At 41.0% G+C, this 257,461-nt stretch overlaps 1 protein-coding gene, 1 long non-coding RNA gene and 1 pseudogene across 2 annotated transcripts in view; 2 read left to right on the top strand and 1 right to left on the bottom strand.

The window, feature by feature from the left end:
- LOC126248267 (uncharacterized) overlaps nucleotides 1-3,217 on the top strand; it is a 114,427-nt gene extending 111,210 nt beyond the window's left edge. Inside the window, exon 2 of the long non-coding RNA XR_007545441.1 lies at nucleotides 511-3,217. This is a non-coding gene — a long non-coding RNA (uncharacterized LOC126248267). The remainder of the gene's footprint in view (nucleotides 1-510) is intronic.
- A 22,054-nt stretch (nucleotides 3,218-25,271) lies between these two features.
- On the bottom strand, nucleotides 25,272-202,004 carry LOC126248260 (Hermansky-Pudlak syndrome 3 protein homolog). The gene is made up of 17 exons (XM_049949111.1): nucleotides 201,950-202,004; nucleotides 187,257-187,478; nucleotides 172,949-173,190; nucleotides 167,588-167,855; nucleotides 148,695-148,978; nucleotides 137,272-137,437; nucleotides 119,384-119,688; nucleotides 106,750-106,883; nucleotides 106,340-106,633; nucleotides 99,862-100,000; nucleotides 73,743-73,966; nucleotides 65,621-65,818; nucleotides 65,280-65,412; nucleotides 58,767-59,219; nucleotides 49,704-49,880; nucleotides 46,710-46,821; nucleotides 25,272-28,739 (listed from the first exon to the last, which is right to left on the bottom strand). The coding sequence occupies exons 2-17, from the start codon at nucleotides 187,465-187,467 to the stop codon at nucleotides 28,558-28,560; spliced, it is 3,522 nt and encodes a 1,173-aa protein (XP_049805068.1). The 5' UTR covers nucleotides 187,468-187,478; nucleotides 201,950-202,004; the 3' UTR covers nucleotides 25,272-28,557.
- LOC126250005 (5S ribosomal RNA) lies at nucleotides 107,361-107,478 on the top strand (annotated as a pseudogene).
- Nucleotides 202,005-257,461: the final 55,457 nt, after the last annotated feature.

Here is a 257,461-nt window from a genome sequence, read left to right as displayed (position 1 = left end):
TTTTCTGCATACTGGAATGCTTCAGACCAGTCTCTGCTACAATTCTTTGGATGGATTTCCTTGGATTTTGCTTAGTAATCCCAGAAACCTTTGTGACGTTTTCAGGAATAACCACAGCTTGCCTGAGCCAATCATTCCCCACTAGACCATCAACCTTGATGCCTGTCAATTGGAATTTGGGGAAGAACTTGTGAATGCTTTTCCCATCAGGTCCTTTTCAAGCATTAACTCATGTTCCAAAACTGCACCTTGTGCAGGTTACTCTGAGGTTACTAATAATATTGTCTGCCAGGTAATAAATATATAACATGAAAAGCAAAGGTCCCAACACTTTTCCCTTGCGTACACCTAAGTTACTTCTGCATCCAAAATAACAGGCTGTGTTCTTCTTGCTCAGACATCCTCAATTCAGGCTCAATTATTTTTTTTTCTTATGTCGCATATAATCATATTTTTTGTTAGTAAATGTTAGTGTGGTATCAATTTTACAAGAAACCTGTTTCTTTTTAGATGTCCTGGTCCTGGAGGTGGAAGGATCTCCTCACAGTGGAGGCAGCTCCTGTCAGTAAGCTTTACCAAATTATGGGTACAGCTCCAACAGATCCTCATGAAACCAACTTCAGAAATTGATAGGAAAAACAGAAAACTGATTCCAGACACCCCGTATTTGACCACGAGCATCGGCGACCAGGACTCAGAATTGTGAAAGAGCTTCCTGCAGGCAACTACAGCAATGCCTTCAATTCCTGGTGCTCGCCTAGTGGAACTTTGACAAGATCCTTCACCCAAAGCACACGAAACAAATGTCAAAGGAGAACCAGTGGCAGGTTCAGACCTACCTTATGTGATAAGAAAAAATGCTAAACAGATTGATAACTTGGGTTTCACAATGCAAAGTCAACTTCACAAAATAGTGCTTCAGCAGCGATGATGAAATTTGCCATTGTGGTGGCCTGCAGGAGCATCAACATCTATTTGTCTGTTAACAGGAACCTGCTGGACACACTACTACAAGTGATCTTGCTGCAGCTAAGAAAGCAGCCAAAATTGTCAAATAGTGGGCTCTCCCCAGAATTTGAAGAAAGAGCTTCCTACAGGCAACTACGGCAATGCCTTCAATTCCTGGTCCTCGCCTAGTGGAACTTTGACAAGATCATTCACCCAAAGCACACAAAACAAATGTCAAAGGAGAACCAGTGGCAGGTTCAGACCTACCTTATGTCATAAGAAAAAATGCTAAACAGATTGATAACTGGGGTTTCACAATGCAAAGTCAACTTCACAAAATAGTGCTTCAGCAGCGATGATGAAATTTGCCATTGTGGTGGCCTGCAGGAGCATCAACATCTATTTGTCTGTTAACAGGAACCTGCTGGACACACTACTACAAGTGATCTTGCTGCAGCTAAGAAAGCAGCCAAAATTGTCAAATAGTGGGCTCTCCCCAGAATTTGAAGAAAGAGCTTCCTACAGGCAACTACGGCAATGCCTTCAATTCCTGGTCCTCGCCTAGTGGAACTTTGACAAGATCCTTCACCCAAAGCACACAAAACAAATGTCAAAGGAGAACCAGTGGCAGGTTCAGACCTACCTTATGTCATAAGAAAAAATGCTAAACAGATTGATAACTGGGGTTTCACAATGCAAAGTCAACTTCACAAAATAGTGCTTCAGCAGTGATGATGAAATTTGCCATTGTGGTGGCCTGCAGGAGCATCAACATCTATTTGTCTGTTAACAGGAACCTGCTGGACACACTACTACAAGTGATCTTGCTGCAGCTAAGAAAGCAGCCAAAATTGTCAAATAGTGGGCTCTCCCCAGAATTTGAAGAAAGAGCTTCCTACAGGCAACTACGGCAATGCCTTCAATTCCTGGTCCTCGCCTAGTGGAACTTTGACAAGATCCTTCACCCAAAGCACACAAAACAAATGTCAAAGGAGAACCAGTGGCAGGTTCAGACCTACCTTATGTCATAAGAAAAAATGCTAAACAGATTGATAACTGGGGTTTCACAATGCAAAGTCAACTTCACAAAATAGTGCTTCAGCAGTGATGATGAAATTTGCCATTGTGGTGGCCTGCAGGAGCATCAACATCTATTTGTCTGTTAACAGGAACCTGCTGGACACACTACTACAAGTGATCTTGCTGCAGCTAAGAAAGCAGCCAAAATTGTCAAATAGTGGGCTCTCCCCAGAATTTGAAGAAAGAGCTTCCTACAGGCAACTACGGCAATGCCTTCAATTCCTGGTCCTCGCCTAGTGGAACTTTGACAAGATCCTTCACCCAAAGCACACAAAACAAATGTCAAAGGAGAACCAGTGGCAGGTTCAGACCTACCTTATGTCATAAGAAAAAATGCTAAACAGATTGATAACTGGGGTTTCACAATGCAAAGTCAACTTCACAAAATAGTGCTTCAGCAGTGATGATGAAATTTGCCATTGTGGTGGCCTGCAGGAGCATCAACATCTATTTGTCTGTTAACAGGAACCTGCTGGACACACTACTACAAGTGATCTTGCTGCAGCTAAGAAAGCAGCCAAAATTGTCAAATAGTGGGCTCTCCCCAGAATTTGAAGAAAGAGCTTCCTACAGGCAACTACGGCAATGCCTTCAATTCCTGGTCCTCGCCTAGTGGAACTTTGACAAGATCCTTCACCCAAAGCACACGAAACAAATGTCAAAGGAGAACCAGTGGCAGGTTCAGACCTACCTTATGTCATAAGAAAAAATGCTAAACAGATTGATAACTTGGGTTTCACAATGCAAAGTCAACTTCACAAAATAGTGCTTCAGCAGCGATGATGAAATTTGCCATTGTGGTGGCCTGCAGGAGCATCAACATCTATTTGTCTGTTAACAGGAACCTGCTGGACACACTACTACAAGTGATCTTGCTGCAGCTAAGAAAGCAGCCAAAATTGTCAAATAGTGGGCTCTCCACAGAATTTGAAGAGAATTATCTTGCTGTTTTTTTTTTTTTTTTTTAAATCTTCCTGTCTGTATTTTATCAATACTTGTGGTACATATTTTTCCCTGTATTTTTACTGTTATTAATTTCTATCTGTATGTTACTGAATTTCCTCTGTAACTGATTTTTTATATGTATTCAATCTCAATATGTATGTTATTAATGCTCTGTCGGTTTTGTAATAATTCAATGTCCTGGACATGTAAAATATAGTAAATAAATTTCGAGATTTAAAAGAGAGTTTGCGTGTTATTGCTGGCAATGCTTGCGAAATACGGTTGCGCTGTGGTGCTTCTATTGCTTTACACAGAAATCAATATTCACATGAATTTATCAGAGTTGAATAGATCAAACAGCTCAGCTGTGGTAATAATACTGAAGAAATGACACAGCAACTACTTATTGTTCTGTGTTTCAAAAATTAACAGCTTCAGATGATTTTTGCATCCATCTTCTGAAGTTCCTTATGCTATCATAATAAATTTTAGAGGTACTGAAACAACTGTTCTTGTGTGCAGCTGTTAGTCTTTGCTTTCTCACATCCACTCAATCTGCAGCTCTTGATCTTTAACTAGGGGCCATTAGGAGACTCACACTCCTACTATATCCCCGACCCTGCCATCAGCTACAACTACTCCTCTGTGCCTTGAGAGGTGTTTACTCCTTTCCTGAAACAGCTATCAGAAGTCCTCTAGTAGGAGCCTGGAGTTGTTCATACTTATTACATTCTGATGTAGAAATCGGCTACCAGAAGTCCTCTATTAGAAACCTTGAGTTGTTCGCACCTGGTACATTCTGATGCAGCCATCAGTACTGGACATCCTCCAGAAGAGATCTTGAGGAGATGTCTACTGCTAGTATGTTCTGACCCAGCTGTCTGCTACTAAAAGTCGTCTAGTAAGGCCATTGAGATGTTATCGCCTTCTATGTTATGATGCAGACATCAGATGTCCTCTAGTAGGTGCCTTGAGAGTTGATTTCCATACCTGCATTCTGACATGGCCATTGGCTGTCCTCTAATAAAGATGTTGTTGAGATGCGCACTCCTGCTACGTTCTGACACAACCATCAGCTACTAAAAGTTTTTATTGCGGACCCTGAGGAGAAGTACATTTCTATTATGTCCTGATACAAACATCGCTACTGCAAAAATCCTCTAGTAGGGGACTTGAGGAGATGCATACTGCTACTATGTTCTGACACAGCTGTTGGCTACTATAGGAGCTCTAGTGTGGGCCTTTAGGATATGTTCACCCTTATTACTACATTCTACCACAGCCTTCAGCTACTACAAGCACTCCAGTGTGGGCCTTGCAAGTCTTTGCTACAAATGCTAGTTCCCGTTGTAACCCTGAATGTTGACCATTCCACCTGGCATGCCCTGTATATTTACAAATGGTAGGCCTGAAATGAAACCATTGCTTTTCTCCCCTGTTTTGTTGATGTTGGGCTTTGTACGTACTGCCATTACCTTGCTTTCTCCTCTACTTTGATAGTGGCTCCAGTTGCTTCAGGTATGTCACATTGAGCTGAAGAAACTCATTAATGTTTAGATACCATTGAGCTTCGTGGAAAGCATTTGACACAGTGCCTCCTGTAGTCTGATAACAAAGGTATGAGCATATGACAGAGTAGGTTCCCAGATATGTGAGTGGCTCACCTGTACGTTGTCCTCACTGGTGAGTATTCATCAGAGAGAAGGGTATTATCCAGAGTGCCCCAGGAAAGTGTGATGGGACCACTGTTGTTATCTGTATACATAAATGGTCTTATAGACAGGGTGAGCAGCAGTCTGTGGCTGTTTGTTGTTGATGCTGTAGTGTATGGGAAGGTGTTGTCACTGAGTGACTGTAGTATGACACCAGATGACTTACACAAAATTTCTAGTTGATGTGATGAATGGCAGCTACCTTTAAATGTAGAAAAATGTCAGATAATGCAGATAAGCAGGAAAAATAGTCCCGTAATGTTCAAATACAGCATTAGTAGTGTGCTGCTTGACACAGGTATGTTGATTCGATATCTAGGTGTAATATTGCAAAGTGATATGAAATGTTTATCTTGTCATAAAGACTTCATTTTTATTGTCTGTATGGATTTTAATTCCCATTTACTTTCACAATCATCAGTTATTTTGCTGCCCAAACAGCAAAAGTCATCTACTGTTAGTGTCTCATTTCAGAGTTTAATTTGAGTCCTTTGCCATCTCTGGAAGAGTTACAATGTAATCAGTATCTTACAAAAGTTTTATTTCTTCGCCCTGAACTTTAATTCTGTTTCAGAAGTTTACTCAATGTACAAGTTGAATAACATGTAAGATAGGTTACAACCCTGTCTCTGTACGTTCTTTCAAATACTGCCTCTCTTTCTTGTCCTTGAACTCTTAAAAGCTGCAGTTTGGTTTCTGTACAAGTTGCAGATAACCATTTGCTCCCCGTATTTTATCTTTATTAATATCAGAATTTCAAAAAGTTTATTTCAGTCAGTATTGTCAAAAGATTTCTCTAAATCAACAAATGGTACAAATGTAGATTTACCTTTTTTCAGTCGAAAATACCTCAGTTTCCTGTTTTTACAGATTGTTCGATTTTTGACATGCATGTTTCTTTCTAGTCTCTGGCAGAAACAAGCACGGATTGTTACTGTAGTTAAGTGGTGAATCATTCATAAATGCCACATTCTTTGCCAGCAGTTGGTGTGTTGGTCTAGCCACTTGTAGTCGGAAGTGTGATTAAACGTTTTAAATTAATCTTTTCATCACTAGTCCACCTTTTTAAGTAGACCCCTGTAACTGTGACACAAGCTGGAGCGTCTCATCAGCCTGATGAGACAATTCTGTATAACAACACAATCTTCTACATAAGATGACAATCAGTTTCTTGTTCAAAACAGATAAATCCCAAGTTCTAAGTATTGTAATTTCCCTGAAACTATAATCAGATTCTGAAAAGTGAAATTCCAGTGAAGTCTCCTCTTTTAGAACTATGATACTAGCTGCAGAAATTACCATAGTTCTTTTTGAAAATACAACATTGATAGCAATATCTTCGTAACTTCCTGGCAGATAAAAACTGTGTGCCAGACTCGTACCTGAGCACAGAACCTTTTGCAGGCAAGTTCTCTGCTAATTAAGCTACTCAAGTTCAATTCATGATCCATTCTCACAGCTTCACTTTCGTCAGTATCTCAGAAGAACTTCTGTCAAGTGTGGAAGGCATGAAATGAGGTACTGGCGCGCTCGCTGTGTGTGTGCGTGCGTGCGTGCGCGCGCGCGCATGTGTGTGTCAGTTGAGACACATTCTCAGATAGCCCAGTCAGTTAAGCAGTTGCCCAGAAAACAAAATATCTTGGTTGGGGTTTCAGTCCGGCACAAAGTTTTAATCTGCCAGAAAGGTTCACATCAGCATATACTGTGCTGCAAAGTAAAAAAAATTGCCCTAGGCTGTGTCTAAGCCGTGTCCCTACAATATCCTTTCTTCCAGGAGTGCTAGTCCTGCAAGTTATGCGTGAGAACGTCTGTGAAGTTTTGAAGATAGGAGGAAGTAAAGCTATGAGAATGGGTCGCGAGTTGTGTTCGGGTAGCTCCATTGGTAGAGTACTTGCCCATGAATGGCAAATGTCGTGGGTTCGGGTTGAGTCTGGCACACAGTTTTAATCTGCCAAGAAGGAAATTCATTCTGGAATATCTTTGCAATTTATATAGCTGTGAATAGAGACTGTCATTCAGTGAGGACTTTTTCACAATTCATTTGGACAAAAACAGAATTCAGACATCTTAAACAGTTCAGGAAATATCTAAGGTGAACAACTTAGCTCACTGACCCTGTATATAAATGCCATAGCAGATAACAGAAGCACCATAAGGCTGCTCGCAGATGATGCTGTTGTGTTGCTAGAATAGTATAGTGAATTGCAGGAAGAGCTGTGTTGGATTTACACTGGGTTCAGGAATTGGCAGCTGACCCTAAACATGAATAAATGTAACACACAGATGAAAAGGCCCATTCTTGTACAATTATGGGTGTTGAATAAGCACTGAAAACAGTCGCATCAATTAAATATATGAGAGAGTGCATACAAAGTAATTTAAAGTGTTATGACTGCATAAAACTAATTGTAGGAAAGGCAGAGGCCAGACTGAAGTTTGTTGGAAGAATCGTCAGGAAGTGTTGTCCACCCATGAAGTTAGTAACTTACAAACTCTTGTTCTAATATTACTAGAATATTGGTCATCAGTCTAGAACCCTTGCTGGGTAGGAAAGATAGAGGAAATAGAGAAGATCCACGAAAGCAGTGCATTACATCCTAGGTTCATTTAGTAAGTGTAAATGTGTCCAGGTGATGTTCATCCAAATCCAGTCACATGTTACAAGAGACGCATTGTTTATCATGGTGTAGTATACTGTTAAAATTCTGTGAACACATTTCTAGAAGTGTGAACTGTTATATTGTTTCCCCCTACTATATCATGATGAAAAAAATCATGAAGGTAACCTGTGAGAGGAGAGATTTGAGCTCACAGAGGCTTACTGATAATTATTTTTCCTGCACAACATTTGTGACTGGAACATTAAAGGGGGGGGGGGGGGGGGGAGGAATGTTAGAGTGGTACACAAAGTACCACACACCATAAGATGACTTGCAAAGAATGGAGACAGGTAATGAATAGTAAAAACGGCACAAATGCTACTGGTAAAGTAAATTTAGCTTTTGGCCAACAAGGCCTTTGTCAAAAATAGATAATGTACACACACACACACACACACACACACACACACACACACACACACAATTCACACACATGACCAGTCTCTAGTCTGGAGCCAATTACATTGTTACATTCCATTCTGGATTTTCCATTGTTTGGTAAAGTAAACAGTGTTTTGAAAATGAAGTTTCTTGTATGCATAAAATCGAATATTTAAAATGAGTGTGCATTACTGTTTTTAACAATTGGTTGTGATTTATGGACATTTTAACTGAAAAATCATTCAAAAACTGAGGTTAATCAGCAGTGGAGGAGTGCATGTTGGGAATCAGTTGTAGACACACAAACCAATGAATATAATGAACTGGAATCTGAAAATACGATTATAATAAAAATGCTAAGCAGGTGAGCAGGACATGTAGGTAAGTATATAGATGGTAGATGGGCCAAGGAAGCTCACTGCTGGATTCAAAGATAAGAAAATGACCTAGTTGATGGTGTAATGAAAGGTAGATAGGTAGCATTAGACAACTTGCAGGAGCATCATGGATTAATATATGTGAAGAATGCAGCACATGAAGAACTGTGGAGGAAAACTTTATCCAGCAGTAGGTTTCAAGTGGATGACGGTGGTAGTAGTAGTGATCAAATAAATATTAGTATCTAGCAAAATGGCAATAACAAAGGGTTGTGAATTGATTTAGTCTCATGTCTGAAAGATAATGAAATATTTTTCTGTTAGTAAGAAAATTTCATTTTAGTTCCCATGTGGTAATTACCTCCCAGGTTGGAAACAACTGGAGTAGATGATGAATTTATTCCTCTCTGTGAATATCTGAGTTCTCACTCATCAACAAGATCACAGTGAAGGAAATCAGTGGACAAGGAAGTACACTGAGGTGACAAAAGCCATGGGATAGTGAGATGCATATATACAGATTGTGCTAGTGTCACATACATGAGTACAAAAGGCTAGTGCATTGGTGGAGCTGTCATTGGTACTCAGGTGATTCGTGTATGAAGATTAATAATACAATTATGGCCACATTACAGAAATCAACAGATTTTGAATGCAGAATGTTAGTTGGATATGGGATATCAATTTGGGAAATCGTTTGGGAATTCAATATTCTGTGATCCAGTGTCATGAGCGTACCAAGAATACCACATTTCAGGCATTACCTCTCACTATGGACAATGCAGTGGTCATGGCCTCATTTGCATAGATTTGTCAGTGCTAATAAACAAGCAACACTGCATGAAATAACTGCAGAAATCAATGGGGACATGATGATCATATCCATCAGGACAGTGCGGCAAAATTTGGCGTTAATGGGCTATGGTAGACAGACGTGAGTGCCTTTGCTAACAGCCCATCATCACCTACAGCACCTCTCTTGGGCTCGTGACCATATCTGTTGGCCCCTAGATGACTAGAAAACTGTGGCCTTCTCAGACGAGTCCTGATTTCAGTTGGTAAGAGATTATGGTAGGGTTTGAGTGTGGTGCAGACCCCACAAAGCCATGGACCCAAGTTGACAGCAAGGCACTGTGCAAGCTGGTGGTGGCTCCATAATGGTGTGGGCTGTGTTTACATGGAATGGACTGGATTCTCTGGATATTTGGCTACTTGGAGACCATTTGCAGCCATTCATGGATGTCATGTTCCCAAACAAGGATGGAATTTTTATGGATGACGATGTGCAATGTCACCAGGCCACAGTTGTTTGTGACTGGTTTGGAGACTATGCAGTGAGTGCATGCCACTACGAGCTGCTGCACTACGCCAGGCAAGAGGAGGTCCGACACAACATTAAGAGGTATCCCAACTTTTGTCCCCTCAATGATGTAGTGTGACTACTTAACAAGAAAGTTGACACTGGGGAAGTATGGTAAAGTTCATGGTATAAGTAAATCCCCTGTTGCCATGAAATAGTGGTTGAGGTAACTGCTTGTGATATGCGGGAAATCCAGGATTGGGTCATATTGTGGTACAAATATTTAATTTTCATTACATACTCATTATACTGTAGGTTCAGCATAACTGAACAGTTTCTGCTGTCATTTCATGTTACTGCGTCTTCACTGATTTCATCCCCACCAATTCATTCCACTGCATGTAATTCATTTCCTGTGTATCTGTTATAGCAGTGTAAGACTTTTCACTCTACTGAGTCCATTTATTCCCCCTGTGGTGCAATTGGCACATGCACTATGTAGTGGAATTGTTCCAGGATTGTAGGTGGAAACAACAGTGACAATGAAAGTTTCAGACAAGCCTGGAGGCAAACTCAAACAGCCTAATGAGTACAACAAATGCTCGAAATATGCAGGAAATCCAATTTGAGTCCCAGTCTTGTGCAATTTTCAGTTGTCACTACATATTCGTAGTTTGAATTCTGAAAGTCACAAAGGATCCTATGTTACAGACACAAAATGACAGGAAAACAGTTGAACTGACAATGAAATTCTAGTAGCAGACAAGATTTGAAAACATAAGATGAGGGAGCAGATGACTATTTAAAAATATGTGCATTGGGGAACATATTCAAGTGTGCTGCAATTTAGATCTGTTGTAATAATCTATAATACTCAATGCAATCTCAGATTATCATACAAAGTATTCTTCTGGTATATAGGTTGGGCAAAGTGCAGTGATCTACAAGGGGATAACATAAAAATAAAGATACTTTCATTTTTTTTTTTTTTTATAAACCACAGCCTTTCACTGTCAGGCTAGGAACTGACCACCTTGCCCTTGTGAACTATACATCCATTTCAGGATAAAAGATTCCAGATTGCAAACTTAAACTAGACCATAGGTCATAACTCATTTTGTTAACCATATTTTGTATAATGCCAAAACTGTGTCAAGTAGCTCATGAATTGACAGCATGATGCACTGTTGATTATGATTTAATAATTGCACGAGGATATTCAAATTGCCAGCACTGTTACTGCTTGTAAATAGGTGTTGGTCAAGCAGTGGTATCATGCTTGACCTGATTGCACATTTTCATTCTAATTGTCACAAGCATAATGCATTGCAACAATTAACAACAATCGAGGCATCCAGAAGCAAAATGCAGTGAGTGGACAAGAACATTTTTTTTTTCTCCAGGAAGCTCAAAATAATTCTTACTTCCTTCGTATGGCAGAGATTTGAAATGCTTTTTCATCATAGACTTATATTTCCTTAAGGAGTATATTTCTGACAATTCCTGAAATATTCGGCTTATTTACAGAGTTTTGCTTCTGTAGAGATGGGTGTGCACCACATAACAGTAAAGACACCTAATACTGGTACAAAGGAGAAAATAAAATAATTCAATGGCTATAATTGATTGTGATTACAAAGTATGTGGCATTGCACAAAAATTTGAAAGTAGTTGAAATGTCATGAGCTCAAAAATCCTGTACTGTCTCACCCTGTCTAAATTAAATTGACTACTTCTGTATGAATTTCAAAGCCTGAGTCCTCAGCATTATTCACAGCTTTTTGATGATCAATGATATTGTTGTAGAAAGCAAGATTTTTTGTTTTCTTTCAAAGTCTGCCCAAAATGCTTTTTAAGCAGATCAGTAGCCCTGATTCTGATAACATTTGGTTCCATGAATGAGTAGGCTTTGCCTCATCTGTATATCCCCCTTCAGCTTTTCCAGTTTGGATAACATTTGGTTGCATGGACAAGTAGGCTTTGCCTCGTTTGCATATCTCTGCTCCTTCACTAAGGTCCATCCTGCAGCCCTCTTCACCTTTTACTAGTTGGCTTCCATGTTTACTTTTGGTGATGTCAACCAGTTTCACAGGGCTAAACCTGAAGTGCTGCTGAGTAGGTGGCTTAGTGACCCCAGCATGTGCATCCTTCCAACACTTATTGTTGACATATGCTCCTAATTGGAAAACTACTCCATGATCCTTGCACACTTAAGTGAACTCACATGGTGGGGTAACTGTGACTTTAGACCTAAGAAACGTTTCTGTTCAACCACAAATTCTGCCACAGAAGCAGTCACCATCACCCCAGTTGCCAATCAGTATCCACTACTGGCAGCGGAACAGAGCAAGACCGTGCGAACTGCCGAAAACCAACACACTGAAGATGAAGCCAGCTCCTGTCTTGGCACTCCCTGCCATACAGTCAGAGCATCGGCTTTCACCCATCATCATGGAATTTAAGAACAACTATGAAGGTTTCCTGCAGCACCTCAAACAGTGGATGGCAGACATTTTCATTGTGAGGGCTACAGGAGTTGATGTGTGAGTCCAACTCTCAAATGTTGAAGACATCTGCTCACAAGCAAGGCAGCAGAGCTCTCGAGCCCTCTCTACACTTATTTTGTTGCCCTAGATAACCCTGTCAATGCAGTCATCAAGAGTTACCAAAACTGCATGAACCCTGATCTCCAAAAAAGTCCTGGAGGACATAGGATTTGGTGTGCGCAGTGATGCACAGCAAATCCACCCAGGCACTGAGTCATCTTCTTCCCTGATGAGTGCCAACAGTAACCAGGAGAACAAGAAGTTCTTTTCAGTGAAGAGGGTGGCACACTTGTGTCACTGCCGAGCATCTGCGGAACAAGAAAGGCTCGCTCAGTGCTTCCACTGCCGAGCGGTGGGACGTGGGGCTCACCACTGTACCTTCACCAAGGCACACATGAAGGTGTGGGCTAACACGTCAGCACAAGGTGCTCGTTACCTAAGACACGTGAATGAACAAATGCCAGACAACACCTCAACACTTGGGGCCAGCAGAAGACAGCACCCATGTGGTGGCATCAAATGTGTAAGGGCGAGTACACGAGAAGAAAACTGAGATCAACCCCTAGGAGGAAAATCCACTGCCCTGATGAAACCGTCACAGTGACAGGCGTCAGTAGCACAAGCACTACCAAAGCCATCCATGTCAACACTGCACCCTGCCACCCCACACCATCACTCATGGCCAATGGAGACCTGGCCACACTCTTCACCTCACAGTCTGCAATGCTTGAACAGGTCTCACACCTTGCTGAGATGCTGTGGAGAGTTTCTGAGGCAGTGATGTCTGGTGCCCAAGCAGTACAGATATCTACACAACAGGTGAGACCATACACTTACTACTGACACATCCATATTCGAGCTTTGATGTCACACCAACTTGGCCTATATTACACTGTCTGCACTGCTTCCAGGTGCAGACGACACGAAAAACCTGAAGTGGAAACATAGGAGACAATCAAAAAAATTTCTATTGCAGAATCTGGGGGTGAACACCATATGCCAGTACTCCAAAACAATAAGGCAGAGGTGAGAGAGGTGAAAAGAAACTCCCCAAGAACTTAATGCATCACGGTGTAAGGTCCTGTTTACAGGTACACTGATAATGAAGTTCTTATTTATTTCCATGCAGTGAAATAGAATAAAATACGAGAGTTGACAACAGAATCTTATCTCATGCGTTTTGCTTCGTTTCTCTTCAGGTCAGAAAGATTTGTTGATCTTTGGTGGCTTTTCCGTCTCGAACTGATTGTACACCTATTCCATCATCAACATCCTTGATTATGGAGGAAATGATAAAGCACTCTTTATGCAACAAATACACCATAAACATTGCCCATGCACTCACAAAGAAGCCAAGTGAAGCCAAGAAAAAGGTGCCAATATGACTAGGTAATGGCCAGCGTACTACTGCTTTTTGTTTTATGGTAGTGCGAAGTAGGGACAACTTGACCAAGCCACTACACACAAGCTAACATTCATGAAATAATAAGCTGGAAAAGCAGCATTATTCAGACAAAATACATAATGTGTACAAAGCAAGTGTTGCATCTTAAAACCTTCCTCCGATGAACCCCTTGAGTGCGGCATTCAAAAGGTCAATGAGTTTATAGCATTGGACGCCACATATATTGTCTACCATGCAACCAATATATTGGCTGCTATTGGCAACTGGGGATGGGAATGGGGGTATCCAATGCTGAGCATAAGGTTAAGGAGCATAGTTGAACTGCTTAGTCAACAAGTAACTCGCAACAGTGTTACAGCACTAGTGGTGTTCATACAAAGCAGGGCATTTGCTATGATAAACAAAGCAAACATTGTATTATATCTACAAAAACAGTTGCCAAAGTTGACATTTTGCCAGAAAGGAGCCCAAGGAATTTTGCAGAGTGAGAAAGAAGTGGCAGATGAAATGTTAGCATTTCTGCCAGAAGTGGCAGATGAAATGTTAGCATTTCTGCCAGATGGGTCAATGGAAGGTGTGGTGTCAAATACACTCGACTGTGTGGACAATTTGCACCAGGAGTACAATGATGATGATGATGATGATGATGATGATGATGATGATGATGATGATGATAACGTGCTTAACAAGTGAAAGTGATATAGAAACAAGTGTTAAGTCTTGTAGTTCATCATCCTTGTTGGACAGAAAGCCACAAATACCATCTCCAGCAAAACGCTGTAAAGGACAATTGTCATAAAAGTAGTGGATACTAAACATAATCACAAATGTGGAAGATGATCCGCAACATAGTAAAAAAGAAAGAAAAAAAATATATATTATGAAAAGATTTCGAATAAGTATGCAGCAATATGACTGTGTAGTGCATAAGAAAAATTATGGATATTCAAGGGAGAACAAGTTGCATTTGTTACTAGTGTTTGCGTGTTTCAAGGATGCTTGATACAAGTTACAGGATGTGCAGGATAGTGACTTCCTACACGAAATTGTACACGACAAAGATTACAGTGATTTCAAGAGAAGCAGGGGATGGTTGCATAACTTCAAACAGTGCTACAGAATTAGAGGACGTAAAATAACAAAACTTCAAACAAAATGTCAACTTGATGATGCACAGCTAATAGTGGAATTGGCCCAAAAATTTGTAGATGAGATAAACAAACTTATCCCATTGTTCAGTAAAGAATTTGTTTTCAACTCTGACCAATCGGGATTTGAAGAAGAAATGCATACAAAAGGAAGCCTGGAAATTAGAGGTACCAAGAGAGTTGTATCAAGATCAACTAACATCAGTACCTTAACACATTCATATATAATTATGCTGATTGTTAATCTGGATGGTAAATTGGCTGGAAAGTTATTTATTGTGCAGTGAGAAGCTTGAGGTGCTCTGCCCCCTATGATTCCTTCTCATGTGCGTGATTTTGCAAGGGCAGTAGGGAATATTTAAATCACAGCAAGCAAGAGTGGGAAAATGGGTGTAAGAGAACTACAAAAATAGTATAAGCACTGCTTTTGGCCAATAGCTGGTCAAAACAACTTAAAAATTTGCACTTGCTTCATTCCTGGTTTGTGTGTAAAACTCGTACTCCTTTAGAGCAAAGTATAAGTGTGTGACACTGCAGTTCTTGTCATCTGAAACCACTGGACAAATTCCACCTCTGGATGTTTCATCCCCCCTCCCCCCCCCCCTCCCCCACCTGTAAATCATATTATCGCACTATCTACAGCTACACCTTAAAGGATAGCTAATTTCATGATAAGTTCCACGACAGATTGTTTTGCATTCAGTTACATGCCATCACCTTCCATCACTCTTTCAGAGTGGATACCTAGCTGAATGTCCTGCATGGTGTGTAACTCCCAAGGAGTTCGCCTTTGATCTTGATGTGAACCTTTGTTATCACTGCGGTGCACCATTTTTCATTCAGTGTCCACAGTGCAACTTAATGGTTTGTTCTGAAGGTTTCTTGAATATTGATGATGTCCATTTTTTGGAGTGTAATACATACATCCCACAGAAGGTTGATCTCTGCACCTCCTGAACATTGATTTTCTGTCACCCTCCTGATGCACATGGTGAGTCATTAGCAGCTAATATATTTCCTGTCATTATTGTTAACACAAAAATGAACCCTACTAGAGATTGAACTAGCGACCTTATTCTCAAGGCATTCCTTTGTTTGATAATGGCATTTGCTATGGATATACAAATTTTCTGCCACTTTATCATGCAAAGCATGTACTCAGTTTTGCTTTGCAACCAGAAGTGGATACATGGACTTTTACATCCATAGCCTATTTTGCAGGTATGTTTTAGGGCAGACACAAGCTGCTTTGATTGTGTTTTAAGTGTGTAATCGATAGATGGCAGCATAGAGAACAAAATGGTGGCAACAATTCATTTTAGAAAACAAATGGATTTTCTGCAGTCTGCTTCTGGACACCCCAGTTAATATGGGCACCATTTGACAGCTATAAGTGGAAAAAGTAAAACGGTTGGAGGCTGGGTGTGGTTAATCTCAGCTTTGTAGTAGAGGTTGGGTCCCCACATGTAACGGAAATAAATGTACGAAAAAGAAGTCAAGCAGTGTACAAGCATAATGATTTTTAGTTTGGGTACTGGAATTAAACAGGAGAGATAAAGTAAGAAATGACTTTCCTTGACTACAGCTAGTAAATGGATATACTTGGTTGTAGAATCTTCTGTCCTCCGTAGTCTCAAACTGAAATTTTTTTTGGATATTCTAACTTCTCTCAACAATAATGAATGTAATACCACGGGATTTCAGATTCATGAGTATGCACATTTATTTTCCTTAACATACTCTTACTCCTTACAGTCTCTAACAAATAACAGTACTTTCCTTGTTGTTGCACCAGTAGCTCTCTTAAAACTTGTGCAGTCAATTTTCACCCAACACATTATCATTTAACAGCCAAGTACAGCACCCTTATATCTTGATATCTTAACCGAAATTCTCACTCTGTGGTAATTCATTAATCTCATTCTTTGCTGTTGCCCAGCATTACTTTATAACTCGCTGAATTCACCCTCAACATAGTCTGATTAATCATCCACTAACTGAAGTTCAATAACCACTGACAGTATGTACAATTGTCTTTTTGAAAACCATATTTTACCAAAACTGACAACAAATTAAATGTTCATGCACATAAGTGTCCCATAAATCTCGATAAAAATGAAGATTCCAACAAATAATTGCAAACTCTTTACACAGAAATGTTACCATGTTTAAAACTGATTGCTGTAACACATCATTTTGCAGGGGGTTGACAAAAATATGGAAACACCAAAAAGATAACACATTACCATGCCTAACATGGTGCAGAAAACCCGATGGCATTCAAAAAAACTTCCAGCCATTTTGGAATGGATGAATAAAAGATCCCCATATGATTTTCAGGGGAATGTTATACCATTCTTCCTGAAAAATAGTGGAAAGTACAGGTAAAAGTTATGGAGTTGGACAACGATCATGTACACTTCTCTCCAAAGCAGACACAAAGTCTCAGTAATATTGAGATCTGGTGATTGTGGTCATGCAACAGTTCATCTTCATGATTCCAAAACCAGTCATTGATGTTGTGAGCTGTGTGAAGAGGCAGTCATTTTGAAACACAGCATCATCATTGGGGAACAAATAATGTACTATGGGGTGGACCTGATGAGCCGAAATGGTCACATAATCCTTGGCAGTATTGTGGCCTTGCAGTGTAATGACAGGTCTCATGGAATACCTTGATGTGACTGCCCAAATCATCACTGCAGCCCCACCATGTTTCACTCTTGGAGCATAAACTCAGTCAGAAGTTGGGAGCAGTGTGAAACAAGACTCACCTGACCAAATGACTTTCTTCCATTGTTCCTTAGTCCAGGTTTTATGGCTCCGCCACAACATTTTCCCGTTACATGCATTTGAAATTACAGTTCACCCTGCAGTTTCCACTCTGGGGAGTTCCTTTCATGTTGTTTTGGTGTTAACAGGGTTCACGAGGGCGAAATTCAGTTCTGCAGTGATTTTTGCAGCTTTGTTCTCTTAGTTTTCATCACAATACTCTTCAATCACTGTCTGTCATGATCAATCAACTCACACTTTTGACCATGTTATTACTTACAAGGGAACCTCCCCATTGCACCCCCCTCAGGTTTAGTTATAAGTTGGCACAGTGGATAGGCCTTGAAAAACTGAACACAGATCAATCGAGAAAACAGGAAGAAGTTGTGTGGAACTATGAAAAAATAAGCAAAATATACAAACTGAGTAGTTCATGCGCAAGATAGGCAACAACAAGGAAATAGCAAGCTTGGGAGTGCTGCGGCCCCGTGGTTAGTGTGAGCAGCTGCGGAACGAGAAGTCCTTGGTTCAAGCCTTCCCTCGGGTGAAAAGTTTAACTTTTATTTTCAGTTTATGTGACAAACGCTTATGTTTTAATCACTTTTTGGGGAGTGATTATCACATCCACAAGAAAACCTAAATCGGGCAAGGTAGAAGAATCTTTTTACCCATTCGCCAAGTGTACAAGTTAGGTGGGTTGACAACATATTCCTGTCATGTGACGCACATGCCGTCATGAGTGTCGTATAGAATATATCAGACGTGTTTTCCTGTGGAGGAATTGGTTGACCTATGACCTTGCGATCAAATGTTTTCGGTTCCCATTGGAGAGGCACGTCCTTTGTCTACTAATCGCACGGTTTTGCAGTGCGGTAGCAAAACACAGACACTAAACTTATTACAGTGAACAGAGACGTCAATGAACGAACGGACAGATCATAACTTTGCGAAAATAAAGAAAGTAAACTTTTCACCCGAGGGAAGACTTGAACCAAGGACCTCTCGTTCCGCAGCTGCTCATGCTAACCACGGGACCACGGCGCTCCTGAGCTCACACTATCCTTGATGTTGCATATCTTGCACATGGACTACTCAGTTTGTATATTTTGCTTATTTTTTCATAGTTCCACACAACTTCTTCCTGTTTTCTCAATTGATCTGTGTTTAGTTTGTCAAACCTATCCACTGTGCCAACTTATAACTAAATCTGAGGAGGGGTGCGATGGGGAGATTCCCTTGTTAGTGTATGATGTTTTTCAGTTTTCCCTGTATGTAGTATAAATATTCAAGACACTGAATAGCTGCCATTCATAGCCAACTGGCTAATTGCCTTGCAAGGCCTGAATATTTTTATAGTAGGGGTGGTATATAAAGACTGGCAGAATAATAGTCTGTAATCTTGATAATTACATTTAGTTTATAAAAATGTAGGGCAAAAATTTAATAATGTAGATGACTTACAAATTCCAGGAATCATTTGCTTTAACTAAGAGACAGCTGTTTAGAAAATTTGTAAAGCTGTCATGTTCAAAATTTTGCTAATTTATGTAGTCTTAATCACAAACTTAATTCACTAATGAAGATTGTTATCTGGTTCAGAAAAAGAGTAGCAACAAAAGTAGTCAAATCCTGTAATCTAGCAAGCATAATGGCTAAAATGGCAAAAGTAATTTTGGGTGTGACCAATCTATACTATGGCCTGCCCAGTTAGCTGAGCGGTCTAACGCATGGCTTTCCGGAGTGGGAAGGAGAACCTGGTCTCTGGCCCGAATCCACCCGGAGGACTTGTGTCGAGGTCTGGTGAGCTGGCCAGTTTGTGGATGGTTTTTAGGCAGTTTTCCATCTGCCTCGGTGAATGTGGGCTGGTTCCCCTTATTCTGCCTCAGCTACACTATGTTGGCCATTGCTGTGCAAAAAGTTCTCCACGTATGCGTACACCACCATTACTCTACCACGCAAGCACTCGTCTGGTGTGAGACGTTCCCTGGGGGGAATATATAATAGAGGGAAACATTCCACGTGGGAAAAATATATCTAAAAACAAAGATGATGTGACTTACCGAACGAAAGTGCTGGCAGGTCGATAGAAACACAAACAAACACAAACATACACACGAAATTCTAGCTTTCGCAACCAACGGTTGCATCGTCAGGAAAGAGGTAAGGAGAGGGAAAGACGAAAGGATGTGGGTTTTAAGGGAGAGGGTAAGGAGTCATTCCAATCCCGGGAGCGGAAAGACTTACCTTAGGGGGAAAAAGGACGGGTATACACGCGCGCGTGCCCCCCCCCCCCCCCCCCCCCCCCCCACACACACACACACACACACACACACACACACACACACACACACACACACACACACACACACACACACACACACACACACACACACACACACACACACATATATATATATATATATATATATGGAAAACATTGTTACTAAATATTTTAAAAAAATTAGCTTTCCTTCAGGTATAGAATGGCTGGAAATGCACTTATTTCTGGGTTCTTATTTCATGTAACTTGGCGCACATTACACTATTCTAATTATTGGGTTTGATTAGTGCATTCTCTTTTATGCCAGCCTGCCTACATTAATTACTGAGTTGTGTAAATTCAATGTACAGGGTGATTATAATTAAAGTTAAACTTTCGAAACACTGTAGAAATAACACCACTGGTCAGAATGACATCAAATTGCAGCAGAATATTATCAGAGAAGAGGGAAAACGTTATGGCAGAAGAAAAAAAAAATTGTGTGAAAATTGATCAGTAGATCATGCTGTATGTGTCAGAACATGTAAATGAAAACACCTGTCATGTGCACGACCCATTGAAATTGGCATAAACATGCCGGGTACAAAGCTTTTCCTCCTTATGCAACTGTAATGTTTGCCACGACTGTCTCACTGCAACATCGCACTCTGCTTGTAAGGCTGTATTACAAGAATGATGACTATACACGTTGCTCTGCAGAAGTTCCAGACACAGTAGGGTTTGAAAAAAGGCGTTGGTCCGATGACTGCTGTGGGTCTGGAGAAAATGATTCGGAAATTCGAAAAGACGGGTTCTTTTGGTGTGCAACCTGGTAGAGGGACGAAACAAATTGGTTCAACGTCAATGGAAGCAGTGGCCACAGCAATGCAGGAGGAGACGAGTGGTGATGAGCAAACGTGTAGTGCATAGAGAATTGCTCGAAGATTGGACATACCAGTGAGCATGGTGCATAAAATCCTACGAATCATCCTTCTTTGCTATCCATTCAAAATCACCCATGTGCACGAGTTGCTTCCTGTTGACCTGCAAGCAAGAGAGATCTTCACTTCAGAATTTCTTGCTAGCATGGAAGTGGACAATGATTGGCCGTGGAAGATTTTGTGGACAGACAAAGTCCACTTACATCTGACAGGATATGTCAATACACAGAATTGTCGAATATGGGCAATGGAAAATCCACACGCAAATCAACCAGTACCACTTCATCCTGAAAAGGTCACTGTGTGGTGCAGGTTTATGGCCATATTTTTTCAAAGTCTGGTCCTGTTACCTGTACCGTCACTGGTAAGTGCTATGGGAGTTTCTTGCACAACCACATCATTCCAGCTCTCCAACAGCATGGATGGGATCACTTTTATGCAAGATGACACATCTCCATGCACTGCAAATACAGTTAAGCAGCTGCTGAAGCGCCATTTTGGAAATGCTATAATTTGCAGCCGCCATTTCTGTACAGCCTGGCCATCCTGATCATCTGATCTTAATTCATGTGACTTCTGGCAGTGGGACTATCTGAAAAATGTTGTGTTCAGTGTTCTGATTGCAAACTTAGATGCATTGAAGGCATGCACTGCACATCACATTCTGAATGTGACCCCGGAAACACTTTGATCAGTTGTGGATCATGCTGTTTCTCGATTTCAACGATTTGCAGAAAACGGTGGACAGCATATTGAACATCTTTTGCACCAGTCACACGGAAATCAATAATCTGATTTGATTTTGATTGATGCTTTTTATGCCATTTTTGGCATCAAGACAATTAAAAACTGATTTTTCGCATCCAATGTGATATGACCTTGCCATGGTGGATGGGCTTACGTAACTAACAGTATCACACCTGTACACCCATGCACACTGAGTAGTACAGTTTGTGTAACTTCAAATGTACACCTTAGGCATTGTTGTATGATTCATTTGTCATTTGTAGTTGACCACTATTAAATTATGATGCTTAGAGCGCCATCTATTGCTACATTTTGTAACTATTTATTTTTCTTCTGCCATACGTTTTCACCATTCTCCAATAATATTCTGTTGCAATTTGATGCCTTCTGACCAGTGGTGTTATTTCTACAGCGGTTTGAAAGTTTAACTTTAATTATATACACCCTGTATTTCAAATTGGTATTAACATAACTTACTTTGTAGTATTTAATAACAATGTCTTCTATTGGTTTCTGTTTGCAATTTACCCAATACCTATTGTGTGGTATTGGTTTGGCAGTCTACTTTAATATTGACACCCAGATTTAACTCAGACATGGGAGTTTTCCATTATTTTAGTTTTTGACAATGCTTTATTTTAGATCATGGGTAAACAGCTCAGATGACATATAATACTTTGATACTGAACTTATTTATGGGTAGGTCGGGTGTCATGGCTGCTTGGTCACAGTGTTGGACTGCAAAGCTGGATATCCATGCTCACATCTCCCTCCCGCCCTTTTTTTTTTTTTTTCCCACAAAATTATGAACTGTCCAACTTGTCATTGATGTGTCTGTTCGCTGAATTCAAATTTGTGTCTGTGTCATGGTATGGTGTAACATCCATTTGCAACAGCGAGGTGTAACGGAGGGACCCTCAGACATATATACCTCCCTTACCTCTACACAAGTACCACATGTAGCGACAATAGTAGATTCTTACCACGTGACTCATATTCTGTGACCAACATATAGCATGACAGTTGCCAAGACCACAGAAGGAGAACAGACATGTCAATGACCAGTTGGAGAGTTCATAAATTTATGAGGGGGGGGGGGGGGGGGGAGAAATGGGCATGAAGGAGATTTGATTACGGATCTCGAGCTTTGCTGTCCAACACTGTTACCATGCAACCATGATGCTGTGGTTCTTGCAACTCACTCAATGTTGCACACCTTACGCTTGGAGCATTCACTGTTTCTATTTTGCTTCTTTTTTTACAGTTCAGTGCACCTTCATTCTCTTTTTATGCTTGACCTGTCTTCAGTTTTTGACGGGCTTTCCACTGGACCGTGTTACCACTGAATCAGAGGGGGTTGTGATGGGGTGTTTCCCTTGTTAGGTCAATTCAAATGGTTAATGTACCTGCCTCTGCTTTTTCTTTTATTTTATTTTATTTTATTTTATTTATTTATTTTCAGGAAATTATTACCTATGTGGTACTATGTGGGCCAATGAAAACCAAATAAGTAGCTTAGATGGAGCCATTCTCGTTTTGCTAAGTGGTAGGACAACAGGCAATACATACATGAAGTAAGAACCCAGAAATAAGTGCATTGCTAGCCATTCCACACCTGAAGAAAAGCTAATTTTTTAAATATATATGGTAACAATGTTTCCCATTTATATATTAAATATGCAGTATATTTATGTAATATACATATTTAAAATTTATAGCCTGTGTTCATCTGGATGGTCATTAGTGTGTGGTGTAAAAAATTGAAGTAAATCCACAAAATTTTCAAGAATTTAGTAACAACGTCAAACAAGTTGTCTTTATATAGTACAGTAGTATAGATTGGTCACACCTAAAATTACTTTTGCCATTTTAGCCATTATGCTTGTTAGATTCTAGGATCTGACATACTTTTGTTGCCACAATTTTTCTGAACCAGATCACAATCTTCATTAGTGAATTAAGCCTGCATAAATTAGCAAAATTTTGAACATGACAGCTAAATGTAATTATCAAGATTACAAACTATTATTATGCCAATCTTTATATACCACCCTTATCATAAAAATATTCAGCCTGTCCAAGGCAGTCAGCCAGTTGACCATGAATGGCAGCTGTTCAATGTTCTCAATATGTTACAAGTGTCAGTCGTGGTCAGAATAGTGTTCGAGGTAATCATGAGCGCACTATGTCAGCACTAAGTGGACTCAAATATGGGTAAATTGTCGGTGTTCATATGACGAGTGCTTACATAACCCAAGTAGCCAAAGTGTTAGGTGTTTCAAGAGGCACCATTCTGAATATTTATACTACATGCAGAGAAAACAAAAACATCATAGACTAAGTTACAACATGGTCAAAAGTATGTTTTGACTGATCATGACAGACACTGATCAAAGAGGATTGTGGCAAAAAATAAGAGGATGGCGGCTGCAAATGTAACTGCAGAATTGAATTTAACACTTGTGAACCATGTTAACATCAAAACAACATGAAAGGAACTCCTTGAACTGAAAACTGCAGGGTGAACTTCAATTTCAAACCCTATCATCAAAGACGCAAAGTAATAACTTCTCAAAAAAAATAAAAAAGCAAAGGCAGGTACATTGACCATTTGAATTGACCTAACAAGGGAAACTCCCCATCACAACCCCCTCAGATTAGTGGTGACATTGTCCAGTGGAAAGCCCATCAAGAACGGAACACAGATCAAGCATAAAAAGAGGAAGAAGGTATCCTGAAATGTGAAAAAAGAAGCAAAATAGAAACAGCTAATGGTCCAAGCTCAAGATGTGCAACATCAAGTGCATTTGACTAACAATGATGTCATGGTTATGTGGTCATGATGTACTGCGAAGGGGGAGATCTGTGATAAAGTCTCTCTCTGCCTCCCCCTTTTTTCCTCTCTCTTCTTTTTTTTCTTTTCTTTTCCACAAAATTATGAACTGTCTGTCCAGTCATTGATGTGCCTGTTTGGTGAATTCAAATTTCTGTCAGTGTCATGGTGTAACATCCATTTGCAACAGCGAGGTGTAAGGCAGGGACCCTCAGACGTACGTACCTCCTCTTTGTTCTATGCAGGTCCCAAGTTGTGACTCTTGCGTTTCGTTTCAGAAATTTTAACTCTTGAACTCCTTTGTTGTAACATAGTTCACACCTGTTTATTTCATTTCTGCGAGAGGTCCATGCAGCATCTGCCTGCTCTCACTATTCATCACATTTACTTGCGACGATCATGTATTCTTACCACATGACTCATATTCTGTGACCTATGTATAGCATGACAGTTTCCAAGATCACAGAAGAGAACAGACACGTCAATGACCAGACAGACAATTCATAAATTTATGGGGCAAAAAATGGGTATGAGGAGAGATTAAAACACAGATCTCCAGCTTTGCAGTCCAACACTGTGATCACGCAACCATGACTCCCCGCTTCTTGGAACTCACTTGGGCCATTCACCATTTCTATTTTGCTTATTTTTTCACATGTCAGTACACTTTCTTCCTGTTTCCATGCTTGATATGTGTTCAGTTTTTGAAGGAATATCCACTGGGCCATTTTACTACTAAATCTGAGGGGGTTGCGATGGGAAGTTTCCGTTGTGAGAATCAGCTCATAAAGACAGTTACTGAAGAAGTATGGTACAATGTTAGTAGAATCATGATGTAACCAGTAATTTTCACATGCAAAACATACTTCTAGAGATCAAAGTCACACTAAATTCTGAATCTATAGGTTATTGATTACTTTTTGCTTGTGGAGCTACAGAGCAACTCTCATAATTATTATAAATAAAAATACAAATGGAGCTACATTAGCCATAAAAAATCTATAATATATTTTGGCAACAGCGAATATTAAACACAAAACTGTGTTATGGATGTTTGAGGAATCAGACACATGACACACCTTTGAAAAATATGTCTTTAAATGCAGATGTAGAGAGCACTGTCACACACCAAAATAATATGCAAATGAAAGTGAGGTTTAAGGAGTTGGAATCAATATAACCTATATTAATAAATTATTTTATTTAACGTGGAAGACTAGTACACAAATGAAACAAATACTATAACATGAGATATGCACAGTACAAGATGTACAGTGATATAATTTACAGTAAACTAACACAGTTCTACATACTGCAGAGTTGGTGCACAAAAACAAACTATAACAAAATTATAACTTTTCTCATTTATGGTCTGAACCCAAATTATTGACATAGTTTCCTTATTTCAAACTTTAGCCCTTGTAAATAACTAAATTAACAACCTCAAATGAAACACATGTATATTACTACAGACTTTACATCATAAATAAAAGCCAGAATCTGAAGTGCAATGAACAGAAATATTTTGTACAGTATAGTTAAAACTCTTGTAAAGGCACTAGACTGAAAGGCTTTTAACAGTTAAAGAGAACTGTTACTGAATACATTAACTAACTACTGGCATATCATGGAAAACAGCAGACATTCATCATACATCATTTCCATAAAACTTAGGAAAGTTTACTATGCAGTCACATCACAGCAAAAATACTCTCAGGTTATAAAGAGGTGCAATTCACTGTTATGATGTCAAAAACTTAATTTCCTTCTTAGCCAGCGGGAAGACTTTGCTCTGTAATTACAACCTGCATTTAAGATCACTGCTTACCAGTCGTAATTCATTTATATAGAACTGTTACTGATATACCCGTAACTACAAAAAGTATGAGGCCGCACAAAATGTAAACAAAAGCTTTCTGTGCTAAGGATTTCTGTTGTTATCACTGTATGTTCAGTTAATTCCAGTTAATGTACCAACGTGTATCTCATCTCCAAAAGATGCTTTTTTTCCTTTAAATTTAGCAGTGGAGAGAAGCTCACAAACTGCAAAAGTATGAATTTTCTCATAATTTTTATGAATCTACAATACACCAACATCAAAACCTTCAACATTAAAAATTATTTTTGTTTTTGAGATGCATATTTCAATGGAATATTGCTCTAGAAGTAATGGGCAAGTTCATTCCATTTTTTCTCATCATTTTAAATTCTAATTCTGAGAAACAGTACCAATCTTCACAATAGATTCTTAAGACCATCTTTCAGTTAATTTGTGCAAACAGTGCAGCATTCAAAACAGGTACTCTGCAGAGGCTGTCACATACTCAAACAAAAACAGGAAGGAGAAGAATCATCATACACAACTTTTTCTGTACATTTCAGCTATAATATGTTTTTAACAGCTTCCCCATTTCTTTAAAGTTCATCTTAAATATTCTTTGGGTTTTCCAAACATAATTAACCACAATGAGCACCACTATCCCACTCTTCCAATTCAGTTAATAATAACTGCTTAAAACACTTTTAGAAGCAACATCATCCAATGAAAGAAAATGCAAAAAATAATAAAAGAAGACATCATCACTGGGAAACCAGCCATCAACTATTATAAAACAGAACATCAGCTATGGCACTCTTCATGAAGCATTGCAGTGCAAAGACACATGTACTGGAAGCAGATATAAAAATTAGCCTTTAAGTTCACTTGTGTGCAAGACTTCTGGCACTGATGGTTTTTTGGTAAGTGGTAATGTCATTAGTTTATTGATTCAGTTGGGCTTATTGCAAGCGGATGTTAGCAACCTGGTTTAATTTACTAATTCAGATTACAATTTTAATTTTCCATGAAAGTTTAGTTTATGGAAAGTTTAGTTTCAACAGTCCCTCCCAACACAGAACACAGATTACAGTTTCTGGTAACTGAAAAAAATAGATAAGAATTGAAATCGTGTGACAAAGGAAGAAAGGGCCAATTTTTTTTTTTTAATTATGATGACTTTATTTTTTCAATGAGTAGCTATGATTTAGGAACATCTTAAAGTCCAATAATACAAGTGACTATGAGGGCACACAACTTTAGGTGCCAACTAAAGTGACAAGTTATTCAAAAGGGAAACCTCAGATGCAAACAAATGTACTGCATATTTAAGTAGCATCATATTAAAAATTATACCCACTGTAGTCTTTAAATGTCCAGAACATTTTAACAGATAGCAGTAAGTTAGATAGAGTAGACGAAACTTCAGCAGCCTTATGTTTCACTAATTTCCAGTAAATCATTAAATCTATCTTGTCAGTCTGACTACACTGAAACATATTTTGGGTGCTGATTCCAAGCTACTTTAAATGGTACACAGTTATGTACCTCTCACATTGGTCTAAAATCAACACTCAAGATATACTTCAATGCCCAAACAACCCAAGTGCATGATTTACTGGGAATGAGGGAAACATAATGGTGTTCATGTTTCATTGCTGGAATTTATTAGATAAGTGTTAACATAATCAATATCGAGAGAGAGAGAGAGAGAGAGAGACAGACAGACAGACAGACAAGCTACTTTCCAGTATTGTCCAATTTATTACTGTTTTTTTATAGCTCAGAAGTTATTCACTGACAACAATTGTGCATTGTGCAACTATTTTCTACGGAAGTCTTTTGCTGTCTAGTTCAGATGTGGATGGTATAATATGACGATGAATTCAGTGTGTTTTATATTCACTTTCACCACCCATCAGAGCACATGATGCTCAGTAATCATCGTACATATTTATAACACTAACTACCACATTTCTCATCACCTAATTTAACAACAGAAAAAGTATCACTCACTACTTTGTTTTAGACATCTGTAAATTATTTCACAGGCATCCTCCATTTTTTTCTAAGGCAAGAAACTTAACAATAATAATAATAATAATAGCAAACTGTAGCTCATGTCCACAAAGGCATTTTCTGTGATTGCTGCACTCTACATACTGCTTAAAAAGCTCTTTGGATTTGAAAATGGCTTTATGTTATCAAGTGATCAAGAATAGCTCCTGCTATGTCTGAGCTCACAGTGGGCTTCTTTATAAAATATAATTCTACCAGTTACAGTTCATTTACCATACATGTAATAACTTTTGAGTACTGTAAAATTTTTAAGAAATACCAAAAAGTGATATGTTGCTTTTAAAATACTAATAGTGGTGCAAAATCTTGCAGTCAATAGAATAAAAAAGGAACACAATGGTGGAAGGTCCTTGGCTTATATATTATGTTGTATAGATGTGGCAGTCCAATATGATGCCACAATTGCTATAATGATTGTAAACTGTTTATAAACTTATTCATACACTGTTTTACAACTAATACAGGCATAATTTCACAGCCTTATAATGCACTAGCCCTGCCACTAGACGGTATTTTCAGTTAAATACCTGAAATGTAAATATCATATTGCAAACTTAAATAATAAATACAATAGTGGGAAAGAAAATGCTGGAAGGTACATAAAAGTTCATAACTTCAGAGTTCCTAACAGCTGTCGGCCAGTAATCATTATAAGTGATCTGATGTGATTGGCATGTGTTACTTGTTGGCCCATGTGGATAAAACTAGCATACTGATACTCTGTTCCAGCAGGTAACATTTGGCATAGAGATTCCAATGGATATGTCTGGGCCAAGTACGTTAAAATTTCTGAAACAGAAATTAGATATCAAAATATTTCACACATTGAGAAATGAAAATAATAGGATGCATACATTTTGTATTCATCAAAGATACAGTATAATCTTATGTATGACATGAAATTATGTAATACCATATCAAAGATCGGTGCCATTGTAAAACAGCACATATTCTTTCAAGTTTCTAGCTGTCTGGTAAAAAACAAATTTGGGTAACTGTGTATAGTAATTACAAATGGCAACAACTAGATAACTGATAGAATTAATACAATTATCTATGTTAGCTCACACCTAAAAGAAAACAAACTGATTTTTTGGTGGACAGAGTTTTTGTAGTACTACATTTTGCTGCTAGGAGCACATAGCGCAAACATTCCAGAGTCAGTAAACCTAGTGCTATCACTGGAGAAGGCCAGGACTAGTTTTGGCGGAGTTTACAATGACAAATGTTTTCTATGATTGTCGTTCGTGTAATGGCTGATTTTTGTGACAAGCATGCAGCAGTGAAATTCTGCTCAGAGAAAGTGGAACAGAAATCCTTGAAATGTTAAAAACGGCATATAAGGACAATGCTAAGGGGAAAGCTCAAATGTTCAAGTGGTTTTCCCATTTCAAAAATGGTGAAATGTCAACTGATGAAAAATCTTGTTGTGGTTGCCCTTCCACAGCTTTAACACATGAAAATGTTGAAAACATTCATGCAATCATCAACGCAGATCGATGGCAGACCACTGAGGAAATTCTGGAGCTGTTGGGAGTGACTTTGAGCTCAGTGCAGTGAATTGTGACAGAAGATTTGGAAATGAAAAGGGTGGCTGCCAAATTCGTGCAATGACTGCTGACTGCTGAACAAAAACAAGGTTGCATTGGAGTATGCTGCACTTTGAAAGAAGAGTCCCAAAATGATCCGAACTTTTTTTCAAAACTTATCACAGGTGACAAAACTTGATGCTATGCTTACGATCCTGAATCAAAGCAACAATCACGTAAGTGGAGGACTTCAAGTTTGCCTCACTCCAAGAAAGCTTGTCATGTTAAAAGAGACATGAACGGAAAGCATTTTGCTAATGCTGCTGAGGTGACGAAAAAAACAACAGAGATGATGTAATTCATCACAAAAGTTGAATGTAAATAATGTTTTGAAAAATAGAATAAAAGATTACACAAGTGTATTAATGCAAGTGGAGATTACTAAGGGGATTAAAAATGTGTGCCTTAAAAATGTTCAGTTTCTTTTAGGTGCCCCATTGTAAGTAAGCAGAAATATAGTTGTGCTAAGTAGATGACCTAGACTATGATTTAACAGTTTAATGGTTAGCTAGTCAATTGTGTATTTCATTAATCTCTATAACAAATACAACAAGCAGAATCTTTTAAGAGCAAAACTTAATGCTGACAAGGACAGGGTGCCCACAGCTGCTTCAATAAATACCTCTGTTGCTAATGAGTTCAGCAACTTCATCATATGAGTTTCAGTACTGAGACAAGAAGAGGAAGAGGAGAAATAAGGAAATTATTGAAGGAAATAAGTATTGACTGAAACATTGGGATTTCCATAAACTTCATTACTCTGGTGAGCGGTACAGAATACCATTCACAATGTAATAATTAATTTTAAAGAAAAAGCAACAAAACATATTGACCTTTAGACTCTTGCCACACATTTTCCCTTTTCTGCTACTGTTGGTATGTAGATGGATTAATTTTCCTTTCCTCCAGAACCTTCACCTACTCTTTTCTCCAGTTTCTGTGTGCCTGTTTCCACTAACAAAGGAATTCTAAATGTTCCAGTTCAGTAATGAGCTCTAATTTGTGAGAATGTTAGCTTCCTTCTGTTTATGTTCTGACAACAAATACCTAAACAATAAGATTAAAAAACAGCCGACCAGTTGCAAAGGATAAAGTAATCTTTACCTAGGTTTCGATAGATTTAAATCTATCTTCTTCAGAAGACGGCCTGAGGACAATGAACATCGTAATTTATATTAAAGGTATGAAACATAAGTCAAGAATAGAGTTTAACATATATTAGGAGAATCTTGTATTACAAAATATGAGAAGGCTTCCCGGTACTTACAGTATTACATTAACATGGAGTGGTATGTCATTGTCGTATTTACAAACATCTACATAACTCCATTAGTCCAAATAAAATATAGCCCTGAGAATAGGGTTTGTCAGACAAATAAAAATAAGTACATGGAAGTCGGAGAGCGCATAAGCGACTGAGTAAAATCGGCCAGCGTAGTAGCACTGCAGCCAGGGCAGGTGGCGCTCAGGTCGCGAACTATGTGCCGATTGGCGTACTGAAGCAACATGTAAAATATCAATATTAATTGCGTCCTTAGATAGAGTGACAATAAAAAATAAAAGGAAAGCATATAACACTCCCGTTATGACATTATGGGAGCCTTAGGAACAATAAAGTAGATACATACATCAAAAAGGCAGGTGGCGCTTACGCCGTGAGTCACATGCAGTGCCATATACAGCCAGAATATGAAAGTTATATTACCATATTAGTGAAGCACATAGAACGTATATAACTCGAAACTTTAAGAATAATCATTAATGGCTCTTAAGAGATAAATTACAAAGCCTGGTCAACAATCCAGTTAATATACATTCTCAGGGAGCCAAGGTATTAGAATAAGAGAAAATTACATGAGGGCCGATGTAGTGGCAGCCATACATCGTGAGAAAACCACATTACATAAAAGGCAGCGAGCTTAAAGATTTGAAAGTGCATTATAGCTTCCTGAGGAAATAGACTACTGAGGTTACCAACATTAATGTTATATATTAAACAGTACGGGTTTAAAGCCTTCGAAAAATTGTCTACAGGCAAGGTTCAACTGATCGTTCAGTATATTGCCGTCTTTGAGCTCTAGATGTTTAAAAATAAATAACTCTTCCCATAGATCTAGTTTCCGTCCTTTGACTTGTCTGTGTAGGATAACCGTGTCTTCTAACTGTTTAGGCGTATGGCCGGCTATCAAGAGGTGTTCAGCAAAAGTAGAGTTGTGAATATTCGCTCCTTTTTTACCTAATAAATCAAAAGCTGCATCCAGGTATATGGACATCAAATTAAAAATTGTGAAAGCAGGTATGGCTATTGACTTTAATCAACAGTGCCTAGATAAACACATTATCCCTGATTATGTGAAGGCGTACGTAAACTTTAAACAGTGTAACAGAGTGCCTTCTATTAAAAAGAAGTTAGTGCATTTAGTCATTTCGGACAGCACAGTTAATTTGTACAAGAAAAAAGATGTTCTTAATAGTGAAGCCTACTGTATACACCTCTTTTTAACTAAAGCCTTTAAAGATCTTTGTAATTTTCAAATTGACCACCTGTGGAATAGTATTAATGAATGGCTCTTTAACCGTAAAGGAGAAATTAAGGCTAGACATGAAAGAAAGCTTTTGAAGTTTAGTAATAGGACCACAAGTAAAATTGTTAATACAGCAGACAATAGTGTCAAGCACCTATTTTACGAAAGAGTACTAAATAAAACCAATATTACTTTTATGCAGGCTGAGAATGACTTGTTGTGTAAAGGCCTTAAATATAACTTGCCTGCTAAACTCGACAAGTTTCCAGTTATCTGTAATCTCATCGTAGATCTAAAAATCGGTTTAGAATCTCTGAAATTAGAGAAAACGGAGCAAGTCAAATGTGCCTACGAATGTAATAACATAATAGAAAAAGAAATTAAATTATTTCCTAATAGGCAGTCGGGCGAATATAGTATAGTAAAAAGCATTAATCATAAACTTAGAGAGCACGACGCCTTAGTCACTAAGAGTGACAAAGGGAACACCGCTGTCGTGGCTTATAAAAATGAATATATAGAGAAGACTGTAAAGTTTTTTGAGGAAAACGACATCACTGAGGTTACTGTAGATCCTACTGCTGAACTGAAAAATGAAATCCGGCGTACTTTAACTAATTCTTTCAGCCTGTTCAATAAGTTTCAAAAGAAAGGGCTTATAAATATGAACCTGAAACCACCCGTGCTCAGAAGTCAGTTTAAACTGCACAAACAAAATCACCCAATCCGCCCTGTAGTGAATGGAATAGGCAGTCCACATCACACTCTTGTGAGGCGCCTCCATTTTAAAATTAAAGATGCTTTCACATTTGAAAATAACTTTTCTGTAAAAAACAGTAAGGAATTAATTAACAATATTCAATCTGTAAGATGTACACCTGACACTAGACTGGTGTCCTTCGACATCGTCAGCCTTTATACAAATGTCCCGGATGATGAAACCATAGACCTTGTAAAAGAGAATCTGCTTAAGCATAAAAAACTAAGTGAAACTCAGATTGCGGAACTCATTGGTTTGCTTAAGGTCATTTTAAAATATAATTATTTCACATTTAACGGGAAAATGTACGTACAGCCAGATGGTCTAGCAATGGGTAGCCCCCTCGCCGGTATTCTAGCAGAGGTCTTCATTAACGCCCTGGAAACAACATTCTTCAATTCAAGTTCAGAATTACGCCAAAAAATCCGCTATTATGCACGTTATGTTGACGACATTTTCATTGCTTTTGATGGCACTGATCATGAGTTAGAGCAGCTCTTCAATACTTTCAACAGTTTACATGAAAAAATTTCCTTCACAAAAGAACTTCAAAATGATAAACGTGAACTTAATTTTCTCGATTTAACAATTTCTATACAAGATAATACCTTCCATTTCAATATCTTCCACAAAGAAACATATTCAGATAATGTCATTCCTGCTGACTCAACTCATCCAAAATCTCATAAACTGGCGTTTTTTCATTCCGCCATTCACCGAATGGTAACCACTCCTTTATCGCCTGCTGATCAACAAAAGGAATTGAATGTCATCAAAGCAATCGCTGTTAATAATGGGTACAACCAGAATATGATCGATTACCTGTTCAATAAGAAAATTTCCCAAAATTGTTCGACTTTGAGCAATAACCTCCCCACAGATACAACAGAAACTAAAAAAAATTATTTCCATCCCTTTCTTGGGTAACATATCATATAGGATTAAACGTCTTCTAAATAAAAAATATAACTGTAACGTCTCCTTCTCTACAGATAACAGTTTAAAAAGAAAACTTGTACAGTCAGTAGACATTGCCAGCGATTGGTTTTCTAACTCAGGTATTTACAAACTAACCTGTAATAACTGCCCCTCATACTATATTGGTCAAACAGGCAGAGCTGTGAAAACACGATATAAAGAACATCTATTAGGTAAAAAAGGAGCGAATATTCACAACTCTACTTTTGCTGAACACCTCTTGATAGCCGGCCATACGCCTAAACAGTTAGAAGACACGGTTATCCTACACAGACAAGTCAAAGGACGGAAACTAGATCTATGGGAAGAGTTATTTATTTTTAAACATCTAGAGCTCAAAGACAGCAATATACTGAACGATCAGTTGAACCTTGCCTGTAGACAATTTTTCGAAGGCTTTAAACCCGTACTGTTTAATATATAACATTAATGTTGGTAACCTCAGTAGTCTATTTCCTCAGGAAGCTATAATGCACTTTCAAATCTTTAAGCTCACTGCCTTTTATGTAATGTGGTTTTCTCACGATGTATGGCTGCCACTACATCGGCCCTCATGTAATTTTCTCTTATTCTAATACCTTGGCTCCCTGAGAATGTATATTAACTGGATTGTTGACCAGGCTTCGTAATTTATCTCTTAAGAGCCATTAATGATTATTCTTAAAGTTTCGAGTTATATACGTTCTATGTGCTTCACTAATATGGTAATATAACTTTCATATTCTGGCTGTATATGGCACTGCATGTGACTCACGGCGTAAGCGCCACCTGCCTTTTTGATGTATGTATCTACTTTATTGTTCCTAAGGCTCCCATAATGTCATAACGGGAGTGTTATATGCTTTCCTTTTATTTTTTATTGTCACTCTATCTAAGGACGCAATTAATATTGATATTTTACATGTTGCTTCAGTACGCCAATCGGCACATAGTTCGCGACCTGAGCGCCACCTGCCTTGGCTGCAATGCTACTACGCTGGCCGATTTTACTCAGTCGCTTATGCGCTCTCCAACTTCCATGTACTTATTTTTATTTGTCTGACAAACCCTATTCTCAGGGCTATATTTTATTTGGACTAATGGAGTTATGCAGATGTTTGTAAATACGACAACGACATACCACTCCATGTTAATGTAATACTGTAAGTACCAGGAAGCCTTCTCATATTTTGTAATACAAGATTCTCCTAATATATGTTAAACTCTATTCTTGACTTATGTTTCATACCTTTAATATAAATTACGATGTTCATTGTCCTCAGGCCGTCTTCTGAAGAAGATAGATTTAAATCTACCGAAACCTAGGTAAAGATTACTTTATCCTTTGCAACTGGTCGGCTGTTTTTTAATCTTATTACGTGGAACCGTTGCTGTTGCGCAGCTATGTTTAAAATACTGAAATACCTAAACAAAATTTTTCTCCATTGAATAGTGATGATAAATCCTTTCTTAAAGCATAAATGGAAAAAAAAACACCCTCTCTCATTAACATGTGGGGAACTGACATACCTGCAGTCAGGTGTGACACACATATACGGATAATATGATTCCTTGATCATGTTACAAGCTTTCAGGGATGATGAAGAGGGGTTTTCAATTTGAGATAAGGGGCCCTAGTCTGGAAATGACCTGGTCGAAACTTATAACCGAATATTATTCTGTTACCTCTGACAGTGGACTTCTTCTACTGCAAGCTCTTTGCTTTGCTATATTTTGGGAGGGGGTAGTATGGACCAAACCAAAGAATAATGTCCAGTAAATATAGGTTCTAAAATGAATACCTTCCAGCTATCAGCACTTGTTCAGCAGAAGAGATGTGTTTTCATAGTGGAATAGATGAACAAGTTCTCATAGCTCCTAAGTTTCCATACACACTTTAGAGACTACCTACATTTATTGGACTTTTTTTTGTACATATTACCTCCTTCCAAAAAATGGAAAGCAAAGAGCTTGCAGGAGAAGAGGTACACTGTCAGAGGTACCAGAATGTTTTCTGCTTATAACTTTCGACTCAGTCTCTTACCTCAAATTGGCACATTTAACCATCTCCATCATCCCTGAAAGTTTGTGACATCATTATGGAATCACCTTGTATAGCTACTAGTCTCCTACTGAGTAACACCCCAGGTGCTGGACAGACTGCTAATCATTACTGGCAACAATCAGCTCAAGGTCAGAATGGGTTCTCGATGGGTCTGTCTGTCTCCTGTGTCCCTATACCTGAATATACTGGCAAATAATAGCCTTTCTTTTGAGTGCACTAACTCCAGAAACACATGCTGTCCCTGATGGAAACAAGCATTTTGGGGAAAAAAGATTAAAATAGACATGTTTTAGTCTGAATTGTTTCCATGAAAGACGCATGTCATGTTCTTAATGGTGTAATATAAAAATTCCTTCCAGAGGTAGGCAACAATATTCTGTTCAGCATTCAATGATAAATACAAAAAACTTATCAAAGTTTTAATTTTGTTTTCCTTTGACATGACACATTATAGAGAAACACATCATGTCTAAGGAAAATAAAATTTGTGATGAAGACTAAACTATCAGTCATTAAATGCTGAAATTGTTAGGTACACAGGCTTTTTCACTAGTTCCTATCTAACATATCTGTCCTCTTTTACTCCATCTATGCACTCATACCTTCGCTGCCACTAAACCAAGTATTGGTTTTGATGCTGACTCTTGTTTGTTACAACACTATAAGAGAGAGTATACTGGAGTGCAGCATCAGGTAATTATTTGATTGTGCAAATAATTACAAAAAATATGGTAATTTTCACTGATGCAGAATATGTATATATGGCATATGTTTTATGGTCTATATGATGGCAGTGTTGCTGCTGGTGCTGCTCCTGTTGCTGTTGAAGAATACCATCACCACTTTTTTATACGAGTCATTCCAGATCAAAACTGTTTTTTACAAGCTTTCAACTGACAGCATAAATGTAGTAATTTATTTACATCATTTTGTTCTTCACTGCAAGGCAAGTCAAATAACTGACCCCACGTGTCAGTGTGTGTTCTTGCTGTCTTCTAGTGGTAAACCATACGAAGCACTGCAAAAATTACCCACAAATTGGTGACCATGCAACACTCTTAGAATGAAATGATAATTAGATCAAGACCCTAAGCTGTTGACAGGTGTTGATATACATCAATGGGGACAGTTGAAAATGTGTGCCATGTCCGAAAGAACAGATACCATCGTCATATATTTAAGGTTAACCAGCCATGTCTTTCGGACATGTCCAAAAGAACAGATACCATCTTCATATATTTAAGGCTAACCGGCCATTTACCTTCTTCTTCTGTGCTGGATGCACACGCATTGCCCGAACTCTTACGGGACTTGGTAAGATTGTCTGCCGCGAGTAATGAGTGTAATGGGCAAGGGCACTACGAATGTAGTGTATGGACATTAAGTTGGGAATGTGGGTCTCACGGGGAGCATGCAAGGGATAAATCCCTGCAGTCATCCTATTCTCTGTACCCTCGGTGGCTCAGATGGATAGAGCATCTGCCATGTAAGCAGGAGATCGTGGGTTCGAGTCCCTGTCAGGGCACACATTTTCAACTGTCTCCGTTGATGTATATCAATGCCTGTCGAAAGCTTAGGGTCTCGATTTAACACTTTCAGACCTGGCGTCCAATATATTGGACACTGACTTTTATACATATTTTATAACAGTAAACAATTTCATTCACCATTGAAACCCTGTTGCCTGTTTACTGGACATCTCTCACATTAAGAACCATGCATCTTGCTGCCCTCTGTTGCTGGAACTGTGTACTACATCGAAAAACAATCAAGATGATGGACCCGTTGCGAAATACTCCAGATAAGGCTTATTTACGTGTTAAATGCTGCAATATACACATCTTCAGGTGCTCAAAAAAATATATATTGGGTAAGAGCCATCTGTAGAGATTGCGTTTAACATAAGAGATGTAAGGTTATGAACATAACTGAGCTATTACGACACTAAATTACATCTTCCAAAATTCTGGACATCAGGATTCGGCAGTAATATTTTTTTCCCAATAAGCTGCAGTGAAGGCATTGATATTATGGTTGTTTTCAATCTACTACTGTCTTATAATGTTCTTTCAATTAATGTTGCATTTCTCTTTGGATTCATAGCATAATATATTAGCTAATAAATTATTTTATCTGTGGTATCCAGTGATTAGCTTTGTATTTAATGACATTTTCATCTGTAACATACATGATAGTTTGCTAAAACTCGGTTTTTGTTTGTAGATCACAGGAAGGTATATGACACAACAAATCCAGACCACCTCAAGGAGATCCTGGACCTCTTAACAGCAGGAGATGTTTCTGATATCGAAATCAAGATTTCCAATGACAAAGACCATCTTGAAAATATTCCAGGTGCTGTTTCCACAACTCCAATGATAGGAAGTGAGAAAATGACAGTGAAAGATGATTTGTTGGTGACACAATTTGAATTCACAGAAGATGCAGTGGAGGTAGCGTCAGTTCATAATGGCCTAGAAGGTGATGAAGAGCCACATGAGCTATCTGCACCTGCAGGGATTGTATGTAATAGTGAACCAGAATATGACTATCACACTAGGAAAGAAGAAATAAAGTATAGATCTCACCCTTGGTCACTTCCTCCTATTCATTTTGAGAATCAGTGCTATATTGATCAAGAAATTGAAGAAGAACCTGTCTGTTACTTTATGAAATATGTAATTGAGCAAGAATGGGAAATGTTTTCGAGAAACACATATATATATGCATTACAGTCTGGTTATACAAATTTCAAACCAACTAACCCAGATGAAATAAAAGCACTCATTGGCCTGCATATAGCGATAGGAAATTTGAAATTTCCTCGAGTGAGATTTTACTGGGACAAGTTTGTTGGAATATGTTTATTCTTAGATTCTATGACTAGAGATAGGTTTTCCCAGTTGTGAAATGCTCTGCATATTGTCAACAATTTGGAACGCCCTGCAAACTCAAGTGGCAAATGGTATAAAGTTCAACCTTTGTATAATGTTTTCAGAGGAAGATGTTTAGAGCTCTCCCTTGAAAAATATTTATGTACTGATGAACAGATGGTTCCATTCAAAGGTCAGCTTTCAATCAAGCAGTATGTGAAAGGCAAGCCATTAAAATATTTGTTTTGGCTGGAAGATCTGGTGTTGCTTATGGCTTCCTAATATATCAGGGTAGTGCGACTGAGATTGATGAACAGAACAAGAAACTATTCAGTTTAGGAGCGTCTGTTGTTCTCCATTTGTGTGACAGAATAAAAAGTGAAGGACACAAGCTATATTTTGACAATTACTTCTCTTCTTATTGTCTTCTTCAAGTATATAAACAAAGAAAATTTTTTGCTGCTGGAACAGTTCGTGTAAACAGGTTTTCTTCTCCTACGTTGATAAATGACTAAGATATCAGAAAGAAGGAGAGAGGATTTTCTAACCAGATTGTCAGTAGAGACAATAATGTAGTCCTGGCAAAGTGGCTTGATAACAGAACTGTGGTATTGGGTTCAAATTTTGTTGGAATAGGTAAAGAAGACACTGTTGAACGATGGGACAAAACCTCAAGATCATACGTTAAAAATCAAGCGCCCTGAAGTTATTAAATTGTACAATGAATCAATGGATGGAGTAGACTTGTTTGATCAGCTGATTGGACTGTACAGAATCTTTATTACATCCAGAAAATGTACTCTAAGAATGCTGATGCATGCTGTTGATTTTGCTTTGGTCAACAGCTGGTTAGAATATCGAAAACACTGTTCAGTGAAAAAAATTCAAGACAACAAAGTATTCGACTTACTGCATTTTCGAATGAGTGTAGCTGAAAGTCTTGTGAGAGCAGGGACAAACACAAAGAGAAGAAGAGATAGGCCAGGCAGTGAAGAACCTGGAAAAGAGACTCAACAGGAAAGATCCAGAGCAGAGAGATGATCTCAATCAAATGTACAATACGATGGTGTTAATAATCTCCCAGTGGTAGATCAACGCAAAGATGGAGGTACATGCAAAAACACACCATGTCAAGGGAAATCAAAAAGAATCTGTTCAAAATGTGATGTTCACCTTTGCCTAAAAATAGATGCAAATTGCTTTGTGGCCTTTCATAGAAAATGAATGTAAATAAAACTGTCTTCTGTAAGTGTTCAACTTATTAACTGTTCTGTAAATCATAATACCAGTAGTTAAAATTATTAATATAACGTATAGATTCCTGTATTTTACAAAAGAATTACACCCGTGAAAAGGTTTTGCACTATAAACATTGCTGTATAATTTGTAACTACTGACTTCTTATTTCACATTATCAACACCTCCGAGACCCGATGTCCAATTTATTGGACAACATTTCATTTTTTAAACCAAGTATGACATATTGAAATTTTGCTCGAATATACAATAAATAGGTCCATATAGACATCATAAAGTGCAAATCTTTTTTTCTATTTTTAAAATAATTCAGGACTGAAGGGGTTAATCATCATTTGCTTTTTCTCATGTTCGTGGTTTTGCTGACTGACTATTACTGACACCAAACTTAAGTAATTACGTCTAAGTTCAAGTTCAACCAATGCGTTAAGCAATGTAAACAATCCTATGCAGCATGGGCTGATGACATAAAATGCTTGGTATGCAAGTGTGACTTTACCTGTAATGGATGCGGACTCCTTACCTTCATCCATGATGTTATTATACATCTCACTCTAGATCATGATGTTCATGTGAAAACTTTAGAAGTTTCTGATCCCAACATGAGTGATGTGTTAAAAACTGCCAAAGCTCATGAAAAAACTGTGTCGGCACAAGCCCAGTTTCACGATTCCTCAGGTGTTGATGTTGTTAGTAATTTAAGTTGCAATGTGCTCCACGATCACCTGATGACTTCCAATCAAGGTCATTATCTCATTTACAGAGCACCCATTTCTCCAGTAGTCCAGCACCACGGGTTCAATAGTTAGTGCAGAAGTTAGCAATTCCTCAGCCTCATTGAGCATATGTGCACAAATGGAAGCTCTTTGTCCGCCACTGGCATGTCCTCAAGTGAGCAGAGGCTCATTCGGTGTTTTCCTCCTCCTCCTCATTGGCAGACACCAAAAACATTCAAGGTAGAATGAAATTTTCACTCTGCAGTGAAGTGTGCGCTGATATGAAACTTCCAGAGCACTTGCCCACGTAAGGCAAAAGTCCCGAGTTCGAGTCTTGGTCCGGCGCACACCCTTTTAATCTGCCAGGAAGTTACATTCAAGCCGTCAAATCATGTCCATATGGTGGACCGCAGCACAACTGACTTTACTGCCCTACTAGTGACAACATCTGTTTTGCATGGTGCAAATTGCAGCACCTCACGAGTGTCTGCTTCAGCTGGTGTGCATTGTCAACTTTTGCCGTCAGTATGCTCCATGCTATCTTGTTGATTCCCGTGGCAGCAACAGGTGAAATGCAATGTCTTGTGTTGTAACTGGACAATGCAGATTTCCAGTTGGACACAAGTGTGAACATTTTTCTGATTAATGAGGACACATACCAGCACACTGGCTCTCCATAGCTGTACTCTCCTAAGTGCAAAGTGGTGACATACAATGCCCAGTCAATCCTGTTGCAGGGTCAGACAGTTGACCAAGCTCAGTATAAAAATATTGCTCAGCAACTAACCTTGTTCATAGTAAATTCTTGGATGATGACTAATGTTTTTGGCATAGATGCTTTTACGATTTTGTGTTTTCAAATTCAAGACCAGGTTAATTTAGTTTCACCTGCGATCCCATTCAAGGAACTTGGTATGTTGTGTGTACAATTTAAGCAGCCATTTGAACCAACATTGGTTTGTGCAACAGAGTTCCAGGCCCAAACTTCCTTAAGCCAATGGGTCGTGTCTAAGTTCTGTAGGGCTCTTCCGGTGCCTTTCACCATGTGCGAGCAAGTTAAAGCAGAACTAGATAACTAGATATGTTGCAAAGTATGGGTGTTCTACTACCAGTATCATTGAGCCAGTGGGCTACATCCTTGGTCGTGGTTCAGAAACCTAATGGCTCACTTTGCATTGGTGTTGATTTTAAGTCTATCATTAATGCTCAAGCAATTGTCAATTTGTATCCACTTCCTCGACAGGAGGAATGGTTGGCTAAATTGGCTGTGGGGCCAATATTTTTCAAAGACAGTTCTTGCCAATGTCTACTTTCAGTTACCTGTACATAATCAGACAAAACAGTTTTTAGTTGCCATTTGGGGTCGCAAGTGCTCCCGTGATATTTCAAAGAAATTTTGTGCAACTCATCCATGGTATCCCCAACTGTGTTAATTATTTAGACTTGTGTTACTTACTGGGGCTATGTGAGAGCAGCACCTGTGAATTCTACGGATGTTGCTTGAGTGGCTCCAAGCCCACGATCTGTGCTGTTGGCTTGACAAATGTAGTTTCTTTGTGCTGAGTGTCAAGTACTTGGGACATATATTAAGTCAAGATGGGCTCACTCCGATGCAGAATCATGTGGCAACAATCACTGACTTACTGGCTTCTAAGAACCTCAAAGAACTACAGTCGTTCCTTGACATAGTAAATTATTACACCAATTTTATTCCAAATGTGACCCACATTTCCCATTTGCTCATTCAATTGTGTATAGAAGGTATTAAATAAGTGTGGTAAGAGGCATTCCAGAAAGCTTTTATGCAACTTCAATAGTGCCTTAGGCTGGCACCTTGTTTAGCTTTTAGCTATATTCCATCATGGCATCCATTTGACACTTGCTGCTGATGCATCAGATTGGGGTCTGGGTTACCTACGAGATCCATTATCGGTCCACCATGCAGCACTCTAACGTGGACGCACTTTCCTGGTTGACATGTGGCTCATATGCTGAACTTGGTAGGCATGAGGCCCTTTGTTTTGCCCTAAACACAAACCAGCAACACACCGTCGATGGATTTCCAATTATGGTGTACAAAGTAGCACCAGAGACTGTCTGTGATCTGTTTCTCTGCAAGGTGGTGTCTGCTGTACGGTGGAGTTGGCCAGAGCATTTGCCTAAGGATGCTGATCTGGAATGATACACACATTTTTCCTTATGGCACATGCTTAATGTTATCAAGGGGGTTATGTTGTTGGGTATGGATGATACTGAATGCCAAGTGTTCGTTCCTCTCATGCTCCGCCCACGCATAGTGCAACTCCTCCACATTGCACATTGGGGAACGTGCAAAAGGAAGGAAATAGCGTGGCATCATGTGTATTGGCCTGAGATTGATGCCATCAATGAATGCACTACACAGAAGTGCCATGTCTGCGCCAACAACCAGTCTGCCCCAAAGCAGAGGTTTAACCCTTGGCTACAGCCTGACTGGTCCTGGCATAGGGCACATGTTGATTTTGCTGGTCCATTAGGGGGAGTGATGTAGTTGCTTGTTGTTGATGCCCTCTCTAGCTTTCCATATGTCACATGGATGGCTAAATTACAACAGCAACTACCATCCATGCGCTGGGCGTTATATCTGTGATACAGAGTTCCCTTCCACTTTAGTTTCTGACAATGTCCCTCAGGATTTTTTTCATTACAATGGGAGTGAGCACCTGACCACCATTCCTTTCTATCCCATATTCAATTCAGAAACTGAACAGATGGTCAGGACCTCCAACATGCAGATGTGCAAACTAATGATGACAACTTAATTTGGTGGCCTAAGCTGCTCCCCAGACTCTGTTGATCAGCCAGGACTCTCACAGATGGCACCATCTACCACCCCAGCCAAACACGATAATGACCCTCTGAAGGTTTCATTGACAGGCATTTGTACATTTCTCTCTCCCTTCCCATGGCAAAGTTGGCAGAAGCTGGGCCACTTTCGGTCCTATATGCCGATTAAAGTGGGGAGAGATTTATTATCTGAGGGTGATTTGGATTCCCTGTCTAGCCTGTCATCACAGATACTCAGGTTCCATGTGACAGATGCTACTTGCGGCTGCAGAGGGTGTGGCTGCAGTGGCAAGCATGTGGGGTGGCACCACCCCCTGATGAGTGTTTACCAATATACTACAGCCCAGCAATTGCAGCCAAACTCTCACCAGTCACTTAAGTCTTAGTTACACACGACTGAATTGCAGAGCTTCGACCTTACCTGATTTACATTTGCAATTGGATTTTTCTCCTTGGATGGTTGTATATGCTTTAGATAACTTAGCTATGCTCTGGACTTGTGATGGTTGTTAGTTCACTTCGTGATCTCTACTGTGATTCATCTCCAGAACTGTCTGCTTTTTGTTTTGTTCTGTCAGTCTCTATGTTACCGTCAGTTCAAGTTATCATAAACTGTGTTTCTACCTACACAGAAATAGCATAGAAAACTTAGCCCCTGGTGAAGATTTTGGAGGCAGTCATCAAACGCTTAGTACTTTACCTGAAACTGATGTAGCAAGTAAACCAAGAACTTTTTATTTAAGAACTCCATCACAAAAGACTTTGTAACAATATGTGTATGAATATTATTACGACTGTTTAAGTTAGTCCTATAACTAGCATGCAGAAACTTTCTACATATCTTGATAACTTGCAACCAAATGTATGATGAGCATTACGTACAGAAAACTTGTAAAGGGAAGTGTACAGTTTAACACCCTTTTGATAGTGAAGTACTTAGAAGGAGAGGAAGTTTGTACCCCCTTCACCTTAAGTGGAAGCAACATCTTTACATCAGAAACTGTGCTTTGTGGCTTGAATTTTGTCACTGGATAAATAATAATCATGCTGAAGCCACCTTTGAACAGGATGGAATCAATAACACACTTAATAACCATTCATGGTTGCATTACAATCCACATGGTCCAGTGGAAAATAATTTCAGGGTTACTTTTATGTATCAATGTAGTGTCTGTAATGATTAGTGATATGTTCATAGGTCCAGCTATTTTTGGAGATCATATTAAGGGAGACAATAACTTGCATTAAAAAAAAAAAAAAAACATCTATAGAACAATCAGAAAACATCTCATTGGCCACACATAATAGTTATACTTCCAAAATTATGGAGCTCCTTCACACCAGGTGCAGCTGCCCTGCACTGCACCTGGCTAGGTATGACATTGCTGTATACTATACAGTACTCACTCAGGTGATGAACAGGCTTCAATATGACAGACAAAGGAATGAAACTTGGAGAATGGAACATAAATGATTTCAGGTATGTTGATGATACTTCTCTTCTAACATAGAAGAGGAAATATATTGACCAACGGTTGTTCAGAGTAAAGGCATAAAATGAAACTGTTGAGCAGAAACAAATGTGAAGATATCCAACATCATGATTACTAAAATTAACTAATTAATGCAGCATCAGTATCATGGAAATTACCCAGCATTCAGCAAAAAATGGCTGTAATGGCAAACCTCTGGACAAACTTTGTTGTAACCCTACCTGAGGAAACCACATAAGGTGTAAATTAGGCATCCTAACTGGGATACAAACTGAGACCGTTCTGATTATGATTCCGGTATTTTGCCACTGAAGCCATCACCCTCACTTTGAACACTTGCTAGCACTATGGGAGTTCTGCATTGTTTTCATATCAGATTTTGTGGAAGTTGTTCGTTACTACTTCCTTAAGACCAAAAGTAGATATTTCCAGAAGCATGAAAAAAAAAAAAAAAATCAATAACCTAATGTGGAATGAGAACCGTAGTGTGGCTTGAGATTCTGCTTATAATTTTTTCCAAATACTGTGCACCTAAAAATAATTTATCAAAGTCTCAAGTGCCTGTCAATCTGGAACCCGTGCGTTCCATATTCCTTGCAAAATCAACATAGACGGTCATATAAATACTTAATCTACGGAATGCTAAGCCATATATAACTGTGTACTGTTTTTAAATAACTAACCAAACAGACCTGACATTTTTAATAAATCCATGAACTGCCAAACAAATTCACATCAAAATTAACATCAGTATACTGGTAACAGATGCAGGACACCAAATAATGGAAAAACCTCCAACATAACTACATATGAAAAGTTCATGCTGTAACATCAGGTTAACAGTTGCAAATACATTTCTCGAGTTGTCACCAGAAAAAATTGTATAAGACCCATGATATTTGTTCAAAGCGACTGTTTGACATATTTAGGTAGTTCTGGTATTTGCTATTGACACAAGTGATTATATTTCTGTAGCAGCATCCAAATTTATCAGGGCCATGAGCAGAAATGAGATATGTGGAAAAGCTCTTACGGCTGGAGAAAAAGAGCACTCCTTGTGACCCCAGCTAGGAACCGAAGATAAGCATTATGCAAATTCCCCATGGGCAATGACTATGCTGTTGGACATCGTTATGGCTAAAAGCTGAATTAATTATATTATTAAGTAAGCCATACATATCCTTGTGGCAGACGATTTCCTCAATAGGGACGCGGGAGTCAATTAAGTGCTGGCTGCCAGTAAATGAAAATGTGAGAAACAAAAATCTCTGATAATATACAACACAGCATGCTGCAAAGGTTTAATTCAGTTTTTAGAAGCAGGCAGCAGCATAGTTGTTGCCCATTATGCACGTTCGGAAGGTCTTGCTGTGGTTTTCAACAAGGAGCTCAATGAGTTCTATTTTTGTCACTGCATGACCCCAATAAATGAATATTACCAATTGCATTTCACAGCAGTAACCACCACAACTACATGAAGATATCAAGTAGCTGATTCAAAGAAATATTGTGGGACTTATCACAAAGTTATCCAGTGGCAAACCTGAAAAGCATATTTGTAATGCCGGTAAAGCTGCAATGTCACATCATGTTAAGATTTAATTACTTTATTATTCTTAAAGTTGAGTAATAATGAAGAGACAGGTACTTGAAAATACATACACAGAATAACATCTGATTTGGTATTGGTAGTCTTACCATTCATTACTCGCATGTAGTATGGCTTCAGTAACTCATCAGACAATGCACTGATTTTCTTGTGTAACAATGACAACAAATGTTTGTATTCACTGTCAACAGTATATCTGTCCTGTAAACAGAGACACAATTTCAGTGTGATTCAAATGTATAACACTTTGGCTTATAGCAGCTATTTACAAACTTACAAGTTAAATCTCAGATTCACTTAAAATAACAAGAGCTGTTACACAGAAATAACTTTATTTTTCCATGGAAAAAAGAAAAAGACACAAAGTATAAATCCACTGGCAAGGCACATATTTAAAGTTTACTTGCATATAATTGCAAGGATTCTAGATATTATTTGTAAAGGAGCAGTGAGGTGTTGAAGAGAGAGAGGTGGTAAATGATTTACAATTTGTTTTCTGGTCCCCTTACCAGGAATGGAAGAGAGGTATGTCACTCTGCAATAATATTTTACTATCTTATTTTATATGTCTAGATCCATAGGATAAAACTGAGCAAATATACATAATGGAATGAATCAGTACACTAATTAGAATCAGAAATGTTAATAAAAGAGAAGACAAAATTTACATGAATTATATGAAGATGACAAGCTGCCGAGTAAGAAACTAGCATGATCAACAACATAACACATGAAATAGCTTAATTTTTATCCAGGAACTCCCCAACAGCGTAGAAGGGATGTGGTATGAGGAAATTCTTCAGTTTAAACTTAAAAATGTTTGCATTACTGCAATGTGATTTTCATTTTTGTAGTAGCTTACTGAAAATGGATGTAGCAGAATACTGCATGCCTTTTTGCACTAGAGTCAAGGGCATGTGGTGCAAATGCAGATTGGATTTCTGCCTAGTATTAACTGAGTGAAAGTTGCTAATTCTCAGGAACAAGCTCATACTGTTAACAATGAAAGACATTTAAAAAATGTGAATATGTTTGTGAAAGTGATGCCTCATTTTTTCCCTTCAGTTCTATTTCATTACTGATTTATTAAACTGTGAAGCATAAAAATGCTAAATGAACTTTCTTTGGTGTCCAAAATAAGAGTGTGATGCTAAACTTGCAACTTTATATCAGTATTTTTAGTTATTTTTCAGTTTCCTTCCAAAATTCTCAACAAATTTATTTATTATAGTATGTAAATAAATAGAACATTCAGCTGAAAAATGAACTGTTCAAATCATGAGGCACTGTCAGTTTGAAACATACTTCTGAAAATGTTGAAATTCAGCTTTACTCAAAGAAACATACACTACCTGATCAAAAGTATCTGGACACCTGTTTGTGGACATTAATATGTGGTGTAGCCAGACTTTCCTTTTATGACTGCTTGAACTCTGTTAGAATCACTTTCAATGAGATTTCTGAATGCCTGTGGAGGAATGGCAGCCCATTCTTCCTTGAGAGCCAAATCAAGAGAAGGTTGTGATGTTGAATGCTGGGGTCTGGAGTGAAGTCAAAGTTCTTTTCCAGGAATGCTAATATACACATAGTATAGCCTCACAATGTTGCATTGTAATGCTGATACAATCAATATTGTCTCTAAACTGTTCCTCCACTGTTCACAGTACACAATGCTGTAAAATATACTTCTGCATTTGGTGTTCTCTTAAGCACAATAAGGGGACTACACCCTAACCAACACACCTCTATAGTGGAACACTACCTCTTTCGTATTTTACTATTGACATTACACATGATGACAGGTAAAGTTCTTCAAGCATTTGCCAAACCAAAACACTTCTATTGGACTGCCACAGGGTACAGCATGATTCATTATGCAAAATCACTTTTTTAGAGTCATCCACTGTCCAATGGAATCACCATGTGAAGCATCGTTCAGCATTCCCTACAGAAATTTGTGGCTCATGAGGAGATGCTCAACCACTGTGCCCAATTCTTTTTAACTTTCTGCACATACTCATTGGGCTAGTTGGACTGCTGGCAGCACTGTGGAACTCATAAGCGATTCCTTCTGCTGATTTCATGTGAATTTTTACAACCACCCTCCACAATGCTCAACAGTTCCTGCCCATCAGTACATGAGGTCTGCTTGGTCTTTGTTTAGATGCAGTTATTCCTTCGTGTTTCCACTTCACAATCAAATCACCAACAGTAGACTTGGGTAGCTTTAGAAGGGTTGAAGTGTTGCTGATGGATTTGTTATTCAGTTAACATTCAATGACTAGTGCATGTTCGAAATCACTGAGCTCTCCTCACGGTCCCTATCAGTTGATACTGCTTCTGTGGTGTCACCGCCAGACACCACACTTATTAGGTGGTAGCCTTTAAATTACCTGCAGTCCATTAGTATACGTCGGACCCGCGTGTCGCCACTATCAGTGATTGCAGACCGAGCGCCGCCACACGGCAGGTCTAGTCTAGAGATACTCCCTAGCACTCGCCCCAGTTGTACAGCCGACTTTGCTAGCGATGGTTCACTGTCTACATACGCTCTCATTTGCAGAGACGACAGTTTAGCATAGCCTTCAGCTACGTCATTTGATACGACCTAGCAAGGCGCCATATTCAGTTACTATAATCTGAACAGATAATATTGTGAATCATGTACCGTCAAGAGCGACGTTCATCATCAATGGATTAAAGTTAAGTATCAAACTAATTACGTCCGCTTTCTGAATTCTCATTCCTTGTCATGTTCCAGACCTCACGTCAGTATAGTTCTTCCCTCCTCACGCCAGCCTGCGTGAGCTAAAACGCGTGCGTTTCGGCCTCCACTAGTAACACGGTGTTGGCTCTTCTGCCAACACAACAGCTTCTCTATTGACAACTCCCTCCCGCCTTTTATACTGGTGGGTCTACTTTTTCTGACATCTAGTGGTCATTCTGAGGTTACACAGGGATGTCTGGGTACTTCTGATCAGATAGTATAATCTATTACTCACTATTACTATAATCTATTACTCACTATTTTGTCAAGTAATTATTATTTTTATTATTATAAAATCATTTAAAAACCACCTTACTTTGGCAAACTGCAGCAGTGTTTGAGGACAGAAATTCAGCAAAACATTCGTTGCTTCCTTTGTTGAGACACACAGCACCTGGAGGCTGAGGTTTCCATGAAGTTGTGGGTGTGTTTGAACAAATTGGTAAACTTCTACAACACACTCCTTTGGAAGTTTCCCAGAGCAAAGAAGGCACTATGAAATGCAAAATTATATTTTTACAATCTGGGAAGATGTGAACCTTTGACATAATAATGTATACTTTTATCTCTAAGAAATAAGTCCAATTGGTCCCAAACATTGGAGCCCACACAATGTGGGAATATTGTAGTATCATTTTTTAAATAGCATAGCTCACTCTTAAGCAGCAAGAATATAATACCAAACATATGTTCTGACTAATTATAGCCACTCCTCTACAAACTGTACATAATATACAATTAAAAATTGATGAGTATTTCATTCTTGTATATGAAATACAGAGGTGAGATTCATTAAAATTAAAAACTAAATGCTTAGCTACTTTCCCTGCAGAAATATTACAAAAGGGATAGGTGAAGCAGATGTTCTTTGCCCATGCACCAGTGTGTCTGACTATTATACATAGTACAAAAGAACATGAATTGCAGCACATTTCAGATGCTAAATGTAAACTTTAAGCTTTGCCTAATGTTAAGTTGTAATCGAGTCACTTAATACACTTTATGCATGAGGTTCAAAGTGACAACAGACAAGCTTTAAGCAGTTCAATGAGTATCATATGACCCACCACAATAGGAAACAAAAGAATGAGTGAAGAGGTGACTATCTGTCAGTTTATCTTCTCTTTTCTTTCTTTACAAGGTAGTTATACATTTGCAAGGAAAATTATATAATTTTACATTAAATTTTGGAACTGGTTCAATATCCCTGCCAGTGGATAAAATCGGTAGCAGTTCGAAGGTTTTAAAGCTAACAACAGACAGTTGTCACCAGAGGTGTCAGTGATGGGTCACGTGGCCTCAGTCAATAACAGCACAGGTCTAAGCAAGCAGCTGCACAGTAGTTTTATTAGTATGCTGCATGACTAACTACCATTCACGCTTAGCTGCTATTGGGTACCGATCCTGCTTTCGGACTTTGACTTTCTGGCTATCGTTACTGTTGTTTCTTCCATGTACTCCTAATGATACACTTGCCTTTGTTTATGGGTTACACATTTGTACCAGGAGCAGACATAGAAGCGGTGCCAAGTCTTACCCTACCATGTTTATGGTGACACATTCATACCCAGTGCATCAAGTCCCTGGAACTTTGGCAACAAAAGCTCCAGTTACAATGACTCCGACTACAACAGCAACAGTTTGAAGTTCAAGAGCATGCTGTTCTCCTGCAGCTCTTGTCTCAGCAGTAACAACCACATTAGTCGGTGGCTGTGGCTATGCCCTCAATCACTGTTCATTGCCTTCAATGAGTCTTCATATGGCAGGGAAGTCTGTCTCTACCATTCTGAACTGTACTGTTATGCTTATGGCATTTCTGGTGAGCAGCAAAGTGCATTACTCTTGTCTTGTAGTAGTTGTTTATACTAAGTGGTACAGAAATTTCAACCACTTTCGGATCCAAATGAATTATCCAAAATATGGATACAGCTTGGGCTGCCAACATGGAGGCTCTTTTATTCACAAGTCCAATTTTACATGCCAGAGCTGTGCAGATTTGTATGCAGAATCATTGACTAAGGGTGTGATTTTGCACCTTGCCCCTGACACTGAGGTCACATCTAAATCTTTGGCCAAGTCCAATTCCAGTCTTTGTGAAGCACTTAAAACCACTAAATCTTTCAAGATTGCTTCAGCAGCAGACCATACCTTTATGGATGAAATTTGAATTCCCCAAGTTGTTAGTCACCATTACATGCAGCAGTCAATTGGTGATTCTAACTCATCATCTAAAATTATGGTTCCAAGTCTTGCCCAAGTCCACAGGTGTCCAGATCACCATCATCTCATAAGATATTATTCTGCTGTCCACTCAGCATCAAGTGATCTTTTTTGTAATGTTAATTGGGAAGGTTAGAAATGCCCTTGCACCTTGGCATTGCAATCTACTTCACATATGTCAAAGAAACTTCTGTCCTATGCACATGCCTGCATTGTGCAGCAGATCACTAGGCTTAAAGAAGGTGTGGTCATCTTGTAGAAGTGCATCAACAAGTGACCCACCGGCCGTGCCCTCAGCTGCAGCATGAGGACAACACTGTGGTCCACACCATCATTACTACGGAGAATGCAGCTGCCCTGCTAACAAGTGTGAAGTGAAGTCACATAAGAGGTATGCACCCATTTTTATGTAATTTGAAGGTTGTATCAGTGCTATAGTGGTTGCTATAAAAGTTCATAGAAGTCACAGGTTGTGTGGTGACTACTTTCTTTTCAGTACACATTTGAATTTATACGTCATTATCAGATTAATCAGGCTTTAGGTAAACACATCATACATATGTATGGAGTTATTTATTTTATCCATAAAACAATGTGAGTTTCATACTGATTTATGGATAAGATAGATGCCTCCATACATACGTATGACTTGTTCACCCAAACCCTGAGTTAACAAGATCGAGGAAAATAGCTCATTACCAGCCAAGTTCTTTATCGACCTTACAATTAAGGATAAGGCAATCCAGCTACAGGTGGACACTGGTGCTATGGTCAGTTTGATCAATTGTCCAACATATGTCACTGAAGTTGAACCCTATATGGTGGTAAATTGCCAGCTACAACAAACAGCGAATACTGTTAAAAGGCCAAACAACTATATCAGCTTCGTACAGAACATAGCCCAACAAATAACAGTTTTTGTATCAAATAGTAACATCACAGAAAATTTATTTGGCATGTATGCCTTCCAAAGTTTTGGCTTCTCAATCCAATATTCTGTAAACCTGGTGTCAGATGATAGCCACATAAAGAAATATATGCATTATGCAAGGCCTAACATCAAGTTTTTGTTCCCAGATTGGAGAAAGCCAAATCATTTGAAGGTCATGTAACGCTCATGCATATGGTGGAGCCGCATTTTTTAGGGCTTGCCAGGTGCCAAAGTCCCTTTGAATCTAGTCAAAGAGGAACTAGACTGGTTGGCCCAGTTGGATGTTATTGAACCAGTCACATCAAGCGAGTGGGTCATATTGCTGGTTGTAGCCAAAAAACCATCTGGGAAGTTGTGGCACTGTAGAGACTTCAAAGTGACTGTCAACTTTCAAACAGAGGTGGACACGTATCTCATTCCTCGGATGGAGGAACTCTTCACAAAATTGGGTGGGGGCAGGTACTTCTCCAAAATCGACTTGGCTAAGGTGTATCTACAGCTTTCTACAGACCACACCTCTCAAAAAATTCTAGTGGTAAATACCCCCCACAGCCTCTTTAAATTAAAAAGAGTGGTCTTCAGCATCGCCAGCGCACTGGCAATCTTCCAACATTTTTTGGAGCAGCTGTTCCAGAATGTGTCATCGTGCATAACTACTTGGATGACATGTTCATGAGTGGATCCATGACAGAAGAACATTTAACAAACCTTGAAACTTTGTTCCAAGTCTTGCAGGAAGTTGAGTTAAAGTGCAGCTTAGAGAAGTGCAGTTTTTTCGAACTATAAATTGAATTCTTGGGCCACATTTTCTCTGCTACAGGGATTCAACCAACCAACAAACAAGTAGAAGCTATAGCCATGCTCCCCAGGCCAACAAACACGAAGCAGTTGCAATCCTTCTTAGGGAAAATCTCATACTACCGAAAGTTCCTGCAACCTGTGGCAGACACAATATGACGCTGTATCAGCTGTGTAAAAAAGGCACTCTGTTCTCTGGACTGATAAATGTGAACATGCATTCCAAATCATGAAACTACAATTACAGTCTGCACTGCGTATGGCCCATTATTAGCCAGGGAAACCACTCATTGGAGCTGTCAGTGCCTCAGATCACAGCGTGGGGGCAGTACTTGCTCAAAAAATGCTGACATGTCAGAACAGCCCATCGCTTTTACATCCAAGTCATTAAATGCCACACAGCAGACAGCAGAGATATTCACAAATAGAGAAAGAAGTATTAGCAATCATGTTTGCACTAAAACAAATCATTTTTATCTCTATGGAAATACCTTTCAGTTCATCACTGACTGCTAGCCACTGATAGCACTGTTCAATGTGGCCTTCAAGATTCCAGACAAAACTGCAAACTGCCTCCAGAGATGGGCATTATTCTTATCCTTATTACAGTATGCCATACAATGTAGGAATAGCTATGCCCCCACCAATGCTGATGCTTTATCAAGACTGCCCATGGGTCTTGATCATGATTTTGATCAGGATGAGCTCGTGGTTTTTCAACTAGATGACAACTTGTGGATAACCTGAGACAATTTTCCATTCACCAGTGAACTAATTGCAAAGGAAACTGAAGCAAACCCCATACTTCACGTAGTACAAAAGGACATCTTACAGGGCTGGCTGGAGTCAATGCTGTGAAGAGGAAATAAATAACTGCATCATTATTTCTCGTTAAGACACCAACTCTTGATAGTGAATACAATATTCCTCTTGGATACTGAGTGATGTCAACCACAAGTCATACTCCCAACAACACTTCGCCACAGCATGCTGCAATTGCTCCATCAAGGACACTGGAGAATTGCAACAACGAAAGCCTTAGCCCACTGTTTTGCCAACTGGCCAGGGATTAGCTGGTTCATTGAGAGTATAATACAAATACACCATCACTGTGCAGCACAACAAGTGGCTCCATGCCAGATATCTGCCCCACACCTGGCAGCCACGACACTGTGGGATCGAGACTGCATAGATCTAGCATGGGCGTTTCTCAGCACAATGCGTCTCAACATCACTGACGCTTATTATCACTTCACTTACATTGTCAACTGTCAGTATATCACCTCAGAACAAATTATCGCTGCCCTTTCCAAAGTTTTTTCGAATGAGGGCCTCCCTCACACTCTAGTTTCTGGCAATGGGCCCCAGTTCCGGAGCCAAGCTTTCGAAGATTTCTGTACTCATAATGGTATCCGACACATTTGGTCCCCCCCACCCTTCTTCCACCCCCAAATGTGAAGGCAGTGGACTGGTAGGCACTTTTAAAACCCAAATGAAAAAATATGTCGAAGAACAGTCAACCAAAGATCTGCTACTTCCGTTCTTGCATTCATACAGGTCCACATCGATGGGTGAGGAAAGTCCAGCAGAACTCCTTTGCTGGACACTTCTGCATCTGGTGGTGCCATGGCCCAACCACTCACCAGCAATGCCATTCAACAGGTATCAGCCAGGCAGACCAGTGAGGGCATGGGGGTTTGGATGGCAGGTACCCTGGTCCCTGGCCACCATCGTTCATCAGCAAGACCAGAAGGTCTTCACCATCTGGGTGGAAGACCGGGAGGACTTCTGGGATCCTATAAACCTGGACAACATCATGTCTCCTCCAGACACACAGTGCTCTTTGTGTTCAGCAGGCAATACCTATCCCCATCTGGATCCCCTGCAGAACCTTCCATCACCATTCACTGACTCCCAGCAGCTGTCTCCTGTCAGCCAGCCCACTCCCAAGCAGCCTCAGGAATCACCCTCACTGGAGATTCTGGAGACAGAGATGGCTCTGCCATAAATAAAATTAAAATAAATAACCATTTTGTGACCCTGCCCTTGCACCTAGAGTTGTGCCTCTTAGGAGCTGTTGGCAGTTCTGCCCAGGACACTTCCAGTGCTGCACTCCTACCCCAGCCAGCCAGCAGCTCTTGCAGGTCATTAATGACCCAGCACAGAGGGATGACCCAGCACCATACGAGACAAGCCCAGGTAGCCAGAGCAAATGGACATCGCCCACATCCTGATCTCACATCACTTTGATTGTCATCAGGGTCTGAGCAGTGACAGCACCACGTCCGGCTACGGCTATCTCAATCGATCTGCCAAAGAGATTAACAACAACAACAACAACAATAACAACAACAGCCGCGGTATGCTGGGAAGACTTGCCAGCTGGCCAGACAGGTCGACTTTGATATGGGCTGTAGAGCAAGAACCATCGCGACATTTGGCCACCACCACATTTGTGCAGGAACAAATACAATGAGTGGCCTTATTTAAATGAGCAGGCAGGCCACCACAGCTAGTTCATCTCAGTTTGCTGTTCTATGACATATCCTATCATTCACTGTCTACCGTTGGCCAGACTACCTGGACACATTAGAACAGATTTTGGGTTGTGAAATGGACTTTTATTTTAATGGTGCGAGTAATAAAAATGTGTCAGTAACTGAGTTTGTGTTCTGTCAATCATAACAATAGTAATTAAAAAACCAAATGAGTCATTACATGTTTGACATGATTTAAAGGCCACTTTTAATTCACAGTCCACCATTCATTTCTATGCCCTGTCCCACGCAGAGGAGTTCTTGACTTAAGTGCCTGGAGCCAGAATTATTTGGAGATAGATTTAAAGGATGCGTATCACCGACTGCTGCTTGATGATGCTTCATGTCAGGCGCTGATCACTTTATAAAGATACAACTGCATACCGTTTGGGATTGTGCATGCACATGCCATTTTCAAAAAGTATTTCAAACAATTTCTTCCAAGGTATTCTGCACTTTGTTCATTATTTGCATGCTGTGAGGGGCATTCAATAAGTAATGCAAAACTTTTTTTTTTCTCAACCAATTTTAGTTGAAAAAATGTGGACTTTTTTGTGGGACATCATGGAATATTCCCCCTTCAGCCACTGTACCTGTAGCTTCAGGAAGTTCTGATAGGTGGTAACACTGTACATAGCTTTCAAAATGGCGTCTGCAACAGAGGTACATTCCAAGGTGTCATTGAGTTTTTTTGGCAGAAAACCAGTGCACTGCAGATATTCGTAGGTGCTTGCACAATATCTACGGAGACCTTTCGCCACAAAGATGCAAATGAACTTCGCCTTCTCAATGACAATGCAAGGCCCCACGGAAGTCTGCACACCTGAGATGAGCTCACAAAACTTCCGTGAACTGTTCTTCCTCATCAACTCTACAGCACAGATCTCATACCTTCTGACTTCCATCTGTTTGGCCCAATGAAGAATGCACTCCACAAGAAGCAGTAAACGGATGATGGGGACGTTACTGATGCAGCTAGATGTTGGCTCTGACGTCAACCAGTAGAGTGGTGCTATGTGGGCATACAGGGCCTCACCATAAGGTGGCATAAGGCCATTATGCTGAATGGAGATTATGTTGAAAAATAGGGATTTGTAGCCAAAATAATGGGTAATAATATGGTGCATAGGACCCATGAATAAAACCAACCTGCTTTCAGAAAAAAAAAGTGTTGTATTACTTATGGAACACCTCTCATATTATTGTTATGGGGTTGATGCACGTGGAACATCACAAGATTCTTGAACTCCTTTGAAACGGCTCCAGGGAAATGGGTTATACTTCAGTTGGAAATTTGCAGTTTCTTTGTCCCAAGCATCAAATACCTGGATCACATTCTTAGTCACAAATGCAGCCCCCAATGCAGACTATTAATGAAGGTCAGAGCACATGAATTAGGTTACCAGATATGTGAGTGGCTTAAAGACCTTTCAAGTAAAAGAACCCAGCATGTTCTTCTCAATGGTGAGTGTTCATCACAGACAAGGGTATCACCAGAAGCGTGTTAGGGAAGTGTGATAGGAGTGCTCTTATACTCTATACACATAAATAATGTGATGAACATGGTGAGCAGCAATTAATAGCTATTTTCTGATGTTGCTATGGTGTACGGGACAGTGTAACCATTGAGTGACTGTATGAGGGTACAAGATGGCTTAGAAATTATTTCTAATTGGTGCGACAAATGGCAACTTGCTCCAAGTGTAGAAAAATGTAAGCTAATGTGGATGAGTATGAAAAACAATCCAGTAACATTCAAATACAACATTAGTAGGATGCTGCTTAACACAGTTACATTGATTAAATATCAAGGCATAACATTGCAAAGCGATACGAAATGGAATGAGCACGTCACGTTGAGAGTAGGGAAGGCAAACTCTCAACTTTGTTTTATTGGGAGAATTTTTGGAAAGTGTAGCTTATCCATAAAGAAAACAGCCTACAGAATGCTAGGGCAACCCATTCATGAGTACTGTTCACATGTTTGGAGCCCCACCACAGTGGATTAAAGGAAGACATCAAAGCAATTCAGAGGTGTGTTGCAAGATTTAATATCAGTAAGTTTGATCAGCATGCAAGTATTACAGAGATGCTTCATGAACTCGAACACGAATCCCTGGAAGGAAGACAATAGCCTTTTTGTGAGGCACTACTGTGGAAATCGAGAGAACACACATTTTCACACCAATTGTAGAATGATTCTACTCCTGCAAACATACATTTTGTGTAAGAACCACAAAGATAAGATGTGAAAAACTAGGGCTTGTACAGAGGCTTTTAGAGAGTTGTTTTTCCCTCTCTCCATTTTTGAATGGAACAGAAAAGAAAGTGACTAGTAGTGGTATGTGGTACCCTCTGCATGCACCATATGGTGGCTTGTGGAGTACGTAGGTAGACACCGGGGTAGATCATGCTCATGTGATACCATGACAACAAGATTATAAAAATGCCAACAGCTATTTTACTTTTAAATTAATAATAAACACTTTACCTACTTTTTCCCATCTGCCTCATTTTCATTTGATTGCCCTTTATAGATAACACAGAAACAAAACTATAATGTATTTAGTTGCAAGTGGAAACACTTTCCACCCATTTGTAACACACACAGTTCTGAAATGCTCAAAGCTTTTAATCAAAACAGAAAACTTTTCTTGAAACATGCTAAGTTCTACATCTTAAATGAATAAATCAATGGATGAAAAAACTGGAAAATTTCACAATTTTGTAGTCTTTCAATTATATTGCAAGTTCCTCTGTATATTTTGATCTTGCTGTTCAACAGTATACACCTTTACAGCACATTACTAAACACAAAATCGTGTACGAGTGTAAACATTTCTTCTAAATCTATGACAATATACGAGTATATACACATAAACATAAATGTTACCTGAAGTTTAACAAGACTTTCATTTTTGTGGCCTTTATCTTCATCTGATGGTTGAATTTTTGGATCCGTGTTTTCACCTCTCTGATGCGCTAGAAGCTTTTCAGACAAGTTAGAAGCAAATGGAGGCATTTTTTGAAGGAACTCAAAGTGACAACTTTCAAAGAGAACTGGTGATTTATCTGCACTATCTTTAACTTCTGGAGTTTCAGGTGTGCAACTTTTGTCACTGGTATTCTTTTTACTAGCAAGATTATAGCACTGGAGGTCACTCAGGTAAGACCTCACCAGTATTTTCAGTGCTTCAATAACAGGAAGGTCATACACAGATTTGAAGTCACAATCTGGATACAATTCAAAATAATGCCCAAAGTGGTTTTCCAGGAAAACTTGTAAAACAAGACTTGCTGATGATCCAGAAATACCAATTCTAGATGGGAGATACTCCAAAAAAACCTGTAAGGAAAGAAGATAGAGAAAAACATATTACTATATAGCTAAATAACTGGGCATCTAAAAAATATGTAATACAAAGGAACGCTGGACTGTAACTGTAGTAATGTAACAACACTCAGAACAATGTAAAGAGATGCAGTATGAATTTCTTTATATCAACAGCTGACAAGCACATAAACAAGAGGTTCAAGTGTACTTCAGTACTGTATAATACTATGAAGGAGAGTAGAAAACCTTTTAATATGAATGGGGTTCACTGAGATGTATACAGTCTGTGGGGTGAGTGTGAAAGGAGAAGAAGGGGTGTGGGGGCAGGCAATGGTATAGCATAATAGGATAGTGTACCAAGGCTGGATGAGGAGCAGTTGATAAGTAAATAGTCTCTTCCCTTTCAAACATAAATTTATTAAATTACAGGGCTACACAAACCAATTGCCAAAACTAGTAGGCAGGAGGTAGTCTTTTGATGGTCTTGGCAAAAGAGTGGATGCTAGGTTGAGTCTATGAGGTGTGAGAGTATTATCAGAGAACATGACAGCACACACAGCTAATGGGAGTCTGAAAGAGAACACCCCAAAATCAGAAACCTTACATGTCTCATTCCAAGATGCATTCTGTATCAAAATTGTCCAAGTAGTTACAGGGTCTCAGCTGGTCTATGAAATCATAGACACAGCAAACAATAAATAATGTTCCCCATTGGTTTTGTTTGCAGACAATACATTTATGTTAGGCAAATATCAGGATGTAGAAAGAATTCCCTGTCAGTATTCCCACCAGGTTTCAAACTTGGTTTCTGCTAAATGAGTTGAACCTGAACATATCTAAAACTCATATGATGCAGTTCAGAACCCAGTCAAAATGTGAACATATTAATGTTACTCACAACAATGAAAACATACAAAAAAATAACTCCTTCAAAAGCTTAGTCTTGAATTTCAACAAAACTTTGTGTGTGTGTGTGTGTGTGTGTGTGTGTGTGTGTGTGTGTGTGCATGGGCGCGCGCGCTTCCCACCCAAACTGTACATGCTGGCTCTTCTGTATGTATGGAAAACAAAATTTATAACAGTTTAAAAGTGAACAAGTTAATGCATATGAAGTTAGGTCCACTGAAAAAGCAATATGGAACACTAATGCATTAATGCTATTACTCAGTGGATGAATTCATGCAGGACAAACTGGTAATTTGAGGTGGGTACAGCTTATTACTTCCCCCAGTAAGTACATATTTCTGTTCACAGAAATATCATTTGACCGTTATACCATTTTTTGTTAGTGTGAAAATTATTGTATCTGTATGTCAATTTCTGACATGTCAAATATACACAAACCAAATCTTTTGCAAATGTATACTATGAGGTGAATACATTTTACTTATTACAGAACAAACATGGCAAAATATCCTGATCAGCTGCTTTGCACTGTGAGTAGTTGCTATACATGAAATAACTTGGGACTGCCTGTCACGTTGATAAAATTTTGGAATGAAATACACTCCTGGAAATGGAAAAAAGAACACATTGACACTGGTGTGTCAGACCCACCATACTTGCTACGGACACTGCGAGAGGGCTGTACAAGCAATGATCACACGCACGGCACAGCGGACACACCAGGAACCGCGGTGTTGGCCGTCGAATGGCGCTAGCTGCGCAGCATTTGTGCACCGCCGCCGTCAGTGTCAGCCAGTTTGCCGTGGCATACGGAGCTCCATTGCAGTCTTTAACACTGGTAGCATGCCGCGACAGCGTGGACGTGAACCGTATGTGCAGTTGACGGACTTTGAGCGAGGGCGTATAGTGGGCATGCGGGAGGCCGGGTGGACGTACCGCCGAATTGCTCAACACGTGGGGCGTGAGGTCTCCACAGTACATCGATGTTGTCGCCAGTGGTCGGCGGAAGGTGCACGTGCCCGTCGACCTGGGACCGGACCGCAGCGGCGCACGGATGCACGCCAAGACCGTAGGATCCTACGCAGTGCCGTAGGGGACCGCACCGCCACTTCCCAGCAAATTAGGGACACTGTTGCTCCTGGGGTATCGGCGAGGACCATTCGCAACCGTCTCCATGAAGCTGGGCTACGGTCCCGCACACCATTAGGCCGTCTTCCGCTCACGCCCCAACATCGTGCAGCCCGCCTCCAGTGGTGTCGCGACAGGCGTGAATGGAGGGACGAATGGAGACGTGTCGTCTTCAGCGATGAGAGTCGCTTCTGCCTTGGTGCCAATGATGGTCGTATGCGTGTTTGGCGCCGTGCAGGTGAGCGCCACAATCAGGACTGCATACGACCGAGGCATACAGGGCCAACACCCAGCATCATGGTGTGGGGAGCGATCTCCTACACTGGCCGTACACCACTGGTGATCGTCGAGGGGACACTGAATAGTGCATGGTACATCCAAACCGTCATCGAACCCATCGTTCTACCATTCCTAGACCGGCAAGGGAACTTGCTGTTCCAACAGGACAATGCACGTCCGCATGTATCCCGTGCCACCCAACGTGCTCTAGAAGGTGTAAGTCAACTACCCTGGCCAGCAAGATCTCCAGATCTGTCCCCCATTGAGCATGTTTAGGACTGGATGAAGCGTCGTCTCACGCGGTCTGCACGTCCAGCACGAACGCTGGTCCAACTGAGGCGCCAGGTGGAAATGGCATGGCAAGCCGTTCCACAGGACTACATCCAGCATCTCTACGATCGTCTCCATGGGAGAATAGCAGCCTGCATTGCTGCGAAAGGTGGATATACACTGTACTAGTGCCGACATTGTGCATGCTCTGCTGCCTGTGTCTATGTGCCTGTGGTTCTGTCAGTGTGATCATGTGATGTATCTGACCCCAGGAATGTGTCAATAAAGTTTCCCCTTCCTGGGACAATGAATTCACGGTGTTCTTATTTCAATTTCCAGGAGTGTACTAAAAGAATGGCACCCTTGCTTTGTATAACAAGTAATAAAGGATTTCCAATTGAAGGGTTTTCCTCCCTTTAAATTTTACAGCATTTAGTCTACATTCACAGTTTCATAGCATTTTATTCCATTATTTTGGTCTGCTTTACTGTCAGACTGATGCAGCAAATTGTCATTCAGTTGGCTCATATATAAGAGCATGGGACACTGTGTGTGTGTGTGTGTGTGTGTGTGTGTGTGTGTGTGTGTGTGTGTTTGTTTTTATCACACTGAAATGAAGGCTCATGCAAAGGTGTCTCAACACAATGTCACACAATTTATACAACACTCAATTTCATTTAAACAACCTGCATCTGCAGTCACCACTTCCTCTGAAATGGCCACTGTCATCTTACTAATGCAATCTTACACAGATTCTTATTACAACACTAACTTCTCTTGATTAATCATTTTGAATTTTACTTACTATTATAAACCCCATTCACATAATGTTTTGTCCTCACTAACTTTAAGACTTAGTGTACACATGTTGCACATTCTAGTACTTGTACAAGTGTGTCAACTCAGGTGCTATCTTGTAACCAGCAGTCCTGATTTTGTCTGCTCTGCTGTTTGTAGCCACCAGCTCTATTATCACTGCCACTTACACTGCTGTATCAATTTCACATACTACAACTATGCCAGTGACATGCACATTGCAGGAAGGATACTGATCATACTGTAAAGCTTCGTTGTACCTTCGATTGTTATGAGAAGTATAGAGGTTGAAATTAGTGTAATTATCCTTAGTTTTAAGGCCCTGTTGTAACTGTCAATTCACCTACTGAGAACCATAGAGGGGAGAGGTGTTCAACCCGAGACACCAGTCTTTTAGAATTTAATTGCTTTACTCAACATTTGTCTTAACTGATAGACAACCTGAGTTCTGTTTGTGTATAGTAACTGCTTGCCCTGTAAAGTGACTTACTAGATAGTATTCTGGAATAAAACAGTACTTACTGTTTGCTATGGCCACAGCTTCATGGACCACATGCCCCCACAACTTGTCAAGTGATATTGGTACAGGGTGCATGTCATAATGAGGTGCATGAAGTATATGGTTTTACAGTCTTATCTTTCCGGACACTGACACTGACAGCCACATCAAGCATTTCTAGAGCCCTGTGCATTACCATGTTCCCACATAACAGTTCCTACAGGTGCAAACAGGGGAAGCAGCATATGGACATTGGATAACAGGCCCCCTCTCTTCTGCATGAATCAACCCTACCCAATTTGAGATGACATAACTTCAATCCAGCTGCAGCATGTGTGCATCCTATTTGTGTGCTCTGAATAAAACTGCAAGTTTGAAAGCTAAGACAAAGTTTTCAGAACTTTTTTTACTTGCAAATCTATTGATCAGCATTTCTACTATATAGTGGTTGGTTGGCTGGTTTAAAAAGGGGGAAAGGGACCAAACTGCTTGGTCATCGGTTCCTTGTTCCTGCTGTAACAATTCCACAAGGGAAAGAATAAAAGAAACTAGACATACACCACAATACTGAGAGGAAGGAAAAACCACAAGAACGCCAAAAGAGCAACTAACACTACAAGGAACAAAACAGGACATGAAAAACACAGAGGTGCAAAAAACCAGTAGAAGAGGGTAAAAGAGGAGAGCAGATTACCGTGGCTGGCTGACCACAAAAATAAAAGGATAAGCCAGCCACTCTGCAACACATTAAAACCTCCACCTTAGAAGCACTAGGGTGGAGGACACAGAGGGACAAAGGACATGTGCTAAAATTTAGATCAAACGATAAAACCCACCCTCACATATAAAATGTAAAAACAAATAAGCTGATGAGGTGTTGCCTGCTAAAATTAATGATAATGAGTCAGGTAACTGAAGATGATGTCTCAGGGCAGCCAAACTAGGACAGTGCTAAAGAATATGGGTCGCCACGGTGTGGGAGTTAATGGCACAGGCATCAGCAGAGCGATCCCTGTATAGTCAGGGGCTTACAACCAACAGAGTACATGGCGGCCCCACCACAACAGACTAGTTACCATGCTGGACATCAGGTGCAAACAAGTCCATTATCATCATCAGTGCGGAAAACAATACTGCACAGTGGATGGAGGAAAACACACCCAGGAGGGTGACCTCGCCCAACAGCTGGAGAATGAGCGGAAGTGCAGATCCACGTTGACAAATGATGCGAGAGATATCAGCGCATAATGGACACGATGCACCATGTAAGGCGCCCTTCACCAGTTGGTTTGCTCTTCAGGAAAATTTAGAATAATGGAGGTCAAACCCGACAGGGAACCATCACATAAAGGTCAAAATGTGTGAAACTCCTTTCAACCACCTCTTACAACAGGCAGGAATACCTCAGGCCTATTCTAACCCCTGGACCCGCAGGGTGGGTACTATAAAGTGAGAAGTGGTCATTTCTCATGCCATTGTTTCAGTGTTTCACTGTCTCAGCTTAAGAAACAAATTCTAAATTCTAAAACAATATTTACAACAACAATATACAATGTTACATTTTTAGCAATACACAAATAAATAGAAAAGTAGGCATCAATATTTGTCTACTTACTAGACATTGGAACAGGAACAACTGGAGCAAGTTTAAGGGAAACACAAATTAAAAACATGGATGAAATATTAACTTTTGGAATTTTTCAAAAATTCTTTATCAGGAAAAATGGAAAATGAAAGAAATGTTAAAAATAAAAGGCAAGACCTAAAGATAAACAAGTGAACACTGGATCTGGAGAAACAAGATTCTGTAGAGAATTTTAAAGTAATAATTTCTATTTCTTATCATTTCATTTGTTCTGATGATTCACCACCACTACCGGCATCATCATCATCATATTATACAGACTGAACCTTGTTACTGTACCCAGTTTCAAAAATGTGAAATGCTATAGACTCAGTAGTGCGTGCATGCACACGTGTGTGTGTGTGGGGGTGGGGGGGGGGGAAGGGGGGGGGGGCACAGATTTTTCTTATTGCAAGTGGTCACACTTCTTCTGTGCCAAAGAAAGTTAGTATGGGATGCAACTCATTTCACACACCAAAGATACAGATATCATGATTTTACAACATTGTCACATTATATAACGTATATTGTCATGTGAGCACATACATACTTGCAAAACCTCCTGCAGCGACATTTTCTGTGATGCAACCAACTCTGACAACACTCCTGAAAGTACTCTAGGTTTTGAATCCATCAGAACAACAGACAACTCTGAAAATGTTGTTAACTGGTCATTCCTTCTGCTGCAGAAATAAAAATATATACATCAAGAAAAATAAGTTCATAGGGGAATTTCTTTGACTTCAAAAAGTACAGACACAGTACAACCCTATTAATGAACTATATAAATAAGTTTTGACATTATTTTTGTCCTCTAAAAAAATGGGAAAAAGACTCCAAGGACCGGTCAAGAAAATAGAATTTTATAGGTATTTCATCTAAATTTCGTACCTACTGTACATAGAATCGTGCTTGCTCATAGACTTCACTGGTGTAGTTGTCTCAAACAGAAGCATACTATTTTCAAAAAGTATAGCTGAAAGTTGGTTTGGTTCAAAAGAGCTTAAGACAGCATTTGCTTGTTCTGGTGATCCCTTCTGGATGCATAACAAAACTAAGGCTAATGCGTCACTTGACTTGGGCACTGGTCTGAAAACAGAAGCAAAGTCTCTATATAAGTAAGGCTTTAGTGACTTCTAAGGAAAACAAAACTTTTAATACTTATTATAGATAGTTCAGATAGTAACTCAAAAGCATGGTGAAAGAGAAATAATTCTCAATTTTTTAAGAGAATAAACATAAAGTGAAACAAGCATCACAAAAAGTTCTTTCATTCATAAAAAGTATATATAATGCATTTTTCACCTTAAAGTCAAACGATATCACAATGCAAATGATAATCATTATTGATTTTTCCCAGTCTCACATTTCTTTGTGTAGTGAAATTAGATGGCCCATCTGGTCACATAGGCAATAGCCTTGCTGCAGTGGATACACGGGTTCCCGTGAGGTCACCGAAGTTAAGTGCTGTCGGGCATGGTCGGCACTTGGATGGGTGACCATCCAGGCCGCCATGCACTGTTGCCATTTTTCGGGGTGCACTCAGCCTCGCGATGTCAATTGAGGAGCTACTCGACCGAATATTAGCGGCTTCGGTCAAGAATACCATCATAACGACCGGGAGAGTGGTGTGATGACCCCATGCCCCTCCTATCTGCATCCTTCAATGAGGATGACACAGCAGTCGGATGGTCCCAGTAGGCCACTCGTGGCCTGAAGACAGAGTGCTTTTTATCTGGTCACATAATGTGTAACCATGGCAGTAGTTTCTCTGTGAATACCAATAAGTTAACCTTCATGCATGTCATCCTGGGACTGCTGAATGTAAAAATAAAAAACAAGACATTGTCACACCTGCACCAATGCTTACCTGAGAATCCATGCACAACTTTTGTGAATGATTTCATAGTTTGTCAGCAATGGGTACCATTTAAATAAAGTTATCTTTAGAAGTGATTACAGATGTGTCATATCGATTTTTATTTTAAACGATATTTTTTATTATAACCGCAGGATAGAATATAATATGATGTATGTGAGAATATAATATGATGTATATGAGGAGAACCCACTACTAACAAAACAGAGGAGACAATGAGCAGGACAGAGGTATGTAGTAAAGATGGGAACTTGTTTAGCTTTTGGTCAATACTGGCCGCCAGTCAGCAGTAGCAGCAGGTGTGTGTGTGTGTGTGTGTGTGTGTGTGTGTGAGAGAGAGAGAGAGAGAGAGAGAGAGAGAGAGAGAGAGAATCAAGCTAGCAAAGATGTGTGCTGCAAATGGGGAAATCCATTGAGATGACAAAGGGCATATTATTATTACACAGATTCTGTGAATGAGTATCTCAAAAATGACAAAGCTGGTTGGATATTCACATGCTACTGTTGTGAGCATCTACGGAAAGAGGCAGAAGGACAGTGAAACTACCTTTAGGTGCTAAATGGTTGGATGCCCACAAATCTTCACAGAATGTGGGGTTCGGTGGCTTGTCTGCTTTGTAAAGTAGGATAGATGGTACTCTGTGGCATCTCTGCCAAAAAAGCACAATGCTGGTGCATGCACAAGTGTTTTGGAGCACACTGTTCATCGTACATTGTTGAGCATGGAGCTCCGCAGCAGACCATCCCTACATATTCACATGTTGACCAAACAACACAGCCAATTATCTGATATTGCAGTGGGCATAGGATCATAGGGATTTGACTGTCGATCAATGGAAATGTGTCGGCTCTTTGGCTGAATCAAATTTTTGCTACATGAAGTCAATAGTTGTCTCCACAAACACTGTCATCGAGGTCAACAGTGGGTCGAAATGTGCAGTGCGCCACGGATGCAGACTGGTGAAAGCAGTGTTATGCTAAGGGAGACATTCTCCTGCACTTGCATGGGACCTTGGTAGTAATCAATGACACACTGACAGCTGCGAACTACATGCATCCCTTCATGCTTGATGTCTTCCCCAACAGCAATGGCATCTTTTAGCACTATAATTGTGTGTCTCAGAGCCATAACTGTGCTAAAGTGGTTTGAGGAGTATTATAGTGAACTTATATTGATGTCTCAGTGGCCAAATTTTCCTGATGTAAATCCTATGGAACCCATCTGGCCCACTACTAGGCACCATCACCGTGTACACAAATAGGCGGCCCGTTATTTACAAGATTACATAGCCTTTGTGTAGATATTTAATGTCACACACCTGAACAAACCTACCAACAAACTGTTGGATCCTTGATATGCAGAATCAGTGATGTATGTCATTCCAAAGATGGACAAATAACCTATTAAACATGTTGTCATAATGTTTTGGCTTATCAGTATATATACTCATAATTTTTTAATAAACTTTTTAGACTCATGCTCGAGAATTGTTTAAACCTTTTGGCTCCTTCAGATGTACTTGCTGCTGGCCACATTGACTGCTGTGCCACTATTGGTAATCTGGCTACCCACTCACTATGTGGTTGCAGTTGGGCTAATACGTTTAGCCAAGTTAGCTGCATGGCCTGCTTCGCCCTTTGCTGAATATTATCTGGAGTGCATAGTGGTGATTCTGTCTGCAATTTAGTATCTGGGCAATGCTGATACAACATAAATACTGTGAGTGCCTAAGTTATTTTGACACTGAAAATTTCTGATTCTGAGCTACTACTGATAAATTGCAGTACAAACTCACGGAGTGAGTACAGCTGTTTTGCCCAAGAATTATATTTTTCCAGTAGTTTTCAACACAATTTTAGTAGCCTATGAGGAAAATGATAAGTATCTTTAGATTCACCTGAATAGTTTCCTAAGCTACTTTTTCTTAATGCCTGCACTTCTCCATGTATTCCTTACTGTACCAACTCAAGAAAGAATGCAACAACCCATAGCTTACTTGAAAGTGTTAGTGTATATCAAATTTCATATCACACTCCTTGTATGTGAAAGGGAATGCCAATCATCTATCATATTTCTTTAATACATTAACAGTTACTGTGTAAACAGTTAGAGCTAAGCTCACCAGAGAAAACATTAGTCACCCCTTGAGAAATCATTTTAAGCATAATTTAACACTGTGTAATTCCACTCCTGGATTTTATAACCACCTGGATTCAGTTAGGAAGCAAGTCCAGAAGGTTGCACACATATACTGTACCCAGGTTAAGCCACTCACTGAGGATTTGATCGCGCAATGCCATCAAATTGGGTGGATACTGATGTCAGTACTTTACCTGCTGTTCTAACATGTCCCACAGATTTTCTACACGGTTCCAGTCAGGTGATTCTGTAGGCCAATTGAGATGTAATAGGGTGAGGGAGTGCTCAGAAAACCAGTCACTTATTCTTCCAGCTTGATGACGTCTGCTGTTGTCATCTTAAAAAATAGGGGTATCAATAGCAAACTCATCATACTGACTGAAAGGCTACAGCTAATCATTCATAATGTTTAAATAAACTTGTTGGTTCATGTTACTGATCACCTCAGCAAACAGGCCCAATTAACGATAAGAAAAACATCTGAATATAGGCAAAACATGATTCGTCACACCAAATTATGTTCCACAAGTCAGCTACTGTCCATGTTTTTGTTTTCTAGCCCACTGAAGATGCACAGCCTTATCAACCTGTGTGAGCGATGGCCTCTTGCAAGGTGACCAACTCCAAATGTTCACTGCATACAGTTCCCATCGCATGTTCTCTCACTAACAAGTGGGGATGGACCTTCATTCATTGCGTGCAGCAATTCCTATTAGGTTTGGAAGCAGTTTTGATTCACAGACGTTAAAGTAACCCCTGGCGTGCCACAGGGGAGTGTTATGGGACCATTGCTTATCACAATATATATAAATGACCTAGTAGATAGTGTCGGAAGTTCATTGCGGCTTTTCGCGGATGATGCTGTAGTATACAGAGAAGTTGCAGCATTAGAAAATTGTAGCGAAATGCAGGAAGATCTGCAGCGGATAGGCACTTGGTGCAGGGAGTGGCAACTGTCCCTTAACATAGACAAATGTAATGTATTGCGAATACATAGAAAGAAGGATCCTTTATTGTATGATTATATGATAGCGGAACAAACACTGGTAGCAGTTACTTCTGTAAAATATCTGGGAGTATGCGTGCGGAACGATTTGAAGTGGAATGATCATATAAAATTAATTGTTGGTAAGGCGGGTACCAGCTTGAGATTCATTGGGAGAGTGCTTAGAAAATGTAGTCCATCAACAAAGGAGGTGGCTTACAAAACACTCGTTCGACCTATACTTGAGTATTGCTCATCAGTGTGGGATCCGTACCAGATCAGCTTGACGGAGGAGATAGAGAAGATCCAGAGAAGAGCGGCGCATTTCGTCACAGGGTTATTTGGTAACCGTGATAGTGTTACGGAGATGTTTAATAAACTCAAGTGGCAGACTCTGCAAGAGAGGCGCTCTGCATCGCGGTGTAGTTTGCTCGCCAGGTTTCGAGAGGGTGCGTTTCTGGATGAGGTATCGAATATATTGCTTCCCCATACTTATACCTCCCCAGGAGATCACGAATGTAAAATTAGAGAGATTAGAGCGCGCACGGAGGCTTTCAGACAGTCGTTCTTCCCGAGAACCATACGCGACTGGAACAGGAAAGGGAGGTAATGACAGTGGCACGTAAAGTGCCCTCCGCCACACACCGTTGGGTGGCTTGCGGAGTATAAATGTAGATGTAGATGTAGATGTAGACATTAGACTGAATTTGTCAACCAAACTGTTTTACAAAGATGTCACTGAAAGACTCAGGAAAAAGGTCACTTGAGTGAGACTGGACACTGCAGACAAGTGGATGCCATAACATGGCAATGCCCCATGTAACACGGCCACTTTCATCTTGGAATTTTTGACCTCCAAAGGCATCCTTGTTGCTCCACAGCCCCCTATTCACCTGATCTGAGTCCTTGTGACTTTTTTCTTTTCCCAAAATTGAGGAATGTCTTAGGAAGACATCAGTTTGGGACTCTGGAGAACATTTGAAAGAATGTGACCCCCTAATAGTTGAAGTCTTTCAGCACTGCTACCAAGACTCAGAATGACAACTCCAAAGTGTATAGCTGCCAAAGGGAACTACTTTGAAGGACACAATATTGTTGTTTGAAATAAATAAATAAAAGCTTTGGTAGATAAAAACTCAGTCTTGTTACTTTTCTCACACACCTTGTAAATGTCTCACTGATTACTACTGCTTTATTCTCACATAGAGGCACTGCAAGCATGGTAGAGCATGTGACTCAATCACTCCGCTGTCTGTAAAAGCTTATCTATGCGTGTGCCTGTGGTGACTAATATTTTATGTATTTTATGTGCTGGGCTTATTTTGTTCCTCTTCGTTGAACCCATTTAGTAATTTCATGTACAATATGTCACTTAGACTGTAACAAAACCAAATGCATAGTCATAGCTGGACAGATTGTCAACCTGCAATAAGTACGCTGCGTAAACAGTGTAAGTGTGGCACAGATTTTTCACCGATATGTACTAGCAAATCAAAGTGATGCTTTATTTTTGAATCTATTATTGTGGACTGGAAACGGTTGACTGTGTGCAATGGTGTTTCTTTAGTGCAGCAATGCCTAATGTTTTGTACATGAATTATGAAATAAACACTACAGCATTTGAAATGTTCAATCATTACTGTTCATCTGTGCCAGGCCCCAGGCAATCTTTAAAACAAAATAATGAATGTTTCTGAATACCTTTCATTGCTGACCAAATAACAGTTGCACATTGGAAATAGACAATTATGTACAATTTTGTTTAATTAACATAATATACACTCATTTTAGAATTGCAGTGCTTCACATAAACAGGTGTAAAAGCATCTGAAGTTTGTGAAATCTGTGTGTCTGTCATATCAATAATACAACTGGACAGTAGTTTCAAAGTCAGGAATCTAAATGGTCAAATACTTTTACACCTGTATAAAATTTGCATGCTCTATTTTGATCCAGCCTTTGACAGGCACTTGCAAAATTAAAAATATATACTACCTGGCAAAAAATTGAAGCACCCCCACGATATGGCCAGATCTCAAAGTAAGTTCACATACATACATACCATCGGTGGCTACGTAAATGATTAAGAGTTGCAATTCTGTGTGACAAGTAGAATGGCCATCAGGGTACCAGGCCTGGTAAAGTATATAAGGAGTGTGAACAGTTCCAGATTTTCAGTGATCACTGTGAAGGGCATGGAGATGCCACGTACTCACATGAGGCAGTGTTATCAGCACCTGACAGAGTTTGAAAGGGGCCTCGTTGTGGGTCTCCCTTTGGCCAGCTCATCTAATCATACAATATCCAGTAGTGTGGGGTATTTGAATGTGACGGTGGCCCAATGTTGAACTGAATGGGAATGTGAGTATAAGGCACAGTCATTGTCAAGGTTATGGTTGACTACATCTGGCCATTGTATATGCACCAAGAACATTGTAACCCCATCACATCTAAACCCGCGATTAGAGAACACACAATGGGCTCCCTGCAACATTCTGTGTCATCTTGCACCATTGGTTGGAGTCTAGCAGCACATGGACAAGGGAATCATCACTGCATGTGTAGGATGCCATTAACACCACAACACAAACAACTGCATCTGGTGTGGTGCAGCAACCAGGTAGCATGGTTGGCTGATGACTGACATCACATTGTGTTCAGGTTGCACTATCCTGTGTAACCATTGTCAGTGAGTATGGCAGCAACCTGCGAAGAGATCCCATTCTTCCAATGTTTTGGAGAGGCACAGCAGTGTTACTCCGTGTCATGGTGTGGAGCCATAGGGTATGACTTCAGTTCACAGCTGGTGGTGACTGAGGGAACACTGGCAGCACAATGCTATGTCAAAGACATTCTGCATCCTCATTTGTTACCTCCAATGCAACAGTACCATGGTGCCATTTTTCAACAGGACAATGCATGTCCACACATGATCTGTGTCTCTATGAACTGTCTGCATGACGTTGAGGTACTCCCATGGCCAGATAGATCCCCATATTTGTACCTGACAGAGCTTGTGGGGGGAACAGTTCAAACATTAATTCTGTGCCAGTGACCATATCCAGGATATCAGGGACCAGTTACAACAGTTGTGGGCTACACATGATATGTGTCTCTACGAACTGTCTGCATGACGCTGAGGTACTCCCATGGCCAGATAGATCCCCATGTCTATCCCTGAAAGAACTTGTGTGGGAGTAGCTCAAATATTAATTCTGTGCCAGTGACCATATCCAGGATATCAGGGACCAGTTACAACAGTTGTGGGCTAGCATGCATCAGGTTTTTAGCTGCATAGCACAGACAACTGGTGACTACACCTATTTTACCCACATGCTGGCCACAGAAGCACTATTATTATAAAGAGTTAGGAAATACAAAGATAAAATACAAATATACAAGGAAAGTATACATGTCAAGCTAACTTATTAACTTTTTCTTCCTTAAAGGGAGGTGCCATGTATGCAACAACCTGCAAGCACTGGAATCTGGTAATGCCCTTTCTGGTTGCCCACGTGAGTTACTTTTGATAGGAGGAAACCATTACCATCAGTGCTCTACGAAAGATGCTAGGGATCATTAGAGCTTTCTGCAGAAGGAAGTGGTACACTACCGGAGTCAGAAATAGTTACCTTTCCTTGTAGTGATGGTGCTGTTTCCAATTAACATGCAAGTGGAGAAATGTTTGCTTCTCTTCTTTAATCGTATAAAAATTTGTATGGCACATTTGTATCCATCTTTATCATAGTTTCCTCTCCCTTCCCTCTCCCCAAAAGAGCACATACACAAACACAAATTAAATTAGTAAATATAATAAAAGATAGCATTTTGGAAGGATTTAACTTTACTTGTACACACACACACATACATACACACACACACACACACACACACACACACACACACACACACACACACACGAGAGAGAGAGAGAGAGAGAGAGAGAGAGAGAGAGAGAGAGAGAGAGAGAGCTATGTGCAATACAAAGATTTGGCTTAAATCAAACTACCTGACAGATAGCTGTTTTTTCATTACATTCAGAACCCTGTCAGTAGCATACTCTCTCAACAGAGCAGAATGAAGGACAAGTGTAGAAACTTCAGATGGACTATACTTCTCAAACAGATCCAGTAAAGTATTTGTAAAATCTTGGATGGATGGATTAAATGAGCTGTCTGAATTATGATGCATGAATAATAAACTGGTCTTCAAATACTTCATCAATGCTTTCAGCTGAAAAAAAAGAAAAGATGACTGTTACAAAATACAGTAATTGAAATTTTACACATAAACAACATCTATGTATCATACATGTCCACACTTTATACAACATGACTATAGGAAACTGCAGGTCTATTGTTATTAGACTTTTGCCAACAAGACATGCTGAATTACAAATTAACATTCAATAGGTGTTTGGTCCCTGTATTTTAGCAAATATTTATCTATTGTTATTAGTCAGATAAGTTCACCTCTGCCAAAGATGTGTGTTTTGCTCACTTATATTGAAGTAATTCTGCATGTGGCTCAATACCATAAAATGTTCACAGGAAGAATCGAAACACAAAATTATCATTTTTATTAATAGACGGAAAAGGTTAATAAACTTGAAAATTATCAAAAGTTCAGCAGTTTGACACTCACACATACAACAAATGGAAGAGTGAAAAGTATCCAAATAATTATTGGAATGAACAGGAGCTCTATAACTATGTGCCTGTCATTTATACAGAATGTTTATGAAAAATAGGTATACATCGAAAAGAATAAGCAATAGCGCAATATATGGAGCTGTAAGAATTTGTCAAAAGCTTTGTAACAAAACCTAATTTAAACTCTGATGTAATTAACTGAAAAATTATTGTCTTTAGGTGATATATTATTTAGAGTTCTCTAAAAGAATGAACTGTATGCGTTTTCTGCTAAATGTTTACATTTCCAATATGAGCTATTCCCCTGGTAAACATGAAGGTGAGGACACTCAGATGTATTTAACACTCACACTACTTGGTTTCTTGTGCCCTTCCCTTCCTGCCTAGGTACTTGTGAATATACAACTATCTCAAGCATTTAACTCAAATAATCATAATATTTTACTGATATTTCTCCCATAGCTTCAGTCTTGCTTATTCTCTCTTTGGTCAATCATTCATCCTTGAGTAATTCAAGCATCATACCCCCCTCCCTCCCTGGCCCTTCTGCCATCTGTACAAATTTTGTGTATTACTTATCTACTTGCACCCTGGTTAACAGCATATTATATTACACAGCTGATTTATTCCAGCTCATTATTAGAATGTAAGAATTTGAATGTCAGTTGATGCATCCTCAATTTACTTCCACCTTTTGTTACATTTTGTGTGTATCTCCGACACAGGGTCTTCAGTGGCTTTTCTCATAATCAGAATCACATGTATACAGATGTAGATGCTGGTAATCAAATAGTGCTTCCAAGGAAACACCTCCCACTAGTTTCTCTCTCTCTCTCTGCATTTAAATTCTGGAAAAGAAATCCTTGCTTCTGGAGGGGCAAGGCCAAACACTCAGTATTTACTTCCAAGTATTCCCATTTGGTCTGTAACAACAATACTTATTAATAGTAGTTGTCTGTTACAACTACACTAGTCAGAGGTTTAGATGACATAGCACACATTATGTAAAATTAGTATGTAACATGATTCCCTTTCCTGTGTCTCCTTGTATGGTGTGTTGTTAATGGGTCTAGGTGCCAGAAGGATACTTATCATCACGCCTAAAAATGATGAGCATCCTATCCACAATCCTTTCCACCTAATCCAATGTAGTATTCTGCCACTCACCTAATCTACAAAATAATCCAATCCATCCTTATACCACACCTACTCCCACCCCTGGCCACATTGACACTGTGGAAGACATGGTAAAAGACCAATCTTTCTCATCCACACAACACATCCCATTCCAGTCAAGCAAGAGGCACATCCTGCCCATGAGGGCCTACTTTTGACAGCAGCTGTCATATAACAGCTCTGCCGTAAATTTTGCATATGACTTATGAGGGCATGACCACCAACTGGCTGTCCAGTCAAATAAATGGCCACCAACAAACTGTAGCCAGAAGCATAGTTAGCTAATAAGTGGCAGAACACAGTGCTAAGCAACATAAATGGAACTTCAATGGCTTCTTCACATCCTGTACCATCTGATTTCCCCCCACCCCTGCCCTCATAAACCAAATACCAGCTTCTTACAACTACGTGCTGGAAAGTCCTCCCGCCCCAATCTCTGTTAGTTCATGGTTGGTACCCACCTTCAAACCTGTGCTCATGCATTTCACTTTACTCACTCTATACTCATGCTCTCCTCTTCGCAGTCCCTCTCCCCCTTCTGATACAAACCTGTACTTCCTTGTGTGCTGTGCAAAACTCCATTTGCTCAAGTAGGTGTGCTCACAGGTGCCACACTCCTATCCCGACTCCTTCTTGCCTCTCCCTCTCAGCTATGAACCACCCTTCTCTCCACCCCTCACTCCCATCCTGCATCCTTTCTCCTCTCACCAACTCCACCACACACAACCCCTCACAGCAAGTGAGTTGCGGTTCTGGTACAATTTAGTAGGCCAGGACAATTTAACTCTCTCTCTCTCTCTCTCTCTCTCTCTCTCTCTCTCTCTGTGTGTGTGTGTGTGTGTGTGTGTGTGTGTGTGTGTGTGTGGATGGAGGGGCGGGGGGTGTCAAAATAGTAGTATGTGTTGGATAATGTCTTCATAAAAGTACAAGTTAACAACCTATCCATGGCATCTGATAAAGTTAATGAACACATTATATCCAAGAAATTAGATTTCTATATAATATGGGAACAAGTTGAAAAGTTCTCAGCCTGGCATAGAGATGGCATTAATATCAGCATTTTGGTTTTGTTTCCATGGTTCACACAGTGACTGTCAACATGATCTGGGAATGTGCTCTCTTTATACAGCTTCATAAATAAGTTGCTGTGTGTACAATTTGTTCAAATGGATAAACCAGAACATCAAACTAACTAAATATTCATTCTTTTGGGCAGTGTATTACCTAAGGAAATACATCCAATGTTACTGAAGGTTTATAAGAATTCTGTTTCCACTAGGTGTGATTAAAAGATGACATCAAAGCAATCCAGAAGTGTGTCACTAAATCTCATACTGGCAGGTTCTATAAACATGAGTGTGTTACAGAAATGCTCAGTGAACTCAAATGGGAATCCCTGGTGGCTGGAAGAAATTCCTTCTATAAAACACTTTTGAGAAATTTTAGAGAACCAACATTTTCAACAGATTGCAGAACAATTCTGCTGCCACCAACATACATCTCATTCACATACATTGAAGAAAAGGTAAGAGAAATCAGCACTTGTACAGCAGCATGTGGTCAGTCATTTTTCCCACACACTGTTTGTGAGATGAACCCGAAAGGGAATGATACAAGGCATCCTCCATCATGCATCCTGTAATGGCTTGTGAAACATGTGTGTAGATGTAGATTATCATCAATTATGAGAAGGTGGGCTGTGATCAACTGTGGTCAAACTTCCCTGGAAGATTATCCATGTGAAGGATACCCCAAAACTGCAATCATAGATGAAAATTCTGAAAAAATGCACAGTATGATAGTCAACTGTTGACGATTAAACATGTATGATGTCATATGAATATAAGAAGAAAGATTATGGCACATTTTACTAGAAAAAATAACTATGAGAAAGTTTGCTGGAAATTCATGCCACATGACCAAAATTACCTGAGAGTATGAATTTCTCAGAATGGTTTGGACTGCTTTAAAAATAACTCAACTGTTTTTGTGTGACCACAGTCTTAACTGAAACACTTTTCTACAAACAAAGATTATTATATGTGATGCTTCATGGTTAAAAAAACTTGGCAGTTTCTGTGGCTCCAGCAGTCAGTATAGAGGATGTGACTGAAGAAAGGAGACCATCAGTCCTACCTATTTATTCACATTTGTTGATATGGAAAACCTGCACAGAGATACTTTCTAATCCAGTTGCATGGAACAGATGCAGGAAGAATTGCTACCAGATAGCCTGGGGTAACACTGTTCTACAAAAGAAACCTTTTTTTCTATTTCTGATAAAAAACATTGTGATCCTAGTTTTATTTTGAGTGCTGAATTGAAAACTGTTTTTGGTTTTTTTCTGTCAGGGATAGTTTATGAGTAATCGCAATTTTATTTCTCTTTTCAGTTTCTGATATAGTGCAGCAAACGTGAGGTGAAATTCGACAAACAAATGCACATCTTTATGATGTTATAAGTTCATCACATTAATGGAGGGTGGGATCTAACATATAACACAGTAACCCTTGTGTATACACTTTGAAGCATTTATTTGACATGAGAAATTACAGTAAATTGACAAACAATGAGCCACTGCCTTGTAATGCACATCACTTTTTTCTCTTGTATTGTGAATCTTTCTTCTCTCGAATGATATTCCAGCAGTAATCTGCTAACATAGAAGGTACCCACTTCCCTTCATAGCACCTTTTTATGGTAGAAATGTCTTTATGGAATCTTTCCCCATGTTCATCCGATACATCACTACAATTCTCTGTGAAGTAGTCCAGATGAGAGTCCATCATATGTACCTTCAAAGACATATTGCACCCCAAATCCTGATATGCTTTGATCATATCCTTTACCATTGCTTTGTAGTTAGTAGCTCTTCTTCTTCTGAGGAAGTTTTCCGACACCATCTTGAAACAGTCCCATGTGGTTTTTTCTTTATCAGTTAAATGTGCTTCAAAATTTGCATCTTTCTGCAGCTCCCTGATTTGTGGGCCCACAAATACACCTTCCTTTATTTTTGCACCTGAAAGACGGGGGAATTTGGTAGCTAGATATGCAAACCCACAGCCTATTGGATCCATGGCCTTCACGAATTGTTTCATCAGGCCAAGTTTGATGTGAAGCGGTGGAAGTAGTACATATTCAGGAGCTACCAGACTTTCACGTTGTACATTCTTTTTGCCAACTTTCCATCTTCACCTAGGCCATTTCTTTTTCACGTAGCGAGAATTTCGGTCTTGACTATCCCACTTGCAAAGAAAACAGGCATACTTTGTGTAGCCCTGTTGCATTCCCAGTACCATAGCAATTACCTTGAAATCTGCACATCTTTTCCATTTGCGTTCATTGTATTTTAATGAATTTAGCATCCTTTGTATGAATTCGTAATTCTCTTTTGTCAAACTAGCGTAAGCTACTGAAACAGAGGGTATTTTATTTCCATTATGGAGCAAAACACCCTTCAGACTTGTTTTCGATGCATCTATGAAAAGTCTCCACTCCTGTGAAATATAAGTGAAGTTCAGCACTTTCATCAGGCCAGCAACGTCATTGCAAAATGTCAGTGCTTCGTCAGTTGAAAAATAAGAAATAAAGGCATGCTCTCTGTGCCTGAACTCACTGATTTTAGTACTTTGGTGCAGTAGATTATACTCTTGTAATCTTGAACCAAGCAGCTGCGCCTTTTGTTTACTTAGTCCTAGATCACGTACTAAATCATTTAAATCTGCCTGTGTTAACAAATGTGGTGATGACTCACTTGTGCAGTGATATAAAGAATCATCATCTGTGATTTCTTCAGTACTACTTATTTCACTGTCACTCGGAATTTGACCTCGAGCTCTTGAGGGTACTGGAAGGTTGTCGGAATGCTGCACTGCCATTCTCGCTGAAGGCAGATCTGGGTAAACAATGTGCCTCTTCGACTTTTTGTTTGTAAAACCCTGAATTTTTGTTAGACAGAAATAACAATCAGTAACATGGTCCTTAGGCTCCCTCCACACCATGGGAACAGCAAACAATGCCACAATCTCTTTACCTTTCCACCACTGAATTAGTTTGCAGTAACATGTAGCACAACAGAAATGTGGTGCCCATTCTTTATCTTGGTCTCCTACCTCTACTCCAAAGTAATGTTTGTATGCTTTCTTTATGACTGAAGAAATTTTGTTCCTATTTCTGGCAAAAGTGAACTTCCCACAGATGTAGCAGAAGTTGTCCGGCTTATATCGACATCCACGACGACATGGCATTTCTGCAAATTTAAAAATACCGCTTTGGTAATACACCTGTATTAAATTAATAGTAGGGAACTAGAGGAACGCTGATGTGTAAAAACAAGCAGTCGTTTTTGTAGTAGCCACCAGAAAGATCGCGGGAGGCGCAAATTGGCACGGCGCGTCACGGGCGGTAGTTGCCGCAAGTAGAGTCCCGTCCACCAGAGGGCACGCGAGAATTCGGACGCGACCTCTGCCGGCGTAACAACAAGAACAACAACAACAACTCCAGCAGCACGGGCCGTGCCCAGTCAGTCAACATCGGGCATGCCTAGGACACAGTCCCGGTCTACGCTAAGTGAAGTGCGACGTAAACGTGAACAGTGTTACTACACAATTGGCGACGAGTAGGGTCGTTCTTTCGCGTGTTGCGTCGTTGTTCCGGTTTCGCAGTTTCTCCGCGGCATGGAGGATTTGGTGCGAGTTTTGGTTGCGCAGCAGATGGAACTCATGGCCACCATGAAACAAGTGCTTCCGGCGTTGCTCTCCACGCCGTCTGCTCCGGCGCAGTTCCCTCCTCCCTTTCCCCCGTATGACGAGACGGCGGAGGATTGGGACGCATATGAACATCGCCTTCGGCAGCATTTCCAGGCGTTTCATGTTGCCGAGGCGGAGGTATGTCGTGCTCTCTTCTTGTCTTGGATATCTCCCTCGCTGTATCAAGTTTTGCGGCAGCTAGCGCCATTGCAGGAACCCTCGTCCTTGACTTTTGACGCATTGTGTTCGTTGCTGTCTTCCTATTATCGCCGCCGCACGCATGTTGTGGCGGCTAGGGTCGAGTTCTATCAATGCAAGAAACAGCCCCATCAGTCTTACCGGGCGTGGGCCGCTACCCTGCACGGTCTTAGTCGCAAGTGTCATTTTGTCACGGAGCAGTCGCGAGAGTCGTATGCCCACGTTATGGTACGCGACGTCATTGTTCGTTCGGCCCCTGATAGGGAGGTCCGGCAACGGGCCCTGCAGTTAGAAGACCCTTCCCTCGAGGAAGTTCTGTCCATTGCTCAATCGTATGAAGTCTCTCACGCGGCAGGTCAACAGCTGGAAGCGTGGTGCGACGTCGCGGAGGTTCAGGGTGGCGCGGCCGCGTCCACTGTGTCCGGGGTGGACGACGTGCGAGCGGTACAATCCGGCCGTTACGGCCGCTCCCGCACGGCGCGTAGGCAGAATTCCGGCCGCCGGCCCCTGTTGCCATCCTGTGCGTCGTGCTATATACATCACGATCGGTCAGAGTGCCCCCAGCGTTGGGCCGTTTGTCGCAAATGTAATAAAAAAGGTCACATTGCTAAAGTTTGCCGCTCAGCCTCAAAGGCATCGAAGGAAGCAAGTACAGAGGACATGGACGTTGACATTCAGGAAGTTTCATCGGGCCAGGCTCCCGACGCATCGGCCCACAAACTCTTTATTGAGGTGTCGGTTCGGTCGCGCCAGTTACAACTGCAAGTAGATACGGGGGCGGCAGTTTCGTTGTTGAATGCACAAACTTATTCCGACCTTGGATCGCCCCCGTTGGCGCCAGTTTACCGGCGTCTATGCGGTTATGGTAAACAGTTCATTCCCCTACTGGGTCAATTCACTGCCGACGTGACTTACAAATCAGTCACTCGGCCTATTACTTTTATTGTTGTCAGTGATGCGAGCTCCGCTAACCTTTTTGGCCTGGATGCCTTTCAGGCTTTCGGTTTTTCTATTGCTGACACCATACAGTTGGTCTCCGAAGACGTTCCCTATCACTCATTGGAATCTTTGATCTCAGACTTTCCAGATATTTTTGAGGAGGGCCTGGGGCGTGTTTCCGATTTTGAAGCTCACTTAACGTTGAAGGCGTCGGCTCGCCCGCGTTTTCTACGCGCGAGACAGATCCCCTTGGCTCTCCGCCCTCAGGTAAAGGAAGAGCTAGACCGGCTGACAGCCCTAGGGGTCGTTCTTCCCGTTTCTTCCAGTGAGTGGGCTTCGCCCCTCGTTATTGTCAAGAAGCCCTCAGGAAACTTACGTCTTTATGGCGATTTCAAGGCCACCATTAATTCCCAATTGGTGGTGGACACCTATCCTTTGCCTCGTGCTGATGAATTGTTCTCCGCCGTGGCGGGTGGCCAATATTTTTCGAAAATCGATCTGTCGGAGGCTTATCATCAGATACCTCTTGATGAGGACTCCAAACGGCTGGCGGTCGTCAACACCCCGTTTGGCCTTTACCAATACCAGCGGTTGGCTTTTGGAATATCCAGTGCCCCGGCGATATTCCAGCGTTATCTTGAGCATGTCACGTCGACAATCCCTCATTGTATTAATTACCTGGATGACATAATTGTCACAGGCCGCAGCACGAAGGAACACTTGCACAACCTTCGCACCCTCTTTCTCAAATTCAGGTCTGTGGGCTTGTGTTGCAACCTGCGTAAGTCAACCTTCTTCCAACCGTCCATTGAGTATGTGGGCTACACCATATCTCGGCATGGCATACAGCCACTAGGAAGTTTGGTCCAAGGTATCGTCAACCTTCCTCGGCCCACTTCGCTGAAAGAGTTACAAGCCTTTTTAGGCAAGATAGCCTATTACCACCGGTTCATTCCCAGGGCTTCCACTATAGCCCACCCCCTATACTGCCTTCTGCACAAGGGTGTTCCTTTTGATTGGTCGCCTGCATGCGAGCGAGCGTTCACCTCGTTGAAGGGCCTCCTCACTTCAGCCCCTTGTTTGGCTACTTTTGATCCCCGTAAGCCGTTGGTCCTGGCTACAGATGCTTCGCAGTATGGGGTGGGTGCGGTCCTGGCCCATCGCAACGCAGACGGTTCCGAGCAACCACTGGCGTTTGCGTCTAAAATGCTTAGTCCCGCGCAGGCCCATTACTCCCAGGTGGAAAAAGAGCCTTTGGCCATTGTCTACGCTGTTACCAAGTTTCACCCTTTCTTGTACGGCACGAAGTTTCAGTTAATCACTGACCATAAGCCGTTAATATCGTTATTTGGCCCCACCTCTCAGATTCCGGATAGGGCGGCCCACAGACTACAGCGCTGGGCCTTGTTCCTCTCTAAGTACCATTATGACATTCATTTTCGCCCTACAGGACAGCATGCCAACGCCGACGCTCTTTCCCGTCTTCCGGTGGGCCCGGATCCTACGTTCGATCGAGAGGAGATTATGTATTTTCATTTGGATGTGGCATCCCGCCAAGCAGTTGATGGCTTTCCGATCACTAGTTCTCGAGTCGCCAGGGAAACGGCGGCTGACCCGGTTCTCCGGCAAGTAGTTCGCCTCATTCAGCAGGGGTGGTCCTCCCGCCCTTCAGGCCGGGCCTCGGACCCTCTTCGTAATTATTTTCTTCTACGAGACCGCCTCTCGGTCTTGGAAGGAGTTCTCCTTCTGGCTACCGATGATACAGCTCCTCGCGTGGTTGTTCCTGCAGGTTTACGAAGGGAGGTCCTCACGTTATTACATGTGGGGCACTGGGGTGTTTCCCGTACTAAAACCTTGGCTCGCAGACATGTGTACTGGCCCGGTATTGACAGAGAAATTGAGCACTTGGTGGCCGCCTGTTCCCAGTGTGCAAGCCAACAAGCATCTCCCAGGGCAGCGTTCTCTTCATGGCCGCCGGCAACACAAGCATGGGAACGTGTTCACATCGATTTTGCGGGCCCGTTTCTCAATGGCTTTTGGCTCATTGTCATTGATGCTTATTCCCGATTCCCATATGTGGTTCGCTGCTCCTCAACCACTTCAGAAGTTGCAATCCAGGCACTAGCACAAATCTTTTCTGTGGAAGGTCTGCCAATCACCCTGGTCTCAGACAATGGACCGCAGTTTATTTCGCAGACCTTCCAGGATTTTTGTAGGCGCTTCGGTATTCGGCACGTTTGCTCTCCCCCCTTCCATCCACAATCGAATGGGGAAGCCGAGCGCATGGTGCGCACATTTAAGACGCAGATGAAAAAGAATGTGCACGAATTTCCTGCAGAGGAAGCTTTGACGTTTTTCTTGACGGCATACCGGACCACACCAATGGGCGACCGCAGCCCCACAGAGCTCCTCCATGGGCGTCAACCTAGGACTCTGCTGCACCTCCTCCGGCCTGGTCCTCGCCAGTCTTCACAAAACGAAGTACCTGGCTTTCCACTGGGTATGTCGGTCTGGGCCCGTGGGTTTGGTCGCAATCCACATTGGATACCGGCGGTGGTCCTGCGCCGAAATGGCCGCCGGCTCTATACCTTGCAGGCGGGGGATCGGGTGGTACGTCGTCACCAAAATCAGCTACGTCCACGTTCGGGCACCCACCCTCTGACCTCTCGGACACCGGCTTCCCCATTGCCGGCACCTGTATTGGTTTCACAGGGGACGTTACCTCCTCTCCCCGCTGTGACTCTGCCGCACTGCGATGGTTCTCAGCCTTGGCAGCCTCCAGTAGCTCCAGCACCGGCATCGCCATCATTCGAGATGCCCCAGCGAGAGCCGGCCCCCCTCGCAGGTTCGGTTTCTCAGGGGGCTAGTTCACCTGTGGTTGTCCCTTCCCCTTCATCCCCACCACTGCGTCTTGCCCCTCCCGAGGTGGAACGGGATCCGGAGTTCGACAGCTTGTCACCCGTTCTGTCCCGAGCTCCGGTTGTGGGACGACGAGGGGCCTCTTCGTGTGGGTCACTTCCAGCCGTATTCGAAGGTTCCAGCTCGAGGGTTGGCAGATCCCCTCGACTCCGGCCATCCAATGGATGTGGAGGTCATCGCTCCTGCCCGACGCTCCACCTTCCGACGCAGTGGATCACAGTGGCTTCACCCCCCGAAGGAGGAGGAGTGTAGTAGCCACCAGAAAGATCGCGGGAGGCGCACATCGGCACGGCGCGTCACGGGCGGTAGTTGCCGCAAGTAGAGTCCCGTCCACCAGAGGGCACGCGAGAATTCGGACGCGACCTCTGCCGGCGTAACAACAAGAACAACAACAACTCCAGCAGCATGGGCCGTGCCCAGTCAGTCAACATCGGGCATGCCTAGGACACAGTCCTGGTCTACGCTAAGTGAAGTGCGACGTAAACGTGAACAGTGTTACTACAGTTTTACCTTCAGCACCAGGCTCAACCAGTTTACACACAGGAACTAAAAAATTCAACCGTGCTCAGAAATATGACAGACAGTTACTTGTCAGCCAAAACACCCACTTGTTAAGACTGACACAAATTGCGGCTAACACCAGTGTTGTAAACTCGATGCACCTGCCCCTAGGAGGCGTGGAGCTTTACTGACGAGGCAGCGACCGGCTGTCGCCATTCGAGCTAATGAGATGTCTGACTCTTCCCACCTGCTGTTGCACAAGAAATTATCACATTCTATCACTACTGGATGTGGCAACATACCTGTATTTCTCTATAACGTCTCTGTGTTTGCCATGAATTGTGAATATACATATATATATACATATACATAAAAAGTATCCCTGACAACGATATTTTGTTTACATATTTGAATTTCCCATGGTAAAATGGTCTAGAAGCACATACTTTAATATCAGAAATAGAACCCATGTCGAACAGTTCAATTATAATTGAAGCACACACTTCTGTCGCTAACATTCCCTATAGTAGCTTTCTACATAACGTTTGACAGATTGCTGCCGTTCGGGCCAATGATATCTGTTTATAATTCAATCACGGCTCTTCACAAATCTCAGATGACCTGATGCCAAAGCATTGTGAAAATACTTCAGTATGGTGCACCATAAATAAGCTCAGATGACCAGCAACCATTTCCCCACCAGTCCAAAACATTTAGAGACTGAATTAATATAAAAAAATAGAGAAAAATCTAAGATTGTTAAGACTGTGGTTTTAATGGTTCAGGTATCCTACATAGTCTCCCCTCACTTGAGTACAATGCACAAAACATTCATAAAACCATTTCAAACTGTCAGAAAAGCCTTCCTTTGGGATGTTGTTTAACTCGCACATCACATTTGCTTCAATTTGGTTATGTCATCAACAAGTTAGCCCTTCATGAGAATTTCTGCACTTTGTCATATCGTGGTAGGTTTGTATTGGTAACATCAAGTCTCATCACTCATCATGAGTTTTTCCACAACAGAAGTGTCCAAGGTTTTCATTTCAATCACATCGTGGCTGGTGTCTGTGTATCTCTGATTTTGTTCGTGAGCCAAGGTGTGTGGAGCAAACTTTGCACACGTTCATCTCTTCTGAAACCATTCTAGGCACTGTCTTGAACACTTGATTCAGAGTTGTCGCTCCAGTGGGATATGCCACACCTGCATGTCCACTCCTTAACACCGCCTGCTCACAACTGACTGGTGGAATGCACATCTGTTGTTAGTTCAAGCTGCCACTATGCTGATGTTGCTTGTACATCAGGAATGAAATCAGTCTCAGAACTTTTTGGACAGGCAGTGTACACAGTGTACATTCCACTGGCTCAGAATTCCTCTTATACAATGTGCCATCTATCATTCTGAATTCTTCTTTAACAGCTTCTTCCTTCTTTAATGCCTCCAATGGATATGGTCAATGGGATTTGGCACCTTTGTGTTTGCATCCTTTTTTTATACTACTGTGATGTCATATTCCTAAAGTTTCAGTGCCAATCTTGCCAAACGTACTGATGGATCCTACAGTTTTGTCAACTTACATACAAATAATAGTCAGACAGAACAGTGTTTGCCATATAATAAGGATCAGAACTTGCTGACTGCCTAAACAACAATTAGGCAATCTTTCTCAGTTTTAGAGTACTTACAGTACACTGGAGTCATCAGCAATCACTCTTTCAGTACCTTCCTGAATTTGTGTGGGTCCCATAATCACTATTATCATTGTGTAGTTCCATTTCAGCAATATTGTCAAAAAGAGAGGAGCCATGAAGATGGCATCTGCCCCCTCCTTAAGGATGCAGACAGATCTTTCTTGCTCCTTATTCCAAGAAAATCTGGTGTCACCCTACATCTGTGTTTGTACTGGCCATGCCTTGCAAATGAAATCCTTTATGAAGTCTATGTAGTAGCAGCACACTACAAGGAAGCCTCTCACATCACAAATGTCCTAGGGAATTGGGTATCAGTTATGGCTCTTACTTTATCTAGATAGGAATAGAATCGGTTTCCTTTAACTAGGTGTGTAAACATTTTTATTTTTGTTGGATGACAGTGAGGCACTTTCTGTGAGTCAGGCAAAGACCTGTGTTGTGAACACACTTCAGCATAGTTGTTAAGTATTTTAGATGTTCTTCAAATGTTTTATTGAAAACAATATCACCACCATCTAAGTTACAAAGCCTCGTTCCTAAGATGTTGAAGCGGGTGGTCCACCAGGAGTTCAAAAATGGCTGGAGTGATGCACAGACTTTTTTCATTTTATTAAAACTTTAAAATTTAATTGAGCATTCTGACTGCTGATTAGAATTCATCTTGTCTTCAGTTAGACAATCACCCAGAGAAACCATAACTGTCTGAAATTGATGGAGTTCCAATTTTCCGTGGTCTATAATTGCTTGTGAGAGCTGCAAGCCCCATCCATGGATAACATCATCTATGAATTCTGGTGAAACAATAAATTCAAAGAGCTATGTCCTGATATTGATAGTTATTCTCACAACACAGGTTCCTGTTGGTTGAATGTACTTTCCATTTATAACTTTGATTACAATGGCATTTGAATCTCACAATGTAATTCTTTCTTCAGCTGGCAACAGAAGCATTCAGTATGACAGAAAATGATACCTTAAGAGGCAACTACTGCCAGGCCAGTAGGTTGTTGATGAGGACACCAAAGTGATTTGGCAACATCATTGCAACTGTTGCAATGTGGATTTTTATCTGGGGTGGTCTTGTTCAGTTTTCCTGACTTCAGCATCTGGTTGAGTAATTAGAACCATTGTGTGGTGACAGGGAATGATTGCTGTGGGTTGTGGGTTGGAGAATGGCCTTGTTCAGGATATGGTGATGAGCTTCATTCCACAGATCAGCTGTAGTCATCTGCGGTTGCCTAGTGTGTATTGATTTGCCCTGTTGTTCGATATTTTATGGTGTAATAGTCATCAACCACTCTTATTCTTTCTTTACAGGGGTTGTACAATGGATACATGTACATGGTGATCAAACCAGTAAGGGATCCCACGGTATTTGTGTTGTCAATAACCTCATATGTTGTATGATAGTCATGGTCTTAGTCCATGTTTCTGACTCCATTCCTCTATGTTGGTTTGCCTTGTTGAGATTGGTGTCAATGATCTAGAAAACTCTTCTCAAATTAGCTATGCAACTTACACCTGGCTGGATTCACTGCAAATATTTGTGTTTGATGTCAAGACATTATCCCCTCATATTTCTTCTCCTACTACTTGACATTTTAGTGATGTGATGTCCTGACGGCCTTGCCAGCTGTACAACATACATGATTCTGTTGAACATATTGTACTCTAGAATAGTATCTCAGCTTAGCAACATCCTCAACAAATCACAGTTTGAATTTCAGAAGGGTCTCTACTGAGAATGTCATTTACATGTTCACTAACCAATTTTACAAGTATTAAATAATAAAATAATGCTGACTGGTATTTTCAGCAACCTAAGGCATCTGAATGTATGAATTATGGTATTCTTCTAGATAAAATGAAGTTTTATGGGATTGATGGTACAGCCAACCAATGGATAATGTCATATCTAACCAAAAGATTGCAGAAAGTTGTACTTACTAATTCAACAAATATTGTCTGGGGACATAATTCTGACTGGGGGAGAAATCATGTATGGGGTTCCCCAAGGCTATATCTTAGGTCTACTGTTGTTCCTCATAGGCATAAATGATCTTCTGTCTAATGTTCAACAACAGAAATAGTTCTCTTTGCGGATGACACTAGTATTGTAATCAATCCAAGCACACATACAGAATGAGAAGAAATGGTAAACAAAGTTCTTAAAAGTCTCATTGGTTTCCTGTGAATGGTCTCACTCTCAATTTTAAAAAGACACAACATGTTCAGTTCTGCACATCTAACAGTACTACATCAATGATAAGTGTAACACATAGTGAGGAAACAATAAATAGTGTGTAAACTTAAAAAAATCTTATATGTCCATATTGATGAGAATTTAAACTGGAAAAAGTACATTTTGGTACTCCTAAAACAACTTAGTTCAGCCACATTTGCACTTGGAATCATTACAAGTCTTGCACAGAGAGAAATCAGTAAGTTGATGCATTTTGCATATTTTGATTCAATAATGTCATATAGAGAATGTTGTGGGATAACTCCATCTGTAAGAAAGAAAGTCTACAATGCTCTAAAATGTGCTGTAAGAATAATATGTGATGCTCATCTATGATCATCTTGCAGACATTGTGCATTCTGACTACTGCTTCACAGTATATTTATTCCCTCATGAAGTCTGTTGCAAATAATCTACTACAGTTCAATAGGTATAATGATGTACATAATTATAAAACTAGAAGGAAAAATTACACACATTACTCCACATTAAGGTTGTCTTTGGCACAAAAAGGGGTGCACAGTGCTGCAACTAAAATTTTTGATTACTTATCCAGTAAAATAAAATCTTTGTCAGACAGCAAAGTAAAATTTGAAAGCAAACTGAGAAAGTTGCTCCTTAATAACTCCTTCTGTTCTATAGAAGTATTTCTATTATTGTAGTGTGTCAGTGATGGTGGGTAGGAATTATTAACTCACATCTGTATATCTTTTTTCTTAAAAAAGAGGACACATTAGAAATGTTCAGCATGTAACCAAATGTACCAATTAATTTGTGATGTGAATAATGACTCAGTCCACATCCTAACGATTTGTTGTGTAAAATGATCCATGGAACATGAAAATAACTGACTAACTTTCAATATACCCTTTTAAAGTGCATTGCCTCAATGTGCTAGCACCACTTAGTCAAATGATGACATCCTTCAAAAAAAGCACTTAGTATGATACCTTCTGCCACACCGTTCATTACGTGTGAAATTTCATCAGCTTCCATCACATTCAGGTTCACTGTGTGACACAGCTCCAAAACATATATGTTCTGTTCTTCCATTGCAATAAAGGATTTGCAGACCAGCTGCTAGTTGGCACCAAATGTTTTCTTGATTTCTGCCTGTAATTTTCCCCATCTCATGAGCTGTTCCCTGTTGTTATCAAACCACAGTTGGGCTGCACTGTCCAAGAAAAAGTAGGTGTTGGCAAGACACATCATGTCATACACCTGTTGTATTTGGTGACATGGTAGAAATTCTTTAACCATTTCATCAAACCCTGACCAGTGTCTCCCGAAAACACTTATGGATACTTGACATGCATCTGAATCACTGATGCTTTCATATCCATTGATGCCTTTACAATACAGCCTGCAGGGGGATATAATGTTTACGTTTTGGGTCCAGCTAGTAAAGGCAATGACTTCTGCAGTCATATTCAAACCATAGCAATGTTGATGTCAGTGATGACCTGGCTCCTTTTGCAAACTATGTGATGTTGAATCCAGGAGCAGGTAACACTTATGAGAGGAATGTTGTCAAGAGAAACTAAAACATCACATTGAAAACACAGCTATAGATCACACAGAAAAGTGTACATTCAGCTAAACTGCCTGCCTAAGCAGTGTGTTCCTTTTTATATATTCGTAAAATGTTCTAGTAAATAACAATATTCATACATGAGTAAGTCCCAGAATCTTCCAGAAATTACAAATGCCAAATAATAAATAACCACAGATGGCAGGAACTGCACCAGTGACCTATACATCACCAGCCAACAACTATAAGCACTACACATGGTGTACAGGAAAATACAGAGCATGTGGTAATATAAACATGTTTTTGTAACAAATGTGTGCAATTTCTGTTTGATTGACATATCACACATTAATACGATCTCTGGAGTATGAAACCAACTACATTAAAGAAAGGGGTGTGCAGCACAACATACATCTGAAAAATAGGTGTGGTTATTTGTGACCAAACAGGTTTCAAACACAAATTGGAGACTTTTCTCCTGGCAAACAATTTCTATTTGCCGTAGGAATATTCAAACATATATTGGAAGCTTTTCTCCTGAAAAATTAGTTTTATTCACTGTAGGAAGTCTTCAGTACAACTTAAAATTTTTAATTGGACTGTAATTCAGTAAAATGAATTTCATATCAGCTTGATAGTGCTGTTATAAATGTAACTCACTAAAATAAATCTAAATGTAGTTCAAACTGTTCATACAAAAAGTATATAGGTTTGTTTATCTGATGTGGTGGTTTTCATTGGTTTCCCTAAATCAATCCGGGTTATCTGGAATGAGTTCCACCATGGTGACTCTTTCTTTTTTCATCATCCATTACTATGATTAATGAAGTGAAGTAAATTCTTATTATGCATTAAACCAGGAAGATGAATTACGGCTCACACATTATAAACAGAAAGTCTCAAAAAAGTAAATAATCATTTTGATTTCAATTTAAATGTGGTGGGACATCAATGTGGGTTTTCATAACTGATGGAAGAGAGATGAAAACTTTAGTGGCAGAATGGTGAAGAAGACTTAGATGTTCCAGGTCTCTACATAAATCATTTTTACATCTAGGTTGAAATTTTCACTCTGCAGCAAAGTGTGCACTGATAAGAAACTTCTGGCAGATTGAAACTGTGTGCCGGATTGAGACTTGAACTTGGGACCTTTGCCTTTCATGAGCAAGTGCTCTACCAATTGAGTTATCCAAGCATGACTCACAACCCGTCCTCACAACTTCACTTCCACCAGTACTTCATCTCCTGCCTCCCAAACTTCACAGAAGTTCTCGCGTGACACTTGCAAGACTACCTACCACTCCCAGAAGAAAGGATATTGTGGAGACATGGATTAGCGACAGCCTGAGGGATGCTGCCAGAATGAAATTTTCACTCTGCACGGTGAGTGTGCTCTGATATGAAACTTACTGTCAGATTAAAACTGTATGCTGGAACTAGACTCGAACTTGGGCCCTTGTCTGCAATAGGTAAAAGTCCTGAGTTCAAGTCTCAGTCCAGCACACAGTTTTAATCTGCCAGAAAGTTTCATACTGGAGCACACTCCACAGCAGAGTGAAAATTTCACTCTGGAAACAGCCCCCAAGCTGTAGCTAAACCATGTCTCTGCAATATCCTTTCTTCTAGGAGTGGTGGTGTTGCAAGTTTGGCAGCAGAACTTCTGTGAAGTTTGAAAGGTAGGAGTCGAGGTGCTGGCAGAAGTGAAGCTGTGAGGATGGGTCATGAGTCATGTTTGGGTAGCACAGTTGGTAAGGACTTGCCCATGGGAGGCAAAGGTCCTGAGTTCGAGTCTTTGACTGGCACACAGTTCTAATCTGAACGGAAGTTTCATTTCTAGATCTTGTGTTATGATCCATGGTATGCACTATTAGATGTAAAAAGAAAATAGTTATTAGAGACAAAAACCACCAAAGAAAATAAATTGAGATGTGATGGTTAATATTTGTAGCTTATGGGACACATTTCTGCAAGAATATCTTGGATGACCTCCACCCACAATTCTAACTGCTCTCTTTTGTGTAACAAAGACTTTTTTGGCTAAAGGTTGATTACCCTAAAAATTCACACACCAAAAAAAATTTTGCATCACCTCGGTTCCCAGAACTGAAGATACACATTGACTATGGATATTGTATCACAGACACAGTCCCTTTGACTGTTCAGAGATGTCACTAAACCTGTCCAAAGGTGTAAACAACCATGCATGAGCAGCACCTATTAGACAGAGGGGGTCCGACAGCCGATCAGTTCCAGTCATTCCACCAGGAAGGAGGTACATGGTTCGTGTTTTCTGTAGTTCAATCATGCCTAGATGGTCAATACCACAGTTCAATCACGTCCGCATTGTTACTTTGTGCCAGGAAGGGCTCTCAACAAGGGAAGTGTCTAGGCCTCTCGGAGTGAACCAAAGGGGAGTTGTTCGGACATGGAGGAGATACAGAGAGACAGGAACTGTTGATGACATGCCTTACTTAGGTCACCCAACGGCTACTACTGCAGTAGATGACCGCTACCTACAGATTATGGCACAGAGGAACCCTGACAGCAACATCACCATGTTGAATAATCCTTTTCGTGCAGCCACAGGATGTTGTTTTATGACTCAAACTGTGTGCAATAGGCTGCATGATGCGCAACTTCACTCCCGGTGTCCATGGCGAGGTCCATCTTTGCAACCATGACACCATGCAGCACAGCACAGCTGGGCACAGCAACATGCCAAATGAACTGCTCAGGATTGGCATCACGTTCTCTTCACCGATGAGTGTTGCATATGCCTTCAACCAGACATGTTTGGAGGCAACCCGGTCAGGCTGAACGCCTTAGACACACTGTCCAGCGAGTGCAGCAAGGTGGAGGTTCCCTGCTGTTTTGGGGTGGCATTATGTGAGCCGGCGTACGCCGCAGGTGGTCATGGAAGGCGACTGTGTGATTCATGAATGGCATCCTGTGACCAACAGTGCAACCATATCAGCAGAATATTGGTGAGGCATTCATCTTCATGGACGACAATTTGCGCCTCTATTGTGCACATCTTGTGAATGACTTCCTTCAAGATAACGACATTGCTCGACCTGAGAGACCAGCATGTTGAACCCTACCAAACATGCCTGGGATAGATTGAAAAGGGCTGTTTATGGACAAGGTGACCCACCAACCACTCTGAGGGATCTATGCCCAATTGCCGTTGAGGAGTGGAACAATCTGGCCCAACAGTGCCTTGGTGAACTTGTGGATAGCATGCCATGACAAATACGAGAATGCATCAATGCAAGAGGATGTGCTACTGGGTATTAGAGGAACCGGCGTGTACAGCAATCTGGACCACCACCTCTGAAGGTCTCACTGTATGGTGGTACAACATGCAATGTGTGGTTTTCATGACCAAATAAAAAGGTTGATCTCTATTCAAATTTTCTGTACAGGTTCTGGAACTCTCGGAACCGAGGTGATGGAAAACTTTTTATGATGAGCGTATTATACCATATATGACATGACAGAGTGAAAACAGACAGAATAAGCAGCTCTGATAGCATTAATATCACTGACTGCGGTAACCAGATGCAGGGGTAAGTTGCCACACTGAGTCTTTTTTGATGGTCTAGAATATGCCCAGACCAATTTAACCTGCCATCAATTATAATTCCCTGGAAATTACAAAATTCAAAAAAATGGTTCAAATGGCTCTGAGCACTATGCGACTTAACTTCTGCGGTCATCAGTCGCCTAGAACTTAGAACTAATTAAACCTAACTAACCTAAGGACATCACACACATCCATGCCCGAGGCAGGATTCGAACCTGCGACCGTAGCGGTCACGCGGTAGCGCCTAGTACCGCACGGCCCCATCGGCCGGCCTACAAAATTCACAATGTAATATATTTGGGTTATCATATTTAAAGTGAATTACTTCATTTTCTTGTTGAGATAGATGAAACTGCATATATTGAGTTTTTTCAGTATTTAGTGCTAACCAATTAGACTTAAACCAGTGTAAGATGTCTACAAGTACAGCATTACATTTATTTTCTAGTTCACCCAATTTTCAGCTTTCAAGCAGAATAGTAGCGTCATCAGCAGAAAAGCAAATTTGCTCTCAGTATTTGTACAAAGTGGGAGAGTGTATATGAAGATAAAACATAGTACAGGCCCCAAAATGGATCAGTGTGATACTCAGCACAATCATGTGCCTTTGCTCAAACTGTAAAAAGCAGCCTTCCTTAAAAGAATGTTGTAGTCTATGCAGTCATAGGTCATTGGTGAGTTGCAGAAAATTCTATATGTGTGTTACACACCAGTTTCTCTAACATTTTTTAGAAGCAGCTTAGCAGAGATAATGGACAATGGTTTGATAAATTAGTTTTGTCACCCTTCTTAAAAAATGATTCCACAATAGCAAACTTTAATCTCTGTGAAATACTGAAAGGAGTCATTGAAAATGTGACACAGGACTTGATATAGATCATTACAGCAGTGCTTTATAGCTTTGGATGATACGTTGTCAATAGCTGTGGTATTTTTGGTTTCTAAGATCCTGATTATATTTTCAGCTTCACTAATAGTGATTGGAGCCATACAAATTAGGTCATGTATGTTGCGATCAGCTCCTAATAAATTCACGGCCATATTTAACAAGTCCTTACAACTTTCACATTCTGCTGAAGTTAAGAAGTGATAGTGAAATATATAAGAAATTGTTACAGTATTATGTGATGCACTATCACTCACTGACAAGTATGATTGTCTTCTTTAAAATCAGTTTCTATGAGATCTTAAGTGACTTTAGAAGCCAATCCTGGAGTTGCAGATTTTTCCACATTTTTGACACATGTTTGTTCTGGTGGGGACTGGCTGCATAGTGTCGCTGATCTTCAGGAGTTTCCATTGTTTTCTAGCATTGTGCTTGTCAGTTTCTATTTTCCACCTCAATTGCTCTACGTGCTTAATACCTTCCCAGATATTGCAATGCCATACTGAATGGCTAATTGCAGTATTTTTCCAGTTATCAGTTTCAATTTGACATCTTTTCATGTTGTCCTTAAGTAAAGCTTTGTATCTTTTCTGTGGACTTCCTAGTTTTCTTTGACAATCCTTTACCAGGGAATGCATAATTTGTTTTGGAAACAGGCATACAAACAATGTGCCCGTCCACAGACTTGATGCTTGATGATCATGGCTTCAATGCTCATAGAGTTTGCTTCTTCCAGAACACTGATGTTAGTGCGCTAATCTTGCCATTTCACCTTTACGATTTTTCTCAGACGGTGATGATGGTACTTTACCAGACATTGTATGTGCATTATGTAAGTAGTCCATGCTTTGCACCCATATGTGAGAAATGGTATAACAGTATCGTGGTATACATACAGCTTGGTCTTAATGCTGATGTTATGGTTATCAAAGAGTCTTTCCCACTGATGACCAAACGCCACACTGGCACATTTGAGGTGATATTGTATTTCACCATCACTATTTGCATTTACTGAAATATGGCTGCCAAGATACGGGGAGTGTTCTATGTTCTACAGGACTTTTCCTTGTACTGTATTTCTTGGGGGTATAGCAATAGAGTTGGGTGCAGATTAGTGTAGGATCTGCATCTTCTTGATGTTAAGGTTTAGACCAATGCTTGTGTATGCTTCATCCAATGCATTTAGGATAGTTTGTAGATCTTCTGAGCTGGCAAGAACAACATTATCATCTACAGATTGAAGTTCAATGATGCAGTGGATACTTCAGTCTTGGTCCATAGTCTTTTGAGATTGAATAGACCACCACCAGTCCTGTATTCCATTACTATGTCCTTTGGCAGCTTCCTGTTTACAAGATGAAGTATAGTTCCAACAAATATTGAAAACAAAGTAGAAGTTATCACATAACCTTGCTTTGCACCTGTTTTATTTTGAAATTCTCCCCCGGGCCATTGTTGACAAGAACCATGCCATTGATGTTATCATGCAGTAGTCTAAGAATGTTAATCTGCTTCACACAACAGCCCCTGTTTTAGTTAAGATCTTCCATAAGGATTGATTGAGTAAAAAATCTCTACAAGATCTATGAACTCCATGCACAGAGGATGTTGTTGTTCTTTACACTTCTTCTGTATTGGTCTGACACACAGAAAATCATACCTGTGATACTGTGATTAAGTCAAAATCTACACTGTGTTTCAGGTAAATAAACTTCAGCGAGAGGTATCACGCAGTTGGAAAGAATTCGAGCAAGTATTTTTCCAGCAGCAGATAGAAGGCATATTCCATGCAGTTACCAGAGTCAGTTCTGTTGGCTTTTTTGAAGATGGTAACTATCAGTGCATCTCTGAAATCAGGAGGAATGATTTTGGTGCTCCATATTTTGGCAATGAGAATGAGTATATGATCAGCAAGGGTATTTCCACTTTCCTTGAAAAATTTAGCAGGGATTGCATCTGACTCAGCAGTTTTGTTGTTTTTGAGTTACTTAATAGCTTTCTCAACTTCTTGTAGAGAAAGGACTTCGCCAAGATGATGTTTTGTAGGTTCTTGCAGAGTTGTGGAAAGTACTGTTCCATTGATCTCTGGGTCTTTATTAAGAGTTCATGGAAATGGTCGTTCCATCGTGTGTTAATGGAGTAGCTGTCCTTCAGGAGGGTAGGGGCATCCCTCAGTTTAGACCTTGAGTTACTGGGCAATATATAGTTTTTGTTATGCTGAAGAAATCTTGAGTGTTGTTAGCTTCTGCTAGATGTTGCATTTCTTGAGATATCAGCATCCACCATTTGTTTTTCACAGCACGAGTTTTCCTCTGCACTTCTGCCTTCACTTCTTGATATTCTCTTTTCTTGGTGATTGGCTTAGGATTGCTCTGCCAAGCCTGATGTACCTTTCTCTTTTTGTTTAGTAGTACCTGAATTTCTTGGCCATTTTTGTCAAACCAGTCTTGGTATTTAGTCTTGCAGTATCCAACTGATTCTTCGGCAGCTGACATTATTGCAGCCTTTAGTGTTGCCCAGTGTTCTCTGGTGCTTTCACGATATTTATCTGGTAGCCTTTCATCCACGAGTTTCTGGAATTTTTCTTTATTGCTACTATTCTTAAGACAGTCTGCATTCATTTTAGATCTTGCAAGTTTTCTCTGTTTCGTACATTGTAAGTGAATGTGAAGGGTCATCACAGACTGTATCAGTCAGTTGTCTGTCCAGCAATCATCAGCACATGTAAACTCTTTCATGATAATGACATTGTATTGGTCCCTGGTTTGCACAATTACATAATCAATCATGTGCCAGTGTTTAGGGCATGGATGTGCAACGAGGTTTTAAACTTATCCTTCTGCCTGAAGATGGTATTAGTGAGAACTAAGTTGTGCTCTGACCATTTCGTGAGCAGAAGAGTTTTGTTAGAATTGCACTTCCATATCCCCTCTTTTCCAATTACTTTGGGCCCAAGTGTTGAGTCTCTACCAACCCGTGCACTGAAGTCTCCCAAGAGAATGATTTTGCCAGCTTGGGGTATTCTTCATAGAGGCATTTCAAATTGGGAGTAGAAGTCTTCCTTTTCATCATCTTCACACGTGAGCATCGGGGCATATGCACTGACAGTAACGTGTTGGTTATTGGTGAGTTTGAGGATTAAGCTCATGATCCTTTTGCTTATGACAGAAGATAGTTCAGCAAGGTGAGGAACAATTTTTTTTGTGATAGCAAAGCCACCACCATGAATGCATGGTTCATGAATTTCTTTTCCCTCCCAAAAAAATAGTGTAACCACCTCCTTGTTCTTTGATTTGTCCTTCGCCTGGTATTCTAGTTTCACTGAATGCTGCAATATCAGTTATAAATCTTTTAAGTTCAGGAGAAATAATAGCTGTTTGCCTTTCTGGTTGTCTTATTGTATCATTATCCAATAGAGTTCAGATGTTCCAAGCAGCAAAGTTTATCTTTATTTTCTGTCAACTGCATGTGGTGTGCCCTCTGAGTGTGGCTTCCCAGTTGGGTTAAAAATTGTGGCCGACTTTGTTTAGGGCACCTTTTATAGCCCCCTCCCCATTCAGGGTGAGCAGAGTGGTTCCTAAACAGGCCTTCTCAGTCACGAATGCAGCACATGAGTTGCTTTACAGCCTCTTCTCAAGCAAAGTGGTAATCACACATTTGTCATCTACATGCCTGTCCATCAGTAGGAGCTCCCAGACTACATAATCTTGCTCCTGTCACAATTCCCTGATCGCCGCAGGACTCGTGGCAAGTGCTATGTTCTTCAGAAGATGCCTGTGCACAATATAATTTAGTGTGGGAATGCTGCTGCACAACAACAGTCACATATTTTTTAACAGGTTGGGGCCCTGTGCCCAGTGGCATAGTAGTTACAATGACTGGAGATTCCAAACCTGCTGCAGCCTTTGTCCACCTTTCCAACTGCTGGGGACACTTTGGTTGTCCCTGCTCCTGGATTGCTGTTGAGAACTTTAAACCCATACCAGCTCATCCACCTTCCTAGAAGCCGTTGGTGTAGTAGAGGAGGTTCTCTATATATCGAGAGGATATTCAAGATTTTCTGTCAGGGTTTACTCCCTTAGTCTTCAAGGATCCCTTCCCATCCCACATGACAGTGGGTTCTGTCTGTATTAGCCCCAGAAAGATGGATTGCCTCTTCTGCCAGCTCTGCAATTCTGAATTCCACATCCTCCACCTGCGGCGCCTTACCCTAACAAGGGGACCTCACAAGGAAAGGATTATGTACCACCTTGCATCATAGCTTATCTCTGTGGTATTACCATTCTTACTGCTCTTGGCACACTCTAATAATTCAGAGGGCATGTCCATTGAACATGCCTTCAGTAGTCTGTAAGTGCTTCATGCATTTATCTCAATCATCACCATCAGGTCACATGAGTATATCCCATGATCTATAATTGTGGATAAAGCTACATTCATAGAAGAATTAATTAGCACATATTTATGTTTAACACATATTTACGTTTACTCATCTAGTACATTGTGTGAATGTTCTGTACTTGCCTGGACTTGATTCCTATCAGATATATCTGGAATTGTTCTTGTACTGATGCATATGCTAATTAAAATAGATATTGGATGTGAGTGGACTTCCTTTGAAACCATTGCATTCTTTGCATATGAAAATGTGGCCTGGTGTGGATTGTCAATTGTGTTTGGGTGACATATTTTGTATCTGGCACTTAATTGCGAAAATAAAATTAGTCTCAAGACAAGCACAACAATAATCTTAACTGTCATAGCTCCCACTAAAATAAGGAAATAAAATAATGGTCTGGATCTGTTATAAAATATTGTTTGACCTTACGTGGTATATTTGAATAACAAAAATAAATAAATGAGTTACTTATGCTCTCAGTAATCAAGATAGCTACAAAGGATTCAAAACGATTCATTCACAGCAATTTTTATCACAAGTTTAAGAAAACACTTGTTTCCATTCTACACTACTTAAGAGAAAAAAAACTCATCACAGATATGTCAAAAAGCAGGAAAATAATGCACATTTGTAAACTAATACGAATGAATTCATACCTGGTTCTCTTTTTTCCACTCTATATCAGTCTCCTTTGGAATTTCAAGGTTTTTCACCCTTTCTATAATGTTTATGGGGCTGAAGCCAGTCATTTTGTAATAGTGAGCTGCAAGTGTCCAGTCTTCTTCACAATCACAACTCAAATGAACAAATGCAAAATTTAATTATTAAACTCGTATGATCATTCTGCATAATACAATAAACTGTAAGAAATGTTATACAATCAGAGTCCTGTCTCCAGTCAATAGGGATAATAGCAGAAAATAAATTAGGTTTAAGTGTCCCATTAGGGGCAATGTTATTAAAGATAATAGAACTTCAGAATGGAAAAGAACAGACAGGAAATTAGCTGCACCCTTCCTGGCATTTGTCTTTAATGAATACAGAAAAAACCATGGAAAATCTAAAGCAAGCTGACCAGATAAGGAATGGATGGCAAGACTGCAGCCAAAACTAAAAGTGATCTATGAGAAAGCATGGCAAACAAACTATTCAGTGAACAGAGAGACATTAAATGAAACCAAAACTGGTAAACAGTTTTTAAGTTAAACTAATTAAGATTTTTATGAAAGGATACTATTATAAAACTCTTTTTAGAACAGCATTGTTAGAAAATATTTTGAGCAAATTGCAATTTTGAGGCATTCTTCAATTTTTTTCTTCATATTACCCCACACCACTATAGCAGTTGTCTTCCCTAAGAGTCGTCCAGTGTATTTCCTCTACTGTTTTATCAGATATTTGATATTTCACTTTTCCAATGTGTAGCTTGAGTCAGACAAACCAAGTATTGCTTATCATGTCTTTCATGTAACATCCAGTGTCAATGGAAAGCATCACTTTATTTCCCATTACAAACAAACTGATTTTTAAAGTGGAATTTTATGTGCCCATGCCATAGAGTGATCCTAAAATAGTCTAGTGTGACATTTATCTTATGTCATCTTATGTCATAGATTAACAGAAACAGTAAAACATGAAGAATAACCAATACTCCAGCAGCGACAGTACTGTCCTGGTCAGTGTTGACGCTACAGCTATGCAAACACGCTGCTTAGTTGCTCCTGAAGTACTGGTTATTTGTTATGTTTTACTGGTCCTGTTAATACATACACATAAAATGAATATCACAATAGACTAATTTGGGATGGCTTTATCAAGCAGGCATGTAAAATTCCCATTTAAAAATCATTTTGTTTGTAATGGGAAACAAATTGATTCTTTCTATTGATTCTGGGCATTGCATGAACCGTGTCATGAGCAGTATTTGTTTGGGCCAACTCCATCTACACAGAGCAAAAATGAAGTTGCAAATATCAGTTGAAACATCAGAATAAATGTGCCAGATGACTCTTTGGAGAGACATCCTGTATACTGCTTGGTAGAGGCAATCATTTTTCTTTTTACATTTCAAGTGCAAGAAAATACCTATCAGTCTGGTTTCAAATGCAACCTAATCTCTTATATGTTGTTCTCAAAAGCCTAACATGAAATTTATGATTGCCACAGTATGGTGTTTCACAGTCTGAAATAATGCATGTTTAAATTTACCCCACAAGATTTCAAAAGTACAATATTCCCATTCCGTTTTTTCTGAGCAAATCCATAAAACTTTTGAATGGGTTGGTTAGTTATGTACCTAGCAACATTTTCCTAAATTTATTTTACTACTTCTTTCACATCAACATGATAAGAATTCAGAATATTCACACAAGACTATTGTGAACAGAGTTCAGTGCAGATGTGCAACAATTTTCTGGAATTCTGTCAAATTACTGAGTGAAGTGACACAATGGTTAAGGTTCCTTTATTTATTTATTTATTTATTTATTTATCCCACTCTAACCAGGCATTCTTCATATTTTACATTATACTCATTACAACACACGTTATATGTGGTCTTACATCTAACATGAACTCCAACACTTGGAAATATAAACATAAATAACAAAAACAGTAACAGCCACAATACAAAAAACACAGATTTGTTTATAGCCATTCATGCAAAGTAGGATAATAAAGATAAATTATAGTTATATAGATTTAAACTGGGGGGCAGTAGCTGGAATGGACATGAAAAAGCTATACGAGATAGAAAGGGAGAAGAATGTGATAGGACACAAGTATTGAAGAGACGGAGAAAGAAGGTAGCATGATTGACAGCAAAATAAAAAGAGAATTGAGTATCTGGGAGAAGGTGAGAGGATTTGCTTCAATGTTGACTGAGAGAGATGGCCACATATGTTAATTTTTAAGGAAAAGTTGTGTTGTTGACAAACAGAAATGTTTCAAATTTTTCCTAAATGCAAGAGGGCAGTAAACACTGCACAGAGTGTGAGGCAGCTTGTTCCTGAGATGTACAGCAGCACTGGAAAAGGGATTCGCAAATGTTTTTGTTTTATGTGAGATCATGTAGTTAGAAGAGAGGTACTTGATCTGTGGTGTGAGGTACTGGAGCACATGCACACTAGGGAGCCAATGAAGTACTTGTAGACAAGGATTTGGCAATCACATAATTTTTGTGACTGCAACCAATCCTAAGTGGACAAATGAAACACTGAAATGGTAAAAAAGATAGATGTTGCAGACATAACACAAACAAGCATTCATGGTTAGTTCAAACCATTGAGTCTTTTAGTACTCATGCAATGTTATATTACTAGTGGATATTCAGCAAAACAATTGACTGCACAAGGTTTTGTTGCACATCCTTTGGAAAAATGTTCCAAAAATTCTGGAGGGCATAGTGACAAATGAAACTCTTCCTGAACTTGATGGCAATATTTTATGCCCAGTTGAAGCACTAACCCAAGGCTACACACAAGTCCTGAATCTTTTCTGATACAGTACTGATGTAGTGTCAAGCAGAATAGGAGGCAAATTTTTGTAGAATTCAAGACTAATTTTAATTTCTGGTGAAATGATGAGATTACTTGAGACTTATTTGCATCTAGTTCATATCTCAGGAGTTGCACCCATTTGAACACTGAAGACAGATCTTCATTCATACAACATAAAAATAATACTTATAGGACAGAACTGATGAGATATCATTGGTACACAATGAGAATAATAGTGGGTCCACAACTCATCGCTGTGGCACTACTCATATAGATTGCTTCCAGGACACCTTTTCATTCAGACAGACAAAGGCTGTTCTCTGTTTGTCAAGTAGCTTTCAACTGCACCAGTGAACTATATGAAAATTTCCGCTGTCACATTTTTCTGAGCACTACGTCAAAGTTGAAAATACCAAATGCTTTGCTGATGTCTAGTAATGTCAATATTGTGTTCTCATTGTTGTCAACGGCATATTTCAGGCCATCTGTTGGCTTTCTTAGTTCAATGTTTGCGCTATGATGTTTATGAAAATCAGACTAGTATATACATAAGTTTAATTTGCATAAGTGCAATTGGTCATGAACGATATATTCCAGGGGTCCGTACACAGCAGGTAAAATGCTGAATGGTCAGTATATACAAGGTGATTGTGGGTTTTATTCCTTGGGGACAGATTGGACTATGGTTCTTTTCCATTAGGTGGAATGTATCCCATTAATGAGGATATCATGAAATATGTCTGTCAACGCTGTTTCTAAGCGCTTTGTAACATTCTTAATCAAGATTATGTTTCGCTAATATGAAAGAGGTGAAAATTTTAAATCCCTTCATCAATCTTGATTTAGGTTTTCCATAATTTGCCAAGATTATTTCAGGTAAATTTCAACATGAAATTTTAAAGTCTCTCCCCTGTCCATGTCTAACTAAGCCAGTTGATGTTAACAGGACATTAAACTCTAATTTTCCTTCTTTCTCAGATCTTATGTTTCCCAATCCTACATTCCATTTTACGAAACACAGTTTAAAGTATCTCAACAGCACAGCATATACTTATATTAAGTATAAAGTTTATTTTAGTCCAGTTCTCACATATAGTATTTATGGGACTATTTGACTCAAACTTTGTAGTTAAAATACTGTGCTTGCTGATGTTCTCTGACAATAATATGAACTTTATTTTTATGACCAGTTTTTGATGTCACCCATTATCAAATTACACAATTTGCAAAATGTAGTATGTAGACTTCATGTAACAACCAAAAATACTCTTCACACTCTCACAAAGAGTGTTGTTCATTGATACACTACATTTACATTTTTTCTTTGTGTCTCACTTAACTTGATAAAGGGCAATACCCAATAACTATCCATGAAATTAAATAAGTCTTTTGCAACTGAACTGATTTAAACTGTATGCTTATCATTCAGTAACTTGATACAGCCGTGGTACCTAAAGTGAACAAACTTTTTATTTTGAAGTGACTTTTCTACTTCATGTTTCGACAAAAATTAGCACAGGAAATAATGATTAGAGAGAGAGAGAGAGAGAGAGAGAGAGAGAGAGAGATAGAAAAGAGACTAACTTTTCATTTCAATCGCAAGAGCAATAGGAAACAAACTGCACAGTATGTGAGCAGTCAACATCAAGCATTCATCTCAGGGATAAAAATGGGTAAAATTCAAAAGAATTGTACAATATGCTTTAGCCATTTATGTGCTGAGCATGGTTATAAGGATGGAAAAGACCCACAATGGTTCAGGAGCCAAGCAAAAATGTTGGCAAAGAGAGCTTCATCGCAGATTTAAACTATGTAAAAGACTTGTTGACACACAATAGTTTAACTGAATATGAATATACATAGCTCTCATCAGAGCAATTGGAGAATGGTTTGATCAGTTTGAAAGACCATATCTGAACTCAGTAAACATATCAAAGATGTCTATACAATTGCTAAGTTATTGTACTGACACTGAAATGGAGAATGAATTTTGTTCTTTGATCTTCTCTGTCTCAGTATTCCAAAATGTTTTGACTGCAGACAACCATAACATGGCTCCTCTTTCAATCTTTACACAAGTGCTGAAATGACAGATAATGAAGTTAGTGATCAAGCAATACAAATCAACTAAAATCACTAACATATAAGGGAAAACTGAACCTGATGGGATACATGGATTACTCTACACAGATTATGTGAAAGAATTTGCTCTAATTACAGCAGCAGTTTATCACAAGACACTAAAGTAGAAAGCATTCCTATAATTGAAAAATAAGCTATGGTCATTCAGAGTTTTCTAGAAAGGAACAGATGTACATAACTACAGGCCTCTGCCAAATTCAATCTGTTGTAGAATTTTGAAACACCTCTGACACTTCTCTATCATGATCTTTTTGGAGAGCAAAAATCTCATCTTTCGGAATCAACATGGATTTTTCCAACAGCAGTCTTGCTAAATGCAGCTCATGTTATTTGTACATTAGAGGCAGTATGCAATGGTCCCAAGTTGATGCTGGGTACCTTGATTTCCAGAAGGCATTCAATACAGTTCTGCATTGTCACCTAGCAAATAAAATAAAAGCTTACGGTACATCAGACCAGATTTTTAACTGGATTCCAGACTTTTAGCACACATTGTTCTTAACTGGGTAAAATCCTGAGATGTAAAAGAAATTTCAAGCATAACCTAGCAGAATGTTATAGGATTTATTACTGTTCATGATATACATAAATAGTTTGTTAAAAGACATCTTGTTAGCACCATGAGCTCTACATAAAATATTTAATTGCCAGACTAGTATTTTGGCTCAGAGCTCATTGTTAGTGGAATCTGATACAGAGGGCAAACAAACAATTGTATGCATACTGATTTCTACAACATGTTATGTTCCTCTATATCAAATGATATGAGTGTCAATTACAAATTCTCTATGATGTCAAAATTGATGTTGATCTAAGAAACATAGGACCTCATGGAGTTAAAAATCTAATTTATAACCAAGTCCAAGTGATTATGATAGGATATAAGATCTGTCCTACCTCAGAGTAAACAGGTCATTTTGCATACATGTTACAGCTACCAAATGTTAAACAATGGTTTATTCTGGTCACACTGAACACTACTGTCACAGAATGCAAATATGAAACTGACAGGTAAGCCAAAGTGTTCATATTACAAGTAGCTTGTAATTCCTGAGATCATATTTTGATATATCTGTGACATGTGCTTACATATTTATTAAACACTGTGCTTGGACAATCAGTATGTACGGGGAGAATACATAAAGTATACAAATGTAGTATATATGTAAAGAGATAAAAACTGATGTTAAATGGCCCAAAAACACATTGAGTTAGATGGACACAATGCAAAATCTATCTGCCATGGAACAAGATTGTCATGGATCTAATTGTGAACCACCATCTTCTGTCAAATTAGTCAGTTTTACATGCAGGGAACAGGTAGGGAATTGCAGGGAACAGAGAGGAACTTCAATCTGAACCCACTTGGTTAAAACACTGTTGAGGTTCTGTATATACTTGAGAGAGAGAGAGAGAGAGAGAGAGAGAGAGAGAGAGAGAGAGAGAGAGAGAGAATCTCCATGCTGTAAGCTTTTAAGACTTTATTTTAACTTACTTTATATAATAATCTCCGAGCAGAGCACATGATTCTCTTAGTGTATCTTCAAGTTGGGTTGCTTCGTCATTCTTCATATTTGGTGTAATTATGCCAACTGAATGGTGCTGCTTTGAAAGCCATGACACAGTATGGGTAGCTATCTGCAAAATTGTGTGAGCTTCTGTCAACAGATGACAATATGTTGCAGGACTTGACCAACGGTGTTGTGATGCAACAGTCATAATATCATTATAGAGTGTTAGTGGACTAGGAACTTTAAGTGAATATAAAGTCCAGTTTGTGCTATGAGAACTGAAATGAAGAGACAAAGAAATGTATAAACAATACAGTAAATGGATGGAATGTGTACTGAGTCATACAAGTGTTTTGTTAATTATCATTGTATCATAGTTTGGTTCAGTTCTTACTCTTGGCTACTAATGCTGGATCCTTCTGAACAAGCCAACAGTGATAAATATGAATCAGAAAGCAATAAATGTTCCACACCAAGGAAAGGTCGCAAGCCAACCAAACACACGGGGTCATCAGATTTTCTAGACATCTGAAAGAAAAGGAAATGTAGAAACAAACAAAAATCTTTAAGATGAGTATGTAATCTGTATCATTAAAACTACACTAAACTAAGATAACAACAAAATAAAATTTAGGACTTTGTTGGTTGCTGGCAGAAATAGCAGTCCACAATAGTTTTATTTCCAAATTTATGGAATTTAATGTCACGGTTACTTGATCTGAAGTGCTGTATTGATTGCATTATATACTGTTAAAATGTGTGTATGATTTATAATTTGAATTTCATTTTCAACAAATGCATGGCATTAACCTGAAGAATTCTGCTTTATATGGAGGTGCTTGTAAGTTCATTATGATTTTTCAGAACTTGGATTTTCAATAACCTTTTCCTCATGAAGACCTTTCTTATTTCTTTAATTTGTTCATTGGTTACTAAATTATGGTACTTCTGTTTCTCATGGATTTGTAACAATTATTGATAAAAAGTTTTCTAATAACAAGTCACACCAATGGCCTTGCCACAGTGGTAACACCGGTTCCCGTCAGATAACCGAAGTTAAGTGCTGTCGGGCTGGGCTAGCATTTGGATGGGTGACCATCTGGTCTGCCAAGCGGTGTTGGCAAGCGGGGTGCACTCAGTCTTTTTGAGGCAAACTGAGGAGCTACTTGATTGAGAAGTAGCAGCTCCGGTCTCGGAAACTGACATACGGCTGGGAGAGAGGTGTGCTGACCACATGCCCCTCCATATCCGGAGCCAGTGACACCTGTGGGCTGAGGATGACAAGGCAGCCAGTCAGTACCATTGGGCCTTCATGGCCTGTTTGGGTAGAGTAATAACCAGTCGCAGAATCAGTGACCTAACTTACAATATCAGAAATTAATTAAAACTTTTGCTTCCAGTTTACAGCTATACATTCATTGCTGTACACTCGCTTGCACACGTAACTGAGTTAAAACTTGTACTGAAGAAATATTCTGTAAAACTGTGATATCAAAGATATTGGAAAAGATGAAAATTCCACAATTAAATGGCACAACACACGAGTACAGCTCAATTTCAGTATACACACTACTGAAAGAAATTTGCCCCTTCTGAAGACTGGTATCAAAGAATCTGGAACGAACATAGTGAATAAATTTCAAAGACAAAATAGTGATTGGTTGCTATAATACCATTTACCAATTTTAATATCTGACAGTTATTCTGATTGCCTGCCTGGCCCAAGCATCAATACTGACACACAAAGGTTTTGGGCTACCTAGCCAGCAAGTTGTCCTGCAGTTCCATGGAGAGAACAATTGACGTGTGAGGCTGGTGTGGCTGCTAGAGGTGGTTTAGGCACACTCTTGCATTGTATGAAGCTACAGCATATGGAAAATCAATATTTGACATTGCTTGTTTATTTTCATTAGTTTCAGTCACTCTCTTGGCTGACTTATCACACTTTATGACAACCTCTGCTGTGCTTTGGACTCATTTCTGTCTGGGCATTTAGTAAACAAACTCTGTTATAGAATAGAATAGAATCTTTACTGTTGCATGACACACATTTGATTGAAACACTGGTGACTCGTCAATGAATACAGTTCTATGCCTACATAGGTATATATAAAAACAGCATACATTAAAAGAAGGTGAATGCATGCACACGCAAGCATGTTACAAAAACACCCTACATTTTTTCTTCTATCTAAAATTTTTCCACACTGTATCTTTTTAGCTATTTTTAATTTTTTGTTTCTGTAGTATATAAATATGGACACATATAAAAAGAATCCATATGTCCATTAAAAGAGAACACACACATACACAGAGATCACAATGTAGAAAAAAATTAATATCTGCTACTTGTCTTCCTCATTTACAAAATCTTCCACATGGTAATAAGATTTACTTTTTAAATATTTTTCAGTGTTTGCTTGTGCATTCCTTGAACTTGAACTGAATTTTATTACTAGTCTTCAAGGAAATTTAATATGGGGTATTTTCAGATAAGCTCAGACTGTGACATGGTAACATGTAATCTGATCTATGCCTTGTTTCATAAGTGTGTGCAAAAGATTTTCCTTCAAAAACGTGCAGGTTTTTTAGCTCGAAGAGGAGTATTTTCTATATAAACATAAAAGGAGTTTTCATTAAGTGAAGATTTAGGAATAAATGTTTGCCTGATTGCCTATTGTTTGTTCTCATCATACCTCTGATGATTTTTTTTCTGTAGTCTGAACACAGTGAGGAGGTTTGCTTTTTTGACACCCCAAAAAATTATGCCGATCTCACAAATGATATAAAATATGCATGATAAAAAAATTCCTTAACAGTCAAATCAGTTACTTTATTTAGAACCTGCATAAACAAAACTGTTTAATCACTTCACTAAACAGTCTACGCGATCAGTCCATGACAAGATTTTCATTATAGTAATTCCAAGAAATTTAACACAGTCCACAGTGATCAGTTCTCTGCCCTCATAGTTTAACTGTGACATATATTATGTGCTTTCATCAACCACTTGGAACGGCCTGTTTGTTTCCCCACTATCTGTGTCATCACCTGCGCAAGTGATTGTGAACCCTGTTTTTAACAACTTCTGAGTAGCATAAAAAATTATAATGTGGACATTTGTCATTGTACAACTACACAGGGTTTAGCATCAATTCTGAATTTTCCAAGGCTGTGGCAGCAGCAGCTGCTACAGTAACAGCAAATGTTTCTGTAGCAGTTAACCAACTAAGAACAGTAACCATAAGACAAAAAGAGAAACGCAACAGCAGTAGCAGTTGTAACTGCAACAGAAATAGCAGAAAATTCTGAAACAGCAGTTAGCCAACCAACAGTGACAACAGCAACTGAGGTTACAATTACTGCTGCAACAACAACAGCAAGCAAACAAACAAAAAACAAAAACAAAAATCTGCAGCCGCAACATCCCCTAAACCTAATTACTTTGACAAAACGAGGGAGTGCTGGGAGTCTACTTCTGCCAGTTTGTTCTTCACTGAAAGACAAATCACACAATTCATGTTGACTGTCAGGGTTCTCCCTTATTGTATTATAGTAACAAATTGCATAAACTGGTGCAGAAATTGCAACCATTCTCAGACCTCAGTACTTCGACTTTTCCTGATTTTTTGTTTGGTTTGCTGACTCATTACTAGGGTCAACAAACCTACATGGTAGCAAATTCTTCAGTATTTTAAATAATGTAAATAAATGTATGCAGCATGGGCTGCAGATCTGCAATTCTTAGGATGTGAGTTTAATTTTTCATGCAAATAATGAGGCACTCATGTAGGTGTGTGTGTGTGTGTGTGTGTGTGTGTGTGTGTGTGTGTTTTTGTTGACAAAGGCCTTAATGGCCAAAAGCTTCAATTGTGAGAGTCTTTTTGTTGTGCCTATCTGCGACTCAGCATCTCCGCTATACGGTGAGTAGCAACTTTTCTTCTCATAATATTGTTACATTCCATCCTGGATTTTCCATTGTTTAATATGTGACTTTATCATACACCTACCTCCAAATAGAAAAGTCAGTACGAAAACATTACAGTCACCTGAGTCAAATTAATTGAAGTTCTTAAAATCAGTAAGCTGCATGAAATAACACTTCACTCCACACTATGTTTGATGATGACATTTGGACAGAATGACTTACTACTAGTCAGCATCATCTATGGATGACAGGAGTGTAGAAGTTCTTAATAATAGGTGATGTCATACTCATCACTCAACTGATGACAGTCAATCAATTTCATTGTCTGAGGTACAAAGCACCTGTACGCCTGGTGATGGGGTAGACAGAAGTTAGATCAGTAGTTAATGAGTAACTCCCCTCACTGAGAGTCAACTGGTGTAATAGGACATTAAAAACTATGAAAAATGAATCCACAGCCTCCCAAAATCTCAGATACTATAGACATTATATTCTCCATGACTTTTTTGTTGTTTTTGTCTGAAAACATCTTCTTCTTGTATCACTTGTCTCTTGGCACCTTAACTGTCTACATGGATGGTAGAAGGTGATGTTCTGGACTAATTTACAATTTCATTTAAACATGAATTAACTTTGTGTAACATTATTAATATTTTCCGTCCTAACCTTCTTTTTGAATGTATTTTGTAGACATGTGATTCGGGGATGAACATGATGTTGCTGTTACTAATACAGTTAGGCTATTGATTGGTAGCCATTGCTGCAGCCTTAAAGGGATACTCTATAGTCAATGAAAGAAACTGTTTTTTCCAGAATTTGGTTTTTGAAGTCCAATCCATTTAAGGAACGTTATTCTTCTGCACTAATACTAGTGGTGAAATACTTGCCTTTGTCTCCACGGTCATGCATCACTCTATTAGTAGTGGACCAACCATTACAGATTGTGCTTATCCATAAATTAATTACCATCTTAAAATAACTCTGTCTTCTCTCTTTTTGCTAATCATATGGCATGAATAACATTTGATCATTTACCCAAGAGGGAAGAAGAATTATAGTGGTAGATTTCAATAACGCTGTAGCACATCACAGTACACCGTTAAGTACACCATTTTCATTTGTGAGTTGAGATAGCTTCTCACTAGAAGTGACTCATTTTGAACTTCCTCTGTGCTCTTTAGTTTAAACTCCTACAGTTTGTGCACATTTGTTTTTGGCTGAAGAGCCACTTACAGTAGTTAGTATCTTTAGTTGAGTGTTAGCTTTTGTTACTGCAGCAGTGCATCGAAGTACACCACTTAGTTTGTGAGTTGATGCAGCTTCTCATTTTATGTGATTTATTTTGAATTTCCTCTGCACTCTTTAGTTCAAACACCTAAATTTTGTGCATGTTTGCATATTTATCAGGCATAGTTCTGCGTCTTGTTAACTGTCTAGAGCATATTTCTGCCGTTTTTGGTACGAACAGGTACTATGGTTGCTGTGTTCAGATCTGATCTGAGTTGGTGACCTTTTGCTCACAGTTCCAGGTGGTGCTGGCTTCAGTTACACAACTTGAGGCTGTTGCCAATGAACATCACTGTGGAGGGCCAGACATGGGGATCCAAGCGACGTCCAGTACATCCCGTGTGTCCCCTGATCGGTCCACTACTGTGGCCACCCTGGGTACTGCCCGTACCACTATTGACCCCTTACCCGTGGTCAAGTGGGAGGACATTCCAAGGTGCGACAGGCAGTGAACGACATTCCAGGGTGCCGATTGGAGGACCTCCCAAGTTTGTCTGATGAACAGGTTTCAGGTGCTATCTTTATCTGATAACTATCCTGAGCCAGATGTAGTCCCTTGCCCTGTTTCTGTGGAAGCCCTTAGCCTGAAAAATCTGGGCTGTCACACAGGGTGGGATAACTAGTAGTTGCAAGCTCCAACATTAGGTGCATAGTAGGGGCTCTTGGGAATACTGTTGCCAACGAGGGGAAGGAATCCAGCATGCCCTCACTGTGCATATTTGGAGGGATCATTCCAGATATGGAATAGGTGTACCAGATGCCATCAAGAGCACAGGGTGCAGCCAACTGCAGGTGGCTGCTTATGTCAGTACTAATGATGCGCGTTGCTTTGGATCACAAGAAATTCTCTCTGGGTTTGGGCAGCTAGCAGAAATGGTAAACACAGTGCCTCTTGCTTGCAAAATGAAGGCAGAGCTCACTATCTGTAGTATCAGCAACAGGAGTGACTGGGGGCCTTTAGTACAGAGCTGAGTGGTGGGTCAAAATCAGAGGCTCAGATGCTTCTGTGATTGTGAAGCCTGCAGATTACTTGACTTGTGCCACATGGAGGTGGGTCTTCAAGTTCTGCTTAATATGTTGGGGGTCCACTATACACAGGAAGCAGCTAAACAGGTAGCAGGTGCTCTGTGGAGAGGACTCAGCAGTTTTTTTAGGCTAGACAGTCTCAGGAAACTACAGAAAGGACATTAGTCTTGAAGGGTGCTGGGAAAACACAGCACAAGGACAGACCTGGCAACAACTAGTCATCGTCGTCGTCGTCGTCGTCTGCCATTCCTCTCTGGACTTCATCGTGGACCTCCAGTTACGGCAACCGACTTGGGCAGCGTCCTCTCCAACCTTGTTGTTCCATCACAACCTAGGTCGTCCTCTTGCTCTTCTTCTTTCAGGTTCACTGCAGCAGACTTTCCTTGTGAGATCTGTCTCATTGAGTCACATTACATGTCCACCCATCTCAGTCTACACAGCTTTATGAACTTGACCACATCATCCTCCTTATAGCAGTCATAAAGTTCATCATTCCTTCGGCTTCTCTATGTCCTATTTTCAAATACAGGTCCAAAAATACTCCTCAATATATTTCTTTCATGTGATCTCAGTTAGTTTTCACCTTGCTTTGTAATTGTCCACATTTCTGAGCCATAAGTAAGTACTGGGTATATCAGCAATTTGTAATGTTGGCACTTAGTCCCTCATGATAGAAGCTTGGATTTAAAATGTCGCAACATTTCAAAGTAGCATCGGTTAGAAAAACTTATGTGAGCCATAATTTCAGTAAATGTGGTGCCATTTGCTTCTATCTTTGAGCCCAGATAGGTGAAACATTCCACTTGCCCAAATGTCATTCCATCAAGGGTTATTGTGGGCTGTAAGGGTTGGTTAGTGCCATTATACATATACTTCATCTTTCCTTCATTAATTCTCAGGCCTATCTCTGCATTCAGTTTTAAAGCTGAAAATGCACTTTGTAGAGCTCTATGTCTTCTTAAATCCAGGTCATCTGCATATCCCTGCAATTGCACAGAATTATAGTAGATAGTACCTCTTGTCTGAATACCCAATTCGCGTACCACTTTTTCAAGTGCCAGGTTGAAAAATAGGCAGGAAAGCCCATCTCCTTGCCTTAGCACAGTTCGAGTGGGAAACTGAGGTTATAGCCTGGACTGCACTCACACAGTACACTGGGGGTACTTTAGGGTGATCTCTATTAAACACCCCAATATTCCAGGCATTCAAAATTTCCACATTGCATCATAAAGTCTGGTCCAGTTTATTGTGTCACATGCAAATTTAAAGTCAATGAAAATATGATGCACACCAACAATGATCACATTGGTCTTTTCTACTATTTGTTGGAGAGTAAATATCTGGTTTACAGTTGACTTTCCTCGGTGTGAACCCACACTGATAGCTTCCATTAATGTCTGCTGCTATAGGTGAAAGTCTACTAAACAGGATATTTGACATTACTTTATATATAATATTTAAGAGTGTTATGCCTCTGTAGTTGCTGCATTTAAATAGATCTCCTTTCTTGTGCAACAGACACACTATCCCTACATTCCATTCTTCTAGTAACTCTTCCTTTTCCCGTATAAGGCACACAATCTTGTATATCCTACGATTTAGCTCAACTCCTCCAGCTTTCAATATTTCAGATGTTATATTGTCAGTCCCTGGTGCTTTATTGTTCTCCAATTGGGCAATTGCTCTGTTCACTTCTCCTTGCAGAGGGGGAGGTACTATGGCATATCTTATGGAGGGACTGGGATATCTTCAGTAGGGGACTCTGAAGCATTCAACAGTTCACTGAAATAATCTAACCAATGCTCCAATACCTCTTGATCATCAGTTAGTAGTGTCCCATTTTTACTTTTGCACGAGTTGGTGCAGAGCTTAAATGCTCTTCTTTCACTATCAATTTTCTGATAAAATTTTCTAACACCATTTGTTTTTCCAATTTCTCCAGTTCTTTAATCTGCTTTCTTTACCATTCCCTTTTCTTTCTCCGATGCAGTTGCTTCTCTTCTTTCCTTTTATCTTGATAATTTCTTACCGTTAGATGAGTATATGATTTCTCAAGCATTTTCCTGTATGCCAGATTTTTCTCCTGACTTATTATCTTACATTCTTCATCAAACCAGGAATTCCTCTGTTGTTTTCCTTCTTTCTCTAGCACTTCTTCTGGTGCCTTAATGACTGCATCCCTGCAAGCATTCAATTCCTGATCCAGATTATCACTTACACTAGGGGTGTATAATGCAAGATTCTCAGCAACCTTCTCAGAGTACATTTTACAGACGTCTTCATCTTTTAGCTTTGATACTATATATTTTCTTTGAGCTGTTCCTTTGACTTTTCTTGCCTTGGATATTCGAGCTCTTATTTTCACAATTACAAGGTAGTGGTCTGAATCTATATTAACTCCTCTGTAAGTACGTACATCTAGTAAGTTTGAGGAATGCCTACCATCAATAATTACATGATCAATTTGGTTGAAGGTATGGCAACTACGAGATAACTATCACATAAATTAATAAAAGATGGTACTGATCCCTCATCTGCACAAAACAGGTCATAACACTGTAGTAGAAACAAAGAAAAAGAGCATGCCAAATTCAAAAGGACGCAAAATCTCCAAGATTGGCGAAGTTTTACAGAAGCTTGAAATTTAGCGCAGTCTTCGATATGGGATGCTTTCAACAGTTACCGCAACAAACTTTTGTATTGAAACGTGGCAGAAAACCCAAAGAGATTCTGTCGTATGGAAAGGATAGCAGCAGAAAGACACAATCAATATCTTCACTATGTGATAGCACTGGTCTTGTTATTGACAACAGTACCACTGAAGCAGAGTTACTAAAAATGGTTTTTGAATTTCCTTCATCAAAGAACATGAAGTCAATATTTCAGAATTTGAATCAAGAACAACTGCCAACATGAGTAACTTAAATGTAGGTATCATTGGTGTAGTGAAGCAGCTTAAATCACTTAACAAAGGCAAGCCTTCAGTACAGATTGTATATGACTTAGGTTCCTTCCAGAGTATGCTGATACAACAGCCCCATACTTAGCAATCATATACAATCATTTGCTCACCAAAAGACCCGTACCTGAAGACTGGAAGGTTGCACGGGTCACACCAATATACTCAAGAAATGAAATAGGAGTAATCTGCTGAATTACAGACCCATATCACTAACATTGATTTGCAGTAGGGTTTTGGAATATGTATTGTATTCAAACATTATGAATTACCTTGAAGAAAATAATTTATTGACAAACAGTCAACACTGACATACAGAATACCATTCTTGTGAGACACAACTAGGACTTTATTCTCACAAAGTAGTAAGTGCTATCGACTGGGGATGTCAGATTGAATCCATAGTTTTAGATTTCCAGAAGACTTCTGATACTGTTCCTCACAACTGACTTCTAATAAAATTTTTGCATGTGGTATATCATCTGCTATGTGACTGGATTCATGATTTACTGTCATAGTAGTCACAGTTCATAGTAACTGATGGAAAGGGATTGAGTAAAACAGAAATATTGTGTGGTGTTTCCCAAGGAAGTGTTATAGGGTCTCTGTTGTTCCTGATCTATATAAACCATTTAGGAGATGCAGCCCTCTTAGATTGTTTGCAGATGATGCTGTTATTTACCATCTTGTAAAGTCATCATATCAAAACCAACAGCAAAATCATTTTGGCATGATTACTGTATGGTGCAAAAAGTGCAATTGACTCTAAATAATGAAAAGTGTGAAGTCATCCACATCAGTACTAAAAGGAATCCACAAAATTTTGGTTACAAAATAAATCACACAAATCTCAAGGCTGTGAATTAAACTATGTATTTAGATATTACAATTATAAATAATTTAAACCGGAGCAATCACACAGATAATGTTGTGTGGAAAGTGAACCAAATGTCACAGTTTATTGGCAGAAGACTCAGAAAATGCAATAGGTCTATTAAAGAGACTGGCTACACTATGCTTGTCTGTCCTCTTCTGCAGTACTGCTGCCCAGTGTGGTATCTGCATCTGATAGGCTTAATGGAGGACATTAAAAAAGTTCAAATAACAGCAGCTCATTTGGCATTACTGCAAAATAGGGAAGAGAGTTTCACAGATATTATACACAAATTGGGGTGGCAGTCATTAAGACAAAGGCGTTTTTGGTTGCGGCAGGATCTCTGCATAAAGTCTGAATCAAATTCTCCTCCAAATGCAAGAATATTTTGATGGTGCTACCTACATATGGAGAACTTTCCATCATAATGAAATAAGAGAAATGAGAGCTCACATGGAAATATTTGTGTGTTTATTTTTCCTGTGTGTTGAGAGAGAGGAGAATGATAGAGAAATAGCTTGACAGTGGTTTGATGAACCTTCTGCCAGGCACTTAATTGTGAACTGCAGAGTAATGATGTTGGTAACTGCCCACAGAAAAAAGTACTTGGTTTGCTGTTATACTTTCACAAAATGAGCAGAAGCTCAAAAAAAGAACCTGCTGTACCTGGTCCAATGACTACACACACGGCCATATTATCATGCAGGCTCCTATGTATGGATTTTCTCTTTTGGGCAAAATCCCAGGTAAGTTCATTGTTTCATCAGTGGCAGTAGAGGTGACAACTGTTGAAGTCATGGCCAACTACTTCCAGCCACAGCAGGTAGCAATATCCTCCTGTCAACCCCCCCCCCCCCCCCCCCACTTAGGCCTGTAGCACCTAGTTTTGTTTACATATGATTACAAGGGTGTGAGGATTTACATATTACTCATGTCTTCTTAATACTGTATTTACTCGAATTTAAGCCGCACTCGAATCTAAGCCGCACCTGAAAAATGAGACTCGAAATCGAGGAAAAAAAAATTTTCCCGAATCTAAGCCGCACCTGAAATCTGAGACTCTAAATTCAAGGGGAGAGAAAAGTTTTAGGCCGCACTTCCAAATCGAAACAAACTTGGTCCATTGTAATATGAGACACAATTTAGGTTGAATGAATGACGATACAGCTGTAGTAGTTTGGTTCGAGTCGTAAGCTTAGCAGTTAAGCTTTACCAGGTAGCCGTTGTTATGCGTCAGGCGCTCCATCCGCATTTATACGGGTACCCTTCCTTTTTCACGTGCTTCGTCTGGTTTGAATTGATTGCTTATTTTTCTTTGATCTACAAGTGCAGTTCTCTTTGTTATATGTGTTTCCGTCACTCAAAGCTGAAAATGCATTACTGTACTGTGTCATGCATTGTTTGTCGCATTCTGAAAATGAGGGTTTATGGCCTGTCGCCGCTCGCGGCATGGCTTGCTTTTGTGCACGCTACCGCCGCTTACAATTAAAAAAAACAAAAAAAAAAAAACAAAGAGAGGAATCGTCTCATTAGCGAAACAATGGCATGAGACTGCTATTTGTTGCTACTTACACTGCTGCTTTCTTTGATTATGATCAACAAGAATCAAATAATAGACTGCGTATGATAGAAGATGTTCTGAACGAGAATTTAGCGAAAATTTTTTCCGTTTGAAAATCTTTGCAGACGCCTCTTTAGTACATTACATTGTGCATGGAAATTAGTCATCTTAGATTTAAAAATCTAGTGAATTGCTGTGCTTCATTTTTGACTGTATCACTATTAGGCATAAGAATAATAAGAATATAAACATGACATGGTATGTATATTCTTCCGCGTCTGCTGTTGTCTCACTCTAGTTTCGTAGTTTATTAGGCGGACAGGATTTAAATGAGATAGCAGCAAACACGAAAGAATACGTGGCAAAATGTTTATGTTCGTATTATTCTTATGGTGAAGAGAATACTGCATGTGATTCACAATTCATAAAAGTTCCTATTAGCAACCATTTCTTCTCACAGTTAGGAAAAAATTCAGAAAGCAGAGTTGGCCATATTGACAAATATCCCAGTCTTGCCAGTCAGATTTTCGTAGTACATTGAAATGCTGCTACGTTCGAAGAGGAACAATACGGAATTTGTATTTACTTCGTTGGATAATGTATGAAAATGCAGTGGTCAAAGCTCGGGGCGGAGAAAAAAAAGCTTGTCTTCCACCTTTTTTTTATTTATTTACTGACGCAGAGGTTTTGGTGCCAATATTTGTCTTTGTGCCTGCGAAGCATGCCTGCGTAGCGCTACATATATTCGACGACAGAAGTTAGTTGTGGCGGCACCTACCAATATTTTTCAGAACTTCCACTTACTTTGCACTCGATTCTAAGCCGCAGGCGGTTTTTTGGACTACAAAAACCAGAAAAAAAGTGCGGCTTAGATTCGAGTAAATACGGTAACTATAATAATCAGTAGTTCTGCATTCAGGCTGACTCAGTCACAATAGTAAAAATCAAACATCAGGCAAGGAATTTCTATATAGATCGTATAATGTGTTTCAAAATTTATTCATCAGATACTCTGGAATGATTGCTACATGTAGATATAATGTTTCCAGTTGTATGTGGAAAAAATCACATGTTACTACTAGTCTCTCATTTTCAGAAAAGGGGAAGTGGTTTAGTATCTTATAGTGTTACAAATTACCAAATACTTGGAAGAGACTGTTTGAGAAGTAGTTTCATTGATTCTACATAAAAGTCCAGTAAATGGGCATACATTGCAAAATTGTTCTCTGTACACTTTATATAATCATAAAATATGCCAATTATTTGAAAACTTTCTTCTTTATTCATAGTGCCAAATGACAAAATGAACTTAAGTGTAGACTAAAAGCACAGTGTGATGAGGCAATTATGTTTAGTTTTTGTTTAAGTGTAGAGATTACAAGCATATACTCACAGCACTTTCCAGTGACTCATTTTCCCTTATTAACTGATGAGAAGATTTCAAGGTGTAAGTTTCCAGTCCCATTTCTGTAAGGGCATGAAGCAAATAGCTCTCCAAAGCTATGTGCAACACAGGTGCTGTAAATGGATACACAGAGACACAAGCTGCCTGTTGTAACTTCAAGGGTTCTCTTGATGCTATCATTGGGAAATGATAAAGAAAACCTTCTTGTTGTGTAGCAACAAAACAAACCACACTTCCAAGATTTTTGTAATAAGGTGACCGCATTGGGTGGTTTGTTGATATTTTCTTGTTTGCTGTAAATGGATACAGAATTCACAGAATTAGTGACCACACCAACAGAGTGCAACAATAGGACAACAGTGACATAAAATGAAACTGTAAAAATTACAATGTAAAATACTGATACTATAAATCACACATTAATGTAACCGCCTATCAAAAGCCTGAATAACCACCTTTTGCAGCACAGACCACAGCAAGACATGTAGAAAGAGTGGCAATGAGGTCTGGCAGGTATCATTAGGGCTGGGGAGCCATGCTGACTCTAGTGCAATGGCTAGCTGCACTAGGTTTCTCAGTTGAGGATACATAGTGCGAACAGCATGATCAAGGTGGTCCCACAGATTCTTGAGTTTAAAATACGGAGAATTTTACAGCCAGGAGAGTATGCTCTTTGAACCACACACGTACACCGCGAGCTGTGTGAAACATTGCAGCATGCTGCTGGTAGGTGCCATCGTGCTGTGGGAAAACAAACTGCCTGTAGGGGTGGAGATGGTCCCCAGAGATAGATGCATACTTGTGTTGATCTGCTGTGCCTTCCAGAAAGACAAGATCACCCAAGGAATGCCCTCCAGCCTGGACCCTTCCGACTATTGTTGCAGGGTGTTCGCTTTCAGACATTTCTTGCTGTACACACCAACGGCCATCTGTTTGACGGAGCATAAAATATGATTCATCTGAAAAATCCACCTGTCACCACCCAGTGGATACTCAGTTGCAGTACTGGTGTGCAAATTCTACCCTTCATCACTAATGAACAGGAGTCAGCATGGCTGTGTGAACTAGATGCTTGCTGTGGAGACCTATATGCAGTAACATTCACTGAAAGGTCATTGAGAAGACACTGTTGGCAGCCAATACGGCATTAGTGACCTGTGGTGCACCATAGTTGCCTCAGTGCCAATTTTCAAGAGTGCCATTTTGCCATGCGTGGTGTACTTCAACCACAGCAACACACAAACAGTTTGCAAACTTGGCCACTTTGGAAATTCTTCCGCCCTCAGCCCAAAAGCCAATGATCATGCCCTTTTGGACATCACATTCTCCATTTCTGCATTATGACAATGACTGCAATGTTTGCAGTATGTCCCCCCGCACCAACACTTTATATACTCTCCACTGTTAGTGCTGCCACCTTGCTGTCTGTGACTGGTTTTGCACATTGACATTGAACATAGGTGGTGGTCACATTAATGTCATTAATGTGACTGGACCGTGTGTGTGTGTGTGTGTGTGTGTGTGTGTGTGTGTGTAACACTACTGAATCTGCAGTTCAGTATTTCTCTAAAGGTGGTGCTTAGGTTGTGCTCTCCTCACCTTCATAATTTAATACTAAAAACTGTTTCAAATAGTTTGTCTGAATATGAAACACTATACTGTGAGGTATTAATACAAAAATAAAGAGTTTACAGATATGTAAGAAATATAGTCAGTCACCAGCCCCCATTTGCATGGTATACTGATAGAAGGCATTACAGGGAATGATTCAGTGTATCATGCTACACATAGCCCACAAATAATACACCGAATATAAAAAACAGCTGGGACAATACAAACATTATCTAACTTGTTGAAAGAGTGATCTGTCATTTTCAGAACTTTATGGGATTACAATTCTTGTAAGCATTACAGCCTGGCACAGCTGAACACAAATCGTAAAACTGAGTAACTCATTAAGGTCATACAACTGTAATAGAAAGGAAGACAGAAGGTCAAAGTAGTAGGGACACAATAAGATAACACTGCTGACAAACCTAAAGAAATGGACAGGATTGTGAAACTGCTGAACATCTTGTACACACAGCTATATACTTGGATAAGATGAATCATGAGCTCATACACATCCAATAATGGATATGCGTCCAAAGATGAAGAAGAAGGAGAAGAAGAAAGCCTGTGGCAGGCTGGATGTTTTTCTCTGAGGAAGTGGCAAACATATTGGGTATGAGATGTCAGCCAAGTATCACTGTCAATGTTGATAGACCAAGAAAGGCATTTCTCATCTAGAACATTTGTTATAGCTTTCACAATATATTTAACATTTGCCAGACGGAGCAAAATGTTGTGTCCAGAATGAGATTTTCACTCTGCAGCGGAGTGCGCGCTGACATGAAACTTCCTGGCAGATTAAAACTGTGTGCCCGACCAAGACTCGAACTCAGGACCTTTGCCTTTCGCGGGCAAGTGCTCTACCATCTGAGCTACTGAAGCACGACTCACGCCCGGTACTCACAGCTTTACTTCTGGCAGAAGGCAAAGGTCCCGAGTTCGAGTCTCGGTCGGGCACACAGTTTTAATCTGCCAGGAAGTTTCATATCAGCGCACACTCCGCTGCAGAGTGAAAATCTCATTCTGGAAACATCCCGCAGGCTGTGGCTAAGCCATGTCTCCGCAATATCCTTTCTTTCAGGAGTTCTAGTTCTGCAAGGTTCGCAGGAGAGCTTCTGTAAAGTTTGGAAGGTAGGAGATGAGGTACTGGCAGAAGTAAAGCTGTGAGTACCGGGCGTGAGTCGTGCTTCGGTAGCTCAGATTGTAGAGCACTTGCCCGCGAAAGCAAAGGTCCCAAGTTCAAGTCTCGGTCGGGCACACAGTTTTAATCTGCCAGGACGTTGCAAAAGGTTGTGTTTTCTTGATATGGTAATAACGATACAGCATTAGACAAAGAAACAAGATAAATTACATCTGTAGATGCTATAGCATCATCATGATAGCATCTAGAGATGTAATTTATCTTGTTTCTTTGTCTAATGCTGTATTGTTATTACCATACCAAGAAAACTTATTTTGGTGATCTGCTGATTCGACTGCCACACATTTTTTGCAAGAAAAAAGTAGAGACTTGTTCTTATACATGTAACTAGTTCTTTGGGGACAAACATTCATCATAAAACACTGAAAAAATGATGTTTCCTGATGCTATATATAAAAGAAAAACTGTGAAAGGTGTAATGTGTCACATGGGTCAGACTGGTACAACTAGTGGATATCACTAACATGAAACACAATTGATGACATAATTGGCCCTGTATATTTCACACGTAATGTAGCTTACAACTGATTCTGTTTCCTGATGCTGATCAATCATTATATTTATTGGTGCTCATTACTCCAATGCAGATTAGTCATATATTTATGCAAAAATTGTTGCAGTTACATTTGTTTTACACTACTTTGTATGTTTTATGTATGTTGCAATAATTATGATGAATAATAATTTTATTACGAGACACTGTTTCATTTAAGTTTTTGACAGACTGATAGCTTTTATTCCAGGAGTCATAGTCATAAACTATCTAGCTAATCATCATAGTGATAGACTCACTAATGAGTAATTTTCTTTGTATTCCATGAGAATCGCCAACCTTTATGGGTTCACAAGTGACTGAGACCAATCTTGGAACTACATTTTCTGCTACAGTGAGGGTATGTCCTGCCATGCCTGCCAGGGGTTGCTGCAGATTGTTTGTATGAGGTTTCCTTGTCCTTAAAATTTTTTAAAAGTTTTGACATTGCTGATTAGATCACTAGAAAAAAAAATTCACTTGGTGTTCTGTAATTCACATTTATTTGTGTATTTCAAAATTAACTCATCATCAGAACATCGAAGAAGAAAGGGGGACTTCTTCATACACAGTAATTTGTCATGTGTGAGCTAATTGCTCCAGAGCACTAATTTTTTTCTAACAATCTAATGAGCAGTGCTACAAGTTGTAAAAAATTTCGTTAGACAATGGTTGCAATTTTCCTAAGCGACTTCATGTAGCACCTACAAAAATCCCTTGCTCTTTCCTACAGTATTGCTTGTCCGAGCTTTGTCTTTGCCATCACTGTTTGAAGTTTTGTGAGCCACTGAAACAGTCCAATGCTATGTCAGATGATCAGAGGCATTGGTTGCACTATCTCTGGTGTCAGTTTGACACTATTTAAAGTGACTTCAGAATGTCTTTGTATTGTTTCAGTTATCCCCCTTCCTTTCATTGTCCGTGTTTGAGTTGTGAATAGTATTCTGGCAATATGAACAACACATCAAAGTTGCTGTTTGATGATGTTAGACTCCATCCTGGCAATATTTGTTTCTTCTGGGACACTGATTTTGATACACTGGTCTTGCCATTTCACTTTCAGTACTCTCCTGAACCATCACTTATGATATTTCTCAAGGAGCTTCAGGCGTCTTCTACATCTACATCTACATCCATACTTCGCAAGCCACCTGACGGTGTGTGGCGGAGGGTACCCTGAGTACCTCTATCGGTTCTCCCTTCCATTCCAGTCTCGTATTGTTCGTGGAAAGAAGGATTGTCTGTATGCTTCTGTGTGGGCTCTAATCTCTCTGATTTTATCCTCATGGTCTCTTTGCAAGATATACGTAGGAGGGAGCAATATACTGCTGGACTCTTCGGTGAAGGTATGTTCTCGAAACTTTAACAAAAGCCCGTACCGAGCTATTGAGCGTCTCTCCTGCAGAGTCTTCCACTGGAGTTTATCTATCATCTCCGAAACGCTTTCGTAATTACTAAATGATCCTGTAACAAAGTGCGCTGCTCTCCGTTGGATCTTCTCTATCTCTTCTATCAACCCTATCTGGTACGGATCCCACACCGCTGAGCAGTATTCAAGCAGTGGGCGAACAAGCGTACTGTAACCTACTTCCTTTGTTTTCAGATTGCATTTCCTTAGGATTCTTCCAATGAATCTCAGTCTGGCACCTGCTTTACCGACGATCAACTTTATGTGATCATTCCATTTTAAATCACTCCTAATGCGTACTCCCAGATAATTTATGGAATTAACTGCTTCCAGTTGCTGACCTGCTATTTTGTAGCTAAATGATAAGGGATCTATCTTTCTATGTATTCGCAGCACATTACACTTGTCTACATTGAGATTCAATTGCCATTCCCTGCACCATGCGTCAATTCGCTGCAGATCCTCCTGCATTTCAGTACAATTTTCCATTGTTACAACCTCTCGATACACCACAACATCATCTGCAAAAAGCCTCAGTGAACTTCTGATGTCATCCACCAGGTCATTTATGTATATTGTGAACAGCAACGGTCCCATGACACTCCCCTGTGGCACACCTGAAATTACTTTTACTTCGGAAGACTTCTCTCCATTGAGAATGACATGCTGCGTTCTGTTATCTAGGAACTCCTCAATCCAATCACACAATTGGTCTGATAGTCCATATGCTCTTACTTTGTTCATTAAACGACTGTGGGGAACTGTATTGAACGCCTTGCGGAAGTCAAGAAACACAGCATCTACCTGTGAACCCGTGTCTATGGCCCTCTGAGTCTCGTGGACGAATAGCGCGAGCTGGGTTTCACACGACCGTCTTTTTCAAAACCCATGCTGATTCCTACAGAGTAGATTTCTAGTCTCCAGGAAAGTCATTATACTCGAACATAATATGTGTTCCAAGATTCTACAACTGATCGACGTTAGAGATATAGGTCTATAGTTCTGCACATCTGTTCGACGTCCCTTCTTGAAAACGGGGATGACTTGTGCCCTTTTCCAATCCTTTGTAACACTACGCTCTTCTAGAGACCTACGGTACACCGCTGCAAGAAGGGGGGCAAGTTCCTTCGTGTACTCTGTGTAAAATAGAACTGGTATCCCATCAGGTCCAGCGGCCTTTCCTCTTTTGAGCGATTTTAATTGTTTCTCTATCCCTCTGTCGTCTATTTCGATATCTACCATTTTTTCATCTGTGCGACAATCTAGAGAAGGAACTACAGTGCAGTCTTCCTCTGTGAAACAGCTTTGGAAAAAGACATTTAGTATTTCGGCCTTTAGTCGGTCATCCTCTGTTTAAGTACCATTTTGGTCACAGAGTGTCTGGACATTTTGTTTTGATCCACCTACCGCTTTGACATAAGACCAGAATTTCTTAGGATTTTCTGCCAAGTCAGTACATAGAACTTTACTTTCGAATTCACTGAATGCCTCTCGCATAGCCCTCCTCACACTACATTTCGCTTCGCGTAATTTTTGTTTGTCTGCAAGGCTTTGGCTATGTTTATGTTTGCCGTGAAGTTCCCTTTGCTTCCGCAGCAGTTTTCTAACTCGGTTGTTGTACCACGGTGGCTCTTTTCCATGTCTTATGATCTTGCTTGGCACATACTCATCTAACGCATATTGTACGATGGTTTTGAACTTTTTCCACTGATCCTCAACACTATCTGTACTCGAGACAAAACTTTTGTGTTGAGCCGTCAGGTACTCTGTAATCTTATTTTTGTCACTTTTGCTAAATAGAAAAATATTCCTACCTTTTTTAATATTTCTATTTACGGCTGAAATCATTGATGCCGTAACCGCTTTATGATCGCTGATTCCCTGTTCTGCGTTAACTGTTTCAAATAGTTCGGGTCTGTTTGTCACCAGAAGGTCTAATATGTTAACGCCACGAGTCGGTTCTCTGTTTAACTGCTCAAGGTAGTTTTCAGATAAAGCACTTAAAAAAATTTCACTGGATTCTTTGTCCCTGCCACCCATTATGAACGTTTGAGTCTCCCAGTCTATATCCGGCAAATTAAAATCTCCACCCAGAACTATAACATGGTGGGGAAATCTACTCGTAATATTTTCCAAATTATCCATCAGATGCTCAGCCACAACAGCTGCTGAGCCAGGGGGCCTATAAAGACATCCAATTACCATGTCTGAGCCTGCTTTAACCGTGACCTTCACCCAAATCATTTCACATTTCGGATCTCCGTCAATTTCCTTCGATACTATTGCACTTCTTATCGCTATAAACACGCCTCCCCCTTCACTGTCCAGCTGGTCTCTGCGGTATACATTCCAATCTGAGTTTAGGATTTCATTACTGTTTACGTCTGGTTTCAGCCAACTTTCTGTCCCTAGTACTATATGGGCGTTGTGACCGTTTATTAATGAGAGCAGTTCTGGGACCTTTCTATAGACGCTCCTGCAGTTTACTATTAGCACATTAATATTGTTATTCCCTGTTGCATTTTGCCTACTCCTACCTTGCCGCATCTCAGGAGGTGTCTTCTTGGGCCTAGGGAGGGATTTCTCTAACCTAAAAAACCCCCATGTGCACTCCACACGTACTCCGCTACCCTTGTAGCCGCTTCCAGCGTGTAGTGCACGCCTGACCTATTCAGGGGGACCCTACATTTCTCCACCCGATAGCGGAGGTCGAGAAATTTGGACCCCAGATCTCCGCAGAATCTTCTGGGCCTCTGGTTTAAGCCTTCCACTCGGCTCCAAACCAGAGGACCGCGATCAGTTCTGGGAACGATACTACAAATAGTTAGCTCTGATTTCACCCCGCGAGCGGCGCTTTCCGCCTTCACCAATTCCGCCAACCTCCTGTACGAACTGAGGATGACCTCTGAACCCAGACGGCAGGAGTCATTGGTGCCGACATGAGCATCAATTTGCAGTCGGGTGCACCCAGTTCTCTCTATCGCTGCCGGCAGGGCCTCCTCCACATCTCGGATGAGACCCCCAGGCAAGCAGATAGAGTGAACACTGGCCTTCTTCCCCGACCTTTTCGCTATTTCCCTAAGGGGCTCCATCATCCGCCTAACGTTGGAGCTCCCAATAACTAATAAACCCCTCCCCCCGTGTGCCTGCTCGGACCTTGCTGAAGGAGCAGCCACATGTCCACTCACAGGCAGAGCGGGCGATGCCACACGACCAGCCTCCACATTTACCCTCCGCCTCGTGCGCCGCGAACGCCGCTGAACCCGCCACTCCCCTTGGGGAGAGGGTTGCCCAACCGCGCCCGGTACCCGCGAAGGTGTCTCAACAGCAGGGACAGTGGGTGAAGCATGTAACACCTGGGGTGTACCTTGCGACGCACCAGACTCCCCACTGCCGCTACACTTCGAGGCAGCAGCCTGAAGACGGCTGACCGCGGCCATCAACACATTCAGCTGTTCGCAAACAGTGGCCAGCTCCTCCTGCATCCGTACACAGCAGTCACACATCCTATCCATCCTAAGGAATCAATTTACTGAAGAGAGTTAATCAACTTTTAACTAGACGGCTTATTCACTAAAGGCGGCTGACTATTGACTAAACTGTGATTGCTAGCCACTTGTTGTAGAAAACAAAGAAAATAGCACTACCCATCTCTGGACTATATTGAAAACAAACACTAGCACTACTGGCACTATGGTTGACTAAAGGGACTCTCTCTGACTGTATTCAAAACAAACACGAAATCTGTGGAACACTATTAATAGCACTCGACAAATAAAGCTTCCTAAAAGCAAACACACACGGAACAAGAAGTGACAAGTAAGAAAAATACAGTTAATACTTAAATTAATTAGCACACTGGACTCGCATTTGGGAGGACGACGGTTCAATCCCGTCTCCGGCCATCCTGATTTAGGTTTTCCATGATTTCCCTAAATTGCTTCAGGCAAATGCCGGGATGGTTCCTTTGAAAGGGCACGGCCGATTTCCTTCCCCATCCTTCCCTCACCCGAGCTTGCGCTCCGTCTCTAATGACCTCGTTGTCGACGGGACGTTAAACACTAATCTCCTCCTCCTCCTCCTCCTTAAATTAAGGTAGCTCGCTGTGAAGCAGACGGCGGTTAGGACGACACTGACACTACTGGCACTATGGCTGACTAAAGGGACTCTCTCCGACTGTATTCAAAACAAACACGAAATCTATGGAACACTATTAATAGCACTCGACAAATAAAGCTTCCTAAAAGCAAAAACACATGGAAGAAGAAGTGACAAGTAAGAAAAATACAGTTAATACTTAAATTAAGGTAGCTCACTGCACAGCAGACGTGAAGCAGACGGCGGTTAGGACGACACTGACACTGACAGGTGATGAAGGCCTCACTTCCATACATAAGAGTTGGTATAATGATGGTTTCATAGACAAAGAGTTTAGTCTGAGTGCTGAGGTCATGGTTGTCAAAGAATCTGTCCTGCAGACAGTCAAAAGCTGCACTAGTACAGCTTCTGCGATATCAGATTTCAGCGTCAATATTTGTGTTTCGAGAGATGACTGCTAAGATAAGGAAAGTGATCAATATTTGGCAGGATTTCACAACTGAGGGTTTTTATAGTTGGTATTTGATGAAGTTTGATGGAAAATTTGTGTATTCCTCATGCTGAAGTCTAAGTCAATGTTGATGTTCACTTACTGATACACATTTGTGATAAATGTGGATACAGATGCAGAGTATGCCTCAAAATGCCAAAATGCAAGTTTACCTGAAAATACTATTTCATACCAAAAGTTATCCGGATGAATTATTTTGTCAGAGAAAGTTTGAAATGGCTTTATTTTCTGCACATAAATATTGAAAGTAACCAATTTTTGGGTATTAGTACTGCATGACATTTTGTGAATCCAAGTTTGAAAGACATTGTGCACAAGAACGTGCTTGAAAAATAAAGAGTGCATTACTGCACAACACCACAATCTAGCAGTGCACCTGTAAGATACACTCTGATGTCAAATCAACTGTGAGTTGGTGAATGATTTCTATAAGATACACACTGTGTATGGCAACACAGGACTCTGCTATGGGCCCTACCATCTTACAACAAATAAATGCGTATGTTTGTCTGTTAGTTTAAATCCGTTATGAGTGGACACTTTCACATCACAGTTCTAGGTGGTGAGAGTTTTGAACTATGGTTGTCTTACTTTAGAGATCCAGTCTGAACTGCATCATTTACGATGCTACCAACTGCAACCAGCAATTGCGCAGTACCCGTTACCAAATGCTTTGTGCACTTCACTTTGCTTTGTGTTGTCTGTTGCTCTTTGTTTCCTGTTCTTATTTTGAAAATGGGTAAAGAGAATAATCCTAGTCCATCATGGGATTCAAATAAGTTTATCACAACACCAGATGGGTTTTTATTGATCCCTACGACAATGTGTCAGTTCTGCTTTTGCAGAAATACAGAACATGTGTGTAGGCTGCTTGCCAAGGAGAGGTGTGACCTGTTCGTCGACACTGTTCCTGCTTGTCCAGTGATCAAAGTTCTCACTTGTTTATGCCTGCAGCCAACTGGTATGTTATATAGTGTCTGCACTACAAGAATAAAAAAACTAAACTTTGTTATCAAACTGAATGAGAAAAGAAAGATAATAACGAGAAATACCTTAAACCAGAGAACCACTCTATTCACTGGAAAGAAACTGTTTTTGCTTCTCAACAGAGGCAATAATTTATTGAAAGCTTAAATAGAGCCAAAAGGAGAAAACAAGTAAAGGCCATTTTGGCAAGAAAAACAAAGTTTTTGCAAGAGGCAAGATTCAACTCAAAAACATTCTTACAGAGAATAAAAATTATTTATTCTCAATTACTATTATTTTATCTCCAAGCATTTTTCCCCTCATTTCTATCTTCAGGCAACATATTAAATTTATACGTCTAATCATTTACAAAGACAAAAATAGAAGCTAATTTTGCTCAAAATAGATGGTAATTTTACCAAAAATAAGTGCTAATATTGTCAAAACTAATTGCTACATTTTCAGGCCCCTACATCAAATACATTCAAGTGTTGTAGGCTTCTGTAGGAAAACTTTTTATTTGCCAAGCTTGCAAGGAAGGATACAGTTAAATAGCCTATTCACAACTGAAGCAGACAAAAGGTTACAGGCCATTATTTACAATACAAAGAATTCTTTGTATTATAAATATTGGCTGCAGCCTTCTGTATACTTTCAGATCTGAAGATGGCCATTTTACTGGTCAAAACAAGTACCTGGCATATTCTTCCTTGTGATTGTGTCAAATAAAGGTTTTCCCATAGAAGACTACAACACTATATTTAAAGATGGCCCCTGAAACACTGACAATGTCAGGTAATTAAAATATATTCAAAATTTCTTGAAGGGCTTCCTCTGAGTTAGACAATATTGCATATTGCATATTGGATTTCTATGACACAGATTATTATTACTTTGATCAAAGTTCTCAGTCTGCTAAGGTTGAAAATCCCACCACCTGTACCAGATACTATTTTAACTCCTGATGGTAGTTTTCCTTCAACAAGTTTCAACAAATATTGAAAATAAAGTAGGAGCAAGCACACATCCATACCCTTTTCTCTCTCTCTCTCTCTCTCTCTCTCTCTCTCTCTGGGTCCATTGTAATTGTCAAGTATGGTGCTGCTCATGTTGTGCAGTAGGCAAAGTATTTGTATCCATTTTGGGGAGCATCCAAATGAGGTCAGGAGCATCTAAAGAGAATTGTTGTTAACAGAGTCAGATGTCTTAACAAGATCTGTAAAAGCCATATAGGGGAAGAGATTTTGTTGTCTTGATCTCTCTTGCATTTGTCAAGTGCTAAATATCACATCAACTGTGCCTCGGGTTGGCTTAAAAGCACCCTGTTGTTCTCGCAGGGCATCTTCAGCAAGGGGCATCAAGTGGTTGGATAAAATCTGGGAAAGAATTTTCCCAGTAGTTGAAAGTAGAGATAGCCCATAGTAGATGACAAAGTCAGCTTTACCCCCTTTTTGAATATGGTTACAGTCAATGCACCTCATAAGTCAGCAGGAAATGTTTCAGTATCTCATGTCTTGGGTATATGGATGTGTATATGTTGAGTAAGCTTGGGGGCATCCTTTCTTATAGAACTCTGAAGGGACCTCATCTATACTAGCTGCTTTGTTGTTCTTCAGCTGATGACTAGCCTCTTCAACTTCCTGGTGAGAAGGAACATCGATGAGACAATACTGACTGGACCTTTCAGGAATTATGTTGAACATATTTTTCTCACTGTACATGTCCCTGTTTAGAAGTTCTTGAAAATGTTTCTGCCAATCACAGTTGATGGAGCAACTGTCTTTGAAAAGTCTAGTTCCATCTTTGGATTGTAAGAGATTTATGCATTGGGTGGTCAGACCATAGATAGTTTTCATAGCACTGAAAAAAGTGTGGATTGTTACTATCTGTTAGTTTCTGCATTTTGAGTGATTTTGTTTCTCACCATTCATTCTTAGAGAGACTGAATTGTTCTTTGAACTGCAGCTGTGAATGCTACGAATTGTTGTTTCTTGGGGGCTGAGTTGGGATCATTCTGCTTGGCAATGTGAGCTTGCCTATTTCAATCTATGAGGCTTTGAATTTCGGTTTCATTTCCATCAAACCAGTCCTGGTGTCTTTTCTGAGTGTAGCCAACTGTCTCTTTAGAAGTTAAGAGAACTACTGACTGGAATGTCAAAAACTGTTGTCCAATATCCTGGGGCCATTCATATGGAGGTTTTTTGGTGAGGATTTGATGAAATTACGTTAGCAATTGCTTGTCTTTGAGCCATTCAGTGTTCAGTTTTTTCCTTGGTTATTTTCTCCATCTGCTTCATTTTGGAGAGACATGCAGGGACATTATGGACCATATCAGCTTCTGATCAGTGCAACAATTATAACCATTGATCAAAGCTCTTGTGACCAGTAAATGGCACTGGTCACGGGTGCAAACAATCACTTAGTCTGTCGTATGCGAATACTTCTATCTGAGGTGTTGCCAGGATCATTTGAATTCGTCTTTTTTGCAGAAGAGAGTATTTGTAATGATGAGTTCATGTTCCAAGCATTTAGATAACAATAGAATTCTGATGGAATTGCTCTTACCTACTTCATCTTTTCCCATGATACCAGGCCACAATGTACTGTACTTACTAACCCTGGCACTGAAATTTCCTAAAAGTATGATTTTACATGACTAGTTATTCATAAACAGTGTGTTGAGTTGTGAATAAAATTACTCCTTGTGATCATCATTGGATGTGTGAGGTGGAGCATAAGTGCTAAATATGACTGATGATTTTTAATGGGTTTACGGCAGCAAGTCATGAGCCTTTAACTGATTCCGATGGAAGTATTTCAAGGAGATCAATGAGTTCATTTTTTTATGGCAAATACAACTTTGTGTTTATGAGGTTGATTTCAATCCCATCCTTTCCAGAAGAGTGTGTAGTGCCATCATTTCCCTGGGCTGTTATTTGTCAGCCTGTCTAGTTTCACTCAGGATATCAACATCTATGTTTAATCTTGTCATCTCACGAGATATAATTGCTGTTCCTGTTGTTATGCATCAGAGTACAACTGTTCCAGGTTGCAAAGATTAAATTTATTAGTTTGTTTTAATCACATGTGTTGTAGCCCTTGGATGCAGTGATATGCTCAGATGGGTTATAGGCTGACTATGTTTAAGGTACATTTTACAGCATTTCCCCATCCAGGGTGAGCAGGGTGAATCCTAAAGAGGACTCCTTAGTGTGGAGTGTAGCATGCGAACTGTTCTACAGCCTGTCTTAGAACAGGAGTGGTGATCATGCACCTGACGTCTATGTGCCTACTTGTCATTAAGAGCTCCAAGACCACACAATCTTACTTCTGTTACAACTTCCTGACCATTGTAGAGCTTGGTTTTATGCATTTGGATAATAGTTGTTAGGTCCAATGGATGACACCTGTGTGTGGATTCATTTTACATGGGTATGCTATTGTGCATCAGCAATCACACGATCCTTGGCAATGATAGTGTCTGGCTCCAGTGCCATAGAAACTAGGACGACTCAAGGCTCCATGACTTTTTCAGCTTTCTTCCACCTTTCCAGTCACTGAAGCAGTGACTCACTAACTCTTATGCCTTGTTCGGCATTGAGAAATTCAGGAAGTTACCAAATATGAGACAGACACTTCTGGATTTAATACCTTTCTTAGATTACATAGGATTACCTCTTTTACCTTCTTCGCCATACCAGAGTCCATCTCATCTGCCATTGAGGTCTTTGTTGTAACCCTGCGAAGTGGTCCACAGATGGTACTATTACTAGATGAGGCAAGGTTTTTTAATGAAGTGTTACTCCTCCCACTGCAACTTTCTCAACTGGGCTTGGGAGTGGACAGTATACTTAGTAAACTATGAACAGACTGTATAGCTTAGTGAATATATTAGAAAGTTGAACTGAATAAATTAGAAAGTTGAAACTGTTCCCTTTTCACAATATACCATCACCACCATCACAAAATAGGCTATCTGTCCTATTCCCATTTAACAATTCCTCTCTGTCTGGGAGATCCCACATTGCATCTTCCTGAAGAGATTTAAACTACTGATAATTTTCATCCATTCTTAGCTAATGTTTGAACCATTTATTTTTATGTTCATTAATTTTGGCTCCTACAGAACAGATGTGTAGTTCATTTCTGATATCTTCATTTTTTATGCAATATCTTTTGGAGAATTTCTTAGCTGTGCATAGGAATTTCATATCTGTTGTTTTGATCCGGTCTTCATCTCTGCATTTTATCATCCACATCTTGTTCAGCATTCTTGCCAGTGGACATCAACATGGCTGGACATAAACCAGTATCGGTCTCATGGCAGGGTCGTGTGGCAGGCTGTCATAGGGGGGCACATGAAGCATTGCATGGACAGAACTGATGACCCATGTGTTTATTTGCCAGCGGCGATGTGCCAGGCCTGTCAGTTCTTATTCTGACATTGACCTAGTTAGACATAGCCTTCACATTGCACTATGCTTTTGGTTCTGCTTGCTAGTTGTTCAGTCACTTGCAATTGTTGCATCAGACTCCCTGTTCCCCATAGACTGATCTGTACACCAAGTTTGTTTTCCTCTCTTGCTCTTCCAGGGCCAGTTCCTTGTCTTCTGAGTCAAGACACTGCTGGCTAGAGTAGTTACACATGTGCCAACAGGACAGTTTCATGGTGTTGACTAACCTGGGCAGATACAAAAGTGGCGATGGAGGATGCTACTATGCATGTAATGCTTTTCTTTTTTTATAGTGTTAATTTGTGGTCACTATGGACCTGACATTTATGTAATGCTGTCAAGAACAGCTGCACCTACAGAAGCCACAACTGGAGCAGCATCAAATGCAGCAGGCACAGCTGCAGGAGCTGCTCATACAGAATGTGGGTGATCTGCTGTCACATGGTGCTGGTGGAAAGTCAGACAGCTGCAGATGAGTCAGTTTCGATGAGTCTTCAGAAAGGTAAGACATTAACAGCACCAGTTTTTGCCATACAATAGAAAATTTGTGTTGTTGATCTAGTGGATAAGGCTGCCTTGTTACTGTCCAGCAGTGCAAGGTTGTGAAATCTGAAAACCCTCCACCGAGCCCATGAAACTTACCTTTGAGGAACTCTGACAGTTACTCGTGCAGTATTCTGGGCATCAAATCTATGTGGTGGTGGCACAGTTTCAGTTTAACCAGCACTACAAATATGAGCTTGGATCGCCACCCTGCCAGGTCTCTTGCACAAGGGTTGGTTTGCATGTCCCCAGTGAGCTACCTCATGTGCCAACTTATGTATGTGATTTTCCATTTAGCACCAGACCCGGAGATCCAAACTAAGGCATTTTCCTTGTCTGACCCTTCTTTAGTTGAAGTTGCCCAGACTGCTGAGTCACATGAACTTATGGCGGCAGCAAGGGACGTACTTTCTGAGCTGCCATATGATAATGATGTGCTCAATTTGAGCGCAGTGGCCACACAGTACTACCTGCCTTCACTCACAGCGAGCTTGGCAGGTACAAGTAAGTCAAGGAGTTGTGATCCGCACACATGATGTTTCTCATTGTCACTCTCCTTTTGCTTCTGTTTCCACTCAATGGGCAAGTCTGTTGTCCCGCCCTGATTGTCATGTGGTGCATATTTGACAGGACTGCCCATATGTAGATGCCATATGTGGAACTTACCAAAAAGTAGGCCATTTGGAATCAGTTTGTGGCAGTTGGCAAGCCACAGGAAGGTTGGGTCAGATGTCCCAGTGTTTTCCTTGGACTCAGAGGCTGTCACTGATATCCCACAAGCATCATCCCAGCATACGTTGGTTGTCAATGTGTGACCACTTGAGTTTCAGCAAAGGTCCACCTGGTTAACTTAGGCACATACAGGCTCTTGCACTGCCCTGCATTGCAATGGCCACTACGTCAAGATGTATCTTCTAGCAAACAGTGTATTCCATTGAGTGGGTAATCCTCCATCTCAGCACATTATAAAAACGTGGATCGATAAATCACATTGCTAGTGGTTAATTCATCGCATGCGCAAAATATTTTTGAGTTACACCCAGTTTTCGTTTTTTGTTTCCAGATTGTTAACAAAGTCCATTTAGTGCTCCACTTGGCCTTCTTTCAAGATTTGGACTCTTTACTTGAGTCGTATGGCCAGCTGTTTGATAACACCTTGGGTTGGGCAGAAAATGTTGAGAACCTTGTCTCCCTTGAGCCATCAGCAATTCCTAAATTTAACACCCCCATCCCATCCCCTTTGCCACGTGTGACGAGGTTAAGGGTAAGTTGCAGTGCTGGCAGGCATTCCTGTTTCTCCTATTTCATCTAGTCAGTTCTTTGGTGGTGATTCAGAAGCCAAATGGTACCACGCACCCCTGCGGTGATTTTAAATAGACGGTCAAAATTGTCTGGAAGAGTTGGTGAAGTTGTCTGTGGGCTAGTGTTTATCACACATTGAGGTATATCTGTAGTTGGCAATGGACTATGCTTCTCAGTGTTTTTTTAGTGCTCAACACCCTCTTTGACTTTACAAGTTTAATTGCTTCCCCATTGGAATTTCATCAACCACAGGAATTTATAAAAACTATTTGGGGCATTTGATTAAGTTTCAAAGGAAAGACCTTCGCCAGCCACAACTGGACACTGAAATAATTTGATGGTGAAAGTTGAAAATTTGTGCTGGACCAGGACTCAAACCCGGATCTCCTACTTAATGCGAACGGTTGCCTTAACCAACTTGGTCATCCGGACAGAGCTCCTGTTCAGCCAAAATTCTCAACTTGTCACACACTAGTAGAGTCCACTGTCCATTCTCCTACTTGCTTGCAGCAAGTCATGTATCCCCACAAGAGGCACAGACCCTGTTGTGCACTTGCACTGAAGTTGTCAAGGTAGTCACGCATACAGATATACTGTATATATGTGTGATGTCTGTCCTGTTGGGCTTGTCCAATGATGTACATGTTGAAATAATTACAGAAAAGAATGAGATCCACACAAAAGTAGCCCAGAAAATCACTCATTGTACTGAAAATGGGGCCTATTAAAGAACTAATTAGAAATCACCTTACAATCCAATGTGGAACAGAAGTCCAGATCTAATTTTCTGAATATTTGCAAAGAATTTATGCATGCAGAAACGTGCATTGTGATATAGTAAATCTCAGAAGTATCATACAGCAAATTTGTGAAGTTACAGGTTATTGTACAGGAAACAAGTATAAGAAGTTACATAAATGACCCCCACCCACTCCGTCCCACCACCCATACACATTTTACACAAATAATACTTTCATACGCAGATACGCAGTGGAAAACTTGCATGCGCGAGCGCACTCGCGTGTGCACCCACCCACACAAACACACACACACACACACTCTCTCTCTCTCTCTCTCTCTCTCTCTCTCTCTCTCTCTCTCTCCCCTTCATTTTGTGATACTTATGTACATTGTATTTTGTGATGGTTGTGAAGTTATTCCTTCACACTTATATTTTCTTTATTACTCATATCTATGTTATGTTTGGGGAAGGTGGGGGAAAATTGAAAGAGGAATCGAAAACAACTCACATTTTTGGTTTTGGAGGGGTTTAGCTTGTCTGAGGTACATTGGCTTCACCACTAAACAACGAAATTCTTCAGGACCAACAAGTACACCCATATTTGAATCTCCAGCTTCTGGTGAATACAGCTGAAGTTGTAGCAGATTTGTAACACTAGTCTCCTCAGAAGGGCCCTGAAACACCATAGAAATAAATGCAAGTCAAATACAACTTTGAATAATAGGTGTTATGCGTTTCAAAATTTCTTTGTCAGACTGAAGCTGTGGAATGAAGTATACAATAAATTAATGATAGAAAATATACATAAGAGTGTATCTAAGTATTGCAATATACAGAGATTTCAAATAGTATTGTACTTACATAAAAATCAAACTTGTGTACAAAGCTCATGAAAGTGAGCACATAGACCGAATAAAATACAAATCTCATCACATGTACACATATTTGACAGTGCAGTGTATTCAAATACAATCAGTGCCAAACTGAGTGTGGTGACTGAACTATCAAAGAGGTAAACAATGGCCAGTAGTTGGTGTTAACATTGACCACAGAAAGCAAGTCAAAGAGTGACTCTACACACTGCAATTAAGTACATGTCAGCACTCATGAACGAATTTGACAAAAATATTTATGCTATTTTTATGAAAGTGAATCTCATACTAACAGCACAACAAGTGCGTCATTACATAGATATGAGTAATAAATAAAATATAAGTGTGAAGGAATAACTTCACAACCATCACAAAATACAATGTACATAAGTATCACAAAATGCAGTCAAATTACAATAGACGAATTTGTAATAAATGACATAACAGAATCATTTATGTGAGCCCAGATTGGTGGCAATAACTTGAAATGAAAGAACTATTACATGATAAAAGGTGACATTGTTTTCCCTTTTTTTTATATATGTGCTCTTTAACTTAGTATTAGGCCGTGTAATTTTCCAGCTGTTATCAGTTTACAACCATCACAAAAAGAAATTTTACATGAGTATGACCAACTGTAATCATTACACTAGTCAAACAACCACTGGATGACATAGAATATAACCATTTAGGGAAGCCTCGATGAGTGTCAAAAACTTGAAATAAAATATTACAATATTTCTTTATTACTCATATTTGTTCTATGTTTATATTGTACCATACAAGTTATAGCAATTTTCTTCTGTTTTGACTATTGACTAAAGACTACCTCTCTAACATTTTTTATGATGTTACCTAACAATGCACTTTTCATGCTGTTGGTATGAGTTTTTCTTCCATAAAAGTAGGCCTAGCATAAATGTTTTTGTCAAATTTGTTCACGAGGTGCTGACATGCACTTAATTTTAGTGTATATTAGTTTGTAAAGTTACTCTTTGATCTGCTTTCTATGATCAATGTTAGCACCACCTACTGGCCTTTGTTTACCTCTTTGATAGTTCAACTGCCACTCTCAGTTTGACACTGGTTCTATTCAAATACTTGGCACTGTCAAATATGCTTAAGCGAGATAAGATTTGTATTGTATTCAGTCTATGTGCTCACTTTCATGAGCTTTGCATTAAAATTTGATTTTTATGTAAGTACAATACTATCTGAAATCTCTGTATATTGCAATACTTAGTTGCGCACTTACGTATATTTTCTATCATTAATTTATTGTACATTTCATTCCACAGCTTCAGTCTGATGACAAAACTTTAAAACACATAACGCTAAAGAAAGAATTATGTGATCAAGACCTTTCTATATCTCAAAGCTGTGCCAAATCTGAATGGTTGCCAGACTATACTATGGAATTATTTCTGCATCAAGTAATGGAAATATATTATGGTTATAGCAAAACACAAGAGTAACTAAAATATAGTGCGGACTGTGATACATACTATGCTGCCTAAGTCAGTTATAATGCTAGTATTGCCACCGGATTTAGATACAAAAACAATAGAATTTGATTCTATACCAATATCCATACTCTGTAGACCACTGTGAAATGCCTGACAGAGCATACTTCCCTTTGCACCAATTATGGCTTCTTCTCACTCCATTCACATATGGAGCGAGGGAAGAATGACTGCTTAAACACTTCTGTGCATGCTGTAATTAGTCCACTCTTGTCTTCACGATTCCTATGGTAGTGATTCTTAGAGGTTTCTAGTATATTCATAGATTCTTCACTTACAGCTGGCTCTACACACTTTATAAGTAGGCTTTCACAGGCTAGTATGTGTCATCTTACCTGCCAGTTCAGTTTTACAATATCTCTGTGATGTACCCCCATGGATCAAACAAAAGTTTGACTATTTGTGCTGCCCTTCTTTTTATATGTTCAATATCTCCTATTGGTCCTATTTCATAGAGGTCCAACACATTTGAGCAATATTCTAGGATAGATCATATGAGTGTTCTGTAAGCATTTTCCTATGTAGAATGATTGCATTTCTGTAGTATTCTACAAAATGAACCAAAGTCTGCAACCTGTTTTACCTATGACTGAGACTAAGAGATCATTCCAATTTGCATCTTCACAAATTATTGCAAGTAGGTACTTTTATGAGAGGATTGACTGCAACTGTGACTCATTGATAATGTAGTCATAGGACGCCACATTTTACACTTTGTGGAATGCACAGATTTGCATTTCTGAACATTTAAAGTACGTCGTCAACCTTTGTAACACTTCAAAATCTTATCAAGACCTGACTGAATATTTTTGCTGTTTTTTTCAGACAGCAGTTCATTATAGATAATCACATCATCTGAGAAAAATCTGAGGTAATTACCAATATTGTCTGCAAGGTCATTAATAAACATGGTTCAAGCATCCACTGGCAGTGTTTCTGTGACCATTCTAATCTATGTGAAAGATGATGTGTAGACAGCAATGGGACACTGACGTATGTACCCCATAGTAAGAAGCTTTTCTGAATGGTATTTGCCCAGCACGAAACTGGCAAGTGAGCAGCTTCACTATGGCTTAGCTATCAACTGTTACTATCTATGGCAGTGAGTTTATTGCTTGCATGTGTTGATTCTAGCAGCAGATTTCTCCAAATCAAGATATACGAGGTCTGTTCAAAAGAGTTTGAAACATTAGTAATTTCACACCTATGGTGTGTTGGAGCGACATGCGGTTGGCATTCCTGCACATGCCTGTTTTTAATGTGTAACTGCAGAAAGTTTCATTGTTGTGCGTTGGTTAGTTACAGCTCAGTGCTATATTGAGTAGAACATTGTGTCGCACAGTCTGTGAATTTCGAGATGGCAGAGTTAGAGGGGCAACACGTCTGCATTTAATTTTGGGTGAAACTCAAGAAAACCTGTACAGAGATACACCATATGGCACAGAAAGCCTATGGTGATGAGTACTTAAGCCGTACTTGGTGTTACAAATGGTTTACACAGTTTAAAGTGGCTGGACAGAAGTTGAAGATGACCATTTTTCAGGATACCCTGCCACATCTACCAATGATGCTCATTTCAGGAAAGTCAATGAAACTGTGCATGGCAATCAAAAATGACTGTCAGAGAGATTGCAGAACAATGTAACATTTCAGCTGGATCAAGTCATGAAATCCTGACACAGCAACTTGGAATGCATCATGAGTCAAGACCAGAAAGACCTTTGCCTTGCAGTATGTGAAGAGTTTTGCACAAATGAGATAAGAGAATCATCACTGGTGATTTTTATATATTTATATTTACACATCAAGTTCCATGGGACCAAATTGAGGAGCAAATCTCCAAGGTCATGTAACATGTCAATATATGAAATTACAACATAAAAGTAATAACAGATGAAAATAAATGTTCAAGAACCCAAAAAAGTCACTCCATAGGTTTACGTAAACACAATCAACAATACAATAAGAATCAGCTTTATTTTTCAACGAACTCCTCAACAGAATAGAAGGAGTGACCCATGAGGAAACTCTTCAGTTTTGATTTGAAAGCACGTGGATTACTGTTAAGATTTTTGAATTTGAGTGGTAGCTTATTGAAAATGGATGTAGCAGTATATCGCACACCTTTTTGCACAAGAGTTAAGGAAGTCCGATCCAAATGCACATTTGATTTCTGCTGAGGATTAACAGAGTAAAAGCTGCTTATTCTTGGGAATAAGCTAATATTGTTAACAAGAAATGACAGTACGGAATATATTGAGAGGCCAATGTCAAAATACCCAGACTCACGAACAGGGGTCGACAAGAGGTTCATGAACTTACACCACTTATTGCCCAAACCGCCCGTACCTGAGCCAAAAATATCCTTTTATAATGGGAAGAGTTACCCCAAAATATAATACCATACGACATAAGCGAATGAAAATAAGCAAAGTACAGTTCGAATAGTAAAAATGGCAGTACTAAGTCTTTGAACAAGATCCTGAATGTGGGCTTTCCACAACAGCTTACTATCTATCTGAACACCTACAAATTTGAACTGTTCAGTTTCACTAATCATATGCCCATTCTGTGAAATTAAAATGTCAGGTTTTTACTGAATTGTGTGCTAGAAACTGTAAAAACTGAGTCTTGCTGTGATTTAGTGTTAGTTTATTTTCTACAAGCCATGGACTGCACTATTTGGACCAATTGTGAGCTACTCCCCGTATTCCGTAATGGCCCAACTTCTGGAGCGATATTTTGTGATCAACACAATCATATGCCTTAGTTAAATCAAAAAATATGCCAAGCGTTCAAAAGCTTTTGTTTAGCCCATCCAGTGCGTCACAGAGAAAAGAGAATATAGCATTTTCAGTTGTTAAACAGCTTCTAAGGCCGAACTGTACATTTGATAGCAAATCGTGTGATATAAAATAATCAATTATCCTTACACACACAGCCTTTTCAATAACTTTTGCAAACACTGATGGCATAGAAATAGGTCTAAAATTATCTACATTATCCCTTTCTCCCTTTTTATAAAGCAGCTTTACTACTGAGTACTTTAATCGCTCAGGAAACTGACCATTCCTAAAGGATAAATTACAAATATGGCTAAATACATGGCTAACATGTGTAGCACAGTACTTTAATATTCTGCTAGACACTCCATCATAACCATGAGAGTCCTTAGTCTTCAGTGATCTAATCATTGACTCAATCTCCCTCTTGTCTGTAGTACAGAGGAGTATTTCAGACATCAATCTCGGAAAGGCATTTGCCAAGAAAGTTATATGATTTCCTGTAGAAACTACATTTTTATTTAATTCACCAGCAATGCTCAGAAAATGATTGTTAAATACTGTACATATGTCTGATTTATCAGTAACAGAAATATTTTTACTGCAAACTGACTTTATATCGTCGAACTTGTGCTGCTGACCAGACACTTCCTTCACAACTGACCATATCGTTTTAATTTTATCATGTAAATTAACTATTTTTTTGCATACCACAAACTCTTTGCCTTCCTAACAACATTTTATGCACCTTACAATACTGTTTGTAATGGGCTACTGTAGATTGATTGTGACTACTCCTAACATTTTGATATAATTTCCGCTTTGTTCTACAAGATATCCTTATCCCACTAGTCAGCCACCCAGGCTGCCTATAACTGCTAGTACCCCATTTAGAACGTTTTAATGAAAAGCAACTCTCAAAGAGCATGAGAAATGAGTTACGGAAAGCACTGTATTTATCATCTATGTTATTGGCACTATAAACATCCTGCCACTCTTGTTCCTTGACAAGGTTTAAAAAACTCTCTATTGCTGTTGGATTAACTTTCTTACATAGTTTGTAATTAAATATGACATTGGTTTGAGTACAAAAGCTTTTTAGTGTTAAAATTTGTGCATCATGATCTGAAAGGCCATTCATGCTTTTACTAACAGAATGCCCATCTAATAATGAAGAATGAATAAAAATATTGTCTATGGCTGTGCTACTGTTCCCCTGCACCCTAGTTGAAAAAAACACAGTCTACATCAGATGATATGAATTTAGGAGATCTACCAACATCCTTTTTCTTGCACCATCATATACAAAATTTATATTGAAGTCACCACATATAACTAGTTTCTGGTACTTCCTACAAAGTGAATCAAGAACCCTTTCAACACTTAACAAGTACTGGGTATAAATATAGTTCAAAACACAAAATTATTAGGACTCACCACTTACTGTAGGAACACCACATTGCTACCACACCTAGCAAACTAAATTCAGCCATATTTATTCTCAAAACATTAAACCACTAGCAGCAGATGATGTTATGTGAATGGTGTATTTCTCATATTTTAACGCTATCATAAACTACGGTATAGAAATATTACGTCAGTCAAGTGATGCAATTAAAATCTTCAAACTGCAAAAAGTGACAATTAGAATAATGCCTAAAGTATTCACTTTTTTGGAAAATATTCCATTCCAAATGGAATATAACTGAATATGAATCTCACATCTTTGATTCAACAATCTAAAAATTATCCCCTCATAAGAACAAATCTAGGGAAACTAACAAGTTGTGGAGAATAATGCCAGAAAGCTTTCACAAGATATGTCATATTCCAAAAATGTTGGGTTGAACCTAAAAATTACACATCTGAAAGAGAAAACAAAAATCAGAACTACTGAGTAGGATACCAACAAAAACAGTGTCCCATTAATACTCCTTGAAGTGGCGAAACATGGTATAAACTTTTGAACAGTTTTATTCAACCTTAATATCATTTACAACATTTTGCTTAGTACATCTCAAATATTAATGAATTTACTGCATTAAGTTTGAACAAAAATTAAATTTGAGCAAAATGGGTTCTGAAATTTATATTTCTGAGGTTTGTTAAGTAAAGTATAGCTTTGGGCCATTAGCCTAGAGGGCTGGGGGATAAAAAGTTGAGAACATTCTAGTTCCTGGGGAAGACATCTTTTTGACCTTGAAATTTGACAATTCTTCCCCCCCTTCCCCACCCCCCCTTCTTCTTGTACAGAAGACTTCATTATGGGTTCTGAAATTTATATTTCTGAGGTTTGTTAAGTAAAGTATAGCTTTGGGCCATTAGCCTGGAGGGCTGGGGGATAAAAAGTTGAGAACATTCTAGTTCCTGGGGAAGACATCTTTTTGACCATGAAATTTGACAATTCTTCCCCCCCCTCCCTTCTTCTTGTGCAGAAGGCTTCATTTGCTTTTCTTCAGAGTTTACTACACTGGGGGAAAAAAAAAACGCTTTGTTGGGTAAAACTGCACGTAGAATCAGCAAGCCAACTGGAGTCTCTTATTGCGCACAGTAAAATGATACACTACTGTAAGTGAAGGGAACGTTCTTGTGGGAATTGGGGATGGATGATGGGCTCGTGTATACTGCTGCTATGTTTGTGTTGTACAAGGAATTTGAGCTTCACAGTACTGGGCCCTACCTGCAGATCAGAAAGGGGTATACGAAGACGACACAGAAAAAAGCGTGAGGCCACTATTTCGGCAGTGAAAATGTGCATATGGTATATTTGGCTGGGAATGCACTGCTCTGTACAGATTCAATTCATCTTGACCAGACAATGGGGTTGAAACCGCCACCACACCGAGGAATCTGCATAATTTCCCAAGAATATTGTGACACGGGTCTACAGTTATGATGTTGAGAGCAAGGTTCAGTCTCCCAAATGGATCAGGAAAGGTTCTCCATGACCAAGAAAAGCTCACTAGGTCAGATCAAATGTCAAAGCCATGCTGATAGTTTTCTTTGACTTTGAAGGAGTAGTTCATCATGTATTCGCATCACAGAGACAAACTGTTAATCGATGATACTATCAGGATACAGTGGGATGTCTGCGAGAAAATGTGAGAAGCAAATGGCCTGAAATTTGGTGAGACAATTCATGGCTCTTGCATCACGATAATGCAACAGCACTTTCATCCTTGTTGATGCGTGACTATTGTACAAAAAAACGAAATCACTGTGCTGCCTCATACTCCGTGCTCTCAAGACCTGGCCCCTGTGGACTTTTTTTTTATTTCCAAAGTTGAAAAACCTGTTGAAAGGATGAAGATTTGCAATGACAGACGAGATTATAGAAAATTCACAGATAACACTTCACGTGATCCAGCAAGAGGCATACCAAGACTGCTTGCGGAAGTGGAAATGGCATTGGGAGCAATGCATCAATGAGGCAGGAGAGTATTTCGAAGGAGGCTGTGTACAATAAGTAAAAGGTAAGTGCAAACAATTTTGTGGACAAAGTTCCAGAATTTTTTGAATAGACCTTGTACAAAGAACACCCCTGATACAATAGTAACAGAAAATGCTAGTGTCTGCACACTCCCGTGCACCCCCTCCTACATTCTAGCAGTGATCAAATGTGGTGATATTATGTGTTTTGCCTGTCCTGTACTTGGCTGTCACACTGGTACCCAGTAAAAAGTTTTTTCTAGTCCTCTGTGTGAATCATGTGGCAGGGAGTACTACCCATCCTGCCACATATAGGGTTTCTTCCCATTCCACTTGCATAAGGAACATGGGAGGATGACTAAACAAGCCCTTATGAGCCGCGATCAGTCTAATCTTGTCGTTCTGGTCCATTTGTGAGGGATATGTAGAGTATCATAGAATATGCTTACATTCTTTCCTTAATACTGGATCTCGAAGCTTTGTATGCAGGCTTTCACAGGATACTTCACATCTATCTGCCATTTCACATTTTTAAGCATTTTGGGATTCTTTCTTGAGAGTCAGACAAACCTGTGACCATACTTGCTGAACTTTTTTGCATACATTTAATACTCCCTGTTTGCCTTAGTCTGTATGCATCACACACACTTTGGTAGTTTTCCACGATGAGATGCATGAGTGTTCTGTAACATGTACCTTTTGTAGAGTGACTGCATTTTTTGCAGTATCCTACCAATGAACTGAGTCTGCCACCTGTTTTACCTATGACTAAGCCCACTTGATCATTCCATTTCATGTCCCCACAAGCTGTTACACTTTATTTATATTTATTTATTTATTTATATTTATTTACTCTCTATCACAAAAGAAGGAATGCTTGGTTCCAGAAACATTCATCACATTATTTTTATAAGTTAACTGATTCTTCATGTGACTCATTGATATTATAGTCAAATGATAATACATTTCTGTATACTGTGAAGTGCACAATTTTATATTTCCAAACATTTAACACAAGTTATCAACATTTGAGGCACTCTGGAACCTTATCAAGATCTAACTGGATATTTGTGAAGTGTTTACTCCATTATAGGTAACACACCAGACACCACACCTACCTTTAATTCAATTACACATGATTGTAAACTGCATGTGTAGGCTTGCATACCTCCATGGACTAGCTCCACAACTAATGGCGAACATTTACTACCACTGGAGAAGCTGTAGTACCTCAAGCTTTACATAGCAGTACCACAACAATCCTCATCTTCACAGTTCATTCGCAATATTTCTTAAGAGTTTAATGGTTTTCTAATTTCATCTGTTTTCTGTATAACTAATTTACAGACCTGCTTATTCCACTCTCTTAACCTCAACCCAGAGTTTTGAGTGAGATTCCCTGCAAATTCTTTTAAGTTTTTACTCTTCCCCTTTCTCTATCTTACTCGCTACCACAAAAGAAGGAATGCTTGGTTCCAGAAACATGAGAAATAATTATATATTACTTATACTTGTAAGTAACTGAAAACATGTTTATCTATTTTCCTGTAATATCTGTAGAAAAGTATACACTATGTGATCAAAAGTATCCGGGCACCCCAAAAACATTTGTTTTTCGTATTAAATGGATTCTGCTGACATCTACTACTAGGTACTCCATATCAGCGACCTCAGTAGTCATTAGACATCATGAGAGAGCAGAATGGGGAGCTCTGTGGAACTCACGGACTTCGAACGTAGTTAGGTGATTGGGTGTCACTTGTGTCATAAGTCTGTATGTGAGATTTCCACACTCCTAAACATCCCTACGTCCACTGTTTCTGATGTGATAGTGAAGTGGAAATGTGAAGGGACACATACAGCACAAAAGTGTACAGGCCGACCTTGTCTGTCGACTGAGAGAGACCGCCGACAGTTGAAGAGGGTCGTAATGTGTAATAGGCAGACATCTATCCAGACCATCACACAGAAATTCCAAACTGCATCAGGATCCACTGCAAGTACTATTACAGCTGGGCAGGAGGTGAGAAAACTTGGATTTCGCAGTCGAGCACCTGTTCATATGCCACACATCATGCCAGTAAATACCAAATGACACCTTGCTTGGTGTGAGGAGTGTAAACATTGGACGACTGAACAGTGGAAAAACGTTGTGTGGAGTGACAAATCACGGCACACAATGTGGCCATCCAATAGCAGGGTGTGGTTATGGCAAATGCCCAGTGAATGTCTTCTGCCAGTGTATGTGGTGCCAACAGTAAAATTCGGAGGCACTGGTGTTATGTTGTGGTTGTGCTTTTCATGGGGGGCTTGTACTCCTTGTTGTTTTGCATGGCACTATCACAGCACAGGCCTACATTGATGTTTTAAGCACCTTCTTGCTTCCCACTATTGAAGAGCAATTTGGGGATGGTGACTGCATCTTTCAACACATTCGAGCACCTGTTCATAATGCACGGCCTGTGGCGGAGTGGTTACACAACAATAACATCCCTGCAATGGACTGGCCTGCATATAATCCTGACCTGAATCCTATAGGACACCTTTGGGATGTTTTGGAACGCCAACTTTATGCCAGACCTCACCGAATGACATCAATACCTCTCCACAGTGCAGCTCTCCATGAAGAATGGGCTGTCATTCCCCAAGAAATCTTCCAGCACCTGATTGAACATATGCCTGTGAGTGCAAATTGTCATCAAGGCTAAGGGTGGGCCAACACCATATTGAATTCCAACATTACTAATGGAGGGCACTTGTAAGTCAGTTTCAGCCAGGTGTCCGGATACTTTTGATCACATACTGTACCTCTATCTTTCACTTACATTCTCTAAATATCACTACCAAATTCACGAACAACATTCCAAAAACAAATTTACTTGCATCAGTATTATGCGGATAGCATATTGGGACACAGTCGAGCACGACCATAAACAAATGAGTTAGACTGCCTGAGAGGAGAGGGTGTTGAGGGGGAACAAGCCCCACCTATCTCTCGCATGGCTGCCAGCCTACATTTGCATTCTATGCTTCCACAAAAGCAGAGCTGACATACTAATGGTCATAGGGATTGCTGATTCCTTGTGTTGTGGTGAGAGTTGCATTTGAATCCCTTCATACACCAAAAAACAAGCAATTCACAAGACAAACTAAACTGGAATACACAAAGAATTTGGCGATGGCTACAGTGCAACTGTTTGCTGCAGTTTGCAGAGGTAGTTTAGGCTTGACCTCTACCAGTATCTTGTGCAACCACAGTTCATAAAACTGCCATGATATAGTGTCTGCATAATAGCCAAGAATAATATTTTATTTTTCACATACCTCAGATGGTGATGAACACTTCACATTAATTGTCATTTCCAAAGGAGCTACTTTAAATGGCATGTTTCTATATGGTGTGCCATCATTTGTTGAAGTATTTGTTGAACAATGACCCTGCTGAGTTGTTATTCCTGGCAGGTGGATAGTAAGAGGAAATGAATTATTGTGGAGCTTCTCAACCCAGTTGTCTTCAAAAGCATTTCTGCCTTTTGCTAAATTTTTATTGAATTCTGCTTCCAGCAGAGAATCCCAATTAATTTCAGAATCTGTTTCTTTCTTGGTCCCTGAAAATGGAGACAGAATAAAACTAACTCAATCTCTAATTGTCTTAACATTGATTTTTTTTTCAAAGCAGAAGAGTGTATTTTACAGAAAATAATCAGTCATTTGGGTGCTATCACTTGAGAAGAGAGCTGTCTTACCTAACAAGTGTGCAAAGACATATAATTAAGTAATTATACAAATTCTCAAAGTTTCACTATCCCGGACAACAGAACATACTATGTATGACTGCACAATTTACTTTGAGTCATTATACCAGAAAATTAAATACAAAAAATTTAGACATCATTAAAGCTTTAACAACATCAAAGATCATACTGCAGGTATGTTTTGTAGCTTTCACTGAGTAGTAGTCTGATTTTATGCATGTGAAACAAAACAGAATGTAAATGCACAATGTTGATAACTTATTGTCAACAGAAGTAGCTTCATTCATGTGAATTCTACCAACAGCTTTGATAAATCTGATTAAGTTCTCAAATAATTCATTACTCAGCAACACAGCCATAAAGAATAAATACATTAAAGTTCGAATAAAAACACGACCAAGAACCAGACACAAGGGAGCACTCCCTGGACTGGAAAAGCTGAATCATATCCTTCACCAGGGATTGATTACCTATCATCATGTCCGGAAATGAGGAACATCCTACCCAAGATCCCCTTCACCACTCCTAAAGTTGTATTCCTTCACACACACACACACCCTACACAAGGTCACAGGGATTACATCCCCGTGGAAGACCCAGGTGCAAGATATGTCCAATCCACCCACCCAGCACTTCCTACCCTGTTCCTGGCACAGGCTTCTCCTATCCCATCAGAGGCAGGGCCACTTGTGCCCTGCCAGCAACTATGTCATGTACCAACTCTGCTGCAATCACTGTACAACTTTTTATGCTGGTGTGACAACACACTACCTGTCTGCCAGAGTGAATGGCTGCTGCCAAACTGCGGCCAGGAACAAAGTTGACCACTCAGTTGTACAACATGCAGCTGAGCACAAATTGCTTGATTTCAATGGCTGCTTCACAGTCTGGACCACCTGGAGGCTTCATTCCACCACCAGCTTTTCTGAACTATGCAGATGGCAACACATCCTCTGTCCTGCCACTCCTTCACAAACCACATTACCTTCCATGTGCGCTGCACCCTACCAGCTATAGTACCCATGCACCTGTCACCTCTCTCTCTGGATTCCTAGCTAGCAAACCTGATACCTCACTCCAAGCCAACAGCAACCCACCCCAATCCCTCTTCCTGCCTCCTGCCTCTCCCGTCTCTATTCAGCTGACACTAGTCCAACTGCCAAAATGCAATCCTGGCATTATGCATCCAGCTGGCACAATGTAAGAACACAGGTGTGTGTGTATGTGTGTGTGTTTTTGTTTCTTTACATATACACGCATGCATGCACGCGCATGGCGCCCCCCCCCCCTCCACATACTTTTTTTTCCAGTTGAAGCATCAAATTTTATCCAATTTACACCTCCGCAAAATGATATCCTGTGTATTTTTCTGTTACTGTTACCTTTATTTGAGTATTAGGACATAACATGAACTTCTTACACATGTAAGCAGCCACTTTGCTTCATCCATGATAAAAATAAAGCAAACAGAAAATAATAATGGGTACAGCAAGATTTTTTGTATCAAATGAGGTACAAAAAACACAACAGGTAGGCTACACTAGATTGCACATTATGCTATGCACAGTAATTCCATTCTGTACTTTTAATTTCTAGGCTTACCATATGATAGCCGATATGTACACGTGCAAACAATGTTCACTTTAAAGGAGATGTGGACATCTAGCATTTACAGACACTTTATCACTCACTGGATCGTGCTTCACTGGACCCTACGCAACACACCTGCATCTACCATTGCCAAAGAGGCATGTGCGTGAGCCATTAGGTCATGTGCAATACTATAAATCTGTTCCTTTAAGTGCCCCCACAAATAAGAATCTAGCAGATTAAGGTCCAGGGAACATGGGGACCAGAACACTGGACCTCCACGACCAATACATTTCCCTGGAAATGCTTCATTTAGATAGTTACACACACACACACACACACACACACACACACACACACACACACACACACACACAATCTAAAGTGTGACTGACAGAGCACCATCTTGCTGAAACCATAGCTGTTATCGAACACCAATTGGAACATTTTCTAATGCAGCAGGCAAATTAATACAAAGAAATGTATGATACATGGGCACATTCAACTTGTCTGGCAATAGGTAAGGGCCAAAAAGCACTCCTCCCACAATTCCAGCCAACAGGTTTATGTCAAAGCGTGCCTGAAAGCCATATTCTTGGGTGACATGCTGGTTGTGTTCTGAGCAATAACAGCTATTTTGGAGGTTGAAAATACCTTCATGAGTGAAGCTAGATTTGTCAGTCCATATCACTTTATTTATAAAATTTTTATTATCTTCCACTTGGTGCAAAAGCCATTCACAAAATTGTACTGTCAAACCTGGTCTTCTGACAACTGGTGTTGAGTTAACATGTAATGATATGGCTGCAGTTCATTGTCGTGCAACATGGCAACAACCAGTCTTTGAGACATCTGGAACTTCCTACCAATATCATGTGTACTTTTCCAAGTTAACTGGTGAACGGTTTCAAGATTCATGTCCTCCCATCGTGCAGCATGCACACTAGCAGCAGCAGAAGCAGCAGCAGCTTGGTTATCAGACACACCCAGCACCAAAAGCATATTGACGTATTCATCATTTGTGTACCCCATTGGGAAGCCACCCTAGGTGAACTTGGAAGATCAGTTATGGTTGTGCACTGTATGATTAGTAGCTGCATGTAAGCAGTTTAATGGAATCCACTGTTGTGTGATAGGCTATTGCCATGTGACAAAATGATGTCCTGCTTATAAAAGATGAGAACTAGGGAATGAATGGCTAAAAAATAAAAAAGGAACCTGATGAGGATTCAAACCATAGCTCCATGGTGGATGTGGGTTTGATGTCCCAGCAGTCTACTCAGGGAGCTACAATGGCTGGTACAGTAGTGAGAGGTGATAAACGTTCCTCTGTACATTCCTTATGCAGCACAACGTTACAGTGTTGTCAGCTCCTTGTTTTGATACATGTGTTTTCAAAATGCACCCGATCTGATTTTGCTACATAAACTTTTGTCTTGAAACTGGATGAGGAATCACATGCCCACCTCTGAGTGTGGCATTTTTTCTTCACCCTGTATATTAATGATCTAGTGGATAACACTGGAAGTTCCAGGAGGCTGTTAAGACGCACACTTTTTCAATTAGTTTTTGAATACTGCTGTTAAGTCTGGAATCCTTACCAGATCAGAGTAATAGAAGATCCAACAAAGAATGACACATTTGTGCTTGGGAGCATTTTATCAGTGAGGGAGCATTATGGAGATGCTCAACAAATTCCAGTGGCACACATTAAAAGAGAAAAGCTGCTCATCACAGAGAGGTTCACTACTGAAATTTTGAGATATTATGTTCCAGGAGGATATATTACTTCCTCCCATATGCTGCTCACAGAATGACCAGAATGAAAAATCAGAGAACTTGGAGCTAATACAGAGGGTTACTGAGTAACACTCTTCCCACTCACCATCTGTGAATGGAACAGGGAATGGGGGGGGGGTGGAAGGGGGGGGGGGGAGAGAAGCTAGGGGTACTAGAAGAAACTCTCTGTCGTATATTGTAAGGCGATTTTCAGGGTACAGGTTTAGAAGTATCTTAGTTAATAACAGAGAGCTTTCTCTTGTCGCATAAATTAACTACTTAGGTGGGCCTCACATATGTGCCTTTTGAAGTTGTGCGCATTTGTTAAATACCTATTTTCATAGCTACAACCACCCAGAGGTGTCTTGACTACGATTTTACAGAAGATAAAAGTAACCAAATCAATATTGTCATTCATGAGTAAATAATCTTTATGGCTTAAGCAGCAAGCTTTTACGTATCAAGTGAGTGTTTGGTGAGCACATAAATCACTGTTGACATCTACGACATTCTGCACTCATAAGATCTGTTTTACACTCTAAAAGGTGGAAAATATTATAGTGATGTTGATCACACACTACTTGCAAACTCCACTACATCACAGATAAAAGTTCTAGTTTTAGGTACATCATTTCACCTGCACAAATGCCAACAGTAACCTTTCGGTACTTCAAGTGCCCCTGCCATCCTCCAAAGCTACCTTCAACAGCTGCCTCAGAAAATCCCAGGATGCTGCAACTGACTAGACAAAATTATTATTTCGCAGTAGAATAGAAGGCTCAAAACCGAGACTTTGAGTGTCCTTGCAGCATAGGATTGAGACCTGTTGGGATGCCCTAAATGGGTCAAATGAGGACTATGGATGCTGCTACCCAGGTATGTGGCTGTGTGTGGGGGGGCATATGAGGGGTTTTTCAGATTATGCGACTCTCCATCCAACACATACAACAATAGCTGTATGAGACACCAACGTATCAGTGTAAAATCCAAAGAAATGACCCTTACATCTACGTACATACTTTGCAATCCACTATATGGAGCACGGCAGAGGGTACCACATATGATATTTCCTTTCCTGTTCCACTCACAAATATAGCGAGGGAAAAATGACGGCTTATGCCTCTGAATGAGTTCTAATTTCTCTCATCTTATCTTCACGATCCTTAAGCAAAATGTATGTTGGTGGCAGTATAATCGATCTTCAGTCAGCCTCAAATGCCAGTTCTCTATATTTCCGCAATAGCACATCATGAAAAGTGTTGTCTTTCCTCAATAGATTCCCAACTGAGTTCACGAAGCATCACCATAATACTTAAGTGCTGATTGAATGTACCAGTAACAAACGTAGCAGCACACCTCTGAATTGCCTTCGATGTTTTCTCTTCATCCAACTTGGTAGGGACCCCAAACACTCAAGCAGTTCACAAGAATGGGTCACACTAGTGTTCAATACATCTCCTTTATACATACACAAGTGGCCATTAAAATTGCTACACCACGAAGATGACGTGCTACAGACGCGAAATTTAACCGACAGTAAGAAGATGCTGTGATATGCAAATGATTAGCTTTTCAGAGCATTCACACAAGGTTGGCACTGGTGGCGACACCTACAACGTGCTGACATGAGGAGAGTTTCCAACCGATTTCTCATACACAAACAGCAGCCGACCGGCGTTGCCTGGTGAAACGTTGTGAGCAGTCGAGATGACAGGCATTTTATCTGCATGGTTGTAACAGATCGTGCAGCCATGTCTCGATCCCTGAGTCAACAGATGGGGAAGTTTGCAAGACAACAACCATCTGCACGAACAGTTCGACGACATTTGCAGCAGCATGGACTATCAGCTCGGTGACCAAGGCTGCGGTTACCCGTGACGCTGCATCACAGACAGGAGCGCCTGCGATAGTGTACTCAACGACGAACCTTGGTGCACGAATGACAAAATGTCATTTTTTTTGGATGAATCCAGGTTCTGTTTACACCATCATGATGGTCTCACCCGCATTTGGTGACATCGTGGTGAACGCAGATTGGAAGCATGTATTCATCATCGCTATACTGGTGTTTCACCCAGCGTGATGGTATGGGGTGCCATTGGTTACATGTCTCGGTCACCTCTTGTTCGCACTGACGGCACTTTGAACAGTGGACATTACATTTCAGATGTGTTACGACCCGTGGCTCTACCCTTCATTCGATCCCTGCGAAACCCTACATTTCAGCACGATAATGCACGACCGCATGTTGCAGGTTCTGTACGGGCCTTTCTGGATACAGAAAATGTTCGACTGCTGCCCTGGCCAGCACATACTCCAGATCTCTCACCAATTGAAAACGTCTGGTCAATGGTGGCCGAGCAACTGGCTCGTCACAATACGCCAGTCACTACTCTTGATGAACTGTGGTATCGTGTTGAAGCTGCATGGGCAGCTGAACCTGTACATGCCATCCAAGCTCAGTTTGACTCAATGCCCAGGCGTATCAAGGCCGTTATTACCGCCAGAGGTGGTTGTTCTGGGTACTGATTTCTCAGGATCTATGTACCTAGATTGCGTGAAAATATAATCACATGTCAGTTCTAGTATAATATATTTGTCCAATAAATACCTGTTTATCATCTGCATTTCTTCTTGGTGTAGCAATTTTAATGGCTAGTAGTGTATAAGAGCCAAAATTCTCCCAATAAAATGAAGTGGAGCAGTCGCCTTCTCTACTGCCAACCTGACAAAGTCATCCCACTGCGTATCACCATGCAATATTACGCCTCGTTATTTAATTGATATGATTGTGTCAAGCAGTACATTACTAATGCTGCATTCAAACATTACAGGATTTTTTTCCCTACTCATGTAAATTAATTTCTGTTTTTCTACATGTAGAGTGAGCTGTCATTCACCACACCAACTAGAAATTCTGTCTAAGTAATCTTGTATCCTCCTACAGTCACTCAATGACACACCAGTGTCATCAACAAACAACCATAAATTGCTGTTCACCATGTCCGTCAGATCATTTATCTATACTGAGAATAAGAGCGGTCTCATCAAACTTCCATGGGGTGCTCAAGACAATACTGTTGTCTGTGATGAACCCTCCCCATTGAGGATAATGTATTGGGTTCTACAACTCAAAAAGACTTTGAGCCACTCACATATCTGGAAACATATACCATATGCTTGTAATTTTGTTAACAGTCTGCAGTGAGGCACCAAGTCAAATAGTTTCTGGAAATCTAGGAATATGGAAATTGCCTGCTGCCCAGCATACATGGTATGTATGATATCATGTGAGAAAAGGGCAAGCTGGCTTTTGCATGAGCGATACTTTCTGAACCCATGTTGATATGTGCACAAAAGCCCCTCCATCTCAAGGAAATTTAATGTATTCAAAATAAGAATGTGTTCAAGAATTCCGCAGCAAACCAATGTAAAGAATATTGGTCTGTAATTTTGCAGTTCTGTTTTTTTACTCTTCTTATACACAGGAGTTTGCCTGTGCACTTTTCCAGTCACTTGGGACTTTGCGCTGGGCAAGAGATTTGTGATAAATGCAAGCCTAGTAAGGGGCCACAGCCGTAGAGTATTCTCTGTAAAACCAAATTAGGATCCTATCTGGAGCTGGGGACTCACTTCCAACTCTTTCAGTTGCCTCTCTATGCCAGATGTGCCTATTACTATGTCCTCCATATGGGAGTCTGTGTGACAGTCAAATAATGGTATGTTAGTATCATCCTCCTGTGTGAATGATTTCTTAAATGTGAAATTTAAAACTTCAACTTTCCTTTTACTGTCTTCCATTGCCACACCAGAATGATCAATGAATGGATAGAGCCCTTTGACTCGCTTAGTGATTTTATGTATGACCAGCATTTTCTTGGGTTCCCAGCAAGATCTTTCACTAAAGAATGATGATGGAAATTGTTGTATGCTTTGTGGATTGATCTTTTTAGGGATGCACAGATTTCTACTAACTTTTGTCTCTCAACATTTACGTGTTCTTTTTTAATCCAAAAGCACAGCAGTCTCTGTTTCCTCAGCATTTTCCGAATTTGATCATTAAATCATGGAGGGTGTTTCCATCCTTAATCCACTTACTTGACACTCGTGTCTCCAAAACATGATTTATAATTAGTTTAAATTTTGGCCATAGTTCCTTTATATCCATCATACTGGAACTGAACGATGTCCATTCATGTCTTAGTGGGATGCTAACAACTGCTTATCTACTTTTTCTAGTGTAAATACTCTTCCAGCCATCAACACAATGATGACATTATGATCACTAGTCCCTGTTTGTATACTGACACTGCCAATAATTTCAGGTCTGTTTATAGTTACAAGGTCTAAAATATTTCCATTGTGTGTGGGTTGTCTAACTGGTTGTTCACGGTAGTTTTCAGAAAATGTGTTCAAAACGACTTCACAACACTGTCTGTTTGTACCAATCTGTATTTGGTTGATTAGAGTTGTTGCCAACTAATACCAATTGTTCTGGCTATTTCTGTGCTACAGAGTGTAGACTTTCCTTGAATAATTCTACAATTGTTATGGCAGAATTAGGTGGCCAGTTAAAACATCTGATAATTGACTTGAGTTCACCATGGCCTGCTACTCATGTCCAGATAACTTCACAGTCATACTTAATTTTGACCTCAATAGACATAATATTTTCACTGACAGCAATGAACACTCCCCCTTCAATGGCAATTAATCTGTATTTTCAATATAATTCCACACCTTGCTAAATATTTTGGACTTTCTACTTTGGTTTCAGCCAGACCTTGGTTCTGTGAATAATTTTACATTTTAGTGCAACAACTTTCCTGGATGGCAGTAAGAACAGAAAATTTGCTTCGCATACTTTGCCAATTAATTGTTAAAATTTTGAAAGTCAAAGTGTGTCTACTTTGTACACAATCTGATTTTGCTCTCTGCTTATCAACTGGCACACGTTCATCCGAGGACCTCAAACTACTGCTTAGCCTAAAAAACCACCATGTGTACTTCACAAATACTCTGCTATCTGAGTAGCTACTTCCTATGTGTAGTGCATTCCTGGCCTATCAAGAGGAGTAATACAACTTTCCACTCCATAGCATATGTCCAGAAATCTGCAGCCATGATCATCACAGAATCAACAGAGCTTCTGGCTGAGACTGTTCACTTGGCTCCAAACCAAAGGAAGTCGATCAACTCTGTGTACAATGCTGCACAATGCGAGCTCTGCTTGCTAGCAGTGAGTGAGGCCAGCAGTCTTCACCACTTCCACCAGCTGCCCATATGAACACAGTATGGCCTCAGAACTTAAGGGACAGGTGTCATTGGTGCCAATATGAGCAACAACTTTCAGACTGCTGCACCCTTTACCTTCAATAGTCAAAAGCAGGGCTCCTCCACATCTCAGATGAGGCCTCCCCAGCAAACACACTGAGGGAACAATGGCATTCTTCCCAGTCCTGGACACTATCTAGGGAGACTCCATAATGCACCTAACATTGGAGATTCTTATAACCAGTAAAGCCCTCTGTCTGTGTGCCTTCTCAGACCTCACTGAAGGAGTGACCACCTGTCCAGTCACAGAGTGAATGTACGAGGCCAGACAGCCAGCCTCCACATTCATGCTCTGCTTCGTGCAATGTGACCATGTAACAACCAACCACTTACCCAGCAGTGAACGTAGACCCCAAAATGAGCCCCAACAGCAAAGCCTGTGGGCAAAACAAGAGACACCTGAGGTGTCCATGCATCATGCCACTTTCTCTGCTGCCACCATATCCTGAGGTAGCAGCCTGCAGATGGCTGACAGTGGCGATAATAGCCCCCAGCTGCTTGTGGACTGTGGTCAACTCCTCTTGTGCACACACACCATATCCATCCTACTAACATAGGAACTTACAGGTGACAGAATTAAAGTCCTAGTGATAAACTATTGAAGCATTGACAATGAAGTGTCAGAGTTTGAAGTGCTTGTGAAAGCAATGGAGTTTTCAAAATACTAAATACAGAAAGCTGGTTAAAACCCAAGATTGGTAGCAGTGAGATGTTTAGAAAAAATTAAGTGTATATCAAAAGGATAGACTAATAGGAAATAGCTGTGGTGTATTTGTCCCATTAGACAAGAAACTATAATACACCAAGATCGAAATTGAAACTGCATGTGAGTCTGTTTGGGCAAAAGTCAGTTTCAAGGATGGACATCAAGTTAAAACAAAAAATGCCTAAAATATAATTTCATTTAAAATTACAATTACTCTCTGCCATTTTTCACTCACATTCATCTACAATCATACCCAAACATGGTGTGCACAATGGAATTGATAATGATTATGAGGCAGTTGCAGCAGCAATGATTATCAAAGTAGAAAGGGCAACTAAAACAAGTAGAAAAAATTATATAATCAAAAAACTAGATAAAGAGGTAGTGTCATGCAAAATGTAGTGCCCTATGACTACAGTATCAACGGGTAACAACTGGAGCTGGTTAACTCATACAAAGACCTGGGTGTAACACTTTGCAGAAATATGAAATGGAATTACCACAAAGGCTCAGTCATAGGTAGAACAGGTGGCAGACTTCAGTTTATTGGTAGAATACTAGGGAAATTAGATATGCTCATACAAGACTTTGCTTGCAAAATACTTATGTGACCCATCCTAGAATACATCTCCACAGTGTAGGGCCCATATCAAATAACACTAACAGGGGATACTGAATATATAAAAATAAGAGTATCAGGCATAGTCACACATTTGTTTGGGACATGGGACGGCATCATGGATGTGCTGAAAAAGCTGAACTAATGGATGCTTGAATAATGACATAAACTATCCCCGGAGGGCCTACTTACAAAGTTTCTACAACCAGCTTTAAGTGAGGAATCCAGGAATATACTAAAACTACCTCTGTATCACTCCCACGAGAATTTCAAAGACAAGACTACACTGTTACTGCATACACAGAGGTATTGAAGCAAACATTCCTCCAACATTCCATACGTGAATGGAACAGGAAGAAGCCATAATAACTGATAATGTGGGAAGTACCCTCCACCATGCACATCACAGTATTTTGCAGAATGTGGTTGTGGATGTAGATATAAAGAGTGAAACTGGGTCTGACAGCATCACTTTCTGCCAAGACAGCAGACATAACACTTCAACTGTCCTGATTCATAAACCTCAGCTGTTAGAAGACTGCTCATCGGTCCCCCTTGTGGGCCTGTGGATGTGAACAGATACTGTCATTTGCAACTAAAGATGGACAAACAACAGATTACCTGAAACATTACTGAATGGACCACTGTAATGTGCAAACGAGTGACTAAATGTGTTGAGCACCCATTAACTGCAACATACACGTGACTAAATGTGGTTTGAGATCAAATTAAGTTGCTCCATCAGTTTAGTTCTGTTCCTTCAGATTCACATTTATAACGCTTCGGCCCACTTTAGCCTACTGCTCTAAGATTCTTATCATCACTGACAAGCAGCAAGCCTTTGGGTCATTTCATGATTTAGCATATCACTGTGCAGGAGCTGTGCTAGTCTGCTCTGGCTCTGTATTATTTCAAACACATTAAAGGAAAGTCCCTCCACAAAAACCAATGAATGTCTATTGACTGCCATGTCATCACCTGCCTTGTGGCATCATGCAGATGTGATATGGAGGGTGGTGATGTCAGCACCCGGCCGTTTTGCAGACTTTTGAGACCATGAAGTCACTACCATTCGGTCAAGTAGCTCCTCAATTGGCATCATGAAGCTGAGTGCACCCGTTACCAGTACTCCCACGAAGAAAAAATCATTGGCAGTACTGGTAATTGAACCCAGGTCCTCCGCCTGGCAGCCACATACACTGACCACTCAGCCACTGTGGCAGACTGGATTATACATAATGGAAGGTGTGGTGTCACCGCCAGACACCACGCTTGCTAAGTGGTAGCCTTTAAATCGTCCGCGGTTCGTTAGTATACGTCGGACCCGCGTGTTGCCACTATCAGTGATTGCAGACCGAGTGCCACCACACAGCAGGTCTAGAGAGACTTCCTAGCACTCGCCCGGTTGTACAACCGACTTTGCTAGCGATGGTTCACTGACAAAATACACTCTCATTTGCCGAGACGATACTTTAGCATAGCCTTCAGCTACGTCATTTGCTACGACCTAGCAAGGTGCCATTATCAGTTACTATTGATATTATGAATCATGTACCGTCAAGACCGACGTTCTTCATTAACGGATTAAAGTTAAGTATTCCACTAGCTACGTCCGTTTTTCTAAATTCTAATTTCCTTGTCCTGTTCCAGACCTCACGCCAGCCTGCGTCAGCTAAAACGCGTGCCTTTCGGCTCCCTCTGGTAACACGGTGTTGGCTCTCCTGCCAACCAAAACATTGGCGACGAGGCACAACCGCGTTCTTATCGATATTGCCCTGATTTACTTGTGTAATGGCTTCGCCAGAATCTCCAGATGTACTGTCCGAATTTTATCGCTTACAGAATCAGCAGACGCAGGCCTTACTGGATGCCCTTGGACAGCTCATCCAGGGTCAACGGGCAATGCAAAACGATGGGGCAGCCACCGCCCCACCGCTAACACAGCCACAACACGCTGTTGCACCAACTTTTCGACCTTTTGATGCTGCACTGGAAAGCTGGATGGAGTGGTCACGCCAATTTGGATTCCATCTCGCCACCTACAGAATTCAAGGTAACTAGCAGCAGCCTTTTTTGTTATCATCCGTCGGGGTGACCACGTACCGTGTGATAGTCAAATTATTTCCCCGACGCGACGTAGCAACTCTGTCCTACGATGAAATTTTGTCTGCATTAGATGCATATTTCAAAGAATCAGTCAATGTAGTTGTGAAAAGGTATACCTTCTTTTGTACAAAATGTACGGCAGGTCAGACTAATCGGGAGTGGGTTGCGACTTTGCAAGGCCTTACTAAGGATTGTGCTTTTGAGTGTCAATGTGGACTCCCTTATTCAGATACTATGGTACGTGATGCAATTGCACAGAACATTTCTGATGTTAGTATAAGGAAACAGATTTTGAAACTAGTCAATCCCTCCCTTCAACAAGTGATGGACATATTGGATCGGCAGGACACACTTGACTTTGCTCAGGAATCATTTGAAACTTCACCAGCCGTGTGTCAGGTTAACCGGCCCACCGGGCGAGCTGCACGAAGCAGTAAACAGCCCTCATGCCCGGCCGCACCGCTGCCGCCAGGCTCTCAGCCACGTGTGCCGCGCAGGCAAGCAAATGCAGTGCTAAAATCATGCCCGCGGTGTGCTACTAGACATTCGCGTGAGAACTGCCCGTCACGCCAGGCTATTTGCTTTTTCTGTAATAAAAAAGGACATGTTCAGAGTGTTTGCCAGAAAAAGCTCGGATCGGAAACTCACAACCATTCCCGGCCCTTTGCTTCGCGCCGAATTCGAACCAAGGATACTCAGGCTCGGGAAACTTCGCCCATGGAAATTCATGTAGTTCACTCCACTCCGCCCAGTGCCAGTCTCTCTAACAGTGACTGTGTTCATCCCACAAATAGTGTGTGTCGACATCGACGGAAATCCCGTCAAGTCGCAAGTGACTATGTACCAGTGTCAGTTCACGTTGCACAAGACAGTCGCTCTTGTCGTCAGCAGGATTATAAACTTTTTGTAGACTTGGACATTAACGGCAAAGTGATACCATTCCAGCTCAATACCGGAGCTGCAGTTTCACTGATCAATCAAGACACGTACAAACAGCTGGGCACACCTCCGTTGCGTGCCGCAAATGTTACGTTAATTAGCTATTCAGGTCAAAAGATCCCTGTGTTAGGACAGTGCAGCCTTCTTGCAACATACAAAGGACACACAAAACTTATGTCATTTTACATCCTTCGTTCTTCTTCTGCAGTGAACTTGTTTGGTTTCGATTTATTTCAGTTGTTTAACTTGTCTATAGTAAATCAGGTCCTATCAGTGAACCAGACTGTGCCTTCAGACAGTGTTTCTCGTCTATGTGAAGAATTTGCAGACATTTTTGCACCGGGCCTTGGTTACGCTACGAACTATAAAGCACATTTGGATCTGAAAGTAAACGCGCAACCGAAATTTTTCAGAGTGCGCAATGTTCCCCACGCATTGCATGATGAGGTCGCAAGAACATTACACGATTTGGAATCACAAGGTGTAATTGAACGTGTGCAGGCTTCTCCCTGGGCATCACCCTTAGTAATTTTGCCAAAACTTTCCGGAAAATTGAGACTTTGTGTGGACTTCAAGGCAACAGTGAATCCGCAACTACTGACTGCAACTTTTCCTTTACCCCGCCCGGAAGATCTTTTTGACAAACTGTGCCCGGGTAAATATTTTTCGAAGTTGGACCTAGCGGATGCGTACTTGCAAATACCGGTGGATGAAGACTCCCAGCACGTTTTGGTGGTTAACACGCATCTTGGTTTGTATCGATTCAAACGACTGTCATTCGGGTGTGCATCCGCCCCTGCATTGTTTCAGCAATATCTACAAACTGTTTGTGCATCGGTCCCTACTGCAGCACAGCAATATCTACAAACTGTTTGTGCATCGGTCCCTCTGCAGCAAACTATATGGACGATACTGTGATCTCCAGAAAGACTGAAGAAGAACATTTAGCCAATCTCAGAACATCATTTCAGGTCTTGCGACAAAATGGTCTTCGCTTGCGGAAGGACAAATGTGTGTTTTTTGCTCGTGACTTGCCCTACCTGGGACATGTACTCAACACCCAAGGCATACATCCTAGTCCCAAGCACCTCCGTGCCATACAAGACTTGCCTTCGCCGCAGAATTTGAAGCAGCTACAGAGTGTGCTGGGAAAAATCAACTATTATCATAAATATGTGCAGCTCCGCTTCATCGCTTACGCCGTAAAGGTGTTCCGTTCGTCTGGACGACGGAATGCGAACGTGCCTTTCGCCAGTTGAAATCGGCATTGCTTTCCAATACTTGCCTTACGCCATTCGATCCCCAGAAGCCCCTTTTGTTGATGGTGGATGCATCGGATTTCGGGATCGGTGCTGTGCTTGCGCAAAAAGATGGATCGCACGATCGGCCTATTGCCTTTGCGTCCAAATTACTCTCGTCTGCGCAAAGAAATTATTCACAGATCGAGAAAGAAGCATTGGCTCTCGTATTTGGTGTTACAAAGTTTCATGATTTCTTGTATGGTCGTCACTTTACCATCATCACAGACCACAAACCTTTGACATCGCTTTTTCATCCGGACAAGCCTGTACCTCCACGTACAGCACAGAAATTCATTTGCTGGTCTATTTTCCTCTCGCAGTACCGCTACGATATCTTGTATCGGTCCACTGCTAAGCACGGAAACGCCGAAGCGTTGTCCCGTTTGCCTGTTGCTGAGGATAGAGCATTCGATTCCTCCGAACTTGCTTGCATGTTCATTGATTCGGCAACCGATGATGTGGTCGATTCCTTTCCGATTGATTTTCGTCGTGTAGCTACAGCCACAGCTGCTGACCCTGTCCTTGCTACCGTTCTGCGTTTTGTTGCTATGCCATGGCCCTTGTCAAAGTCACGGATCGGGGACCCGTTGGTTCACCGATTTTTTGTTCACCAGGAGAGACTTGTTGTTCGACGTGGTGTTTTGCTGTTGCGTTCTGATAATGATCAGTCCAGGGTCGTGGTCCCATGTTCGTTACAGTCCTCTGTCTTACAGCTTCTCCACCAAGGACATTGGGGTATAGTGAGAACGAAACAACTTGCTGGTCTGCACTGTGCTTGGTTCGGAATCGATGCCGCGATTACGAATATGTGCTCTTCTTGCATGGTGTGTGCCGAACAACAATTAGCCCCACCGCAGATATTCTTTGCATGGCCAAAAGCCACTTCCCCTTGGCAATGCTTACACATCGATTTTGCTGGTCCATTCTGGAATGCTCGATGGTTGGTTGTGGTAGATTCATTCAGTAATTTTCCTTTTGTTGTCCAGATGTCTTCCACGACGTCATCTGCCACCATCCAAGCGTTATCTGCTATCTTTTGCATTGAAGGTCTTCCACAGACTATTGTTTCCGACAATGGCCCCCAATTCACGTCCGCAGAATTTCAGTCATTCTGCAAGGCCAATGGTATTCAACATCTGACATCCGCGCCGTTTTCGCCACAGTCAAACGGTGCCACTGAACGATTGGTCAGGACTTTCAAGTCCCAGATGTTGAAGTTAAAAGAGTCACATTCTCGGGAGGACGCGTTATTGCTCTTTTTGTCCTCGTATCGCTCTCAGCCCCGAGATGGTTGCTCCATGGTCGTCATCATCGAACCTTGATGTCTTTGCTACATCCGCCGCATCAGGTTCCTGTGCAGCGGCAGACACCTGCTTTTGCTCCAGGCGACGTTGTCTACTATCGTCACTACCGAGGTTCACGGCATTGGCTCGAAAGGCGCATTTTTCGCTGCCTCGGACACGCTATGTATCTGGTTTTGGGGGCCTCTGGTGAGGTGCGCTGGCATCTCAACCAGCTGCGCCTCTGTCATCGCATGGGATCTGCCGCTCGCCGTCTGCTTTCAGCAATGGTGCCGTCCGGTCAGCGCCCAGGGGACCCATCTACTGGCTCACCTCAGCCCCAGGTGTTACCGACACTGCCTTCCCTTTTGCCCCATGGCGACGCGCCGCTGCCTCCGCCGCTGCCGCCTGTGTTCTTCCGCCGGCGACGCCCGCAGTGGACGCTTCGCTGCAGCCACCGGGCGCCTCCCTGGATCACGCGCCGCCGATCGTTTCCCGTGACCGGATGTCCTCTGACATGGAACTCTTGCCCGCTCCGGACCATATGTCGTCTTCGCCCCTCGGGTGCCCCGGCCCGATGGAGGTCGACCCTTCGGCCCCTCCTGTCTCTCTACGGGCGCATACACCGCATGTTGGCGTGCACCTTGGAGCAGGTTTTCAGGCATTACTGTCCGAATGGCAGGGTGCGGGTGGCACAGCCTCGCCTGTTGTTAGGGTCCCCACCTCGTCGCCTACATCAACATGGGGTCCTCCCCACGGCGGGCGGAAGCCTTATAACACAACCGTACACCAATTTGCGGGGGAGGAATGTGGTGTCACCACCAGACACCACACTTGCTAGGTGGTAGCCTTTAAATCGGCCGCGGTCCGTTAGTATACATCGGACCCGCGTGTCGCCACTATCACTGATTGCAGACCGAGCGCCGCCACACGGCAGGTCTAGAGAGACTTCCTAGCACTCGCCCAGTTGTACAACTGACTTTGCTAGCGATGGTTCACTGACAAAATACGCTCTCATTTGCCGAGACGATACTTTAGCATAGCCTTCAGCTACGTCATTTGCTATGACCTAGTAAGGCGCCATTATCAGTTACTATTGATATTATGAATCATGTACTGTCAAGACCGATGTCCTTCATTAATGGATTAAAGTTAAGTATTCTACCAGCTACGTCCGTTTTTCTAAATTCTAATTTCCTCGTCCTGTTCCAGACCTCACGCCAGCCTGCGTGAGCTAAAACGCGTGCCTTTCGGCTTCCTCTGGTAACACGGTGTTGGCTCTCCTGCCAACCAAAACAGAAGGAGTAAAGGTAACAACCCACTGTGTATCTGTGGCATTGAGTCATTGATTGTCACATAAATAAGGCTGAGAACATTTCTGAGCTTTCAGATAAATCATTATTCAGATAGAACAGAATGCACATATAACCTGCATGGCTACATTGTCCCAGCCACCTACACTGTACTGACACACCAGCTCAAGCTAAATACTTTTGATTCCCATGAACTCCAACCAACACAACAACTCATCCCAGTTGAGCTGCAGAGCTTGCTGGCACAATGTAGTCAGCCAGGACAATGAAGCCATGCAGGTTGATGTGTATTATGTTTGCCTGGAGAAGGATTCATCCAAAATCTCAGCAACATTCTTAGTCTCGTTTATATACCTACTGATGACTTAATGCATCTACTGTACAGTGACTTGTTACATTTAGTTCTGCCATTAATTATTTCAATTGTAGTATATGCACCACTGGAGCAAGCAATACACTAAATCAAATGTTACATTTTAGCGCGTAGAATGCATTTTAGTACATACAATGGTGTGGATAGAGAGAGAGAGAGGGGGGGGGGAGCAGGAGGGGGAGAGGGAGGTCGTGGGGGGGCGAGGGGAGGGGAGGGGAGGGGAGGGGGAGGGGGAGGGGGAGGGGGCGAGGGAAGGGCAGGGGAGGGGAGGGGAGGGGGTGGTCGAGGGGGCGAGGGGAGGGGGAGTGGAATGGAAGGGGGAGAGGGAGTGAGTTTTAAATGTATTTCAAGTAACTATATTACGCAAATGATGAGATTATTGAAAAAAAATTTCTTGCTAGTAGCTTAGTAGAGAAATAAACAACAAAATTTTTCTTTTGAACAATGGAATGTAACAATATTATGGAAAGGACAGTTGCTACTCACTATATAGCAGAGATGCTGAATCACAGATAGGCACAACAAAAAGACTGTCACAAAATAAGCTTTCGGCCAACAAGGCCTCTGTCAAAAATAGATCACACACACACACACACACACACACACACACGACCACAGTCTCTGGCAGCTGTGACTTCTGCTGCCAGAGACCGTGGTCATTTGTGTACAAGTTGCATTTGTGTGAGTGCATGTGTCTGTCATCTATTTTGGAGAAAGGCCTTGTTGTTCGAAAGCTTATATTGTGACAATATTTTTGTTGTGCCTACCCATAACTTAGCATCTCTGCTACATGGTGAGTAGCAATTAGCCTTTTCATAAAAATTTTCTTTCAGTATTTTATGTGCATCATTTTACCATATTAATGGTTAATACATTGTAAGGAAATGTTTGTCAGCACAACTACTAAGAATGAAACAATTTGGACAGCATAATAAAAAATAAAATACTAGATTTCCTTCAGGTACTCTCTAGGCATTCAGTGAATGATGATTCATGACAGTTCAGGACTTTATGCTATGTAGTGCCGGAATGGCAGTATGCAAGCAATCACTGAAATTTTGAAATGAATTAATATAAAGCACAACAATGAAATAGAAACAGAATAAATTCTGCAGTACTTACCATTGTCCTTCTCATTTTTAATGCAAGTATTCTGCACGGTTTTTTCTTTTTCCAACTGTCCCACTTTGAACACATGCAGATACTGTTTGGACATGCAAGCTACAATATCCTCACACATTTCAACTTTCATTGGTGTGAAACACATTTCCAAACTTACTGGAGATTCTTCAAAATCTATAAATTTCTGTCTTGATATATCATGTGCCCTCACTTTAAAATAATAAAGCACCAAAGTTCTGTCAAGGACTACAATCAGATTTCCAGTTACCTGAAATAGTGTCAATAATTTGTTTTCAGTTTGTGAATATATATTACAAGAAGCCACACAAAAACACAAAATAATTTTCATAGTGTAACTTATTTGTTACTGTGCATATTAAATGAAAAGGTGAAGCAACTACTTTAAAATACAATGGCAGACTGATGTATGGAGCTGAAAAATGAAAGAACTAATGTAATTTATTTTATATTTTTCATGGAAGATCCATAGCAGTATTCCAGTGTTGCTCTGCTGCTTATGACACAGATATTGACTTAAGAGAAGAACATTTGTCAACAGCTTTGAATAAGGGATAAAGCCATTCATCAAATCCACTGAGAAAAACGTTTCAAAACAAAACTTATTCCCTTGAGATCCCTATCTCTCTCATTCAAATGAATATCTATTCAGTGAAACTATCATTTTTTACAAAATTTAAATGTATGTAACACAGTAACTGAATCATTGATTTGAACACCACAGTTTCTTACAAGTAATGATACTATAGTATAGGAAGTACCCCGTATTTGCCTTCCTCCAACCGATGATTCAACTGACTCAACTAGTTCTGGATGAACCTTCACTTTTGCCTTAAATTAGAATCAGCTTTGTTGTGCAGATTAACTAAATCAGGACCTGAAAATCGAATTAAGTGGCAGCATGCAGTAATGAAATGTTACAGGCATGAGATACACAAGTGGAGAAACCATAAAAGTGAACTACATCTAAAACTCAGACAATATGGACGTACATGGCAGAGACGTCCATATCTTAACTGCAACAGTTTTTACAGAATACAGTGGAAACAAGTGCACCCGTGTGGACATTTGTGTAGTGCTACATTGTGAATGTATAGAAGGCAAATAATATCATACTGTGGCACAAATACATTAATTTCACTAACATTTATAAAACAACTCATGCTTTGTGTCACATGACAGTTTAATATAAAGGCAGACATGGCATTTATGATTCCAAGAAACTTGAAAGAGTTTACTAACTACTTTTTATGGCATTATACAAAATAAATGCAATGTCCTCCTACATGTTAACAGAGTTCAGAGTAATACATTCCAAATTCTATCTTCAGGTAGACAAAGCTGATGAGGATATTGTCAGAAGTGAAAGAGACACACAGATATTCAATGAATCTCATGGTGGAATACTGGCATTATGAAAATAATTGGTGGGTCTGAAAATGAAAATAATTGGTAAGTCTGAAAACCAAAATAGAGAGACAGATGGAACAAAGAAGGAAAGAAGATTAGGCTTTAATATCTAACTGACAATGAGATCAATCGAGACATGGCACAAGCTTGGATTGGGGAAGGAATTTGGCCATGTCCTTTCAAAGAAATCATCCCAGTGTCCTCTTTAACAGATTTTGCAAAATTAGTAGCAAAGTAGTGTTGACAAAACAGTCCTCAAAATGTAAATAACATCCTTCTTAATTCTACAACAGTCCTGATGGAGGCAGATTACAAGAGATGTGAGCTTCCTGTGTGAGACTATCAGTTAAACAAGTTATTTTATGTTAGTTTGTTTTATAATAAGTCTCGTAAACTGACATACGGCTGGGAGAGCAGTGTGCTGACCACACGCCCCTCCATATCCACATCCAATGACGTCTGTGGGCTGAGAATAACACGGTGGCCAGTCAGTACCGTTGGGCCTTCATGTGCTGTTCCAGCAGAGTTTAGTTTAGTTTTTTGGTTTATAATGGACTAATACTTTTAATTATTTTAAAGTAAATCTCTTGTACACATCTAAGTGACATAAAATAGTGTGGGCTCAAAAAGATGTACATCACAAACATTTTAGCATCATTGCAGTCATGTCACATAAAATAGTGGCCTCATGACCACTATAGATGGGAGCATGGCAGGTGGCCTAGTTTTAGCCCACAAAACTGAGCTGGAGAGACCATCTTAGTCTGCTGCATGGGTCAACCTGAGACAACAAGTGATTTAATGGCATGTGATCGGAGGCTCTGGGTCTGGGGATGACTAGCAGTCTGCAGTGTAAGACACTGGTGCCCACTAAAAGCTAGTTAACAAATTATAAAGACTTTTGAGTTTTTAACATGGAATTTCACCAGATAACCCAAAGTAGTGAATAAAAATTTCCAAATACAGTAAAACCCCTTTTTTACATTCCCGCATTTTACATTTTCCCACTTTTTAAGTCAATTTTTGTCAGTCCCAACACAAGTCTTATTCTCACAATACAACACTTTCCCATCATTAATGATTCCATGTTACAACATTTCCCACATTTTAAGTTTTCTTTGACATTATCGTGACCTTCAACACTGATTTTCATATAGATTTCTGCAAAAATTGCATTGTATTCCTGCTCAAAGTCAGCCTTGGAACAAAGCAGAAAATGCAGCCTATATGCAAAGTTATTTATCATGTAATGTAGTGTTAGTGCAGTAAGTAAGATTTTCATTGTCGGCATTTTGGATCACGGCCACCTGTTACAGGTTTGCAGTGTTTGGAAGAGTGGGAAAGTATGCTGAGTCACTGTCTTAATGATAATCACGATTTGATGATAGCGACTCTAGAAGCAACGTTCCTTCTGGTCATTGCATTGTATTACAGCAGCTTTAATTTAATTTCACAGTCGTTTATATAAATAAACACTACTTTTGAAGATGGACATCTCCATAATGAGCTTTCACAAATTGTTCTTGCTTTCACATGAAATAAGCTACTCTGTACCAGGCGCACAGCCTTAGGCTGGTACAACTTGATGTCAGACTTAAACATTCCTCCTTAAGATACTCCATAGCATGACAAAAATTTCTGCCCTCTTTCTCATCTAGGAAGTCCATGAACTGAGTGCCCTCCTTGTCGGCAACAAGCTTAGATTTCATGCCTACTATTCTCTGTTTACAAAGACTGCCAACTTCAGTGTTTTAATCAGTGTTGTGTAACAAGTTTTATTTATTATGATTTTATGATGATTATCAATAATAAGTCTTACATTAGAACACTAATATCTTTTTAATATGATTTCTGAAAGAGTAGAGTTAGATTAGATTAGATCCAGTTTTCGTTCCACAGACCCCAAAAAGGAGATGATTCTCATAGGTGTGGAACATGTCAGAAAGTGTAACATAAAACATTTGAATATAACACTCACTACCCTGATCATTTGTCAGGAGATTGTCGAAATCGGTGAATACAATGCGCTAAACTGGAACAGCTAATATTTACAGAATTAACACCCTGTCAAAATGAAACATTGTTATGCACTATTAATAAATTTATCATACACAAAATACCTAATCTTGACTGTTGTGACCAAGTGCTGTCAAAACTGAAATCGAACAGACATTTTTACTTAAGCTGGCTTAACAGTCTCTGTTAAGATATTTATCTATAGAGTAGAAGGAGTTGCCTATCAAAAAGTCTTTCAAACTCTGTTGAAACCGTGCTTTATCTGAAACCATGTTTTTAATGGTTGCTGGCAATTTATTGTAAATGTGTGTTCCTGAATATTGGAACCCTTTTTGGACCAAGATAAGTGATTTTAGGTCCTTATGTAGATTGTTTTTATTCCTAGTATTGATACTATGTATTGAGCTATTGGTTGGAAATAGAGATGTATTACTTGCAACAAATTTTATTAAGGAATAAATATACTGAGAAGCAGTGGTTAGAATACAAAGTTCCTTGAACAGGTTTCCACATGATGTTCTTGAATTTACACCACAAACGATTCTTATCACATGCTTTTGCACCCTAAAAACTTTTGCTTGGTTTGATGAGTTACCCCAGAATATGACCCTATATGACATAATAGAATGAAAGTAAGCAAAGTATGCAAGTTCTTTTATATTTATATCTCCTACATCTGACATCATTCTCACTGAAAATACAGACTTGTTTAGGCACTTAAGCAATTATGTGGTATGCCCTTCCCAACTGAATTTATTATCGAGTTGTAATCCCAGAAATTAAACATTGTCAGCCTCTTCGATCTGCATGTCTTCATATGTTATACACATGCTGAAAGGAAATCTTTTATAGGTTCTGAGCTGCATATAGTGGGTCTTAAAGTTTAATGACAGTGAATTAGCTTTAAACCACTTATTAATGTCAGTGAAAATTTGATTAGCAGGTATTTCTAAATCTGTACTTGACTTGCTACTTATTGCAATGTTTGTATCATCTGCAAACAAAACAAACTTAGCATCTGGCAATGTAACACAAGAAAAAGCAATGGAACCAAGATGGGACCTTGAGGAACACCACATATTAATTAATTCCCAGTCAGATGAAGACTGACTGCTTACTGCACAGGTATTTCATAACAACACTCTTTGTTTACTGTCAGATGCATAAGACTCAAACCATTTCACAGCATTGCCAGTGACACCATAATATTCTAATTTACTTAAGAGAATGCTGTGGTTCACACAGTCAAAGGCTTTTGACAGGTCACCGAAAATGCCAGTAGCCTCTAATTTATTATCTAATGAATTAAGTACATTCTCACAGTAAGTGTAAATAGCTTTCTCTATATCAGAACCCTTAAGAAATCCAAACTGTGACTTGGACAATATATTATTTGCCGTCAGATGCTTAAGAAGATGCTTGAACACAACTTTTTCAAATATTTTTGAGGAAGCCGGCAAAAGTGAAATCGGTCAATAGTTTGATGGTATCTCTTTATCCCCCTTCTTGTAAAGAGGCTTAACTTCAGCATATTTTAGCCAATCTGGAAATGTTCTGCTGGTAAGAGATTGATTACACAAATAACTTAGAGAAAGAAAAACAATTAACTGCCAGATTTTTTAAATATGCTGAATTTAAATTGTTTCAATTTCATATTTTGAACAATATAAGGAGAACGACAGTAAGAATAATTTATTCATTCTCTTTAGCTGTGTTTCCTATGCTTTCCTGTATTTTACACTTTCCTGCATTTTGCACTTTTTTGGGTCAATCTACTGAAATGTGTAAAAAGGGGGTTTTACTGTACCTTCTGTATTATCAAAAATACGCATATCTCATCAACACTATCCTTTCTATCCAATAAAGTACAGTCTCACAGGAACATAAACAAATTAGGTATATAAGTGTCAGCTATACCTGGCAACAAGCAACTCCATTTGGGTCTCTTTTCAAAGGCAGTTCAATCATTTCCAATCCTCCTGAACTGATCTGTGCACTGCTTGGTGTTACCTGACCAGCAATTCTGGCACGCATTGGCTGCTGTAGAAATGTGCTGTCTGGAGGGTTATTAACTATGTCCCATTTACAGTAAATTCGTACATAGTTGGAGATTGTACCTTGGCGATTTTGCTTGCGTTCAAGGGCTGCAATGTAGTCACCTGAAAATAAATAATATATAACTTAGAGTTATCACGTAGTGTTCAAAAAGTTCATTTCATCCTCATTTAAAACTGGGAAAAATAACAGAATATATTCAGAGGCATTCAGTAAGCGAAAAATTACTTTGCACTGCTGATAAAGTATCTTCGATGCATAAGCACTGGGCTATTCGGTGCCATCTGGATTCTGTTGTGACAGGACTGTACCAGTGCCATACTGGGATGCGTCAGAGGCCAGAGTTAATGGCTTACCCAGCATAAAATAGCCTGCACAGGGAGTGGAGCACAAACACTGCTTGAGGTACTGAAAATGCCATTGACAGTCCACAGACCGCATGAATTTGATGCCCTTTTGGTGAAGCTGGTTAAGCGAATGGCAAATGTGCCCACCTTGGGGAATAGCCTTAGGGTAATTTGAAATTTTGTCCAATAAGGACTGGAATTCCTTCAGGTTCTTGGGTACCAGCAGGCTGACAATGGCTTTGATGTGCTTATCCAAATGGATGAGGTCATCCTTGCTAAACATGATCCAAAGAATGCACTTTTGGGGACAAAGAAACTACATTTTTCCAATTTGCAAAGAAGGCTGTTGTCCAGAAGGCATCGGAAAACTGCCTGCAGATTTCAAACATGTTCCTTTTGCATGGAGTCTGTGAACCAGATGTCATTAAAGTAGCTGACACAGCAGGGAATGTCCTTGATCAAATGCTCCAAACATATTTCATAAATTCCTTGGGCAGACAAAATACAAAAGGGCAAGGAATGAAATTAGCAAAGTCCAAACCGATTTGCCCACTGAGCAGAAGCAGATATAGAAGGAGAGCAATACCAAAAGCATGAAAAAGTCATCATCAGGGATCACAACTCTTTGTCTTACTTGTACCCACCAAGCTCATTGTCAATGGCATCATCACACTGTGGCTCAGCGGAAGGCCAGATCGCCTGGCCAGCCCCTTTGTGCACTGGGGACTGCTTACTATGTGTATCTAACTTCACCACCTGCCGATTGTCTGGAATTAAACCCCTTGCTGCTGCTGTAGTCCATGTGATTCAGCAATCTGGGCAACTTCAGTTAAAGAAGGGTGGGACAAGGCCATAGCCATAGTCTGCACCTCAGGGCTGTGTGCTCATTGGACCATCATGTCAGTAATTAATGAGTCCACATACATGGTGGTAGCACACTGGAGACAATTAATTACACAGGAGACTTGGCAAGTCAGTGATCCAGGCTGCGAGTGACTGCCCTGGGCACTTGTGATACCGTTTAAACTGCAACTGTGCCACCACCACATGCATTTGATATCCAAAATACTGTGTCAGCAACTGACAGAATCCTCAAATATCAGTTTCTTGGTCTCAGTAGAGGGTTTCAAATTTTGCACAGCAGGATCGACAATACACCTTACCTGGCAGTGCAGCAAGAGTCAGTGCAGGTAATTCTCCTGCCTTTCCATACACTCATCAAAACTGGCTAATGACATGAGGGTGGTGGAAGAGGAGGCTTTTCTGCAGGTCCCTGGCCTGCCACCAGTATGGTGTGAGAGTAGATCAATTCTGTATTCTGTTTGAGTAGCTTCTGCATCTGCTCCTGCTAAAGTTGGTGCAGTTGCTTCTGGAGACACAACTGTTCCTGCCAGCAATGCAAAAATTTTGGGTCTGTGGTAGCCACCAATGAACACTACGGGGGTGGGGTGGGGGGGGTGGGGGTGGGGGATGGGGGGCAAAAAAAAAAAAAAAAAAAAAAAGGTGAAATAAAAGTGTCACATGTGGAAAAACATCCTCATTCACCACTTTTGTTGGCACAGTCATGACACTGCCCCAAAGCCATGCTGTCAACACAAACACCACTATGCTAGCCAATGGTGTGTGCTCGACCTGAAAGTTGGTTCACGAGAAGAAGAAAAACTCGACATTCAGGTCAATCTATGGAGCAGTAGAGGGTCAGAACACTGCAAAGAGACTGGCACAGAGAAAACCACAAAACATGATCAGTGCGAATGACTGAAAAAACTAGCACGTGGAACCAAGACCATGGCACACGACTGCAGCCACGTTCGTGTTAGTTGACCAGAGCATAAGAACTGACTGGCCCAGTTTTTCACTGCCAACAAGAAAACATCTGTGTTGACAGTTATGCCCATACAACACTTTGTGTGTGGCTTCTAGCTCTCCATGCTACTGTGCTGCGAGACCCCTATCAGCTCATCTACATCCATATGCATGTACACTGGTGGTGATATTAAACTCACCTTTTGTAAATGTAACATAAAATTTATTGGATAGTGCATAAACACAAAAGAAACATCAACATGTTGTGAGCTATCACTGTATGGTAGGTAATGGAAGGCACTAACGTGCCTCACCATCTGCAGCTCCTTGAGATGGTGCTTACAATCTTCTCATTACATATCCATAATATCAGAATCCTCACATAAATGTCCTGTATAATCATATGAATATTCTGCATTTCTTTTTTTGAACCTATATAGTTCCAATTTTGTTTTTAAACCGAACAATCATGACTACTGAAGACAGAAGAATACATAGTGAAAATGGTAAATGATGTTTTCCTTAAAGTATTAGCTAGTTTTGCACAAATTTATGATGGTCCCCTGGACATTACAAATGGTGGGACATGGTTTTTGATAGGGTGTGTAGTCACCACAAAAAGCAACACATGCTGTGCAATGTACTCCCATGCTTGCAATAAAGTTAATGAGGGGCTCTTGAGGTAGGGCATTCCTTTCCTCCTACAGTGGAGTTGACAACTGCTGGGTGGTCAGTGCTACAACCGGATGTGCTACAATACGTCTCCCTATGCATCCCACATGTTCTCAATGGGTTTTACATTGGGGGAAAGGGCAGGTTAGTCCATCTGCTGAACATGCTCTCATTCCAAGAGCTGCTCTTCTTGTACTGTTCGATACAGTCGTGTACTGTCATCCATAAAAATGAAGCCAGCACCAAACACATGCCTGAAAAGTTGCAAATAGGGAGGGAGTAGAGTGTCACAATAACATCAACCAGTAAGTGTACCACATTCAAGGATTTGGAGGTGAGTACACTCATTCAATGAGCTCCTCCACCAGTGCCGTTTGATGCAGTCACACACTGTCATCCCTTGGATAGGGTCAGGGTCAAATACACCCCTCAAATGACACACATGTGGAAGGAGTACAGAGTCACAATTATGTCAACTGGTGAGTGTATCGTGTTCAAAAATTTGGAGGTCAGTGTGCCCATGCAACATTATGTATCCTCACACCATAACACCTTGATCGTGAAAACGGTTATGTTTGACACTGTTCCTGGGTGTATTACTGTGTTCCCATCTCTTGCCGCATGAGGATATGTCTAGAATCACTACTCAGACTGAATTTGCTCTCATACAAGAAGATCACGTGAGCTCACCCCTCATTCGTCCAGTTCCTATGCTCTTGGCACCATCACAAAAAATGCTGCCAGTGTGCAGGTGTCAATGGAACACAACACAATGCTCACTGGGCAAAGAAACCACCCCCATGCAGTTGCCATTTCACTGTGGAGCACAAGATTGCTTGCTTGCAGTCCTGTTAAAAATGTAAACGTAGGCTTCCGTGGCCGTTGTCACAGTCAGTTAGCAATACACCCTGAGGAAGACGCCTTGCAACAGTGGCTGAAACATCGGAATTTTACAGATGACAATACGGCCTCAAACCCAGAAGAATTTTATTGACTCTGTTAACTATGGTTGCAATTGAATCTGCTGTTTGATATGGGTCCCTTATTGCCTGCTGCACATCATAGCAGTCATCTGCTTCTATAGGTGACCATGGGTGACTACCTTCTTTCCTTCAGGCGGCAATGCCTATGTTTTGGAATGCTTCCATGCTCCCCATGAATGTGAAACAATGCTGTCAGCAATACCAAACTACTGGGCTACACTTGTCACACTTCACCCTTCTACCAGTTTCCTGATGATCCACCCCCATGTGAAGTCACCCAGATATTGTTTCCAGGCCATGCTCTAATGAAGGACGCAATCATAGATCACCACAACTGCTTGCTGATAGACACACACTGTCTTTTCCCATCCCTTCAACTGCCTTGTGTTGCAGGGCAGCCCTATTTGGTACTACAGTCATGCAGACCTCAAGCCATATGATTTCCAGCTTTCTGTGTATGACTCCGAATCTTCTGGCAACGGGCGACTGCACTTTCATTCATTTCCACTGAGTAATTAATATGTTATGGTACTTTATCTTTGTCATCCTAAAGGTTTTCAGAGCAGTGTTTTGCATATTTTGTGGTTCGCTTCTAAAGGAGACAACTCACAGAGCACTAGTATGACCCATTCTTGAGTACTGCTCAAGTGTTTGGGCTCTCCAAGAGGTCAGCTTAAAGGAAGACATCAAGGCAATTCAAAGACGGGCTGATGGATTTGTTGCTGGTAGGTTTAATAGTATTATAGAGATGCTAAGTGAAGTCAAATGGGAATCGCTGGAGGGAAGATGGCATTCTTTTTGCAGAATACTATTGATAAAATTTAGAGAAAAGGGAGTTGCAGTTGACTGCAGAATGATCCCACTGCTGCCAATGTACATTTCGAGTAAGGGCCCTGATGATAAGAGAAATTAGGGCTCACACAGAGACACACACCCAGTAGCTTTTCCCTCACTCTATTTGCAAGTGGAACAGGAAAGTAAATGACTAGTAGTGATGCAATGTACCCTCTGTCATGCACCTTACAGTGGCTTGAGGAGTACATAAGTAGCTGTAGATAGTAATTAGAATTTACATGAAGTTGAAAAATGTACATCTTGCAGACATCTGTTTAAACAATTGAAAACATTAAACAGCACTGCCTTCTAGTGAATTTAACTTTAACACAGAAAAGAGTGCAACATTCAGCTATAGAAGTTTTCAATGATCTGACCATTGAAATAAAATGTCTGACAGTTAGTATAAGTGTATTCAAACAAATATTAAAGTTGTTTCTCTAACCTGTAATCTGCCAGGAGTAATTGTCTCTTGTCTCTGTGCAACTGACAGGCTATGCATCATAACATTTATTGTGAATATAATACATGATCTACAAGACATGGAAACTAACTCACTAATTAATTACATCAGATGGGTACAAATACATGAATACAGCAGTATTTACTGGTCATGAAGTTATCCAATCCATGACTGATGATAAGAATACCAGGCCTACAATCTTGTGCTGACAGTCAGTGACTCAAGGCATATTTACCAACAGTTTCAAATATGCCGCATCGGCATCAGTATATCCAAATGGATATATGAAAATCACCTTCAATTACTTTCAAGAAAGTGTTTTACAATAAAAACCCTCATTCAGCTACACGGAGCAGTGTAACTCCTCTCTGTACAGCTTTTGTAAGGGATTCTTTTTGTGGAGAATTCCTTGCATGATGACAAAAAGTGAGTTCTGACAGATAAAGAACAAAAACTATACTATTTGTATATTTTATGATCTTGTCAAAATCTTTTTCATTATCTGCACAGGTGTCACAATGTCACTTCACTAGGGTGAGTGCAGATACTTCATGGCCCAATGGTGGCTCAATAATAGCTGGAGAACAGAATCCTGTGAGAATGGAATGAACTCGCCATCTGCTGCGAGCAGTGGAGGCGCCCCCTCCATCAGTGAGAGGGAGGGTGAGGAGGGTGGCAGATCAAATTCCGTGAGCTCCACATCAGCAGGTGCAGGTGTGGGCTTCACTGTGGGCTGCTGCTGCAAGTGCAAGCCCTCACACAAAGCAACATTGTGACCCAACCAGCTGCCCATCACGCCAGCAGACCACAGCAGTAATGCTCCAACAGGATGCAGGTTTAGCTGATTTGCATGATGGGTCAGCTGCTCCATACCAACATCCACAACAAACAACTGCTGACCTTTGTGGTCCGCCATGACAACTGGTAGCCACCCCCACTACAGCCCAAAGGACTGGGCCCAAACGGCAGCCCCCAGTAGGAAAACATGGCAGTCTATGGCAGTAAGTGGGATGTGACTCATTGTGCAGCAAGTCCAGGAGAAGCTGTGGCTGGCACCCATGCAAACATCCTGCTGCACTGCACCCATTGACCGGCGTTGCCCCGTATATGGCCAGAAAGCTTGACACTGCATCGTAATGGGAAGTGGCAGATATGGAACTTCTTCATTTGGGTCTTAGACTTATGCACGATGGACTCCATCTCTGAGTTAGAAGCTTGGTGAAATGGAGTGGTAGTCAGATGCTGGATACCACTGTGAACACAAAAGTTCTCAAACTCTTGTGACACAAATTGCTGAGTGTTGTCAGATACCATGGTCCTGGGGGATCCCTTAATGGCAAAAATAACCAACAGTGCATGAACCACAGCAGTTGGTGATGTGGAGGACAAACTGGCTATGTACAGGAAACTGGACAACGCATCGACCTCCAACAACCACATGCTGCACACAAAGAGTTCCCCCTGTCCCAGGGGTGCTCCAGGACTGGCTAAGGAGAGAACTGGTGCAGCCTGGTCCTGTACACATGCCCAAGAAGAACACAGCAGATGTTCAATGCCACAATCAATTGCCAGCCAGTAGACGCGGTGTCACATTGCCTTCATATGAGTCATACCCCAGTGTGATGCGTGTGGCAATTGGAGTAAGAAATGCTGAGGGAATGACCACGTGACAGCATTGCTCCACTGTGGCAAGCATAAGAACCCTCTGGACAGCACTGAGCTGATAATGCACAAGAAAAAACGTATTTCACATCTGATCCACACCAAAGCGAACTGCTGCAACCAACCCAGCTGAACCACTGAAATGACACACCAGAAAAATGGGTCAATGGCTATGGAGGTCACAACTTCATATGCCATCAACAGACAGTCTGACAGAGTTTGCCACAAGGGTTTGCCTGTCAATCAAACTCCAGATCAGGCTCCACTGGTGGCCATGACAGCACATCACTGTCGGCATGCTGGCAGTGGATAGTAACAAATGTCACATCAATAGTTACTGAGAAGAGGGCCCACCACTGCAACTGCTGGATAGTCCCATCTAGCAGCTTGGAACAAGAGCCAAATAAGGATATCAGTGGCTTGTGGTCAATGATGTGGAGGTAATTCACCCCATACAGGAAGACATTAAACTTTTAACCCTGAAAATATCATCTAGTGCATCCTTTTCCACCTATGAATAATTATACTGCACAGTAGAAAGCATCTCTGGTGCTTAAGTGATGGGCTGTTCTGTGCCATCCAGGTTCTAATGGGACAGAATGGCACCAGTGCCATACTCGGATGCATCACAGGCCAGGGTTAAAGGTTTACCCAGTGTAAACAAAGCCAGACAGGAAGAAAAATACAAACACTGCTTGATAGACTAAAAAGCCCATTAATAATCCTCAGACCAGACAAACTCAATGACCTTCTGGCAAACCCAGTTAAGAGGCTGCAGACATGCATGGCCTGGGGAACAAACTGAGCATAATACCAAATCTTACCCAAAAAAGACAGGAGCTCCTTCAGGTTCTTGGGCACTGGTGTGTTGACAATGGCCTTGATGTGGTCATATTTGGGGGCAAGACCATCTTTACCAAGTACATGAACCAAAAATTGCACACTTGGGGAGAAAAAACAGCACTTCTCCCACTTAGAATGAAGGCCATTCTCCAGAAGACATTGGAAAACCAACAGATAGTTTCATAAATGCTCCTCCCAAGTGTCATCAAGGTAACAGGAAATGTCCTTAATCAACTGTTCTAAATTCCATTGGTAAATTACTGGTGCACATGATATCCCAAAAGGCAAGTGATTAAACTAGTAAAACCCAAGGGGGGTACTGAGGACCTGGGAATCCCAAGAAATCGCATCCAACATGAACTGCAGATCAACGTCGTGCAAGTTAATGCAGAAGAAATACTGGGCCCACAGACAACTTCATCAACAACTCTGTCTGCCACAGAACAGGATACAAACCTACAATGAAACGCGTGTTGATCATCTGTTTAAAATGACCACAAGGGCACATGGCACCACTGGGCTTCACAATCACCACCAAAGCAGTGGCTCACTGTGTCGACGAAATAGGAGAAATGATACCCTGATCCTGCCAATGCTGCAGCTCAGCTTTTATCTTGTTGAGCATGGTGAAGGAAATGGTTCAGGGATGACAAAATTTGGGTACTGACTGACAGATTAAGAGAAACATGTGACTCAAAATTTCTGTTTGGCCCAAGGTATTGTCAAATAGTAGACTGTAGGATTGCAGTAACAAGTCCAGATCATGAACAGGAATGGATTGAGACACTGAATGCACTTCATCAATGATCTGGAAGCCAAAAACAGAAAACACATCAAGCCCCCATGTGAAGGTGGAGAATTGGTCTCGAGCCTCTCCCTCTACAGGAATGCACTGTTTGCTATAAGACATAACCTGATGGAGCGAACACTGCAATTCTCTGCACCTAAAGAGCCTGCATGTATCTAAGTTAATTAGGCTGACTGTCTCTCCTTTACCTACCTGAAATTCTACTGGTCACCCATTCACTAAAAACAAAAGCAACATACACTGAGGTGTCACATGAAAGGCCTCAAAGACAGCCCCAGAGTCCAGCGAAAACAGCGGAGTATCTGATGACTGATTCACGGCCTGTTAACTGCCACAAACAGTTGCAAAATGACCTATCCACTGGTATACCCCACACACAGCCTCCAAGTGCAAGCAGTCGTGGTGAAGAGGCAACAAATGACATTAGGACCAGGATGCTGGCTCACTGAATGAGTGGAACGATAATGATGGCGAGGACCTGAAAAATGCTGCTGGTGGGAATTAAAAAGCTGCATGCAGCATGCCACTCCACTCGCTTCGCCAATGGCAGCAACAAACGCTGGCTTGGCAGGAGACGAGGCCACCTGGGGTGTGCTGTGAGGCACCGGGAGCTGTTTACCATCCACACCCAATTGAAACCCCCATCAATTCTCAGAAAGGACTGCTGTAAGCTCATGCAATTCCACAATTTGGCAATACTGGCTAAACAAGGGTCGGACAAGGTTAACACCGCAGTATGAACATCATGATAAGAAGCTAACTTGACAATCACACTCTGAATTAGTGGGTCTGCATAAGAGGTACCACATTTGGGACACTCAAAATGACACTTGTGTGAGAGGCCCTGCAAATTGTCAATCCAGGCCACATACGATTGCCCAGGGCACTTGTGGTGCTGGTTAAACTGCAACTGCACTGCCACCACATGGATTTGATGCCCATAATACTGCATAAGCAACCAAAAAAGCTCATCAAAGGGAGCTTTCTCAGGTTCAGTGGAGGGCTTCAAATTTTGGACAACTTCACATAAACCTGTGCTGCTGGATGACAACAACAACAAGGCAGCCATATCAACTGGATCAATGATATGACTTACCCAGCAGTGCAGTAAAAACTGATGCAAGTAATTCTCCCACCTTTCCATCAGCTCATCGAAACCAGGAAACTGCATAAGGGATGGCACAGAAAACTGAACAACTGGTGCATGACTTCCCCAACAGTGAGGAAAGGGTGTAAAGCAAGTCCGCATTTTGGGTTATCAGCACCTGCATCTGCTCTTGTTGTTGCTGCTGCTGCTGCTGCTGCTGCTGTGCAACTGTTCCTTCCAACAGTACAGAAATGCTGGTTCCATGGTATTCCAAGTGAACACTAGGAAAAGGGAAAAGATAATATGGGGGTGTTACATGTTTAATAATCACTGTCAATGGCAGTTAAGTATCTGCACGAGCTGCTTCACTACGTGGCTGGCACAGATATTTCATGAGCTAATGGTGGCTCAGTAATAACTGGAGAACAGAACCCCATGAACGTGCAAGTTAATCTACAGGAAGCAGAGAGTCTGAGCATGAACGGCTAGTGGATAAGTACTTGACACTTCATATGACACAATATGCTAGGTGATGTCTGTGTTGGCCAAACTCTGAGTAAGCACTGGTCCACCTGGCCTCCTGCCACTTGCAGGTAAATTCCTCCGGCAGTGGGTCTGCTCAAACCTTGTGTCACATGCGCTTTCTATGGCAGGTTCCTGCATTATTCCACTATCCTAACTCATCTGCCTCCATCAAGATGTGCACTGGTGGTGATACTAAATCTTTGATTGAGGGGACCATAAAATTCTACTTCAGGAGCTAAAATATTGTGACATTAAGGGTATCGCTCAAATACCGACTGAATCCTAGTTTCACCACAATAGAAAGCTTATGACAAACAAGTGTTTTACACTAATAAAACTAAACTCAAAATGTAACTGAACAGACCTACAACTGTTTCACAGAGAACAGTTTATGTTTTGGGGTCTCAATTTTGGACAAGTAAAACCTGCAGAACTAGTTTTCGGTGTCCAACAGACATATTTCAGTGAGCAACCAAGAGTTCTTCAGTGCCCCTGATGATGGAAACAGGGTTGTTCACTGAAATAGTGTGCCTGTTGGACACCAAGTACCAGCAGTACATAAATGGACTGTTGTGTCAACAAATACACTGAAAGAAGATAAAGACTCATCAGCAAAACTAACTTGCTGGTATCACAGAGTGACATAAGTTGACACAAACTGACTGAAATATTATGGATAAAACTCTTTTCAGTCCACTTGACTAACAAACTGGAATACACACATGGATAAACAAATCAAGATTACTCGAACACTCCACGGGTGTACTAACGAACCATAGTGTCCAATGGGCACAATATTTCAGTGCTCAGACATGTCACCATCATCAGATGAGCTGATGAACTGAGCTCCTGAGGGTGGGCGGCTGTCTTAAATCCCCTCCCCCTGTGAGGCGTTCTCTCTGCAGTCCACACCCGCGGCTGCACATCGGCGCTCACTGAGACGCTGGCGTCGGCATCTGTGGTGGCGTTGGTGTAATTGCCTCTTCTGCCCTGGTCACCTGTTTGTTTTCTTTGCTGAGCATATTTTTAATTAGACTCAGTGCTGGTTCCCACGCCTTGCTGAGGTTATAGCCACAATCTCGGTTGATGAGTCTGTCCCTGGTACAAATTTCGATAGCCTCTCTAACAATTCTGTTCCAGTATTTAGATGTCTGTACCAAGACCCTGGTATGTTGGTAGCCCATTTCGTGATTTTCAGACAAACAGTGCTCTGCGACCACTGACTTGTTGGGGTACCTAAGTTGAGTGTGCCTCTGATGTTCTTGGCAACGATCTCTGATGATGCGCACTGTCTGTCCAATATAAGTCTTCCCACACTGACACGGAATCTGCTATATGCCGGCCTTCTGCAAACCGAGATTGTCTTACTATTCTTCTCAAATTGTGATGGAATGTTCATGACAAATTTCATTGGTGAATATACGTATTTCTCTGGAGTAATTAAAATACCTAACTCCTTGAAGAGGTATCAACATGACAACTGTGAGTGAACATCACATATCATTCTTCCAGCTCGCTTTTTTGTGATCAGTACTTTCTTTCCAAGTGATGAGTTACATCAGAAAATTATTCCATAACATATTATTGAGTGGAAATAAGCTACATGTGTCAGGAGGTTCATTCATTTGTTTCAAAGACTAGCAATTACACAAAGAGCAAAAATAGCTGAAGCTCAGTTCAGGACATTTTTGACTTAAAGGAGTCATCACTGTGATGACTTTAAAACCATGATTTGTTAATTTTAACAACATGGTGCTAACTTATTTTTGATATGGCAATATCCCATTTTCTTAAGGAATTATCTTCTATGGCAACGCAACCAAAGTAAATAAAGTACACACTCAATAAAAGTGAACGGTATGAGTTCCGTGTAGAATAGATTATTGGACATCTTGCATAGACTCTTTAAAGGTGTTGCAATTTTTCCTCTCATTGCACTAAACATATAATACTGTGCTTCACAGCAGATGTACTCCAAAAGCAGTGGTTGAGTGCAGCCCTGCAAGCAGCAAGTACTGTACCTCCCTCCATCATCATAGGGAATAGGTTGGAGAACCATGTGGAGACTTGGGTAAATGAGGAAATCAGTCTTGATAGAAATGCTTGAAGAAATCCAGACTGTCTTTATATTCTCTGTCATATTACACAACAATTACCTTAATTTGCAGATCAGTGCAAATTGGGTACTGGAAGCTTCTTCATTTTTCCATTCAGTTGCACTATGAATCCTGATTTATTTTCCAACATGACTGCCACTACATAAATTCTATGACAAACTTATATTTTCGACAATTTCATCAACACTGCTATGAATGTTAGATCCAGCTGTGAGGCTCCAATATTTAACTTTTATACAGCACAAAAGAACATGCAACAAACCCTGCCACTGAACATTGTACGCCATTGTCTGAATGAGACACATGATTGTCATGTTTGATAATGGCAGCATGAAAAATTATTCTACCAGAAAGGGACCTAAATGTTCAGCTGCAACTGCCAAGTATTATTGTATTCCTCAAAAGACACAAGGTCTCTGCTAAAAGTAGTGTAATTTTGCAGCTCATCCGAAAAACACAATTGTTTCATTTTTTATTCTTCTCCTTCCTCTTCTTTTAAAACCTTGCAGATGCTCGTGTCCTTCACATTCTTTGACATGTTGAGATATAAACTGTCTTTGTAAATTAAGCTTCCTGGTGGTAGACAGCACCCTACAGTTCACTACAAATTTTTCGAATGAATCTTTTTGTGTAAAATTATAAGATTACTCTGGATACAATTGAAATGCGAAGACATTGTCATTTTTATGCAATACCAACTCTCCCTGGTGCTATTTGATGGCACCACTGTCAAAATACATTCCCCTACTTCACACATGGCATTTGTCCTGTTTTATCAAACCACATGGTGCACATACATTCCCCCCACTCCCCACTACACTGCAACTGCTCCATTCACAAGCAAGAGTGTGAGCAAGCACGAGAGCTCACACTCAAAATCAGCAGGTCGTTAAGCTCTAATATAATATTTCTGCTAATAGTCTGTGCTGCTGACAGTAAAAATCAGTCACTGTTGAACTGCAATTTACACCATCCTAATAAATTATGCAAAAACAATTTTTGTGCAGGCTTTGAAACTTCGTCTAATGTTAACATTGCGGTTTTGTTTTCTGGTGCAAAGGTCTTCAACAAGTTCCCATAAGACACAAAGTAATGATAGGGAATCTGTAAATAGTCAAAAGAAAGTGAAAATGATACACGATTAGGCACTGTGGCTACAAATTACCTGACTGTACAGGTTAAAGGCTTGAAGATTCCCATTAACTGCATGGTAACTAAAAATGTGCATTGTAAGCAGAACTTGATTGTTACAAATGTAGATAACTACTATTCCATGGCAAAAATGTCAATGTAATCACATAGGTTCAATGGTTCAAATGGTTCTGAGCACTATGGGACTTAACTTCTGAGGTCATCAGTCTCATAGAACTTAGAACTACTTAAACCTAACTAACCTAAGGACATCACACACATCCATGCCCGAGGCAGGATTCGAACCTGCGACCGTAGCGGTCGTGTGGTTCCAGACTGTAGCGCCTAGAACCTCTCGGCCACTCAGGCCGGCCTAATCACATAGGTGTTAAGTTAACAGTAAGAGGTAGTTAGTTAGATTAAGGGAACCTGTCAACTGAACAAAAGATGCCACAGGTCTGTAATTAACTGCTTATTTATGTTCAATAATTTCTCTGTGGTACAGAAGGAGTTATCAAGGAGAAAAAGGAACCACTTAATGCAATTACAGAAGTATCAGTATTCTTCATGATCTTAATACATTACAGTTAATTTAACCTGAGTACACACAATAGTGTTTAGTAGTTTAACAACAGTTAACTATTAATCCAGTTTCTAACAAGTGCTTATCTTTGTTAAAAAATAGCACGAATAGTTTCACATGGCTGAAGTTCCTTCTTCAAAATGGGATCTATTAAATACAGTGAACGAGTGGATAAATAGCTGAAGGAACAAATATAATTTTCTTAGATTTGTTAATATTCAGCTGCAGCTTTTCCATACTTATTTACAAACATCACAGAGTAATTCCACTGAAGAAATTTGATTTAAACATGAAAATCTCTTTTCTTACCATTACAGCAATATACCATCTGACGTACTTCATCTACAGTAGGAAAAGTGAACAGAACATCTCCACCCTCAGCTAAGCCACGAACTTCAACAGCATGCTGGGCCTGAGCCAACAGCAAACGATCAGGTGGGGCAGTAGTTACTGCCAATGGTTCCTCACATTTATGGATGTCCTGATTTGCAAAATGATGAACTGATATTACTCGCACCATTCTTCAAAAATCTGGAAAAAAAAAGACATCAAGGAAATGAAGAGAATTAAAAGAAGGTCATCAGAACACATATCTATACGAAAGACCCCCTCTGTTTTGCTGACAACCTGGAATATTACACATATACAGCAAATTATTGTTCTCACTATTTTTTGTAACATGAATATGGAATAAAGGGTGCAACACTGAAGGACTATTGAGTCTAAACACACAATATCGGCAAATGTGCAGTGCAAAATCCAGGTTTTACAGCACGAACACAGTGTGTGACTTCTCAGTCTGCAGTATTTTAATTGTGATTCAGGTTAAAACATCATTGACTAAATATGTATTTACAGCCATGGGGAGACAAATCTAATATGTCAGTTACATGTTATTCTCTAATTACAACTCCAGGAATCTTGTTTTCCAGCTTCTGTTGACAAAATGGTTAATTTATTTCACTTAATTTTGTCTCTGTTACAAAATGTTGTTAAAACTTCTAAGCATAATTAAAATATTGTTTTAAGCTCTATTACTGAAATGCATTGGTGTTGTGAAAAAGCCTATGAGCTGTGCTGCTGAGGTATGTAGTGTACTCAACATGGTGGATCCGCCCTCACAGCAGGGTGCATGGTGAGTGGTACTGCACTCATGTCGCTCAAGGAGGAGAGCCAATGTGGAGGCTGGTCATCTGGCCTTGCCTATTTGTCCTGTGAGTGAACAGGTGGCGTTCCAATGTTACGCACACTATAGCGGTCCTTAGGAAGATAGTATTCAGGGGCGGAAAGAAGCCAGTGTGCACTCAGTATGTCTGCCAGGGCAAGGGGGGCCTCATCTGATATGTGGAGACAGCCCTTCCTTCTGTTATTGAGTGAGCAGGGTGAAGTCATCTGCAAGTTGTGGCTACATTAGCACCAATGATGCCTGTCACATTGTTGTGGTACCATCCTTAGTTCACACAGGCGACTGGTAGAGCTGGTGTAGGCTGATGAACTTGCGCACGGAGTGCAAGCAGAGCTCACAATTTTCAGAATTGTTCCCAGAGTCTATTGGGGTCCTTTGGTTTGGAGTCGAATGGAGGGTCTGTACCAAAGGCTTTGTCAACTCTGTGACAGTCTTGGCTACAGATTTCTGTACACGTTTTATTGGGTGGGGATTTGTACAACTCTCCTTGACAGGTCATGGGTTCACTACACAAAGGAAGCAGCTTCTTAGGTAGTAGAGTACTTGTGGAGTGCACAAGAACATTTTGGGGTTGGGTTTGGTTGTTTGTGGGAAGGGACCAAACGGCGAGGTCATCAGTCTTGTCGAATCAGGGAAGGACGGGGAAGGAAGTTGGCCATGCCCTTTCAGAGGAACCATCTCGGCATTTGCCTGGAGCGATTTAGGGAAATCCTGGAAAACCTAAATCAGGATGGCCGGACGCAGGATTGAACCGTCATCCACCCGAACAAGGACATTTTTTAGGCTAGGTGATAGTTTGAAGTACACTGATGAACATTCACCAGTTGATACGCAGATAGGGAAGTCAGACCACATTCAGAGTGAAGACAACTCACAACTCATAGAAAAGTTCCTGAATTTACTACTCTCCGAGAAAGTTCTGGCACTCAAATTATTCTTGGGACCGAGAGCTGGTTGACCCAAAGTAGAAAGTTTTGAGATATTTAGCGAGTCATGGAATGTATTTTGGAAAGATAGATTAGATGCCATCGGAGGGGGAGTGCTTGTTGCAGTTGATAAAAATATGTTATCCACTGACAGGGAGAGTGTTTACTGCAGTTGACAAAAATATTGTCTCTATTGAGTTCAAAGTTGAGTGTGATAGTGAAATTATCTGGTTGTGTATAACAGGTCAAGGTGAAATCAAGTTAATTGTTGGATGTTTTTATTGGGCACTCAATTCTGCTCTGACAGTTCTAGAGTCATTCAAAGAAAGTCTATGGTCAGCAGCACATAAATACCTAGATCATGCAATATTAGTTGGAGCAAATATAAACCGGGACATCTATTATGGATTCTTTGTGGGAGGGGGAAGAGAGGGGGGTAGAGACAGACAGTCCTCCAAAGTACTTTTCAACACAATTTATGAAAACTGTCTTGAGCAGGTAATTCGGCAGTCAATATGCAATGGAGATATCTTAAGACCTTGTAACTATGAACAGGCTGGATGTTATCGATAGTATCAGTATAGAGACAGGAATTAGTAGTCATAATGTCATCATAGTGACTGTGGGTATGATAGTTAATAAATCAGTCAAGAAGGCTAGGAGATTGCTTCTGCTAGAAAGAGCAGATAAGCAGTGGTTAGCATCTCAGTTAGACAACGAATTGACATCACTCAGTTCCAGTAAGATGGAAACAGAAGAATTATGGGCAAAGTTTAAACAGTTTGCAAATCATGGTTTGGAGAAATACGTGTCTAGTAAGTGTATTGCAGACGGAAAAGACCCACCATGGTTTAACAACAAAATTTAGAAAATGCTGAGGAAGCAAAGGCTGTTTCGCTCTTGATTAAAAGAGAAGGCACAAATGTGACAGGCAAAGGTTAGTAGCGATTCATTTGTCTCTGGTAAGATCTATGTGCAACACTTACAACTGTCACCTCCATATTTTAGCAAAAATCTGGCTGAGAACCTAAGTAAATTCTGATCCTTTGTACGATCCCTACGCCCACTACTTCCACCCAGTCACTCATTGACCAATCTGGTGTGGCAGTCAAAGACAGCAAAACAAAAGCTTAAGTTTTTTACACATAAAAATTATTCACACAGAAGATTCATACCAAAATATTGTCATTTTACCTTTGTACAAAGTGCCATATGGATGACAAAGTAATAAGCATCCCTGGCATAGAGAAGTAACTAACAAATAACTCGCTGGTCCAGTTGGAATCCCAGTTGGGCTTTAAATAGAGTACTCTACAGCATTGGACCCTCACTTAGCTTGCATTTATCACAAATCTCTAACTCACCACAAAGTCCCAAGTGACTGGAAAAAATTGCACATGACTCCTGTATATAAGGGTAAGAGAATGGACCTGCAAAATTACAGATCAATATCCGTAACATCAGTTTGCTAGAGAATTCTTGAAAATATTATCGGTTCAAATATGATAAATTTCCTTGAGACCAAGAAACTTATGTCCATAAATCAGCATTGTTTTAGAAAGCATTGCTCATGAGAAACTCAGCTTGAGCTTTTCTCACACAATATATTGCAAACAACAGTTGAAGAGCAACAGGCAGATTCCAAATTTCTAGATTTCCGAAAAGCATTTGACACAGTGCCCAACTGCAGGCTGTTAATGAAGGTACAAGCATATGGAATAGGTTCCCAGATATGTGAGTGGTCTGAAGACTCCCTAAGTAATAGAATCCAGTATGTTGTTCTCAACGGATAATGTTCATCAGAGACAAGGGTGTCGTCGGTGAGTGCCCCAGGGAATTGTGATAGGACTGCCATTAATTTCTTTATACATAAATGATCTGGTGGACAGGGTGGGCAGCAATTTCCAGTTGAGTGTGTATGGGAAGGTGTTGAAGTTGAGTGGCTGTAGGAGGATACAAGATGGTTTAGACCAAATTTCTAGTTGGTGTGATGATTGGCAGCTAGCTCTAAAAGCATAAAAATGTAAGTTAATGCAGATGAGTACGAAATACAAACCTGTAATATTCGGATTCAGTGTTAGTAATGTTGTGCTTAACACAAGACGTGTCATTGAAATATTTAGGCTTAACGCAGCATAGCCATAAGAAATGGAACTAGCATGTGAGAATTGTGGTAGGGAAGATGAATGGTCAACTTCAGTTTATTGGAAGACTTTTGGAAAGTGTGGTTCATCTGTAAAGGAGACTGGATATATGACATTAGTGCAAACTACTCTTGAGTACTGCTCAAGTGTTTGGGATCTGTACCAGGTCAGATTAAACAAAGACATTGAAGCAATTCAGAGGCAAGCTGCCAAATTTGTTACCAGTAGGTTTGAACAACATGCAAGTGTTACAGAGATGGTTCGGGAGCTCAAACGGGAATCCCCGGAGGGAAGGTGACGTCCTTTTTGAGGAAGACTATTGGGAAAATTTAGAGAACCAGCTGACTGCAGGATTATTCTACTGCTGACAACACATTTTCGTGTAAACAGCACAAAGATAAGATATGAGAAATTACAGCTCATGCGGAGGCATATGGACAGCAGTTTTTCCCCTCACTCTATATGCATGTGGAACAGTAAAGGAAATGACTGGTGGTGGTACAGGGTGAGCTCCACCACGCACCATACAATGGTTTGTGGATTATGTACATAGATGTAAATGTAGGACAACAGGACTAAAATTTCCTGTACAGACATCTTGTGACATGTAGTACACGAACTCTGCTTGATGGGTAATATAAGGATATTATTAATCAGTAATTATAATAATTATTATTTTCGAAAATGTGCCAAAATTTTTTCCAATATAAAATAACGCACTCTAAGATTCTATGGTCATATTAAAACAACAGATCCAACAAGATTAACTAGACAACTTGTGGAGTTCTATGAAACTTGCAGAACAGCTAAAATTAAAACAACAAATTGGATTGCTGCTGTAAAAGACGATTTGGAAAACTGGGATAAGACAATACAGAAATATCTGTAGGCAGAAAATTCATAACTAGAAAGTAGGCCAGGCAGAAAAACACAAAAAGATGAGAGCTACTCGATTTGATGATAGGAAAATACACCATTGTATGGGAATGAATGTAACATGGACACAAAGAAAGGCTAAATGAAAAACCTGGAATGCTCTTTTCTGGACATTGCATGGCCCAATGTGACCCAAATGTGAATTATAATAACAAACCATCTGAACAGTAGTACTAAGCAACCGCCATGTCATCCTCAGCCGATAAAAATCACTAAATGCAGTTATGGAAGAGCATGTGGTTAGCACACTGGTCCCCTGGTCGTTGTGGGTTTTCATGAGCAGAGCCGCAACATCTCAAGCAAGTAGCTTCTCAATTGGCCTCACAAGGGCTACATGCACCCTGCTTGCCAACAGTGCTCGGCAAACCTGAATGGTCACCAAGCCAAGTGCAAGTCTCGCCCAACAGCACTTAAATTCGGTGATCTGACTGAAACCAGTGTTTCCACCTTGGAAATAATAATAATAGTAATAATAATAGGATTGGCATGTCAATCAGGATTTTGTAATGTTAGTTGTACAGGGTGGCTGATTGCCCTTCCTGTTGCCCCTTCCCCCTCTACCCCAGGATGAAATTTGTGCACCCCATCTGTCTGTGTCTATTGTTACCCCAAGTGAAAGTGGGGGGACATTTTGGAAATGTATGTGAATTGTGTAACTGATATCGGATGTGAGAACAAACCCAGTATTCACCTAGTGAGCAGTAAAAGACCACCTAAAAACCACATTCATGTTGGACCGCAATCCAGCTGTCATTGTTAACCCACTGGGCAGATAAATACAGGGATGGCAGGCCTACCTGAATCCCAAAAGTGGCATGCTAGTACACATGACTATTTGGGTGGGGGAATGGTGGTAATATTGATGATGATAATAATAGCAATAAAAATAATAATAATATTATTAATAATAATGATGACTCCTCACATAGCAATGTGTGCCTTTATACAGTAATTTACTGTCTTGAAAATTTGTATCTTTTCTTGCAGCAGACTGCCACGTTCCTTCAGTTTATGTTGTAGTGACAACTGGCTTATCAGTCACTGGGCATCTAAGTTGCACAGATGTTCAGTGGGAGCCAAGCGAAGCAAAAGAAGAAGAAGTATACACATTTAATGGAGACATTTGGAACATGGGAAATGGCATGAGGCTGTGCACAATGCTGCTGGAAGGAAGAGAGAGTATGTTTTAATAGTTCACAGAGGACAAGGTCATTAAAATGCAACTGACTGGCAAGGGAACCTCCCCATCGCACCCCCCCCCCCCCCCCAGATTTAGTTATAAGTTGGCACAGTGGATCATCATCATCATCATCATCATCATCATCATCATCATCATCATCATTTAAGACTGATTATGCCTTTCAGCGTTCAGTCTGGAGCTTAGCCCCCCTTATACAGTTCCTCCATGATCCCCTATTCAGTGCTAACATTGGTGCCTCTTCTGATGTTAAACCTATTACTTCAAAATCATTCTTAACCGAATCCAGGTACCTTCTCCTCGGTCTGCCCCGACTCCTCCTACCCTCTACTGCTGAATCCATGAGTCTCTTGGGTAACCTTGCTTCTCCCATGCGTGTAACATGACCCCACCATCTAAGCCTGTTCGCCCTGACTGCTACATCTATAGAGTTCATTCCCAGTTTTTCTTTGATTTCCTCATTGTGGACACCCTCCTGCCATTGTTCCCATCTACTAGTACCTGCAATCATCCTAGCTACTTTCATATCCGTAACCTCAACCTTGTTGATAAGGTAACCTGAATCCACCCAGCTTTCGCTCCCATACAACAAAGTTGGTCGAAAGATTGAACGGTGCACAGATAACTTAGTCTTGGTACTGACTTCCTTTCCTTCTTGCAGAAGAGAGTAGATCGTAGCTGAGCGCTCACTGCATTGGCTTTGCTACACCTCGCTTCCAGTTCTTTCACTATGTTGCCATCCTGTGAGAATATGCATCCTAAGTACTTGAAACCGTCCACCTGTTCTAACTTTGTTCCTCCTATTTGGCACTCAATCCGTTTATATTTCTTTCCCACTGACATTACTTTCTTTTTGGAGATGCTAATCTTCATACCATAGTCCTTACATTTCTGATCTAGCTCTGAAATATTACTTTGCAAACTTTCAATTGAATCTGCCATCACAACTAAGTCATCCGCATATGCAAGACTGCTTATTTTGTGTTCACATATCTTAATCTCACCCAGCCAGTCTATTGTTTTCAACATATGATCCGTAAATAATATGAACAACAGTGGAGACAAGTTGCAGCCTTGTCTTACCCCTGAAACTACTCTGAACCATGAACTCAATTTACCGTCAACTCTAACTGCTGCCTGACTATCCATGTAAAGACCTTTAATTCCTTGCAAAAGTTTGCCTCCTATTCCATAATCTTGTACAACGGACAATAACTTCCTCCTAGGAATCCGGTCATATGCCTTTTCTATATCTATAAAGCATAGATACAATTCCCTGTTCCACTCATAACACTTCTCCATTATTTGCCGTAAGCTAAAGATCTGGTCCTGACAACCTCTAAGAGGCCTAAACCCACACTGATTTTCATCCAATTGGTCCTCAACCAATACTCGCACTTTCCTTTCAACGATACCTGAGAAGATTTTACCCACAATGCTGATTAAAGAGATACCTCTGTAGTTGTTACAATCTTTTCTGTTTCCATGTTTAAATATTGGTGTGATTACTGCTTTTGTCCAGTCTGATGGAACCTGTCCCAACTCCCAGGCCATTTCAATTATCCTGTGTAGCCATTTAATACCTGACATTCCACTGTATTTGATGAGTTCCGACTTAATTTCATCCACCCCAGCCGCTTTATTGTACTGCAATCTATTGACCATTTTTTCCACTTCCTCAAATGTGATCCTATTTCCATCATCATTCCTATCCCATTCTACCTCGAAATCTGAAACATTACTGATCACATTTTCACCTACATGGAGCAACTCTTCAAAATATTCCCTCCATCTGCCCAAGGCATCCACAGGATTCACCAGCAGTTTTCCTGACCTGTCCAAAATACTTGTCATTTCCTTCTTACCTCCTTTCGAAGACTGCTAATTACACTCCAGAATGGTTTTCCAGCAGCTTGACCGATAGTCTCCAACCTGTTTCCAAAGTCTTCCCACGATTTCTTCTTGGATGCTGCAATTATCTGTTTGGCTTTGTTTCTTTCTTCAACATAACTTTCTCTGTCTACCTGGGTTCTGGTATGTAGCCATTTTTGATACGCCTTCTTTTTCCTTTTACAGGCTCTCTTGACTGTATCATTCCACCAAGCTGTTCGCTTCATCCTACTTTTACACACTACTGTTCCAAGACATTCTTTAGCCACTTCTAGTACTGTGTCCCTGTACCTTGTCCATTCCTTTTCCAATGACTGTAATTGACTACATTCAACTAACTGGTACCTTTCTGAGATCGCTGTTATGTACTTGTGCCTGATTTCCTTATCCTGAAGTTTATCCACTCTTATCCTCCTACATATGGACCTGACCTCCTGCACTTTCGGCCTCACAATCCCAATTTCACTGCAGATTAAATAATGATCAGTGTCATCAAAGAATCCCCTGAATACACGTGTGTCCCTCACAGCCTTCCTGAATTCCTGATCTGTTATTATATAGTCAATGACAGATCTGGTTCCCCTGCCTTCCCAATTATACCGGTGAATGTTCTTATGTTTAAAAAAGGAGTTTGTGATTACTAAGCCCATACTGGCACAGAAATCCAAGAGTTGTTTCCCGTTCCTGTTGGCCTCCATATCCTCTCCAAATTTACCCATAACCTTTTCATACCCTTCTGTTCGATTTCCAATCCTGGCGTTAAAATCACCCATGAGCAGAACACTGTCCTTGTCCTTTACTCTAACAACTACATCACTGAGTGCCTCATAAAAACTATCCATCTTCTTTTGGTCTGTCCCTCCACAATGCGAATATACTGACACAATCCTAATTTTCTTGCTAGACACTGTCAAATCTATCCACATCAGTCGTTCGTTTACATACCTTATTGCAACTATGCTGGGTTCCATTTCTTTCCTGATGTAAAGCCCTACACCCCATTGTGCTATTCCTGCTTTGACTCCTGACAGGTAGACCTTGTATTCTCCCACTTCCTCTTCTTTCTCACCCCTTACCCGAATGTCCCTAACAGCTAAAACGTCCAGCCCCATCTTACTTGCAGCCTCTGCCAGCTCTACCTTCTTCCCAGAGTAGCCCCCATTGATATTAATAGCTCCCCATCTCATTACCATTTGTTTGCCAAGTCGTATCTTAGGAGTCCCTGGTTTGTCAGTTAGAGGTGGGACTCCGTCACCTCCAGAGGTCCGAGGCATTTTGCTCTGATTGTTGCCAGCATCATATTTAAAGTACCAGGGAAGCAGGTTGCTAGCCTTACTTGCCCCGAGTCCCATTGGGTTTTGCCCCTAACACAGTGGATAGGCCTTGAAAAACTAAACACAGATCAATCGAGAAAACAGGAAGAAGTTGTGTGGAACTATGAAAAAAATAAGCAAAATATACAAACTGAGTAGTCCATGCGCAAGATATACAACATCAAGGATAGTGTAAACTCAGGAGCGCCATGGTCCTGTGGTTAGCGTGAGTAGCTGCGGAGCGAGAGGTCCATGGTTCAAGTCTTCCCTCAAGTGAAAAGTTTAATTTTTTTTTCAGACAATTATCAAAGTTCAGGCACTCACACATGATGAACTTCGCTCTACAAAATTACAGGACATGTTCAGATTTGCTTGGACATATGCAGGATTTGACGGACTACACATGGGAAAATTTGAAAACGTTAAGAACATATGTTTTGACAGAGCACAGGGAAAACTGCGCGGCTGTGAAACTGTTGCATTCATTTGTTGCAGTTTATGTGACAAACTTTTATGTTTTCATCACTTTTTTGGGAGTGATTATCACATCCACAAAAAAACCTAAATCGGGCAAGGTAGAAGAATCTTTTTACCCATACGCCAAGGGTACAAGTTAGGTGGGTCGACAACATATTCCTGTCATGTGACGCACATGCCATCACCAGTGTCGTATAGAATATATCAGATGTGTTTTCCTGTGGAGGAATCGGTTGATCTATGACATTGCGATCAAATGTTTTCGGTTCCCACTGGAGAGGCACGTCCTTTCGTCTACTAATCGCTTACAGTGAACAGAGACGTCAATGAATGAACGGACAGATCATAACTTTGCGAAAATATAGAAAATAAACTTTTCACTCGAGGGAAGACTTGAACCAAGGACCTCTCATTCCGCAACTGCTCACGCTAACCACGGGACCACGGCGCTCCTACGCCCACCCTATCCTTAATGTTGCCTATCTTGCACATGGACTAGTCAGTTTGTATATTTTGCTTATTTTTTCATACTTCCACACAACTTCTTCCTGTTTTCTCGATTGATCTGTGTTCAGTTTTTCAAGGCCTATCCACTGTGCCAACTTACCACTAAATCTGAGGGGGTGCGATGGGGAGGTTTCCTTGTGAGAAAGAATGGCATAGGATATTAGCCTTGCCATTTTCAAAGGAACCAATCCATGATTTGCTTAAAGTGATTTAGTAAAAACCATAGGAATCCTAAATGAGAATGGCCAGATGGGACTTTGAACCCTGCTCCTCCCGTATTAAACACTATGAAACCTGATTCAAGTGGTACAGTGCTTCTTGTATGACAGCCTGTGGTGATTTTTTTTATAATTTCTTGAAAGACTCATTCTCTCTTCCAGTGACTTCTATACAAAAAGGTAACAGTGCCGGTGAATGGCTTGTGACTGGGTAGTTCTCAACGAATACAGGAACATAATTAGTCAGCCTGAGAGCACTACAGAAGTATTAAACAAATCTAGTGGAAAAACATGCACCACAGAAAGAACTACTCTTACAATTCAAAATACATCCCAAAGAAGTCAAGAAACCTATTACTTCCTCTCACATACTTCCTGCTTAATGCCAGTCACATTAATATTACAGAAATTGAAGCTTAAATGGAGGTATGTTTACTGTCATTTCTCCCACACTTATCCTTGATTGGAATACGGAAGAGAAAAAAAATTATAGTGCCAATCTATGCACCTTCCACTACAGAATTTTCCACACTTAGCCATTAATTCCACAATTTATCCAGATATTTGTACTCACAGACATAAATTGAGGTTCAACAAGTTTTTAACTTTTTTTATAATGGCAGCTGACATGGGCTTCTGAAATCATTTACGTTATGGTACATAAATGCTTAATATGATGTAGTGCATTAAAAGAGCAATTAAGTGTTGTAAGGGAAGCAGTGGTGAATAAATGTACTGTGGGGCTCTAGAAAATATTCTCAGTGGCATAACCAGATTCTGCAAGATGTACATGTGTAAACCCATTACGTAATTCTAATCAGGCCTTCTTTCTTTTGTGAAATGAAAACTTATTGCCTAGAATATTATGATATAGTACATTACTGAATGAAAACATGCAAAATATGTGAACGTAACGAATTCTACGTCCCCAAACCTGGCAGTTAATTGCAGCAAAAGTACGTGAAGCCAAATGTTTCAGCATGTCTACTACGTGATTTTCCTCTTTAGGTTCTCATCAACATGCACACCCAAGTACTTCAAACATCCTGCTTCATTTATTTACTTTTGTTGGTACACTATGTTAGCAGGAGATAGGGTATTTTGGCAGTGCAGAACTGGACAAGCTTCTTCCAAGTTTAAATGTAGTCCATGTGTAGAAAAAAAGGTAATAACTATTACAGAAACCTTATTTACTGTTATCTTCATTGGAACTTCCAGGCTCCGCATGATAATAATATTGTATCTGTCCCAAAACAGACTAATTCTGCCTGCTATTCAAATAAAATGGAAGATAATTAACATAGAGCAAGAACAGTAATGGCTGAGGATCAAACCCTGAAGAGCACTCACGGTGATTTCTAGACACCATCTACGTTTAAAAAAATAAGACAGCTTATATGTTATATATTACAACAGACAAAGGTGTCTGTAGCCACTGGAGGCAGTGCCACATGTTAACCTAAAGTTGTAACACAACACACGTCACATTAATATAAATAAACCCACCTGATGATGAGATTTAAATCTCTGAAATTCAGTGTGTATTACTCTGAGTATCCTACTGTAATTTTTTGCATCATGTTTCTAAAACAGGAAGTAAACCAGGTATGTGCTCAACTACGTTTCAGCAAAAATTTAAGTTCTCTAATAGAATCTTATGACTGATACAGTCAAATGCTTTTGATAAGCCAGGGATCCCACCTGGTGATAGATTATCATTTAAAATATTTATTATGTGCTCAGTGACTTTATAAACAGGTATCTCAAGAGAGCAGCCCTCTTGAAATTTAAACTGGGATTACTACATAACTACACAGGTGGCTGCAGTCCTTGAGTTCATTTATCTTCTCCAAAACTTTGGAAAATTGGGTAAGGAGTGAGACTGACCCATAGTTATTGATATCGGTGGAGTAGCCTTTCTTGTAGAGAGACCTAACATTCCAGAATGAGATTTTCACTCTGCAACACAGTGTGCACTGATATGAAACTTCCTTACAGATTAAAACTCAGATGGTAGAGCACTTACCTGCAAAAGGCAAAGGTCCCGAGTTGGAGTCTCAGTCCGGTACAAAGTTTTAATCTGTCAGGAAGTTTCAGACATAACAGTGTTACATTTTAATTTGTCTGGAAGAAACCTCTGAATTAATGGTATATTGAAGAACATTACATATTGTATAAAGGAAGGAAGATCACAGTTTAGTGTCCCCTTGATAATGATGTCATTAGAGACAGAGGTTGGATTCATAAAAGGCAGGCAGAGAAAGGCAATCAGTGACATCATTTTAAAGGAACTGTCCCAGCATGTGGCCTTATGCAATTTAGTGAAATCATGGAAAACCCAAATCCAGATGGGTAAATGGTGACCGAACCACTTTCTTCCCAAATAAGAGTCCACTGTCTTACCACAGTGCCACTTGACTTGTTACATATTACACACACACAAATTTCGGTGTCTCAGGTGATATCATCAACTAGGTATGAACTTATACTCTTAAGGTTCATGACCATTTTCATTTCACTATGTTTCCTCCATATTTTTTCTTCGGTGCATGATTTTGTTCTCTCTTAACTCATTTACTGAGGGTATATTCACTGTATTTCATATGTGATTTAAATATTTCTGAATACTTTTATCATACCATTTTAAATCAGAATTTGCTAATATACAAATGACTAATAAATATTCACACAACAGTTGAAAGACGGAAGGAAGGAAGAGTAGGGTTTGCCAGCCGGTCAATGAGGGGATCATTTGAGTGGAGCACTAGCTCAGATTGGGAAAGACATTTGGCCATGTCCTTTTTAAGTACAATATTGTTGACATTTATTGCCACTCACAACTGTTGCACTAAAACTGGTACACTGATGATACGACAAACTTAATAGGCCTAATGTAAAGAGAGTAATAGAAGTCATGTTTCACGCTGCAATAATGAAAAGAATAAGGAATTCAATGAAGTTGTATCAGTGTCTTATTTGGAATTCAAAATAATGAGAAATGAGGAATAAGAAATATGCAGATTAATACAAATATTATAATTTTTTTTTTTAAAAAAAAGGGAGCAAGTCTGGATCCTGGAAATGTGTAACATACTTCCAAAGGATGCAGACTGCCACCCACGCATGACACCAACTCTTGCACAAAGCACAAGTTTGTCATTTTCTTATACTTTCATTCTTAAAACTGAAATTAGGAAAACTGTGAGAGACATTCTTGGTATAATATTAATTTGTATAATCAGTAAAAGACTGTTTGCGAGATGACTGGAAACACCATATGGGAGCTGTTGCAAGGGGGTAACAACTTACTCTCATGAAAGGTTCTCATGTACCTTTAGAGAGTATGAATTCAAAACTGCTTGTGAGATCACTGTAATGATGCCACAATATATTATAGGCCTACATACGTGACATGTGGATTAGGGCCTGTATGGAGTAAAGAAGAAAGTCAATTTTCCATTCCAGGACTTACTATTGGAACAGTAATGAGGGGAATGAACAATACAAAGTACCTTCCATCACTCATCATACGGTCGCTTCCAGAAAATATAGGCATGTAAAACTTGAATAGGGGCTGGAAAAGTCTACAATGACTTGTGCAACCTTTAAACAGTCTTCATGGCTAGACTGAATGACTGAAGCCAAGTTACAAATTTAAGAAAAAACTTTGGAAATATAAAATATGTAAAATAATAAGTATCTAATTACCAACTGAATACAAGCAAATGATTATATGTCATGTGTTTAATGTTTATATTTGTCAGTATACTTAACGTCAAGGTTTAACAAGACAATGAAATTGAACGACATAACCGTAGCATTCACTGTAATTTTGAATCGCCAAACGAGTGTCCCACTTACACTAAAGTGTTATTTGACGCATATACGATGGTACGAATAGCGTGGGGTAAATGCGATGAAAGCAGATTCGAATTTTCAACGCGGTGTTTACGGCGAATTGGGCACGACTTCATAACGTATGTCAAGTCATGACTGGTGCCGATAAATGCATATAGATTTACTTTGCTTGCTAACACAACAATAAAAAGTGGTGGTCGCGTTAGTTTTCATGAGCTATATGTATTCGTCTGGACTTGACACATATAGTATGATATTTTGATCATCAACACAACAGTTTTTAGAGTTTTCTTCTGCTATACCGAAAACTGATGACAATACTTCATTAAGTATCTTTTGGGCTGCTTACACTAAAGTTTCGCCACCCAATTTTTATTGATTTCAGGTGCTTTGTAACCAATGTCAAAACTAAGAATCAATATACATATTATCATCTCAATAAATAACAATTCAAACGATATGCGGATTTAGAGAAAAACAAACAATTTGTATTTACTGTTTACTTTACCTTATCCTAAGAGAATCACTGTAAAGACATTCCTATTTCCTATGTGGACTACTAAACAGAAATCTAACTAGATACTGCAGGATACTGCAGGGAATTTATACACTGCACGGAAGTTGTGAACAAAAATTGTATTTCTATTTTATTTTTAATATTATTTCAAAAGTAAGAAAAAATACAACTTACAGGAAAATTGACAGTTATGAGATAGTCTCCGCATGTGAACATCACAGAGAGAATGAGTATTGTCAATTGTTTTGCTTCTAGCGGTATATCAACTGTAAGATATGGAACGAAAATGATGTGTGTGTGTCAGCAGTGTATTAGGAATTTAAGTGAAAAATATACATGTTCAGAAACAATTGCTACTGTATTCAGCAGAAATTGAACCACGATTCGTTGGACATGGCCCTTTGCTCTGAAAATGAATTCAGTGAACAGTGGATCGTAATTATTGTGCGTTGCGGTAAACGCTTGGACAGATCATGGGAGTATTCGCTGTATTTCGAATGTGATTTTAAACTTTTTGGTAAGCTTCAGTGATATTATTTTAATCAAAACTTGCAGAGCTTGCTTATGCACAAATATACGATGCTTTTTAGAACGATGGATCAGACTGGTTTTGTTCCCCTGCAAATAAAGTTTGTACTTGAATGATTGTAAACACTAGCAATCAACTCAGTTCCATGGTTTAGGGTAATGGTGCACGTGCCATATTTCGCGGAAGGTTTCGCAAGCTGTGTTCGATGGAGATTAAGTCTATTTGCCGGGCTAGGAGACGAATCTGGTCCGGGAAAATGTTTTAATCTCTCAGAAACTTTCAAATATGCGCATACTTTGTTGTAGAATAAAAACCCATTCTGGAGTTTCCTAAGTATTATCTGTTTCTTAATAGAACCATTAGCTGTAAATAATTCGAGTGTTATCTCACATTATGTACCTTCCTCCCCTCCTCTTTTTGCATGGTTAATACAACTGACGACGCTTCCTTTACCTTTGCTCAGCTTTGTATGCAGATGTGACATTAGCTGTCAGTAGAACAACACATTTAAATCTGCTAGTGGAACAATGTTTAACTGGATTTCAAAGCAGTCTTCTGCTGGAAAGCATTTTGTATTTTATTTTTAGGTGTGTTAGTGAACCTGTAGCTTTTTAACTAACCAAGAAACTTGACATTCACTTTGAAATACTTAGTTCCAGGTTTCCATTATCCATTAAAAAAAAGCTTTGAATCCCAAAGTTCATTTATTCAAAATCCTTGCTGACTTAAGGCATTAGGCTACTTGGTATATACATTATCAGAAAACACATTCTAGAGTATTACAGAAACCCCCCCCCCCCCCCAAGGGTATCAATGTTTGATTTGTTTCAGACTGATTGGCAAAATTTTCTGTATGGCGTTGTGGATTTGAACTAGTACATATTTTTCCTTCTACAAAATTAGGTTGCTTACCCTCCCAACCCTGCTTTTATTTTTTAAATGTTGATTTTATATAGGCATCATCTCTTGACATTAAGCCTACTAAGAAACTGCAGTATCTGCATTTTTAGTTTTGTCACCCATTCCCAATCAAATATTGCACCCCTAGAAATCCTTGACTTCATTGGACCAACATGTTGCCGGCCGAAGTGGCCGAGCAGTTCTAGGCGCTACAGTCTGGAACCGCGCAACCGCTACGGTCGCAGGTTCGAATCCTACATTGGGCATGGATGTGTGTGATGTCCTTAGGTTAGTTAGGTTTAAGTAGTTCTAAGTTCTAGGGGACTTATGACCTCAGCAGTTGAGTCCCATAGTGCTCAGAGCCATTTGAACCAACATGTTTTCGATACAAAATGATACTGCAGAGCTCGCTTGCTCCCCCCACCCCACCCCTCCCACCCCCAGGCAGTACAATGCAATATTTCGTTGGACAGATATGCTTGGATAGCCTAATGGTAGGGCAACTGCTTGCAATAAGCAGGAAATTAGGGTCTGAGTTCCAGTCTGGCACAAATTTTCATTGTCGCCATTCTATTATACAGCTGATTGTTGTCCATATTCACAGCTGTGAATACATTTCATGTTCAACACATTGTGGGTTGAAGACTCTTCAAGTATTCTACTAACTTCATGGAAGTTTTCACATATATGCAAGCAGGTTTCTTCAGTACTATTTTGCACTATACCACCTGGTTTTTTCCCCTTATTATCCTACCTTGCCAGTCTTAATTTGGTTATTATTTTTCTGTCAAATCCTTTTAATTTAATTTATTTGTTTCCCCTCCAATTTTAACATCGTTTCATTTGTTTACAGATATGTTTTATGACTTTTGTGTTTTTTATATGTTCATTTATGTCTCAGTACTTCAAGTAATACTCTCATCTTGGTAATTCAATACTCCTGTAGTATTTCACATGGTTTCAGAAATATACTTTTGTATATCACATAGACAAACACTGTTTTGATCCACTTGTCAGTATAGGACCTGGCAAGAAATGTATTCCTTCATAATGGTGGGTGCTTATGAGCAGCTTCATTTGCTTTTTAATACTTATTGCTTATAATTGTACCACCTATTTCTGTGTCTATATGCTTATTAAATATTGAAGATTCAGTATGTATGTTCTTCAGATTAAAATAACCAGATTTTTTTGTATTTTTCATTGTGTTATTTGTTTCATTTCCTTTCTCAATAAGTGAATGACGAGTATGTTCACCTTATAAGTAATAAATATATTTATTTGTAACATACTGCATGATACATTGTACAGTATTCTACACATAAATTCCACCATATTCTTGTATATGCTGGTTTGTCTTTTAGGTGAATAAAGCATTAATTTGACATGTAAAATAAGTTTGTTTAGCTTTACTTATGTAGGCCTATCTGAAATCCAAAATTGATTTTTCCCTGTTTTTAATGTGACAATTAATGGACATTCTTTTTAGAGAAAATAGAAAACGGGCAATAACAGTGCACTCAGCAGTAAACTTCAGCAAAAAATTGCAAACATGATTCCATAATAGAAATAACAACTGCCCATTCCTCCCACTACTAGTGTGTTTTACAGTTGAATTGTTCATATTATAAACTCGTAGAAAGTTACCAGACTCAGTGGAGAGAACATAACTCTAATACCATATAATAATTTTTTTAAATAAAGTTTTGATTTTATTATTTTCTTATTTTTGATTTTATTAAAAAAAATAATCTATATGATTGGTGTACCAGTTGGCCAGATGGAATGGGAATATTTTATAAAAGGATCTAATACATGTTCCTTAACCAACTACCTAATCGGAAGCCTACAATAAGAAACTCAATAGACAAGGTGATTTGATTTTACAGATAAAATTTCCATGTAAAGCTGCTCATACTGACATCCCTGTTCTGTCGGATTACCCGGTCTTAAACATTGCATACCCAGTTGTACGCAAACTGCTAGATAAATTGCTCAAAATAGTTTTGCACAACCTTAATGACGTAACAGGCTTTGTGTTTTTTATTTATCATGAACCATATTCTCAGTACTTCTTCAGCCACAGGAAACGGCTCTGTATAGCCATCTGTGTGACAGAGATAAATCAATGGCATTCAGCAGAGCACACTGTCTCCAATTGTAAATGGGACAGTGCGAACTGTGTACACAGTTCAGTATGTCATTGTGCCTTGCAGAGTTGTTTAAAGCTTACGCAATCCACACATGGTCACTTTACAGAAAGAAGAGTTGTCAGAATGGAAAGTTTCAACCAAATTTACATACACAACAGCCGTATCATTTAAACATTCAGCCAGAGAGATTATCTGCCTCATAGTGGTCGCCTGATATCAACACCAACCACAGACTGCTTACTATGAATTATGGCTTGTAGGCACCCTAAGGAGACTAACAGAAATGGGTGCTCCCATTTTGGAGGCAACTAGGAGGGCAGTGTCAACTCAGACTGATCACAATCACCTCCAGACAATTAATTTCCCATCCAGGAATCCATTACAAACAACAGTGCAAAACCCACAGCATCATGGTGCATGAAGAATATCAGTAAGGGAACACCTGGCGAGGAATCTGGGTTAAGGAGAGTTTGCCTATGCAGTCAATGTTAAATAAGCCAAGTTTATGTACCTTTATCTCTTGAACCAATGAAGATTAGAATCTAAAAATTTTACAGCTATCTAATCCAAGTTATTTGTATCTCCTGAAGCAGAAAAAGAGATCTATACAGAAGAACTATATAATGATGCCATTTTTATTGTGAATATTTGTACATGGAAGCTGCTAGGTTCATACCTATTCAAATCACTATCATCATTGTACTTCAGTAGGTACAATATGTTACAATAAAACAGATCACAAAGTTTCATGTAGCTATCACAAGTAGTTTTTTATATATAGGTACATAAAGTATAAATCGTGCATTTTGAGAAAATCATATTTAAAGTTTAAAATGATAAGAACTCACTCGTATTTTTAAGTAAAGGTTCAGAAGCACCCAGCAGCATAGTTAGCATCATCATCTTTGCCGCCTTTCTTATCTAAAAGCTTTCTTCTTCTGGTTGACCTTCCTGCTTTGGTAGTGAACTCAACTGCCTGCTGTGCCTCAGCATGTTTAGACTTATCTAATAATTTTAACCTCTTTACAGTATGACAGCCTGGGCTGATGATGACTAGGGGTAGAATTCTTTTTTCTCCCCCATGTTTCCATCATTAATTGTTAATACATTATCACCAACTCCCTGTTTTAGTGTATTTAATCCTACAAACACATTTTAGGGCACTCTTGCCCATACAATATGATTAAAAGACTCATGGGATTCTGAATCCGCCCATGTAGGCACTTTTGGAGGTGGTCTGGATGAGCTAGGTTCCTATAAATTTGTTTGATTGCTTCCATAACAGCTTCAAGAAGAGTGTTCTTGTATTCAGAATATACTCCTGAAACTTCAGCTTTCCATAATTTACACTATGATTCAGGTCCAATTTTCTAAATCATTTCCATTATTCCTGATGGCCATTCATTGTGGAACACATCTATTGTTGTATCAGTCAGTTGACACTCAGTGGCTTGGCATCTGATGATGATGTGGTGCGAAGTGTTTGTATTAATTTTCTGATGTGCCCAGGATCTGATTTAGTTACACACTTATAGGCTTTAGAATTGCATATAAAGAGATGTATATTCGAAATTAGGTAGTTTCGGAGATACCCAAGGAATATAGTAATAAAATTAAAAATGAAATACTTGTAAACATCACATAAAGGTAAGTTATATGCCATTTTGTCCAGAAAAGAGTGAAGAATGTTATAGGACTTGTTTTGTAAAATGTCAGAAATTCAGATTATTTACCTGTAAACTGCCCTTAATGGCATCTGGTTTTCTTTCCTTACGAGTGTAGAATTTCTTTGATTTCTGAGGATAATTGTAAAAGAGGTAGGAGTCAACCTAATGGGATGGACTGCAGTATTTGCTGATGTGAACGCAGCTGATTAAACATGGCACCAATTGAGACATACATTAAGGTATTGCAGAACACTCCCCCCCCCCCCCTCACACTGGATGATGGATGACCTCAGGAGGGCCAACGTCAGAATGTGGAACTGGAAGCAAGCATGTTACAGTGCGTTCGATGGAGGAACATTTTTGAATGTTACACACAAGCTTATTTTGATTTCATAGATGTTCAAAAATGTGCACTTTCAAACAGATTGCCTTTATTTTGGTTATTGTTTTTTTTTATTTAATAGTAAAGTTATTTGTTTAGTTTAGTAAATGGTATTCTTCAATTCCCCGCTGCTCTTGAATCTAAGCCCACATACATTTGCAGACATGTAGGTGGTGCAAAACTTTTTTTGAGCACTTTACAGAAGTAGCTTCATGAAAGGTGCTACGACATTCTCTCTCTCTCTCTCTCTCTCTCTCTCTCTCTCTCGCGTGCACACACACACACACACACACACACACACACACACACACACACACACACACACACACACCTGCTTTTATGAAACTATGACATGATGAATTAGTAGCAACAAAAAGATGATGAGAAAACCAGAGAAGGTGGAGAGGGTTGTATTCTAAGGAGACCTTGCAAGTGGTGGTTAAGTGATATGAGATGATGATGATGATATGACAAGACCCCAATATCCAAAACAATAACAATGTGGTATCCAGAATCTGTGTGACATATACAGTATAATTTAAAATGTATGGAAAATTGTACAATGTAAAATTATAGCTTCAGTGCATTCCCAAACTGGTTGTTAGATACACTATGTGATCAAAAGTGTCCAGACATGTGGCTGAAAATGATTTAAAAGTTCGTGGTGCACTCCATCGGTAATACTGGAATTCAGTATGGTGTTGGCCCACCCTTAGCCTTGATGACAGCTTCTACTCTCGCAGGCATACATTCAATCAGGTGCTGAAAGGTGTCTTGGGGAATGGCAGCCCATTGTTCACAGCATGCTGCACTGAAGAGAGGTATCGATGTTGGTCGGTGAGGCCTGGCACGAAGTCGGGCTTCCAAAACATCCCAAAGGTGTTCTATAGGATTCAGGTCAGGACTCTGCACAGGCCAGTCCATCACAGGACTGTTACAGTCGTGTATCAACTCCGCCACAGGCTGTGCATTATGATCAGGTGCTTAATCGTGTTGAAAGGTGCAATCGCCATCCCCGAATAGCTCTTCAACAGTGGGAGGCAAGAAGGTTCTTAAAACATCAATGTAGGCCTGTGCTGTGATAGTGCCATGCAAAACAGCAATGGGTGCAAGACCCCCCCCCCCCCCCCCCCCATGAAAAATACAACCACACCATCACCTCCGAATTTTACTATTGCCACTTACACATGCTGGCAGATGACATTCACCGGGCATTTGCTATATCCCCACTCTTCCATTGTGTATTGTGTACCGTGATTCGTCACTCCACACAACATTTTTCCACTGTTCAATGTTTACACTTCTTACACAAAGCGAGGCATCATTTGGCATATACCGGCATGATGTGTGGTTTATGAGCAGGTGCTCGACCATGAAATCCAAGTTTTTTTCACCTCCCGCCTAACTCTCATAGTACTTGCAGTGGATCCTGGAGCAGTTTGGAATTCCTGTGTGATGGTCTGGATAGATGTCTGCCTATTACACATTACGTCAGTCAACAGACAAGGCTGGCATGTATGCTTTTGTGCTGTACGTGTCCCTTCACATTTCCACTTCACTATCGCATTGGAAACAGTTGACCTAGGGACACAGGAAGATAGGTCAGTACTTAGTTTGATGCTGCAAGCTAAGTGTAAATCACACTGATTAGTATCAGGAGTGTGTTTATCTGCCAGACTAATGAAGCCTGCATCTGTTATAAGAGTTATTTATTGATCAAATCTAATGGCTCAATGTCACATAGTTGTCCAAATGGAAAGTAAGATAGTAAATATCAAGACAAAGAGCTATACGAAAAGTTGATAGAATATCTTGAGAGGAAGGAAGAGTAGGGTGTAACACCCCATCAGTGACAAGGTCTTTAGAAACAGGGCATGAGATTTTGATTGGAGAACAACAAGAAAGAAAATTGTGTGTGTTCTTTTGAAAAAACTCTTCCAATATTTGTGCTAACTGATTTAAGGAAACCACGGAAAACTTAAATGCAAATGGTCAGATGAGAAGTTGAACTCAGAGCCTCTCAGATGGAAGTCTTACGTCCTAACCACTGCACCATGTTGCGTGAAGGGTAAAACATAATGTCTGCATTGATGATCTCTGCAAAACACATCAAAAGTGACACATGAAAATTACTTCCAGGACTCAGACCTGGATTTCCTGCTTTCCAAGAGCTGTAACTTTATCCTTTAACATTGAAACACACTACCTGTATGTACTCAAATTATTGTCAGTGGATTGTTCCTCCTTACTTTGGAATTCTTTTGCACATGTTCAGTCAGGGGAATACCACTACAACAGAGTGGTGATTTTTTCTTTTATTATTTATTTATTTTTATTTATTTATTTATTTATTTATTTTTTGGTGGGGGGGGGGGGGGCTGTAAGTCCAGTATGAGGAACATTATACATCATACTCAGCTGTTTCAGCAGTTATTTGTATTTTCATTTGTGCTGTGTGGAGCTGGAATCAGGCCAAACAAATACTGGGAAAGTCTCGGTTTGTTTCCCATTACAGACAATTTTTAAAAAATGGAATGTTATCTGCCCATTTAATAGATCAGCCACAGATTAGTCTATTTCAATATTGGTTTTATCAATATGTATTAACAGAAACAGTAAAACAAGTAGTTACCAGTATTCCAACAACTACAACACTGCCCTGGCTGGACTGACTGCTACAGCCATGCAGCAGCACTGCTAAATCACTGCTAGAGTGCTAATTATGCTTTGTGTTTACTGTCCTTGTTAATGTATATCAATAAAACAAATACTCCACTTGAGTAATTTGTGACTGCATTACCGAACAAGTGCGTAAAAATTCTGTTTTTTTTTTTTTTTTTTTTTTTTTAATAATTTTGTTTGTAATGGGAAATAAACCAACACTTCCTGTCAACGCTGGCGTAACATGAAAGGCATGATGAGCAATATTTGTTTGGGCTGACTCCAGCTACAAATTCCAAAAATGAAATTCCAGAGATCTGCCAAAACATCAGAGAGAATGTACCTGATCACTGTTAGGAGGGACACATGGTATATATAAACATGATACAAAAAATTCCTTGAATTTCATCAGATATCACAGCGGTTTGGCTAATACACATCAAAAGTGAAATGAAACTGTGTGCCAGGACTTATAATGTGATAGGTCCTGTGCCATCAGACATACTGTCCCCCACTGTTACGTGCAATGATGCTTTCTGAGTTCAGAAACTGGTGTGTGGGGATTGGGGAAGCTACATCTAGTGATGAAGAGAATTTGAGTTTGTCACGCATGCTTGGTGGCCTAATGATTAAGGCAAATTTCGGTGAAAAGCAGGAAATCCAGTTGTGAATCCTGGTTCTGAAACAATTTTTCTGTCACTGTTGTTGTGATGACAGTCACAGAATTCCTATTTTGTATCATATAGCATGATACTTCTGTTGCTTGATTGTAATTGATGTGATAAGACTAATGCAACTATCTGAAATTTATCATTAACACAGTGATGTATTTTAAGCCGAGAAGGACTAATTATAAAATTTATAGAATCATAAAGTAGGCTTACACTGTACTAAAATGAAAGTAAATCGTCCTCTCTACGCTGCAAAATTAGAAGTTCCTTTATTCATGTTTAATATGTTCAAATCCGCATTATAAACAATTTTTGGAATCCACTGTAGTGTCACAGTAGTAGCAATTCAAGCTTTAAACAGTGATGGAAAATCCAATAAACTTGTTTTTGTTTTTATTTTCCAAATTTTGCTCATTAAAATCACAATTACAGTAATATAAAGCTAAATGTCATGTAATTAAATTACATGGAGTAGGTACACGCTTACAGTGCTCTACTACATATAGAAATTGTAAAACCTGAACTTATCAAATATTTTAGCTATTTGTTCTGTCAGTACTTTGTGTAAAGTTACAAATAATCTATGTACTTCATTTGTGTATGAAGAACTGTACTAAGTGATGAAACCTGGGAAATGGAGTTGAATAAATTTAAATAAAACGATATTTAAATTAGCTGTGTTTTCTTTTTGCCATCTTTTGTTGGAGAGGTTAACCAATGCTTTTGCACGTGGTCTACCATTGAACCATATAGCATGATACTTTAATTGAACTTAAAGGAAGTATATAAGCTGTTATTTAAACATTTTTGCTGCATGTACTGACTTTCGCTGGCATAAAGTTTACAGCAATCTGTAGATTGTTTAATTGATTGTTTTTGTGCCAATGAGAGAGTATTCATGAATGCCACAACCTGGACGTAACAACTGCTTAATAACATGCCATTGCATTCCTTTATACAGCAGTTACTTGATTTCATTTAAGTATTTTTTATATCTCGAATATAACTTTGAGTAGTTTAGTATTTGTCAAAGAAAACACTCGAGTCTTCCATTCTTTCAATGGGAGCACTGCGCAGAAAACAGCAGTGTTCATTCAAGCGTGTTCCTCTCCCATATCTTCTAGCAGGTGAGTCCTGATATACTTTCCTCTCAGATTCATTTTTAATGATTAATCCTCAGAATACTGTTGGATACAGATTTCATGTAGTGCTGTGTTAAGCAAAAAGATTGCAGAAGCTACTAAAGACTTAACTGATTCTGTGCACTTAATTCACACTATTTGTGGAAAGGCTTAATGAGATGAATAATGAGCTGAGTTTTATCCATGCTATTTTCCTTGGGCCATTATACAGTGCAAAGAAAATGAATGGGGATGCACTCCACATAAAGACTGCTGCAGAGTGAGAAGGGATGGAGGAGTAAGCTCCACATCTTACATGCAGGGTAACCTCAAGATAAAAAGTAATTTATGCTGTGTAAATCATATTGAGCTTGTATGTAGACGTAAGTAACACAGAGGTAAAGACCAATTACAGTTTTTTGTTTCATACATTGGCAGGGACAGTATTGTGCAACAGACTTAAACAGGGTACCCTCTATTTACTACTACAATACTATTTTATTGAAAATATACTACTAGCTTAAAGTGTTCAGCTTTAAACCAACCAGAGATCAGAGTTGAAGAGAGTAAAAACTGGGACTTGTTGCATCCATAGCATGTGATAAGCCACACAGGATTCCTTAGCTGAAGACTGATGAATGCCATCAGTCCCTTGTAACTTTAACCTCTGTGCATGCTTCAGTGACCACCTCATGGCTGTGGCATATTGTCTCTCACAGGAATGGAAATCTTGACTTAACCACATGGATTACAAGAATGTTACAAACCTCTGAAAAAAGTAACTTCAAACAGAAGATGAGCTGAGATTGGGCTGTTAAGACAAAACAATGATTAGTGGGAACCGTTGGGAACATGCTACGCCTCAGTTGTATAATACTTACCCAGGCAAGTGGGGCTCTGTCTGGGGGGACTCTTTTTTTTCCTAGCTGCTCATGGGACATCCACGAAGCATACATCTCATTCACACACTACCAGCAGTTTATTTTAATGTGCAAACATTACCTGAGTAAATCTGCAGCAAAGCTTAGACCTATATACTTAACCCTGTGCAGTACTTTACATGTAATCATTTAGGGTACACTACCATGATATGCAGAGGGCAGGCGACATGTAGATGTGAGTCAATCGACCAAATAGTTAATTCTCCCTTTACAGCTCCTCTCAGGCGTGTGAACTGCAATCCTCTATGCCGCATCACTGAATACTGCAGTAAACAGGAACTCAAAGAAAGGTAGATCTTTCTGCTTATTTAAAGCAAAGAGACAGATTTCAGATTACCTGACAGGCCAACACAAGAATTTCATTTCCAGCACTTACAATGTTGAGCATCAGTGGACAAGTTAAAGAGCCAGCAAAATTGTGTGGAATGGAAAAAACCCACCATGGTTTGACAACTGTGTTAGAAAGCTGCTACGAAAGCAAAGACATCTTCACTGTAAATTTTAATGTAGCCAAAGCCTTCACATACAAACAAGAACCAAATGAAGCCAAAATTAGTGTAAGGAGGGCTGTCTGTGAAGTTTTCAATGAATTTGAAAGCAAAATTGTGTCTACCAACTTGACAGAAAAACCTAAAAAGTTTTGTTCTTGTGTTAAATAAGTAAATGGATTGAAGCCATCTATCTAGACACACTGTGACCATAATCACACTGATAAAGAAGGTAACACAGGAAAGTCTGAAATACTTCCTCTTCTTCTTCTATGTGATCAGGCCCAGTGGACAGCACACTGCTACAAGTTTCCTCCTCCACTGTACTCTGTGCATTGCTGCTATCCGCCATCCATCCACAACTATTGATGCTTGGTTTAAGTCTTCATGGAGGCCATCCCTTCACCACTTCTTAGGCCTCCCTGGGTGTCTCCGGTAGATGTGAAGTCCAGGAGCTTCTGAGGCCATCTGTGATCTTCCATCCGGGCCACATGGCCGGCCCACTGCATTTGTTTGGCTTTGACAGTTCTTGCTATGTTGGGCTGCTGGTATAGTTCCTCAAGCTCTTGGTTGTATCTGATCCTCCATTCTGCTGTGTCTGCATCCAGAACCGGACCAAAGATCTTCTGAGGCACTTTTCTCTCAAAAACAAGGAGCTTATGGAAGTCCTGTTTCCGGATACTCCATGTCTCACAGCCATATAGAACAACAGGCTTGATCAGGGTTTTGTACAGTCGAATCTTGAACTGTCTGGAGAGGTATCTAGACCGAAGCAGTTGTGCTGGGTTGTGGTAAGATCGGTTTCCTGCTTGTATTGAATTGTGGCATTGATCTATGCTTCACATGATGAGTTCTCAGTGAAAAGTGCCCCTAGGTATTTGAATTCATGCACTCTCTTGTAGGACTGGTCTCCCATCTGGCAGCCTCCTTTAGTGCTTTGGTCATTTGCTCCAACTCCTCTTCAGACCTAGAGAGTAAACAGATGTCATCTGCATAGGCTAAGTATGCTAGTCTCTTTCCTTTGATTTCAATCCCTTCATTCTCTTGGAAGGTCTCATGTACGATCTTCTCGAGGGCAAAGTTGAACAGGGTAGGGGACAACCCATCTCCTTGGCTGAGTCCTGTCACAATTTCAGATTCCTCAGTTACGCGATTTCTCGTCTTCACCTTTGCATGTGTTTCGCTCAGACAGATTTTTATCAGATTGGTGAGTTTCTCTGCCATGCCAAACTCCCTTAAACAGCTGAGTACTGTAATTCCTTCTCTAAATAGTCATACAAATGACAACTCATATGAAGAATCCTCAGGAAATGTCGTCTATCAAGAAAGGAAGCAGGTTGTAAAACAGTTGTTCAACCAGTACTTGGGTATTGCTCGTTAGCCTGGGATCGGTATCAGATAGGACTGATAGAGGAAGTAGGAAAGATCCAGAGAAGAGCAGTACATTTCATTACAGGTTCATTTAGTAAGTGCAAAAGTTTCATGGAGATGTTCAGCCAACTCCTGTGACAGACACTGCAAGAGAGGCAGTTTACTTTGCGGTATGGTCTTCTGTTAAAGTTGTGAGACTGTACATTCCTAGAAAAGTCAATTAGTATAGTCCTTCCTCCTATGTATATCTTGTGAAAGGACAATGAAGATTAAACTGGAGAGATGTGAGCCCACACAGAGGCTTACTAGCAATCCTTCCCACGAACCAGATGCAACTGGAAGAGGAAAAGGGGAAGTGACACTGAAGCACAAAGTACCCTACACCACACACCAAAAGACGGCTTGTGGAGAATAGATGTAGATAACGCCCAGTTTTCATATAGGAGAGGAAGAGACAGAAAGTCAAGGTCACCAATAGCATCCCATATTCTGAAGTGAAAACAGCATTTCAGGCCCGTGAGGTACATATGTTCATAAAGTGCTACGGCTCATCACTGAAGCAAGCTATATCGGACACCAGTAGTATTGTGATTGAAAGCTTATGGAAACACAATCACACATACTGTAAATGTAGTTTCAAACCTGTTCCATAGACTAAACCAAGTACACTCTCATGTATCAGCAGAAACTGGTATCCAGCCCAAAACAGAATAATGAGAACAGTTGAAAACACGAGACCCTAAAACACATGGAGGCCTCCATTCAAAACACTTAAAATTCTACCATTACCCTGCATGTACAGAGTGTATCAGCTAAGCTGTTCATCTCAAATATATCAGGAACTGCTTAAGGTGTCAGTTTTCACCCAGATTAATTATGGAAAAGTCACTAAACAATGTATAGTATCTTGTTATAGCTATGTTAATTAGAAAGTTATCAGTATCAGCTTTGCGTTTTCAAATGGAACTATAGTAATTTATGATGCTAGTAATGTAGTCCTAAGAGAAATGAATTCAACACCATTTCATTATTCAAAATCTGACAGATAGTTTCAGAGACATTATAATATTTAGATCTTAGGATTTATCAAGTTTTAACATGAAACTGAATGCTATCTTACCCGGAAGGTTGTGGTTTCATACCCAAATTCTCCTGTTGGTGTTGGGGGCTGTAATAGACCTGTGGTAATTCATAGCCCGTTGTAAGATAAACTAAAAGGAGTCATATATTAAACAACGTTTTACATTGATGACTCCGCTATTGTTAGGGCACCCGTCAGTTTTAGGTCACTTCACAACCTTTTTGACTTTAATACTTATGGTACCCTTTTAGGGTTTCACAAAGTCCAGGCCATTTGGGAGAGGACACCTGACATGGTGCATCATCTGTCAATCACGCACTGTGTTCACCTGCACGTTTTATTTATGTTTGCATCAAAAATCAAGTGCAGTAGCCGGTCTGTTGTGAGAGAAGGGATTAGTCACATACCCTCACAGCTGTAGCTTCCTGATAACGCAGGACTGATGACTGTGCTGTAACCTCCCCATGTATTCTGAGGATTAAGGAACTGTCCAGTCTGGAACACCAGGGCTCCGGGCAATGGCTATTCTGGCAGTAAGCCTTTGCCATGGTAGAGTGGTGCCCATGGAGAGAGCTTCTGATAGGAGCGAATGGCGTTAGGGTGGACAATCTGCAATGAACAGATCAAACTCACCTGTACCAGTATTCATGCCAACATGGCTGTCTTAGCCGAGAGATTGTAATTTAGAGGCTTACGATCCCATGGTATTTCCACCTTGGGCCATGTCATTAGATGGTTATTAGGCAAGGGGAAATGGAGGTGAACAGTTTGCCCAGTTTTTGGTATGCTCCAGGAAGGACTGAGAATCTTTTGCAACAATAAAGCCACTGTTTTTTAAAATTAAATATTGTGGCTATGGTCAAAATGGACCTTTATTGGTCATATTTTTTATGGTCATTAAGCCGTGGTCAAAGACACAGTTCTCTGCCTAATGTTTCGTCTTCCAGTGCTGGAGACATCATTAGAGGTTTCAAGAGCCAGAAAACAGCTGAACTTTTTATATATCGACCAGCCAGAACATTTTTTTTTCTTTCTCTTTATTGTGATTTTAAACACCTTATACAAAGGCAGGCTGTCAGCAGCACAATACGCCGCTCTTCAGCCTTGAGTTTGACAACAAGTAGTACATAAAGGTGGCACAGAGTAGACAGTAAAAACGGTGGGCAAAAAATGTAGACACTAAAAATCTAAAAAACATGGAGCCGTTCACGCTGGACGAGAAACATCACTAACACTGGGCGACACGGTGCACATAACATGGATGATGGCGACGGCACGTGAACGGTGGTGGCGTGACAGTGAACAACACTACACACAAACGAAGGCACACACACGAAACACTGACGGCGATGATCTCCGGCGCGCGAATGTTCACTGAGCGTGTACGAGTCCGGGGACCTGCCAAGAGGGGAGGTGGAGGAGGAGGAAGGGGAATGGGAATGGGAGAGGGGAGAGCAGAGATGCCATGGGCAAAGGAGAGAGGGGGAGGGAGGAAGGGGGAGGGGAAGCCCGGGGGAGAGGGGAGGAGGGAGGGGGGAAAGGAAAGAGAAGGGAAGGGAAGGGAGGGTGCCTAAAGGAAAGGACACAGGAGGTGGGGGGAGGATCAAAGTTGATAGGAGGGGCAGATGCAGGGGAGGAGGACATCATCAGGGAGGGGGAGCTGGCGGAAGCCACCTTGGGAGAGGGTAAGGAGGGTTGAGAGATGGAGACCGGGTGGGACGTGGGAATACAGGCGCGGCAGCGGGCGGGGTTGGGAGAGGATCGGGGAGACGAGCAGGTAAGGAGGGTTGAGTTTACGGGAGGTGTACAGGATCTGTATCCTTTCAAGGAAAAGGAGGAGGTGGGGGAAGGGGATGAGATCATACAGGATCCGCGTGGGGGAGGGGAGACGGATGCGATAGGCGAGGCGGAGAGCATGGTGTTCAAGGATTTGGAGGGATTTATAAAAGGGAGGGGGGGGGCGGAGATCCAAGCCGGATGAGCATAACAAAGGATAGGGCGGATGAGGGATTTATAGGTGTGGAGGATGGTGGAGGGGTCCAGACCCCACGTACGGCCGGAGAGGAGCTTGAGGAGACTGAGTCGGGAGCGTGCCTTGGCTTGGATTGTCCGGAGGTGGGGAGTCCAGGAGAGGCGACGGTCGAGGGTGACGCCAAGGTACTTAAGGGTGGGAGTGAGGGTGATAGGACGGCCATAGATGGTGATGTAGAAATCAAGGAGGCGGAAGGAAGAGGTGGTTTTGCCTACAATGATCGCCTGGGTTTTGGAGGGATTGACCTTGAGCAACCACCGGTTGCACCAAGCGGTGAACCGGTCAAGATGGGATTGGAGAAGGTATTGGGAGCGCTGCAGGGTGGGGGCAAGGGCAAGGAAGGCGGTGTCATCGGCAAACTGGAGAAGGTGGACAGGGGCTGACGGCGTTGGCATGTCCGCCATGTACAAAAGGTACAGAAGGGGGGAGAGGACGGAGCCTTGGGGCACACCGGCAGAGGGGAAAAAGGTGTAGGAATCTGTGTTATGGATGGTGACATAGGAAGGACGGCGGGAGAGAAAGGAGCCGATCAGACGGACGTAGTTAATGGGAAGGGCGAAGGTTTGGAGCTTGAAGAGGAGACCGGAATGCCATAGGCGGTCATATGCACGTTCAAGGTCCAGGGAGAGGAAGATTGTGGAGCGACAGGAATTAAGCTGTTCGGAAAGGAGATGAGTGAGGTGAAGGAGAAGGTCGTCGGAAGAGAAGGACCAGAACATTATGACCACCTACCTTATAACTGGTATATCCACCTTTGCCACAAATAACAGCGACGATACATTATGGCATGGAAGCAGTGAGGCCTTGGTAGGTCGCTGGAGGGAGATGGCGCCACATCTGCACACAGATGTTGCCTAATTCCCATAAATTGTGGGGAGGAGAGTGATGAGCTCTGGTGCCATGCTCAGTCACATCCCATATGTGTTCGATTTGGTTCAGATCTGGCAGTAAGGGGCCAGTGCATCAATTGGAACTCGCCACCGTGTTCTTCGAACTACTCTATCACCCTCTGGCCTTGTGACATGGTGCATTATATTGTTGGGAAATGCCACTGCCATTATGAAACATGATGATCATGAAGGGGTGTACTTGGTCGGCAACAGTGTGCAGTACTCTTTGGCCATCATGGTGCCTTGCATAAGCTTGACTGGACCCATGGATGCCCATTTGAATATTCCCCAGAGCAGAATGGAGCCGCCACCAGTTGGTCTCCGTTCCGCAGTACTGGTGTCAAGGTGTTCCCCTGGAGGATGACAGATTCGTGTCCTCCCATCAGCATGATGAAGAAGGTATCAGGAGTCATCAGACCATGCAACGCTCTGCCACTGCACAAACGTCCAGGCAGATGGTCACGTGCCCATAGTTAATGTTGTGGTGTTAACATTGGCACATGCATGGGTTGCCTGCTGCGGAGGCCCATTGTTAGAAGCGTTCAGTGCAGTGTATAGCTAGACTCAGCATTAAAGTCTGATGTTCTGCCACAGTTCACCACCTACCCTGTTTTACCAGTCTATCCAGCCTACGACATCTGACATCTGTAATGAGGTATGGTCTCCCAACCCTACAACGTCTGGACGTGGTTTCACCTTGGTTTTGCCACGTGTTGAATACACTCACTACAGCACTCTTCAAACACCCAACAAGTCGTGCAGTTTTTGAAAGGTATGGTCAAACTCGGATAGATTACGCTCTTTCCCCTTTCTACACACAGACAGCACACTCACTGATAATACATGCACTCTGCGTGTGTCTAGCAGTCATTCTTCGCCAGGTGGCGCTGCTATCGCCTAGATGGATTTATATCTACAGTAAGTTGGTGGTTATAATGTTCTGGCTGATCATTGTATGTATCGATACAACAGTCAGTTCTTGACTTCATCAGACTACTGCCTAAGATTGTAGAGTCGCTGTGACATATGTCATAGAGATGTAGTGGGGAAGAGTTGGCACAGCTCTTTTTGTTTAAAACTAAGACTCAGAACTTGTGTAATTTTAATACCTCTTCTTTACTGTTAAAGTTGTATTCATGCTTTTGAATTTCTATGGCCTCCTTGTACATCCTAGCATAGTAATAATGATTAGCTCTTGATGAAACCACAGTATCAGGGAAACTACTTTGGTGGTTCCTTGGTGCCAACGTATGATCTGCTACAGCTGATTTACCCGTACTGTGCAGCCAACAATTGCTGTTGTTCCTTAAGGGTGTACGGAATGCCCTATGCTTACAATGTTAAATTGGGCTAAAAGTTAGGATCATTTTCTCATTTGTTATTTGGACGATACTCTTGATTTTTTCACAGAACGCCGAGATATGTTCTACTTTTATGCTGAATTATTAATTTTGAAAAAATAATGTACAGTTTTTCAGATATTTTATTTTTTGTAAACGTTAAAAAAAGTTATACATTTTAACAAGTATTTTAAAATTTGCATCCATCAATACAAAATAATTCCATATATCTTTTAATTCAGATATATTAGAAGGTCTTAAGGGACAACTACAGAAAATTTCATCTTTCTACTATAAATAGGCCCTGAGAAAATGTACCTTATACACAAAAAAACTTAAGTTATGGGAAATTAGCTTCAAAGTTTTTACTTCAGTACAAGCCTGCTCCATAACTTGTATTATCAGAATTGTCCAACAGCTTCCTCTTGATGGCTCTGCTATGCTGTCTAGCCATCTTTGAATATACTTTTATTGCAGTATCTGAAGACCTGAGCCGTTCCTTGTCCAAACAAAGCATAGCTGCGGCAGTTCGTAGTCCTACACAGAGCCCCAACTTCTGCAGAACTTTGCACTTTGTTATATTGCCCTGATTGAATGATGAAACATCATCATAAACGCCAAAGTGAAGTGTGTGTATATCCACAAACACAGTTTTAGGTAGTCTATTGCATATCACATGGTTCACACACTCATTTGGATTTTGAGTCCGGCCATGAAGACATTTCTTTAGTAGACTAATATCTGTGAGGTCTCGGAATATTGGTTTTATTTCATCCATTATGGCAGGTGGCAGGTGATGAGGGTGATTTTATTGTTTCTTAGTTACCTTGCCTCTGTTGTACTTGCACCAACTATCGTCTCCTTTTGGACATAGCCCATGTTGGGGATTCTCATTGTTTGAAGCTGTATGAAAAAACAGAGCCCAGACTGCTCTTCTCATTAATTCTGCATGTGCTGTATTCTGTCTTATTGCTAGACCATAGCACTTCTGAATATGATCTATTGTAGCATCTGTCAGTCTATTTTTCCCATCTAAAGTTTTTCCATCACTCAATTTCTTGCCTTTCATGCTAGCCTTGAGCTGTCGAAGTCTTGATCCCATCCTTTTCTGAACATGGCCAACACACTCCAGTTTGGAAATTTTCACATCGTTACCATAGGGTCTCAGTTCCTCAATTTCACCGAGCGAGGTGGCGCAGTGGTAAGACACTGGACTCGCATTCGGGAGGACGACGGTTCAATCCCGCGTCCGGCCATCCTGATTTAGGTTTTCCGTGATTTCCCTAAATCACTCCAGGCAAATGCCGGGATGGTTCCTCTGAAAGGGCACGGCCGACTTCCTTCCCTAATCCGATGAGACCGATGACCACGCTGTCTGGTCTCCTTCCCCAAAAACCAACCAACCAACCAATCCTCAATTTCTTTGAAAGCCTTTGAGTCACCATCTCCAAGATAATTTATGTACCATGTTACTGAGCGTTGGTAAATACTTCTTACACCAGCAACTTCCATACCACCACTTGACCCATAGTAATTTGCCATGCACTCCTCTTCATGTTTAGTTTTCATTTTCTCCTTGCGTCTGCAATGCTTGGAAAGTATTGCCACATCAACTACCTTACCAGTGTCCACACTTGTAGCTGTTACTACACCATTCAGAGATGTGTGGCCTCTCTTCTGCCAGCTTCCCTCAAAAGCTATGGACAAGTCTCTGCTATTATTATTTTCAACAACTGCTTCCTCAACAGCATCTTCATGTTTTCCTGTGCCACATCTTCTATAGCAGAGCCTATTGCAATTATGTGTTTGTTAAAGTTTGAAGGCGGAAGAGGGAGGTGGGAGGTTCATCACACCACGCAACATAGCACCTGCAGTCCTGCTCTTTCCTATACACTGTAATCCATAAACCAGTCTAATGTTTATATTGTATAGTTTACCTGTATCTGCAGTAACGTGAGGAATTGAAGAAAGTAACACTGTGTTTGCAATAACTGCACATCAACTCTAATTCACAAGCAAGTCCTACATGTAAGTTTGTTTTCAATGAAACACCACATTTTCCACATTGTTTGCAGCACACATTGTTCTCCAAAACGTCTGATAATAAAGAGACGTTAATTACCTCATATTTTGTAGTCCCAGCATTTAGTTTCTTGTATTCTTCTTCAATTCCAGCTAGTTTTCTTCTTGAAGCACTTTCCGGTGTAGTGGCAGCAGCATCACTCAGTGTTGAGGTTAGTCGCTACTGGGACATGAGATACTGATGAAGATGAATCAGACGAATTTTTAGTACACTTTACTTTCTTGTGGCAATGTACACGCTTTCTAAATACCTTCAGACAAGGTCTTGGCATGTTGAAGGAAAGAAAACTCAATGACTTCTCCACATACGACTTTCACAACAATGACATGGATGTACTCACAAAGGAAACAATACAAATGGTGCTGAATCTATTGTCAACTGTCTAGCAGTGTAGTCAACAGAGAAGCTAACTCTCTTGTGCTCAATTACATCTCTGGCAAGGCTGTCCATATCAGGTATATTTCGCGTCTCATATACAAGGTGCGGAACATCGTGTGTCGCAATTATTTTAAAAAATTATTTAAAATAGTTCTATTCACGTAATCCAAATATTTTATACATGGTATTAAACGGGAGAGTCTAAATTTTTCGAAAATGCATTTACCCAAAAATCGATTTTTTCATCGAAAAACTCATTCCGTATACCCTTAAGTCAGGTTTACTGCTTCTTTTTGGAGTCCACACGTACACCTGACTGCAAGTGCAAGGGATTTCATATATTCCTGCTGTTGCAGGCATTTGCCATAGGTCCTTTGCAGTGTTGAAATATTCGCACAACTTTCTTGTTAGTTTAAGCATTTCACCAATAACTTGTTTTCTGAGTACTCTGCTGATGTGATCTGTGACAGTTTTTAAAAATGGAAGGAAATCTTGGCTTTTAGTAGGTTCTTTTTCGTTAGAAGGTCTCAACCTTTTAGGTTGAAGTGCCCTATTTATCTCTGCCTACCAACACGTTGCCAATGTTATTTGAAATTCACGGCAGAAGTTTCACTGAGCACTTCAAACGCATCCTTTATACAGTCTAGATCTCTCCCCCATGTGATTTTCGCAATTTTGGAGTCGTGGGGAAAAGACATTCATGGTCACAGATTTGCTTTGGACGAAGAGGTGCATGGCTATGGTTCTATAGGCAACTGCGTTGACCGTATTGCTTCACAGTGGGATAAATGTTTTATCAGTTATGGCGATTACTTTTGAAATAATAAACAGTGTACTTAAGTTTTCCATGTCATGCCCTTGTATATACAGGGTGTAAAGAAACTGCATATACAAAATTTTAGAGGAGATAAAAAGAAACATTTTTTTTTACGTGACAAAAATGTGACAGGTACACTGTTTCTCCCATTAGGGTTCCTTGAATGTTTGTCATTTGTGTTGTTCAAATACGGTGTTCAAAGTGTCCTGTGATTAGTATCATTGTAGATATGTTACCCCATTACTATAGATTTCTTTTTTTAGTTGATAAAGATGAGCTAGTTGTCCCTTTGGCTGAAGCAGCAGCCATTTTTCGTGAAACAATTGTTTGTTGGCAATTTTGTCACATAAAAAAGTATTTCTTTTTATCTGAATCTAAAGACGCTAACTTTTTATATACAGATTTTTTTTCTCGGCCAGTTCTGGTTGAGAAAATGCGGAATTAGTTGAGGGATATCATGGAATATTCGCACTTCATCCTGTAAGGTTTCATAAAGTTGCGATAGGTGGTGGCACTATATGCAGTCTTCAAAATGACTTCTGTAATGGTGGCGCATTCCAAGCTGAGAGCATTCATTGAGTTTCTTGTGGCAGAAAACAGGAGTGCCACAGATATTCATACGTGCTTGCAGAATTTCTACAGAGACCTGTCAGTTACCAAAAGCACAATGAGTCGTTGGGCGAGTTGTCTCTCGTCATCTCACAATGGTCGTGCAAACCTGTTTGATCTCCAGAGTGCCGCCTGACTGCACACAGCTGTTACTCCTGCAGTGTTGAAGCATGCAGACTCTCTCATTCAATGTGATTGATGGATCACAATCAGACACCTTGCTGCTCAACTGGCTGTATCCGTTGGTAGTGCTGATACACTTGTCTACCAATTGGGGTACAGAAAGGTATTTGGCCATTGGGTTCCCTGCTGCCCAACGAAAGAGCACAAAGAGCAACGAAGGGCCATTTGTGTGCTGAATTGCTAGCGTGTTGCAAGGTCGATTGTGACAGTTCTTTTTTTTTTGTCAAACTTCGTCACAAGCGACGGAACAAAGATTCATCATTTTGAACTGGAAACAAAGTAGAGTGGCGCCACACCATCTCTCCTCCAAGTATAAAGTTCAAAGCTGCATCGTCAGCCAGTAAAGTCATGACAACAGTATTCTGGGACTCTGAAGGTATTATTTTGTTTGATGTCAACTCTCATGGTACAACGATCAACTCTGAAGTGCTTTGTGCTACTCTCAGGTAATTGAAGAAATGGCTCCTGCATGTTCGTCACCACAAAAAATCAAATGACCTTCTCATTGTCCACGGCAATGCACCCAAGAATATCTCACAAAACATCACTGACTGTTCTTCCTCATCCGTCCTACAGCCCAGATCTCACACCTTCTGACTTCCATCGATTTGGCTCAATGAAGGATACACTCCACAGGTAGCAGTATGTGGATGATGAGGAGCACACACTCCAACATTGCAGCATAGTCATTCACTGCTGCCAATCCCTCTATATTCCCTTCAGATTTTGCACATTGCACAGTGGGAAGTGGTCAACGACCTGCATTCAAGTGACAATTTCCCAGTTGGGGTCCACCTGCCAGGCAAAGTAACACATCGAAAGAAGCAACCACGATGGGTGCACAGCAAAGTAAACCAGGCTCTGCACAGCCAACTTGCATTTTAAAAGCGTGTCAATGTCCAGGAATGGATGGATCATATTGCCTTCATGTTCCACTGCACCACTGAAGCATGCATTTCCGAATCTTTAGCTCAGCTACTTAGGCCACTTGTCCCTAGTGTAGCAACAAATCCTGCTCCATAATCAGTGGGAAGCAGTCAGCTCTATATAGGTTCAAGTACTGGGCAACTCCACAGAACCCCAGAGGTTTTCAGGTAGTGTTGGCGAAATGTCAGAATTTTGGGGGAGCATGAAGAGTTCATACCAACAGATCTTGAACACCATAAACCTTTCCTCTAAAAATGCTGTTGTATGGATGCCATCTGAAGGATTTCTGGGAGTGATGGGACATGCCCAGTTCCTGCTTTATGGCGAAGTGGAAACTCCAGATGAATCAGCAGGACACATCACTACAGTCAGCCTAATTCAAATGTTAGTATCCAGAAAGCTCCTTAAACGTGTTCAGTATAGGTTCAGGAGGCATCACTCCATCTCTCACAACCTGGGACTCGTAGAATTGGCTAAACAACAACCTTTCTTGCATAGGATAATTTAACAGCTGTATACAGGGTTATTACAAATGATTGAAGCGATTTCACAGCTCTACAATAACTTTATTATTTGAGATATTTTCACAATGCTTTGCACACACATACAAAAACTCAAAAAGTTTTTTTAGGCATTCACAAATGTTCGATATGTGCCCCATTACTGATTCGGCAGACATCAAGCCGATAATCAAGTTCCTCCCACACTCGGCACAGCATGTCCCCATCAATGAGTTCGAAAGCATCGTTGATGCGAGCTCGAAGTTCTGGCACGTTTCTTGGTAGAGGAGGTTTAAACACTGAACCATTCACATAACCCCACAGAAAGAAATCGCATGGGGTTAAGTCGGGAGAGCGTGGAGGCCATGATATGAATTGCTGATCATGATCTCCACCACGACCGATCCATCGGTTTGCCAATCTCCTGTTTCAGAAATGCCGAACATCATGATGGAAGTGCGGTGGAGCACCATCCTGTTGAAAGATGGCGCTGTCGGTCTCCAGTTGTGGCATGAGCCAATTTTCCAGCATGTCCAGATACACGTGCCCTGTAACGTTTTTTTCACAGAAGAAAAAGGGGCCGTAAACTTTAAACCGTGAAATTGCACAAAACACGTTAACTTTTGGTGAATTGCAAATTTGCTGCACAAATGCGTGAGGATTCTCTACCGCCCAGATTCACACATTGTGTCTGTTCACTTCACCATTAAGAAAAAATGTTGCTTCATCACTGAAAACAAGTTTCGCACTGAACGCATCCTCTTCCATGAGCTGTTGCAACCGCGCCGAAAATTCAAAGCGTTTGACTTTGTCATCGGGTGTCAGGGCTTGAAGCAATTGTAAACGGTAAGGCTTCTGCTTTAGCCTTTTCCGTAAGATTTTCCAAACCGTCGGCTGTGGTACGTTTAGCTCCCTGCTTGCTTTATTCGTCGACTTCCGCGGGCTACGCGTGAAACTTGCCCGCACGCGTTCAACCGTTTCTTCGCTCACTGCAGGCCGACCCGTTGATTTCCCCTTACAGAGGCATCCAGAAGCTTTAAACTGCGCATACCATCGCCGAATGGAGTTAGCAGTTGGTGGATGTTTGTTGAATTTCGTCCTGAAGTGTCGTTGCACTGTTATGACTGACTGATGTGAGTGCATTTCAAGCACGACATACGCTTTCTCGGCTCCTGTCGCCATTTTGTCTCACTGCGCTCTCGAGCGCTCTGGCGGCAGAAACCTGAAGTGCGGCTTCAGCCGAACAAAACTTTATGAGTTTTTCTACGTATCTGTAGTGTGTCGTGACCATATGTCAATGAATGGCGCTACAGTGAATTTATGAAATCGCTTCAATCATTTGTAATAGCCCTGTACTTTGACGTCAAGAAGGCCGACTATAGTACTTGGAGAAATAATATCCTCAGACAGTTTCACGATTAGGGTTTCCGACCATGTCTTCCCATCTTCGTATCGTCCATCTCTTCTTCATATTATTTTAAATATCCAGTTAGATGTGTCCTCTGACAGCATTCAACAAAAGAAAAGTTTCTGTCAGTGCAGTGTTTTCAGCGTGACTGTCTTTGTCATTGCTGCTAACAGTATAACGTCTACAGTAAAAAGTCCTGTCCATTGTTAACTGCTTGTGGTCGACCTCTCCATCTTTTGTTCCTTCGCTAGCTTTGCAACCACAAATTTCCAAGTGCAGATGGCAGAAAGTTGGAGGAATAAACAGGGAGACAATGTTTAAATTTTCGGCTGAGAATGGCCCATGGCGCCATGCCCTGAATAGAGGAAATCCGTGCTGCTCGTGGTGCACAAGTCACTTTACAACACAATTTAGCAGAATGTGTTTTATATTTTGCTGAGAAGACAGAAGGAGGTTTAGATGGTGACTGCTTTCTATTTTAGCTGATAACAAGTACGGTATATTTTTTATTTATTGTATGGACTCTGGCCTAAGCTTTTAGGCTGGATGGTTTAGTGCATGAACAGGAAACCGGCAGCCCATGGGATCAGCCTGATCCACCGAAGAAATTCGTGGGAAAGAGTGTGAGGTGCAATTATGTCTTGGACGCATTTTCGAATATTTCTGTAGACGCTTGGCTCATCTTAGATTTGCAGCCCATGATGCAAACCAATGAAACTTTTGCTTACTCACTGCATGCACAATGCCAAATCACTGTCGTTGGATTTGAACAAAAAAGAAACACTATTCCAGCCTCAGCACAAAATTATGTCCCCTTGTGCTCATGTGTGCGTGAAGAGTGAGGGAAACACCTCAGTACCTTAAAGGGGTGTGAGGAGAAGTATTTTCGCCTCTGGATCAGTGCTGACAATACATGCATTTTATTTACTGCTTACAGCCTACATATGTGCTACACATTTATAGATCACAAACCCTGGTAGTAGGCGACAATGGCATGAAAATTACCGACTACTTGCGAAATGTGTCGATTTGATCAGTGGCAGCAGGGGGCATAACCTGGTGAACAAACTAGTTATCTATTGTAGGCTCAGGATTTTGTATTTCCTTGATGACACTTCAAGATGCATGGCATATCATTTTCAGATGTTTAAACTTATTTACATGCCATATATATTGTTTCTTTACTAATGGCGTTTCAGAATTTTGCTACAGAAGTCTTTAAGACAGCTCCATGCATAAATAAATGCAACATAAATGAATTACTCTCAGAAATGCGTGTTTCGAAGCATAATTTATTGGTGTGATGCATGGGCTAGGAGCGCTGTAGTCGCATTAGGTGATCAGGTGGCCTGGCCTGCAAGCTTAAGTAAATGTGTGAATCAGGCCTGCAGGTCACCAATCGTTGTCCAAGCCTGGTTTCGTGTGTTGCTGAGTAGTTGGCTCACCTTTTATAGCTCAGTGACCAGCCAGCCACATTCATCTGTCGTAATATATCTTACAACTGAATTTCTCTCTTTTTAATGTTTGTTTGTTTGTGTGTGTGTGTGTGTGTGTGTGTGTGTGTGTGTGTGTGTGTGTGTGTGTTTGTTTGTTTGTTTGTTTGGAGGGGGGAGCATTATTAAGTTTTTAGCGTTTTTATCACATTTAACCATACTCACCCACTTAGTGATATTATTTCAGGCTCTAAAGTTCTGGCTGTCGTGTGTCCAAACAAGCACATAATGATCATCAGTAAAAGATTATTTTTCCATGTGCTGCAGAAGTTAGCACAATTAAATTTGAGATACACTGGTCACCCAGGCACATTGATAACTCAAATAAGGTTGAACCGAGTGAAGCAGCGCAATGGTTGAGGCAGTGAACTCTTGTAGGATTGAATGGTACTCAAATCCCTATTCAGCAGGCAAATTAAAGATATATGTGATTTCCCTAAACTACTTCAATTAAATGGCAAAGATGATTCCTAAAACAGGCCATAGGCATTTCTTCCTCTAATACTGTCCAACGACTGGATGATGCAGTGTGCTTATATTTGGGAAGAGCTGTGTTAACGTCAGTGTCCATCCATCCATTCTTAAATAATTGAGGCAAAAGTTCGGATGGTTACTTATTGAAGGCCATAGTTGATTTCCTTTTCTTGCTGTTTGTCAACTCTGAGTATGTACTCAGTCTTCAATGACCTTATCATTGATGACACATCAAAGTCTATTCCTTCATTCCCTCTCCTGCTCAACAAGTGCCGCATCTCTTACGATTTGTCTGTCAGTTAGGCATTAAACTCCAAACTTTCTTCATCAGGGGATATTATGACAGCTTAGTGTTGGTGTTGTAGTATCTTCCACAAAACTCACACGACGCATTCGCACTGAGATCTTTAGAAAGAGGATTTCCTAAATTGTTATTTACAAGAAAGAAGATTTTCGCTTTTCGGAATTCTTCACTGAGGAGCAGATTCACAAGGCTGTGAAGCAAGGATTTATTTTTCATACAAAAAGAAATTTTAATTTCAAGAAGAATACCTATTTTCTTTAAGAATAGAAATTTATCTTTGTTTGAAGAAAGAATGAAACTGCAGTTTAATAGAAGAAGGCAATGACTTACAAAATTGCATTATAAATACAAAGCGACAGTAAAGCAAAGAAGCTAGCCAAAGAAGGCAGTATAGTTAAAGTGCATCTACTCACAGAGGTCCAGTGTAGGCTGTAAATGTCATATGATAGTGAAATTGGTAGATACACTATGTGATCAAAAGTATTCGGACACCTGGCTGAAAATGACTTACAAGTTCGTGGCGCCCTCCATCGTTAATGCTGAAATTCAGTGTGTTGTTGACCCACCCTTAGCCTTGATGACAGCTTCTACTCTCGCAGGCATACGTTCAATCAGGTGCTGGAAGGTTTCTTTGGGAATGGCAGCCCAGTGCTCACTGAGTGTTGCACTGAGGAGAGGTATCGATGTTGGTCTGTGAGTCCTTGCATGAAGTCGGCGTTCCAAAACATTCCTAAAGTGTTCTATATGATTCAGGTCTTCCCCCATGAACCATGGACCTTGCCGTTGGTGGGGAGGCTTGCGTGCCTCAGCGATACAGATGGCCGTACCGTAGGTTCAACCACAACGGAGGGGTATCTGTTGAGAGGCCGGACAAACATGTGGTTCCTGAAGAGGGGCAGCAGCCTTTTCAGTAGTTGCAGGGGCAACAGTCTGGATGACTGACTGATCTGGCCTTGTAACATTAACCAAAACGGCCTTGCTGTGCTGGTACTGCGAACGGCTGAAAGCAAGGGGAAACTACAGCCGTAATTTTTCCCGAGGACATGCAGCTTTACTGTATGATTAAATGATGATGGCGTCCTCTTGGGTAAAACATTCCGGAGGTAAAATAGTCCCCCATTCGGATCTCCGGGCGGGGACTACTCAAGAGGACGTCGTTATCAGGAGAAAGGAAACTGGCATTCTACGGATCGGAGCGTGGAATGTCAGATCCCTCAATCGGGCAGGTAGGTTAGAAAATTTAAAAAGGGAAATGGATAGGTTAAAGTTAGATATAGTGGGAATTAGTGAAGTTCGGTGGCAGGAGGAACAAGACTTTTGGTCAGGTGATTACAGGGTTATAAATACAAAATCAAATAGGGGTAATGCAGGAGTAGGTTTAATAATGAATAAAAAAATAGGAGTTCGGGTTAGCTACTACAAACAGCATAGTGAACGCATTATTGTGGCCAAGATAGACACAAAGCCCATGCCTACTACAGTAGTACAAGTTTATATGCCAACTAGCTCTGCAGATGATGAAGAAATTGATGAAATGTATGACGAGATAAAAGAAATTATTCAGGTAGTGAAGGGAGACGAAAATTTAATAGTCATGGGTGACTGGAATTCGTCAGTAGGAAAAGGGAGAGAAGGAAACATAGTAGGTGAATATGGATTGGGGGGAAGAAATGAAAGAGGAAGCCGCCTTGTAGAATTTTGCACAGAGCATAACTTAATCATAGCTAACACTTGGTTCAAGAATCATAAAAGAAGGTTGTATACCTGGAAGAATCCTGGAGATTCAAATGGCTCTGAGCACTATGGGACTCAACTGCTGAGGTTATTAGTCCCCTAGAACTTAGAACTAGTTAAACCTAACTAATCTAAGGACAGCACAAACATCCATGCCCGAGGCAGGATTCGAACCTGCGACCGTAGCGGTCTTGCGGTTCCAGACTGCAGCGCCTTTAACCGCACGGCCACTTCGGCCGGCAATCCTGGAGATACTAATAGGTATCAGATAGATTATATAATGGTAGATTTAGGAACCAGGTTTTAAATTGTAAGACATTTCCAGGGGCAGATGTGGATTCTGACCACAATCTATTGGTTATGAACTGCAGATTGAAACTGAAGAAACTGCAAAAAGGTGGGAATTTAAGGAGATGGGACCTGGATAAACTGAAAGAACCAGAGGTTGTAGAGAGTTTCAGGGAGAGCATAAGGGAACAATTGACAGGAATGGGGGAAAGAAATACAGTAGAAGAAGAATGGGTAGCTCTGAGGGATGAAGTAGTGAAGGCAGCAGAGGATCAAGTAGGTAAAAAGACGAGGGCTAATAGAAATCCTTGGGTAACAGAAGAAATATTGAATTTAATTGATGAAAGGAGGAAATATAAAAAAGCAGTAAATGAAGCAGGCAAAAGGGAATACAAACGTCTCAAAAATGAGATCGACAGAAAGTGCAAAATGGCTAAGCAGGGATGGCTAGAGGACAAATGTAAGGATGTAGAGGCTTGTCTCACTAGGGGTAAGATAGATACTGCCTACAGGAAAATTAAAGAGACCTTTGGAAAGAAGAGAACCACTTGTATGAATATCAAGAGCTCAGATGGCAACCCAGTTCTAAGCAAAGAAGGGAAGGCCGAAAGGTGGAAGGAGTATATAGAGGGTTTATACAAGGGCGATGTACTTGAGGACAATATTATGGAAATGGAAGAGGATGTAGATGAAGATGAAACGGGAGATAAGATACTGCGTGAAGAGTTTGACAGAGCACTGAAAGACCTGAGTCGAAACAAGGCCCCGGGAGTAGACAACATTCCATTAGAACTACTGATGGCCTTGGGAGAGCCAGTCATGACAAAACTCTACCATCTGGTGAGCAAGATGTATGAGACAGGCGAAATACCCACAGACTTCAAGAAGAATATAATAATTCCAATACCAAAGAAAGCTGGTGTTGACAGATGTGAAAATTACCGAACTATCAGTTTAATAAGTCACAGCTGCAAAATACTAACGCGAATTCTTTACAGACGAATGGAAAAACTGGTAGAAGCGGACCTCGGGGAAGACCAGTTTGGATTCCGTAGAAATGTTGGAACACGTGAGGCAATACTAACCTTACGACTTATCTTAGAAGAAAGATTAAGAAAAGGCAAACCTACGTTTCTAGCATTTGTAGACTTGGAGAAAGCTTTTGACAACGTTAACTGGAATACTCTCTTTCAAATTCTGAAGGTGGCAGGGGTAAAATACAGGGAGCGAAAGGCCATTTACAATTTTTACAGAAACCAGATGGCAGTTATAAGAGTCGAGGGGCATGAAAGGGAAGCAGTGGTTGGGAAAGGAGTGAGACAGGGTTGTAGCCTCTCCCCGATGTTATTCAATCTGTATATTGAGCAAGCAGTAAAGGAAACAAAAGAAAAATTCGGAGTAGGTATTAAAAATCATGGAGAAGAAGTAAAAACTTTGAGGTTCGCCGATGACATTGTAATTCTGTCAGAGACAGCAAAGGACTTGGAACAGCAGTTGAACGGAATGGACAGTGTCTTGAAAGGAGGATATAAGATGAACATCAACAAAAGCAAAACGAGGATAATGGAATGTAGTAAAATTAAATCGGGTGCTGCTGAGTGGATTAGATTAGGAAATGAGACACTTAAAGTAGTAAAGGAGTTTTGCTATTTAGGGAGTAAAATAACTGATGATGGTCGAAGTAGAGAGGATATAAAATGTAGACTGGCAATGGCAAGGAAAGCGTTTCTGAAGAAGAGAAATTTGTTAACATCGAGTATAGATTTAAGTGTCAGGAAGTCGTTTCTGAAAGTATTTGTATGGAGTGTAGCCATGTATGGAAGTGAAACATGGACGATAACCAGTTTGGACAAGAAGAGAATAGAAGCTTTCGAAATGTGGTGCTACAGAAGAATGCTGAAGATAAGGTGGGTGGATCACATAACTAATGAGGAGGTATTGAATAGGATTGGGGAGAAGAGAAGTTTGTGGCACAACTTGACTAGAAGAAGGGATCGGTTGGTAGGACATGTTTTGAGGCATCAAGGGATCACAAATTTAGCATTGGAGGGCAGCGTGGAGGGTAAAAATCGCAGGGGGAGACCAAGAGATCAATACACTAAGCAGATTCAGAAGGATGTAGGTTGCAGTAGGTACTGGGGGATGAAGAAGCTTGCACAGGATAGAGTAGCATGGAGAGCTGCATCAAACCAGTCTCAGGACTGAAGACCACAACAAAACAATGATTCAGGTCAGGAATCTGTGCAGGCCAGTCCATTACAGGGATGTTATTGTCTTGTAACCACTCCTCCACAGGCCGTGCATTATGAAAAGGTGCTCGATAGTGTTGAAAGATGCAATCGCCTTCCCCGATTGCTCTTCAACAGTGGGAAGGAAGAAGGTGCTTAAAACATCAATGTAGGCCTGTGCTGTGATAGTGCCATGCAAAACAACAAGGGGTGCAAGCCCCCTCCATGAAAAACACGACCACACCATAACACCACCGCCTCCCAATTTTATTGTTGGCACTACACACGCTGGCAAATGACTTTCACTGGCATTCGCCATACCCACACCCTGCCGTCGTATCGCCATAATGTGTACCGTGATTCGTCACTCCACACAACGTTTTTCCACTGTTCAATGGTCCAATGTTTACTCTTCTTAAACCAAGCGAGGCGTCGTTTGGCACTTGCAGTCGTGATGTGTGGCTTATGAGCAGGTGCTCGACCATGAAATCCAACTTTTCTCACATCCCGCCTAACTCTCATAGTACTTGCAGTGGATCCTGATGCAGTTTGGAATTCCTGTACGATGGTCTGGATAAAAAATGGTTCAAATGGCTCTGAGCACTATGGGACTTAACTTCTGAGGTCATCAGTCCCCTAGAACTTAGAACTGTTTAAACCTAACTAACCTAAGGACATCACACACATCCATGCCCGAGGCAGGATTCGAACCTGCGACCGTAGCGGTCGCGCGGTTCCAGACTGTAGCGCCTAGAACCGCTCGGCCACCTCGGCCGGCTGGTCTCGATAGATATCTGCCTATTACACATTACGACCGTCTTCGACTGTCGGCGGTCTCTTGTCAGTCAACAGACGCTTTTGTGGTGTACGTGTCCCTTCACGTTTCCACTTCACTATCGCATTGGAAACAGTTGACCTAGGGATGTTTAGGAGTGTGGAAATCTCGCGTACAGGCGTATGACACAAGTGACACCCAATCACCTGACAACGTTCGAGGTCCATGAGTTCTGCGGAGCACCCCATTCTGCTCTTTCACGATATCTAATGACTACTGAGGTCGCTGATATGGAGTACCTGGCGATAGGTGGCAGCACAATGCACCTAATATGAAAAACGTATGTTTTTGGGGGTGTCCGGATAGTTTTGATCACATAGTGTATTATAATGCATTGATGCGGAACCGATTTAGCTCGAAAAAACTGAGTTCCAATTTTGGCCACCAGATGCAAATCTGGCCCTGTGAACGCTACGAATACGTTTAGAAACGTTTCCATATATAATGGGTTAGGAAAGGGACGTGGCCAGAAAAGGTCAAACAAATGAGAAAGGCATAATGTTAATTGTATTATTAACCACTGCTTACACAGTTAGTTCAACATGAGCACTACAGACGTCTACGAGGTGCTGTACCCATAAAATGACGTGATCAGCAATTGCTTGCAGCAGTTTCAATTGAATCAGAGCAACATGTTCCTGTACACTGGCCTTTAGATCAGCTAGAGACTGAACATGTCCCTGGTAAAAGATTTCTTTAAGATAATAGCAACCGAAAGTCACATGTACTCAGATCAGGTGATCTTGCAGGGCATGCATCTGGAAAACCTTTGGAGATTACACGTTCTTGAAAGGCTGCATTAAGCAGATCTTTCACTGGGCAAGCGACAAGAGGTGTTGTCCAATTTTGTATGAAAACAGTGGTTTCCACAGGCCAACGGCCTTGCCGCGGTGGTAACACCAGTTCCCGTCAGATCACCGAGGCATATCTGTGCCCATCTCCTTCTTCCCCCTCACTGTCTATCTATCTCCTCCTACCCGGTCCCCTCTCCACGTTATCACGCTCATTTGAATATGAAGCTGGTGGTTCTTACCGCACAGTATTTCTTTTCAGAATGTAACATATGTATGCCAAATATTGTTGAAATCATTCCGGGGGTATGGGATAAGCTTTTTACCCGTGGATTTGCCCCTGTATGCACATTTCAAAACATATTTCACATATATTTAACGTATTTCACACGTACTTGTTCCCATATTTCACCAGTATCTCTAGCAAATTTCACCCTGCAGTTTCATTTTCATGCAACTCAATGTTTATGAGGTCGTATCTGGCTGGTTCAAATGGCTCTGAGCACTATGGGACTTAACATCTGTGGTCATTAGTCCCCTAGAACTTAGAACTACTTAAACATCACACACATCCATGCCCGAGGCAGGATTCGAACCTGCGACCGCAGCAGTCGCGCGGTTCCGTACTAAGCGCCTAGAACCGCGAGACCACCGCGGCCGGCAGGTCGTATCTCCTTAACTATGTGCTATATAGTAATAAAATTTGGCAGGAAGACCCAGTGGCGTATGTGACTGCCGCTCCCGAAATGTGTTGTGAATAGAGTTAAAGTAAAGAAATAATAAATTAAAACGTCATGCAGCATGATGTGGCAGTTCTTCATGCATCTCTGTATTTGACGTCTGTCTTCTAAACTATGCGTTTTACAATGATATAATTTTGTAAGTACATTTAACGGCATATGTGGATAGTGTCTGCGAAATTTGTTGCGGGTAGAGTTAGTAGTAAATAAGTAATAAATTAAAATGTAATGCGTGAAGTGGCAGTTTCTCATACATCTCAATATTTGACGTCATATCTCCTGAACTATGCGGTGTACAATGATACATTTTTGTAGGTACATTTAGCGATCTAAGTGTGTACTGTTGCCAATAGAGCTAGTAGCACTGAAGTAATAAATTTAAACGTCTTGCATAATGCGGCAGTTTTCCACCAATCTCTATGTTTATGATGTCATATCTTCTGAGGAGGAGGATATTAGTCTTTGACGTCCCTTCGACAACAAGGTCATTGGAGACAAAGCACAAGCTCAGATTAGGGAAGGATGGAGAAGAAAATCGGCCGTGTCCTTTCGAAGGAAGAATTCCGGAATTTGCCTGAAGCGATGTAGGGAAATCACGGAAAACCTAAATGAGGATGGCCGGACGCGGGTTTGAACCGTCGTCCTCCCGATGCAAGTCCAGCGTGCCAACCACTGCGCCAACTCGCTCGGTCGTATCTTCCGAGCTACGTGTCGTAGAATCGTATAATTTTTCTGGTACAGTCAGTGGTACATGTGAATACTGTCTGCAAAATGTATCGTGTATACGGTTAACAGTAAAGATGTATTAAATTAAAACATCCTTCTTCATACGGAGTTTTGCTGCATGAATAGGAAAAAATGTAGCAAGTGATAAACTTGTTACCTTTCACCATATTGTGGGGGCGTCAGCGAGAAAAAATTTCGTAGGTTTGAAATTATATGTGAAGTTTGTTGAAAGTCTCTAATTGCTCTCATTCTCAAGTACTGGATGACTACAGTATGGGTTTTCGTGCATCATGAGCTACTGTACTTTTTCAGCCCCACCTCGTTGATAGGTACGTCATTCTTTCTACCATGCTAATAATTTCCAGACAATAAGTGATGTGTGTACCAAACTTGGTGGAAATCGGTCCAGTGGTTTAGGAGAAGACGTGGAACATACTTACATACATACATATGTATACATAATAAAGAGCATGTCTGCAAACCAAAAGTCATGGGATCAAATCCTGGTTGGCTGACGAATTTTTTTCAGTCTCCTTTTAACTTAGCCTTCACTTCTCAACGATTGTCAAGAACAGCTGCAAGAAAAAAACTAACATATGCAATGTGTGACATTACAAATTATTGAACTGTCTACACTAATGTTTGGAAAAATTGAAACACGAAGACAGAGAGATGTGATCACAATGAAATTTATTCCACTAATTAGCGACATGACAGTATACAAATTATTAGCATTGCAGACCTGTACGTGCTCTATGACTACGGAAATTCAGTACAGTGTAGCACCACCTCGTGCTGCAATCAGAGCCCCTAGACTTCATGGCATGGAATCAAAGAGCGCCTGAATATGCTGCTGGGGAGTACTCTACCACGCCGTTTGTAGACGCGTCCACAAAGCATCAACTGTGCCAGCAAGAGGACCTGAATGAACAATTTGCCGACAAACCATTTCCCACGCACGTTCGACAGACGACATGTCAGGCGAATGGACAGGCCAGTGAAGCTGTGGTACCCGTCATTCTTTGAAGAAGACTTGCGCATTCCTCGCCACATGTGGCCGGGCATTGTCTGCTGAAATATGGCACGTGTTCAAATGTTCAAATGTGTGTGCATTCCTAAGGGACCAAACTGCTGAGGTCATCGGTCCCTAGGCTTACACACTACTTAAACTAACTTATACTAAGAACAATACACACACCCATGTCCGACGGTGGACTCGAACCGCCAGTGGGAGGAGTTCCGCAATCCATGATATGGCGCCTCTAACCGCACGGCCAATCCGGGCGGCTATGGCACGTGGAACGGCATGCAGGAGCAGTACTGCCTCAGGCAAGACCTCCCTGATGTAGGAGTAGGTGTTCACATTGCGCTCCAGACGGACTCTAGATCGCGTGTTTAGGCAATGGCGCCCCAAACCATCACATTTGGGTTTACCCGGTATGTAGGTCAACATGACAGTCTGGCGAATTGCGTTCATAATCCTGGAGTCGAACGAGTATGCGGCCATCACTGTGGGACAAGTTGAAGTGGGACTCGTCCGAAAACGCTGCATTTTGCCACTCAGCTCGCCAATGTTGGCGTCCACGTGCCCTTTGCACTCTGCGGCGTTCGTGGGTTCTTGTCAGTGGAAGCCGACGCAATGGCTTGTGTGCCACATGTCTAGCCCACACAAGACGGCGTCGAACCATCGATGCACACACGCCCACACCTGTTGCAGTGCTTCAACGTCGTGCCGACAGTGTGGACGAGACTGCTCCGCTCGTTACAGCCAAGCAGATAAGATGGCGGTCATCTTACGCTGTGGTTACTTTGTGTGGTGCACTACCGTGTTGACACTATGTATGATCCTCTTCTCTGCACTGGTTCCACATGTGCCTCATATGCAGTAACGTGTTGACACTATGTATGATTCTCTTCTCTGCACTGGTTCCACATATGCCTCACTGTTGAAGGAGCATGTCCTGTGTGAGCCAGAATGTCACAGAACAACAGAACTGCCTCCCAGAGACCAATCATTCTGTCCCTTATGAAGACACATGCCGATATTCCAACCTGCGTTGTTACACGTTTACATTTTGTATGATGGCTCCGCACCGATTGAGCGTTGCGTAATACCGACCTGTACGATCACACGAAAGAGTGCGCTGTTGGGCCTACGTACACGCCACCCTTCTGCCATTTAAATCTTTTATTACGTTTCCGTTACTCTACACGTCTTCTCATAGTGGCGTGTTGCAGACCATTCCTTCTGAGTGTTGCACGTTTTACAAACTGTAGTGTACATCTCTCACTTACACAGTCTCTAAATCTGTACAGCATATCATCATGTATTTCGCGTTTTTTAAGCTCCCTAACAGTTGGTATTGTCCAACTTAAAAGTTCGTTTACAACCACCCAAATAATGTGAACATACACCGTCAGCACATTTGCATGTGGATCTTGTACTCCTTCGCTACTACAAAAGAGAGCGTACTCACACATTGACAGTACCACAAATATGTATATTTCATCGGTTCCACCACCCCTCTACTGACTGATTTCGGCAATATCTCTGCAGGTTTCGATTTGTTCACCTTCTCCCACAAACACCACCACCACCACCATCACTCCTTTACTGGCTGGTTCATGCCAAGTTTATATAGCCTACTTTGGTATGCAAAACTTATCGACAAAAGTAATTTTCGTACGATGTGTCACTGCCAAGTAACATCGCTCGATGAGACTTGGAACATAAATACAAACAACTGCTAGTGTGGTGCCACGTTAGCTGCGTGGTCAGTGCAGTAAATTTCCTACCAAAAGGGCCATGGTTCAATTCCTGGCCGGTTCAGAGGTTTTCTTGGCTTGGGGGCTGGGTGTTGTGTTGTATCTACGTTTGCATCATCATAAATGGCATTCCACTGTTGGACTGTCTGTATGGGTACGTTCTGAAAGCCAATTAAAAAAACCTGCCGCAGTATAGTATAAGAATACACTGTGAGACAAACAGAAATGTCACTTTTAGTCAAAGACAATGATAACACTGAAGTCACCATGATTTATGATCGTCCCCCAGAAATTACAGAAAGTGGGACATTGTTCTTAATAGGGTGTGTGATCACCATAGATGACAGTGCATGCTCTGCAATGTGTTTCCATACTGGCCACAAGATTGGTTATGAGTTCTCTCGGTAGGGTGTGCCAAACATCCACCAGAGAGGTTGACAACTCCTGAATGGTCGTTGGTGGATATCGATGTGCTGCAATACATCTCCCCAAAACATTCCACATCTGCTCTATGGAATTTAACTTGGGGGACCGGCAGGCCAGCCCATCAGCCGAAAATCCTCTCAGTGATTAAAATATTGAGTCAAATTTAGGAAGAACTTGGCAGTATGAGCTTACTTATTAGTATGATGTGGTACCCCTCTTGCCTGGATGCTTACAGTGATTCGGTTGGGAAGAGCACCATAAAGCATTTATATCCTCTCCTGAGGCAAGCTGGCCCCCAATTGTTGTATCTGGCGCTTGATATCCTGAATACTGGCGCTGGGACAGAGTTGAGGTCCAAGCTGATCCCACACATGTCTATCAGGGACAGATGTGGGGTCTTGCTAGCCATGAGAGTACTTCAACATCATGCAGACCATTCATTGATACATAATCCAATCGTGGACAAGCATCGTCCGGTGAAAAATGGTACCGCGATATTGTCGCATGAGGTGTAACAGATTAGGATGCTTGATGATTGTAACATACTGTTGTGATATCAAGGTTGCCTCATTCACTACCTGTCGTAACTAGAAGTTGTGCCCAATGGTTCCCCACTCCATGACATCGTAAGTCACCGCTGTGCCTATCCAAAATGCTGCCGGCCTGGGTGGCCGAGCGGTTCTAGGCGCTATAGTCTGGAACTGCGCGACTGCTAAGGTCGCAGGTTCGAATCCTGCTTAGGGTATGGATGTGTGTGATGTCCCTATGTTAGTTAGGTTTAAGTAGTTCTAAGTTCTAGGGGACTGATGACCTTGGAAGTTAAGTCCCATAGTGCTCAGAGGAATTTTTGATCCAAAATGCTGGTATAGTGAGACCTCTCCCCAAGTCGCCGCCATACTTGCTGACAGTGGTCCTCTGGGATGGCACAGAGCTATGATTCATCGCTGAGCACAATGTGACACCATTCACCGGGAATCGGTATTTGGTGGTCATGCCAGCACTCTAAGTGCACCTATTTGTGTTGTGATGTTGATGGTAGCCTATGCATGGAATGGTAATTCCCTATTTCTGCAGCTGCTAGTGCCTGACTAATGGTGTGGGATGATGCAGAATGTAACAGGGAGTCCATAACATGTTGTCAGCTGGCAGGCATAGATGTGAAGGGGTTACAATGTGCATAACACGGTAATCCTACGTTGTCGTGCTCAGATATGGTCCACTGGAACTTTGATAACAAGTATGACTACCCTCACGTTTACATGGGTTCAACATGAGGCCACTGTCTCATCTGCCTCACAAATATAGATACTGCACCATTCAAACGGCCAGTCAAGTAGAAGCCAGAATGAGAATCCTTTCAAACTCTGTCACGTGCTGAATGATGCTGTTCACGCCCGTTATAGACCCTCAGACGCCTAGCAGTGTTTTTGGTGTTTATTTTTTGCACTTTTCATTCTCCTCCTTGAGGAGGAACAGGCTGTTTGAGGGCGTGCCAACCACTCTTTTCAGACATAGGTGTTAACAGTTTTTATTTTTATTACGCTTATTCCATTTTTCTTGCAAAATGTGCATAAATAATATAGTACAATTTTAAGTTGTTCCTGAGATTGTTGTTATAATTTTTACATATACATTATAGACATGGGATACACACCACTAAAAATATGTACAACGAGAAAATAATAAATTCAAGCATGAGAATAATATAATAATAAATAAAATATAAAGACCGATAACGTGATTACGTAGGCTTTCCCGGCGTAATGAGTCTTGAAAGTCTCTTCGGGTTTGCTGCCGGATCCTAAAATCAACTTGACTCGATATTTCGGCGATCCAACTGTTCGCCATCTTCAGGGAATGCTGCTTCTGCTGATGAGTCCCGCTGAGAACTGGTAATAAAAACAAATTTTTGGGTTTTAGTTAGTTCTAGGATTGTTTGTGTGGGACACAGAGGACAAAGAAGTAATAAGATAATAATAAAAATAATTTCTGGGTTGCAGTTTTTGATGCAGCTTTTGTTTAAAGTGGCTAAATTATACTTAAAATTATTAATTTAAGTTAGCTTGAGAGTATTTAATAAGATGCTAAAACATGCAAGGTGTTGGGGCATAGGTGCAGGTATTGCGACAATTAGCACCTTAATATGTATCCAGTGTAGTGTTGTAGTTGTTTTTCTGCATCTAACAGCCTTTATGGAAAAACATAACGTAATGTACTACCTTGCACGGTCATAACTGCGCCATGAAGTGGACTATATCTATCACTTTAGACATTCCACTTTACGTCCACGTGTGCACACTTCAGTACATGACCTGCTGCACAGGGGAAAATAAACATTAATGGCTTGGTTAAGGCATGTATACTTGGAGGTAGTAAACCAACCTAAAAACCGACTATTCGTACCAGCTATAATTATTAGATTGCAAATGAAGTAAATACTAAAGTAATGTTGTTCAGTATACTGCCCTCAGACATCAAGAGGAATTCCTGCGCATATACCCGTAACGCGCTGTACATAGTAGTGATTAAGGAAGGATGGAATAATGAAATGAATACAGCATGTTCTTAGGTCTAAGTTATTTGTTTGCTTGTTTGATCCTTGAGAGGGTTGTGTGCTTGTGTTGTTTCAAGGTTGTGGGCTGTGTGTGTGTGTGTGTGGTTAGCTATATACTTCTTCAGCCAGAAGGGGGGGGGGGGGGTAGGGGAGAGTTGTGTTATTAGTTAGGTGTTCCAGGATTGGTGCCAGATCTGAATATGTTTTTGCATTGTTTTGTGCTATTGTGCATGAAGGGGTGATGTATTTATACTTCGATTTCTTATTTTTCCTGGTATTTGTAATTAAGAGGTCTTCCGTATCCGGTCTCTTGTTGAGTAGGCGGTACCACACCTCGCTTTCAGTTTAACCATACTTCTTTCGAATGGTTCCATTCTGGTAGTATGATATACTTTGCCACTGGGCGTAAGGACCAGCAGTTTGGCGATGACGCGAAGCAGTCTGCTTTCTGTTACTTATATCTTGTTCGCCACCTGTGTGTTTGTATGCCTCTCAGAGGGGCTGCTTCCTATTCTAATACAGGTCTTAGTACGTCTTACATGTGTGCAGCACAGACTGAATGCCAGAGCCATGGATACACAGTCTGAATGCCACAGCCATTGATATGTCCTTGGACCCTGAAAAGCACATGATCATACACAACACCTCACCACACACACTGAGACCCACACACAGAACTTCAATAGGCCAGGACCTCCCCTTCCCGGAACCCCCACCTCCATCTACCCACTCCCGAGGACCTTTAGCAATGACTAATGAAGTAGATCCACATCACATTAACCTCCTCTTTACCAAGATACAGAGTGTGAGAAATAAACGACCACTACTAATACACGCGCTCGTTAAGGAAGATATACACATTATGGCACTTGTGGAAATCTAAAGCAAAGCAACACCTTCCAAAAAAAAAAAAAAAAAAAAAAAAGCCAGGACAGTGGACGAGGTGTGGCAACGCACGTAAGCGACACCATAGCAGCGAAAGAGATCCCCCTCAGAGCTTTATTTGGGAATACAGAAGTTATAGCCGCCAAAGTCACGAACACAGACAATCTGTAACAATAGCTTGCATGTACAATCCCCCAGGGGCAGCACTGCAGACCCAGTTCATACAATACATCATCATTCCATCCTATTAGGAGATTTTAATTCAAGACACCGCATGTTAGGCGACAGGGTGGACAACGGAAATGGAAGACAACTCTTTGATCCGCTGACGCCCGACCAGTCCTTAGACTTCCACTAGATGAGCCAGACTTTATTGGCTTTCAAGGCAAATCAGCCCCAAACCACATCCTCTATAGATCTGACCCGAACGACACGTTGACACAACTCAGAACAGGAGACAATTTCCAGTAATCACCTAACGATCGTCTTCTCCACATCCGCCAACCTATGCCCTCCTCCTCATCCCTCGACGTGTTCTATTCTAAAATGTCTTGGTGCAGACTTGGACAAATACCAAGACGTACTCATAAAAACTAATAAATCCTATTAATATCACTGACAACAATGACCTTCACGAAATAAAAGCAGGCTCGATACATTCATAAAAAAAACAATACAGGAGAGCTTCTGTAAAGTTTGGAAGGTAGGAGACGAGATACTGGCAGAAGTAAAGCTGTGAGGACCGGGCGTGAGCCGTGCTTCGGTAGCTCAGATGGTGTACACCCCCTGATGAATCCATTCTACAGATGGATACCAGGGATGCAGACCCGACGATGGACGACAAACCGCTCTTTGGTGACCAAAAGTCTGATGCGAAAGACCCGCCACAGGCGACCACTGGCAACGAACACCCCTCCTTACTGGCGCCGTCGCCCCCACAGGTCGACGCTGAAGAGAGCCTATCCGCTGAGCCGAAAACTACGTCTCCTCTCCGCGTGGATGATGTGCACGACCGATGCCCTACCGCAGTATCAGTCTCCTGGGCAGACGACGTGGAGATCGAAGGGACTGGGGTGGACGGTGCTGATGATGGGGCACCCCCATCGGTTGCGCCCGCGCACGCAAACTCTCCACAATAGCAGCCTCTTCGGCGGACCGGCAAGTTCGACGACCTCGCGCTCCTGAAGAAGGAGCCCCACCTGTGCCTGTGGGACTCCAACACCAGCATTATCGTGTCGCAACGATTAACCTCGCGACCATTCGTGCGCCCCACAAACTAGCGCTGCTCCGCGATATGATTTATGATACGGACATAGATATTGCGCTTTTTCAGGAAGTGCATGTCGCCGATTTTTCACCACCACATGGCTTCACGGCGCATCTTTCTCCCGCTTCGGACAACGGTAGTGGTGTTGCCATCATCTTACGTGAAGGTCTTCCTGCCGAAGCTGTCCTATACCTCCCCAACGGCAGAGGTATGGCCCTTACTCTCTTTGGTGTACGCATCGTCAACATTTATGCGCCGTCGGGCTCCAGCTACCGTCGTGAACGCAATGCCTTCTTCGCGAATGAAGTTACACCCCTTTTTATGGGACCACACGATGACTGGGTCATGGGTGGAGACTTCAACTGCACCCAGCGACCTCAGGATCAATTGCCGCGTCACTCACCATGCGCAGCTCTGGAAACAGTGGTCACGCGGCTAAAATTTGTTGACACGTGGAGACATGTTCACGGTGATCTTTTGGGCTTTACGTACTACACTGCGCACACCTCTAGCCGACTGGATCGCATCTACATCTCGCGATCCCTAATTCAACACACTCGACAGGGTGAAATCTGGCCTGTTGCTTTCTCAGATCATGAGGCTTACTTCTGTGATGTTGTTCTCACAAGACAGGCAGTATGGCACGGACGTGGTTTATGGAAACTGCACACTGCACTTCTTAATTCACCTGACTGTCGACTTCTAATAGAACACACTTGGATCACATGTAATAGACGCCGACCCACTTATCCGTCTACCATATCCTGGTGGATCCAGTGTGCAAAACCCGCTCTTCGAAAAACTTTAATCCGGTATGGCAAAGATGTCGCCTGGAGGAAGAGCACTATGGACTTTTACTACAGGATCCTACGAGATTGCTCCACGATGCCAGCCTCCCCTGAGCGCCATACAAGGATGAACCATGCTAAGGGCCAAATCACCAATCTCACGCGAAGGCATTTGGAAGGAGCGATAGTACGATCTCTCGTATTGCTGATCGCATGCCTCATGAACATCCGTCGATGTACCATACCATCCAAGAACGCCAACATCGACGCCGAAAATTGATTCACGTCCTAACAGATCAAGAAGGGCGTTGCTACGTAACCCAATCTGCAATAGGGAATGTGCTTCACGCCCACTACCAGCAGCTATACGCCGCAATTCCACATTCCCCAGAGTTGATCGAGGAAGTCACACACCTCAACTTCGGTGGTATCTCAGGAGATGCGGCGATTGACTTGATGTCAGTGGTGACTGATGAGGAAGTCCGCGATGCGATCCGGGCAGGAACCATCAATCGCTCCCCAGGACCCGACGGTCTTCCCCTCGAATTTTATCGCACCTTCCGTGATTTGTTAGAGTCCACCTTCACCTCCATCTGTCGGGAACTGATGTCTCCGGAAGTACCTGTGCCGGACGCTTTCATGGAAGGAATTATTATTCCTGTACATAAACCGCATGGTGGCAACAAAATCAGTGATTATCGGCCCCTCACCCTCCTTAACAGTGATATGAAAATCTTCACTCGCCTTTTGGCAGCACGACTTAAAAACGTTGCCCGATATGTTGTGTCGCCACACCAAGCATCTTTGGAAGGGGATAATAATATCCGCACGGCTTTATGCCGCTAAAGGGATATGATCGCCGTTACCCAGGCACAACGCCTCTCCGGGGCACTTGCGTCTTTGGACTTTAGTCAAGCTTTTGATAGGGTTGACCATTCGTTCCTTACGGCCGTTCTCCACCATATGGGTTTCCCAGTCGTCGTTATCACGGTAGTGATGCGCCTTCTGTGGGGTGCCTCATCCAGGATTATGTACAATGGCAGACTCACTCCACCGATAATAATAGGTCGATCCGTACGTCAAGGTTGCCCTCTATCAGCAGTTTTGTACGCCTTTTCCTTGGAATCCTTGCTATGTGGACTAAGACAACGTTTGGTAGGGTTGTCCATAGATCGCTACCGATTCTGTTGCACGGCCTATGCTGACGATGTAGTCATCTGTTTACGTAATGCCGACGAGGTTCGAGCTGTTTTGACGTGGGTAGCAACTTATGGTGAGGCGTCGGGTAGCTCTTTAAACGTACGTAAGTCAAGTTATGTTCATTGGCACGGGACTTCCCGTGGAGTGCGTTACACCTCTCACCACCGTTGATACCATTCGTTGTTTGGGAATAGATTTTTCATCTCATCTCTGGCGTTCAGCCACCATCAACTGCCGACGCCTCCTTTTAATGATCGCCTTCGATCCCTAGATATTCTCCAACGAGCTCGATATGTCAATATATATATCGCATCCCGAGTTCCCCATGTAGCACAAGTTCTACCTTTCCCGCTTACTGTGGCACGTCGCATGTTGGCAGCGATGGCATCTTTCGTCAGCTCTGGGCTGTTGTTCAAAGTTAACTATGCAACCCTTACTCTTCCCCGTGAACGAGGTGGGATAGGTCTGTTTCACGTGCCGGATAGAGCTCGCGCCCTATTTGTCAGCTCCCAGATGACGGTATGGACACGTTGCCCAACGAGCCTTACTGGTCTCCTCCTGTCGGCATATTCGCCGGTCTCACTGTCAGCCCCAGTGATGATCTCGGATGTTCCCGCCCAGTTCCATTATATACGATACTTCTTTCTGGAACTCAGTTATCTACGCCTCACCTTACCAAGACAGCTTTTACTCAAGACAAAGGCAATATACAATGTCCTCCAATTAGGTCGTCCACCTAACCCGATTGAACAAAAGTTCGCTGAGGTTGACTGGCGTCATGTATGGCGCGCGGTGTTCGCCTGTTACCTTGACACGAATGTTCAATCTGTCTGGTACCTAACTGTCAATGGTAAGCAAATCAACCAATTTCGCCTTCATCGTATCCACCTCGCCCAATCACCTCTATGTTCCACGTGTGGAGTGCCAGACAATGATGAACATCGGTTTGTTTGCGGACCGGCGGCGGAGGTTTGGCACTTGGTTCGACGTATTGTGGCTTTTCTAACGCGGGACATTCCGGATTGGATTACTCCCCTTTCCTTATTATTTCCGGAACGTGACTATTTTCCTCGGACAAAGACCAATGCTGTGAATTGGATTCGCGGACATGCCATTCACTACCTATTTGGACAAACTGTAAACTCTGTACTCGATTTTTGGACATACCTCAATGACCGTCATTATGTCGTTGTCCGTCACCCAAAATACAGACAATTTTTCTCGAACTTCCTTGGGAGTGCTTTCCACGAGCCGCCTCGCAGCTGGAATGTGTTAAGCCAAGAGAGAAGGAGGTTTCCTGTTTGAACCAATGCTCATTTCTGACCAATTGAACGGAACACATCAATTTCGAGAAGACGCGACTCAACATATTACCAGTGGGGCGCAGAAGGCCTCTCATCAATTACACAACAAAACTAAACAAAATAAATAAATAAATAAAATAAAAACAATAAAAATAAAATTCAGAAAAAGAAAGATTTTGTTTTGTTTGTATGGATAGCCCTAACCTTGATTTCCCATATTTCCCCTGGTATATAGGCAGCTCTCTGGGGTAGGTTTAGTCAGGAGCCAACGCCTGAAGTGGACCATATTTTTTTGTTATAGGATCAAAAGTGGCGGTGGCACTTTTTTTTTGTAGTTTCCATTTTATTAAAGGGTTTTCAAACAACACGAAAAAAAAAAGAAAAACAAAAAGTGGTAAAAAAAAACAAAAAAGAGTGGCCGTACGGTAACAATAAAAAAAAGGGTAGCGTCTAATTTTAATAATAAAAAAAAGAAGGGGTATGATTCCTGCTTTGGGTGCAGGAGGTCCCAGGTTCAAATCCCGGACGAGCCCTGCCATTTTGACCGTGCTGAAGAGTAGGTTGAACTCAGCCCCGGTTGCAGCTCCTCAATGAAGAGTAGACGCCTGTTATATCATATATATATATATATATATATATATATATATATATATATATATATATATATATATATATATATATATATATATATATATATATAATATAAAGGCAACGGCCTTGCCGCAGTGGCTACACCGGTTCCCGTGCGATCACCGAAGTTAAGCGCTGTCGGGCGTGGCCGGCGCTTGGATGGGTCACCATCCCGCCGCCATGTGCTGTTGCCATTTTTCGGGGTGCACTCAGCCTCGTGATGCCAATTGAGGAGCTACTCGACCGATTAGTAGCGGCTTCGGTCAAAGAATACCGTCCTAACGGTCGGGAGTGCGGTGTGCTGACCACACGCCCCTCCTTATCCGCATCTTCCTCGGACGATGACACGGCGGCCGGACGGTCCCGGAAGGGCCACTTGTGGCCTAAAGACGGAGCTTTTTTTTATATATATAAAGGATGGTAGAGCACTTGCCCGCGAAAGGCAAAGGTCCCGAGTTCGAGTCTCGGTCGGGCACACAGTTTTAATCTGCCAGCAAGTTTCATATCAGCGCACACTCCGCTGCAGAGTGAAAATCTCATTCTGGAATACAGGAATCGGTTCCCACAATAACAGTGGAAAAGTGGATGCCCTCTTTCTCCGAAAAAGCGCTAGACATAATTACGACAAAGGAAACTGGTGCAAAAAAAAGTAAGAAAATCTGACAAACCTCACATAAGGAGACAGTGGATAAACTTAATGCAAGAGTAAAAGGAATAACATGCACGCACAGACAGCGACAGTGGGACGATACCTGCAGCAGTCTGGACTACAGGGACGGTAGAAAATTTTGGAAAAGATTCAAAACACCGACAGGACAACTACAGACATCACCAACACCCCTAGGATTGACAACAAGTACACGACTGCCCACCAAGAGCAGGCTGTAGCGTTCAAGCATGTCTTACAGGAAGTGTACTCCTTCCCTAACGATATTAAGTTTGACGACCAGTTCAGGCACCAAATCGGAACACAACTGACGCAAATGCTGACAACCCCAACAACTTTGATGGAAGAACAACAAGCCCTACAAATATCAGGAAAAATAAGAAATCGAAGTATAAATACATCATCCCTTCATGCACAATAGCACAAAACAATGCAAAAACATATTCAGATCTGGCACCAATCCTGGAACACCTAACTACTAACACAACTGCACACACGCACACACGCACACACGCACACACGCACGCGCGCACACACGCACGCGCGCACACACGCACGCGCGCACACACGCACGCGCGCACACACGCACGCGCGCGCGCGAGCCACAACCTGGAAACAACAGAAGCACACAACCCTCTCAAGGATCATACAAGCAAACAAATAACTTAGACCTAAGAACATTCTGTATTCATTTCATTAATCCATCTTTCCTTAATCACTACTATATACAGGATGTTATCGGTATAAGTGCATATATTTCTCTTGATGTCTGAGGACCAGTATACTGAACAACATTACATTAGTATTTACTTCACTTGCATACCAGTAATTATAGCTACTATGAGCAGTATGTTTTTATGTTGGTTAGTATCTCCAAGTATGCGTGGCATAACTAAGTCATTAATGTATATTGTCCCCTGGGCAGCAGGTCAGGTAGTGGATTGTCAACGCGTGGACGCAAATTTTAAAGTCTATACTGACAGGTGTACTCCACCTCATGGTGCAGTTAAGACCGTGCAGAAAACATTACGTAGTAAGTTATGTGATGTCCTTGTTTACTGATCATAATCAGATCAAATTCTTTAATAACGACTCCTTATATTACGCCATGTTCATCTATCGCTCTACTTCTGAAAGCACCGACTTTGTTTTCGCATTGAATCCTATTATGTCATATGCACCATAATTGTTCATTGTTGGAGCTCTTAATTTGTCAAGGTATGTATAAATCTTGTGCAAACACTGCAGATACACTCCTGGAAATGGAAAAAATAACACATTGACACCGGTGTGTCAGACCCACCATACTTGCTCCGGACACTGCGAGAGGGCTGTACAAGCAATGATCACACGCACGGCACAGCGGACACACCAGGAACCGCGGTGTTGGCCGTCGAATGGCGCTAGCTGCGCAGCATTTGTGCACCGCCGCCGTCAGTGTCAGCCAGTTTGCCGTGGCATACGGAGCTCCATCGCAGTCTTTAACACTGGTAGCATGCCGCGACAGCGTGGACGTGAACCGTATGTGCAGTTGACGGACTTTGAGCGAGGGCGTATAGTGGGCATGCGGGAGGCCGGGTGGACGTACCGCCGAATTGCTCAACACGTGGGGCGTGAGGTCTCCACAGTACATCGATGTTGTCGCCAGTGGTCGGCGGAAGGTGCACGTGCCCGTCGACCTGGGACCGGACCGCAGCGACGCACGGATGCACGCCAAGACCGTAGGATCCTACGCAGTGCCGTAGGGGACCGCACCGCCACTTCCCAGCAAATTAGGGACACTGTTGCTCCTGGGGTATCGGCGAGGACCATTCGCAACCGTCTCCATGAAGCTGGGCTACGGTCCCGCACACCGTTAGGCCGTCTTCCGCTCACGCCCCAACATCGTGCAGCCCGCCTCCAGTGGTGTCGCGACAGGCGTGAATGGAGGGACGAATGGAGACGTGTCGTCTTCAGCGATGAGAGTCGCTTCTGCCTTGGTGCCAATGATGGTCGTATGCGTGTTTGGCGCCGTGCAGGTGAGCGCCACAATCAGGACTGCATACGACCGAGGCACACAGGGCCAACACCCGGCATCATGGTGTGGGGAGCGATCTCCTACACTGGCCGTACACCACTGGTGATCGTCGAGGGGACACTGAATAGTGCACGGTACATCCAAACCGTCATCGAACCCATCGTTCTACCATTCCTAGACCGGCAAGGGAACTTGCTGTTCCAACAGGACAATGCACGTCCGCATGTATCCCGTGCCACCCAACGTGCTCTAGAAGGTGTAAGTCAACTACCCTGGCCAGCAAGATCTCCGGATCTGTCCCCCATTGAGCATGTTTGGGACTGGATGAAGCGTCGTCTCACGCGGTCTGCACGTCCAGCACGAACGCTGGTCCAACTGAGGCGCCAGGTGGAAATGGCATGGCAAGCCGTTCCACAGGACTACATCCAGCATCTCTACGATCGTCTCCATGGGAGAATAGCAGCCTGCATTGCTGCGAAAGGTGGATATACACTGTACTAGTGCCGACATTGTGCATGCTCTGTTGCCTGTGTCTATGTGCCTGTGGTTCTGTCAGTGTGATCATGTGATGTATCTGACCCCAGGAATGTGTCAATAAAGTTTCCCCTTCCTGGGACAACAAATTCATGGTGTTCTTATTTCAATTTCCAGGAGTGTATATGCAGGTGATAACCCGCGTACAATGAAATGTACAGCTCCCTGCTGTAACGGCATGCTCGTCATAAGTTGCGTGACTAGTGACAAGATAACTACGGCTGATTATGGTGATTGCTACCTTGACATTCTAGTGTCCAACTAATGTGATGACGTATGACGAGAAGTGCGGAAGTTTCTCATTCGTTACATATGGTTCCTTGACTAGCTCGACATTGTCACCCTATTTTTCTGTGGTCTTTCGCAGTTCACTCATAACTAAAACACAAAGCGTGGCGTAGGTCTGCAGGACCCTATGGCTGCTAGACTATCTTGAATGGGCGTAACACTTGAATGAGGAGATAAGGTGAGATTGAAGCAAATTCGTGGATAGGCCTTTACGAAATCTTAGTATTCATGTTCCAGGTCGAAAACTTCATTCTGGTGTGTATATCGAAAAAGTTTTTCACATGCATAGGGACTTCAGAAAGTAAGCTACAGATGTCGTCCTGCGCTAAGACCATTGCACAATGGGAGTGGCACATTGTCAGAAAAGAGTACATGTCCCTCGTTTCATGCAGATAGTTCTGCCGCGGTGCAAATAACAGGTGCATCATAGTGTGATATTGTACCACTGCAACTGAAAATTTGTTCGGAAGTTGAACTAGCCGTGGCAGTACGAATTTTATGGGCAAAACGTCTAAATTGCACGTAGATTCACCATGAAGGTCTGGTGGTATATGGATCAAATGTAATGTCGCGTCCAGCCCTAGTGAAATGGTGCCAACAATTCGATAAAAGCCACACAGACATGGGTGTTACTGGTAGGGAAGGAAGGCCATCGGTATCGACCGCAGACGATAATGTAAATCGAGGAACCGATTCGCAGCACATGCAGGTTTCCCAATGACGATGACTTTCGCACAGCGGGTCTCTTACGGCTCCGTGACCAAGGAGCGGATTTGTATCGTCGAAGAATTGTTCAATTGATAGAACGTTCCAACCGCTGTTTCCAAGGACTTGGGGACTATGTTGAAAAACATCTTTGTCACTTTGGAGTGTAGTGCACCAGTCAATAAAATGTACTTCGTCTGCCATAATGTGTAACTTATTTTCTCAAGTCCCCTCGTATGCATTTAAACAATATACCGCAGCTGCCTGTGGCAATGAAGACTGTGTTTCCTTATGTCGGTGCAAACATGCGACACAAATCTCATAGTTGCCTGGAGAATTATACACTGAAGCGCCCAAGAAAATGGTGTAGGCATGCATATTCAAATATAAAGATATGTGAACAGGCATAATACGGCTCTGCGGTCGGCAACGCTTATATAAGACAAGTGTCTGGCGTAGTTGTTAGATCGGTTGCTGCTGCTGCTGCAATGGCAGGTTATCAAGATTTAAGTGAGTTTGAACATGGTGTTATAGTCGGCGCACGAGCGATGGTACACTGCATCTCAGAAGTAGCGATGAAGTTGGTATTTTCCAGTACCACCATTTCACGAGTGTACCGTGAATATCAGGAATCCGGTAAAACATCAAATCTCCGACATCGCTGCGCCCGGAAAAAGATCCTGCAAGAAAGGGACCAACGACGACTGAAGAGAATCGTTCAACGTGACAGAAGTCAACCCTTCCGCAAATTGCTGCACATTTCAGTGCTAGGCCATCAACAAGTGTCAGCGTGCGAACCATTCAACGAAACATCACCGATATGGGCTTTCGGAACCGAAGGCACATTCGTGTACCCTTGATGACTGCACGACACAAAGCTTTACGCCTCGCCTGGGCCCGTCAACACCGACATTGGACTGTTGATGACTGGAAACATGTTACCTGGTCGAACGACTGTCGTTTCAAATTGTATCGAGCAGATCTACGTGTACGGATGTGGAGACAACCTCATGAATCCATGAACCCTGCATGTCAGCAGGGGACTGTACAAGCTGGCGGAGGCTCTGTAATGGTGTAGGGCGTGTGCAGTTGGAGTGATTGGGACCCCTGATATGTCTAGATACGACTCTGACAGGTGACACGAACGTAAGCATCCTGTCTGTTGCATTCCGACGGACTTGGGCAATTCCAGCAGGACAATGCGACACCCCACACGTCCAGAATTGCTACAGGGTTGCTCCAGGAAAACTCTTCTGAGCTTAAATACTTTCGTTGTCCATCCAACTCCTCAGACATGAACATTATTGAGCATATCTGGAATGTCTTGCAACGTGCTGTTCAGAAGAGATCTCCACCCCTCGTACTCTTACGGATTTATGGACAGGCCTTCAGGATTCAAGGTGTCAGTTCCCTACAGTACTACTTCAGACATTAGTCGAGTAGATGCAACGTCTTGTTGCGGCACTTCTGCGTTCTCGCGGGGGCCCTTCGCGATATTGGGCAGGGGTACCAGTTTCTTCTGCTCTGCAGTGTATAATCCTCGTGCGTACTCCGCCTGATGCAACGTTCTCTGTCTCCGTAAACCTGGTTCGACTTCGTCAAGGTCGCTCACGCAGTTTTCTTAGACTGCCTCGTTTGCATGGAGAGTGCCTCTTGTTGTACTCCATGGCTTCGTCTGTCGTTGAACCTGATGGTTTTTCTATTTGTTTAGATACTGTTGCTGCTCGCTGGGACAACCTGGTACTGCCAGTCCGATGACCTGCTTACTAACTGCTGAGTCCACAACCGAAAATCAGGAACCATAGCATCTGTCCACTTGTTGATGGATGCTGTTGGCAGTGCCAGTGCCCCAGTGCTTCATGGATTCGGCCTCATCGCTACCATTTCAGATGAATCAGATATTTCCCTGTCAGTTATATGTATATCAGTGGCACAATTTGTTCGGACAGTCTTGTAATCATTGAAGGTACCACCCGCTACGATGTTATCTTCGGCTGGTAATTCACTTTGACATATTGTGTTATCGATGTTGATGCTTCTGGGTCCCGGTTTGGGTGGTTAAGGCTGTTTTCAGTATCAAAATTTCTCTCAAAATTATGACAGTCTTCATAGCCCCCTAATTATAAGTTATACGCCATTTTATTTATTCCAAACAGAATTTGAGCCTGAAGAATTGCCCAGTTAAAAGGTTTGTTCTTCAATTCCCGAGCTACCTCTAGTTGTAGACTCTGTTGTTCCAGCAACCCGTCATAGTCAGTCATGTAGCTGTAATCGCATGCGATAGTTTAGCATGGTGCTTATGTCACAAAATATAAAAAGATTCTTAGACTAAATTTGAGTCAGTTAACTTCAAAATTATGTTGGCCGTTAAATGCATTTATTGCAACATAATTTACTGATAGAACTTCTCTGTGTTCGAAAACGTTCGGCTCCATTACTCACATACGTTTATATGTGTAACTGCTATTTCGACATCTGTATTCTTCGAAGAGTTAATTTCGCAGGTAAACTGATGGCTTATGAATATTCTCTCTCATGGAAATTGGAAATTTGTGGTAAGACCTTATGGGACCAAACTGCTGAGGTCATCGGTCCCTAAGCTTACACACTATTGAATCTAACTTAAACTAACTTATGCTAAGGACAAAACACACACACACACACACACACACACACACACACACACACACACACACACGGAACGACTCGAACCTCCGCCGGGGGGAGCTGCGCGAAACATGACAGGACGCCTAAGCGCGGCTTCTCTCACATGATCCCCCACAAGTTCTCCTGTGCAAAACAACTGTTTGTCAAGAAACTTAGGGGGCTCTCTTTCGCTCGAACGAGCAAATGTTTCGTAAATTCCGATCCATGATGATAAATGTCAGCCAACTAGGATGACGCCTGTTACGTAACTTGTATGTACATTCTTTCGGCTTTCTGGCCATAACATCCTGCTGCACCATACATTAAATGCGTGAATACAAGTTCCTGTAACACTTAATTTCCCATTCTCAATCACCAGTCACGAACTGTAAACAGTGTTAAACTCTACCCTGGACTCATTATAGAGTACAGTGCATTGTTTTCAAAGCAGTACCACAACCATCGTTGCAGCAGACAATTGTTTATTATGAAACATAATCAGTTGACAAACACATACCTCACATGCCCGGCTCATTCGACACCTCATACTGCCAGACATATTCGTTTCTGACGATTAGTTCTTCATCTCAAAATACTGAGTTTATGATCCTATACTTCCCTATAATTTTACCACTAAGTTTTGACCACCGCAAATAACTTTTTGTCCAGACGGAAAACGAAAAAAAAAAAGTATCGAGCAGAAGTTGTTTAGCTACCGGAGAGACATTGATCACCGTGATTGCCTTTCTTGTAACTTCGTTCGTTGCAAAGATATGAACAGCAGTATATCTGTATAAATAGCATCGTCATCCGTCCTCAATGGAAGGACTGTGTGTGTATAATCAAGAATTTTCTTTAATGTACACAACAGTAAGTACTACAGCACTGTACAAAATGCATCCGTACTGTGAATAAGAAAAAGTGCTGCAGTTATTGTTCTGCTAACTTACGTTCTCCCTAGATGAGTCGCATTTCTACCTTCTCTTCGTTGGTGTACACAAAGGATTCTTTTATTTTTTATTAGAGGATACTCGGGGATCATGTGTTGCCCTTTCTTCTACATCTTCATGATGAGCGTTCTGTAGGCACTCCCGTCTCCCAAGATGACAACAGCTGCTGGACTTATACGTTCCTGATTTGATTCAACTCAGGTACCCTTTGCACCGCGACTGGCCCGCTAAAGCCCACGATCTTAATTACATAGAAAATGTCCGGGACTATTTGGAACAGAAGGTGAAAGCTAACAATCAACATTAATTGATTTTAGTAGCTCTAAGGGATCTACTTTCATCGGTGACCGGCTTGAGCTGGACACGACTTATCTGAAGGAACCTGCGGACGTTCTTCCTCGCTGGACGGAGCCCATTAGTAAGGCTGGAGGCGATGTTACAAGGTACTAATGTGATGTCTCTTGGAGTGATTAATTTTTTTGACCGGTATGCTGTAGAGGCAGAGTAAAACTGTCACCAACCCGAAGGTTGGTTTCAACACCACAGTGCTTGACTAGATATAGTTCTATTAGAGCTGCAATGTTGTTGCCTCCGTCAGCCCTTTGACAGACTAACCGAGCCAAGTTTAGGGAACCTACAGTTTAACGTGGACTCAGGATCGCAGTGTAGCTCAGAATTCTTCACGTTAACAACCACTGTCAGAGCTGAAAGAAAGAATAAATGACAGACAAACGTCCTTGGACTGTTCAGGGAACGAACCAGGAATTTTTGCATCCGTAAACAGACACTTAGCCACTGATTCACAGAGTCACACTACTAATAAGAAATGTTAACATCTGCTGAGTTTCAAGAGTTCACATTGAGTAGCTTGAAGCCATACTCATTATACCCATAAAGCGGCGAGAAAATTGCACTACAAGCGCCACTGCAACAATGAAGTAACTGTAATGTTATGTGGTCTTCTTGATACAT

This window comes from Schistocerca nitens, chromosome 3 (genome assembly GCF_023898315.1).
Source record: "Schistocerca nitens isolate TAMUIC-IGC-003100 chromosome 3, iqSchNite1.1, whole genome shotgun sequence".
NCBI classification, from domain to species: Eukaryota; Metazoa; Arthropoda; class Insecta; order Orthoptera; family Acrididae; genus Schistocerca; species Schistocerca nitens.
Note: the sequence above shows the minus strand (reverse complement) of the source record. Positions and strands in the feature narration are given on the sequence as shown.

What these genes read in the sequence shown, in the direction of transcription:
- LOC126248260 (XM_049949111.1), bottom strand. Translation starts at nt 187,467, where the DNA reads ATGGTGCGAGTAATATCAGTTCATCATTTTGCAAATCAGGACATCCAT. An exon ending in TAAAAATGAGAAGGACAATG is followed by an intron (nt 148,979 to 167,587) that starts GTAAGTACTGCA and finishes CTCCATTTTCAG; the next exon opens with GGACCAAGAAAGAAACAGAT. An exon ending in AGTGTTCATCACCATCTGAG is followed by an intron (nt 137,438 to 148,694) that starts GTATGTGAAAAA and finishes ATGGTGTTTCAG; the next exon opens with GGCCCTTCTGAGGAGACTAG.